Source organism: Salvelinus fontinalis, chromosome 23, assembly GCF_029448725.1.
Source record: "Salvelinus fontinalis isolate EN_2023a chromosome 23, ASM2944872v1, whole genome shotgun sequence".
Taxonomy (NCBI): domain Eukaryota; kingdom Metazoa; phylum Chordata; class Actinopteri; order Salmoniformes; family Salmonidae; genus Salvelinus; species Salvelinus fontinalis.
In genome coordinates this window covers 28,352,731-28,641,088 of record NC_074687.1, presented here as the reverse complement: position 1 = coordinate 28,641,088, position 288,358 = coordinate 28,352,731, and the positions used below count along the sequence as shown (strand labels likewise).

Below are 288,358 nucleotides of genomic sequence, written 5' to 3'. Positions count from 1 at the left end.
AGGCTCCAGTGAAGTGTACTGTTTGTTAGAGGCGCGTGACCAGAAAGCATGCTACACATTGTTTTCCTCCAGTATTGAACACAGATCATCCCGTCTTCAATTTCATCGATTATTTACGTTAAAAAATACCTAATGTTTAATGACAAAGTAGTTTGAAAAGTTTGGACAAAGCTTACAGGTAACTTTTGAGATATTTTGTAGTCACGTTGTGCAAGTTGGAACCAGTGTTTTTCTGGATCAAATGCGCCAAATAAATGGACATTTTGAATATATATCGACGGAATTAATCGAACAAAAGGACCATTTGTGATGTTTATGGGATATATTGGAGTGCCAACAGAAGAAGCTCGTCAACGGTAAGACATGAATTACACTGCTCAAAAAAATAAAGGGAACACTTAAACAACAAAATGTAACTCCAAGTCAATCACACTTCTATGAAATCAAACTGTCCACTTAGGAAGCAACACTGATTGACAATAAATTTCACATGCTGTTGTGCAAATGGAATAGACAAAAGGTGGAAATTATAGGCAATTAGCAAGACACCCCCAAAAAAGGAGTGATTCTGCAGGTGGTGACCACAGACCACTTCTCAGTTCCTATGCATCCTGGCTGATGTTTTGGTCACTTTTGAATGCTGGCGGTGCTCTCACTCTAGTGGTAGCATGAGACGCAGTCTACAACCCGCACAAGTGGCTCAGGTAGTGCAGTTCATCCAGGATGGCACATCAATGCGAGCTGTGGCAAAAAGGTTTGCTGTGTCTGTCAGCGTCGTGTCCAGAGCATGGAGGCTCTACCAGGAGACAGGCCAGTACATCAGGAGACATGGAGGAGGCCGTAGGAGGGCAACAACCCAGCAGCAGGACCGCTACCTCCGCCTTTGTGCCAGGAGGTGCACTGCCAGAGCCCTGCAAAATGACCTCCAGCAGGCCACAAATGTGCATGTGTCTGAGTTTTCCTGAGTTCCTGAGTTTTCCCCGCACTCCCAGCATAAGGCGCTCATAGATTCAGGCGCAGCTGGGAATTTTATTGACAGATCATTTGCCCATAGTTTAGGGATCCCCATTGTTCCTGTAGATATGCCCTTCCCTGTGCACGCCCTAGATAGTCGACCATTAGGGTCAGGGCTAATTAGGGAGGCCACCACTCCACTGGGCATGGTTACGCAGGAGGGTCACAAGTAGAGAATCAGTCTATTCCTTATTGATTCTCCTGCGTTTCCCGTGGTGCTCAGGATACCCTGGTTGGCCTGTCATTACCCCACTATTTCGTGGCAATGGAGGGCTCTCACAAGGTGGTCACGAAAGTGCTCGGCGAGGTGTTTAGGGGTTTCTGTCGGTGCTACTACGGTGGAAAGTCCAGACCAGGTCTCCACCGTGCGCATCCCCTCTGAATATGCCGATTTGGCTCTCGCCTTCTGTAAAAATAAGGCGACTCAATTACCACCCCATCAACAGGGGGATTGTGCGATAAATCTCCTGGTAGACGCAGCACATCCCAGCAGTCACGTGTATCCCCTGTCGCAAGAGGAGACAGCGGATATGGAAACATATGTCTCCGAATCTCTGGGGCAGGGGTACATTCGGCCCTTCACTTCACCTGCCTCCTCGAGTTTCTTTTTTGTGAAGAAGAAGGATGGAGGTCTGCTCCCATGTATTGACTATCGAGGCATCAACCAAATCACTGTGAGGTACAGTTACCCGCTGCCTCTCATTGCCAGTGCGATTGAGTCAATGCACGGGGCACGCTTCTTCACAAAATTGGATCTCAGGAGCGCTTACAACCTGGTGCGTATCCAGGAGGGGGACGAGTGGAAGACGGCATTTAGTACCACCTCAGGGCACTATGAGTACCTCGTCATGCCGTACGGGTTGATGAATGCTCCATCCGTCTTCCAGGCCTTTGTAGATGAGATTTTCAGGGACCTGCACCGGCAGGGTGTAGTGGTGTATATCGACGACATTCTGATATACTCCGCCACATGCGCCGAGCATGTGTCCCTGGTGCGCAGGGTGCTTGGTCGACTGTTGGAGCATGACCTGTACGTCAAGGCTAAGAAATGCCTGTTCTTTAACAGGTTGAAGTGCAGTGCTTTCTAGGGTTTGCCAACTACTACCGGAGGTTTATCCGGGGCTTTGGTCATGTAGTGGCTCCCATTACCTCACTGCTGAAGGGGGGACCGGTGCATTTGCAGTGGTCAGCTGAGGCGAACAGGGCTTTTGGCCAGCTGAGGGCTCTGTTTACCTCGGCTCCCATGCTGGCTCATCCGGATCCCTCTTTTGCATTCATAGTGGAGGTAGACACGTCCGAGGCTGGGATAGAAGCCGTGCTCTCTCAGCGCTCAGGTACGCCACTAAAGTTCCGCCCCTGTGCCTTCTTTTTTAAGAAGCTCAGCCCGGCGGAGTGAAACTATGATGTGGGGGACCGAGAGTTGTTGGCTGTCGTCAAGGCTTTGAAGGCGTGGAGACATTGGCTTGAGGGGGCTAAACACCCATTTCTCATCTGGACGGACCAACGCAATCTGGAGAACATCCGGGCGGCGAGGAGACTGAACCCTCGCCAGGCAAGGTGGGTCATGGTCTTTACCCGTTTTGTTTTCACCCTGTCCTATAGACCAGGTTCCCAGAACGCGAAGGCAGACGCACTGTCCCGGATGTATGACACAGAGGTGCGTGTTCCATGGATCCCACTCCCATACCCCCGGCCTCTTGCCTGGTGGCACCGGTAGTGTGGGAGCTGGACACGGACATCGAGCAGGCGTTACGTACAGAGCCCACTCCCCCCCAGTGTCCAGCTGGGCGTCTGTACGTTCCGTTTGCTGTCCGCGACCGTTTGATCTATTGGGCCCACACGTCACCCTCCTCTGGTCATCCGGGCATCGGTCGGACAGTGCGCTGTCTTAGTGGGAAGTACTGGTGGTCCACCTTGGCTAAGGACGTGAGGGTTTATGTTTCCTCCTGCTCGGTGTGCGCCCAGTGCAAGGCCCCTAGGCACTTGCCCAGAGGGAAGTTACAACCCTTACTCGTTCCACAACGGCCGTGGTCGCACCTGTCTGTGGACTTCCTGACGGATCTGCCTTCCTCACAGGGTAACACCACGATCCTGGTCGTTGTGGATCCGTTTTCTAAGTCCTGCCGTCTCCTCCCTTTGCATCGAGGATTTTATTCATGTGCATGTATGGCTTATTAAAGTTTTATGTGCCCTTGTTTTTTTAAATGGTTGAATTAATTAATTCAATTAATAAACTAAACTAAAACTCCCATGCAGATTGGGTGCACCATAAGCCACTTTGGGTTAATCTCCTGGTTATCTGCTTATGATGTTGTTTTAACCCCACTTCGGGTTAGTTTCCCAGATGCCAGGATGATTAGAACAATAAGAGATTGTTTCAAACTCTTCCAGGCTATCTCTATCTTGGGTCACACACACACACAACCTCACCACATCTTGTCTATGGAATGCCGGCTGTAAATCAATTGTCAGCTCAAGCTACCCCTAGTGATCCATACGCCCAGAATAGATGCAGGGAGTGGAGACCATAAAGACACAGCATTAGTAGAACAGAAATGTCTTACTGTTAGTTAAAAATAAATTGTTAACCATTAATATCAAATAAATCAGGTAAATACATAATTTTTCTATCACATCTAGAATTTCGGGCGACATTTTTGACCAAGTGGTCTATTTTTAGCCAAGTGGGCCTGTCTAACTTGTTATTTCTTTGTGCAAAATGTGCATAATCTGTGCATCATTTTGTGTAGAATCTGGCTAATAGTGAGGGCCTCAAGGACAAAAATGGGCCAGTGTGTTAGAAATGACAGAAACAATTTATGGTTCCAGTCTGCCCCTGGGTAGAGGTAGTGAAGTTGTGCAGTATGTAGGAGTAGTACTAGTAGTAGTACTGTGTCCACCTACTCTGCCCAAAATGTACTTTGCTGATGAAATTTCACCTCCTTATGTTAGAAAATAGATTTTACCAAGACAAATATCATTAACATTATATCCAAAAAGTCCGATTTTGTAACCTAGTACCTCCGATAGTAACCACCGGGCTCTGTTGACATAGTGGTGCAGGTTTCTCGTAACAACTTTTGAGGATCATGGTGGTCATCATCTTCAAAGTTTTTTAAATATTTTTTTAATCATTGTGTTTGTAAATGAAAATCAATAAATAAAAAATGGTACATTTCGGGAACACAATTGCCATTAATTAACCAGTGTTAGAATCTGCCTAACATTGGGAAAACTTAGGCCTACTCATATCCACTATGGTTCCTACTGATGGTAAGTATACTTAAGTCTTAATGATAGTCTATCCAATTTGAAAGATTATTACTTATTCAGTCAACACAAAGGGGACGACGAAGACGTTGTTCTTTCTTGTGAGATGGTTTAGTATGTATTAAAAGATTAACAGGAACACATTTGTGTGGAAACGTTCTATTGCAGAGTATTGATTATACAGTGGAATTAAGTTGGATTTATGAGCAGGATTTAAACCCTCTATTCCTCCACATTACAGACACGCTCACAGTCTCCAGGGATTTGATATGGCATTTACATTTGGCAAGTGAACAAAAGCGTTTTTGAGTCTCAACTGTAATAACTACCACACAATGACATTTCTGCATGGGGGAGTGATGGATGGATGGAGTTCCTTAGAGCTTTCCATTCAAAGCACAGTCGTTTGGAAATCACAGTGTGACTATTGGTCGTCAAGGGATGGAAGTACTTCTTGCTGCTTGAGCTTTGCTTAAATTAGATTTAACATGCAAAACATACATTTATAGAAAATATTAAATTGTCAAGGATACTGTATTGACATTGTAAGTAGTGTAACTTTGGTAGTTATAAATCATTGAAATGCATTTTTCAACATGTTATTACTAATGTGTACAGAGTCCTTTGCATCTAATCTGTAAGGATTTAAATTCATGTCATCTTTACGTGTCATGAAATCATTTTAATCTTACATCTACATTTAATGCGTAGAGAGGGTATAGCTATGAATTTCACTCCTTATTAACATAGTTCAAGCTTGGGAAACCACCTGAGAAAATTTCACATTTGTAATTAAAATGGAGAAACCACAGACTGTGGGGACATTTTAAATGCATAACCCTAAACATCAATTTCCGGACTTAACACAATATTCTTCTGTGATGACTAACTGGGGCTAGTGGATAGGGTCTTGAAACTGTGAGAAAACTCATTACTCACATATACAGTAATTATGTCGCTAGTTAAACTGTAAGTATCAGTTACCATATATTATTTATAGGTACACTCACCTTAGAATTTCTTCCCATGGGGGTGAGGGTCAAGGTAAGGGTACAGGTCAGTATCACCTGATATCTGAAAATGTGTGAAGAACTGAATAAAGGAAGACGTTGGAAAGAAATTGGTTAGACCAAAACATAAATCTTCATCCATGGCCATTTTCCATGGCTCCCTTTTCAATCATATGATTGCTTCTCCAGATACTGACCTGTTATTATGTAAAGCAAGGATAGGAATCTGTATGTCATTTAGCCCAGTAAGTTCTCTATTTCAGGAGGTCATGGATATTAATGCAATCAGGAAACTGACACACACTGGTATTTCTATGCTATACTATTAAATGCTAATATACTGTATATGGGAGATTTTTTTTTTTACTAAGTACTATGTTCTTATTATGATACTGAAAATATGTTCCAAATGTATGTTGATTCTAACACCTTTTCATCCTTCATGCTTGGATCCTTTATTCACATAACATTGGAATGTTGAACAATACAATGAAACTGAAACGCTGAAACTAATTCTAATACTGTACATCAATACACATTAGCTCTTATCACTTTGCTAGACGTTTTGTTTGAATTTTATCCAAAAAGAGTATAAAAGCCATATTAAATCCATCCTCTTTGTTTAAAGTCATGTCTTCTCCCTGCAGAAATAAATAAATATATCCCCTCATGTAGTAACAAGAAAAAGAGGCGTGTCCTAAATGGCACCCTATTCTAAATATAGTTCCCTATTGGGCTCTGGTCAAAAGTAGTGCACTAAGTAGGGAGTATGGCGTAAATGTGGGATGCTGACACATTCAGCAAGCAGATTCTGTAACTTTCTCAGGATTGGTCCATATTACCAATCTAGGCAATTCTGACTCCCCATTATCACAGCAATTAATTCAGAGAAAAAGAGCAGATAACATGTTCATGGATTTCAAAGTCACCTTACATTTTTGTCATTAAGCAGACGCTCTTAGCCAGAGCGACTTACAGGAAGAATTAGGGTTAAGTGCCTTGCTCAAGGACACACCAACAGATTTTTCATCTAGTCAGCTCAGGGATTCGAAACCAGCAACTTTTCCGTTATTGGCCCAACGCTATTTACCAGTTGGCTACCGGCTGCCATTTATTGATCGCCCACAATGTTTTGAGGCTGCAAGACATGCTAAGTTGATGATCAGAAATGTGCTGCTGTCTAAGCCATTACCACATTGAAGCCCCATTATCACGTAGCTATTTATACTGGCTAAATAAAACTGTTTTTGAATGCAGCTAAACTGGTTTACACAGGGAATAGACACAGCTAAACTGTCCTTACAGGGAATAGAAAGCATGTGATGCATGTTCTATCTTCAGATGCTTTGAATATGCAAACTGAATGTGTACGAAAATATTAACTACCATCTGTTTCAAAAATCAATCATTCAATGAGGCTTTCAATGAGAAACAACGACAAAGAAACAAAACACTTAAAATAACCCATTCTTTGGCGCCAAATAAGAGAAATCCAACTCTAGCTGCTAACTCTTGTTTTCTACTTCTGCTCCCCTGGCGTCCACGTCTCTCCTGGCACAGTGAAAATACATTTCTTAGTTGCGTATCCCAATGAAGTTTACCCCTAGGAAGACAAAAATATTTATTCTGACTCATTTGTTATTGACCTGTCACGCCCTGGCCTTAGTATTCTTTGTTTTCCTTATTATTTTAGTTAGGTTAGGGTGTGACATGGGGAATGTATGTGTTTTTGGATTGTCTAGGGGTTTGTATGTTAAATGGGTCAGTGTCTTGTCTAGGTGTTTGTATGTCTATGGCTGCCTAGATTGGTTCTCAATTAGAGGCAGCTGTGGTTCATTGTCTCTGATTGAGAGCCATATTTAAGGCAGCCATAGGCATTGGGTTTTGTGGGTAATTGTCTATGTAGAACGTTTGTAGCTTTTGTATTTCACTTACGTTTGTAGCTTCACGGTCGTTTGTTGTTTTGTTTAGTTTTGTTATAAGTGTTCGTTTTGTGTTTCACTCGTCTCAAATAAAAGAGATGTATTTTTCACACGCTACGCCTTGGTGCACTCATTATCCTCAAGACGATCATGACATGACCAGTTATGTTCAACAGGGACTTAGGCTGTTTCCCACATAAATGATTCCCACATAAATTATGAAATGTACTGACATTCTGAGGAGAAATGTATTGCCATCCACAAAAATACAGTTATAAAATTAACCATTATACTGTTGATTGTCTCTCCAAGCACTCAGAGCTGGATTGTATAGCCATTCATCACCTTTGGAGACATTGGTATGGATGTTGACTGTAGTAGTGCTCCCACTATAGCAGGGTCACTCCTGTGTCCTTAAACATTGCATGTTTTAAAGGAAGTCATAATCACACAAACCACATAAATTCTTTTTAGAAAAACAAGATCCTGACATTCTTTTATTTTGATGGAATATTTAAGGATGTGTTTATACTCTAGCCTTGGGTGAACCTTGGCTTGTGTGGAATTAATTTTTCTTTTGAATTTTATGCGGGGGAAGGTGACCACATACCTTTTGGACTGTGTATTTTCTTTTGAATGTCGTTATACAATAAATAGTTATTGTGTGTGTGTATGTGTCAGGGCCGTGCACAGGCCTTTTGGGGGGACAGGTGAGCAAACAAAAGATAGGGCACCCCCCCACAAAAATAATTATCCGCAACCACGGTCACAGACTCGTTGAGCAATTATGACTGAATATTTATTTACATAAAAGCAATAGATCATCTTAATGGCTAATTAAATTACATATTTAACATGAATTTAATGACAACTTGCAGGCAGTGGGTTCAGAACAACGACAAAAACTGTAAAAAATGTTTTGTTTTTTACCCAAAACAAAAGGGCAAAGGGTCATGGTAGAGCTATGCTGTATTTGTGTATGTGCCTGGTGTGTGTTGTGTTTGTGTGTGTGTGCACGTTTCGTGATTACGAGTGTGAGTGCGTGCATGCTTGTGTGTGTGTCTCTATGTTAAAGCTGTCAGGAGAAGGGTCACTGTTAAATTCCAAGGTAACAGAACATACTTGAAATTAGATTATCTGGTATGACCACTACACTCTTGTACCCTGACCCCCACCAGGTATAAATGGAAGTGTACCACCATTCCAGTCCTGGAGGACTGTCAGTCAATCCCTCCCTGGGAAGGCAACCTTGGAGAGGAGAGAAATATTTCTGTATGGAAATGAATATGAGCCTGACTTCCAATGAATCAGAAAACCTTCTCCCTATTGTTCCCATTTGTCCCAGCTGTCAAAGGGAATTGATGGAGTGCCGGGTGTGCAGTTTGAAAACGGCGGGAGGAAATACAGCTGATAAGAAAACTATGCTGTTCCAGCGAAGCAGAGAGCATTCAGCCTCAGGAGAGAATGCATGGAGAGGATGTCTTGCCCAAAATAAATTGAATTCTATCTTTCCCACTTTAGAATTCCAATTTGGAAAGAATGTTTTCCCTATATGGTTTACTGATGATCACTTTAGGAGACGAGTCAATGGTTATATAAAAAAATAAAAAATAATGTGACAAACATCTTGACTTTGTGTTTTCTTTCTCACATGTGATGCTTCTCTTCTCCTCATGCTTTTGTTAGACTGGTAAGGTATTCCTACAGACATAACTTGGCTGCAGGTAACGTATTCCTAGAGAGAACTTCAAAAAAATAGAATTTGATTGGTCACATACACATATTTAGCAGTTGTTATTGCGGGTGTAGCGAAATGCTTGTGTTCCTAGCTCCTAGCTATCTAACAATCCACAACTATACACTCAAATTTCAAAGTAAAAAAATGAAATTAAGAAATATATAAATATTAGGACTAGCAATGTTGGAGTGGCATTGACTACAATACTGTAGAATACACTATATACATTACATATGAAATGAGTAAAACAGTATGTAAACATTATTAAAGTGACCAGTGTTCCATTATTAAAGTGATCAGTGATTCAATGTTTATGTACAGTACGTAGGGCAGCAGTCTCTAAGGTGCAGGGTTGAGTAACCGCACCACCCTCTGTAGAGCCCTGTGTTTGCGGGAGGTGCAGTTCTCGTACCAGGCGGTGATACAGCCCGACAGGAGACTCTGAATGGTGAATCTTTAAACGTTTGTGAGGGTCTTACGGGCCAAGCCAAATTTCTTCAGCCCTCTAAGGTTGAAGTGCCTTCTTCACCACACTGTCTGTGTGGGTGGACCATTTCAGCTTGTCAGTGATGTGTACGCAGAGGAAAATTTACGCTTTTCACCTTCTCCACAGTGGTCTCATCGATGTGGATGTGGGCGTGCTCCCTCTACTGTCTCCTGAAGTCCACGATCAGCTCCTTCGTTTTGTTGACGTTGAGGGGGAGGTTATTTTCCTGGCACCACTCCGCCAGGGCCCTCACTTCCTCCCTATAGGCTGTCTCGTCATTGTTAGTAATCAGGCCTCCTGTTGTTGTGTCGTCTACAAACTTGATGATTGAGTTGGAGGCGTGTGTGGCCACTCAGTCATGGTTGAACAGAGAGTACAGGATGGGGCTGTGTTGAGGATCAGTATAGTGGAGGTGTTGTTTCCTACCTTCACCACCTGGGGCGGCCCGTCAGGAAGTCCAGGACTCAGTGGCATAGGGCGGGTTTCAGACCCAGGCCCCCGAGCTTAATGATGAGCTTGCAGGGTACTATGGTGTTGAAGGTTGAGCTCTAGTCAAGTATTCCTCTTGTCCAGATGGGATAGGGCAGTGTGCAGTGTGATGGCAATTGCATCGTCTGTGGATCTATTGGGGCGATATGCAAATTAAAGTGGGTCTAGGGTGTCAGGTAAGGTGGAGGTGATATGATCCTTAAGACCGAAAAGAGCTTCTGGACATCAGAACAGCGATTACTCACCACGAACAGGATGAAGATTTTTCCTTTATTGCGTCCGATGCAAAGGATATACTGCTTTGTCAAGACAAGGCCCAAATCCCCGTCATCAGCATGAAGATAAGACGGAGAAAAAGGGGGAGGAGGGCAGGGTGCCTTGTAAGAATTTGCCGACAAGTAGGTAAACCACCACTTCCCTCCGTATTATTGGCCAACGTTCAATCATTGGAAAACAAACTGGACGATCTACGATTAAGACTATCCTACCAACAGGACATTCAAAACTGTAATATCTTAGGTTTTACAGAGACATGGCTGAACGACAACACATATAATATAGAGCTGGCTGGCTTCTCCGTTTTTCAGCAGGACAGAGCAGCTACGTCTTGGTAAGACGAGTGGCGGGGGTGTATGTGTCTATTTGTCAATAACTGCTGGTGCGCAATGTCTAATATTAAAGAAGTCTCAAGGTATTGCTTGCCTTAGGTAAAATACCTCATGATAAGCTGTAGACCACACTATCTACCAAGAGAGTTCTCATCTATATTATTCATAGCACTCTATTTACCATCTCAAACTGATGCTGGAACTAAGACCGCACTCAACAAGCTGTATAAGGCCATAAACAAACAAGAAAATGCTTATCCAGAAGCGACGCTCCTAGTGGCCGGGGACTTGCAGGCAAACTTACATTTGTTTTACCTCATTTCTACCAACATTATTTTACTGACTTTATTGTCCCCATGGGGAAATTTTGTTGCAGTGTCATGTACACGTTTAAAGTGGTGTTTAAAGGCAAAACAAATTTACATTACAACTTTCATAACAGTTACATACCAATAAAAAGAGACTAGCATGTTGGCCTACCTGGGTTGATAGGAACATTAGACCAAGATATTTAGGAGGGATATCACACCTGGCACAAATTATTGTCTATTTCTGTTTTTCCTGCTGAGGGGTGGCCTATACCTGCGCCCAGAGGGGAGTAGTTCAAAGTCCGGGTACAGGGGGTATCTTGGGTCTAAAATTATTTTGTGAGCCTTGCGGAGGGCCCTGACCTTAAAGATCTCATCCAGGCCTCTCTGTTTGACTCCAATTACCTTGCTTGCTGTGGTGATAATCCCTCTCAGCATATTTATCTGGTTGACAGTGGTATTTCCAAACCAACAAACAATACAAAAAGTTAAAATACTCTCAATGTAAGAGATTATTTTAACTTTCTTGTACGCAAATATTTGTACTAGTTCCCATTCTGACAGACACCCCGTTAAGTTTGTGGATGACACTACCTTGATCATCCTGATGCATGATGACGAGGAACACCATGACCCAGTCCTAAATGACTTTGTAGAGTGGTGTGACAAATTACACTTGTTCCTCAGTACCAACAAGACCAAAGAGACGTGCATAGACTCAGGAAGCATACAACACCTACCTCTGCAACATCTATCAGAGGTCAAAACATAGATATTGTAGAGGAATATGAATATCTGGGTTTCCTTTTGGACAATAAGCTTCAGTGGAGTAAATGTACAGACATGATCTACAAAAAGAGTCAACAGAGACTGTACTTTCTCAAAAAGCTGGGATCTTTTAATGTTGACTATACTATACTGACTCTGTTCTACAAAGAGACACCGGCTTCAACAATAAGTGCATCAACGACGACGTCCCCACAGTGACCGTACGTACATTTCCCAAACAGAAGCCATGGATTACAGGCAACATCCGCACCGAGCTAAAGGCTAGAGCTGCCACTTTCAAGGAACGGGACACTAATCTGGACGCTTATAAGAAATCCCGCTATGCCCTCTGACGAACCATCAAACAGGCAAAGAGTAAATACTACTACACCCGCTGTGATGCTCGTCGGATGCGGCAGGGCTTGAAAACTATTACAGACCACAAAGGGAAACCCCGCCGTGAGCTGCTCAGTGACGTGAGCCTACTAGATGAGCTAAATGCCTCACTTTGAGGCAAACAACACTGAAGCATGCATGAGAGGACCAGCTGTTCCGGACGACTGTGAGATCACGCTCTCCATAGCCGATGTGAGTAAGACCTTTAAACAGGTCAACATTCACAAAGCCGCGGGGCCAGATGGATTACCAGGACGTGTACTCAAAGAATGTGCGGACTTACTGGCAAGTGTCTTCACTGACATTTTCAACCTCTCCCTGGCCGAGTCTAGGTGTATCTAGGTGTAAGGTGTATGTAAACTTCCAACTTCAACTGCAGGTATTAACCTGCAGTTGAAGTTGGAAGTTTACATACACCTTAGCCATAGACATTTAAACTCAGTTTTTCACAATTCCTGACATTTAATCCTAGTAAAGATTCCCTGTCTTAAGTCAGTTAGGATCACCACTTTATTTTGAGAAGGTGAAATGTCAGAATAATATTGGAGAGAATGATTTATTTCAGCTTTTATTTCTTTCATCACATTCCCAGTGGGTCAGAAGTTTACATACACTCAATTAGTATTTGGTAGCATTGCCTTTATATTGTTTAACTTGGGTCAAACGTTTCAGATAGCCTTCCACAAGCTTCCCACAATAAGTTGGGTGAATTTTGGACCATTCCTCCTGACAGAGCTGGTGCAACTGAGTCAGGTTTGTAGGCCAACATTTTTTTACAGACAGAGTATTTCATTTCTAATTCACTGTATCACAATTCCAGTGGGTCAGAAGTTTACATATACTAAGCATTCCTACAGAGAGAACTCGGCTGCAGGTAAGGTATTCCTACAGAGAGAACTTGGCTGCAGGTAAGGCATTCCTACAGAGAGAACTTGGCTGCAGGTAAGGCATTCCTAAAGAGAGAACTCGGCTGCAGGTAAGGCATTCCTACAGAGAGAACTTGGCTGCAGGCAAGGCATTCCTACAGAGAGAACTTGGCTGCAGGTAAGGCATTCCTACAGAGAGAACTCGGCTGCAGGTAAGGTATTCCTACAGAGAGAACTTGGTTGCAGGTAAGGCATTCCTACAGAGAGAACTCGGCTGCAGGTAAGGTATTCCTACAGAGAGAACTCGGCTGCAGGTAAGGTAATCCTACAGAGAGAACTTGGCTGCAGGTAAGGCATTCCTACAGAGAGAACTCGGCTGCAGGTAAGGTATTCCTACAGAGAGAACTTGGTTGCAGGTAAGGCATTCCTACAGAGAGAACTCGGCTGCAGGTAAGGTATTCCTACAGAGAGAACTCGGCTGCAGGTAAGGTATTCCTACAGAGAGAACTTGGCTGCAGGTAAGGCATTCCTACAGAGAGAACTTGGCTGCAGGTAAGGCATTCCTACAGAGAGAACTTGGTTGCAGGTAAGGCATTCCTACAGAGAGAACTTGGCTGCAGGTAAGGTATTCCTACAGAGAGAACTTGGTTGCAGGTAAGGCATTCCTACAGAGAGAACTTGGCTGCAGGCAAGGCATTCCTACAGAGAGAACTCGGCTGCAGGTAAGGCATTCCTACAGAGAGAACTTGGCTGCAGGTAAGGTATTCCTACAGAGAGAACTTGGCTGCAGGTAAGGCATTCCTACAGAGAGAACTTGGCTGCAGGTAAGGCATTCCTACAGAGAGAACTTGGCTGCAGGTAAGGCATTCCTACAGAGAGAACTCGGCGGCAGGTAATGTATTCCTACAGAGAGAACTTTGCTGCAGGTAAGGTATCCCTACACTACATGAAAAACTTGGCTCACTTTCATTCATTTCTCATGCAAATATGATATTCCCTCCTCACATAATAAGTCTGTTTTCACACCCTGATTGTGCTGACTATTGTGCTTCCCAAATTGCACGCTATTCCCTATAAAGTGCACTACTTTCAACTAGAGCCCTATGGGCCGAGGTCAAAAGTAGCGCACTTTATAGGAAACAGGGTGCCATTTGGGACAGAGCATAGATGGAGCCAGTGTCAACATGTTGATTACTTTGAGAGAGTAATTATTCTGCCCTAATTACATGAAGCGTATGAAGAACCCTGCTTCTATATTTAGGGCTTTGTGGAGGTAAATATGAACAATGGGCCATTCAAATGGGCACCTCCATATAACACCACAATTCATTTTTCTAGTTGGAAATAGACACAAAGTAACATCATAAAAATGCATGTAGTTAATTTGAAATCCTTTTTTGCAGTGAGAGGATATTTTAGCATCCAATTCCAGGTGCTTGGAATGTGTCATGGAGTGATAAGCATTCAGCTTATTCCTGTGAGCACACACAGATGTTCTAAACTTTTGTTCTTACAGTTCGATTCTGTTCTGACAACACTATTCTGAGGTGATTCTAACGGAACACTTCCAAATTCAGGATATGTCTGCAAACAAGGGTTATGCAGGCAGAGAGAATGATCCCACGCTTGCCTAATTTTTCTCTCAATCCCTCAAACGCCCAGCGATTTCAGCCATAAAGAAAAAGAGAGAGAAAGAAAGAGAGAGAACCTCTCAGAGGACAAGAAAGGGGGAATTGACAGAATGAGAGAGAGAAAGCGAAAGAATGAGAGCGAGAGAGAGAAGCGGTCGGTAAAGAGAGAGAGAAAGAGAGAGGAAGAGAGAGAGTACCTCTCTCAGTAATGAATCTGCACATTCCCGTTCAGGTCACATAAACATTGACAGCAGTAATGAGGTGCTGATGAAGGGACCTGACCAAACACTGAAGTGATTGCTGCGACAGTCAGGCTAATACCTGGGATGAGACTTCAAGATGGTGGCCAGGGCACCACTCATGTAAACACTGACAGAATTCTGATGGAAGAAAGAGAAAGCTAAGCGCTGACTATCTCTCTCTCTCTCTCTCTCTCTCTCTCTCTCTCTCTCTCTCTCTCTCTCTCTCTCTCTCTCTCTCTCTACCCCTCTCTCTCTCTCTCTCTCTCTCTCTACCTCTCTCTCTCTCTACCTCTCTCTCTCTCTACCTCTCTCTCTCTCTACCTCTCTCTCTCTCTCTACCTCTCTCTCTCTCTCTCTCTAGCTCTCTCTCTCTCTCTTTCTCTCTCTCTCTACCTCTCTCTCTTGTAAATACTGAGACAGACATTAAAAGACAAAGCAGGGAGGCAATGCATTCTGAGGTAAGCCTTTCAGGTTTCAGTTCCAGAGAGAATGAAACCCTATTTAATAAAAATTGGTTACTTGAGTTCTGGCATATGCCTAGGCATTGTTTTTGCGCAGTTGAATTGTGAATTGCTATGTAGTTGAGTTTCTTATATTCCCTCTGTAAACATATATTTTTTGAGTCCATGAATCCAACCCACTATTCTTGCATTGTAAGAATGATCTTATTTGTTGGCTTATCTCTTGAAACTAGCCATGATCAATTGACTACACTCTTAGGAAAAAAGGTGCTAGAACCGAAAAGGATTCTTTAGCTGTTTAGCTGAACCCTTTGAAGAACCCTTTTTGGTTCCAGGTAGAACCCGTTTAGTTCCAGGTAGAACCATTTTGGGCTCCACGTAAAACCCTGTCCACAGAGTGTTCTACATGGAACCCAAAATAGTTCTACCTGGAACCAGAAAGGGTTCTCCTATGGGGCCCATTTTTCTAAGAGTGAACAGCCTTAAATATAAACTTGAGTCTGTGTGATGTCCATTCCCCAAAACACATTTGGATTTAATTCAAAATATCCCAACTAAATATTTGAGGCTAGCATGAGTCAAAATGACTAGTGTTTGAAGATGAGGCTTACAGACAGTGCAGTAATAGAGCTGTCTCTGAATCCCAGTCCATGGTTCTGAAATCCCAAATTCCCTCTCCGTCTACCACATGGGGACCTCTATCCTCCAGATTGGTTGAGCAGAGCTCCACAGGTGCAGAGCCCCAGCCTGAGCTTCATTAACTGATGGCAGCAGGATAGCTACAGACAAACAGACAGATAGATAGAGATATCAGCAAGGGAAAGAGAGAGAATGGGATGGAGGGATAGAATGATGGAGTGATGGAAACACAGTCAGACAAAGATCGAGACCGGCAGGGAAAAGAAAAAGGCTTGGATGGAGGGATGAAGGGATGGAGGATAGAAACAGACAGTCAGACAGAGAGGATTGTCAGACATTGTTGGGATACCATGGTTCAGTTGGGATCTATAATTTATGTATGAAAGGTCTCTTTTCAACTCCTTATTCGATGAAAGTCATTGGAAGTTGGATAGGTAACTTGCAGAAAGACCCATACTTTAAAATTCTCAGGGAAAGGCAAGCTGGCTGCATACTGTAATCATAATAGGTGCTTTACAGTGTAAATGTATTTTTCCCTTACAGCAGGCTGCAGCCAATTATTCTGAAGGATTTGGAACCATCCGCTCTCAAGACCACTTTTCAAATCAAACTAAATAGTAATAATTATCCCAGAAATAATGTGACAGCCTGGGAGAGACAAAGAGATAGAAAGAGAAAGAATGAGAGAGAGAGAGAAAGAATGAGAGAGAGAGAGAGAGAGAAAGAATGAGAGAGAGAGAGAGAGAGAGAGAGAGAGAGAGAGAGAGAGAGAGAGAGAGAGAGAGAGAGAGAGAGAGAGAGAGAGAGAGAGAGAGAGAGAGAGAGAGAGAGGGAATGAGAGAGAGAGAGGGAATGAGAGAGGGGGGGGATGATGATAAGGCAATACAGAATACACAGTCAACCTCATAGAATGCAAAACAGAGGTAGTCCTCCTTATTATCAGCGCTATTGAATCCAACAGATAATGACAACAATTTACTGTGATGTAGGGAAAACCTAAAAAATAAACAACCCACCGTACATACGGTTGTGTTGCACATACAAGGGAATGAGCTTATAAACAAACATGTAAAAATGCAGCTCTGCACAATGTTTACTCTGCCAGATTTTGACTAATGGACATTATTCCATGAACTGGACAGGGCTGTTGATGTAATTGAATCAGTACTATGCATGATGCTGGCTTCCTAAGGCCATTATACCATATTAAGGATCACCTTCACCAGCCATAAGCAGCGGTGTAATTTATTATTCAATGCATTTAAATCAAGTCATTCTACCTAGTCCAGCATACTCACTATAATGCTGTAATATAATAAGAGTGTTTGTAATGGCGCTGATCTTCTTTATTCAGGATTTTGTTGTTGTTTATTGATTGTTGTTGCTTTCATGAATGAAATAACCCAGCGGCATGTTTGATCGAAAGAGCTTGATATCCAACATGAACTCACAGCGAACGATCACATTGGTGGTATTACACAGCCAGATAAATCAATGGTATATTCTTAGAACTGCAAAATGTGTGATATTTACATTAAGCAAGTTAGTGAGTGGTTAAGGCAAAGGTATGGTTGGAGGTATCTAAGTAGAAGCTGATCTTAACTTCAACGGGATGCTCTCTATTGTTCTGAGGAAAAGAGGATATAATTATCAGAGCTTAATGGTGTCTTTTCTCTGGCCTGGAGGGGATCCTCCCTTCCTACTGCTGCATATTCATGATCCTGTCTTATTTTGTTGGGATGACTAAGAAAGGAACATCCTGAGGGGTAAACTACAAAGCAACATCAATGAGTTAGCCCACTAACTTGCCAGAATATTCTGAAATATAAGCTTGAAATGGGCATGGTCTACTCAACAACCAAAAACACTTTTTTTATGAACCAGAAAATACATAGTTATTTCTGGTTGTTTATCAAAGTTAGCTGGCTAATTAATTGATCCTGCTTTGTAGTATACCCCTCTGATTGCAGCTCTTGGAGCTCAGCCTTGTTCATCTATCCCTGTCCCTGTGTAGAGGTGGAACACTGGTAATTATTCAACCATTTATAGAGGCACACTGGTAGTACACTGGTAATTATTCAACCTTCTATAGAGGGACACTGGTGGTACACTGGTAATTATTAAACCATCTATAGAGGTACACTGGTGGCACACTGAAGATACACTGGCAATTATACAGAACAATCAATCAAACAGGAATTCTCTAATATAAGACATCCTAGTAAAAATCTTAAAGCAGCAATATGTAACTTTTGGGCGACCTGACCAAATTCACATAGAAATGTTAGTTATAGATCTGTCATTCTCATTGAAAGTAAGTCTAATAAGGTGAAAATATGTTCTATGTGCACTCTTTATATGCTTGCCGTTCTTATGTTTCATTTTTACATATTTTAATTCCAGTTTTATACACCAGCTGCAAAAAGCTGAAAATACAATGGTTTTGGTTATTGAAAATATATGCGGTTTAGATGGTACACTACACCATTGCTTGTTTTGCCACATAAACTGAAGGCGAATTATTAGAATTTTAGCGAACAGGAAATGGCAGAGTGATTTCTGCATATCATACCTTTAATAATATATATCTGCTGATTCAATGTTACCATAAATGATGTTAAAGGGGAACTGCATCCGCTGATTTGGCCTTGTTTTTTGGCTTGCTCCTCAAGAAATTCTGGCGGCCATGACAGAAGTTAAACGTGAGTTGGCTTCGTGGTGTGGTTTGATGTTGGTGTTGCCACCACCAAGACACACCCATCTGTCAGAACCTTGACCGCAGCTGTTTCCCCCACTCAATCACAACCAACAAACCCCCTGCAAGTTGAGTTCAATAACTACAGGCAGGTGTATGGGGAGATGCCAGAGGAAGCTTTGAATAGGTCAGTAGCCTACAGAGTAATATGAGAAGAATGCAATTTCTGAATTTATGTAGATATTCTAAACTAAGTGTTTTAATAACTTTCAAATGTAGTAACAGGTCTATGTAGAATAAGCAGCCCTATAGATCATATTATAGTGTAACGGTTTTCTTCCGTTGGTGAAGGAGAGGACCAAAATGCAGCGCGGCTAGTGTTCAACATGTTTAATAAACAAAAAGACAATAACGTGAACACTATACAAAATACAAAATAACAAACGTGAAAACCGAGACAGTCCTATCTGGTGCAGAACAAAAAGACAGAAGACAACCACCCACAAACCCCAACACAAAACAAGCCACCTAAATATGATTGCCAATCAGAGACAACACAAAACACCTGCCTCTGATTGAGAACCATATTAGGCCAAACATAGAAACAGACAAACTAGACACACAACATAGAATGCCCACCCAGCTCACGTCCTGACCAACACTAAAACAAGTAAAACACACAAGAACTATGGTCAGAACGTGACATATAGAAGCAGTGTTCTGCTAATAGAACAATGTGCACCTTTCCCCTTTGATTGTCATTCCCAGCCGATACAGATATTGTGCCTATCGGCATTTTGTCTGGTGGTAATGGGGCTACCTTGGCAAACATGTCAGAGTGGTCATTCAGTACCTTCCTGTCTGGTGTCCCTTATACAATAGGAGTTCCCTGATCCTGATGCAGAATACACAGGGTTGGTTTCTCCCTACCAATATTGACTGATACCATTCAATTGAATAATAAAAACGAAAATACAAGTTGTGTCTAGTAAAAATGTTATGCCGAGTGCCAGGTATCTCTCCATTTAAAAACATCAGTATCAAGCTGATCTGTCAGTCTGAACTTCATCACATCACCTTGCAAGTCTCCAAGTGCTGGCTTCATAGATGTGAACACATACACAGTCACTGTACTATTACCAATGGCAGTTAAGATAGGTGATATCTGACAAACAAACATAACATAAGTCAGACTAAACCTACCTAATTCTGGTCTCCCCATAGACAACTGTTGGTGAGCAGGCAAGATGTGAGGCTGGAGGTAAGGTCTTTGCCAGCGCTCCATTGATGGGCATAACAGCATAGATCAGCTCCTGGCCCCTCATCAAAGATACTGATCGGTTACACACAAACAGATCACTGATTATATTATCAATGGTGATTAGGATTAGCCTGGTGGAACCAACCTGATTGCTGCATTCACCTTTCCATTTCACTTCAGATATCATATGTGAAATAGAATGGTAAACGGTGATCAGGCTGGTTCCACCAGGCTAGGTTATGAAAGTGAATTGGGACAAAACTCCAAACTGTTTTGACCTTTGACCAGGTCAAATGTCACCAACCTGATTCAAGTGTCCTCCCTGTTCTATTTATAGGAATGCTCCGCTTGCTGGTCTTCTCTATGTTGCATGTTTGGCAGCAAACTGGACATATTTGAACAACTGCAGCAGGCAATCCTTATAAACAATGTACTTCCTCATCTTATGAGGTGGTGTTGACTGGGAGGGCCTGTGACACGGTGATACAATACACAACCAAGTGGTGAATTACATTTTGTTCTAAAGAAAGAACATAGCTTTTCAGTAAAGTACTTCACAACTAAAATGACTCTACTACGTGTATCTGCTTGGCTGAGTAATTAAGCTACTAGTTTATCCAACCGAGAATTTTTCACATAACATGGGTCGAACTAATTCTAGGTCGTCACTAGTTACCACAGCCACAAAGTCATTCTGTCCGCCTATTTCTACAATTTATCTTCTTAAAATGTAATTTGAACCCTAACATTAACCCTAACATTAGCCACCCTGCTAACCTTATGCCTAACCCTAACCTTAAAATGGGACCAAACATGTTTTGTTTTCATGAATTTTTACTGTAACCAATTTTTACTTTGTGGCTTTACAAATGTAGACTGACTGTACTTCCAGATTGGATTAGATTCAGGCCGGTGACGCCATTACGGTTTGTTGCTCATGGTACACTGTATTAGTCAGACTCAGACGTGAGTTAGCTACCACTTGTATGAGCTACAAACTAACTTGCAAATCCAACTTGTAGGCTAACGATAGCTACCTAGCCTGCCTCACTAGCATTATCAAATGATAACGGTACATAACCAGAAGTATCTAGACAATACACAATAAACGAACAGCAGGGCTATCCAGAGGGTGGTGCGGTCAGCCTAACGCATCACCGGGGGCACACTCCCTGCCCTCCAGGACATCTACAGCACCTGGTGTCCCAGGAAGGCCATCATCAAGGACGTCACCAGAGCCATGGCCTGTTCAACCCACTACCATCTAGAAGGCAGAGACAGTAAAGGTGCATCAAAGCTGGGACCGAGAGACTGAAAAACGTCTATATCCAGACCATCTGTTAAATAGTCACCACTAACCGGCCTACGCCCAATATCCTACCCTGAACTTTAGTCACTGTTACAAGCAGGCAACCACCCGGTACTCAACCCTGTACCTTAGAGACTGCTGCACTATGTCCATAGTAATTGAACACTGGTCACTTTAATAATGTTTCCATACTGTTTTATGCACTTCATATGTATATACTGTATTCTAATCAAGGCTCATCCTATATAACTACTGCTGTAAACACCTTTTCTATTCATATACTGCCCATAATGTCTATCCACACCATCAAATGCATATATATCTATATTCCAGACTCTAATATCGCTTGTTCTAATATTTATATATTTATTTTATTCCTTTATTTTATGTTTTGGATTTGTGTGTATTGTTTTGTATTGTTAGGTGTTACTGCCCTATTGTAGCAACATAAGCATTCTGCTACACCCACAATAACATCTTCAAACTATGTGTATGCAACCATTAAAATTTGATTTGACCTAACTTGTAATGAGGTACCTAGCTTGCTGGTTATCTAGCTACGCTAAAGTTAACTAGACTGCCTCGCTAGCTAATGTTAGCTGGCCTGCCGATAATGTTATCTAACTCCAACTTTAGCTACACTATACCAGAGAGGTCATTATGTTCCATTATAAACTGGGTGGTTTGAGCCCTGAATGCTGATTGGCTGACAGCCATTATATATCAGACCGTATACCATGGGTATGACAAAACATTTATTTATACTGCTCTAATTACATTGGTAACCAGTAACCTCGATGCGTTGTGCCTAAGAACAGCCCTTAGCCGTGGTATATTGCCCATATACCAAACCCCCTCGTGCCTTATTGCTTAAGTTTCTCTGGTTATACTCACCACCACCAGTCGTTGCACACCAATCTAGCGTTACTGGTGCAGACTTGGGGACCAATTAACTCCAAGCACCTATTCCGACCGCAAACTATAGTCATTTGGCAGGGCATGCAAACCATATAACTTTGGCTGTGGAGTCATGGTCGATCGGTATAGGGCCTGTGATCCTATGAACGCTTTTGGGTGTGATGAAACAACAGAGCCCCATTCAATGAAGGGAAGCGAAGTGGGCGGAGGGGTGATTTGCACGTGGAGTTTAGCAAAAGGGGGCATGAGTTGTTGACATAATTGTAATCCAAGCCCAACCTTAAATAACTCGTTGAGACGCACTGAGGTTCAAAACTCCATTTTAGATGAGACTGACTTTATGACCAAAATTATCCTATTCACACTTGATATTTATAATTTTGACACTAGAATAAATATTTCTGACTCATATCGATGCCACATAGGCCGTTTTAAAAGGGATTAGTTGCTTTTTAGGGGCAGTCACTCTTTAATAATAGAGGTGCATGTCGAACACTAAAGGAATATACCATTGACATAACTTATTTTGTGTAAGATATAAGGCCTCGAGATCTATCTCTAAATAGTATGTCAGATAATAGCAACATTTCAGAACATCTGGAATTATACAACCAACATTATGATGATCTTTACGATGATTTACAGTTGCATAAAAGTTTACCTCTAAATATGTGTTCAATTTATTTGAAAAATGACATTATGAAAGAGTAAGAGATCACCATAACGACTACCATACAACCAAACACTAAATGATAGGTGAATATGAGGACATCAGTATCATTGTTCATTTTGTCATAGAAGTGCAGACAAAATAACACAATAGATTGAAACAGTGGTGTGCTAATATTGAAGGCTAGAAAATGGGTTCTGATCATTTTTCTATGACAGATCGTATTAAGTATCACCGCTGTTGAGTTGTATCTACTGCAACGCACATTGATTAATACTGTATATCTCTGGGAAAGAGGCCATTGTCAAGGTTAAAAGGTAGTAGAAAAAAGCTATGTTAATTTAGCCACTGTCATCTTTAATTTTGTAACTAAACTAACAAGTAATTTATATCATGATAGACTGACAGTGTATCCAGATGAAGTCCTTTTTTTGTAACAACCTTATCCCAACAAGATGACTGTTCATTACCATAATGGAAACTACCCAATCTGGAGGGATGTAAGATGGGGTACCCACATGGCAGACAGATGACAGGACAGACATGATTCTAATGGATTCCAATGACTGTTAGATTTATTTTTAATCAACAGGGAAGTAGACGGAGAGGAGAGAAGGGAGGATGCAGTTCTGAGTCATCAGTGTTGAATATAATATAACGGCTCTGTGTGACAGATAATTAATGGAGGATACAGTGGCTCTCAGGTCTGGATGGGATGGCTTTAGAAAAGGACTAATTTCAGGCCTGAATTATAAGACTGTCTAGACTAGACACTGACACTCATTATAAACAACAGGACATTAGAATCTGATCATTGAGAGAGCAGCTTCCTTCCTAGGTTGTCAATGTTCCCAGCTCGCTTAGACACAATATTTTTCAGACCTGTCTAATCCTATACAACTGTGAGTTATTCAATATTGAAATTTAAGGATAGTATTGAGTTGAATTTAAAATTGAATTGGAGTTTCACGTGACAGTTTTACAATTTCTTCCAGGTGTGTTTGAACAAATATACATTGCAAATAACACAGTTAGTGTAAACTCCTATGCAGGGTGACATTTATTATTGCGATAAAATCTTGTCCTGAGGCAGAGCTGAGAGGTTTCCGCTAGATAGGCCAGCTGCAAAGTCAAAATTGGATATATCATAAAAAATCATGAAAACTAAAATGAGCTTTTTGGTCTTAACTTAAGGTTAGGCATAAGGTTAGCAGTGTGGTTAATGTTAGGATTAGGTTTAAAACTAGATGTTATGACTTTGTGGCTGTCCCAGCTAGTGACCATCCTACAAAGCTGCCTACAGGACAAGATTCATCCCAATAAATGCCAACCTGCAACTTCCATCTGGATATATCCACTTCGCCAAACAAGTATAGCACTAACTGCTAGATTGGTTCCTGCTATCCAGACTGGCTTCTGCTACCCATCCAGTGTAGAAGGTCTGTGTAATAATGTCTCCTGATTTGGATGTGGAGGTCTCTGCTCTGCTGTTCTATTTTTAACAAGGGGCTCTTCAGTCAGCATACTGCATACTGAATCCTTTAGTGGTGACCTCCTCCTCCAGCAAACAGTCCGGCAGCATTAAAGACAGACAGACTGAGACTGTCAGACAGACCCTCAAATCCCTGAGGGTGTCATTACGATGACGATGAGTAGCTCTGAAGACACATCTCCTATTGACCGAGATAGACAGAGAGAGACAGACAGACAAAGAGAGAGACACAGGCAGACAGACAGACAGAGAAAGAGAGTGAGAGTGAGAGTGAGAGTGAGAGAGAGAGAGGGAGAGAACAAAAAAGGAGAGGGAAAAAGCTAACAATTGGAAAAGTGTGAAGCGAGTATGAAAAAACCAACATTGGATGATAGAGCAATCAAATGCAGTTCTGGAAAAGCAATAGTCCTCTATTAGATCATCCCTGACCATTATCCGACCGGACCTCTAGTTATTGTTGCAGTCTATGTTGTGAAGACTTGTCTGCTAGCGAAGGAGTAACCCCTGGGGATGGACTGTTTCTACTAGACCGGTTTAGACTATGAGTATTTGTAGTTCGTAATGATCCCATAAGGTCATGTTTGCTCGCTGAGAGCTTCGCTTGAGGGCTTCAAGGTAATTCTTCCTTGTGTTTTCCTTGCTTGGTGCCATGGAGGAAAGAGACTAGGGCTGTTGGGATATGGGTCAGATGGATCAGGCTGCTAGTTATAAAACCCAGACCCATGTTGTGTTATTACCTTGAATTATTGATCAGAGTGCTGGGTGGTAAGCGGCTCACTAACTAGGAAACGAACTAGAAACTGTTTGCATATGTGCAAAGATCGCTTAACAGATACGGAGTTTGTTTACAATAACGTAATACTTCTAAGCTTATTGTTGGTACTTTCATTGGCTCTATTGGTTGTTACTATTTGATATGAAAGACCTATGATGTGTATTTTGAGCTATCCACCAGATCCCATGCCTTTTAAGGGCTTTGAACGGCTCTTGTATCTGCCACTGTCTAAAATGACTATCTTCCTCTTGCCATATATACTGTAATAATTTGCATTAGGTAATTGGTTTGCTGCAGCGAATAAGTAATTGCCCTCAACTCAAGCAGTAAGGAACCCTCACAAACCCAGAATAAATTAACACCATGACAATTGAAGCGAAGTCATCTAACATGACACAAGGTGTGCGTTGCACTTCACAGTTTGAGCATTAACGGGGAAATATCTGGAAGGTGTACCTCGAAATCCTATCTGAGTGTGTCAAACGATGATTCCCTGTCGAGCTCTTAATTACATCTCCCAGTAATCCTATTGCTTGTCAGGGATGTCGGCGAGGTGACGATGGCCCCTCTCCCTCTGAAAAAGCGAATCAGCAGCCTGACTGACTGACTGATGCAGCGAAACAACAGTGTGCACCTGTCTCCCCTCATTTGCAATAGGATGGTAAAGAACCAATTATGGTGTTTGATGTGTGAGGACTTTGATGCCACTTTGAATTCTGACAACAGCTCACTGCTGGTGCTTTAGGGAAACTAGGGGAACCATGATGTTGTGTATTTCCTTGTTTGGTCTTGCTTATCTGTTTGAAGTAAGGTGCAGTCTACTGTAGGGTAGACCCTGTCATGACGTTGCCCTCTTTGGGTATAGCGAGTACCATCCCCCTGTCTCTGCACCATCCCCCCCTCTCTCTCACCCCCTAACAACAGGCTGTTAGGCAGGTCATAAATTCCTTGAGGAGTTCTCTTCTCATTGCCAGAGTATAAGAGATAGTGAGTTTTCACAGGAGAACAAAGGAACCTCTTCTCCAGCATAGAACTTGAGAACTGAACAACGTACATGTTTTGGAGAAGGTGTACACGGTCGGGGAAGAATCCAGCTATGGCCGGTCCATTTCGTTTAATGTTTGTAAAATTCATGAGAGACAATACAGCAACATTACCATAAGTCTGTTCATACAAGAGTCTCAGTTATGAGGCTTGCATCTAATTGTTGTATAAAATGAATGAGTAAAGATGAAACTATTTGTGAAATTATGTAATGTGATTTTAAACTGTTTAATGTAAGGGAAACCAATTCCCTTTAAAGTTAACTACGTCATTGGCCCACCCCATGAGCACAGACATTGATCTGGCGTCATGGGACAGCCTTTTTCTGCTCTTCCGAATATAACCCCCACCTTGGGAATTTATCTTCAGACCAGCTTACCTCGATAACCGAGAGGGCTAAGGTTTGAGTAGATTGCTGAAATCTTAACCATACCACGTTGTTAACCTCTAACGCCTCACAAACCTGGATCCGGGAGCACCCCATCACAAAAGCTGACTAGCATAGCCTAGCCTAAAGCCACAGGGATATCATATAATAAAATGTTCATGAAATCACAAGTCCAAGACACCAAATGAAAGATACACATCTTGTGAATCCAGCCATCATTTCTGATTTTTAAAATGTTTTACAGGGAAGACACAAAATGTAAATCTATTAGCTAACCACGTTAGCAAAAGACACCACTTCTTTACTCCACCATTTTTTTACTCCATCAGTAGCTATCACAAATTCGACCAAATAAAGATATAAATAGCCACTAACCAAGAAACAACTTCATCAGATGACAGTCTGATAACATATTTATTGTATAGCATATGTTTTGTTAGAAAAATGTGCATATTTCAGGTATAAATCAGAGTTTACCATTGCAGCCACCATCACAACTCTCACCAAAGCGACTAGAATAACTACAGAGACCGTCGTGTATTAGCTAATTACTCATCATAAAACATTTCTTAAAAATACACAGCGTACAGCAGATGAAAGACACAGATCTTGTGAATCCAGACAACATTTCAGATTTTTACAGCGAAAACACAATATAGCGTTATATTAGCTTACCACAATAGCAAACATCACAACAGCATTGATTCAAGGCAAAAATAGCGATAACGTATAAACCACCAAAATATATTAATTTTTTCACTAACCTTCTCAGAATTCTTCAGATGACAGTCCTATAACATCATATTACACAATGCATATAGAGTTTGTTCGAAAATGTGCATATTTAGCGGCACAATTCGTGGTTATACAATGTGATTAGTGGCCAAAACTTCAAGCAATCTGTCCGGCGCCATCTTGGAGAGGCACCTATTCTAATCGAAAACTATTCATAAACTTGACAAAAAAATACAGGTTGGACAGCAATTGAAAGACAAATTAGTTCTTAATGCAATCGCTGGGTTACATTTTTTAAATTAACGTTACTTCAAGCATACAGCGTGCGCTAAAGTGAAACCGCACCGAAATTCATGGCGGAATTATTATTTGACATTTGTCAACATAAATACGAATTAACAACATAAAGATTGCTTACTATTTGCCGAGCTTCCATCAGAATCTTGGGCAAGGTGTCCTTTCTCCAGAACAATCATCTTTTGGTTGAAAGATGTCCTCTTCTCATGTGGAAAAAGCAGCTAAAGATAGCCACCCACTGGAGAGGTGCCCAACTAGTGAAAGCGCGTCACAATCCAGGAAAATCGCAATAAACTGATATAAACTGCTATAAGTCAGTTTAAATTAACTACCTTATGGTGTCTTTAACACCTATAATGAATAAAAACATGACCGGAGATATAGAACTACTAAAACGAAAGCGTTTGCAGGACGCCATTGTGATGTCTTCTTGCGCCAGATGCCCAGTTGAAAAGAATGGTACTTCCGTTCCATGATCATTTATAGTGGCCTAGATTGCGCAATCCACTCCATTCAAATTCTCCCCGCTTACTGACATCTAGAGGAAGGCGTATGCAGTGCATGTAGCCCGATGGCTTACATGGGGACTTATAAACTGGCCTCAGAACAGGGACCTCGATTTCTGAAATCTCACTCCCTGACAGGAAATGGGCGGCAGAATAAGTTCTGTTTCACTCAGAGAAATAATTCAAACGGTTTTAGAAACTAGAGAGTGTTTTCTATCCAATAGTAATAATAATATGCATATTGTACGAGCAAGAATTGAGTACGAGGCAGTTTAATTTGGGAACAAATTTTTACAAAGTCGAAATGGCGCCCCCCTAGTGTCAAGAAGTTAAACTCTGAGACTATCGATACCGACAGAATAAGTTCAAATCTTTGATACTAATTACTAGTCTGCAGCTAGGAATTATGTACCCATGAACGCGAAGGCCGACAACCGTCAAAACATCTATTCTATAACAACATTGCTGAATGTTACTCTGAACTATCCATTCTAACCTCAGCAGAGAGAGAGAGGGCAGACAAACTCTCCAACAGAAACAAACTTTCCAACAACGATCACGATGACACACTGAGCGTAAATATATATATTGATTGCAATTATTCCCGAATGAGTGAGCGTTCATGTGCAAAGGATTAGCATTTCTATTGTTATAATTATCAACTTTGTAGTGTCTTTTAGCTTTCGCGTCCTTCTCAGTCCCTTTGTCTACCAAGCCGCCATGCCGGCTTAGCCCACTAGGGCACATCCCCTATCATTTCCTTGTAACCATATCTACTGTTTGTTTGTTTATGCATTTCTGTGATTATTTAGTTAGTAAATAAATGATTTAAGACAATTGATGTATGGATGATTCATAGTAAAGACTGGGTTTGTGCAGATAACCAACAATTAACGATGTTTGGAATGAGACTAACGTGAGGTAAAGAATAATTCATTAATTAGAAGACTAATTGATCAGATATTAAAATATATGAAAGTTATATTAGGAAAATGATAACTTTGTAATCTGAATATTTTCCTTGGTGCCCCGACTTCCTGGTTAATTACAGTAACATGATTAAGTTAGTTTAATCACGTAATAATAATTACAGAGAATTTATTTGATAAAAATAAGTCTTCAGTTTAATGATGCCAAAGACACGACAAGCCCTACACGGGCCTGAATTTTAAGGCGGAGCCCTACCCATGCTGTCACGAGTGCTGTCTACAAATTCCCTGTCATAAATTAGCCAAGGCGCAGCGTGCATTTAATTTAACAGCTTTAATTGAAGTGAAACCTTCACAAAAAAACAGGTAAACAGAAACTGAACGTGACGTAACCGTGGCGCACACAAACACTCACAGAAAATAAATAATTACTCGCAAACACAGGTGGGAAAAAGGCTGCCTAAGTATGATTCCCAATCAGAGACAACAATAGACAGCTGCCTCTGATTGGGAACCATACCCGGCCAACAAAGAAACAGACAAACTAGAATGCCCACCCAAATCACACCCTGACCTAACCAAATAGAGAAATAAAAAGGCTCTATAAGGTCAGGGCGTGACACATGCCTACGACGTTCAGGCCCTACCCAGGCCTGATTGCTTCTGCCAAATTTAAGGCCTAGCCTCCCTTGAAACCCGAAATCAGAAATAACTTCCTCCGTTAGTAAATCCGTTAGCTGCTCCTCTTTGTCTGTCACTGTCATCACTAGTTACCACAGCCACAAAGTCAGAAGGCCCGCCTACCCGACCAATCAGATGAGGGAGTGTGATAATGCGTATTGGGACTGGCTGGCTAGTACTGAGCTTTGGAGTCTCATATTACAGGAGTTTCCCATTGAAATCAGACATGTCCTTGATAAGGACAACTTGGTTGCTAGCTGCTCTAGATTTCCGTTGTCCATTTGCTTTGTATGCCAATGCCAGTGATGTAGGCTGTGCTCCTACAGAAAGACGATAATGTTGAGCACCCTGTGGGGTACTTTTCAAAGAAATTGTCCTCATATCAAAAACACTACTTGATTATCGAGAAGGAGACATGTCCATGACAGTCAATAAGTTTTGTGTTTAGCCAGTGTGTAGCCCTTGCTCACAATTTATTTTGACTGCACGTTTTGTCGTTTTGGAGATGAGTTTTGTTTTGTTTGCGCTTATTCTAAAGGGATGAGAGTATTAGAAACGTACATTATTTTACTTGTTTCTCAAAACTTGAGTTTTAGGCAACTATGTATGAAAAATATATTTTAAAAATAGTGAGGGGGAAAAGTGTGTTCTGTCTTGTATTTAAATTGTTGATAGCCAGTAGACGCCATGTATATATTGGAGAAGGCTATGCATTTAAGAAGAGACGCATTTAAGTTGATTATGTTGTGAAATTAAAGTTGCTTTCTGTTGGTGGTGAGCAAACTTGTCCAACAAAAATATAGGATACATTTTTCTTAAGGTGGAAGGTGTTACAGGTTTAGTTTTTGGAAGTTATATTTCGAGGTAGCATGTTAGCACGCACCGATTGGTATCACCTCGTTAGTATGTTACACCTGTGTTGGCTAGTCCATCTTGTTAGGTAGAAGATATTTCACCTGTGCTATCCCAGGTGAAACTTAAGAGTGGCTTGGGATTGCTTTTGTGTAGGGATAACTACTGGGTGCTTTGTTTGTGAAGTTAGTTATATGTGTCAACACAAACGCATCGGCAAAGACTGCAGCTTTCTCAAGAGTGAGATCCTTGTGCTCATAAATGTAGGTAGCAAGCCTTTCATGAAGGCAATTCTTTAACTGCTCGAAAAGTATGAGTGTCTTTAAATCCTCAAGGTCCTTGACCTCTTGAGAACCACACCACCGAAAAGAAATGCTTGTTCCCTTGCGAACTCAACAGGGCTTTGTGATTCTGTCTTTTGTAAGAACTGGAAAATGGTATTTTGTTTTTAAATGATATTGTAGATTGGAATGGTAAAGTTATGTATTTCATGGAGCTATCGGAATTGTATGGGAAGGTCTGCTCAATGTAAGATTACAACCAATTGATTACCGCATTACCTTCAATAAATGGAGGACGCATGTGGCAGTGGGAGGAAGTAGGCAACTGGTCTGTCTACCCAATATGAAAGATCAAAACTGGTGGAGGAACAAATTGCATAAATAGGAAAGTATACGAGTTTCATTTTAGAACCAGGATGTTGACAGCCGTGCCATACAGATTGTACAATTTAGATTTTTGATGTACCGATTCGATGGCACAGGGTGTAAGTGTTGATATATATTTTCAGCTAAAATGATTGTACAGAATTCTCGAGGATAAAGAATCAATATACAATTTGTTCTGTTATTGCCCTCAAGTAGCCTGTTTCTGGTCTCAGGTTCAGGAATGACAAAAAAGGTGCAAGATTAATCTAAAATTGACCCTAGAAATAGCATTGTTGGGAGATTTGGAGAGACCTGGTCAGTCAATTAATAATATAATAATACTCTTAGTAAAATAAGTTCTCTTAGTAAAATAAATCTTCAACTCGCTATCTGCGGATTCTATTCAATTAGAAAGATTCACATTTTATGTTAAACATCACAGCATAGTTGAAAGATATATATATATATATACAAAAGTATGTTCAAAATATATACAAAAGTATGTGGACACCCATTCAAATTAGAGGATTTGGCTATTTCAGCCACAACCGTTGCTGACAGGTTTATAAAATCGAGCACACAGCCATAAAATCTCCATAGACAAACATTGGCAGTAGAATGGCCTTACTGAAGAGCTCAGTGACTTTCAAAGTGGCACTGTCATAGGATGCCAACTTTCCAACAAGTCAGTTAGTCAAATTTATGCCCTGCTAGAGCTGAAGTGGAAACATCTAGGAGCAACAATGACTCAGCCACGAAGTGGTAGGCCACACAAGCTCACAGAATGGGACAGCCGAGTGCTTAAGCGCATAAAAATCGTCTTTCCTCAGTTACAGCACTCACTACCGAGTTTCAAACTGCCTCTGGAAACAACGTCAGCACAAGAACTGTTCGTCGGGAGCTTCATGAAATTGTTTTCCATGGCCAAGCAGCCACGCACACAAGTGTAATATCACCATGCGCAATGCCTGGCATCAGCTGGAGTTGTGTAAAGTTCACCGCCATTCAATTCTGGAGGATTTTATTTAGTTTTTTATGTCACCTTTATTTAACCAGGTAGGCCAGTTGAGAACAAGTTCTCATTTACAACTGCGGCCTGGCCAAGAGAAAGCAAAGCAGTGTAACAAAACAACAACACAGAGTTACACATAAACAAACATAGTCAATAACAATAAAGAAAAGAAAAATCGAAAAATCTATGTACAGCGTGTGCAAATGTAGAAGAGTCGGGAGGTAGGCAATAATTAGGCCCTAGAGGCGAAAATAATTACAATTTAGCATTAATACTGGAGTGATAGATATGCAGAGGATGATGTGCAAGTAGAGCTACTGGGGTGAAAAGAGCAAGAGGGTAAGTAATAATATGGGGATGAGGTAGTCGGGTATGCTATTTACAGATTGGTTGTGTACAGGTACAGTAATTGATAAGCTGCTCAGACAGCTGATGCTTAAAGTTAGAGAGGGAGATATAAGACTCCAGCTTCAGAGTTTTTGCAATTCGTTCCAGTCATTGGCAGCAGAGAACTGGAAGGAAAGGCGGCCAAAGCAAGTGTTGGCTTTGGGGATGACCAGTGCAATGTACCTGCTGGAGCGCCTGCTACAGGTGGGTGTTGCTATGGTGAAGAGTGAGCTGAGATAAGGCAGGTCTTTACCTAGCAAAGTACCTACCTAGCTGAGTAGAGTGTTGGGGGCTATTTTGTAAATGACATCGCTGAAGTCAAGGATCGGTAGGATAGTCAGTTTTGGCGGCATGAGTGAAGGCTTTGTTGCAAAATAGGAAGCCGATTCTAGATTTAATTTTGGATTGGAGATGCTTAATGCGAGTCTGGAAGGAGAGTTTGCAGTCTAACCAGACACCTAGGTATTTGTAGTTGTCCACATATTCCAGGTCAGAACCGTCCAGAGCAGTGATGCTAGTCGGTAGGAGGGTGCAGGCAGCAATAGGTTGAAGAGCATGCACTTAGTTTTACTAGGATTTAAAAGCAGTTGGAGGCCATGGAAGGAGTGTTGTATGGCATTGAAGCTCGTTTGGAGGTTTATTAACACAGTGTCCAAAGAAGGGCCAGATGTATACAGAATGGTGTTGTCTGCGTAGAGGTGGATCAGATAATCACCAGCAGCTAGAGCGACATCATTGATATATACAGAGAAAAGAGTCAGCCCTAGAATTGAACCCTGTTGCACCCATATAGAGACTGCCAGAGGTCTGGACAACAGGCCCTCCGATTTGACACCCTACTCTATCTGAGAAGTAGTTGGTAAACCAGGCGAGTTAGTCATTTGAGAAGCCACAGCTATTTAGTCTGCCAATAAGAATGTGGTGATTGTCAGAGTCGAAAGCCTTGGCCAGGTCGATGAAGACGGCTGCACAGTACTGTCCTTTATCGATGGCGGTTATGATATCGTTTAGGACCTTGAGCGTGGCTGAGGTGCACCCATGACCAGCTCGGAAACCAGATTTCATAGTGGAGAAGGTACAGTGGGATTCGAAATGTTCGGTGATCTGTTTATTAACTTGGCTTTCGAAGATTTTAGAAAGAGTGGAAGGAGTGGATTTTAGAGTTGTGGAAACACGTTCTCTGGAGTGATGATTCACGCTTCACCACATGGAAGTCCAACGGACTAATCTGGGTTTGACAGATGCCAGGAGAACCTTACCTGCCCCAATGCATAGTGCCAACTGTATAGTTTGGTGGAGGAAGCTGTGTTTCATGGTTCGGGCTAGGCCCCTTAGTTCCAGTAAAGGGAAATCTTAAGAGGCATTAGAAGACAAAAACGATCCATCAAACACATTTGGTGTGTCATCATAGAGTGAGTTTGTGTTTGTTCAACAAGAATCCAATTATACTGCATCAGGCTGCCATAAACAATGACAATACACACAGACACCAACAAACTACACTATATATACAAAAGTATCTGGAAACCAATTCAAATTAGTGGATTTGGCTATTTCAGCCCCACCCGTTACTGACAGGTGTATAAAATTGAGCACACATGGCCTCCCGAGTTGCATAGCGGTCTAAGGCACTGCATCGCAGTGCTTGAGGCGTCACTACAGACCCGGGTTTGATCCCAGGCTGTGTTACAGTCGGCCGTGACCGGGAGACCCATGTCGCAGCGTACAATTGGCCCAGTGTCGTCCAGGTTAGGGGAGGGTTTGGCTGGCTGGGATTTCCTTGTCCCATATTGCATTAGCTACTCCTTGTGGAGGGCCGGTCGCCAGCTGGACGGTGTTTCCTCCAACACATTGGTGTAGTTGGCTTCCAGGTTAAGCGAGCAGTGTGTCAAGAAGAAATGCGGCTTGTCAGGGTCATGTTTTGACCTTCATCACTCCTGAGTCCGTAGGGGAGTTGCAGCGATGGGACAAGTCTGTAACTACCAATTGGATATGAAATTGGGGAGAAAAAGAGTAAAAGTACACAAAAACAGTCTGCAGTCTCCATAGACAAACATTGGCAGTAGAATGGCCCGTCCTGAAGAGCTCAGTGACTTTCAACGTGGCACCGTCATCGGATGCCACCTTTCCAACAAGTAATTTAGTCAAATTTCTGCCATGCTAGAGCTGCCCCGGTCAACTGTAAGTGCTGGTTTTGTGAAGTGAAAACGTCTAGGAGCATCAGTGGCTCAGCCACAAAATGGTGGTCCGCACAAGCTCAAAGAACATGACCGCCGAGTGCCTAAGTGCTTAGCGCATAAAAATCACTACCGAGTTCCGAACTGCCTCTGGAAGCAACATCAGCTCAAGAACTGTTCGTTGGGAGCTTCATGAAATGGGTTTCCATGGCCGAGCAGCTGTACATAAGCCTAAGATCAACATGCACAATGCCAAGCGTCGGCTGGAGTGGTGTAAAGGTCGGTGCCTTTGGACTCTGGAGCAGTGGAAATGCATTCTCTGGAGTGATGAATCACGCTTCACCATCAGGCAGTCCGACAGACAAATCTGGGTTTGGCGGAGGTCGGGAGAACGTTACCTGCCCAAGTGCATAGTGCTAACTGTACATTTTTGTGGAGGAGGAATAATAGTCTGGGGCTGTTTTTCATGGTTCGGGCTAGGCCCCTTTTTTGCACCTTTATTTAACCAGGTAGGCAAGTTGAGAACAAGTTCTCATTTACAATTGCGACCTGGCCAAGATAAAGCAAAGCAGTTCGACATATACAACAACACAGAGTTACACATGGAGTAAAACAAACATACAGTCAATAATACAGTAGAAAAATAAGTCTATATACAATGTGAGCAAATGAGGTGAGATAAGGGAGGTAAAGGCAAAAAAAATGCCATGGTGGCGAAGTAAATACAATATAGCAAGTAAAACACTGGAATGGTAGATTTGCAGTGGAAGAATGTGCAAAGTAGAGATATAAATAATGGGGGGCAAAGGAGCAAAATAAATAAATAAATACAGTAGGGGGAGAGGTAGTTGTTTGGGCTAAATTATAGATGGTCTATGTACAGGTGCAGTAATCTGTGAGCTGCTCTGACAGCTGGTGCTTAAAGCTAGTGAGGGAGATAATGTAAGTGTTTCCAGTTTCAGAGATTTTTGTAGTTCGTTCCAGTCATTGGCAGCAGAGAACTGGAAGGAGAGGCGGCCAAAGAAAGAATTGGTTAGTTACAGTGAAGGGAAATCTCAACCCTACAGCATACAATGACATTCTAGACGATTCTCTGCTCCAAATTTGTGGCAACAGTTTTGGGAAGGCCCTTTCTTGTTTCAGCATGACAATGCCCCCTCGCACAAAGCGAGATCCATACAGAAATGGTTTGTCGAGATCAATGTGGAAGAACTTGACAAGCCTGCACAGAGCCCTGACCTCAACCCCATCAAACACCTTTGGGATAAATTAGAACGCTGAATGCAAGCCAGGCCTAATCACCCAACATCAGTGCTCGACCTCACTAATACTCTTGTGGCTGAATGGAAGCAAGTACCCGCAGCAATGTTCCAACATCTAGTGGAAAGCCTTCCCAGAAGAGTGGAGGCTGTTATAGCAGCAAAGGGGGGACCAACTCCATATTAATGCCCATTTTGGAATGAGATGTTCGATGAGCAGGTGTCCACATAGTTTTGGTCATGTAGTGTATGTTTGGGTGGGTTTTTACCAATATCTGTAATGTAACATGGGAACTCCCTGTGGGTTATTTAATATTACATGTATTCTTTCTACTCAACAATTCTTTGCAAAAACAAACAGTTTTGTAAAGGCTTTCTGTGTGCCTCCACAGCCTGCCTATGTCCCCAGAGCCATTTGTGCATAAGTGAGTAAATTAAAGCAGAGTGCGCCTTGTAGAACTAACCAGCCGTATATTTCTCTCCCCCCCTTCTCGCTCTTCCCATTCCAGAGTTACACAGTTCATCAAGCCACACTCCAGGGAGACTCGTTAAAAACATTCTGGAGAGATCCAAAACTTTCATTATATTTGTAAGTTATCAGTGTGGTTTATCACTGCCAATGCGCTGCCATGTAGTCCTGTTGTTCTCCAGGGGATTCCACCACATCTTTTCTTCCCTTGAAGTTGAGTTACAATTGAATGTTCTTAGTTCTGTAATTCCAGCCCCCATTCTGTTAAACCAGTGTGCTGCTGCTGTTGATATAAAGGGTCGGGTTAGAGGCATGAATAACCCCTTTGCCCTTCCGATCCAGATCAGCTAAGCAGACAGCCTCCCTCCAAGAGAAAGAGAGGAGTGCTAATGAGTGCTAATTTTTTTCGGTCCTTGGGACGAAGCTTAACATATCACAGGTTAATTCTATCAGGGAGTGGAGCATGGAATAACCAGTCAGATATCATACAAAATATAGGCTTTATTCACAATTCTGAAGCAACTCCATAAGAGATTGTTCTGAGACAAACTTCCATGTCTTTGCGTTCAATACTGTTTATGTCAACAGACATAACAGCTCGTTATCATAGATTAACGTCATCACAGACAAGTATTCAATCACAATTCAACACAACATACACTGTATATACAAAAGTATGTGGACACCCCTTCAAATTAGTGGATTCGGCTATTTCAGCCACACCCATTGCTGACAGGTGTATAAAATCTAGCACACCGCCATGCAACCTCCATAAACAAACATTGGCCTTAGAATGGCCTTACTGAAGAGCTCAGTGATTTTCAACATGGCACCGTTATAGGATGCCAACTTTCCAACAAGTCAGTTCATCAAAGCTGCCCCAGTCAACTGTAAGTGGAGTTATTGTGAAGTGGAAAGGTCTAGGAGCAACAAAGACTCAGCCACAAAGTGGTAGGCCACACAAGCTCACAGAACGGGACCGGCCAAGTGCTGAAGCGTATAGCGCATAAAAATTGCTTGTCCTCGGTTGCAACAAGAACGGTTTGTCGGGAGCTTTATGAAATGAGTTTCCATGGCTGAGCAGCCGCACACAAACCTAAGATCATCACACGCAATGCCAAGCATCGTCTGGAGTGGTGTAAAGGTTTGCCGACATTGGACTCTGGAACAGTGGAAACGCGTTTTCTGGAGTGACGCTTCACCATCTGGCAGTCCGACAGACAAATCTGGGTTTGTCGGATGCCAGGATAACGCTACCTGCCCGAATGCATAGTGCCAACTGTAAATTTTGGTGGAGGAAAAATGGTTCGGGCTAGGCCCCTTAGCTCCAGTGAAGGGAAATCTTAAAACTACAGCATACAATGACATTCTAGACAATTCTGTGCTTCCAACTTTGTGGCAACAGTTTGCAGTTTGGGGAAGGCCCTTTCCTGTTTCAGCATGACAAAGCGAAGTCCATACAAAAATGGTTTGTTGAGATTGGTGTGGAAGAACTTGACAAGCCTGCACAGAGCCCTGACCTCAACCCCAAAATCAAATCAAATTTTATTGGTCACATACACATGTTTAGCGGATGTTATTGCGGGTGTAGCGAAATGCTTGTGCTTCTAGTTCCTACATTGCAACAATATCTAACAAGTAATATCTTACAATTTCACAACAAATATCTAATACCCACAAATCTTAGTAAAGGAATAGAATGAAGAATATATAAATATATGGACGAGCAATGTCAGAGCGACATAAACTAAGATACAGTAGATAGTATAGAATACAGTGTAGACATATGAGATGAGTAATGCAAGATATGTAAACATTATTAAAGTGACATTATTAAAGTGGGCAATGATTTCAAGTCTGTATGTAGGCAGCAGCCTCTCTGTGCTAGTGATGGCTATTTAACAGTCTGATGGCCTTGAGATAGAAGCTGTTTTTCAGTCTCTCGGTTCCGGTTTTGATGCACCTGTACTGACCTTGCCTTCTGGATGGTAGCTGGGTGAACAGGCAGTGGCTCAGGTGGTTGTTGTCCTTGTGACATTGGGTGCTGTAGGTGTCCTAGAGGGCATGTAGTTTGCCCCCTGTGATGCGTTCTGCAGACCGCACCACCATCTGGAGAGCCCTGCGGTTGTGGGCGGTGCAGTTGCCGTACCATCGAACACCTTTGGGGTGAATTGGAACGCCGACTGCGAGCCAGGCCTAATCGCCCAACATTGAGTTCCCAACCTCCCTAATGTTCTTGTGGCTGAATGGATGCAAGTCCTCGCAGCAATGTTCCAACATCTAGTGGAAAGCCTTCCCAGAAGAGTGGAGGATTTTATAGCAGCAAAGGGGGGGACTAACTCCATATGAATGCCCATGATTTTGGAATGAGATGTTCGATGAGAAAGTGTCCACCTACGTCTGGTAATGTAGTGTACATTCTCAGTGGTAGAATAACAATAATTGAGATCACCAAAAAATAGAATTCCAGAATGAAATTACTACAAAAACAGGACAATTGTGGTAATTTGAGATTGTTTGGCGGTTGTTTGAAGTATTTGATAGACTTTAGAGGCATCTAGAGCTTAATATGAATGTTTGAGTTATTTCAGTAATATCTTGACAGTTACTAGCTAATTCTTCAATCATTATTTCTTTGTCTAGAACATGGCAGAAATGTGTTCCCTGTGGAGTTCCTTACACAGTTTCCACCCACAAGTACAATTGCACACATGTTAGTTAGACTAAGGTACCTGTATAATGTGATGTTAGTTTATCTGACAGTTTTAACCCTGATTGACAAATTCTGAGGAGCTTTGGGGCTGCCATTCGGCAACTCTGAAGGACAGGAGATATCTGTTCTGTTTAAATGAGCAATATCAAATACCCTGTATCAAACAAAAGACAAAAAACAATTAATGTGCAGAGGAGAGATACCAGTATTGTTAATTACCAGCACTGCTTGTGTGATGTTTAAAATAGCATTAAGTCAGTAAATCAATCATGTTTTTCAGCTTTTAACCGAACAACTATGCATATAATACATATCTTGAACTGTCTAAGTGAAGAGTGACTTTGATTCTGTCGCAAGAGTAGCCTTTTGGAGATAAATGAAGAAATATGTTTTACAATTAGAGAAAGTGTTATATGGAGAGTTTATCATCCATTTAAAAATAATTTTGGCCGCTGATAAATCTGTTCAAGTAAATATTCGGAAAGGTCGTTGTGTTGGGTTGTCTTTCCATAAACCATTTCAATAATTTGAAAACAGAAAAATGCTTAGATGAGATTTCAAAATGTACAGCCAGTTTGCCTCAGTATAAACTAGATGTCAAGTTACATAACTGAATAACAGAAATAACTTTGTTAACAGGCATGTATTGGCAAAGTGAATGTGAGTGCATGTTTAAGTTGTGGCTTTCAGCAGCAAATACATATAGTACTGTAACACACCTTGTGTAGCTCAGCTATATGCATGCCTGCACACGGCTAAGTAAACAGGTCAAACATGATTCCAATTAAAACAGGTTCACTATGACCTCTGACCTTAACAGGATGGTATAAGACAGGGGTAGGTAAAACTGTTCCTGGAGAGCTGCAGGTACTGTAGGATTTTGATCCAACTAGGCACCACACCTGACCAACTGAGCTAATTGATAAGTTCAGTGATTGACTAAATTCAACACACCTGGTCTTCCAGGTCAGTTAAATCAAAAACATGAAGTGCCTGCGGCACTCCAGGACCAGGGTTGCCTACCCTTGCTATAGAACGTGATGTAGGAAATTATGCAATAAGAAAGATACAGAAAATCTGCTTTTGCATGTTGAATAGAACATGTCCTTGGTACAGGGTTACAAGATTGAAATAAAGTCTTTGTATGTACAACAACAATATACCAATAAAGAGATGTACATGATACGGTGCAGGTGAACTGTTATCTTACCAGTCATGGAAATTTGATAATTTTTATGATATCATCGGGACAATATTAGTGCAATTTGGCATGTTTATTAACACTTTTCTGGCCTGTGAGGGGAACTACAACCTATTCCTTGTTGACGCTCCAGTCGGGTACTCTGCCTTCAGGAAGAATTCACACCACATTACTTTTTCCACGTTTTGCTGTGTTACAGCCTGCATTTTAATTGATTTAATTGAGATGTTTTGTCACTGGCCTACACACAATACCCCATGATGTCAAAGTAGAATGATGTTTTTGGAAAAGTTTACAAATTAATTAAAAATGAAAAGCTGACATGTCTTGAGTCAAAAGGTATTCAACCCATTTGTTATGGCATGCCTAAATAAGACTAAACATTTAATTTGCTTAACAAGTTACATAAGTTGCATGCACTCACTCTGTGTGCAATAACAGTGTTTAACATGATTTTGAATGACTACCTCATCCCTGTACCACACACATACAATTATCTGTCCCTCAGTCGAGCAGTGAATTTCAAACACAGATTTCAAACACAACCACAAAGACCAGTGAGGTTTTCCAATGCCTCGCAGAGAAGGGCAACTATTGGGAGATGGATAAAAAATAAAAAAGCAGACATTGAATATCCCTTTGAGCATGGTGAAGTTATTAATTACACTTTGGATGGCGTATCAATACACCCAGTCACTATAAAGATACAGGCGTCCTTCCTAACTCATTGCTAGAAAGGAAGGAAACTGCTCAGGGATTTCACCATGAGACCAATTGTGACTTTAAAACAGTTACATAGTTTAACGGCTGTTATAGGAGAAAACTGAGGATGGATCAACAACATTGTAGTTACTCCACAATACTAATCTAATTGACAGAGTGAAAAGAAGGAAGCCTGAACATAATACAAATATTCCAAGACATGCGACCTTTTTGCAATAAGGCATTAAAGTAAAACTGCAACAAAATACAAAATGTTATGTGTGGGGCAAATCCAACACAACACATCACCGAGTATCACTCTTCATATGTTCAAGCATGGTGCTGGCTCCATCATGTTATGAGTGTGCTTGTCATCGACAAGGACTAGGGACCTTTTTTGGGGGAAAACCCCAGATTAGAGCTATGCACAGGCAAAATCCTAGAGGAAAACCTGGTTCAGTCTGCTTTCCAACAAACACTGGGAAACAGATTAACCTTTCAGCAAGACAATAACCTAAAACACAAGGCCAAATATACACTGGAGTTACTTACCAAGACAACATTGAATGTTCCTGAGTGGCGTAATTATAGTTTTGACTTAAATTGGCTTGAAAATGTATGGCAAAACCTGAAAATGGCTATCAACAGCAAGCATGACAGATCTTGAAGAATTTCAAAAATAATAATGTGCAAATATTGTACAATCCAGGTGTGCAAAGCTCTTAGAGACTCACAGCTGTAATCGCTGCCAAAAGTTATTCTAACATGTATTGATTCAGGGGTATGAATATTTATGTAAATTACATATTTCTGTATTTCATTTTCATTTTCAATAAATTAGCAAACATTTCCAAAAACATGTTTTCACTTTGTCATTATGAGGTAGTGTGTGTAGATGAGTGAGAGAAAAAAGATATTGGATCAATTTTGAATTCAGGCTGTAACACAACATAATGTCAAATAAGTCAAGGGGTATGAATACTTTCTGAAGCCACTGTATATGCCCTTCTATAGGCCTACTACAGTATGTGCCTCTATACATATGGAACATGCTTGAGTCAGTTCTGTTGCTCTGCTGATGGCTACAGAACATATTCTGAATGAAGAACTGTCTGTGAACATTGTCATGAGGGATTGGCAATGCATCACTAGATTCAAGTATGTTGATGTGTCAAATGGGCCTACTGGCACCAATACATAAACTAAGAACTAATCTAGGGAACATAAGTAATTACAGGCACACTTTAGATAAATACTCTGTACTGCTATAGTTGATTAACTTACCCCAGAAAAGAAAGTGATAAAATGTTACTAAAACCTCCAATTGTTCAATGTTTTGCTGGGCTCCTGAGTGGCGCAGCGGTCTAAGGCACTGCATCTGTGCTAGAGGTGTCACTACAGACCCTGGTTTGATTCTAGGCTGTATCACAACCGGCCGTGATTGGGAGTCCCATAGGGCGGCGCACAATTGGCCCTGCGTCATCCAGGTTTGACCGGGGTAGGCCGTCATTGTAAATAAGAATTTGTTCTTAACTGACTTGTCTAGCTATATAAAGGTAAAATAAAAACATATTCCTGAAACAGGGAGGGCACCATGCCTTATCAGCAGCACAAAAGAAGGCAAAGGCTTGACTCAGCCAAATAAAGATGTCTAAAGCCTTGTAGCGTTTCCTCAACCATGAGATGAGGGATTTGAATTAGAATAACTGTAGAGGGTTGTAAGCTGGGTGAATGTGTTTGGAATCAAACAGTTCTGTCTCTGGCAGTGAGGGTGCCTCAGCAAGCACACACATGCACGCACACGGACACTGTCAGTGCCCCAGCAAGCACCCTACAAGCTCTGATTTATCTGCTGTAGTTGATGGTTGGTTGGACTACACCATGCAGAGGATGTGCATTAAAACAAGCACACCGTGACTTCATAAAACACATGCATATAAAATCCTTTGTAGTTTGGGCTGTCATGTCAATATATACACATGTATATGTGTAAATACACACAAGTGGGGGGTTGGGTTGATCTGCCAGCTAGGACTCTAATCATTCTGTCATGAAATCATGGAAATGTGTTGGCAGTTTTACACTCTTTCGACAATGCCTGACGATGTCTAAAATGATGTCATTCCAAGAGACCAACATACATAAGTGAGTTATTACGTTAATGTTTGTATTCCATTAGAGTTGTGTGTGTGTGCGTGTGCGTGTGTGCTACCCATACATTGTTACAGTAATGGGGCGGCACTAGGGTAGAGTGTTGGACTAGTAACCGAAAGGTTGCAAGTTCAAATCCCCGAGCTGACAAGGTACAAATCTGTCGATCTGCCCCTGAACAGGCAGTTAACCCACTGTTCCTAGGCCGTCATTGAGAATTTGTTCTTAACTGACTTGCCTAGTTAAATAAAGGTAAAATAAATACAAAATAATGGGTTATTAGGAAAGCTGTCATGTGTAGCCCCTTGTATAATCCCTTCAATCAACATAATAGATTTCATCCATGGCAGAGACTTCCAATACATAAGGATGTAATGAACACTTCACCAATGAGACTGACAATGAAAGTATCCAACCGTGAACTTGGTCACTCAAAGATTCCCACACAGAAGGCCTATACAGTGCATTTGGAAAGCAATCAGACCCCTTGACTTTTTTAAACAAAAAAATTACGTTACAGCCTTATACTAAAACTGATTAAATTAAATTTTTTCGTAATCAAACTACACACAATGCCCCATGATGACAAAGTGAGAACAGGTTTTAAAAAACAGAAATACCTTATTTACATAAGTATTCAGACCCTTTGCTATGACACTCGAAGGTGAGCTCAGGTGCATCCTGTTTCCATTGATCATCCTTGAGATATTTCTACATCTTGATTGGAGTCCACCTGTGGTAAATTCAATTGATTGGACATGATTTAGATTGGGCACACACCTGTCTATATAAAAAAAACAAGCCATGAGGTTGATGGAATTGTCCGTAGAGCTCAGAAACAGGATTGTGTCGAGGCACAGATTTGGGGAAGGGTACCAAAACATTTCTGCGGCATTAAATGTCTCTAAGAATACAGTGGCCTCCATCATTCTTAAATGGAAGAAGTTGGAACCACCAAGACTCTACCTAGAGCTGGCCGTCCGAACAATCGGGGAAGAAGGGCCTTGGTCCAATAACCCAATGGTCACTCTGACAGAGCTCCAGAGTTCCTCTGTGGAGATGGGATAACCTTCCAGAAGAACAACCATCTCTGCAGCACTCCGCCAATCAGACCTTTATGGTAGAATGGCCAGACGGAAGCCACTCCTCAGTAAAAGGCACATGACAGCCCGCTTGGAGTTTGCCAAAGGGCACCTAAAGGACTCTCAGACCATGATAAACATGATTCTTTGGTCTGATGAAATCAATATTGAACTCTTTGGCTTGAATGCCAACCGTCACGTCTGGAGGAAACCAGGCACCGCTTATCACCTGACCAACACCATCCCTACAGTGAAGCATGGTGGTGGCAGCATCATGTTGTGGGGATGTTTTTCAGCGGCAGGGACTGGGAAACTAGTCAGGATCGAGGGAAAGATGAACGCAGCAAAGTACAGAGAGATCCTTGATGAAAACCTGCTCCAGAGCGCTCAGGACCTCAGACTGGGGAGAAGGTTCTCTTTCCAACAGGACAACAACCTGTTATGGGCTCCCGAGTGGCGCAGTGGTCTAAGAAACGGCATCTCAATGCAAGAGGCGTCACTGCAGTACCTGGGTCGAATCCAGGCTGCATCACATCTGGCTGTGATTAGGAGTCCTATAGGGTGGTGCACAATTGGCCCAGCTTGGTCGCGGTATGCAGTCATTGTAAACAAGAATTTGTTCTTAACTGACTTGCCTAGTAAATATATATATTTTTAAAGCACACAGCCAAGACAACGCAGGACTGGCTTCAGGACAAGTCTCTTAATGTCCTTGAGTGGCCCAGCCAAAGCCCGGACTTGAACCCAATTGAACATCGCCGGAGAGACCTGAAAATAGCTGTGCAGCGACACTCCCCATCCAACCTGACCGAGCTTGAGAATCTGAGAGAAGAATGGGAGAAACTCTCCAAATACAGGTGTGCCAAGCTTGTAGCATCATACCCAAGAAGACTTGAGGCTGTAATCGCTGCCAAAGGGGATTCAACAAAGTACTGAGTAAAGGGTCAGAATACTTATGTAAATTCTTTATAAATGTGCAAAAATTTCTTAAAAACTGTTTTTGATTTGTCATTATGGGGTATTGTGTGTAGGTTGAACAATTTAATCAATCTTAGAATAAGGCTGTAATGAAGCAAAATACAGAAAAAGTGAAGGGGTCTGAATACTTTTCGAATGCACTGTATGTACACTGAACAAAAATATAAACACAACATGTAAAGTGTTGGTCCCATGTTTCATGAGCTGAAATAAAACATCTCAGAAATGTTCCATACGCACAAAAAGCTTATTTCTCTAATATTTTTGTAAAAATTTGTTTGCATTCGTGTTAGTGAGCATTTCTCCTTCGCCAAGAAAATCCATCCACCTGACAGATGGGGGAAAACGGATTCTGATTGGCTGGGCCTGCCTCCCAGTGGGTGGCCCTCCAAGGCCCACCCATGGTTTCACCCCTTCCCAGTCATGTGAAATCCATAGATTTAGGCCTAATGCATTTATTTCAATTGACTGATTTCTTTATATGAACTGTAACTCAGTAAAATCTTTAAAATTGTTGCGTTTATATTTTTGTTCAGTATATTATGTCACAGCAGGTGCTAGGGAGAAAGTGTCGTTTTTTTGTCCTCAGAGAAACTGGCGCCGGTACAAAAGGAATAGATGCCACATCTTAAGAAAGACGGAGAGTGATATTAAAGATGTAACAGACTCTACCAGCTTTACTTCCACTCATCAGTTTGGCCCCCTGTAATGGCGTTGTGACTAGAGAAGCAAAACTTCCCTCTCTTCTTTGAATAAAACATCTTATTTTTCTAAAGTAAGCTCCTGGAGTGACATCAATGAATATATGGGGCCTGGCCAATGGTTTAAAAATGTATACATGCTCCACTTCAATGCTCTGCCTTTTTCCTGTGTGGTTTCCCATCTCATTTGATGTAGTGGGGACAGTGCTGCACAACTTTCCTCCTCACAAAGGACTTATTCATTTTCTTTCTTTTTAAAGTCGAAGATGAAACGGTTAATGTATGTGTCTATACAGGATGGACTTGCTGTGTCCATATGCTAACGAAGCATATGTCTCTTAGAGCTTGGTGAGAGCATGGTTGTCCTATGGTTATTTTGCATACAATCTTCCCACAACTTTCTGGAAATTGTGCAGGGTAGTTGCTTGGCTTTGGAACATTCTCAACACATTTGTCAAGTTTAAGGGACTTGACAAAAAATCATTACTTTCTTGGTATTTCATTAATTTAACAGAACGTTTCCTAAAAGTTTGAACATGCTTACATTTAATTTTGGTCGTCATGTTCTAGGAACATTCTCCAACTGGTTTGACCTTGGGAATGTGCTCAAATAGTTCAGAGAATTTTAAGAAACAACGTTCTTCTGTGGGAATTTCAGTACTTTAGCATAACGTTTCCTACAATAAAACCTCATGGTTTTATTTAGTCAGTTTCTCAAATTTAGCACAAAAAATTAAGAAAATGTATTTAAAACCACAAGAAAACTTTAGTAACTTGGGAATGATCTAAGAGCGTTCTTTAATGTTCTCAGCATCAACAAAACTCTCTCTATCCTCCATCTTGTTAAGTGTGTTCAGGTGTGTTGGCCAGCCCACTAATTGGCCACACCCGATCTTAATGAGAGTTTGATTCCTTTGAAATGGGGTCCGTTTGAATAGACAGGTTTGGTTGACAATGTCACGACAATGATGAGCGCGCATCAATGTGGCCGAAAACCGTACTTTGTTATGATTCTGAGCAGTCAAATAGCTTTGCAACCATGTGGGGAATAATAGGTGGCTTGTTTCAGCTAGTATTATCTTGTTCTTAATACCATGTCTTGTCTATATTTCATGTCAATGCTATTATGGCTCAAATTCGCTAACTAGCTAACCAACAACTGTAACAATGTATTTGAGAGACAAGAAGTGCTCATTGTGGAAATGTATTTGTTTTCAACAAACATTTGGAGACTAAATATAGTTTACATGTTGTCAACAATCTAAGCCAACCCTGTCTGTTTTGTTCCATAGTTTCCAACACGTCAGTTTTGTTGCTAAACAACCAACCTGTCTATTGTATAAAATACATTTGAATGCATAACAAAACATGCCATGCTAGCTCCATCCTGGCGCAGTGGACTAATTCCGCTGCTAGAGAACAGAAGACTATTGGTTCGAATCTCACTGATGCCCTGTCACAATAAAAAAAATTATGCCTAAGGGAATTCATTTTCATGTGCTTGGAGTTAAAAAACGTTAACCCAAAATAAACTAGCAGTGTTATTAAAAGTCCAATTGAAACATTCAGTGAAAGTTTTAAGGAAGTTATTAAAAAACCTCAAAATAACCTTTCCCTTCTCGGAGTGTTAATAAAACTTCACAGGAAAACTTTCAAGGAACCAAAAAGCTCTCAGAACCTCCCTGCAACCTAAAAATAAATGTTCCCAGAACAGGTTGTAAACCTGTTCCTTTTCACTTCTGTTCTCAGAAAAAATATTATATTTTACAGGCCAGGAAACGTATGGCTTTGTTCCCACAACCAATGTGAAACCAGAAACATACATTCCCACAATTTCCAAGGAATCAAATGTGCTAGCTGGGTAATCATGTCATGCTACACCAGTTCCAGAACTCTTTTATGGTAGTAGTTCTCAGAGTTCTGCACATGTAAGCATTCCATTAATATGGATTCAGTTCAACAAGGATGAAGGAAGCATGGCTAGAATGCATGGGGCCTATACCAACCAAAGAGTGCACAGATCAAACTATGGCTTAGTTCAGCATATACAATGAGTGTACAAAACATTAAGAACACCTGCTCTTTCCATGACATAGACCAGGGGTGTCAAACTCATTCCACGGAGGCCCTAGTGTCTGCAGGTTTTTGTTTTTTTTCCTTTCAATAAAGCCCTAGACAACCAGGTGTGGGGAGTTCCTAACTAATTAGTGATGTTAATTCATCAATCAAGTATAAGGGAGGAGCGAAAACCCGCAGACACTCGGCCCCCCGTGGAATGAGTTTGACACCTGTGACATAGACTGACCAGGTGAATCCAGGTGAAAGCTATGAAGGGGAGGATTTTAAAGCCTTGAGACAATTGAGACATGGATTGTGTATGTGTGCCATTCAGAGGTTGAATGGGCAAGACAAAATATTTAAGTGCCTTTGAAAGGGGTACGGTAGTAGGTTCCAGGCGCACCGGTTTGTGTCAAGAACTGCAATAGTGCTGGGTTTTTCACGCTCAACAGTTTCCCTGGTGTATCAAGAATGGTCCACCACTCAAAGGACAGACAGTCAACTTGACACAACTGTGGGAAACATTGTAGTCAACATTGGCCAGCATCCCTGTGGAACACTTTCAACACTTTGTAGAGTTAATGCACCAAAGGATTGAGGCTGTTCTGATATTTTATTTTGTCTTCAATGCATTATTTTTATGCAGGCAATGTGGCTGCCTTTTTTATAATTCAGATAGAAAATGGTTCTCCCCTGCAGGAGAAAAGTACCTATTCTGAAGGAATGCCTTTATTTGCAGAGGTTTATGGAGTTAATGTCTGCCTTTTTGTTTTGTAACCTTTAGAGCAATGCCATATTTGTGACTATTCTGCGCATAAATGCAGCTGCTCCGTCCATAACCTTTATAAAATTGCAAACTATATGCTGGAATCCTTCAAATTGGCACCACACCACCGTACCTCTCCTGGGAGCTGGTGGATATACTGTAATATATACAAGGTATATTTTAAGTTTAGGTGATGGAGAGATGTGTAATATAGGTAAAGAGTAATTGACTCAGTGTGGAAAACTACAATATTAATTACAATATGAGTTATTGTTGAAATTATCGAATATACAGTTATTGCTAAAAAGGCTACTTCAATGTGTGATAAAAGGAAAATGACTTATGCCTCGTGACAGAATCCCTCACGCTGAGGTAGGCGATAACCTACGGCTAGTTTAATTGTTAGAATAAAAATAAATCATGATGAAGAGGGACATGCATAGGCTTAAGAAAAGTTGCTACAAGGAGGTAGTTCAGTCATCAATGCACTACCGTTTCTTGATAAAGCTGTCATTCTTTAAGAGTAATACTGTATTCATACTGCATAATAGAGATGTACTGTATTCATACAAGATGTCAACGGTTCTTTAGCCATTGAAGAAAACCCCTCAGATGACTAACTGTGGTCTTGACACATTGGTACCCTTACATTGATACTGTACCTTAGATACATTTATAATGCTAGCTTCTTACAGGTGCAGTAGAATAGACACACTTCATCTACTTATGAAAGACACAATCCTCCCTCTATTAAAAAGACAGGCATGACTCTTTTACAACAGAGCAGCAACAAAGATACTGATATTCAGGTGTCAAAAGTTGTGCTGCCTGTTAACACAGGCTTAATTTTCTAAACACTGTTTGGAACTCCACTCACATGAGAAATATGTCTAGTGTTACTGTAAGAAGCAGGACTAATATCAATTGTTTTAGAATTTCTTCTATTCACTTTTGGCTTTATTTTCAATAACTTCCAATCTGAAAGAGGTACAGAATTGCTTTGATGTGATATTTGGCCACCTGCCCATCTTTCTTCTTCCTCCTAAATTCTATCACACTGTTTCCATCTCTAAAAGAGTGTTTGCGTTATTGTTACAGAGCGACAGAAAGCTATTGACGTAGAAATTTATTTTTGTATTATTCTGCACAGTTGGATTCTGCACAGCCGGTGGATGGAATATTGGTTGAATAAGAGGAGCCAAATACTATTCACTTGACATCTTAAATTACAACACAAACACATCAGAACAACCAAAACAAAATGAAATCCACCTGATTCACCTCTGTTCTATATTCTCCAACAGTGCGTACATAACACAGGTGCATTTTGATTTCCCAAAATAGGAAGCAGGCAGGCCATTCAGGCAGGAGGTAGGGGCTTAACATAGATGGGGAAATGAACGTTGTCGAAGTCCAAAGTGATAATTCTTCCACAGTCAGTCAACACCACACAGGAGCCTGGAGAGACCAAGGCATTCATTATGCATCTCATTGCAGTGCTCCTAATATATTGCAGGGACAAAAGACAAACGTGATGGAATATAGTCCCTAAACCTGAGTAAGGAATGCATCCCAAATTGCACCCTATTCTATTTAGTGGATTATGAAGGGAATATGGAGCCATTTGGTAAGCAGCCTAAAGCATGTGCTCACCCCTGTGTTCTGTGTGAAGTAGTCTATCACGATGATGACAGACAGCACAGGTTATTGATTTATAGGAGAGGCTTGCTGGGAGAAGGATAGAAGACTATTGTGCATCCCACATGGGATTGTATTCCCTATATAGTGCATTACTTTTGAGCCCTATCAAAAGCAGGGCACTATATAGGGAATAGGGTGCCATTTGGGATGCAGATTATGGGTACCATTGATGATTCCGATCCAGAACTCCCACTGTTTAACATTTATATTCTTGCTTACATCATGAAGCGAAGTGGATGACTCCCTGTGGTTTTAGTCATATTAGAGCAGGGCATCGCACCAACCAGAGAGAGACTTTGGGGAAAGATTAGGTTGGGTAAAGAAGTTTCGAATCTGAATTGTGATTAAATACAGAGATAAACACTACTTTCCAATCCTCATTTTTCGTTTCTAAAATGAGATGGTGCTGTTCACGTAACACAAAAAACACAAGCACTGACTAGAGCAGATTCCTTCTACTTAAACAGCGTTGAAAGAATAAAATATCAAATATTATTAAGGTGTCATTAATAAATGAGTGAAAGCTGTACTGTAGTCTACAACGGTATTGCTTTGCCTAACAACCCAAAGTCTGTCTTGAAAAAGGAATCTCAGAATTGCATCCCATGTTGTTAATGACTGTTGACATAGTTACTGTACACATGTAACACACAAACACACGCACGCACAATGACACACGCATGTACACTGAAGCAAGATCGCACTCGCACTCACATCTCTCCTTTCAGGCCTGACATATGAGATGGACCTCCCCTAGGGATGATTAGCCAGAGGTAGACCTAGGTTTGTCATCTACTGAAGTATACTACAATAGTAAAGCCATGCTGTGGTGGGTATCTCAGCTCAACTACCAGCAGGCACTGAGATGAGAGGCTTATGCTAAGCCTTACTCTCCATACAGTAAGGTTAGATGTTCTGCCTGGCCCTGGCACCATCTCTATCACTGTTTACAGCAAGCTGAATAGTAATGTTGTCTTTGCAAAGCAAGGGGTCAGATTTAAATTGTTGGGGGGCATTTATGAGACAATCCACAATTATTTTTGTTTGTAAAGTTAGAGGTGGGGGTAAATGTGAAGTTGAGTTTCCAAAGGTCTTATTTAGGAGCTAGATGCAAGAGCTAGGAGGAGGGTAGGCCTATATATCATGCATTATTTTGGCTTGGATGAGATTTGGTTCCCATGAAAGAAAAGGACTGTCAGAATCATTGATGCGTTTGACCCTGGGTGTCAGAGGGTTTTGTGATGGAGGGGCTCAGCATGGGAGCTGACAGAGGAAGGCTGCCTCATTACTTCTGCGTGATTGCAGGGGAGTGAGAATGAGAACAATGCAGTAGGCAAAGGAAAACTATCCTATTCCTACTGCATTGATCTGCAATAAGGTGCAGGCGTTTGTGTGTGTGTCATGTCACGTGTGTGTGGCCACCGGTGTAGAAACACACAAATGGTGTGAGAGGAAAAGAAGGGGAAAAAACATTATAAAAAATTAACCTGATCAAGTACAGCACATTTTTGCCCTGAGACGAACAATCTATTTCCCAGGGTTCGATTTTGTCAATATTTATTACTGTTAGGACCAGCACATCCTCGTTAATATGGACATAGTGACTCAAGCTGACCTTCACAATTAAATTCCTTTCCTGGTTTGCTTCCTGTGTCTACACTCAGAAAAAAGGTGCTACCAAGAGCCATAAAGGGTTCTTCGGCTGTCCCTGTTTGATAACCTATCTTGGTTTCAGGTAGAGCCATGTAGCATGGACTCCTGAGTCCTGAATCTAGCTGCATTGAATTTAAGGGCTGGTTTCCCGGACACAGATTAAGCCTAGTCCTAAAAATCCCTTTTAATTGAGATTTTCTTTGGTCCAGGACTAGGTTTACTTGAGTCTGGGAAACCAGGCAAAAGAGATAGTTCCAAAAATGGTGTCCCAGTCCCCTTCATGCTTTTGAGCAATCCATTTTGTTTTGAAATATCTGTCACTGCAGGACAAACTATTGAGAGAGGGAAAAAAGCAATTTGTCAGTTCAGCTATGCTTGATGTGTTGTTGTGCCCTCTGTGATTGGGGAGAAAATCAAGGATAAAAGTCGACAGCAAAATGTTAACTACTGGGTGGCTTTACTGAGAGGCCTGCAATAAAACCCCTCTTGAATGTTTCTCCACCACTCTTCATGCTTGCCCAGGCAGCGTTTCCTTTAATCAGTGCAACCATTAGTTCAATCAGGGGACTTAGTGGATCAGTGGAAAACCCAGGCTCTCGAGAACTAACAGGGTTGAGTAGCCTTACTGTAGGTTGAGTAGCTTAGCTGTAGGTTGAGTAGCTTAGCTGTAGGTTGAGTGGCTATAAACTGTATTGTATAACATACCACTTACCAACTATGGTGGTGTAACATCAATTCATAGGTAAATGTCCGAAAACGTCTGAAGCCCTACCTTTTCAAAGGGTATCTTAAATAAGGCCTCTTAGTGCTCCCCCCCCCCCAATACTAGCACTGACTTTGCTGAAACTTCTTTATTGTGGAAAAATTGACTTACTACGACTGTAATATGTGGTTGTCTTACAAAGCTCTCTTAAGATGAATGCACTAACTGTAAGTCGCTCTGGATAAGTGTGTCTGCTAAATGACTAAAATGTCAAATGTAGGTCGCTGCAACAGACTTCTGGTTTGTAGCATTGGATTTGTATATTTTTTCTGCATCGGTAGATACCAACTATTATTAGTCTGTGTGATTAACGAGGGCTGACCTAGAGTGGTGTTTGTGAGACAAGGGCGGATCCAGAAGGGGCTCGGGGCTGGGTCTTTCTACAAAAACGTCTGTAGTCCGAACTGTTTGAGCAAACTATTAAAATCTATATATGAAAAGCTGAGACTCTCACAAACACGCACATGTAACACGCCTTGCTCTATAACACTCACAAGCTACACAAGAGTTAGAAGGAAGAAGATCATAGGAAATCCCAGGACATAGTGTCTAGAATACTGTAATAAGCTCACATAGGTGCTGTAACAAATTTCCATGTGAGCAAACAATTTAATTCATTTTCATCAGGTTTTTGATTGGGTGGACCTTTTTTATTTTCATTTGTCAATAAAATTCATGAATGCAACTGTTCATGTCAAAATGTTTTGTGTCTACTTGTATCCCTGGTTGTCCTAAAAAGAATGGTAAAACACTTATAAATTTAAGTCAGATGAATGAAAAACAATATTTGCTTGGTCTTGGGACTGATAGGGTTAAAGACTAATCTTTTTGGAAATGGGGGGGAGCAGGCCGTCCCAGGCAAGATCACGGGGGTTGCCTGGCAACACATGCCTCGGAGGGAGACAAAATGTCTGCACAGCTCGACAAATTCCCATGATTTGTGAATCTGTTTGAACCAAACAGCTACTGCGACAGCTAAAATGGCTTTGACAAAAATAAGACTTTAGCTAATAGGGAGAAGTATTTAACAAAGTAACTAAATGATGGCATTCCCAAATCATAAATGACTTACATATAATAGAAATGTGGCTACATTTGTAGACAAAATTCTTACTTACTCAACCTTTAAATGGGTTAATAATCTTCCTAGAAGTCACAGAGGATGCACAGAGGGACATGACAAAATGGTGAATTTGAGCACTTTAACCCTATTCTCAACCGGCTGGTAGAACATGTTTTGGCAATGGATTTACAAGTGGATTTGAAAAACATCTTCACTAGAACTTGATTGGTCAACTCCCCCAGCGCTCCTGCATCAATTAAAATAATGTGCAGCCTTTTGGGTTTCTGCAGTTCAGTGTTGTGGCACTCTAATTTTGCCCTATCTCAGGGCTGTAAGAAAACTCAAAATCATTCTCCAAAGACATGGGATAAAATGCAACATAAACCACATTTCATGACCCATGGGGTCAATACTTCAGTATTCAGACTTAAGGTCGTCTATGAAATAATGCCTATATAGTAGTTGAAAAATTGCACTTTGCCATATATTATCTGAAAATGTAGTCTGACATGGTGGAAGAACCTGGATCATTTGAAATGTAAGAGGAACATTGCGCTATACACCACCTGAAAAAGCATATATTTCTATGTAATTTAATATTCATGTTTGGACATAATTTGCAAAAATGTGACATCGGTCCTCATTCAACAATGCTTTTATGCATATAAAATCTATTGAAGCAGACCTAAAGTGATTTTTGTAATATTGTTGAGATGTGTTAGGTGCCTCCTAATAAGAGGTAGGTGCAGGAGTCAGGAGCAGGAGAGCAAGGAAGTCCCAGTGGCACAGTCGTTTATTATAAAGTCCCAACCCAACAACAACAGGAGGGGAAACACACCCCAATGAAGTCGCCACACACAGGGCAAATCACGAAACACACGGAGGAGAAACCTCTACTCCTAATACAGTACCAGCGGTGCAACGACTGTGAGGAAACAAAAAACCTGTGGTGCAAACACGCACCCCTAACAGAGCTAACACAGCAAAATAATCCCACACAAAGACTAGCAGGCAGCGGAGGTTAATAAACCCAGCGAAATTAACTAATAGGACACAGGTGATAACAAAAACAGAGACACAAACGAAAAGGAAAAATGGATCGGTGGCAGCTAGTAGACCGCCGAGCGCCGCCCGAACAGGGAGAGGAGCCACCTTCGTTGGAAGTCGTGACAAGATGAGTAAAAACGCTATGCATCAAGTTGCAAAAACACTAATTAAAATTCTTATTTGAGTTGTTAGTAATATGAATTTAAGGTAAAACATTTTCTTCTAGATGTTTTTCAAGAAGACACCGTTAAAGGATTAAACATATTATTAATTTATTGAATTTTCCATGTGGTCTATATTGAAGGGCACTTCATTTAATATAACAGGCTTTGAAAATGCAATATTTGCACTTAAAATAGCAAAGGGACAAAAAAGGCACTCATTTTGTGGAACAAAGCAGCAGCCATCACAGTTAAAATGGTGACCTTCAAGCCACCGTTTACAGGTACATCAGTTCATAGATTCAGTTCAACTGCATCAGCCATCACAGTTAATGTGACATTCTATACGGGCTATATGGGCAGATGATAGGTTGTCATGGAAGACCGTTTTTCCGTCAAGTTTCCTTACTGATGAGCCAAAGCAGGCTAATCAACACTGTCCTCCATGAGGCTGCTGTATTTCAGAGAGAGAGAGAGCTTCTGTCGAGAGAGAAAGTGTGCATCCCAAATGGCACCCTATCTCCTATGTAGCGCACTACCTTTGACCTGAGCCCAGTGGAGCTGGTCAAAAGTAGTGCACTATATAGTGGTGACATTTGGGATGCAGAAAAAGTTGCCATTGCATCGGCCTGCCTATCTAAATGGAAATGACCTGCAGAGGGAGGAAGGCTGCTACTGAGGCTATGGCTACGCTAGCAAATATGCAGGTGAGGAATTGGATGCACATGAGCCAAATTTCCATGGGGATCACCTTGTAGCCACTACACAATACAGAGGAACAGATTTTTTTCTTAAGTTTGATCCCTCTCCTTCAGTGTTGCCTTCATACCCCTGTATCCCCTGATTGTACCACATTAAATAGTATATACAGGCAATAGAGGGTGCCATTGTGGACGCAACCAGTCACAGTGATTTTCAGGAAAGGACCTTAAGCGTTGAAGTGTGTGTGTGTATGAGTGTGTTTTTTATTTTAAGTTTGATGAATGGGACTAGAATCCCAGAGTCAATCACTGTCTCAACACAGATGGCTGCCTGGTTTGAGATGTTAATTAGTGATGGTTTCCTTTCCTGCCTCCTCCCTCTCACTGGGGCCAGGTGAGACAGAGAGGGAGTGGTAATAGAGGGTGGGAGGACGGTGGGAGAAAGGGAAACAGCTACTAAGGTTGAAAGAGAAAGGGAGGAGATAGATACAAATACAAATTCCCTCTCTAGACACTGTTGCCCTAAAGCACACTGAAAACTATACATACCTCGGCCTAAACATCAGCGCCACTGGTAACTTCCACAAAGCTGTGAACGATCTGAGAGACAAGGCAAGAAGGGCCTTCTACACCATCAAAAGAACATAACATTCACCATACCAATTATGATCTGGCTAAAAAAAACTTGGACATCAACAAAATTAGACACAACCAAATCATGAGATAACTACTTGACACATTGGAAAATAATTGGAAAGAATTAACAAAAAACAGAGCAAACTAGAATGCTATTTGACTCTAGACAAAGAGTACAAGGTTGCAGAATACCTGACCACTGTGACTGACCAAAAAATTAAGGAAAGCTTTGACTATGTACAGACTCAGTGAACATAGCCTTGCTATTGAGACAGGCCACTGTAGGCAGACCTGGCTTTCAAGAGAAGACATGCTATGTGCACACTGCCCACAAAATGAGGTGGAAACTGAGCTGCACTTCCTAACCTCCTGCCAAATGTATGACCATATTAGAGACACATATTATAGAGACACAGAGATAGAACGAGAGAGTAAGAGACAGGGAATGTAGGTGATGGAGGGAGGGAAGGAGATAAGAGAGGGGAGAGAGAGACACTTTTGGTGATAGAGTAGAGGGAGGTAAGAGAAGGAGGGAAGGAAGGAGAGAGGAGGTAGGGAGGGATGAGCCTCTCTTATGGACCGCCTCTCTTAGATCTGCTCCCATCACACTCATCGACAGCTCTGTCCTGTTTAGTGAAAGAACACAGTGATTAGAGAGGGCCCTGCTGCAACATCTTGGCTACTACATTGATAACATCTCAACAAGACAATGAGCTGTGTCCCAAATGGCACCCTATTCCAAGCTTATATAGTGCACTATGGGCCCTGGTAAAGTAGTGCACTATGTAAGGAATAGGATGCAGTTTGTGGTGCAGACAATTATCTGCTATGACACATCACAGACACTCGCCCACTTGACAGTGACTCACTCCCCACGCAGACACCACACTAGACAGAAATCCCACTGGGCACACACTGGTTGAATCAATGTTGTTTCCAATGTCATTTCAATGAAATAACGTTGAACCTGCATGGAATAGACTAGAGGTCTTCAGTGGTGCAAAAAGTAGAACCCCTGACCCGAATGGACACGAGAACAATCAGACCCGAACCCAAACGGACCCGTGGACAACTCGACCTAGACCTGACAAATACCCTAACGGGTCTGGGTCTAGACCAGAAAAAAACAGGTTTATCAGCCAAGTTGCTCTTCTGGTTAAATAATAGGTATTTCTATGTTGGCTAGGCCCTCTCGGAGTCAATAAATTCACCTTATTGCCATAAAATAATCAAATGGCTACCCAGACTATTTGCATTGCACCCACCCCCTCCTCTTCTGCGCTGCTGCTAGTCGCTGTTATTATCTATGCATAGTCACTTTAATAACTCTACCTTTACGTACATATTACCTTAATAACCTCGACACCGGTGCCCCCACACATTGATTCTGTAGCGGTACCCCCTGTTTATAGCCCCGCTATGGTTATTTTACTGCCGCTCTTTAATTATTTGTAATCTCTTACTTTTTTTTAGGTATTTTCTTAAAACTGCATTGTTGGTTAAGGGCTTGTAAGTAAGCATTTCACTGTAAGGTCTACCTACACCTGTTGTATTCGGTGCATGTGACAAATAAAATTGGATTTGAAATAAATATGCTATAGGCTATGCAGAGCCGTGGTCGGGTCCACTCGGGCTGTAGTGCCTTCAGAAAGTATTCACACCCCGAGACTTTTTCAACATTTTGTTATGTTACAGCCTGGATTTAAAATGGATTAAATTGAGATTTTGTGTCACTGGCCTACGTACAATACCCCATAATGTCAAATTGGAATTATTTTTTGGAAAATATTACAAATGAAATGTCTTGAGTAAATAAGTATTTAACACCTTTTTTATGGGAAGCCTAAATAAGTTGCATGGACACTCTGTGTGCAATTATATATTTTTTAAATGTTTTAACAACTACCTCATCTCTGCTCTGTTACCCACATATACAAGTATCTGTAAGGTGGGTCCCTCAGTTGAGCAGTTAATTTCAAACACAGATTCAACCACAAAGACCAGGGAGGTTTTCCAATGCCTCGCAAAGAAGGGCGCCTATTGGTAGAAGGGTAAAAAAAAAAAGAATATACTTTTGAGCATGGTTATTAAGTTATTAATTACACTTTGGATGGTGTATCACACCCAGTCAAATCAAATCAAATTTGTCACGTGCGCCAAATACAACAGGTGTAGGTAGACCTTACAGTGAAATGCCTACTTACAGGCCCTAACAAACAGTGCAATTTTTAAGTAAAAAATAGGTATTAGGTGAACAATAGATGAGTAAAGAAATAAAAAACAACAGTAAAAAGACAGTGGAAAATAACAGTAGCGAGGGTATATATAGTAGCGAGGCTATAACAGTAGTGAGGCTATATACAGGCACCGGTTAGTCAGGCTAATTGAGTAGTATGTACATGTAGGTATGGTTAAAGTGCCTATGCATATATGATAAACAGAGAGTAGCAGTAGCGTAAAAGAGGGGTTGGCGGGTGGTGGGTGGCGGGACACAATGCAGATAGTCCGGGTAGCCAATGTTAGTCGGGCACCAGTTAGTCGGGCTAGTTGAGGTAGTATGTACATGAATGTATAGTTAAAGTGACTATGCATATCTGATTAACAGATAGTATCAGCAGTGTAAAAAAGGGGTTGGGGGGACAATGCTAATAGTCAGAGTAGCCATTTGATTACCTGTTCAGGAGTCTTATGGCTTGGGGTTAAAGCTGTTGAGAAGCCTTTTGGTCCTAGACTTGGCACTCCGGTACCGTTTGCCATGCGGTAGTAGAGAGAACATTCTATGACTGGGGTGGCTGGGGTCTTTGACAATTTTTAGGGCCTTCCTCTGACACCGCCTGGTGTGGGGGTCCAGAATGGCAGGCAGCTTAGCCCCAGTGATGTACTGGGCCGTGCGCACTACCCTCTGCAGTGCCTTGCGGTCGGAGGCCGAGCAGTTGCCATACCAGGCAGTGATGCAACCAGTCAGGATGCTCTCGATGTTGTAGCTGCAGAACCTTTTAAGGATCTGAGGACCCATGCCAAATATTTTTAGTTTCCTGAGGGGGAATAGGCTTTCTCGTGCCCTCTTAACGACTGTCTTGGCATGTTTGGACCATTCTAGTTTGTTGGTGATGTGGACACCAAGGAACTTGAAGCTCTCAACCTGCTCCACTACAGTCCCGTCGATGAGAATGGGGGCGTGCTCGGTCCTCCTTTTCCTATAGTCCACAATCATCTCCTTTGTCTTGGTTACGTTGAGGGATAGGATGTTATTCTGGCACCACTAGGCCAGGTCTCTTACCTCCTCCCTATAGGCTGTCTCGTCGTTGTCGGTGATCAGGCCTACCACTGTTGTGTCGTCTGCAAACTTAATGATGGTGTTGGAGTTGTGCCTGGCCACACAGTCGTAGGTGAACAGGGAGTACAGGACGGGACTGAGCACGCACCCCTGAGGGGCTCTAGTGTTTAGGATCAGCGTGACAGATGTATTGCTACCTACCCTCAACACCTGGGGGTGGCCCGTCAGGAAGTCCAGGATCCAGTTGCAGAGGGAGGTGTTTAGTCCCAGGATCCTTAGCTTAGTGATGAGCGTTGAGGGTACTACGGTGTTGAACACTAAACTGTAGTCAATGAACAGCATTCTCATGTAGGTGTTCCTTTTGTCCAGGTGGGAAAGGGCAGTGTGGAGTGCAATAGAGATTGCATCATCTGTGGATCTGTTTGGGCGGTATGCAAATTGGAGTGGGTCTAGGGTATTCTGGGATAATGGGATAATGCTGTTGATGTCAGCCATTACCAGCCTTTCAAAGCACTTCATGCTCGTGCTACGGGTCTGCAGTCATTTAGGCAAGCACAGGGACTATGGTGGTCTGCTTGAAACATGTTGGTATTACAGACTTCATCAGGGACATGTTGAAAATGTCAGTGAAGACACCTGCCAGTTGGTCAGCACATGCCCGGAGCACACGTCCTGGTAATCCGTCTGGCCCCACAGCCTTGTGAATGTTGACCTGTTCAAAGGTCTTACTCACATCGGCTACGGAGAGTGTGATCACACAATCGTGCGGAACAGCTGTTGCTCTCATGCATGCCTCAGTGTTGCTTGCCTCGAAGCGAGCATAGAAGTGATTTAGCTCGTCTGGTAGGCTCGTGTCACTGGGCAGCTCACGGCTGTGCTTCCCTTTGTAGTCTGTAATCGTTTGCAAGCCCTGCCACATAAGACGAGCATCGGAGCCGGTATTGTACAATTCAATCTTATCCCTGTATTGGCGCTTTGCCTGTTTGATGGTTCGTCGGAGAGCATAGCAGGATTTCATATAAGCTTCCGGGTTAGAGACCCGCACCTTGAAAGCGGCAGCACTACCCTTTAGCTCAGTCCGAATGTTGCCTGTAATACATGGCTTCTGGTTGGGGTATGTACGTACAGTCACTGTGGGGACAACGTCCTCGATGCACTTATTGATAAAGCCAGTGACTGATGTGGTGTACTCCTCAATGCCATTGGAAGCATCCCGGAACATGTTCCAGTCTGTGATAGCAAAACAGTCCTGTAGTTTAGCATCTGCTTCATCTGACCACTTTTTTATAGACCGAGTCACTGGTGCTTCCTGCTTTAATTTTTGCTTGTAAGCAGGAATCAGGAGGATAGAATTGTGGTTAGATTTACCAAATGGAGGGCGATGGAGAGCTTTGTACGCGTCTTTGTGTGTGGAGTACAGGTGATCTAGAATTATTTTCCCTCTTGTTGCGCATTTAACACGTTGATAGAGATTAGGAAAAACTGATTTAAGTTTCTCTGCATTAAAGTCTCCGGCCACTAGGATCGCCGCCTCTGGGTGAGCAGTTTCCTGTTTGCTTATTTCCTTATACAGCTGACTTGAGTGCGGTCTTAGCGCCAGCATCCATCTGTGGTGGTAAATAAACAGCCACGAAAAGTATAGAGGAAAACTCTCTTGGCAAAAAGTGTGGTCTACAGTTTATCATAAGATACTCTACTTCAGGCGAGCAAAATCTCAAGACTTCCTTAGATTTCGTGCACTAGCTGTTGTTTACAAATACGCACAGATGTGTCCTGTTCTATCTAGCCGGTGCAGCGTATATCCTGCTAACTGAATATCCATGTCATCATTCCGCCACGATTCCGTGAAACATAAGATGTTACAGTTTTTGATGTCCCGTTGGTAGGATACTCGTGATTGTATCTCTTCTAATTTATCGTCCAAGTACGTTGGAGAGTAATATTGACGGTAACAGCAGCTTTCCCACTTTCCTTCTGCGGATCCTTACGAGGCACCCCACTCTGTGTCCTCTGTACCTGCGTCTCTTTCTCTTGCCAATAACGGGGATGTTGGCCTTGTTGGGTGTTAGCAGTATATCCCGTGCGTCCTGCTTGTTGAAGAAAAAATCTTTGTCTAATCTGAGGTGAGTGATCGCTGTCCTGATAACCAGAAGCTCTTTTTTGCCATAAGATACGGTAGCAGAAACATTATGTACAAAATAAGTTACAAAAAAACAAACATAATAGCACAATTGGTTTGGTGCGTGTAAAACTGCTGCCATTTCTTCCAGCGCCATTTTACCATTCAAAGCCTGCAGATTAAGCAGGTCACTACAAAGATTCCTGCTTCCTTCCTAACTCAGTTGCGAGAGAGGAAGGAAACCGCTCAGGGATTGCACCATGAGGCCAATGGTGACTTTAAAACAGTTACAGTTTAATGTCTGTGATAGACAAAAACTGAGGATGGATCAACAACATTGTAGTTACTCCACAATACTAACATAATTGATAAAGTTGCATCCTGTTTGCAACAAGGCATTAAAGTAAAACTGCAAAAAATGTGGCAAAGCCATTAACATTTGGTACTGAACACAAGGTGTTGTGTTTGATGCAAATCCAATACAACACATTACTGTCACACCCTGATCTGTTTCACCTGTCCTTATGATTGTCTCCACCCCCCTCCAGGTGTCACCCATCTTCCCCATTATCCTCTGTGTATTTATACCGGTGTTCTCGCTGTTTGTCTGTTGCCAGTTCGTCTTGTTTGTCACGTCAACCAGCGTTTTTTTCACCTCCTGCTTTTCCCCAGTCTCACTTGTTCTCGCCCTCCTGGTTTTGACCCTTGCCTGTCTGGAGTCTGAGCCCGCCTGCCTGACCACTCTGCCTCCCCCTGAGCCTGCCTGTCATCCTGTAACGTTGCCCCTACTCTGGATTACTGACCCCTGCCTTTCTTGACCTGTCGTTTGCCTGCCCCTGTTGCTATAACAAACATTGGTTCTTCAACACAGTCTGCACTTCGGTCTTACCTGAAACGTTATAATTACAGAGTACCTCTCTCCATATTTTCAAGCATAATGGTGGTTGCATCATGTTATGTGCATGCTTGTAATTGTTAAGGACTGGGGAGTTTTTCCGGGTATTAAATAAACGGAATGGAGCTAAGCACAGGCAAAATTCTAGAGGAAAACCTGGTTAAGTCTGCTTTCCACCAGACAATGGGAGATTAATTCCCCTTTCAGCAGGACAATACCCTAAAACACAAGGCCAAATACAGTATTGGTAAGCAACACTGGAGTTGCTTACCAATACGACATTGAATGTTCATGAGTGGCCTAGTTTTGACTTAAATCAGCTTGAAAATCTATGGCAAGACTTGAACATGGCTGTTTAGCAATGATAAACAACCAACTTCACAGTGGTTGAAGAATGATTTTAAGAATGTGCAAATATTGTACAATCCAGGTGTGCGAAGCTCAGAGACTTGCCCAGAAAGACTCACAGCTGTAAAGTTGACTCTAACATGTATTGACTCCGGGGTGTGTATACTTATTTAAATTCACGTAGAAATGTAAGTTATAGATATGTCATGCTCATTGAGAGCAAGTCTAAGAAGCGGTAGATATGTTCTATGTGTGCTATTTCTATGCTTCTTGTTTTAAAGTTTTGTTTTTGGGTCTTTTACTTTCGGCTTTGTACACCAGCTGAAAATACTATAAGTTGTGGATATCTAAAATATATTTCACAGCAGTTTAGATGGTACAATGATTCTCTACACTATACTTGCTTGTTTTGTCACATAAACTGAAATTAGGCGAACTATTCAAAATTTTAGCAACCAGGAAATAGCGGAGCGCTTTTTACGTAGTGCATCTTTAAATGAGATATTTCTGCATTTCATTTTCAATAAATTTGCGCAAATTTCTAAAACATGTTTTCACTTTGTCATTATCGGGTATTGTGTTTAGATGGGTGAGAAAAAAAATCTTAAACCATTTTAACTTCAGGCCGTAACACCAAAAAATGTGGAATACGTCAAGCGGTATGAATACTTTCTGAAGGCATTGTACATAGACCCGATACCCGACCCGACTGACAAGTTAGAATTTCAGACCTGAAATCAATCTGGCCCGTTGAATTGATGTCTGTACTCAGAGGATGCCAGTGACTGTACAGTAAATTAGTAAAACTGCGTCCTATATGGCACAATATTCCCTATAGAGTGCACATCTTTTGACCATGGCCCTTAGGTATCTGGTCTAAAGTAGTGCACTATATAGGGAATAGGGTGCCATTTGGGATGCCGACTAAATTTCACATAGTTGACAGGGCAGGCGCTCCATCTTGGTTAGTGGGGTTCAGGCATGTCGATGAGGTCTGGACCGCAGGCTCCCACAATGCACCCTGTGTAGTCCAGGGATGCCATAGGGATGATTCAGAGTCTGTAAAAACAGTCAGGACTGTAAGAGTGAGAAACAGGATGTATCCCAAATGGCACGCTATTCCCTACATAGTGCACTACTTTTAACCAGGGCCCATAGGGGATAGGGTGCACCATATCGAGAATATAATGCCATTTGGGACACAACACACTGACATTTCATTACTCAGACAGGGCCCTTTGTTAGCATATTTTCTTTAGGGGGCTGATGAAAAGTCCCTGAAACTAACAACAACCAGTTATTCATTAGAGAACAGCACATCACATTGAGCCGGTGCCATGGTGATGAGGTGATTAGGCTAGTCACCCTTACAGTTGCCTTTTTGCAAGGGGATAAAGTTCTATCATCCTCTCACCTTAGATTGCATTTCCTCACAAGCATGTGACATCCATACTGTACTGTATGCAGTGGCAGAATTATCATTAGGCAGACGAGGCAATTGCCTCAGGCCTCACATCAAGGGGCCTTGTGAGCTGGGAATAATTAAAACAAAATATTACTAGTAATATTTACAAAGGAAATCGGGAGGGAGGGGGTCAACTTTGCCTGGCCACTGTGCCCAGGTTAATGAGGCCACTACGGACAGAACCAGGACCTTGCAGCTTCCATGAAGGACAGAGAGCTATCTGTTATGGCATGCCATCATTCAGCGCATTGTCCATAAGCAAGCACACAATTTCTGCTCACACAATACAAATCCAATAGGGAAGGCAGGTTATGGTTAACCAAGAGAGAGATAGCGTTGAGAGATGTGACAGGCAACAGTGCTCGCCTCCCCATATCCTCTCCAAGCACCCCAACTCTATAGGTTTTAAGAGCATACCAAACTGTTCTCATTATAGAGATGCTGAGTTATTAGTAGTTCAGCCACAGGGGAGCCGTAGGACGATTCGAAGGGCCTGTGACTGACATTGTAGAATAATAGTGAAGACATCAAAACTATGAAATAACACATATGGAATCATGCAGTAACCAAAAGAAGTGTTAAGCAAATCAAAATATATTTTATATATGAGATTCTTCAAAGTAGTCACCCTTTGCCTTGATGACAGCTTTGCACACTCTTGGGAGGGAAGGGAAGGAGGAATGGAGGGATGGCAATCTGGGCCTCAGTAATGATTTCATTTCTGATGACTTTCAGTGTTGACTCAGGGTTGTGTGTTTAATCCCTTAACTCTCTCAGCCAAGCGATTATACACCACCACTAGGGTATTCTGGGTTTCATAAGCCGGCAGAAGGCGCTTGAGCCATGAGTGGAGACGCTCTGTTAAAGGAGCTATTCCTATCCAGACTACTACGCTTTCCTCTCCACAATCTGACCTTATTCTGTCCGTAGAATACTGTTTAGAAATTCGAATTATACCCTCTCTCCTTGGCATACTGTCCTAGTGATACTGTTATTTGTTGTCTAAGAGCTGTTGGGGGGGAGCAAAAAAGACGAAGACAATCAAAAAATAATGAATAAGAAACAAGGTTTCAAAGTGTTTGTCCTATATCTAGGAGATATAAGAAAGCTCAGGAAATATATACACTACCAATCAAAAGTTTGGGGTCGCTTAGAAATGTTCTTGCTTTTGAAAGAAAATCTATTTTTTTTGTCTATTAAAATAACATCAAATTAATCAGAAATACAGTGCAGACATTGTTAATGTTGTAAATGACTATTGTAGCTGGAAACGGGCCATTTCTTAATGGAATATCAACAGAGGCCCGTTATCAGCAACCATCACTCCTGTGTTCCAATGGCATGTTGTGTTAGCTAATCCAAGTTTATCATTTTAAAAGGCTAATTGATCATTAGAAAACCCTTTTGCATTTATGTTAGCACAGCTGAAAACTGTTGTGCTAATTAAAGAAGCAATACAACTGGCCTTCTTTAGTTGAGTGTTGAATGTCTGGAGCATCAGCATTTGTGGGTTCGATTACAGGCTCAAAATGGCCAGAAACAAAGACATTTCTTCTGAAACTGGTCAGTTTATTCTTGTTCTGAGAAATGAAGGTTATTACATGCAAGAAATTGCCAAGAAACTGAAGATTTTGTACAACGCTATGTACTACTCCCTTCACAGAACAGCGCAAACTGGCACTAACCAGAATAGAAAGAGGAGTGGGAGGCCCCCGTGCTCAACTGAGCAAGAGGACAAGTACATTAGATTGTCTAGTTTGAGAAACAGACGCCTCACAAGTCCTCAACTGGCAGCTTCATTAATTAGTACCCGCAAAACACCAGTCTCAACGTCAACAGTGAAGAGGCGACTCTGGGATGCTGGCCTTCTAGGATATTATAGTCCTCTTCACTCTGATCTCTAATCTCCGGGTTAGCCTATCGATGGGGTATTCAACACACCCTATGAGGTCCACTTCATGCTGGTTTTCTGTTCTACCTGATAATTAATTGCACCCACCTGGTGTCCCAGGTCTAAATCAGTCCCTGGTTAGATCACAACAATAAAGAAATGCAGTGGAACTGGATTCAAGGTCCAGAGTTGAGTTAGAAGGGCCTATTGAGTTGGAATCTGAGTAGATTGAATACTGCCTGTTGTACCACTACCAGCTGTTTTCACTAGACTGCCTCTAAATATATCTTATCTCATCATGCAAGCCATTGCAATTCCAGGGCAGGCACAGAAGCCTGGTACGATACGAAGCAGACACTACACTGCCAAGATGATTACAGCCATTCTCCCCAGATTCCCATACACAGAGACACACAGAGCTGCTGTCTGACCTGATTGACTCTTACATGAGCTAGATTAGAACATCGGTAGTAGAGGACGGTTTTCATGTAGCCTGGAATCCAAACTGAATATCATGTGAAACAGCAATATTCATTTTGGATTTCAGGCTTGCATCCTGGAGCCTTCGTGGAAGTTGCAAAAACATGTTCAACTGCATTTGAATGGTTCACATCAATTAGAACTGAGGGTTCTTTTCACATTATTGACTGTCTGTTCACATCTGCCGAGACACTGGTCTCACAACGGAGGACCTTGCAGCTTCCATGAAGGACAGATCAGTTATCAGTTATGGCAAGCCATCATTCAGCGCATTGTGTCTCCATAAGCAAGCACACAATTTCTGCTCACACAATACAAATCCAATAGGGAAGGCAGAGTATGGTTAACCAAGAGAGAGAGATAGAGTTGAGAGATTTGACAGGCAACAGAGCTCGCCTCCCCATATCTTCTCCAAGCACCCCAAATCTTTTTGGTTTTAAGAGCATACCAAACTGTTCTCATTACAGAGATGCTGTGTTATTAGTAGTTGAGCCACAGGGACGCCGTATGGGGGGGTAGGACGATTCTAAGGGCCTGTGACTGACAGGGGCCCTAAAAATTATTAGAGCATTAGGTAAACATTTTTCAATATTAAATGATTAACCTGTCATCATTAATCAAATATTATATTTACAATGTACTAATAAAGCTAACGGTTTATTTTTCTTTTCTTGTTTTTGGCAAAAGTACACATCCAGTGAGGCTCTGTATTTTACCATTAAAATTACATTTAGTCTGTAAAAGATGGCCTTTAGCACATTTCTTATAGAGGGTATCAGTCTTATAGTCAAATAGTAAATTCCACTGTATGCAGAATCTTGCATGCATGTCTGCACAGTGTTATATTTTCACAGCTCAACGTCAGTAAATATCATACAGTAAATATTGGACAACAAGAGAGTTGCAAGCCTGCAAAGGTAGAGTTATTTAAAGCTTTGAATGGGTCGATTGGGTTCTGGAGGTGTGTGGTTACAGCAATTGCGCAGGGTTGGTGGGGCCTGTGGTTGTGGGGCCAAATGTGATATATTTTCATGGAGCCCAAAATCCCTGGCGGCACCCCTGTTCAGCCATGTTCACGATTGTGGTTACATTGCTTTAGGAAACTCAGCTGGTAAATGAATGTCCTTGGCTGCTGTGGGCAGAATTGGCCTTAATTGGACTGTTTATCAATGTCCGCTCTATTATTTCATAAAGCTAATCAGTGTAATAAAACGGCAGATGAGTACCCTCTTGCCACAGCGGAAGAGGAGGAGATGGTGCAACTTATGCTTGCCTATCATATTCTGTTGTAAACTGCTTGAAATTCAAAGCATAGATGTCACTGATAATTTGTGGTAAACAAAAACAGTGTGCCTTTTGTTCTCAAAGCTTCTTCAGTAGACAGGTACAGGCCTTTCTGGGGACAATCCAGCAAATATATCAAACCCTCTTTTCTCCATTCAGAGAATTCAGTGTCCTGTCCTAGCTGTCTCTCTCTCCCTGTTTTCTGACGGTATTATTTAGATGAGTTCTGCATTGCAGTCTGAGTCCTGTTTATTGACCAAAGCAGCAGTGTGAAATCCAGAATAATTGTTGCCACAAGTCCCTTGGCACAATAAGTTCTATTCAGTTCACGCTGCAAGTCCAACAGAGGGAAACAATTACTGTATCGTGACGTTTTCAATATTTCCTATCATAAAACCAAAATACCCAATATATAGCAGTTGTTTATGTTTATAGTCAGAAACTATAGTTATCTATTAGTGATTTATAGTCAATATTGATAAGTAATGCATATTGTTGCATTCACACTACACCCGCCTAACTAGTAGAATCTTAGAAGCCTGGCAGAGAGATCAAATATCAAGCAATGCCATGGGAGACAGATCAGTGTCCAAAGAACAAGATTCACCAACATACCAACAGAATGCCCTCATCTCAGGCTCAACTATTATCAGAAGAAAGAGTCAAGGTTGGCAACAGGTGAGAATGTACATAGTACGTAGCCTCTATCTCGGCTCGTAATGGCAAATGTATACTCAGTTACTAGGGTAGAGAAGGAAAAAAAGCTCCTTAATTAGACAAACTGAGGAACGCAGGGAATGTACAGTAGCAGCAGCATGAGCCCTTCACGGCAGCACATGCCTTAGAATTACACTACTACCTGAGCATCTACTGACATTCAGGGAGAAGAGAGGAGTGCACTGTGACATCTTACCAAGACTACGGCAGGCAGCAGCAGCGTAACAGGCACAGCAAAATACCACGGCCATAGTGCCTCTGGTGTTGTTTACGGTATAGGGAGATGGGAGGACATCACAGCCACCCACATGGCTCTCTGCTCTGCTCCTGTCACACACAAACAAAAGCGTACACACACACACAGCAGGTAGCCTAGTGTGTAGTGTTGGGCCAGTAACAGAAAGGTTGCTAGTTTGAATCCCCAAGCCCACTTAACCCTAATTGCTCGAAGATCCATTATTGATAATAGCTGATCCTGACCATGATCTCTCTCCCCAAGGGTGTCTCAGATGGAATTGGGATACACCCAAAAAATACATTTTCAATTAACACATGCGTATTAATACACGTGTGAAATATGACAAATATAAGCACCCACCAAATTATTACACACGGCCCTCTAAGAACAGTGCCTTCCCTGTACAAGCATGCCACAGGAAAAGTAGCAGAGTAATACTTCCTACTTTTGATAACGCTTTCAAGCTATAGCCAATTTATTGGGTTTCTTTTGTCCAATAGGTTTCACTGGAGGAACACGGCTTTAAACATTCTCATACTGCCATCTATTGGTGAGGAGTAAAAATGTATTGCACTAATCTTAGTAACTATGGACTCAAAAGCAGTAGAACGAATCTGTTTGCTGCCATCTTTACTTTATTGTTGCAGCCTTTTTGTGATGAGGTATATGCATGCATGGGGCTTCAAACATATAATACATAATGTTCTGTAGGCTAAAAGACATGTTGAGGATGGCCAGTTCCAGGTCCACAGGGTGAGGTTCCCTGCTTGTTCAATGCACCAGAGTAGACCATTTGTTTAATTAATTCAATCAATCAAAACTGTAAGTCACCTTACTCAGTGACCTGAAATAAAGTCTCTTGCTAATTGAGATATCTGACAACCCCGCAGTCTAACTGCCCTGCACTGAATTACCTGTTATTCCCTACCTCAGTGATATTCAGGTGTTTTGCACCTTGAATTACAGTCTCACCCCTGCTCTTCCTCATGCATGACAGAGCCATAATTACCATTTAAAGTGAGGAGCATTGACGACCTCCGAGTTGGATTGTCGTTTTGTACCTTCCAAACCGGGAGTAATGTTACTCTTGTCAGGTATTTTGGATTATGTGAAGGTTAGGTTAACTCGACATGTGTACACTATGTCTATATGTAACAAGCCATATATATATATATTTTTATCCCTCATATTTTGCAGTTCCATCGACAAGAATTCTATTCCCCAACTGCTGCAGAGGATCATTTAAGAAGCCAAATGAGAAAACACTATTCAGAATGACAAGCTCAGAGAGTAATTACACAAACACTGAAAACTAGTACTGAACTTTATTTTAAAAAGTCAAATTGATATCAGGGTAAAGAAATTACAACAATAACCAAAATTAAATCTAGAATCTGGCACAGTGTTACAGAAGATGTCAGAGAGCGATTACAGTTTACACCACCAGCACCTTTTCAGTAGACTGGTAGCTAGAACTTCATATAGTGTGGACAAGAGATTTCTAGCCCGGCCATTCAATTTAAAATCTGATTATCTGGACATGTCACACTGACTAAATAAAAATACAAAAAGGAGTTAAATAGTGAGCATTTATGTATCAACCACTGGCAAATAAGAGTCCAACTGCAGTAAAAGAACGCTATGAATCATGCCAGCGGAATGAAGTCAATTTTAAAGGGAACATTCTTTCATAAAACACAGATGCATACCAACAGAAGGGGCTGGGTGAGTTAAGGGGGGCGGTTTTAAAATGTGGCAACATGTCTTTCCCTTCAATTGAGGAATTATTAAGTGTGTCAAGGGAAAATCTATTCATGATTCTTACTATCCAGAAGTGTAAACTTTATAAGTTAAAAAAAATGAACATGATGTAAAAGCCCTTAAATTACATCTAGACATTATGGTTGTTGAGGAGGTAGAATAGAAAAAAAGACGTTATTACGTTATTCTAAAAAAGAAAACGAGCCTTGGATTTGGCTTGAGGTCTTTTAGTCAGCCTCTTCCTCCTCAGACTCAGATTCTGAAAAAACAAATAAGATTCAAGTCAACTGCATGCACAGACAAGTGTGCTATGGTGAATACAGACAAAACTACATGCTCAGTCACATCAGACAATGGGACTATCGCCTATTTTGAAGGCGAGGTGGTTATTGTACCTACTATAGTTGAACTGATTTTCAGTCGCTCTGGATAGGCGTCTGCTAAATTACTCAACTCTAATGTAAAACGTAAGCCACTCATACCTTCCTCCGCGTTCTTGAGCCACTCCACAAACTTTTTCATCTGTTCCAGGAAAACACTTCTTCCTTTGGCAACGTGGGCCTCGGTGTACCACTTCAGAATGGCCTCCTCACTCAAAACATCCGCTGGGAAAAATAAATCAACATGATCATTACAAACCAGCAGTCATCCCAGGATAAAGATGCCATTATGGCCACTTGACAAAGACAATTATGCCCAACTAAAAAGTGCTGATGTGAATCTGCTAGGCAACCTTGCTTCAAAACACTAACGCAAAAATTTGCTTTGATTGGTCGAAATGTTAGAAGTTGTATTTTCCCATAGACACCCTGTGTTTTATTCAAATCAACTATATGCACCGAGCATGTCTTATACCATAAGCACACGGTCTAATGAAATAATTAAGTCCGACTGCTGATTGTGCTGGGCCGGGCTCAGACTTGCTGCGCAGTGTAAAAAATAAAAGGACAGCGAGGGACTGTGGCTAGCATCCGTTGGTTCGCTCTCCTCCCTGCTGCAGTGACCACCACAGAACATCAACAATGTTTATCGCACTGTCCGTGTTGCTGAAGCTTCAACATAATTACAGCCATCTGACATATGATCGGTTAACAAAATCCCCCATTTGTTTAGGAAAAAACATTCCCTATTCCCTCAACCCTTGCTCTCTTTAAGTGACAAGTATGCGTCACACGTACGTGACCAATAGGGCCTGAAGTATAGCATATCAAAAAATCACAACAAATTAGTCATGAACTCAGAAGACAGTAACAAGTGACATCAAAATGGATGCTGAGGAAATGACAAACTAGAAACAGGGGAATGTTTACAGGTTGCTCAGGAGGTAAAGGTGAAGTCAGACGTGGAATAAATTTGCCTAGTTGTGGAAAATAGTGGAGATCAAGAAAAAGTATGTAAGAAGCAAGCAATGCGTGCATATTATGAGTGCCAAACAGGTATGGTTAGATTACAATATAACTCTGACCGCCTGGAACAATGTAAACACTAAATAAATAAGCGTACCAGAGAGTTGGTTGTAACATTGTTTGTAAAGCCTTCATTACAGTAAAGATTAAAAACAGTTGCATGCATTCGTGAACGCAATTGCCGAAATGGAATGGTTTATTTATTGTGTACGCTAATTATTCAAGGGTGGCTTTATTTTATTTTAAAACTAAAATGCTTGATTGCATTTCAAAGCATGAATGACTCGTTTGCTTTGTGATGACAAACGAATGACTGATAGAGTAGTCTATAGAAAGTATTGAAATATAGGCCTAAGTAAGATAGAGTATTAAGACTAAACAGGATGCACTCTAAGGCCTAAATCTCCATGGTGGTTATACAAGCTGCTATACTAAGTCTACTAAATGATAATAATCATCATAATGCGATCAAGAAAAAGGAGGGTTGTTAAAAATAATTTGACAATTTGGAACAGCGTAAATACTAAATAAATTGTAAGTAATATCAGGAAGGTGGTTCTAACACACACAAAAGGATAAAGCCTTCATAACAACAAAGCGAAGATGATAAAACAGCCGAATTTGTGAAATTGTTTATCCGACATGTGGTTGCGTGAGGCTTGGTGCTCACATAATCTGTAGGCTATTAAACAAACACTCAAACAGTCAACAGAAGCAGGATCTGTCTTATTTCTGTAGATATATACACACACACTACATTACCAAAAGTATGTGGACACCTGCTCTCTGAACATCTCATTACAAAATTATGGGCAGTAATATGGAGCTGGTCACCCCTCTGCTGCTGTAAAACTCTTCTGGGAAGGCTTTCCACTAGATATTGCTGCAGGGACTTGCTTACATTTAGCCACAAGAGCATTACGGAGGTCTGGCTCACAGTTGGTCTAGGCCTGGCTCGCAGTTGGTGTCCAAATCATCCCAAAGGTGTTTGATGGAGTTGAGGTCAGGGCTCTGAGCAGGCCAGTCATGCTCTTCTACACCGATCTCAACAAACTTTCTGTATGGACCACGCATTGTGCACAGGGGCATTGTCATGCTGAAAGAAGAAGTGCCTTCCCCAAACTGTTGCCACAAAGTTGGAAGCACAGAAATCTCTAATGTCCTTCTATGCTGTAGCGTAGGCCGAACCATGAAAAACAGCCCCAGACCATTATTCCTCCTCTACCAAACATTACAGTGGGCACTATGTATTCAGGCAGGTAGTGTTCTACTCGCATCCACCAAACCCAGATTCGTCCGTCGGACTGCCAACTGGTGACGTGTGATTCATCACTACAGATAATGCGTTTCCACTGCTCCAGAGTACAATGGCGGCGAGCTTCACCCCTACAGCCGATGCTCCAGCCGATGCTTCCAGAGGCAGTTTGGAACTCGGTAGTGGGTATTGCAACCGAGGACAGACAATTGTTTATGCATTACACGCTTCAGTGGTCACGTTCCGTGAGCTTGTGTGGCCTACCACTTTGCGACAGCCGTTGTTGCTCCTAGACGTTTCCACTTCACAATAACAGCACTTACAGTTGACGGGCAGCTCTAGCAGGGCAGAAATTTGACTAAATAATGTTGGAAAGGTGGCATCCTATGACGGTGCAACGTTGAAAGTCACTGAGCTCTTCAGTAAGGCCATCCTACTGCCAATATTTGTCTATGGCGATTGCATGACTGTGTTCAAGTCTATACACCTCTCAGCAACGAGAGTGGCTGAAATAGCTGAATCCACTAATTTGAAGGGGTGTCCAAATGCTTCTGTATATGTAGTTTACATGGATGTTATAAAGCCAGGCACATTTAACAGTTAGGTCTATAATCTATAGCCGAGTTCAGTTGGTGTTTCCTCTCTCCTCACTTTCCTTAGGCAATTAAGGCAAGGGCTATTTTATTGTCTCCTAACTCCGCTGCTGACTCTGCCACATTGTCCTCAACACCAATATGCTTCTTAACTTTGCTATTATACACATAGCAACATGGTCTAGAAAAACTCGCCAATTCAACAGTGCACTTATGTTTCAGAACCGCAGACAGCGACTGCTATTAAACGCGGGAGGAAGAGCATTTGTTATAAGATAATATGAATTGTATTAGTGTTGCACCATTGCCCTTAACCATATACAATTTAAGTAGCACATGTCTTAGAGTGATGGACTGAGCCATCCCCACGGCCTCAATGGATCAGTCCACTCAAACAGGCGCAAATCAAACAGATGTCTTATACACCATGAAACATGATTTTTTTTGCTACTGATTGACTTAACAATTATCGGTCAACCAACTGCCTATCAACTAAACAATCGACTTAAATGGGGTCAGCCCTGGTGCATATAATGTCCCATCTCTCATATTTGGAAGAATATAAAATCATTCTAAAACAGACCACTGACCCTCGAACATTTTCAGGTGGGCTCAGGTTGGCTGAACAAAGCGGAACAGAAAGTGAAGAAAATAGAGCAGTATTCCCACCTCTTTGGCCATTGATTCTGCTCCACTTGGCAAAGCGGAATAGGAACGCCCATTTTTCATGGTAGTCAACGCAGATCTCGCTTTGATTAGCACAGCGGGAAGGTTTTGGCGGCTACGGTCAATGCGAGGTCAGAAGATGGAATCAAAGCTCACTGGATAGAAAGCTCCAAGGTCCCTCCCTCAGACATTTCCATCCAATGAGCTTTGAGAGGAATTGGGAAAACAAGGACGGTGGACGCAGACAACACTGTTCTCCTTCCCTTTGTAAGTAAGCAAAGCCTTGTCTGAGCCAGAACAACCCATAGGTGCAGGAGCCTATGTCCGGTTTCTGTAGTGTAAGGCAGCTTGATACACAAGTACACTCCCTGGACAGGAACCTAGTCTGTCGCAGGGCCTTACACCCAATCCATCTCCTTAACACTGAGTGCCAAGCATCACCTTACCTTTGTAGAGCAGGACCACAATCTTCTGGAAGGAGTTCATGAAATGGATGTTGTCATAGCAGTACTCCTGCATCTTCACCAGCAGCAGGATCTCAGAGGCTCCCTGGGATGTGAACGCTTTCAGCAGTGGGCTGTATTGCTGTGGAAAAACAGGGATGTTTCCATGAGTCACAAAAAACAAACCACAAAATGACCCTCGTTTCAGTCACATTTTGGAGCACCATGTGCCTATGCTGTCTGATTCCATGGCTGATTGTGAGAATCTTGCAGAGAAGGTGAACTCAAGTTTCTCTCCACACAACTTATATTGGGTAAGATGGGGAAGTGATGGCTCTGAAATCAGTGCAAGCCAATCAGCCAAGTGGCTCACCTTCAAGTGTTTGATGGCTTGTTCTGTAACCAGCTCCTCTTTCTTGTTCCACTCCACATAGCTCATAACGCTGGTCCACACGATGCCGATCATGGTCTGCTCTGAGATGTTGTTCTTCTTCATCTCCTCCCTGGCTGAGACAATGATCTGGAGGGAAAGGAGGGTATGAAAGTAAGTTCGTAAGTAAGAAGTGATTCTGGTTATTGGGCATTTCATGTCCATCCCATGCTAACAAAATGAGGATTCATAATCGAGAACTATCCTTCAACACAGAGGCTGCGATCTGATTCTCTACTCCACGTGTGCACAAATTCACTTCCCATGCTAAAACCAATCCAATGAGTCTAAATCAATTAGGGACAATGAGAACAAGTGCACCCTTAAAAGGGTTAAGGGTAGGGAATGGAACCCAACCAGAGGAGTGCTTCTCCAGCAATCTGCATACAGCCAGGCTTTGGACTCACGTCTTTGAAAGCATCCCCGCGCTCCATCTGTTCCTGGAGCTCCTTCTGAAGCTCCTTACGGGACCCGATGGCCTGCTGGTTCCTGGCAAAGTCTGACAGCTCCTTGAGTCCAGCATCTGTGAAGTACTTAGAGAAGTGCTCACAGCTCCGCTTGTTGGCAGGAAACAGCTCCTGCAAGACACAAGGTGAAGAAACAGGCTTAACGACACAGAATTAAGTAGAATGCATGCAACTATATTGCATCTTTATGCTTAAGCCCTGTCCAACTAAGAAGGCTTCTCCTTGGCTCTCTCAATTCACCTTTCCTAAGTTCCTTGCATCTACTTACCGCCTCATTATGAAAACCCCTAGGAAAGAGGGGAGGTCAGAGGGTAGGGACCATCGACCAACTCCGATATAATTGAGAAGGTGAGGAGATAGGATTGCGAGGATGCGAGGAATCAAGGAAAGACAGAACCTTTGTATTCCGAGAACTCCCTTTTCTTAAACTTCCCTTCTACCCAATGACTGTTTTACACTGAGCCAAGGAAAGCTAGCATGGTTTCGGATTGGACATCACCCACATGATTGGTGGTCTCACTCACCAGAAGCCTGTTATCCATGCCGACCTTCCGGAGACTTCCGGCCACAGAGTTGATGTCCTTCTCATGGATCCAGGATTTGAAAAGTTTCACAGCAAAGGCTGCAGAGACACCTGTGTAACAAATAAAGACAGGGGAAACCATTTATTTTAAGCCTACCAGGTGAAAAGCCAGATTCCACAAGACACGATTCCAAAGGTTTTACAAGTCTGCCCAGTAAAAACAGAAATTTAGCAATTTCACACACACGGATTGTTGTATGAGACAAAACCATAATTACGCCCTACGTAAATTCACATCTTACAGTGAATGTTTGCAACTTTCATTTAACTTAAGTCCCTACAAGTACCTGGACATGAGCTTGTAAGTATATAGTCTGGTTTCTCCAGACACAGATTATGCCTAGTCCTAGATTTAAAATAATACTCAATGGAAAATCTCTATTGAAAGTGATTTTTAGTCCAGGACTAGGCTTAATCTTTGTCCAGGAAACCTGCCCTATTGAGCTGGCACTGCTGCACACCTTCTTTGACGAGGTTCTCGTTGTAGAGGCTATTGAGGATAGAGGCTGAGATGTTGCCGTTGGCTAGCAGGATGCCAGTCAACATGGCCAGCTTGTTGCGCTCAGACTCAGTGAACCCCTTTAGGAACAGCAGCAACTGCACAGGAGATAAGAGGGAAATGCAAATTCTGAAACTTAGAATACAATAGAATGCTAACACAAGGATGGAATGGAATACAATAGAATGCTGGTATAACACTATGGAACATAAGGCCTAAAGTTGAGAGAATTGCATATTCTAGAACAAAATGTCTAATGCCAGGCTCAATAATGTAATCCTTCCCGACGGCTATCAAGTCTGTATCCCAAATGGCACCCTATTCCCTTTATAGTGCACTATTTTTGACCAAAGCCTTATGGGCGTCATTTGGGAAGCAGCAATGAGTTGAATAACTCTATGGTGACAACAGAAAGATCCAACAGATAAAAAAGCATGCGTCATATTGAACAATGTTGCACAACAAGACAACATATTTACCTTCTTGATCTCCTCTTCGAACCCTTTCTCCAGGTACTTGTAGCGCCTGATAAGCTTGTTGAAAACCTAAGTAACGACGGGGAAAACAGAGTCAGGGCCTGTTTCCAAAAGCATCTTATGGCGAAGTTAATTTTTGGAACCTTCGTAGGAGGTTTTCCCGAGTGGCGCAGCAGTCTAAGGCACTGCATCTCAGTGCTTGAGGCGTCACTACAGATACCCTGGTTCAATTACAGGCTGTATCACAACCGGAAGTCATTGGGAGTCCCATAGAGCTCCACACAATTGGCCCAGCGTTGGCCGGGTTTGGCCGGTGTAGGCCGCCATTGTAAATGAGAATTTGTTCTTAACTGACTTGCCTAGTTACATTTAAAAAAATGTCTTATTTAAACTGAGCTGTTTCCCAAAACCATTGTCACACTTAACTACACCACCCGTAGAACAGCTGTGTTACGTTAGATGTTTTTAGCCCTCCCGCGTCACTTTACACATGGTTTATCCGTCTGTGACCACTGATAACTTCACAACGAAGTTGACTACAAATACAAAGTTGCCAATATCTTTGAAATTGTTACAAACAAGCGAAGGATAAAAAGATGCTTCAAATGAAAACCGAGATGACTGCATTAAAAGATAAATAGCCCACCTACAGCATAGGCCTATATACTGTATTTCAATGATATTGAAAACAATAATCCTGTTAATTAAATGTAGTTTTATTTTGCTATTTGGCTACCGTCTCATTTTCACCTCAATATATTTCATGTTTAGCCTACCATGTGTGCAATGATGAGCAAAATCTTTATTTAGTGCATTATTATAGGGTAAGCACTAGGATAAGCCGCCTCAATATTTGCAGCCATAGGTGATAATCTCTCTTTAGGACCTGATCCAGCGTTAGCCTTGTGGAATAATTACAATGTTGAGGTACGATTTGAATGGAGAAAGCTGAACCGAGAGCAGCACTACCTTTCGATCCTATCAGTATCGACACATGCCTCAACAACGCACTACGCAAAAAGTTCTCTCAGAGTTGTGTTTTGGGAAACAAATGTTACATCTTCAGAAGTTGTAGGAAAGATGCATCGTTAAAACACTTGTAAGCCAAAGTTACATTGCTATCGGGAGACCTGTCCCAGATCTCTAAATAACAGACCAATGTTAATCCAAAAACTGAAATCACTTGTATCATAATCAACCTTTTCCTTCAGTAGAAAAGGGGTTTGAACCACAGCTACTATTGTGGTAAAAAAAAAAAAAAAACAGAAAGCATCATCATATTCAGCTCTATTGCTAAACCAATAAACTCCATTTGCACAAGTGTACCTGAGCATAAGCTTGCATGGTCTCCAGGTCTTCTTGGGCTGTAAAGAGACAGAACTCTGTACGGGTCAAGTCATCTGATAAGGTACCCCCTGGGGCTGAAAAAGAAGAAAACAAAAGTGAAGGTTAGGGACCACTTGAAATTAACACAATTGTTACCCTGAGGAAAGTGCTTTTTCAATTTCAGTCAGGGTGAGGGTTATTTATTTATATAAAAACACACACACCTTTTTAGTCCAGGGGAGGGTAATTTGTAATCGATTAAATGTCAGTATTGGTCAGCATTTGGGAATACTGGTATTGAATTTGACACGTGTAACTTTGGTGTACAGCGCTGTTCTCGCTCATTCTCCTCGCTGAGCCCAGCTGGGTGAGCATTTCGGTTTTACCTTTCCATTGGCTGTTCGATCAGTCTCTCTGTGCTTGGCATATCTAGAACGCGGGTGTGTAGAGTATCTGGTAAATAGCGCATGTAATGCGCAACAAGAACAGTGGTAGAAATGCTGCAACCAAAACGGGGAACTCGGAAATCTCCGACTAATGACTTCAGTGTGTTCAAGAAAAACGAGCTCCGACTAGGAAAATCTTTAGGGCTCCCGTGGTGCAGCGGTCTAAGGCACTGCATTTCAGTGCAAGAGGTCTCACCACAGACACCCTGGTTTGATTCCAGGCTGTATCACAACCAGCTGTGATTGGGAGTCCTATAAGGCTGCGCACAATTGGCCCAGTGTCGTCCAGGTTTGGCCGGTGTAGTCTATCATTGTAAAATCATTTGTTCTTAACTTCTTGAGAATACAGGGGGTGCTGTTTTCGCATTAGCATAATGTCCTCTACAGATTAAACTGCCTCTTATTCAATTATTGCTCTTACTATATGCATATAATTAATACCATTGGATAGAAAACAATCTATAGTTTCTAAAACCGTTTCAATTTTGTCTCTGAGTGAAACAGAAGTCATTTGACAGCACTTTCCCTGACCAAGAAGAAGAATGCAAGATGTGTATGCTCGCTTCAACGCTCTGCCTATATATGGTCACGCCACCTATGACCCGAAACACACTTCATTCGTCTTCCTCTGGGTGTCAAGAGGACGTCAGAGGAGACATTTTTTGTTTATCTTGTACTGACGTGAAATAAGACCTATTTCTTTGGCGTGACCGACAACTTCCGGTTCTCTGAATCGCGCGATTTGTAGGTGCGATTGTCTTCTGTTTTGCTGTTGTTACGGATGAAAACTATCTCCGTCTCGAAGTTTGTTTGATACATGTGACCATATCATCTTAATGTATGTTTTTTCAATATAGTTTAATCAGATTATTTGAATTTTTTCGGGAGTTTTGCCGTGTTCCGTTCTGTGACTTTTTTTTACTTTGGACAGTCGACCAGTACATATGCTAAATGAAGAGGGAAAGTTGCCATTATGAATGGATTGAACGACTCATCAGGACTAAGGACACCTTGATCAACATTCTGATGAAAGATCAGCAATAGTAAGACCCAATTTACGATGTTATTTCATATATCTGTCGTGCATGTGAACTGGTCGGGGGCGCCCAGCTGGTTCTGGCTGGCGTGGCTATGCTAATTTAGCGCTACATTTTGTTTTCGCTATAAAACATTTAATAAATCAGAAATATTGTTTGGATTCACCAGATGTTGGGCTTTCAATATCTGTACGCTGTGTATTTTTTCTGAAATGTTTTAAGACAAGTAATTAGTTATATGACGTTGGTCTCTGTAATTGTTCAGGCTGCGTCGGCACTATTTCAGATTGCAGCTGCAATGAAGAACTGTGATTTATACCTGAAAAATGCAAAAAAAAAAAAAAAAAAAAACTATGCTATACCATAAATATGTTATCAGACTGTCATCTTATGAAGTTGTTTCTTGGTTAGTGGCTATATATATTTTTATTTAGTCGAATTAGTGATAGCTACTGAAGCAGGAAAAAACTGTTGGAGTAAAAAAATTGTGTCTTTTGCTAACGTGTTTAGCTAATAGATTTACATATTGTGTCTTCCCTGTACAACATTATAAAAATCTGAAATGGTGGCTTTATTCACAGGATCTGTATCTTTCATTAGGTGTCTTGGACTTGTGATTTAATGATATTCAGATGCTACTATTTAATTGTGATGCTATGCTAGCGATGCTAATCAGTGTGGGGGGGGGGGGGGGGGTGCTCCCGAATCCGGGGTAGGTGCTCGGTAGAGGTTAACTGACTTGCCAAGTTAAATAAAGGCTACATCTTTTTGAACAGTTTATAAACTCGGAATTCAAAACCGGAAACTAAAGTCAGGCCTCTTTTCTAGAGCTCTGACTTTCTGGCCTGAAGATTGCTGACGTTGTGATTTGAAGTTGTTTTCTAAACATTTACTAAAAAAAATAAAAAAAAAATGAAATAAAAGGACAATAACGAGGCTAAATACAGGGAGTACCAGTACCGAGTCAATGTGCAGGGTTACAGGTTGGTTGAGGTAATTTGTACATGTACATGTAGGTAGGGGTAAAGCGACTATGCATAGATAATAAACAGTTAGTAGCAGCATAAAAACATGGGGGGTGGGGTCAATGTAAATAGTCCGGGTGGCCATTTGATTAACTGTTCAGCAGTCTTACGCCTTGGGGGGTTAGAAGCTGTTAAGGAGCCTTTTGGACCTAGACTTGGCGTTCCGGTACCGCTTGCCATGCGGTAGCAGAGCACAGCCTATGACTTTGGTGACTTGAGTAAAAAAAAAAAAATTGGGCCCTCCTCTGACACCGCCTAGTATATAGGGTCTGGATGGCAGGAAGCTTTGACCCAGTGATGTACTGTGATAATCGAGCAGTTGCCATACCAGGCGGAAATGCAACCGGTCAGGATGCTCTCGATGGTGCAGCTGTTTAACTGAGGATCTGGGGACCCATGCCAAATCTTTTCAGTCTCCTGAGGGGGAAAAGGCGTTGTTGTGCCCTCTTCACGATTCTTGGTGTGTTTGGACCATGATAGTTTGTTGGTGATGTGGACACAAAGGAACTTGAAACTCTCGACCCGCTCCACTACAGCCCCGTTGATGTGAATGGGGGAGTGGTCGACCCTCCTTTTCCTGTAGTCTACGATCATCTCCTTTGTCTTGCTCACGTTGAGGTAGAGGTTGTTGTCCTAGCACCACAGCTGGTGAGCAAAATCTAAGTCTAGATTTTGCTCGCCTGAAGTAGAGTATATTGTGATAAATTGCAGGCCACACTACCTGCCTAGAGTTTTCAGCTATACTTTTCGTGGCTGTTTATTTACCACCTCAGACAGATGCGGGCACTAAGACCGCACTCAAGTCAGCTGTATAAGGAAATAAGCAAACCGCTCACCTAGAGACGGCGCTCCTAGTGGCCGGAGACTTTAATGCAGGGAAACTTAAAGCAGTTCTACCAAATTCCCATCAACATGTTAAATGTGCAACCAGAGGGAAAAAAATTCTAGATCACGTGTACTCCACACACAAAGATGAGTACAAAGCTCTCCATTTGGTAAATCTGACCACAATTCTATCCTCCTGATTCCGGCTTACAAGCAAAAATTAAAGCAGGAAGCACCAGTGACTGTCAATAAAAAAGTGATCAGATGAAGCAGATGCTAAACTACAGGACTGTTTTGCTATCACAGACTGGAACATGTTCCGGGATGCTTCCAATGGCATTGAGGAGTACACCACATCAGTCACTGGCTTTATCAATTAGTACATCGAGGATGTTGTCCCCACAGTGACTGTACGTACATACCCCAACCAGAAGCCATGGATTACAGGCAACATTTGCACTGAGCTAGAGGGTAGAGCTGCCGCTTTCAAGGTGCGGGACTCTAATCCGAAAGCTTACAAGAAATCCTGCTATGCCCTGCGGCGAACTATCAAACAGGCAATGCGTCAATACAGGGCTAAGGTTGAATCATACTACACCGGCTCCGACGCCTGTCTTATGTGGCAGGGCTTGCAAACTATTACAGACTACAAAGGGAAGCACAGCCGCGAGCTGCCCGGTGACACAAGCCTATCAGACGAGCTAAATCACTTCTACACTAGCTTCTAGGAAAGCAACACTGAGGCATGCATGAGAACATCAGCTGTTCTGTACGACTGTGTGATCACACTCTCCGTAGCCGACGTGAGTAAGACCTTTAAACAGGTCAACATACACAAGGCTGCAGGCCAGACGGATTACCAGGACGTGTGCTCCGGGCATGTGCTGACCAACTGGCAGGTGTCTTCACTGACATTTTCAACATGTCCCTAATTGAGTCTGAAATACCAACATGTTTCAAGCAGACCACCATAGACCTTGTGCCCAAAAACAAAAAGCCAACCTGCCTAAATGACTACAGACCCGTAGCACTCACGTCCGTAGCCATGAAGTACTTTGAAAGGTTGGTAATGGCTCACATCAACACCATTAGACCTACTCCAATTTGCATACCGCCCAAACAGATCCACAGATGATGCAATCTCTATTGTACTCCACACTGCCCTTTCCCACCTGGACAAAAGGAACACTTACGTGAGAATGCTGTTCATTGACTACAGCTCAGCGGTCAAGCTAAGGTAAGGATCCTGGGACTAAACACCTCCCTCTGCAACTGGATCCTGGACTTCCTGACGGGCCACCCCCAGGTAGTGAGGGAAGGTAGCAATACATCTGCCATGCTGATCCTCAACACTGGAGCTCCCCAGGGGTGCGTGCTCAGTCCCCTCCTGTACTCACTGTTTACCCACTACTGCATGGCCAGGCACGACTCCAACACCATCATTAAGTTTGCAGACGACAACAGTGGTAGGCCTGATCACCGACAATGACGAGACAGCCTATAGGGAGGTCAGAGACCTGGCCAGGTGGTGCCAGAATAACAACCTATCCCTCAACGTAACCAAGACTAAAGAGATGATTGTGGACTACAAGAAAAGGAGGACCGAGCATGCCCCAATTCTCACCGACAGGGGCTGTAGTGGAGCAGGTTGAGAGCTTCAAGTTCCTTGGTGTCCACATCAACAACAAACTAGAATGGTCGCACACCAAGACAGTCGTGAAGAGGGCACGACAAAGCCTATTCCCCCTCAGGAAACTAAAAATATTTGGCATGTGTCCTCAGATCCTTAAAAGGTTCTGCAGCTCCAACATCGAGAGCATCCTGACTGGTTGCATCACTGCCTGGTACGGCAATTGCTCGGCCTCTGACCGCAAGGCACTACAGAAGGTAGTGTGTACAGCCCAGTACATCACTGGGGCTAAGCTGCCTGCCATCCAGGACCTCTATACCAGGCGGTGTCAGAGGAAGGCCCTAAAAATTGTCAAAGACCCCAGCCACAGACTGTTCTCTCTACTACCGCATGTCAAGCAGTACCGGAGCGCCAAGTCTCTGACAAAAAGGCGGCAACAGTTTTTACCCCAAAGCCATAAGATTCCTGAACAGGTAACAAAATGGCTACCCAGGCTATTTGCACTGTGCCCCCCCCCCCCCCCCCCCCCCAACCTCTCTTTTCATGCTGCTGCTACTCTCTGTTTATCATATATGCATAGTCACTTCAACTATACATTCATGTACATACTACCTCAATTGGGCTGACCATCCAGTGCTCCCGCACATTGGCAAACCGGGCTATCTGCATTGTGTCCCACCCACCAAGCCCTCTTATGCTACTGCTACTCTCTGTTCATCATAAATGCATTGTCACTTTAGCCATATCTACATGTACATACTACCTCAATCAGCCTGACTAACCGGTGTCTGTATGTAGTCTCGCTACTTTGACAAATATAATTTTGATTTGACAATGCCTGGTCTCTGAGCTCATTTTTGTCACTGTTCAGGCCTACCACTGTTGTGTCGTCAACAAGCGTGGTGTTGGAGTCGTGGTTGGCCATGCAGTTGTGGGTGAAATGGGAGTACAGGACGGGACTAAGCATGCACCTCTGACGAGCAGCCGTGTTGATAATCAGCATGGCGATGTGTTGTTGCCTACTCTTACCACCTTGGGATAGCCCGTCATTAAGTCCAGGATCCAGTTGCAGAGGGAGGTGTTTTAATCCCAGGGTCCTTCGCTTAGTGATGAGCTTCGTGGGCAATATGGTGTTGAACGCTGAGTTGTAGTCAATGAACAGCATTCTCACATCCTTTTGTCCAGGAGGGAAAGGGCAGTGTGGAGTGGAGCAATCTTTTTAAACTAGGCCTAATAGACATTTTGTGGAGAGTATCATGCCTGCTCTTGCTAATTGCTGAATGTAAAATAGACCTAGGCCAATTTAGCTGTCCGGGAAAGTTGCAAAGAGAGTGGCCAGTGATTATAACATTGTTGCACAGGACAGATCAAATAAAATTGTATTGGTCACATACATGTGTTTAGGAGATGTTATTGTGGTTGTAGCGAAATGCTTGTCTTTCTTATACTCTGGAGACAGTGATGAGCAGCGAAAAAGAGCCCAACGAATTGACATCCATTGAGCAACGAGGCAAGCAATGACATGTAATAGACAAGCAGGGTAAACAGCATTTGTTGTTGAATTTCTACATTTAATTTAAATACAAGTTTCTATTTAAAAAAATGTACGCTGGTATCATTTGCAGTCGTCACTATGACAACGAACATAAGCTGACGCACCGAATGGTCGGTTTCCCCACCATATTAAAAGGCCTACAGCGTGCAGTAGGATGCTTTGATCACTTGATTGACAGGTGAAGCCGACTGTAGAACGATAAATCTTCCTCTAGTTGGATGCTCGCAAACGCTTTATAGTCATGTATAATTTATCGCTATCGTTGTGTGGACGCCCTTAACGCTTAAACTGGTAAATGCCGCCCTTTAGCGGATAACATGCTGTAGTTCTCAACAATTTGATTTGATAGAAATCACAGCCTACTATGGGATTTAAAATTCCCTGCTATTTTGTTTTAATCATCATTTTGGAGGGGGAGGGTTACACGTTTTATTTTTTCACAAACGCTCGGAGAGGGTTAGGTAATATATTTTCTAGGGTTGCACGATATATCGGTGAACATATTGGAAATCGTCTGATATTAGCTAAAAATGACATCGGTATAGGCCCGATGTCTAGTTTAACGCCAATGTTAAAAACCGATGTCAAAGCTACCGTGCATACCTATATAACGCAATATTGTTCACCGACATGACGTAATGACGCCCACAAAGTCTACTGTGTGGATCGAGCAGTCAACAAGCCGAGCAGTCATTTGAAAGAGTAAGAAAATTTCAGCGAGACAACTCAAAGGCGAAATCCATTAAAGCCAAGATAATGGAATTCATTGCCCTTGACAATCAACTGTTCTCTGTCATGTGTGATGTTGGCTTTCGCCGACTGGCCGAGCACCGATACGCACTACCAAGGGCGCTATTTTTCAGATGTGGTCCTACCGGAGTTACACAGTAATAGCGTCACTGCTATTAGCTTGATACTATGAAATGCCGTTTGGGTCTTTGCGTGTCAAAAATGATACAGTAGAACTGTCAAAGCTATACAGAACAAGTCTGCAAACAAGCTAACACCGGCCATGAACAATACCGCATTGGTAATAATGCATAATTTGTTCGACCGCAACTTCTGGGGTAGCTAGCTTTAGCTTGGTACCTAGCTAGCACCAATAGAACCTGCCTGAAAACAATGACCAGTAGAAACTGCAGTCATTTTCACTATTCTAAGAAAAGATTTAGGAATCCATGTGTGTAAGTATTAGCTAGGTAGCCACATGTTTGCCTATTGAAATTGATCTTCGGTTCATGAAAATAAATATCTAGCCAGCTAATTAACCTTGTTGCCCAAAGCTAACGTTATAAGCAGCCAGCTAGCTTCATCTGGCTAGTGAGGCGTGACCAGACCGAGTTCTGTGTTGTGAAGCTAGCCACAATAAGGCTTAGACACAATAGTGGAATTTGCGGGTTGCTATCAACATAAAAGTAAGTCATTGACAGTGATGCAAATGAATACAAATAGTATAATTATGCCATACTTTTATTTGAAAGGCTAACCGCAAAGTACACTATTGTGGCTAATCCTTATTGTGGCTAGCTTCACATAGATGGGTCCGACCACCATTAATCAAATAGCAACTGTCTAATTAGGGATATTTTATTTTAGATGATGACACCTAATTATATAAAGGTTACACACACCACACTAACCAAAATGTTATTTTGTTGGCATTTACGTATGTCCCCATTACCAGTAAAACATAATCAAAACCTATTTCTTTCGCTCTTCGTTTGTTCAGTCGTTTCATTCTCAACCAGGATTTCTATGGAACGCTGTTTGGGTCTTGCATGTCAAAAAAGATGCATGTCAAATAAGCTTGTTGACCAATCAGGACCTGAATATGACTGCACTTCACATAATAATTTAACTTCTTATGGCTGCAAGGGGCAGTATTGAGTAGCCAGTTAAATCGTGCCCATTTCAAACGGCCTCGTACTCAATTCTTGCTCGTACATTATGCATATTATTATTACTATTGGATAGAAAACACCCTCTAGTTTCTAAAACCGTTTGAATTATTTCTCTGAGTGAAACAGAACTCATTCTGCAGCACATTTCCTGACCAGGAAGTGGAATGTCAGAAATCGATGCTCTGTTCAACTTCATGCCTATACATGGGCAATGAACGTAAGAGTCTACGTACACTTCATACACCTTCCCCTGGTTGTCAAGAGGCGGTGAGAGAAGAAATTTCGTGTCTATCTTGGTCTGAGGTGGAATTAAAGCTCTTTGTATGACGTGGCCGTCCATTTCCTGTTTCTGGAGCGCGCGAAAGAGGACATGGATTTGCCTTCTGTTTAGCTGTCGTTATGGACGACTAACATCTCCGGTTTAGATTTTATTTGATACGTGTGACCATATCATCGTAAAGTATGTTCTTTCAATATAGTTTAATCAGATTATGGATTTTTTCCACGGGAGTTTTGCTGTGTTCCGTTCTCTGACTTTGTTGACGTTGGAGAGATCCGTGCCACTTGACAAGTGCCCATGCTAAATCAAGAGGGAAATTTGCCGTTCCAGATCCAAACAACACTGTTCTGGACAAAGGACACCTCGTCCAACATTCTGACGGAAGATCACCAAAAGTAAGAAACATTTTATGATGCTATTTCTAATATCTGTCGTGCATGTGAACTGGTCGTCGGCGCCCAAGTGTTTCTGGCTATTGTGGCTACGCTAATATAACGCTATATTGTATTTTCGCTGTAAAACACTTGATAAATCGGAAATATTGTCTGGAATCACAAGATGCCTGTCTTTCAATTGCTGTACACTATGTATTTTTCAGAAATGTTTTATGATGAGTATTTAGTTATTTGGCGTTGGTGTCTGTAATTTTTCTGTCTGCTTTCGGTGCAATTTCTGACTGTAGCTGCAATGTAAACTATGATTTATACCTGAAATATGCACATTTTTCTAACAAAACATATGCTATACAATAAATATGTTATCAGACTGTCATCTGATGAAGTTGTTTCTTGGTTAGTGGCTATTTATATCTTTATTTGGTCGAATTTGTGATAGCTACTGATGGAGTAAAAAACTGATGGAGTAAGAAAAGTGGTGTCTTTTGCTAACGTGGTTAGCTAATAGATTTACATATTGTGTCTTCCCTGTAAAACATTTTAAAAATCGGACATGTTGGCTTGATTCACAAGATGTGTACCTTTCATATGCTTTGTTGGACTTGTTAATGTGTGAAAGTTAAACATTTAAAAAAAATATCTTTTGAATTTCACGCCCTGCACTTGAGCTGGATGTTGTCATAAGTGTACCGACAGGTTAACGCGTTCATACATTTATTACATAGTTATTACACATTGATTACACTATCGCTTGTATTTCAGATGTCACAACTATTCATCGATACGTATGCTATGATGCTGGTAAAGTTGTCTCGCGCACCTACAGTGCTGGTCATTAAAAAAAAGCTAGCTAGCTCATGGATGCAAACAACGTTCTTCCCCAAAAACATACAGCTAACTATATATAACTAGGCAAGTCAGTTAAGAACAAATTCTTATTTACAATGGCGGCATACCCCAGGCAAAAGCCGGACGACGCTGTGCCAATTGTGCGCCGCCCTATGGGACTCCCAATCACGGCCGGATGTGATACAGCCTGGATTCGAACCAGTAACTGTAGTGACGCCTCTTGCACGGAGATGCAGTGCCTTAGACCGCTGCATCCACATGTGCGTGTATTAACTATCTAACTGAACTAGAATGCATAAAAGGCCGCAAAAATGTTAAATATCAATATCGTTTTTTTGGCAAGGAAAATATCGGAATCGGGCAAAAATGTAATATCGGTGCATCACTAATATTTTCCTCAGGGCGAGGGCCATCCACTTTCATTTCAGAGGTCCGATTATCTCCAGGTATCCCTCAATATAAATAACGTTCACTCCCTTATTATAGACTTTCACACAAACACACATTTTTTCCCATTCTATTCAATTTTCTCTTTACCTAGCATTCCATTTTATTCTTATTTTGCCAGCACCTTACACTAACATTCTCTTCCATTCTATCCTTACCCAGCATTCCGCCAGCCACCAGGATGTCAAAGAGTGTCTCAGCATATCGGCGGTAGTCAAGCTTGGCACCAGAGGCATCAAGAAATTTCGCAACAGCGTCGAGATCACTGCCAGTTTGGTTCAGACCTTGTACAATGGTTTCCTGAAACTGAGTAGGGTCAAACACCTTCTTTTCATCTGTTGAAAGATCGATGCATTCATTAGGGCCACAAATCATAACAGAATTTTGCCAGTCATGATAGTAATACATTCAGGTTACACCCACCTCTCTTCCTAGTTTTAAAACGCTGGCCTGTAAGCGTTGGCTTCTGAATCTTTTGATTACTCATAAAAGACACCCTGAATGAGAATGAGAAGAGGACATTATTATTATAGCTGAAAGATAAGCTAGTTGTCTGTAAATCAACTAACACCACAATATATGTACAAGTAGGATTGACAGGTGTTGGTTTGGGATATAAGTGTAATAATTGACAAGTCAGAACCCCCATGGAAATGTGATCCATAGCACACAATGTTGGCAACTGCTGTTAACCAGTTTAGAGCCATATGGCTCCGCAGTCAACTAACTTTAGCTAGCTAAATTTACATAATCAGCTAGTTAGCTAGCTAACGTTGGCTACATTATGGCTTGTTACAAGTAACTACCTAGCTAGATAGTCAAATAGATATATATATATCATAGGCTGATCATGCCTATTTCAACAACTGTTGAAAAAGTAGCTAACGCGTTACTTAGCTAGCTAGTTATCAAGCGTAAGGCCTGCCGGCTGGCTATGTACCCAGGTCTCGGAAATACAATCCATTTATGGCCAGTTCGCTAGCTAGCAAGTAACTGACAAAGTTAACTGCTAATCGGCCTGAAAAATCAACAAATACAGACCATCTGTAACATATTGTAAGGTTAACTAGTTACCACTACTATAAAGACCTAACGTTACATGCCATGCATGCTTGACAATTAGCTAGTCAGAGAAGCTAACGACGTGGCTAGCCAGAGTAAGCAGGCTAACGTTAGCGAGCATGGCTGCTAACACGTTAGCAAACGTGCGCAGGCGTCTAATAAACCTGATTGATTTAGCTAGGTACTATCTAAAGCATGCCAGTTAATTAACATTACTGTTATAAACTACTTACCGAAATCAAATTTACTCTCAAAAACAGTCGAATAAAAACAACGAACGTTACTGCGACAGAACTGAACTGAATTCTCTGGCTGTGAAGCGGCTGCGCAATCTTCTTCTTCTTTTTTGGAATTTAAGGGCGGTTGGCATCCATTCATTAAAGGTGCATTAACGCCACCTACTGTGCTGGAGTGTGGGCCAGCGACAGGAAGGAACTAAATCCTACTTGACAGCCATTATTATATATATTTTTTAAAATGTAACCTTTATTTAACTAGGCAAGTCAGTTAAGCACAAATTCTTATTTACAATGACGGTCTACCAGGGAACAATGGGTTAACTGCCTCGTTCACGGGTAAAACAACATATTTTTACATTGTCAGCTCAGGGATTCAATCAAGCAACCTTTCGGTTACTGGCTCAACACTCTAACCACTAGGCTACCTGCCTAGTGTCTAGATGTGATACAGCTTTTGTCAAATTGACTTCAAAAGTAGATTTTTTTGTGTGTGCATTTTAGCTAACCCTGACCTTAACCTAATTGTTGAGAATAAGAAGAGGGTGCCGATGGAGAAGGGCAACATCTGAAACCGGCTCTGACACATGTTGTATGTGGCAGGGCTTGCAGACAATAACGGATTGCAAAGGGAAACCCAGCCGTAAGATGCCCAGTGATGAAGAACACCCAAACGAGCTAAATGCCTTTTATGCTCACTTCGAGGAATACAACACTGAAACTTGCATGAAAGCCCCTGTTGTTCCAGATGACTGTGTCTGTGCCAATGTGAGTAAAACTTTTAAACAGGTTATCACTCGCAAGGCCGCTGGGCCAGACCAACACACGTTATCAAAGCATGCGCAGACCAGCTGGCAAGTGTCTTCACAGACATTTTCAATCTCTCCTTGTTCCAGTCTGTAATCCTAACATGTTTAAAACTGACCACCATTGTCCCTGTTCCTAAGAAATCCAAGGTAACCTGGCTAAATTACTATCACCCTATAGCACTCACATCTTTAATTATGAAGTGATTTGAAAGGCTGGTCATGCTACACATCAACACCATCATCCCAGACACCCTTGGCCCACTCCAATTCGCATACCACCCCAACAGATCCACAGATTACATAATCTCAGTTGCACTTCACACTGCCCTCTCCCACCTGGACAAGAGGGGAAATAACTATGTGTGAATGCTGTTCATAGACTACGGCTCAGCATTCAACACCATAGTCCCCTCCAAGCTCATCATCAAGCTAGGGACCCTGGGTCTGAACACCTCCCTCTGTAACTGGATCCTGGACTTCATGACGGTACGGAACCAGGTGTTGAGAGTAAGCAACAACACCTTCGCCATGCTGACCCTCGACACGTAGGACCCCTCAAGGGTGTGTGCTTAGTCCCCTCCTGTACTCCCTGTTCACTCCAACACCAACAGCCTACAGGGAGGCCAAAGAGTTGACAGTGTGGTGCTATGACAACAACCTCTCCCTCAACATCAGTAAGACCAAGGAGCTGATCATGGACTACCGGAGAAAGAGGGGAGAGCACGCCCCCATCCACATAGACAGGGCTGTAGTGGAGTGGGTCGAGAGCTTCAAGTTACCTGGTGTTCACATCATGAAGGACTTAACATGGTCCACACACACCCGCCGCTTCCCCCTCAGGAGGCTGAAAAAATTTGTCATGGGTCCTCGGATCCTCAAAAAGTTATACAGCTGCACCATTGAGAGCATCTTGACTGGATGCACCAATGCTTGGAATGGCAAATGCACCACCCTCGATTGCAAAGCAAAGCACTGCCAGCCCAGTTTCTCTTAAAAAAAAATAAAAAAAATTGGAAACTATCTATTGATTTTCTACTCAAATCCTGTATCCTCCTTTCTCTCATACAGCTTCTCCATCTCTCACTCTCCCTCTCATATTGCCCACACTGTACCAACACATGTCCAACTGTTTCAATTTCCTGTTAGTAATCACATCTTCCTGATGGATGCCTTCCTATTAGATGTAATGACTTGTTCAGCTGGCTGTGTCCTACCCTACTAAGCCTAGTGAAGATGGCCTCTTCTTTTCGGTCTCATCCTACAATTGTACCCTCCCCTTCTCTGTATTTGGAAGAGATGCCTTCCCTTATTGTCTCTATTCCACTGCCCCTGCCATTCTGCACCACCAATGTTCATATCAGGCCTTTTGCCTCTGCCTTGCTCATTAAAACTTCAATGTTCACCTCCCCACCGCTAACAGCCTATTTAGCCAGTACATCAGCTTCTTTATTTCCCTCCAACCCCATATGGGCTGGGACCCAAGTAAATCTCTGTATGTCCATCTGTCTCACCCGGCCATGGGTTTGTAGTACCTCATACAGCAGGTCTTGTCTGCTACGTGAGCTAAAAGACTGCAGACTCATCAATAGCGCACATGAGTCAGAGCCAGTAGTGGTGCGTGGGTAAAATCACTGGGTAGCCAGAAAAAAAAGCCATATTACAACCTGTGTTGGTTGCTCTATAACCTGTTAGTTCATATGCCTTGCGACCATGATATATAGGCCTAAAGGGCTGAGACAATAACAAGACACAGTGTCAGAATAAATTAAACCACATCTTCGTTTCATCACAAAACCTGAGAGCAACCTCTGTTCAGAGAAGTCCACAAAGCATATTGCATGTAACTAACAGTTACATGACCTACTGCAAGGTCAAGCAAGTTAATGTTTTCAGACATTTCAGACACATACTGAATAACTATTGATTTAGAACCACGGAGAGTTACCGCAAGTCACAAAGAAAACAGGAGCTATCTCCACTATTCCAGCACTATTTCAACTTCAACATCATAAAATCACCTACGCTTATTCTAATACAGTGACAACTAAAAGATACCAAAAACAATTTAGTCCAATCAACATAAGCTAAATATGATGTCAGTCCATGGTTCTGATTTCTGTGTGTGTGTGCGCATTTGTGCAAGTAGAAAAAACATGTTAAGTCACCCTACTTGTAGAGAAATGCCAATGCCATCCTCCAGTCTTTCATGTTGACGAAACGGTCTATCACACTCTCATACAGTACACGCTTGTATTTGTTTGTTATCCTAGGCTACTTGGCTAAAATGCTTGCTTGCTAGCTTAACTTCCTTTCATGGGCAACGTTAGCTAGTTAACATTAGCCTTCTACATCTAGCTACATTTTGAACTTCCATCCTCTCAGGCCAATGTATGAATTGATGGCTGGATCAGAATCGCCGTTATAATCATTGGCCAGTATGGAGAATTAAGTAAAATCCCAAGTCCAAATCCCAATCTCCACCCATGGCTAATTTACGAAAGGGACATTTTAGCTAGCTAGCCACTGGAGGACAACAACACAATGAGATGCAACAATTCAAGTTGTTTCTGTCAATGACATATGCTCTCAATGCGATAGGAATGACACCAAATCCAAACGGGCTTCGCTTGACACTTTTTTTTTGGTGCACCAGGACCATTCACAGTTGAGCTCACTCAGTTTGGCTATTATTTTATACTTTTTTATCAAGGGAGGCCAAATGTTCGCTGGCTTCCCTTGCATTCGATGCAACGTGAGACAATAATGTCATACTCTTTTGGACCAGACAGCATCAGATAGATGGCCTACACATACAGGGACAAGGGGCCACTGTTTCGCTCACTAGGATGCTTTCTCCGGTGAGATACATTCAGCCTCTTGTGAATTGAAGGAAAATTATGAAACAGACGAAAGATACATTATTTTATGTTTTTTTCTTTTTTGGGGGGAGAAGCCTGGCTTACCTTGGCATCCATGAATACACGCCACTGGTCAGACCAAATAACTACTCTGTCTGGTTTGACTTCCTCCACCAACTTCAAGGCCAACAGTACAGCCATCAGCTCTGTCATGCCAGGTTGTCTATAATACATTTCCTGACTGCAACCCCACATTCCTGCACTACAAATGCTGACCCAGTAGGACATTTCTAAGGTGCAGTATTTTGAACCATCTGCATCAGTATCCAGACGTCTATTAAAAGGTCCAGTGCAGTCAAAACATTTAATTTCCTGTGTTTCATATATATTTCCACACTACGAGGTTGCCAATAACAGCTAGTTTTCAGGTTACACATCCCTCCCATTAGGCTTTTCAAATGAGGCCCTTCTCTCATTCCACTCCCAAACAGTCCCAGCTAAATTCTTGCTCGAGAAATTGCATTTAGCTAAGAAGCTATTTTAGTTTCTTTTTGACCATTTTAATTGAAAACATTCACAGTAAGGCACTTAATTGTTACCTAGAAATTATTTGATTTTGAGACAAAAACAGCTGCATTGGACCTTTAAACAAATCAGCAAGGCGCTACTGCGTACAGTCCAGTACATCACCGAGGCCGAACTCCCAGATGCACTTCAAAGAAATTACTCCACTCATGCCTCATCATGCAAATTACATTTACAGGGGTGGAATCCCAAAATAAATGTGCAAAGTGATCAAAACAAAATTAGTTAGGACCTCTATACCAGGCGGTGTCAGCCACCCAAGTCATAGACTGTTCTCTCTGCCACCGCATGGCAAGTGGTACCGGAGCGCCAAGTCTGGGACCAAAAGGCACCTGAACAGCTTCTACCCCAAAGCCATAAGACTGCTGAACAGTTAATCAAATGGCTACCCGGACAATTTACATTTATCCCCTTTATTATTTACAGTTTGGCCCTGACTCCCTTGCACTGCTTAGACTCTACCCAAACACTCACACATACTACACTGACACTCCAACACACACACAATGCTACTACTCTGTTTATTATACTGCATATCCTGATGGTCTAGTCACTTTTACCCCTACCCACATGTACATACTGCATTACCTCAATTACCTCAACTACCTCGTACGCCTGCACATTGACTCGGTACTGGTACTCCTTGTATATAGTCTTACTGTTTTTATTGTGTTACTATTTCCTTTTTTATTCAGCAAATATTTGCCTTACTTTTTTAACTCTGCATTGTTGGGAATGGGCTCGGAAGTAAGCATTTCACTGTGACCAATAACATTTTATTTGAATCAAACCCGTCCCTATCTTTGAGTAGTCTCTCCAACACTTCTACTACTAGAGGCAGGAGTAGCTATGTTGTGTTTACAACAATAGCTACACTGGGGCTTACCTCCCTTCCATACAGTCCCAACTCCCTCAACTGGGTATACCCAACCACCCAAAGCTCATGTTCCATCCTTGCTTATGTTCCCAACATGCTTGTAGCAACCCTTTTGCAGGATGAAACACCCCATGTCCAAGTAGGTTGCTATGGTTGATATGATGTGGATCCCTTTCACACTTCACCGGGAGGGAACAGGGTTGGAGAAAAACATGAATTAATACCATAAAATTGTCTAATGTTGAAATATTACAGAGCAAAGGATAAAATAATCCCAATTAAAATAATTTTATATCCAGTAAGTTCAGCTAAATCTTACACATGGTAGCCTCTTTCTCCCCATTTCGGACAGTTTCCATGCTCCACTAGAATCTGTCGTGTGCAGAGATTCTGCAAAGTCAAGAGTAGAGATCCTATTAAATAGTTCTAATTCCTAATTCTTTGGCACTAATAAGTTCAATGTATTGATATGTCTCGGGCTCTGCTCCTGGCAGGCATGTACCTTGCTCCTAATTCTATGGCACTTGTACACGCCCCACTCATGGATTTTGCTTACAGGGGAGCAAGTGCACAATTATTGGGAGAATCTCAATTGGTTTTGCTCGATGCTCCTCAGTCCTGTCCTGCTTTTGAAAAAGGTCAAAGGTAATTGAGAAGCAGAGGTGAGGAAACGTGGAGACAAATGCACTTCAATGAAATTACACCACTCGTGCCTCATCAGGCAAATCACATTTACAGGGGTGGAATCCCAAAATAAATGTGCAAAGTAATCAAACCAAAATTAGCTAGTTGTGCAAGACATTTTATAGATAAACGGATAAGTAACGTATAGTTTTTAAATGTGTGCATGCTTTTCTCCTTAGAGAAAACAACAGCTGATTCAAAGGGAACTGAATTAAATCACAAATTGAGCTCATTCAAAACATAACTTAGGCTTTAAATATGCCTGTGTATCCACACATTAATAAGTGGTTTAAACCATTCTTTAAGCATAAATAACACAGTGATACAACCATGTCTTCCCCGGGAATTAGCTAACTTTTGTCACGACTCCTACCGAAGGTGGCTCCCCTTCCTGTTCGGGTGGCGCTCGGCGGTCGTCGTCACCGGCCTACTAGCTGCCACTGATCCCTTTTTCCCCTTTCTGTTTATTGGTTTCACCTGTTTGTGTTTTAGGCTGATTAGTCATGCTTTATTTACCAGCAGGCCCGCCTACTGGTTGTGCGGGATTGTTACGGGTTTCCCATTTTTATGGGTTTTGCTGGACTGTTTAAGTTCCCTGTGTTTGGGGCATTTGTTTTGGTGTGCACCCTTTGGTTCGTGGGGTTGGCTTATGTATAGCACTAACCTAAACTCTCTGCTTCCTGCGCCTGACTTCTCACCCACTACACCCCGGTCGTTACAACTTTGCCGTACTCACGTCACAGGATTAACCTTTCGCACATTTGACACCTTTGTGGGAAATGCACCAGGAACTAACAGCTCTTTCAATAACGTTAATTGTAAAACATTTATTTATCCATATAAATGGTGATCTCATTTCATTACATTAGTAGTCGCTAGTTCTAGCTTTAAAACAACATCCTTATATTAACATCCACGCTCCAAAACCAATTACCAACGTTCCGAACAAAATGTATTTTAAAAATCGAATTTATTTATATAACCCTTCTTACATCAGCTGATATATCAAAGTGCTGTACAGAAACCCAGCCTAAAACCCCAGACAGCAAGCAATGCAGGTGTAGAAGCACTAAACATGCATATCTCTCTTTTACAGGTGAACAAATGAGGATATCTTTACAAGTATTTAATGAGTGTCCTCATCAATGCAATCAATACACAACTTCAATAAATGTCTGGTTTTATGTCTGAATTTCTATGGCACAGAGACTCGGTTTGTGACACAACCTCCCAGACTGCTAAGAACCTCTGTGTGACCTTGGATGACCTTGACCATGTTGTGGCCATAGTTAGTCACTTTCCAAAATTATAGAAAAATAAGCCTATGTTACATTAGCAGAATCACACTCAACTCCAATCTGGAGATCAATGTTCTTTCTTACTAGCAAGGTAACACGTAGTCTGTTCTGTTGTAACCTATTACCTACTAAGTGACTGGCCAATCGCTTGAGGTCAAACAAGCAAAACAGCAAACTCAGTAGGATGGATGCTGACAAGCTGAACATAACTGGCACATATCCATAAAAAAAATTCACCATGAATGGGTTGGTACTCATGAAATAAACATCATAGGTCGATTAGCCTCATAAGTTATTAAAACCTCCTGAGACCATGTCTGCATCTCAAATGGCACCCTGTTCACTACTTTGACCAGGACTCATGCACTGGTGTGCACCATAAAGGGAATATGGTGTCATTTGGGACGCAGACTATTATTACCAGGCAGATCAGAGGGAGCTGCCCCAAGCACACCCCTTTAGTTTAACCATCATAACACCATCATAACATAACCTATTGCATTCATTGGACCGAAGTCACCTGCTGACTAGCATCGGTAGAGAGTGCATCCATGACTGAGAAAGGGGGACTTGGGTTGCATGATTTCTCATTGGATGCTGTCTTGATTATATGTCACTCCCACTTGTCTTCTGGCTTCATCCATGACCTCGGCAAGAAGGTGTGAGTGTGACCAAGGCATTCCAGAGCTCTCCTTCAGCTCTGATGGAGACAATCAGCGTGTTTGAGCAAGGCAAAGTGCATCATCGCTAATCTTGATCACATAATGACCAGTTATTTGGGATGCAAGGTGATTTGTAAATTAGTAATTCTGACTGCAATGTAGTCGGTCTCAAACCTGCAGATTCCCATACCATTTCCCCTATCGGCTTGGGCTGTTTTTGGTGCAAACTCTATTTTCATTTTAGTAAGGTGTGTTGTAATATTCAATGGTTCACGTTGCTTTGTGTAAAGCATACCTTTAAGCAGACACTGCCTGACCTCCTCTGCTTCGTAGCGCAGCCCAGTACTGTGGATGAAGTTGAGGGGAAGGCTGGGCTCAGGGAGAGGGTATTGCGTCACCTCTCCATTCACCTCCAGGCTCGTAGGACACCACATGTGGTTGGGGACCTCAGATAGAAACAACACCTAATATGATATTTTCTCTGAAGCCATTGATATGCCATTAATGTCACACTTTGTTGATCTCAATAGGGAATTGAAGAGAGAGGCTTGTTTGATGATACTAATAAACGGTGGTGTGCTTAATCAAAAACAAGTTTTGATAAACACTATGGTACTCTGAATAATAATCTCTCAAACTTATCAACTGAACCACACTGAGCAAAAAAATATAAACGCAGCATGCAACAATTTCAAAGATTTTTTCTGAGTTACTGTTCATATAAGGAAATCAGTCAATTGAAATGAATTAATTAGGCCCTAGTCTATGGATTTCACATGACTGGGAATACATATACGTATGCATTTGATTGTCACAGATACCTAAAAAAAAAGAAAGGGAGTGGATCAGAAAACCAATCAGTATCTAGTGTGACCACCATTTCCTTCACATAGAGTTGATTAGGCTGTTGATTGTGGCCTGTGAAATGTTGTCCCACTCCTCTTCAATGGCTGTGCGATGTTGCTGGATATTGGCGGGAACTGGAACACGCTGTCGTAAACATAGAGCCAAAGCATCCCAAACATGCTCAATGGGTGACAAACGTATGCAGGTCATGGAAGAACTGGGACATTTTCAGCTTCCAAGAATTGTGTACAGATCCTTGCGACATTGGGCCATGCATTATCATGCTGAAACATGAGGTGATGGTGGTGGATGAATGGGACGACAATGGGCCTCAGGATCTCGTCACGGTACCTCTGTGCATTAAAATGGCCATCGATAACATGCAATTGTGTTTGTTGTCTGTAGCTTATGCCTGCCCATACCATAACCCCACTGCCACCATGAGGCACTCTGTTCACAACGTTCACATCAGCAAACCTCTCGCCCACACAACGCTGTACACGCTGTCTGTCATCTGCCCAGTACAGTTGACACCCGGATTCATCCGTGAAGAGCACACTTGTCCAGCGTGCCAGTGGCCATTGAAGGTGATCAGTTGCCCACTGAAGTCGGTTATGACGCCGAACTGCAGTCAGGTCAAGACCCTGCTGAGGACGACGAGCATGCAGATGAGCTTCCCTGAGACGGTGTCTGACTGTTGGTGCAGAAAATCTTCAGTTGTGCAAACCCACAGTTTCATCAGCTGTCCGCGTTCAGTATACGTAGGTTATTGAAGTTGTTCAGGAGGCTATGGAAATGTTCATTAAAACTCATCTCTTCAATGAATCATAAACTTGTTAGTTTATTCAGAATCTTCATCATTAGATCAATAACTATAGTGTGCACTTCTTCCCCTACCCTCCTCTGGCTGTGACTTGTTAGAATAATGTATTTCCTCTGTGTGTATCTGCTAATTCCTACCTTGATGGTCCCCTTGGTCCCAGTGATAACAGCATCATTTGTCAGCATCATCGTGATGGAGCACGTGCACACAGCCATTCTGTTCCCAGAGAACTTTAAGACCAAAACTACTGTTCCATCCACTCCTGGAGGTGCAAATACAAAGCATTAGAAATAGCAAAACAATTTCTTTATTTCAGTTGGAGACTTGAAAAGGGAGACTCTGGTATGTAAGTTAAGCAAGTGGATCTCAAGTCAGAATACCACCAATTACCTGTGTCAATACAGTATCCCATGGCTTGGATGGACTCCGGTCTCTCCCCATTGAACACCATGAAGACAAACTGCAGGCAGTAGATCCCCAGGTCCAGTAGTGCCCCTCCACCCAGCTCTCTATGAGTCAGGCGAGGGATGTGTGTGAGGGGGGCTCCCAGGTCGGCCCTTACCATCTGGACCTCTCCCACCTCACCCTGGCCCAGCAGCCTGCTCACCTCTACAGACACAGGGAAGAAACGAGTCCAGATGGCCTGGGAGATATAACGGAGATACAGTGGAAAGAAAAAGTATGTGAAGCCTTTGAAATGACCTTGATTTCAGAATAAAATGGATCTGATCTCCATCTAAGTCACAACAATAGACAAACACAGTCTGCTTAAACTAATAACACACAAACAAGTATACGTTTTCATGTCTTTAGTGAACACACCATGTAAACATTCACAGTGCAGGGTAGCGGTCGACCGATTATGATTTTTCAACGCCGATACCGATTATTGGAGGACCAAAAAAGCCAATACCGATTAATCGGATGATTTTTATGTATATATTTGTAATAATGACAATTACAACAATACTGATTGAAAAATGAACACTTTTATTTTAACTTAATATAATACATAAATAAAATCAATTTGGTTTAAATAATGCCAAAACACAGTGTTGGAGAAGAAAGTAAAAGTGCAATATGTGCCATGTAAAAAAGCTAACTTTTAAGTTCCTTGCTCAGAACATGAGAACATATGAAAGCTGGTGGTTCCTTTTAACATGAGTCTTCAATATTCCCAGGTAAGAAGTTTTAGGTTGTAGTTATTATAGGAATTATGATGCGTTGACTATTTCTCTCTATACCATTTGTATTTCATATACCTTTGACTATTGGATGTTCTTATTGGCACTTTAGTACTGCCAGCCTAATCTCAGGAGTTGATAGGCTTGAAGTCATTAACAGCGCTGTGATTCAAGCATTGCTAAAAGCTGCTGGCAAATGCATTAAAGTGCTTTTTGAATGAATGCTTATGACCCTGCTGCTGCCTACCACCGCTCAGTCAGACTGCTCTATCAAATATCAAATCATAGACTTAATTATTATATAATAAAAACATAGAAATACGAGCCTTTGGTCATTAATGTGGTCAAATCTGGATAATATAATTTTGAAAACAAAACATTTATTCTTTCAGTGAAATACGGAACCGTTTCGTATTTTATCGAACGGGTGGCAACCCTAAGTCTAAATATTGCTGTTACATTGCACAACCTTCAATGTTATGTCATTATTATGTAAAATTCAGGCAAATTAATTACGGTCTTTTGTTAGGAAGAAATAGTCTTCACACAGTTTGCAACGAACCAGGCGGCGCAACTGCTGCATATACCCTGACTCTGCTTGCACTGAACTCTGCTTGCACTGAGTCTGTAATTCAATGATAAATTAACAGGCACCACATTGATTTTTATGCAACGCAGGACAAGCTAGTTAACCTAGTAATATCATCAACCATTTGTAGTGATTATGTGAAGATTGATAGTTTTTTATAAGATAAGTTTAATGCTAGCTAGCAACTTACCTTGACTCCTTGCAGCAACAAGGTCCTTTTGATGCTGCACTCGCGTAACAGGTGGTCAGCCTGCTTCGCAGTCTCCTCGTGGATTGCAATGTAATAATCGGCGTCCAAAAAGGCAGACTACCGATTGTTATTGAAATCGGCCCTAATTAATTGGCCATGCCATGCCGATTAATCAGTCGACCTCTAGTGCAGGGTGGAAAAAGTATGTGAACCCTTGAATTGAATAACTGGTTGACTGTCCTTTGGCAGGAATAACCTCAACCAAACATTTTCTGTAGTTGTGGACCAGACCTGCACAACGGTCAGGAGGAATTTTGGACCATTCCTCTTTACAAAACTGTTTCAGTTTAGCAATATTCTTGTGATGTCTGGTGTGAACCGCTCACGACGTCATGCCACAGCATCTCAATCGGGTTGAGGTCAGGACTCTGACTGGGTCACTCCAGAAGGCGTATTTGTTTTCTGTTGAAGCCATTCTGTTGTTGCTTTACTTCTGCGTTTTGGGTCATTGTCCTGTTGCATCACCAAACTCCTGTTGAGCTTCAATTGGCGGAGGGATAGCCTTACATTCTCCTGCAAAATATCTTGATAAACTTGGGACTTCATTTTTCCATCAATAATAGCAAGCTGTCCAGGCCCTGAGGCAGCCCGAAACCATGATGCTCCCTCCACCATACCTTACAGTTGGGATGAGGTTTTGATGTTGGTGTGCTGTGCCTTTTTTTATTCCACACATAGTGTTGTGTGTTCCTTCCAAACAACTCAACTTTAGTTTAATCTGTCCACAGAATATTTTGCCAGTAGCGCTGTGGAACATCCAGGTGCTTTTTTGCGATCTTCAGACGTGCTGCATTGAAGAAGCAATTGCTTCGATGGTGTCCTCCCATGAACATCATTCTTGCTTAGTGTTTTACGTATCGTAGACTGGTCAACAGAGATGTAAGCATGTTCCAGAGATTTCTGTAAGTCTTTAGGTGACACTCTAGGATTCTTGTTAACCTCATTGAGCATTCCGCGCTGTGCTCTTGAAGTGATCTTTAGGACGGCCATTCCTAGGGAGAGTAGCAACAGTGCTGAACTTTCTCCATTTATAGACAATTTGTCTTACCGTGGACTGATGAAGGCTTTTAGAGACACTTTTGTAACCCTTTCCAGCTTTATGCAAGTCAACAATTCTTAATCTTAGGTCTTCTGAGATCTTTTTTGTTCGAGGCATGGTTCACATCAGGCAATGGTTCTTGTGAATAGCAAACAACATTTTTGTGAGTGTTTTGTATAGGGCAGGGCATCTCTAACCAATATCTCCAATCTTGCCTCATTGATTGGACTCCAGGTTAGCTGACTCCTGACTCCAATTATCTTTTGGAGAAGTCATTAGCCTAGGGGTTCACATACTTTTTCCAACCTACACTGTGAATGCTTAAATGGTGTATTCAATATAGACAAGAAAAATACAATATTGAGTTTTATTCATTTAAGCAGACTGTGTTTGTCTATTGTTGTGACTTAGATGAAGATCAGATAAAATGTTATGACCAATTTATGCAGTAATCCATGTAATTCCAAAGGGTTCACATACTTTTTCTTGCCACTGTAAATATAAGAGGGATGTCTTACTACTGCAATACCGCTCTACGATACAGGCTATCTGGTGTGTATGAAGGGGGATATAGGAGGAATGCTTCACTACTGCCATACTGCTCTACGATAGAGGCTATCTGGTGTGTATGAAAGGGGATATAGGAGGAATGCTTCACTACTGCCATACTGCTCTACGATACAGGCTATCTGGTGTGTATGAAAGGGGATATAGGAGGAATGCTTCACTACTGCCATACTGCTCTACGATACAGGCTATCTGGTGTGTATGAAAGGGGATATAGGAGGAATGCTTCACTACTGCCATAGTGCTCTACGATAGAGGCTATCTGGTGTGTATGAAGGGGGATATAGGAGGAATGCTTCACTGCATTGTAGAATAATCGTGAAGACATCAAACTATGAAATAACACATACGGAATCATGTAGTAACCAAAAAAGTGTTAAACAAATCAAAATATATTTATATTTGAGATTCTTCAAAGTAGCCACCTTTCGCCCTGATGACAGCTTTGCACACTCTTAGCATTCTCTCAATCAGCTTCAGAAGGAATGCTTTTCCAACAGTCTTGCAACAGTCACAAATGCTGAGCACTTGTTGGCTGCTTTTCCTTCACTCTGAGGTCTAACTCATCCCAAACCATCTCAATTGGGTTGATGTCGGGTGATTGTAGATGCCAGGTCATCTGATGTGCACTCCATGACTCTCCTCCTTGGTCAAATAGCACTTACACAGCCTGGAGGTGTGTTGGGTCATTGTCCTGTTGAAAAACAAATGATAGTCCCACTAAGCTCAAACCAGATGGGATGGCATATCACTGCAGAAAGCTGTGGTAGCCATGCTGGTTAAGTGTGCCTTGAATTCTAAATAAATCACTGACAGTGTCACCAGCAAAGCACCATCACACCACCTCCTCCATGCTTCACGATGGGAACCACACATATGTGTAGATCATCCGTTCAAGTACTCTGTGTTTCACAAAGACACAGCGGTTGGAACCAAAAATCGCAAATTTTGGACTCATCAGACCAAAGGACAGATTTCCACCGGTCTAATGTCCATTGCTTGTGTTTCTTGCCCAAGAAAGTCTCATCTTCTAATTGGTGTCCTTTAGTAGTGATTGCTTTGCAGCAATTCGACCATGAAGGCCTGATTCACGCAGTCTCCTCTGAACAGTTGATGTTGGGATGTGTCTGTTAATTGAACTCTGTGAAGCATTTATTTGGGCTGCAATCTGAGGTGCAGTTAATTGCCGATGTCTGAGGCTGGTAACTCTAATGAACTTATCCTCTGCAGCAGAGTTAACTCTGGGTCTTCCTCTCCTGTGGCGGTCCTCATGAGAGCCAGTTTCATCATAGCGCTTGATGATTTTTGCGACTGCACTTGAAGAAACTTTCAAAGTTCTTGAAATTTTCCATATTGACTGACCTTCATGTCTTAAAGTAATGATGGACTGTTGTTTCTCTTTGCTTATTTAAACTGTTCTTGCCATAATATGGACTTGGGTCTTTTACCAAATAGGGCTATATTCTGTATACCAAAGAAATTCCACAAATGTACTTTTAACAAGGCACACCTGTTCATTGAAATCCATTCCAGGTGACTATCTCGTGAAACTGGTTGAGAGAATGCCAAGACTATGCAAAGCTGTCATCACGGCAAAGGGTGGCTACTTTGAAGAATCTCAAATATATTTTCATTTGTTTAACACTTTTTTGGTTACCACATGAGTCCATATGTGTTATTTCATAGTGTTGATGTCTTCACTATTATTCTACAACGTAGAAAATAGTACAAATAAAGAAAAACCCTTGAATGAGTAGGTGTGTCCAAACTTTTGACTGGTACTGAACGTCAGCCTAACATATATTATTCAGGACAAACCATACCGCAGTATAAATATGTCAGTGTTGATGTACTGTATGTGGAAGTATATCATCAGAAGGAGCTTTAGAGTAAACTTGTATGAACATGTTTAAAGTGTCAGGTGTCCCCCTGTACAGTACCTCCATCAGAAAGACATCATTCTCCTTGGCTGTGTTGGTGAGCTCCAGTACCTCTCTTAGATTCATGGCCAGGGGTTTCTCTATGAGCACGTTCTTATGGGAGGTCAAGAAGAGCTTACCTGTGCTCAGGTGGTGAGGGTGGATGGTTCCCACATACACCACATCTGCAAAGAAAGATAGGGGTACGAGCATGGGTTTACAGCTCCAGTCAATTTAAAGCAACAAGCCTATACCACATAGGTTATCAGGTTTCATCCCAAGGTTACAGATGATTTGTGGCCTGAAATGGTCAAACACCTTGGCTATACAGTATCTCTTGTCAAAAGCATGAGTCAAGGTAACATTTTTTAACCAGATCTGTACCAGGGTAAGGGAGTTCATGATAGAACCCACCTATGTCTGAGTCTTTTGCTAGCTCCTCATAGCTCCCATAGACTCTTGGGATGTTGTGCTTTTTGGCAAACTCTTGTGCATGCTGGAGATTCCGAGCAGCAACAGCCACAATCTGAAAAAGATAACCATTTTCATTGTTTCAATTACAGGTCAATTGAATATAATTTATTTTGTAAAAAATATATACAAAAAGATGTATTCCTAGGGGATACCACTTAAAACGCTTATTTCTAAAGTGGTCATAGATGGTAATAGTATTTAGAGTGATAATAGCGTTTTAAATAACCTTTAATTTCTTACTTGAATCCTATCAACATTTATGTTAGCTTTTTCTCAACCACATTCCTCAATTTGGCAGGGTCAGGCAGTTGAAATTACACATTGTGCCTTACTTAACATAAATTCATATTTGATTGGCCCAGTATTAGGAGAATTACGGTAAAGATTTACACAACATGAAATCAATGGACAATTACGCAACCACAGAACATGGAAACTTGGAAGTTATTTACAAAAAACATGTTTTCTTCTTACTGATGTCACTAACGAGTAAAACATTCATTAAATTATTCTGCAATAATACCAAATGTCTTCTCAAAAATACACTTCACCCTTGCTTATAAGCGAGTAGCCTAATCGCGCAAAGTTTTAGGATTCCTCCTCATTCCCAATCACAAATAACGTTTACCTGGTGGTCGTCGTGAGGTAGGGTCCTCAGAGCAACTGTAAAGTCGTGGCTGATTTTCCCTGCACTGCAGATTCCCCACCGTGTTGCCATGATTACTTCTGAACTAGCACGTCTCTCTATCTACCCCAGATAGATTTAGCAGACTTTTTTGATAAGGATATATTTCCCACCAGTAGGGAGAGACAGAATACCAGTAGCCGATCTCAGCTGGTTGCTTGACTGGAATTCCACTAAGTGGCGCCAGAGGCTTAACTCTGAAACCCAGAAACCCCCCGAGGGCCCCATAAGTCTATTTATTAGCGTCACTGATGTGATACTATTATGCAGGTATTTAGTTCCAAATGTATTTTAGAGACCACCAAACTCAAACTCTATACACAAGAGGATGAATCAAATTATTGCAATGGTGTTCATAGATTATATTTCTATATTGAGAGCTCTGATTTCTTATCCACTGTCGATCACATGTAACCTACATGTGTCGACACAATGTGATGCTTTGTCAGTTCGGTCTGCCCTTAGCCCTGCTCACAGAGGGCTGGTTGTCTTCTCAACAGAAGGATAGGCCACACCATTTCCTAGCCTGTAGAAGACTACAAGACGATGGGAACTCGGTCCAGGACAGCCCATAATTGTGGGCTATTTATATCTGTGCATTATCTGTCAAGGGCTGCTCCCAGGGTACTGCTGATGGCAGTCTCCCCAAGCCGCAGAATTTAACCAGGGACAACTCTCCAGATGTGATGGAAAACATTTGGGTAGATGCCTGGTCTAGTCCACCCACCCCTTGCTATCAGTGTACCAGGTGAGCTGCTCACCTTTTACACTAGTGATACATGTAATCTCAGTTTGATCTAATGGATGAAGTGGTGGAGTTTACAGTGAGTGTCCTGTTCACTTTAAGTACTATAGCCTATTGTGGATGGACATATGTGAAAATACACACATAACAGGAGTTTAGAATGAGCTCGAAAGTTCTGAAAGAGTGTATTACTTGAGTTTGATGGATATAAGATAGTTAACATGTTGTTTGTTTGTGTATCCCCCCTCCAACGGTCCAATGACTGGCAATGCTGACTGGGAAACATCTGTCTTGAGAGATCATAAACTGAACTGATGCGCATATGCATTCAAAACCAAGAAAATCACAAAGTAGTCAATTTATTGCTTTTTTAATTTGAAAAGCATTACTTGTAAATTTGTTCCATTGAGGACTGAAACACTTCCACGTTCTCCATCTCGAAGCGCAGGTTACATTAGGCACACAGCAAGAATGCATACATCATTGACTTTATTTTCCTATTTTACTTCAAATACAAACACAGAGAGGTGTTATAGCAAACTGCATTGAAATCTCAAACTGTACAGAACTGAGAAGCACAAACATGCATTGACTCAGCTCAACATCTTCCCCCGTGGAAGGAAAAAACAACAATCATTCCTCAAGTCCACCTGTGGAATTACAAAAACATGTAAAAAAGTTATTTATTTTAAGGTACACCAGTAATCTATAGGTATGTGATCTAGAGCAGTTTGGCTGAGCTTCCACCTCCACATTGCCACCACCAGAGAACCCATTGATTTAACCTTGAAGTCAACAGTACAAACCCCCCCACTAAAACATCCCGATAAAGAATATCATTAAATATACCTCCAAATAGAGCAATCACTTAAGTGACATTGGCGTGTGTGTGTGTAAAGTATATCACATTCATACACAGGCAGAGCAGACAGTGAAGCTGTGATTGCTAGATTTCTGAAAAAACTTCCCAAGAATATACTACATGGCCATACGCACAATCCCAAGAAAAACACTGCATTTATTATTAGCCAGAGTGGGGCTACAAAATGTATATATAACAGCCCACATTGCAATGGCAAATACATATAGATATTTCTGCAGCACAGGAATAAGAGAACTAGCATGAGGATACTATAATTTATCCGTACATACTCCATCCATGCTGGGTCTGTTTGAGCATTTACAGTTGATGTGTATGATACAGTCAGTGAGTGAGTGTTTATCTCTACAGCATACGTTTGAGAAATGTCAGTCAGAGAATGTAGGACTCAATCTTGTGTCCTATCTGTTGCCATGCTGCATCCTCTTACTATTTTATTACTCTCATGCCAAAGGTTGGAAGGATGCTTGAGATGGTGTAGCCTAGCCTAGGCAGCGTTGTAGGCAAAGAGTTCCATTTCCCTTCAATTTCAAACAAGAGGACCATTGAAAACAAGCAGCCTTCTGGCTCTAAAAAGACTGATCAGCATTGAATCTGGGATAGTTGTCAAGGTAGACTTGGGAACCCCGGGGTCCATCTCAATTCCCGTGGTAAAGTTTAGAGATGTAAAGTACTTTGAGGACAACTGGAGAGTGAGAAAAGTGTGCAGTGTTTTCAAATAAAGTCTTGGTCCTGGTTGATTGAGGCCCCCTTTCAACTTTTTTGGGGCATTTACATATAAACTGAGTAGGGACCATTCAAATTTTTGTTTTTTTGTTAGCGTCCAATACCTGACTAGATGACTACACATGGATACATGCAGCACGCCATGTCACCTCACAGAGTAGGGGCCGGCTGAATGGCACACGGGAGTTATTATGGATACTAAGTGGTTGACAATCGATCACTTGGCCATTTACATTTGACAAGTGTGATTCTTGTACTTGACCACCCACTGTAGTCAGTTGTGTAGGTGTCAGCAAAGGAAAACAAAAACAACACAGACAATATTTTGACTATTAATCACTATCTTTTCAAATTTTAACTCACCCAGGTGAACATTACAAGTGCAGTCATAGTTTAACTTTCAGAGAAAACTTTAGAGCAATCCTGAAAGCTCTCTGGTCATCGTTGGTCTATTGAGTTGCCATTTCAGAGCTCAAACAGATAAACCGATGAGGACCCAAATCTAGTGCAGGGCTGTGTCTTGTCAGCACTTTCTTTCTTTGCCCTTTACAGATCTCTGAATATGGGTACGGCTTGATACCACACCACACAGCCTGCATATTAGCTTTCCCAAGCTCAACAATCAGTATCATCTGACTGGAGATATCTTGTGCTCCATTGACAAGAGGAAAGCACTTCTTTCTTTCACCCACATCTTTTAAAACTAGTAAAACAAAGTCTTTTCCCCCATCTTTCTCTCTTATAACCCTATCACCATGCAATCCTATGGGTCTTTCACTCTCTACCAAAAGTGTCAGCGCAGTTAAATATTACAGTGATGCAAGGATTCTGAATATAGGAAATAACAACAAATACTAAAAAGCAGAGTAATTGCACAGTCATTGGGGGCGGGGGCTGGAGTTTAGGCCTGATTGTGAACTGTCATGACAACTAAGTATTATAGGAGGCTATGTCATCTCTATGGTGATGGCACAGACACCTCCAGTAGGCGGTTGTTCTTGCGTTTGCAGGCAGCACTGTTTCCGTTCTTAGGCCCCCCCTGGATGAACTTCACACACACCTTGTCCTGCTTGAACTGCACCAGGAACCTGCCAGAGAGACAAAGAGGAAGTAGGATAAGAAACCATCTGACATCACATCATGGGATTTAATTACCCTGATCTCAGATCTGTTTTTGTAAACGTAACAATGAGTAGAGGCAGTTGGAAATACATTACAAACACATCTGGGACCAGGCCAGGATTTGACTAAGAGAAACAACAGCAGCATTGCAACATAAAGTCAATATGGCGACGTGTCTCCGGTTCTTACTCGTCTGAGATGTCAATGTTGATCTGGTCCCTGTCTGCAGCAGTGGTCCCTATGTGGTGGAGCTTGGTGATGATCTCTATAAGATGCTCACTGCTCAGCAGGAAGTCACCTTTGGAAGCTGAAGCAGAGCCCTATGGGTAAAAAACACAGAGGGGTGTTAGTCATTTCAATCTCAATATGCCTACCGAATCTTTCTATGGTTAGCCCTTAACGCTACACTAAAAGTTATGAATCAGGACATTACTAATATAATTAGATACACAGCGGGGCTAAACTGGTTGAAATTCCATCATTAGAACCAGTTTGCAACCAGTGGATTTATGCAGCAAGCAAAGCAGGTTCATTTCGACCAGCTTTGGCCACTGCGTTTTCGATAGCTGGATGATGTCCATATGTAAGTGCATCACAGTGGAGCTGGAGTGAGGCTCCCTCCCTCCATCACCTCTTTGAGCTTGAGGGCGAAGAAGCCGTCACTCTGGGTGCTGACCGACACGCTGGCGAGGTCTGGCAGCGGCACGCTGGCCTTCACCTGGCCCGTCTTCTGGTCAGCCAGGACAAAGTTGCTTTTGGTCAGCAGGAAGAGCCTCGGCGACACCTGCAACAAGGACAGACTAGGTTTAATACGCCAAGAATTTGGTAACACTATTTTCGGTAGAGAAATAGAAAGTACATGGCAAAATTTTAATTATAAAAGCAATAACCTATACATGTAGAAACTCATTAATAGCAAAAACACAGCATTTATATGGTGATAGTGGTATAAAAACATAGGTAGGCTGAATCTGTCAAATATAAAACATTCGTTTTCCTTTGACTACTGTACAGCATAGTTACAGATATCCTCTAATAATAAAGCTATGACTCTGAAGAGTTTGGTCCATATGAACTGTGTTCAGGCCTGTTAGTTTGTTGACTCCCTCAGGCTTCAGTACATTTACATGAACAGATTTTGCTGAGGTAAGGTACTTTGAGAAAGGTACTTGCCTTGCCGTTGGCCCTGTTGATCTTGTTCACCAAGTCAGCCAGTAGCACCTCCTCCACAGCACTGTTCAGCTTCTGGTACTTGGGGTTCTTCTGGATCTCCAGATAGTCTCCTTTGAAAGGCTGGCTGACACTAAACAATAATAATGCATTTTATATAGCGCTTTTAACAGATACAAGGATGCAACAGAGAGGAACTCACAGCAATGCATTGATTATACTCAGGAAAAAGGAGCTAAAATGGCCGCTAGTAAAATTTGCTTGCAACATTAGCTTCACGTCAAACATTATGTAATGTGTGAATCACGGAGGGAAATATGTTATACCTGCTGGGGTACAGAGCCTTCTTGTCCTTGAAGATCTCACTGGCCTCAAGTTTCTCCTCATACACAGCCTTCTTCTCCTCTGTGAACTGGCCCCGGTATTTCTTGCACTGATAATTCAAAAGATACATCAATCCCTGGGAAGTTTGTTGTATTGATGTCCCTCAAACTATAAACTATAAAGCCAGTGGGCAAAGCTGGTTCTGGTTTACAACAAGGTTGTAATCTGTTAAGAATGACATCCTAGCAACCAGATGTGCCTGCTAGGTAGTGGCATATACAACTACTTGACCCTTTAACCTGTAAGATCAGTGATGACCCCTTGAAAGAACAGCCAAAGATAATAACAAACTAACCCTCCAGAGGTGGAAGATCCTCCTGAGCTGAGTGTGAGCTCCCTCCAGGAAGCCATAAGGCTTTGCCGGCCAGGTGTTGTCCATAGGGGACATTGTAGTGGTCTTCAGACCAAGGAAGTACTTCTGCATCTGGAGGGAGAGGGAGACAGGCATATATTCAATACCTCCCTTTCAGACTTGGATTACTGTTGACATTCAGGAACATACAACTCTGGTTTCCTGGACAAAGTTTAAGCCTAATCCGAGAACCATGTTCAATGGAGATTCTCCATTTAATGTGATTTTTACTCCAGGACTAAGCTTAATCTGTGTACGGGAAACCATCCCATAGTGATTCAAATGGACACTACCCATCAGTGCTTAAAGGGATACACGACTAATTCATTCTAGCCTTGTCCCAGATCTGATTGTGTGGACTTGCCAACTCGGCAAGACCGCATAAATAGATCTGGCACCAGGCTACATTCACGCTTCTACTTACGATTCTCTGGATGGTGAAGTCGTAGATCTTCTTGCCAGCGTTGGCCCTAAAGAACTTCCTGTACTCCCGGCGGACCTGTAACCAAGGAGACAACTGGCCGTCAATCATCCATCCCCATAGTGATCTGATTTGAGGCATGGGGCCAATAGAGAAAAGATTACAGTGGTGATGACTATAGCAACAGGCAGACATGGTTAGTTAATATGAATCCAGGCAACATCATACAAACAAAGGGAGGGAAAATCTGTTGAGCACTCAACTCAAATCAGAACGGGATTTTCTCCTAAATGTTTTTTTCTGAAAATGAGATGTTACATAGTTAATTGATAATGAGGTGGTCAATTTAAATCACACTGATTGGAGTCGACAGGTTAACAGGTTCTGAGAGCTGCTCTGATGTGCAAAGGTGACGTGCACATTGTGCAGTCGATTAATGTGATGAGAGAATTGGGGCCACTCAGACTACAGTAATACATGAGAAAAGGACTGGAGAATGGAGTAGATATAGCATCAGACAACAAGACCTATAGAGGGTTAGACATGTTGAGGGTTACACAGCTTATCATGCACATGATGCAGACAGGACATACAATAATTGCTAGAGAGAGACAGACAGACATCCATCCATGTCAGTCAGGGTCAGGAGTGCCTTTGACCTCTCTGTTAAGAGGCTGCAGTCTTCAAGAACGAGCAAAGAACAAAAAAAAGAAACAAAAAAAAGAGCATCTGTGAAAGAATTATAACCAGCCACAGCCAGCTTATCTAAAGCCCTGCTGGACTCATGGAGAGAGCGGGATAGACGTACATTACACCTCATTGTACATCTTAATAACGTAATGTGTGTCACTGCAGGGATACAGGACGGGAGGGAAGGCATATCCTTTGGTACTGGACTGTCCAGATAGCAAAACAGTCACTCTGGAGTTCACATGCATGAACTGTGTCATCACTGTGTGGTTGGTCCCGAGGTATGATAGGCTGAGGCTGACTGCATGCTGGTTCTGTGAAGTGTGCCTACCCCTCCAACACCAAAGACCGGGGAGTGGCTGAGAGGGTAAGGGGTGGTTGGTTAGGGTAGAAGGGTGGCTGGAGGGTAGAGAAGGCTGGGCAGTGGGCAGGTATACCTGGAGTCCCAGCCAGTAGGCCCAAATGATGGCGACGGCGTGCTTACGCCTGGCCTCCTCCTTCAGGCGCCTCAGCTCCCTGCGTGCCTTTTGGGAAGAAGGGAGGAAAGAGAGGGAAGAAGGGAGGAAAGAAAGAGAGGGAAGAAGGGAGGAAAGAGGGAAGAACGGAGGAAAGAAAGGGAAGGAACGGACGATTGAAAGGAGGGAATAATAGACTGATATGGAGGAAGACACTGCCCTGTGTGAGGACACACGTCACACAAGAGCCCTGTCTAGTTACCAAGATCCTGAAGACAATTTAACCCACCATGGGAAGAATGCAATTATAATTAAATAGACATTATAATAATGCTGTAGTTTGATTATGTACTGTACATCAACTAGAGTCTTTTTGATTGAAACAGACATGGCTCTGTTGGCCAAGAACAAAGTACAAAGCTCAAGGTAACAAGTCCGTCAGGTCTCTCCAACGTTCCATACACTGCACTGCACACTGAAAAAAGAAATCACTGCAAGCCTCAAGGAATCAGCAAGCAAGGAGGCGTAGCATGCAATTTATGATGAGAACAGCATGCAGAAAGAAAGAAAGAAAGAGAGCAGACATCCTGCAGATAGAGGTTGCAAAAGGTGAGGCATGGGCCTCAGGGAGGAACCGAAACACACCCAAACATCCTGACCTTTGGTAACAAGGGAGAAGAACTCAAAGCCAGGATAGTGGAGTATGAGTGTGTGGGTGGTTTGGGGTAGGGCAGGCAAAGAGTTTATCCAAGGTTCCAGACCATGTGTGTGATGCCAGTCTAGTGCGTGTCAACATCCCCCCGCCTTCCTCACCCCACTCCCGGTGTCAGTCTGGATCAGCTATAATCCATCAGACTGCGCAGCAAAGAGGCTTAAGTGACTGTATCTTTACCCTTACCCCAACCCTCCCCTCCCCCACCCGTATCCCTTGCGCCCAGGCCTGTCCATTATCTACCAGAGCCAAGTGCCACCAGAACTCCAGTCATCTATCTCTAGATCTCTTCCATTAACCCATTAAAGACTAAACAGCAGCTAGCTGAGAGAGCCGGCATGGGTGTTTAGGGGTCTTGCTCCAGTCCAGTAGGCTAAGTGACCCCACTCGCAATTCTGTTTTAACATGCAATGGGACATTGGATGAGGGGTTCGTATGGCACCTTGTCATGCAATATAAATGGGATGGGTGGTGGTAATGGGGAGGATAGCTAGAGAGACATTCGCAGTCTCTCCAGACTATTGTTTAGCTAATGCAGGGGTCTGGCATCTGTCTGGTTGGATCTGATGGAGAAATGGCAGGCGGACGGCGGGATATGGATGGATATTGTTAACAGGCTGCTTCCCAAATACCTTGGTCCCCTGCCAGCCGGCCCAAATGACAGACACGGCGTGCTTTTCTCGCGCCGCCTCCTTTAGATGCCGCAGTTCTCTCCGAGCCTGGGGAAGTGGTGGGGTTGGATTTATTGTGTTTTGGGAGGAATATACCCATTGGGATAGGTGTTGGTATAAATAAGAAGCAGACGGACAGAAATATGTAGCTTACCCGGCAATGAAGTAGCATAAAGATTAAAAGATTAAGACAATGGAGGAAACATTAGCTACCATTTGGAGCTTAAGACTGAGTGATCACTAATAATCAGAATAACTTGAGAGTGCTCTTCGACCATTGATGGCCTGATAGGTTTGCAGGGGTAGGATTTATCTAAATCAGATGAATTTGAAGCATATTTCAGAGATAAGATAAACATTAGGCTGGGTATCAGTCAAGACCTGATGAGAAGTTTGATGATATGTTTCCTAGCCTACCACACAAAGGCACTACGGATTTATTTTCCCTGCTTGACAGACAGACATGCTCATAAAAATGATATCACAACTTAAGGCCTAATACCTGCCTTCTGGATCCTATCCCACCACCTTCTTCAAATCCACATTTAATTGCATATCTGAAGAAGTACAAGCTATTGTTAATCATTCCCTGTCCATTGGCACTTTCCCCACTGCACTAAAAACTGCTACGGTAAAACCCCTTCTGAAGAAAAATAGTCCAGATTATTCAGCTCTCAGCAATTTTCAGCCAATCTCCAACCTTCCATTCTTAAGCAAAATTATGGAGAAATTGGTTTTCAAACAGATCTTTTTTTTCTTTCTTCAAATGCCAAATACATTATTGAAAAATTGCAATCTGTTTTTTGTGCCCACCACAGCACAGAGACTGCCTTAGTTAGTGGTAAATGAGCCACCACAGATGTCAAACAGCTCTCCTTGTGCTCTTGGATTTAAGTGCTGCATTCAACCCTGTTGAAAATGATGTCCTTCTGGACAGGTGGGTTGGCTTCTCCAGTCAAGTTCTAAATTGGTTTAGGACCTATTTAACCGGTCAAGAGTTTGTCACCCTTGGTGAACATAATTCAGAGAAAATACATATCACATGGCATTTTACAAGGTTCAATTTTGGGTCTGGTACTGTTCAGTTTATATACGTCAACCCTTGGCAGCGTTATCAGAAAGCACAGCATTGACATTCCCTGCTACACAGACAATACACAACTTTACATTTCTGTGTCACCAGAGGATTTTAGCACCACAGATACATTATTAGACTGTATTAGTGATTTAAATACTTGGATGGCTCACAACTTCCTCCAGCTAAATCAAGACAAGACTGAGGTACTTATTGTTGGCGCTAAAGCACAGAGAGAATTTTGGAATTCTCTCTCAGGCTGATACAGAGAGACTCATGCATGCTTTTATAACAAGCAGGCTTGACTACTGTAATGCTCTCCAAGAAAGGCAGTGGTCAACTGCAAAACATACAGAATGCAGCAGCACGGGTACTGACCAAGACCAAACGGAGAGCACACATTACACCGGTTTTAAGGTCTCTGCACAGGCTGCCTGTGCGTTTTGAATTAATTTTAAGATTCTTCTATTGTTTAAAAAAAATCAATACACCATTGTGCACCCCAATACATGTCAGACATGCTTTTAAGTTATGTAACCCTCAGGACGTCTGGCACTGGCCTTTTAACTAACCCAAAGCCTAGGACCAAGAGGCATGGCGGCAGCCTTTAGTTATTATGCCCCTAGCCTCTGGAACAGCCTGCCAGAGATCCTGAGGGGGGACAAAACTAGAAAATGTAAAAGAGATCTTAAAACACACTTTTTAGCTTAGCTTTTCCTTATGGTGCTTTTTAGTTGTTCAATTTTTGATATTATTTAGTTTTTTATCCTCTTATGTTTGTTGTGTAGTAAATATTTGATTTTATTTTCATTGTTTTTATTAGTTTTTCCTGTGACGCGTTGCATTCCATGTCTGAAATGTGCTGTATAAATAAAGCTTGATTTGATGAACTAGCAACATTAGTACAAAAGTTCAGGTTTTCCTGAAGTACACCGAAATTAATTGTATCCGATATACACTGCTCAAAAAAATAAAGGGAACACTTAAACAACACAATGTAACTCCAAGTCAATCACACTTCTGTGAAATCAAACTGTCCACTTAGGAAGCAACACTGATTGACAATACATTTCACATGCTGTTGTGCAAATGGAATAGACAACAGGTGGAAATTATAGGCAATTAGCAAGACACCCTCAATAAAGGAGTGGTTCTGCAGGTGGTGACCACAGACCACTTCTCAGTTCCTATGCTTCCTGGCTGATGTTTTGGTCACTTTTGAATGCTGGCGGTGCTTTCACTCTAGTGGTAACATGAGACGGAGTCTACAACCCACACAAGTGGCTCAGGTAGTGCAGCTCATCCAGAATGGCACATCAATGCGAGCTGTGGCAAGAAGGTTTGCTGTGTCTGTCAGCGTAGTGTCCAGAGCATGGAGGCGCTACCAGGAGACAGGCCAGTACATCAGGAGATGTGGAGGAGGCCGTAGGAGGGCACCAACCCAGCAGCAGGACCGCTACCTCCGCCTTTGTGCAAGGAGGACCAGGAGGAGCACTGCCAGAGCCCTGCAAAATGACCTCCAGCAGGCCACAAATGTGCATGTGTCTGCTCAAACGGCCATAAACAGACTCCATGAGGGTGGTATGAGGGCCCGACGTCCACAGGTGGGGGTTGTGCTTACAGCCCAACACCGTGCAGGACGTTTGGCATTTGCCAGAGAACACCAAGATTGGCAAATTCGCCACTGGCGCCCTGTGCTCTTCACAGATGAAAGCAGGTTCACACTGAGCACGTGACAAACGTGACAGTCTGGAGACGCTGTGGAGAACGTTCTGCTGCCTGCAACATCCTCCAGCATGACCGGTTTGGCGGTGGGTCAGTCATGGTGTGGGGTGGCAGTTCTTTGGGGGGCCGCACAGCCCTCCATGGGCTCGCCAGAGGTAGCCTGACTGCCATTAGGTACCGAGATGAGATCCTCAGACCCCTTGTGAGACCATATGCTGGTGCGGTTGGCCCTGGGTTCCTCCTAATGCAAGACAATGCTAGACCTCATGTGGCTGGAGTGTGTCAGCAGTTCCTGCAAGAGGAAGGCATTGATGCTATGGACTGGCCCGCCCGTTCCCCAGACCTGAATCCAATTGAGCACATCTGGGACATCATGTCTCACTCCATCCACCAACGCCACGTTGCACCACAGACTGTCCAGGAGTTGGCGGATGCTTTAGTCCAGGTCTGGGAGGAGATCCCTCAGGAGACCATCAACCACCTCATCAGGAGCATGCCCAGGCGTTGTAGGGAGGTCATACAGGCACGTGGAGGCCACACACACTACTGAGCCTCATTTTGACTTGTTTTAAGAACATTACATCAAAGTTGGATCAGCCTGTAGTGTGGTTTTCCACTTTAATTTTGAGTGTGACTCCAAATCCAGACCTCCATGGGTTGATACATTTGATTTCCATTGATCATTTTTGTGTGATTTTGTTGTCAGCACATTCAACTATGTAAAGAAAAAAGTATTTAAGAATAGTTCATTCATTCAGATCTAGGATGTGTTATTTTAGTGTTCCATTTATTTTTTTGAGCAGTGTAGTATCTGATCGATTATACTCATTAAACTTTGTGACTACTTGGCATGGTCTGTTTTAGTACAACAGCTCACATAACTCACTGACACCACTCCAATTCAGTGCCAGTACAGTGGGCTTTGCCCAGACTAAGAAACTAGACTAGATCCACCAATCAGATGGGACGATTAGTCGATAAATGAAGCCACACGCGACTGCTTTGGTCATGCAACATGTGGCAATACATGGTCTTTGACGATTATCTGGTGAGTATGGCTGTAAAGCCTTTAGATAAGATCATGCAGAGTTACAAAATAGTGGTAAAGGTTGTTTTTCAATGGATAGCAGGACTGAGTTGATCTGCATCCCTTGTTGTTAAATGTCCATAAAACATGACATGTTGTGCATGGACTGTTTTAAAGGATTATATGTTGCCTCTAAAACATATAGCACTTTAAAAGTCCATAAAGTGGTAATGGTGGTATGTGCTATGACCATTAGGCTATATGATCTGAGGATCCCTAGCAGGATTGGGGCCAATTCCATTTAAATTCAAATCAATTCAGTAAATAAACCAAATTCCAAATGTTCCTCATTGAAAAGCATTGAAGAGAATTGGAATTTCAGTGTACTTCCTGAATTGACTGGAATTTAAGTGGAAATGACCCTAACCCTGCTCTTTGTGTTTCTGTAGTGGCACATGGAATACAGTCTATTCTCAGCACAGTCCTCAGAATTATTACATCAAAGTGAACACATGATATTCCTTCTGATTGGATACTGTACGTCCATTATCATGTACTATCCGTCATGTCTCTCATAAAAACAGATTACAGAGGAATGCAATGACAAACATCAAGAAAACAACAGACATAGACATGGGAATGGAAAGGAGTATTGTGTTGTGGGACTTGCAGTTGTTCCTAAAGGGAGAATGTAAGGGAGGCTCCATAACAGTAACAGAGGACTAGCAAACAGACGTTTAAATAGATGTTAGTGGTATAAGGTTAGCCGCTCAATATCCCTCAAATGACACCTATTAAAGGGACAATAAAACAGATGAGTCAAACACCAGACACTGGTAAGGGACGCTAGTGGACCAATGGGACGATGACGAGCTATTCAATTGGTCAGTTTCAAGAGGAGGGGTGGGACATGGGGTATGACGGACAGCTGGGATGGCAAAACACGACAACGGCAACCGGCTTAAATACCTTGGTCCCCTGCCAGTATGCCCATATGACAGACACGGCACGCTTATTCCGCGCCTCCGTCTTTAGGCGCCGCAGCTCCATCCGAGCCTGGGGGTGGCCGGGATGGTGGGAGGATGGAGGGAGGAGAGTGGAGGTTAGGAGGGAAGAATAAGAGAGAGGGGAGGAAGAGAGTGAAAAAGAGTGTGAGAAAAGCAGCGGTGGTAAGATCAGCGACAGTAGAAGACCAGAAGGAAAAAGCTGTGAAATTGCTCTAGTTTAGCTCTCAGTATAGCTGGGAGACCTGAGCAGAGCCACGTCATATAATACTGTATTTCCTTACCTGGCTTTATGGCAGATAAACCTTGTAAAAGCAAAAGGCAATGGATGTCCATAATCAGCAGCTCATCCATTTCCTCCCAATATCATTCTATACTTGTCTTTACATTGTCTAATCATTATGTTGAAATCAGGTATCAGGTGTTTGAGCCAGTACCTGAGTCCCGTGCCAGTACGCTGCAATGGTAGTCACAGCCTCCTTGCATCTCTTCTCGTATTTCAGTTGCCGCAAGATGTTGCGGGCCTGGAGAAAAAACATAGTTTTTAAACATGCCTTTACTACAGCATTATCACAGGAAAACATGCTTTCCTATAGTGTTTGACTGGTATGTGGACATGGACATACCTTCCACCCTCTGCTGAAGGACTGCATCACTAGTGTAGCACTCTTGATCTTCTGATATTTATTTTGTTGCTGCAACAGGGGAAGGAAAAAAACACTGAGCTCAACTGACAAGTAAGTTCGAACTACAGGCATCTAAGCTCTATAGCCACCATATTAGGGATGCACATCTTTTTCGTTTCAAGATGATTCGATACGCATCTAGATACATGGGCTCCGATACGATACAGGAAAGAAACGTTTTAGTATCAAACAATTCAGTGTGATTTGGTTGAATTAATTTCCATTTTTAATTAAAATTGTGGTCCCGTGTGGCTCAGTTGGTAGAGCATGGCGCTTGCAACGCCAGGGTTGTGGGTTCAATTCCCACGGGGGGACCAGGGTTCAATTTCCACGGGGGGACCAGGATGAATATGTATGAACTTTCCAATTTGTAAGTCGCTCTGGATAAGAGCGTCTGCTAAATGACTTAAATGTAAATGTAAAATCTGCTGCTGATGGAGCTCATGAGCTAGGCCTGTCTGTGCTGGATCTATCTGTACTGACTTGTGTGTGTGCGCGTGTGTGTAAAATATGTACACTACCGTTCAAACGTTTGGGGTCACTTAGAAATGTCCTTGTTTTTGAAAGAAAAGCAAATTTTTCTTGTCCATTAAAATAACATCAAGTTGATCAGAAAGAGGGTGTAGACATTGTTAATGTTGTAAATTACTATTGTAGCTGGAACACCAGTAAAAACATTAACAGTGAAGAGCCGCTCCGGGATGCTGGCCTTCTAGGCAGAGTTGCAGAGAAAAAGCCATATCTCAGACTGGCCAATAAAAAGAAAAGATTAAGATGGGCAAAAGAACACAGGCACTGGACAGAGGAACTCTGCCTAGAAAACCAGCATCCCGGAGTCGCCTCTTCACTGTTGACGTTGAGACTGGTGTTTTGCGGGTACTATTTAATGAAGCTGCCAGTTGAGGACTTGTGAGGAATCTGCTTCTCAAACTAGACACCATAATGTACTTGTCCTCTTGCTCAGTTGTGCACCGGGGTCTCCCACTCCTCTTTCTATTCTTGTTAGAGACAGTTTGCAGTACACAGCGTTGTGTGAGACCTTCAGTTTCTTGGCAATTTCTAGCATGGAATAACCTTAATTTCTCAGAACAAGAATATACTGACAAGTTTCTGGCCATTTTGAGCCTGTAATCAAATCCACAAATGCTGATGCTCCAGACGCTCAACCAGTGTAAAGAAGGCAAGTTTTAATGCTTCTTTATATCAGAACAACAGTTTTCAGCTGTGCTAACATAACTGCAAAAGGGTTTTCTAATGATCAATTAGCCTTTTAAAATTATAAACTTGGATTAGCTAACACAACGTGTCATTGGAACACAGGAGTGATGGTTGCTTATAAATGGGCCCCTGTACGCCTATGTAGATATTCCATTAACAATCAGCCGTTTCCAGCTACAATAGTCATTTACAACATTAACAATGTCTACACTGTATTTCTCATCAATTTTATGTTATTTTAAATGGACAAAAAATGTGCTTATTTTTCAAAAACAAGGACATTCCTAAGTGACCCCAAACTTTTGAACGGTAGTGAGCGGAGCCATAAGGGAAACTGGGCCTCTACCACCCCACTACCAGTTATAGCCATTGACATAGCCAATGAATATATACCAGAACTTTGGATTTCACCCAGTCTCATAATCGAATGGTTTTGACAACTCAGTTGGAGTGAGCTTCTCTTCTTCGATCATGCAGTGCGGGCAGCAAAAGCAATTTCTGTCCTTATGAAATTGTCATCTGTACGCTGTATATCTAAAAATGACCATATACACTGATTTGTTTCAAGCAAAACGACTGCTGATGGTGAACCTGAACAATCCAAATAAAATTGAGTGTAGCCTAAACCCCGATCAGCATGTAGCCTACCTATAGCCAGATGAGAGTTGTGTCCATGGCGATAGCTTAGGCTACCTTTATTCCGATAAAACACCATTTTCAATAGTGCATTTGATCAAAATAACCAAGCAAATAACATTGGTTGCCACTCAACTAATAAAGCCTAATATTGCACAAGCCATTTTACAAACATTTGAACGCTGATCAAGAATAGGCCTACCTCTTGTTGGTCAGTGCGCGAAGCTGTTCACAGCGAGCAGTTTGACTAGGCTACTGATATTACCAAGGGTTGTTCGGCATGCAAAATGACTTGTAGATCAATGACTGTCAACATGGTTACATGAGAGAGGACGCAGTTGTCACAAAAGATGCTATTTTCTGAAGTAATTTGAGCAAAACATTTTAGTGAACCGCCGATCTGTAACATTCAAATCTATTTTCTGACCGAAGCATGCTATATTTGCATCAGATTGTGCTCCCACAGACGGATGCACTCATATCTTACACATTTGAACCGGCATGACTTTCTGTATGTGTTTGTGTGTGCATAGTAGAGACAAGCTAACTCACCGCATATCTGCGGTACCAGGCTGCCACCACCACCTGGCTCTTCTTCAGCAGCAGAAAGTGAGTACGAGACTTCCACCCCCGGTAGATCTTCTGGATCAGGGTGGCCAGGTCCTCCAGACACGCCCTCCTCCTCTCCTCCAGAGTGAACAGCTGGGGACACAGGAAGAAGGCATCAAGAAGATGATAGGAACATGAACATCTACTAGAATACTAAGAACACCAGCATAGTCTGTACAATTTAGGAATGAGAAAACCTTTTTCATTGAGACAGGATGTCATTTTAGGACATTATTGTGTGGTTTTGCAGGCAGCACAAGATCTTTAGAATGATAAGGGGCTTCTATAGCTGCCCAAACACATTCTCCACCTCAAATACCTTTGCAGACAGAGACCTATCGGGTGAGAGTTTAGTGACCTTGACTAGGCCCCATCCTACCACCACCATGACTGAACTGTAGCTTCACTCTATAACAGAGTCGGAGATACTTAGCTAACCTGGTAAGAAGGTACAGTAGATCAAGGATAAGGACACAACCCTATGAGATCAGGCTTTACTAGCTTTGTTTAGACTGGCTCCTGGACTGACATGGTTTCGTTGTTGCACCCACCACTGCATGTTCTTAAAAGCCCATGCTACCATGGAAAATAGGCCTAAATGTTCCTTTTTTCCCATGCTACTGGCCGAGTCACCATAGAATGGATAAAATTGATTAGGGCTGTCCACGACAAAAAAATTGGTCAATAGAGTTGTCTGGTCTTTCGACCAATCGTTTGGTCTAAATTTTTATATAGACTCACCATATGTTTGAATAAAATCAACTATATGTAGTAGAGGTCGACGAATTAATTGGCATGGCCGATTAATTAGGGGCAATTTCAAATTTTCATAACAATCGGTAATTGCCATTTTTGGACACTGATCATGGCCGATTACATTGCATTTTACGAGGAGACTGCATGGCAGGCTGACTACCTGTTACGCGAGTGCAGCAAGGAGCCAAGGTAAGTTGCTAGCTTGCATTAAACTTATCTTATAAAAAAACAATCAATCTTCACATAATCACTAGTTATACACATAGTTGATGATATTACTAGGTTAATTGGCTTATCCTGCGTTGCATATAATCAATGCGGTGCCTGTTAATTTATCATCGAATCACAGCCTAATTCGCCAAACGGGTGATGATGTAACAAAGGCACATTCGCGTAAAAAGCACAATCGTTGCACGAATGTACCTGCCAAACATCAATGCCTTTCTTAAAATAAATACACAGAAGTATATATTTTTTAAACCTGCATATTTAGTTAAAAGAAATTTATGTTAGCAGGCAATATTAACTAGGGAAACTGTGTCACTTCTCTTGCAACATTGTATCTTGCGTTCATTGCACGCAGAGTCAGGGTATATGCAACAGTTTGGGCCGCCTGGCTCGTTGCGAACTAATTTGCCAACATTTTACGTAATTATGACATAACATTGAAGGTTGTGTAATGTAACAGCAATATTTAGACTTAGGGTTGAAAGCCGTTCGATAAAATACGTAACGGTTCCGTATTTCACTGAAAGAACAAACGTTTTGTTTTCGAAATGATAGTTTCCGGATTTAACCATATTAATGACCTAAGTCTCGTATTTCTATGTTTTTATTATATTATAATTAAGTCTATGATTTGATAGAGCAGTCTGACTGAGCGGTGGTAAGCAGCAGCAGTCTTGTAAACATTCATTCAAACCTTACTGCGTATGCCAGCAGCTCTTAGCAATGCTTGATCACAGCGCTGTTTATGACTTCAAGCCTATCAACTCCTGAGAATTGGCTGGCAGTACTAAAGTGCCTATAAGAACATCCAATAGTCAAAGGTATATGGAATACAAATGAGAGAGAGAAATAGTCGACGCCTCATAATTCCTATGATAACTGCAACCAAATTTTTCTTTACTGGGAATATTGAAGACCTGGGAATATTGAACCACCAGCTTTCATATGTTCTGAGCAAGGCACTTAAACGTTAGCTTTTTTTACATGGCACATTTGCACTTTTACTTTCTTCTCCAACACTGGGTTTTGGCATTATTTAAACGAAATTGAGCATGTTTCATTATTTATTTGAGACTAAATATATGTTATTTAGGTATTATATTAAGTTAAAATAAAAGTGTTCAATGTTCATTCAGTAACTGTCATTATTTCAAATAAGGCCGATTAATCGGTATAGGCTTTTTTGGTCCTCCAATAATCGGTATCGGCGTTGAAAAATCAATCTCGACCTCTAATATGTAGGCTACTGAGCTTGTCTGATGCTTTAAGCACAGTAAATAAAAATAAATTCAGACAAATTACTAAAGAGGGTAAGCCAGAAATCAATATAGCCTAACCAGAACAAAAAAAACCTGTTCCCGACCCAACCCTCCTCCTCTCGCTGCTGCTGGCTTCTCAGATTCTGCCTTCACGCTCCTGAAGTTGCGGGTAATAGGCTACACCAGCGTTCGGCAACCTTTTCCATTTGGAGTGCCATGTTACCGTACAGTTTTTACTGATCTGCGTCCCAATTATGATTTTCAAATGCACATTTTTGTGGAACAGTTTAATTTCATTTCCCAGTCAAAAGTTTGGGCACACCTACTTTATTTTTACCATGTTACACATTGTTGAATAATAGTGAAGACATCAAAACTATGAAATAACATATATGGAATCATGTAGTAAGCAAAAAACATTTGTTAAACAAATCAAAACATATCTTATATTTGACAATCTACAAAGTAGGCACCCTTTGCACACTCTTAACATTCTCTCAACCAGCTTCACCTGGAATGCTTTTCCAACAGTCTTGAAGGAGTTCTCACATATGCTGAGCACTTGTTGGCTGCTTTTCCTTCACTCTGAGGTCCAACTTATCCCAAACCATCTCAGTTGGGTTGAGGTGGGGAGGATTGTGAAGGCCAGGTCATCTGATGCAGCACACCATCACTCTCCTTCTTGGTCAAATAGCCTTTACACAGCCTGGAGGTGTGTTGGGTCATTATCTGGTTGAAAAACAAATGATAGTCCCACTAAGCGCAAACCAGATGGGATGGCACATTCCTGCAGAATGCTGTGGTAGCCATGCTGGTTAAGTGTGCCTTGAAATCTAAATAAATCACAGACAGTGTCACCAGCAAAGCACCCCAACACCCTCACACCTCCTCCTCAATTATTCATGGTGGGAACCACACATGCGATCATCTGTTCACCTACTCTGCGTCTCAAAAAGACAACGGTTTGAACCAAAAATCTCTCATTTGGATTCATCAGGCCAAAGGACAGATTTCCACCAGTCTAATGTCCATTGCTCGTGTTTCTTGCCCCAAGCAAGTCTGTTATTCTTATTGGTGTCCTTTAGTAGTGGTTTCTTTGCAGCAATTCGACCATGAAGCCCTAATTCATGCAGTCTCCTCTGAACAGTTGATGTTGAGATGTGTCTGTTACTTGAACTCTGTGAAGCATTTATTTGGGATGCAATTTCTAAGGCTGGTAACTCTAATGAACTTATCCTCTGCAGCAGAGGTAACTCTGGGCCTTCCTTTCCTGTGGTGGTCCTCACGAGAGCCAGTTTCATCATAGCGCTTGATGGTGTTTGTGACTGCACTTGAAGAAACGTTCCAAGTTCTTGAAATGTTCCATATTGATTGACATTCATGTCTTAAAGTAATGGACTGTCGTTTCTCTTTGCTTATTTGAGCTGTTCTTGCCATAATATGGATTTGGTATTTTACCAAATAGGGGTATCTTCGGTATACCACCCCTACCGTGTCACAACGCAACTGATTGGCACACCAGTTAATTGAAATGCATTCCAGGCGACTGGAAGCTGGTTGAGAGAATGCCAAGAATGTGTAACGCTGTCATTAAGGCAAAGGGTGGCTACTTTGAAGAACCAAAAATATAAAATATATTTTGATTTGTTTAACACTTTTTAGGTTACTACATGATTCCATGTGTGTTATTTCATAGTTTTGACGTCTTCATTATTATTCTACAATGTAGAAATAGTCAAAATAAAGAAAAACCCTGGAATGAGTAGGTGTCCAAACTTTCAACTGGTACTGTATAATAAAGTATTCATGTTTCAAAATCAATGTCATGTGGTTAATCAAAATTTTATATAAATGAAAATGATAAATCTAAAAGTAACTTCCTTTGCCATTGCCAATATGTAAAGATAAAAACATTGCAGCACGCAGGTAGAAAATATCTATAAAAAAAAAAAAATATCCTATGAATCACATTGGCTACGCATGGCCTGTCTGCCAGGAACTTAAAACATTGTATCAACTTGTTCCGCCCAAAGCTCTTGCTCGAGCTTTGGACAGACAGACATTGGGGTAGGCTATTTGTGTAAGGGATAAGAAGTAATCAGGTAGGCCTATTTTATGACATTTCCACCGGATCCGAGCATGACATTTTTTTCCCTTTCATGCCGAGTGGTTATCGAAAGGTAGAGCATTGGAAAGATATTTCAAATAGGCTACGTTGAGGAACTACTGTCATTATCAACGGATGTAAAAACAGACTTATTTTACTTGCTGTTTGATGCGAAGAAAGAAATTACTTTGAAAAGCTCCACAGTGATTGTGAGTAAATGGGCACATTTATAGGCCTACATTTGCGTGTAGGGCAGGTAGACTAGGTCTACTTCTATGCGTAATCAGACACGTGTTCTTACTCAAGACTGACAGGAGTACTCCAAACAAAAGACAATGAATAAATTGACAACTCGTAAATGGAAGGAAATAAACCAAAACTTTTTAGCCTAGATTGTGCACTCTGCAAACAACATGTCCACTCGTACAATGACAACAGTAAGACTGTAATAAAATATTGAACGCATTAACAAAAATTATCATATCCAAACAAACATTGTATATTAGAAATGATGGTAATTAACGGTAAATGTACTACTGGTGATGCTGGTGTGCCATCACCGCAGCCTCCGGAATGGATTAGCCCACTCAGACAGGCATGAATCAGACAGGTATCTCGTGTGCCAGATTTTTTTTTATTTGTATATATTTGCCACTGTTCCACCAACAGCCTATCGACCAAACAATCGACCAGTCAACTAAACGAGGTAAGCCCTAGAATTGATAAATGAAACCATGTGTGCTCAGAATGTGGGTTAAGTGTTGTAATTAGTATAGAGGGCCTCAGCAGAGCATGACTTCCTGCTCTCAGATGCCTTTTAATGCAGTCAAACATGAGAGCATGAGCCCACTGGATTAGCCATACTGTATATGACTACATACTGTATATGACTGATGGGGGGCAATCAATGTGTATCTTCTGAGCTCATGCTGCTAGGTGACCTAAACTGGGACATGCTTAACACCCCGGCCATCCTACAATCTAAGCTTGATGCCCTCAATCTCACACAAATTATCATTGAACCTACCAGGTACAACCCCAAATCCATTAACACGGGCACCCTCATAGATATCATCCTAACTAACTCGCCCTCCAAATACACCTCTGCTGTTTTCAACCAAGATCTCAGCGATCACTGCCTCATTGCCTGCATCCGTAATGGGTCTGCGGTCAAACGACCACCCCTCATCACTGTCAAACGCTCCCCAAAACAATTCTGTGAACAGGCCTTTCTAATTGACCTGGCCGGGGTATCCTGGAATGACATTGACCTCATCCCATCAGTAGAGGATGCCTGGTTATTCTTTAAAAGTGCCTTCCTCACCATCTTAAATAAGCATGCTCCGTTCAAAAAATGTAGAACTAGGAATAGATATAGCCCCTGGTTCACTCCAGACCGGTCTACCCTTGACCAGCACAAAAACATCCTGTGGCGTTCTGCATTAGCATCGAATAGCCCCCGTGATATGCAACTTTTTAGGGAAGTTAGGAACCAATATACAAAGGCAGTTAGGAAAGCTAAGGCTAGCTTTTTCAAACAGAAATTTGCATCCTGTAGTACAAACTCAAAAAGGTTCTGGGACACTGTAAAGTCCATGGAGAATAAGAGCACCTCCTCCCAGCTGCCCACTGCACTGAGGCTAGAAATTCAATAAGCATTTTTCTACAGCTGGCCATGCTTTCCACCTGGCGACCCCTACCTCGGTCAACAGCCATACGCTCCCCACAGCAACTCACTCAAACCTCCCCCACTTCTCCTTCACCCAAATCCAGATAGCTGATGTTCTGAAAGAGCAGCAAAATCTGGACCCCTACAAATCAGCCGGGCTAGACAATCTGGACCCTCTCTTTCTAAAATCATGTGCCGAAATTATTGCAACCCCTATTACTAGCCTGTTCAACCTCTCTTTCGTATCGTCTGAAATTCCCACAGATTGGAAAGCAGCCGCGGTCATCCCCCTCTTCAAAGGGGGAAACACTCTAGACCCAAACTGCTACAGACCTATATCTATTCTACCCTGCCTTTCTAAGGTCTTTGAAAGCCAAGTTAACAAACAGATTACCAACCATTTCGAATCTCACCGTACCTTCTCCGTTATGCAATCTGGTTTCAGAGCTGGTCATGGGTGCAGCTCAGTCACGCTCAAGGTCCTAAACGATATCATAACCGCCATCGATAAGAGACATTACTGTGCAGCCGTCTTCATCGACCTGGCTAAGGCTTTCGACTCCATCAATCACAACATTCTTATTGGCAGACTCAACAGCCTTGGTTTCTAATAAGTTTGCCTAGCTTGGTTCACCAACTACTTCTCTGATAGAGTTCAGTATGTCAAATCGGAGGGCCTGTTATCCGGACCTCTGGCAGTCTCTATGGGGGTGCCACAGGGTTCAATTCTCGGGCCGACTCTCTTCTCTGTATACATCAATGATGTCGCTCTCGCTGCTGGTGATTCTTTGATCCACCTCTACGCAGACGACACCATTCTGTATACCTCTGGCCCTTCTTTGGACACTGTGTTAAATAACCTCCAGACGAGCTTCAATGCCATACAACTCTTCTTCCGTGGCCTCCAACTGCTCTTAAATGCAAGTATAACTAAATGTATGCTCTTCAACCAATCGCTGCACGCACCTGCCCACCCATCCAGCATCACTACTCTGGACGGTTCCGACTTAGAATATGTGGACAACTACAAATACCTAGGTGTCTGGTTAGACTGTAAACTCTCCTTCCAGACTCACATCAAACATCTCCAATCCAAAATGAAATCTAGAATTGGCTTCCTATTTCGCAACAAAGCATCCTTCACTCATGCTGCCAAACATACCCTCGTAAAACTGACCATCCTACCGATCCTCGACGATGTCATTTACAAAAAAGCCTCTCGTTGACTGGCCCTCGCTTCATACTCGTTGCCAAACCCACTGGCTCCAGGTCATCTACAAGTCTCTGCTAGGTAAAGCCCCGCCTTATCTCAGCTCACTAGTCACCATAGCAGCACTCACCCATAGCACGCGCTCCAGCAGGTATATCTCACTGGTTACCCCCAAAGCCAAATCTTCCTTTGGCCGCCTCTCCTTCCAGTTCTCTGCTGCCAATGACTGGAACGAACTGCAAAAATCTCTGAAGCTGGAGACTCTTACCTCCCTCACTAGCTTTAAGCACCAGCTGTCAGAGCAGCTCACAGATTACTGCACCTGTACATAGTTTATCTGTAAATAGCCCATCCAATCTACCTCATCCCCATACTGTATTTATTTATCTTGCTCCTTTGCACCCCAGTATCACAACTGGCACATTCATCTTCTGCACATCCTACCATTCCAGTGTTTAATTGCTATATTGTAATTACTTTGCCACCATGGCCTATTTATTGCCTTACCTCTCTTATCCTACCTCATTTGCACATGCTGTATATAGATTTTTCTACTGTATTATTGATTGTATGTTTGTTTATTCCATGTGTAACTCTGTTGTTGTATGTGTCGAACTGCTTTGCTTTATCTTGGCCAGGTCGCAGTTGCAAATGAGAACTTGTTCTCAACTAGCCTACCTGGTTAAATAAAGGTGAAATAAAATAAATAAACATCCAAAAATCCTCACATCTATGATCTATGGCTAAATCTACAACTTCCATAACAAAGCATGCTGCTCTTTTCAAAGTTGTGTCACATCCTTGGCAGTAACCCTCCTCCCTCCTAAACCTAATGTAAAAAAAACATCAAGTAGTACCATTTATAATATCAGAGACAGTGACAGGTTCCAGGTCAACTGTGCATGCTTATGCAATGTTATGTTATTCTACCGTTCTGGGGTTCCTGATGAAGATCTTGGAGCGTCCGTAGGCAAACTCCTCAGTTGGAACAGAACAATCTGTCAGCAGCACCACCACTCCGTCCCTACAGGAGACAGAGGTACAATTCTTCACTATTTTGTTACGACCCTTCTCTTAACTAATTAGACATGGTGGGACTTCGACATGTACATGATGAAAGGGACAAGATGGGAATAGTTCAGATGAAGGGGAAAGGACAAACGATAGGGGAATAAGAAAAATGGACAGACGGAGAGAGAGAGAGACACAGAGAGGACGAAGTAGATGAATTAAGGCAGGGAGAGACTGGCAGACTCTCAGAAAGAATGCCATTCTAAGATGATAAAAGTCCATATCTGGAATAACATGTGGGATGAACATGTAACCTCATGAACCACTTACACACCTTATAAGGAGGATAGTAGGCACACACACATGCTGTTGTTTATATAATCCACATCAGATATGAATCGATGTTATACCTTTAAATACATTTAAGTAATTTAGCAGACACTTATCCAGAGCGACTTACAGCACATGCTTTGTAAACAGGCGTAGACTAAACAGTGAAATGCTTACTTACTGGCCCTTCCCAACAACGCAGAGAGAAAAATTATAGAAAAATAAGAATCCTGGAGTCGCCGCTTCAGTTTCTTGGTAATTTCTCGCATGGAATAGCCTTCATTTCTCAGAACAAGAATAGACTGACGAGTTTCAGAAGAAAGTTACGAGTTTTATTGCCTTTTTAATCAGAACAACAGTGTCCAGCTGTGCTAACATAACTGCAAAAGACTTGGTACTGGTACCAGACTTGAATACATCGTTATCGCCAGCTGTTGCTGGGCAACACGGACTTTCAACTCCCTCCAAAGATTTTCTATGGGGTTGAGATCTGGAGACTGGCTAGGCCACTCCAGGACCTTGAAATGCTTCTTACGAAGCCACTCCTTCTTTGCCTGGGCGGTGTGTTTGGGATCATTGTCATGCTGAAAGACCCAGCCACGTTTCATCTTCAATGCCCTTGCTGATGGAAGGAGGTTTTCACTCAAAATCTCACGATACATGGCCCCATTCATTCTTTCCTTTACACGGATCAATCGTCCGGGTCCCTTTGCAGAAAAACAGCCCCAAAGCATGATGTTTCCACCCCCATGCTTCACAGTAGGTATGGTGTTCTTTGGATGCAACTCAGCATTCTTTGTCCTCCAAACACGACGAGTTGAGTTTTTAGCAAAAAGTTATATTTTGGTTTCATCTGACCATATGACATTCTCCCAATCTTCTTCTGGATCATCCAAATGCTCTCTAGCAAACTTCAGACGGGCCTGGACATGTACTGGCTTAAACAGGGGGACACGTCTGGCACTGCAGGATTTGAGTCCCTGGCGGCGTAGTGTGTACTGATGGTAGGCTTTGTTACTTTGGTCCCAGCTCTCTGCAGGTCATTCAGTAGGTCCCCCCGTGTGGTTCTGGGATTTTTGCTCACCGTTCTTGTGATCATTTTGACCCCACAGGGTGAGATCTTGCGTGGAGCCCCAGATCGAGGGAGATTATCAGTGGTCTTGTATGTCTTCCATTTCCTAATAATTGTTCCCACAGTTGATTTCTTCAAACCAAGCTGCTTACCTATTGCAGATTCAGTCTTCCCAGCCTGGTGCAGGTCTACAATTTTATTTCTGGTGTCCTTTGACAGCTCTTTGGTCTTGGCCATAGTGGAGTTTGGAGTGTGACTGTGAGGTTGTGGACAGGTGTCTTTTATACTGATAACAAGTTCAAACAGGTGCCATTAATACAGGTAACGAGTGGAGGACAGAGGAGCCTCTTAAAGAAGTTACAGGTCTGTGAGAGCCAGAAATCTTGCTTGTTTGTAGGTGACCAAATACTTATTTTCCACCATAATTTGCAAATAAATTCATTAAAAATCCCAATGTGATTTTCTGGATTTTTTCTCTCTCATTTTGTCTGTTGCACAATTGGTGGCTGACTAAATACTTTTTTTGCCCCACTGTATATTGGTCATTGCTCCCAAGTGGCGCACAATGGGATTGCCTTGCAGTTCTCCAGCTGAATCCACTGAAAGTGCGCAATGTTCAAGGCACGAGGACAGGGGGCATGGGATGGGCCGCAGAGCCACGCACAGAAGACCGCCCTAGTCCATGGGGAAGGAAGGAGGAGGGTGGACAACACTTTAAGGGGCATTGCACTAATAATGGAGCTGACTAGAGAAACGTTCCCGCTGTTCTGGTCTTAGTGCCAATCTGCATGTTCAAACTAAAACAATGGAACTAATAATGGCATGTTTATGCTTTCGTTAATAAAATAATAATAAAAATACTCTTTCAAAATGCTGATGTTTATTTAGTTATTGATCCATAATGAATTACTATGGAATAAACATCACTGAATTACAGAAATATCCTCCAATCCTCTATATATAATTGGCAGAGAGTCATGCCATATTTTTCGATATACTGTAGGCCTACCGTAGGCGACATGAGTCTCACTAGTGTTGAGTAGTGTGCTGTTTAAAGTGGTGTAGGTCTTATTTATTTAAAGAGCATATTGAAGTTAGAAGCAATAGGATTTGAAGCAATAGACTACAACTATTTTAGCACAGTTTCACGCTGCACTGAAACAAGCACGGGGACTGGTCTTGATAATTCAATGAGATTTTTATTTTCACTGAATCTCCATTTGGGTATTAGTTAGACCAGAATTAGAAAATTAGGGTGTAGAAATGTTATGCTCATAGTGTAACCATATTTTCCGTTCCATTCTAACGGAAACCCAGAGGGCTTATCATTTTTCTTGGAATAGAAACACCATAATATTAATCAACTTAATTAAACAACATTTCTTAAAATCAGTCTCATATACTATGTTCTTACAAAAAAAGGTATTCAATTCTCTAGTACAGCCGCTATTGAAGGCTATCAAATGCTTCTTAAAGATGCCCTCTGGTGGTCAAACTACCACTAACTAGCATTAAATGGTACCAGTGGTAAACTTAAATAACGTGCCATTGAATTCTGCGGCACCATGCAAGCTGCGCCGCAGTACGCTGCAACTTTTAAAGGACAAACCACTAAGTCTCATACCATTATTTTATATGATTTCATAGTAAGAATACTATAATTGAAAAAAAATAAAGGATTTTTCCCATTCCAGAGCGAGTGCACATATGAAGTGGCTATATTGAGCGTAAAAGTGATCATTTGAAACCGGTCCTATACACTAGATTTAGAGTTATTTGACTAATTCAGTTGTGAATGATAAACCTTACAATGTCTTAGAAATCAAAATGTATATGGGCTGCATGATGCGACTATAGGCTATTTACTATTTGAAAAAGAAGGGATTGGGCTCATACATGTGCCTATGCATAAGCTGTAATATGCATATGGGTGTTCTACGTGCAACGTCTTAAATGCTTTGAATTAATCATCACCTTAGAAAGTGCTGTCCATTTCATTGTTTGGCTTTGAAACAAAATGCACAATGACCATGTTTTCCACTCAGTTTCAACCTGTTGATAAACTTTTCTTCAAATTGATCGTCACAGTGAGGTCAAAAAATGTACCTTAAATGGTTAGTTTTAAAAGCATGACACTCTTTTCATGATAAGTGTTTGAAATGATTTTCGATTGCATTTGCATTGATATCAGAGTGATTAGAGGGACAATAGAGCTCTGAGTACCAGGCCACTAGGCGCTCGTTTGTGAGTTGGGTACTACCAACCCGTGTCCAGAGTGCACAAAAGGAGATTAGTGTGACTCAGCGGTCACATGGAATTTGACTGCGGTCATGACTCATGACTACTGGTGTGGCAGTAATAAGATCACCGCAACAGCCTTACTCGCATCACTGGGCAGCTCGTGGCTGGGTTTCCCTTTGCAATCCGTGATAGTTTGTAAACCGTGCCAAATCCGACGAGCATCAGAGCCGGGCGTAGTTGGATTTGATCTTAGTCCTGTATTGACGCTTTGCCTGTTGGATGGCTTGGAGGTCGTAGTGGGATTTCTTATAAGCGTACGAATTAGTGTCCCTCTCCTTGAAAGCGGCAGCTCTAGCCTTTAGCTTAGTGCATTTGTTGCCTGTAATCCATGGCTTATGGTTGGGATATGTATGTACGATGTTGTCAATTCACTTATTAATGAAGCCGGTTACTGATGTGGTAAACTGCTCAATGTTATCAGATGAATCCCAAAACATATTCTAGTCTGCGCTAGCGAAACAGTTCTGTAGCTTAGCATCTGTTTCATCAGACCACTTCCGTATTGAGCGCGTCACCGGTACTTCCTGTTTGAGTTTTTGCTTTAAGCAGAAATTAGGAGGATAGAGTCATGGTCAGATTTGCCAAAGGGAGGGCGAGGGAGAGCCTTGTATGCATTTCTGTGTGTGAAGTAAAAGTGATAGAGTTTTGTCACCTCTAGTTACACAGGTGACATGCTGGTAAAAATTAGATAATGCAGTTTCCTTGCACTAAAATCACCGTCCACGAGAAGCGACGCACTCATTGAGTGCAGTCTTCGTGCAAGCATTAGTTTGTTGTGGTAAATAGACACCTACGAAAAATATAGATGAAAACTCTTGGTTAACATTATGGTCTGCAGCTTATCATGTGGTATTCTAACAGAGATAGCACACAAGCTGTTGTTTACAAAGACACACCCCTCCCTCCTTTGTCTTACCCGATGCTACAGTCCAGTCTTGACGATACATGGTGAAAAAAAACCGAGATGTATATTATCCATGTCCTTGCTCATCCACGACTTCGAGAAACATAGAATGACAGATCTTCATGTCCCGTTGATAGGATAGTCTCGAATGGAGTCTCGAATAGTCTCGAACACCATCTCACTTGTCAGTGAATGTAACATGACAGCATCAGAGATAAGAACCAACAGCCTCAAAATGCCCCGGGCAGCGTAAAGGAACCCTGGTTTGACTGTTTGTCTCACAGAGCAAGCAGATCACTACAAGATCTAGCCACCCCAACACAGCTTGTTGACGTAGCCGTATCATGGTGGGATACGTGTGGGCAAATCATCTATGGATGACTACTACATTATCCTGTCGTTAGTACTGTACGCTGTAATTTCAAAGCATTCTGCTGAACATGGGAGAGGATATTGTAATATCACTTTGTGACAACTGCTGATTAAAAAAGGGTGTTATTTCCTTGATTTGAATGAGGAAGAGTGAGGTAAATATATTTGCTCTAGGTTTATCATATGGTAAATACCATATTCTGAACAGGCAGATAATAAATACAGCATTTCTGTTCAGGCAGAGCAGAGCAGAGGTCCTACCTGGCGGGTCCTCTCCACTGGGGCCAGGTCTTCTTGCAAAGCATCTTGTATCGCTCCAGACAGGACTCGTAGGGCTGGCGGAAGGCGTAGCCAGCCCTCCTCACACGCACATTCTCCACCAGGCCCAGGTAACGCACCTGATGACACACCAGCGAGTCGGTGAAGATGTGGGCTACCTTCTTATCGTTGGGCTTGATGCACCTGAGGAAAACAGACAGACACTAAGGCATGGACATGCATGGTCACACAAAGGTAATCAGTGGATCAGAGTTGAGACAACTCAGGACATCCCGAGTGGCACAGCGGTCTAAGGCACTGCATTGCAGTGTGAGCTACAGTTGAAGTCGGAAGTTTACATACACTTAGGTTGGAGTCATTAAAACTCGTTTTTCAACCACTCCACAAACTTCTGGTTAACAAACTATAGTTTTGGCAAGTCAGTTAGGACATCTACTTTGTGCATGACAAGTAATTTTTCCAACAATTGTTAACAGACAGATTATTTCACTTATAACTCACTGTATTACAATTCCAGTGGGTCAGAAGTCTACATACACTCATTTGACTGTGCCTTTAACTTCTTGAGAATACAGGGGGTGATGTTTTCGCATTAGCATAATTTGCTCTACAGATTAAACTGCCTCTTATTCAATTATTGCTCTTACTATATGCATATAATTAATACCATTGGATAGAAAACAATCTATAGTTTCTAAAACCGTTTCAATTCTGTCTCTGAGTGAAACAGAAGTCATTTGACAGCACTTTCCCTGACCAAGAAGAAGAATGCAAGATGTGTATGCTCGCTTCAACGCTCTGCCTATATATGGTCACGCCACCTATGACCCGAAACACACTTCATTCGTCTTCCTCTGGGTGTCAAGAGGACGTCAGAGGAGACATTTTTTGTTTATCTTGTACTGACGTGAAATAACACCTATTTCTTTGGCGTGACCGACAACTTCCGGTTCTCTGAATCGCGCAATTTGGAGGTGCGATTGTCTACTGTTTTGCTGCCGTTACGGATGAAAACTATCTCCGTCTCGAAGTTTGTTTGATACATGTGACCATATCATCGTAATGTATGTTTTTTCAATATAGTTTAATCAGATTATTTGAATTTTTTTCGGGAGTTTTGCCGTGTTCCGTTCTGTGAGTTTTTTTACTTTGGACAGATCCGTGCCAGTCGACCAGTACCTATGCTAAATGAAGAGGGAAAGTTGCCATTATGAATGGATTGAACGACTCATCAGGACTAAGGACACCTTGATCAACATTCTGATGAAAGATCAGCAATAGTAAGACCCAATTTACGATGTTATTTCATATCTGTCGTGCATGTGAACTGGTCGGGGGCGCCCAGCTGGTTCTGGCTGGCGTGGCTATGCTAATTTAGCGCTACATTTTGTTTTCGCTATAAAATATTTAATAAATCAGAAATATTGTTTGGATTCACCAGATGTTGGGCTTTCAATATCTGTACGCTGTGTATTTTTTCTGAAATGTTTTAAGATAAGTAATTAGTTATATGACGTTGGTCTCTGTAATTGTTCTGGCTGCGTCGGCACTATTTCAGATTGCAGCTGCAATGTAGAACTGTGATTTATACCTGAAAAATGCAAATTTTTAAAAAAAAAACTATGCTATACCATAAATATGTTATCAGACTGTCATCTTATGAAGTTGTTTCTTGGTTAGTGGCTATATATATTTTTATTTAGTCGAATTAGTGATAGCTACTGACGCAGGAAAAAACTGTTGGAGTAAAAAAATTGTGTCTTTTGCTAACGTGTTTAGCTAATAGATTTGCATATTGTGTCTTCCCTTTAAAACATTATACAAATCTGAAATGGTGGCTTTATTCACAGGACCTGTATCTTTCATTAGGTGTCTTGGACTTGTGATTTAATGATATTTAGATGCTACTATTTAATTGTGACGCTATGCTAGCGATGCTAATCAGTGTGGGGGGGGGGGGGGGGGGGGGTGCTCCCGGACCCGGGGTAGGTGCTCGGTAGAGGTTAAAGAGCTTGGAAAATTCCCGAAAATGAAGTCATGGCTTTAGAAGCTTCTGGTAAATGATGTCAATTAGCCTGAGTCAATTGGAGGTGTACCTGTGGATGTATTTCAAGGTCTACCTTCAAACACAGTGCCTCTATGTTTGACATCATGGTGAAATCAAAAGAAATCAGCCCAGACCTCAGAAAAAAAAGTAGTAGACCTCCACAAGTCTGGTTCATCCTTGCGAGCAATTTGCAAACGCCTGAAGGTACCAAGTTCATCTGTACAATCAATAGTACGCAAATATAAACACCATGAGACCATGCAGCCGTCATACCGCTCAGGAAGGAGATGCGTTCTGTCTCCTAGAGATGAGCGTACTTCGGTGCGAAAAGTGCAAATCAATCCCAGAACAACAGCAAAGGATCTTGTGAAGATGGAGGAAACAGGTACAAAAGTATCTATATCCACAGTAACACGAGTCCTATCTACATAACCTGAGAGGCCGCTCAGCAAGGAAGAAGCCACTGCTCCAAAACCACCATAAAAAAGCCAGACTACGGTTTGCAACTGCACATGGGGACAAAGATCGTACGTTTTGGAGAAATGTCCTCTGGTCTGATGAAACAAAAATAGAACTGTTTGGCCATAATGACCATCGTTATGTTTGGAGGAAAAAGGGGGAGGCTTGCAAGCTGAAGATCACCATCCCAACCGTGAAGCACGAGTGTGGCAGCATCATGTTGTGGGTGTGCTTTGCTGCAGGAGGAACTGGTGCACTTCACAAAATAGATGGCATCATGAGGGGAGGAAAATTGTGTGGATATATTGAAGCAACATCTCAAGACTTCAGTCAGGGAGTTAAAGCTTGGTCGCAAATGGGTCTTCCAAGTGGACAATGACCCCAAGCATACTTCCAAAGTTGTGGCAAAATGGCTTAAGGACAACAAAGTCAAGGTATTGGAGTGGCCATCACAAAGCCCTGACCTAAATCCTATAGAAAAAGCGTGTGCGAGCAAGGAGGCCTACAAACCTGACTCAGTTACACCAGCTCTGTTAGGAGGAATGGGCCAAAATTCACCCAACTTATTGTGGGAAACTTGTGGAAGGCTACCCGAAACGTTTGACCCAAGTTAAGCAATTTAAAGGCAATGCTACTAAATACTAATTGAGTGTATGTAAACTTCTGACCCACTAGGAATGTGATGAAAGAAATAAAAGCTGAAATAAACCACTACTATTATTCTGACATTTCACATTCTTAAAATAAAGTGGTGATCCTAACTGACCTAAGACAGGGAATTTTTACTAGGATTAAATGTCAGGTATTGTGAAAAACTGAGTTTAAATATATTTGGCTAAGGTGTATGTAAACTTCCGATTTCAACTGTATGTCACTACAGATCCTGGTTCGATCCCGGGCTGCATTGCAGGCGGTGCACAAGCGTTGTCCAGGTTAGGAGAGGGTTTGGCCGGCCGGGATGTCCTTGTCCCAATGTGCTCTAGCGACTCCCGTGGCGGGCCGGGGGCATGCACGCTGACACGACCGCCAGGTGTACGGCGTTTCCTCCAACACATTGGCTTCTGGGTTAAGCGGGCATTTTGTCAAAGAAGCAGTGTGTCTTGGCGGGGTTGTGTTTGGGAGGACGCACAGCTCTTGACCGTCGCCTCTCCCGAGTTCGTAAGGGTGTTACAGCGATGGGACAAGATTATAACTACCAATTGGATACAATGAAAAATGGGGAGAAAAAGTGGTGAGATAATGATCCTTTAGAATACATGATCCTCAGAGTGAATGGTAGCTTACCTGATGTAGTTGGGGTTTTTGGTCTGCAGGTTCTTCATGAGTACCCCTACAGAGGCCTTGAACTGGAAGCCTGCAGTGGGGGGTCTCTTCAGGTTGACCTTAGCAGGGTTTCCCTCAGGAAACAGCTGTCTCATCAGGCTGTGGGTGGCCTTGTACATGGCCTGGGACAGGTCTCTGTACAGCAGGTCATTGTTCTTGTCTACAAAGCCCTCCACACGGTACAGCACCTACACAAAAGATGACACATGAACAGATTAACACAGTCAGATACAACACACAAAACATAGCTGTTGTCGTCCCTAAACTATAAAAATGTACTTCTGTTAAGACAACTTCTTTCTTGTCATTTTTCTGAATCCAGTAAAAGTGTGTGCCCATGTACATCATGTTTTTGTAGTAGTAGTTGTCGTACTAGTGTATTATTGTCAACCCTAAACTCATCCTGAGGAAATGTTTGCTGTGGATTGATTCATAAAAATGCATCACTGTCCGTGGTGTATGTTGACCAAACGGGGATTATAAATCTATTAACCCAGAGAATCTTTAAAGCTGAAGATATTCTTGGCTATTCTGATCCCATCATGTGTCAAGGAAATCCCATGCAATAGCGATATTTTTTTCACTGCATGTGACGCCCTCCAGGTAATGCACTTAACCCAAATCTGCATGCTCTGCTCTGCTATGGTGACTATAATCAGTATTTATCCTGTCTCAACACCTGGCCAGTGATGACATGTATACCATGTTGTCCCATTCCCATCATTTTTGAAGATGTTGCAGACCTGGGTTTAAATAGTATTGGTTTTCTTTCAAATACTTTGAGTGACAGTTGTGGGATCTTTGCACTTTCTATTCAATTGGTTGCATTGCGCCAGGCAAGCTCAATCAAGTATTTGATGATATGCAAGGTGTGTGTGTTCCTCCTCTGTACCTTCCCAGCATAGTGTTGGATGCGGAAGCAGCTGTGTGGCAGGCTGTGGTCTGTCAGGAACTTGGAGTTCTTGTTGAGGCGGCTCTCGAAGTGCTGGTGCTCAGCACAGATGGTGTTCAGCTTGTCTAGGAAGGTGTCGTCAGTCACTGTGCCTGGCCGCAGGCACTCCTCATCCAACATGGCCAAGATTCCATTCTGGTTCTAGAATAAAGAGAGGGGACATTCTTAGAAATACTTTCTTAATACATTAAACAGGTAATTCTCAACTAAGGATTTTACAATTATTTTTAACAACATTCTATTCAGCATGGTTAAGATACCATTCTGTTTCTAGACAGAGGAGAGGTTTCTTAGAGAGGTTCTTCATAAGAAATTCTAAATTCAAGATACAGTAATGTAAATATTCTAAACAACAGAGTTAACTGTGAAAAAAGCACCAAGTTATCTTTAGGGTGGTCATGTCCTGTCAATAGCAATAAGACATGGGAAATCTTTTTGTTTTGTTTTACAAGAAATCAGATGACATTAAGGGAGACCTACTTACATTCTCGATGAGGTCACAGATAACGGCGTTGTTGAAATACTCTATGTTGGTCCATTCAATGTCCTGTCACAAACAAGAACAGATGTCAAGAGGTTTTAAAGAGGGGTAACTATTCACTTTTTCCCACAAACTTTCACTTACTTCTGCCAAGAAAGCATTGTCCTGTAGCGTAATCCTGACCTCATCTAGACTTACTTATACAGACCTGAGTGGTTTAAGAGAAAGTCACTGACCTTCTATAATCTCAGACAGACAACTAACCAATGGGCCATGAAGTCAAGAGATTAAGGAATGAGAACTGTTTAAGCAGTTCGCTATCTGTCTGATAGACCAGGCAGACGTTTTAGAGGCTGACTGACCAAAGCTATTCAGTCAGAGTTAGACAATTTACCTTTTCTATAGATCTTCTGTTTTCATGGGCTGACACAGCTGCAGCTTGGTTGGGCCTTATACAGCAACAGTCCTTGTAATAGATTTTCTATTCAATGTATATACAATTCAATAAGAGCACAAGACTCAAGACTACAAATGGTGTCGAACCATAGGCCTTGGATTAGGCTTTGGAGCTTTACGTCATGTTGGGGCTGGAAACTGGTGGTTCTGGCCGACTTGGTCTGTGTGACAGAAACAGGGAGTCCAGGTTTGGGGGAGAGGAAAGGAGCTGGCTGGGTTAGCCATTTGGGGATGTGGACTCCGCATACTGATTGGTCAGTGGTCCCCACTGTCCTGCCCCCTGTCCCCTCCTGTCTTCCACAGTGTAGTATTTTCCCATGCACTGGTCTGGAGGGAGGCCAGGCAGTGGAATATAATGGAAGGGAGGTCAAGGGAGCAGCACTCACATACTCAGAGCTCTGAAAGCAAACAGAGGCCTGAGCCCCAGGGAGAGAAGTGTGTTTACCCCTGCTGGAGTGAAGGATCAATTCCGTCCATAAAGCCCACAAAGGAGGGGGGGAAGAAAGAGAGAAAGAGAGAGAAAGAGTGAAAGAAAGAGTGAAATAAAGAGAGAAAGAAAGAAAGAGAGAGAGAAAGAGCGAGAGAAGAAGGAAAGGGCAAGATGGTGAAAAGAGCAGGAGAGAAGGGTGAGGGCAAGGAATGGGGATGGAAAGAGGGGACTAGAAAGATAGAGATGGACAATAGGACATTTAGGACAAAATAGACAGAATAGGAAGGAGTGAAAGAGCAAGACAGAGACAAAGAGAAAACAGGGAAAGCAAAAGGTGAAAGACTGATATTGGCAAGGACAATATCACGACCCAGACCTACCCAAACACTGCATGACAAGCCAGGTTCACACTACAAATTGGCCTGTCAATGTGTGGAATGTAGACTAGGTGTCAGGGGGGCACAAAGAGTCTGACAGGCTGGGGGTGAACAGTGATAGATGGATGGCTTTATGGGGCAACGCTCTCCTCTGAGTGCATGCCATTAGAGTGCAACGACTGGGTTGAGTTCATTAAGCACCAAAGGGAAGAAAACACACTGAAACAGGGAGGGACTACCACGATTTGTCCCAATAAGAAACACTCATTTTTGTTGTCCTTTATGAAAGATTTCACACTAAAAATCTACAATATGACCTAGTGAACACACCCTAGTTGTCCCCAGTAAGGTGAACGAGGGCACAGTTTACCTCTCTGATATACTCCTCCTGCTCTTCGCGTAGCGTCAGTTCGATGAATATCTGCTGCAGTTTCTCATTGCAGTAGTTGATGATGAACTGTTCAAAGCTGTTGTCCTGTAGAGAACCCCCAAAGACAACATTTAGACTCATGTTCTAAATAGGCAACATTTTTATAATTCCATATGCACACAGCAGGGTACCACATCGCACCACATTCAGTACATATTTGGGGGAAAACTCTAATACACTGACTGCTGTCCTCTCTTGCCTGTCTGACACTGTGAAATGCCACCATCTGTCACCACCTGTTGCTATGTTGACATGCAGCCTTCCAATAAGCTTTCGGGTCACTCCCAGGTCCTGTTCTCCCCCTGCGGCTCCCTTGTTGGATACGACTAGGGTAATGCCAAAAAAGACAAATTCCTTGATCCCCATTCCTTCACTGTTATGTCACGCTAACAAAGAATATGTCTCTTTTCAAACAAACAGACTACTGTGGGAACAGACTATACATGTGTGGCAATGCTAGTTACAGTACCATACAGCCAGGACAATGAGGGCATAAAACGTTCCTTGACTGGCATTCCTCCTTATTGCTTTACAACCCCTGTTGAACAAACCCAACAGATAGAGTCTTTGGACAGCTGCCTGATAGTAAAGTCATATCTGTGTTTCTTATCATGGATGCATGTTAACTAATCTTGGCAAAGCTTCACTGTTTATCAGTAGCTCATTTCAAAGGTGTCGAACAAAGACAGCGAACAGGCATAAAATGTAAAAGATTATTAACAATTTAAAATATCTACATTTTCTAAATTATCCCCCTTTCTTATCAGTTAAGAAGACCAGTTTAGTTTCCAGTCATGACTCTTGGCTAACAGCAGCAGCTTTGGGTTAGGTAACAATATCACTCCATTTGCTTAGGTTACTGAGGGTTAGAACAGCATAACTACTGGGCATGAAGAACGTGCTGGTGACCTCTGGTCAGGAAGAGAAGGAGCCACATGGCAACAGAAGGAGGATGTTCATACATAACCTGGTCCCATATCTGTTTGCATTGCCATTGCCATACCGTACCCTTACGGTACCAAACATTTGGCTTGATGAGGACCATAGGATTTGGCAAGGCAGCACTAACAGATCTGGAAATAGGCTAATTCATACACTCGTCAGAATAGCTCTGCTATTGTATGTTCTCTCCTTCCCTTAAGAGAGACACCAGTACTCCTTCATATCCCCCCCAAAACACAAGGGAGGTCCTGTTACAGATAGGATCTGAATTAAGACTAGGATTAAGGGCTGAGCTAGATCACAGCATGCACACTGCACTCAGCACGCCCTCGGCAGGTGTACTTACGCCATCCTGTCGGCCCAGACAACAACATTCAGGAGAAAGGAATGAAACGACTTCACAATGAGTGGGGAACAGTCAGGAATATTAGGAACATGCACCTTAGAGATCAATTTAAAGAGGCACTGTGGAAGTTAAGTTGCTCATGTCAAATGTATTATGACACAAAACCACACAAATTCTTTGTTTTAGGCAAACAAGACGCTTCCGCTCATGGGGGATGGGAGGTGTGAGGTCATTTCTGGACATATTTCTGTTCATTTAGGCGACCTCTTTCACTACCGTGTGCAATTACTCTTACCTCGAAGATTTCAAAACCATAGATGTCCAGGACGCCCATCACCTTGTGGCGCGTTTTTGCTTGAGCCTGAGAGAAGAAATAAAGGGAAAGAGAAAGTATAAGATACACATAAAATTATAGTCCTGTTTTAATGACAATCATTTCATCTAGTTTGGAAGGGCTTATATCTTTATAGTCAAGGGCTTGTAGAATAATAGTGGACAAACCTTACTGATACTGTCATGAGCGAGACCAGAGAGAGGCCCTACCTTGATGCTTTCATTGATCCTGGTGACCAGCCAGCTGAACAGACGGCTGTAGAGGTTTTTGGCCAGGGCATCACGGGCATAGTAAGCCTAGCAAATCACAAATGAAGGCTTAGTATATAGATTTCAGTGCTCTCATACACAGAGAAAGATAGCTGTAGTAAATATCTCTGACAAATGCTTGTAGTAGTGTAGCATTCACCAGTCAACTGGGACAGGGCCCATGGAGCTCCGATAAATCTTTACAGACGTAAAAGTGGCATCAGTCAGTCAAGCTATAATTCCAGCTGTAGAATGTTTCTCATTCCAACCATCCACAACAGAACAGGCAGGCGTGTCCTAGAGTGGGCCAAATAATATCCCTATAGTTACTAAAGGCTCATTCTCTGGCACACAGCCACACTGGAGTAGAGCGAGGCACTCATTCCTCATGCAAACCACACACACACGTACAGTGCAATCAGAAAGTATACAGACCCCTTGACTTTCTCCACATTTTGTTACGTTACAGTCTTAATCTAAAATTCAATACATTTGTTTTTCTCCTCATCAATCTACATACAATACCCCATAATGACAAAGCGAAAACACGTTTAGACATTTTTGCAAATGTATTAAAAATATAAAACAGAAATACCTTATTTACATAATTATTCAGACACTTTGCTATGAGACTCGAAATTAAGCTCAGGTGCTTCCTGTTTCCATTGATCATCCTTGAGATGTTTCTCCAACTTGATTGGAGTCCAGCTGTGGTAAATTCAACTGTTTGGACATGATTTGGAAAGGCACACACCCGTCTATATAAGGTCCCACAGTTTACAGTGCATGTCAGAGCAAAAACCAAGCCACGAGGTCAAAGGAATTGTCCGTATAACTCCGAGACAGGATTGTTTCGAGGCACAGATCTGGGGAAGGGTACAAAAAAACATTTCTGCAGCATTGAAGGTCCCCAAGAACACAGTGGCCTCCATCATTCTTAAAATGGAAGAAGTTTGGAACCACCAAGACTCTTCCTAGAGCTGGCCAAACTGAGCAATCGGGGTAGAAGGGCCTTGGTCAGGGCTGATTCTCTGGCCTGATGAAATAAAGATTGAACTCTTTGGCCTGAATGCCAAGCATCACATCTGGAGAAAACCTGGCACCATCCCTATATTGAAGCATTTTGGTGGCAGCATCATGCTGTGGGGAGGTTTATCAGCGGCAGGGACTGGGAGACTAGTCAGGATCAAGGCAAAGATGAAAAGAGCAAAGTAGAGAGAGATCCTTGATGAAAACCTGCTCCAGAGTGCTCAGACTGGGGCGAAGGTTCACCTTCCAACAGGACGACGACCCTAAGCACACACCCAAGACAATGCAGGAGTGGCTTCGGCACAAGTCTCAGAATGTCTTTGAGTGGCTCAGCCAGAGCCCAACTTGAACCCGATTGAACATCTCTGGAGAGACCTGAAAATAGTGACAATCCCCATCTAACTTGACAGAGCTTGTGAGGATCTGCAGATAAGGGGAGAAACTCCCCAAATACAGGTTTGCCAAGCTTGTATAATCATACCCATGAAGACTTGAGGCTGTAATTTCTGCCAAAGATGCTTCAACAAAGTACTGAGTAAAGGGTCTGAACACCTATGTAAAGTGATTTCAGTTTAGAATTTTTTATAATTTAACAAAAAAAATAGTTTTTTTGCTTTGTCATTATGGGGTATTGTGTGTAGATTCATGAGGGGGAAAAACAATGTAATCCATTTTAAAATAAGGCTGTAACATAACAAAATATGGAAAAAGTCAAGGGATATGAATGCGCATGAATGCACTCGTGTACGCGCACACACACAGGAAGAGTTGAACTGTGACAGGACCAGGCATAACCTCCCTGACAAACAAACACTTCTAGGAGCTGATGTGCTATGGATAATCTGGTGATCCTTAGTTTGATAGTTCTTCTAAGACCTACAACCAATGTGCTCTGATTTATTGTCTCCGTCTGGCCTTTTTACACCCTTCTGTTTATGCTACCTGGCCAGATATTTGTTAAGATAAGTTCTGATGGACTCTAGAGCTGCACCAGGCGGTAGTGCTCTGTCTCAAGGAAGCAGGTCTGTTTGTGCAGCCTTGTCAACTCCTATGGTCATTGTCAATGCAAAGAGTATAGAAGTTGGCAACACAGCACAAACAGATCTGGAACCAGGCTACCAGATATCTGCCAAGGATGTTTAAATAATTTTCAGGAGACATGAAGCTCATCCCTTCGTTCTACCTTCCGTCGTAAGCTGTGTTTGTAGAGCAGAGAGAGAGGACTAGGGCGAGGACTAGCCTCTATGACTTTCTTCTTTTCATCTCCAACTGGATGTTGCCTGAACTCAGACCTCCAGGATTGAGAGAGGAGACTAGCTTATATTCCTCTCATCTAAAACATGAATGTGCCTGCTGCTTGAACTCACTAACCTCCACAATGTGACCTACTTCTGCATTTCCAGGGGATAAGTCACCAACCCCTCTTCTATTATGGCTTCTATTATGGATATGTACAATAGGTGGGGATGGGATGGGGGGGTTAGCTAGCTGCTAGAGAACTAAGTCAGAGGGAATTCATCTTGTCCTTCCTCATCCATCCACAACTGGAGTGTGAAACAGCCCCTAAGACTTAGACTGTCAGTGCTATTATAAAGGAAGTGTGTTGCAATACAATGATGACAGGATCTTTTGGTCGTCCTGTGCGGCTCAGTTGGTAAGGGCATGGTGCTAGCAACGTCAAGGTCGTGGGTTCAAGTCCCATAGGGATCACATACACATACTAAAATGCATGCACTGCCACTCACTGTAAGTTGATAAAAGTGGCATATATTATTACATTATATGAACACTCATGTTTAAATAGATTATGTAAATAAAGTAATGTGTTGCTATATAGGCTTGCGCGGTATCCAGATTGTCATACCGACCTTGTGTCATCTAAAATGCTAACGAGCGGATTGGGAACATTGTATACAGTCTCTGACCTAAACTATATGCAGGACAGACATCCCAGCTCATATAGTTTCACAAGCAACTCAAAGATGCTACTCAACATTTGCTGCAGGCACAAAACAAATAATAGACAGAAAGGCTCTTAATCCAGGATGGGATTCTCAGCTGTTACCAAGTGAAGCTAGATAGCTACTAAATTAGCAAACCAAACGCACAACTGCAGAGCATTTAGCACATTTTAGACAGTTAACTTAATAGTTATATAAGACCTAGCTGGCAAACATTTAGCTGTGAATCACATACTGTAACTAGATCACCTGGCGCGTGATGCACAACAGTGAGATCCGGTCTCTTGCTGCTGTGTGCTTGTAAAGAAACATCAAGTGACTGGGGACTGCCGGTAAGATTCATAATGATATGTGACAGATGAAATGAAGAAGGCGATCTTCTTTATCTCCTAACATATTGCACAAGTTGACTGCAGGTATTTATATAAAAAATAGCTACAAATATTTAAATGTATAAAAAAACATAAGAAATATTTTCAATGGTATTGAAAAACCATCCCATGGCTATTTCCAAATACCCCGGTATACATCATACCGCCCAAGCCTATTGCTATACAGTGACGACAGACTATTGTTCTTCTCACCTGGGCCACGTTGAGTGTGGTAGACATCTTCTCCATCTTGGCTTCCACCGTGCGGTAGCTGAAAGCCCGCTCCAGCACAGACTGCTCAATCCCCAACAGCTCACACATCTCCTTCAGGTCTGGAAGATAGAGCAGAGGAAACACACATTCACTAAGAGAACAGACACAAACACTCAATCATAGAGCTTTGTATACAGGCCTAGGGCAAAGAAACAAATAGGCAATGATTAGATGAAATCTATCAATAAAATACATTTATCCCCTGCAGGGATGATGGAATCCATATAAACGTTAAGCTCTACCAACAATGCCACATGACGTCAGTATCAGGGTTCCAGTGGGTAGCCATAAGGGCATTAGCTAAACCCTTTCCATAAAGAGATGAGGTAATCTACTCTCTCTATTCTCAGAGGACCTCCTTTAGGATCAGTGTTGTGTCTCCTGGCCAGGAATTCCCAAAGCAGCCGGACAGAGTAGTGTTTAAGAGGAGTTACTGAAGCGCATTAGCCTTAATGTCTTTAGGTATTTGCATGTCAATTGTCTCAGTAAATGGTCTTCTGTAAGAGTGGTGTTGTTGACTAATTTATTTGTGTACCGTGACACTCCATACAGCCATCAAATGGTCATAAGGGGAAATGTCATTAATAAGCTGGTGTAATTTTAGAAAGAAGATGTGTGGATTCTATGATTCACACCACAGACCATGTGGAGTTCCACTTTAGTGTGACATGTAGAAAAGTTGTGTTTGCAAAGAAAGCAAAGTTGTGCCATGGCTGGGTTACTAAGACATGCTAAATATTATGTTTGCTTAATAGGGGATAGCTGTAAGCAATTGGGTTATCAATAGGCCTATTGTACTTACAATCATAGTAACTACAGTATGCTATATTTTAAGTCATGAAATGAATTAATCATTAACCAGTAGGGGGCAGTACAAGAACAAACATATAGGCTGCTGTTGATAGAACTTAAAGCCATGGCTTGTGGTGGAGGGACTGACTTTTGGTCAGTGGTGATAATCTAACCGATAAATTACAATGTGCTTCTCTTATCTATCCTTCAATTGACAAGAAAATGAATAACCAAAACAATATTTTCTATAGCCACAACACAGGATTTTTACATTTTCAAGATGCAAGGGAAATGCAGGCATCCACACATGGGCACAAAAGTTACTTAAAAAAGTGAGATGTGTGTCCATGTGTACTGTAACAGGAAATTCTGTCCCACAGTAAAGCTGTTGGTTGTCCAGTCCGACTATGGTCTCACCATTCTTGTCCTTGACCCTGCTCTCGTCAAAGCCGTTGACCCTGGACTCTGGTTTGAACTCAATGTTCCCCAGTTTGAGGATGGCAGCCACCAGCTCCAGAACCGACTGCACCTCAGCCTCCATGAAGCCCACAATCTGCATGGCATTCTGGGATGGCACAGGGGGCGAGAGAGCCAATTAGACATTCAGCATGTTTGAGAGGATCAGTTGGAGCAACAAAAGTTACAGAATAACTAATCTTGATCTGTTAATGAGTAGTTATTTGCAGGGTTCTACACTAACTTTTTCCACCGGTGGCACTGGTGCTACCAACTTTTTCAGTTGGTTGCACCAGCACAATTTGGTCACACCAATATTTTTTATATATATTTTAAAATAATTGATAATGGCCTGGCCTTTGTTCCATAATGTGCCTGCATTCCATACAGCACGAGGCTAATAATGACTAGCCATCTTTTAAATTACATCATCAATTACATCATGCCCTTGTGTTCTTACATTGATTTAGATAGATTTACTGTAACAGCAAAGAAAACAGACTTAATTGTATCCATGAGTTCATCTGACTCTGGGGAAGTAGATAAAGGGCCTAATTGCCAAAATCCCTAAGTATCCCTTTAAAGTATAGTGAGTTTGTTGCCGTATTGGACCGCTGTATGTTTAACACCCCTGCTCTAGAGGATTTCACAGAAAATAACACATGGCACTTGATATCTGCAATAAAAAAACATTGCACTTTATTTTATGTCTCTGTGTGCAGTTTGAAGGGAGTTGCTACTAGTAACTAGTGCTAGCGCAGTTGCTACTGTAACTAGCGTTAGCGTAATTACTGGAAATCGATGGGTATCTGCTAGGGAAGTAGATAAAGTGCCTATTTCCAAAATCCCGAAGAATCCTTTTCAAATTACTAAAACCAAATCGACACTGTGTACAAATGATAACGGACATATATTCATACAGTATCTTGACTGTCCAGCTCGCTAATAATCACTAGACAGTATGGGAACATAGAAAATTCCAAAATCGATGGATAGAGCAAATTGTGACAGCAAGGAAATAACATTTCAGTGTGGCCCAATTGAAGACTGAATGTGCCCCCTCTCAGGAAAAATGTTTTCAAAACCACTCAATTTTTTCACAAAAAATTACAAGATTTATACAGACATTGGCTTCACAAATTTAGTAACTCTTTCAAACACTTAATTGTAATTTAAGGACCTAAAGTACCAGTCAAAAGTTGACACACCTACTCATACAAGGTTTTTAATAATAAATAATGTATTACTATTTTCTACATTGTAGAATAATAGTGGAGACATCAAAACTATGAAACAACACACATGGAATCATGTAGTAACCAAAAAAGTGTTAAACAAATCAAAATATATTTTATATTTGAGATTCTTCAAAGTAGCCAACCTTTGCCTTGATGACAGCTTTGCACACTCTTTGGATTCTATCAACCAGCTTCATTAGGTAGCCACCTGGAATACATTTCAATTAACAGGTGTGCCTTGTTAAAAGTTACTTTGTGGAATTTCTTTCCTTCTTAATGCGTTTGAGCCAATCAGTTGTGTTGTGACAAGGTAAGGATGGTATACAGAAGATAACCCTATTTGGTAAAATACCAAGTCCATATTATGGCAAGAAAAGCTCAAATAAGCAAAGAGAAACGACAGCCCATCATTACTTTGAGATATGAAGGTCAGTCAATATGGAAAACTTTGAACGTTTCTTCAAGGGCAGTCGCAAAAACAATCAAGCGCTGTGATGAAACTGTCTCTCATGAGGACCGCCACAGGAAAGAAAGACCCAGAGTTACCTCTGCTGCAGAGGATAAGTTCATTAGAGTTAACTGCACGTCAGATTGCAGCCCAAATAAATGCTTCAGAGTTCAAGTAACAGACACATCTCAACATCAACTGTTCAGAGGAGACTGCGTGAATCAGGCCTTCATGGTCGAATTGCTGCAAAGCAATCACTACTAAAGGACACCAATAAGAAGATGAGACTTTCTTGGGCCAAGAAACACAAGCAATGGACATTAAACCGGTGGAAATCTGTCTTTTGGTCTGATGAGTCCAAAATTTGCCATTTTTGGTTCCAACCGCCATGTCTTTGTGAGACAGAGTACTTGAACGGATGATCTACACGTGTGGTTCCCACCGTGAAGCATGGAGGAGGTAGTGTGATGGTGGTTTGCTGGTGACATTGTCAGTGATTTATTTAGAATTCAAGGCACATTTAACCAGCATGGCTACCACAATGTTCTGCAGTGATACGCCATCCCATCTGGTTTGCGCTTAGTGGGACTATCATTTGTTTTTCAACAGGACAATAACCCAACACACCTCCAGGCTGTGTAAGGGCTATTTGACCAAGGAGGAGAGTGATGGAGTGTTGCATCAGATGACCTGGCCTCCACAATCACCCAACCTCAACCCAACTGAGATGGTTTGGGATAAGTTGGACCTCAGAGTGAAGGAAAAGCAGCCAACAAGTGCTCAGCATATGTGGGAACTCCTTCAAGACTGTTGGAAAAGCATTCCAGGTGAAGCTGATAGAGAGAATGCCAAGAGTGTGCAAAGCTGTCATCAAGACAAAGGGTGGCTACTTTGAAGATTCTCAAATATAAAATATATTTTGATTTGTTTAACACTTTTTTGGTTACTACATGATTCCATACATGTTATTTCATTGTTGTGATGTCTTCACTATTATTCTACAATGTAGAAACTAGTCAAATAAATAAAAACCCTTGAATGAGTAGGTGTACAAACTTTTGACTGGTACTGTACATTTTATATTTCATTTTTGTAATAGCCCATAGAACAAATTCCCCCAAAATGTTTGCAAAAAAAGTATATATTACTATTAAGAAAAACACCTTTTTATAGGCCTACCCAATGGCATTATGCATTGACATTCACATTTTTACATTCTATGTCAGAATAATGTGGGCATTACGTGACTAAAGACAGCATTCTCCCGACACAAACACACTAATGAAGTCTGTCCATGTGGTAGGTCTCGCCATTTGTGATGTTGAAGAGTTATTGAGGGGTTACCGTATCATGTTTTAAAAGCAACCAAAAACTGGGTTCCCTTTGTATTGCAACGCTTTGTATGGAAAACTAAGTTGAAGCCAACATTCGATGTTGTGTTTCTCTTTATAACCGCACATGGTTGTACCACAACAAGCGCAACAGACTAGCACAACACCCTTCCATTGAAACGACAGGAAACAAACTGATCAGAAAAACTGGTCAGAAACTAAAATCTGATTATATTGGAGCAGTAGAACTTCTAAATCGCCTACGATAATTTCAATGACTTTAAGGCCCAAAGAGCCTAGAGGAAATGCCATTTTTAAGGTAGACTATTCCATGATGACTGAATTGCGTATTGCAAATATTCAACCAAGACCTTGAACTTTTACCTTGTTAGCATACCCATTTTTGCCTTAGCATTTACTGGTAGATATCATCACTTGGAACATCTTTCCTTCCTCTATCGCTGTCTGTCTTCGCGCCAGGCAACAACCAGCTGTTTGAGAGCTGCTCGCTCTCTCTGCCCGACCAATTATCTACAGGCACGTCTGTCGAGCGCGCGTGATAGATAATCGACATAATGACTGAACAGTTTAGGGAATCCATCTTTTTCAAATAATTATATAGCCCAGATTTTTTTTTTAAATACACTTTAAAAAGCATTATTACAATATATTTTTAACTGATGGGGATGATCGACTGGCCCGGAGGGTTTCTAAAACCTCCCCTGTAGGTCGAGCCCTTACACACACACAGACAGGGGCATTCCCATGCCGTTGTTGCCTCTTCAGAAAGTTAGTTTATTTTTGGTCAATTGCGCATTACAGTTTGAATAAATCATGATGATAAAAAAAGCTAATTGTGAACCAACAACTAAAGTGACCAGGTAAAAATAATTTGCTGGCACGCTTGTAAAACGCCAAGTAAAACGGTCACAAATGTGACTGTTTTGGTCACAGTATCGAAGCCTGACTTGGGATGCAAGGGGATTTGTAGACGGGTGATTCTATGCAGTTGGACTTTAATGTACATGTAGTCAATCTCAAACACACAATGATAACATGGACAACAGAAAAGGGAGATGGGTTTCTGGACTGGAGAGGAAAGAGAGACAACTACTGACAGAGGACACAGTGATGGGGATTGTGTAGTAGGGGACCTACAGTATCTTGAATTATTAAACATGTGTTACTGTGATTTGACACCATTTTGAACAAAAAAAACTGTAGCAGGCTGCCTTTGGCTCCTACAACAACATCATATCCAGTGGAGAGGCCTATTGTTGTAAATCACTGAAATCTATTGTGGTGAGATGGACTGCAGCTGTGAGGTGGCTTACTAGATCCCTCACTGAGAGAAGTGCTAAGACAGGATGCTGCGTGTATGTCCTAAATGGCACTCTAATCACTGTAGGCCCAGGTCAAAAGTAGTGCACTATATAGGTGCCATTTGGGACACATTCACTGCTACTGAGAGTCCAAGGGCAGGGAGATGGTGGAGTACAGGACAGTCCTGTTAAGGGAGTTGGGAATGGATAAAGCTCAGGCAGCTCATAACATAACATCCTTTGTGTGTCACCAACGGTAACTGAGTCAGGAGGAAGATAGAGACTTACACATGATGACCACGCTCTGCAGCCCTGCATGTCAGAGAGCGACTGTGTGTGTGTACTTTAGAATGCAGCTGCTGTTCCTCCCTAACATTTCCCACAACAGTACAGCATCCAATCTGCCTGTGTACTCTGAAGCATTCTGCTATCGTTTACAGTACGGAAACGCCTTCACGGCAGGTGGAATGGGATTCCCTCTCTGAGCCAAACTTATCCTCGTCTCACTCTCCTGATGTGGATATAGTTCAAAATTCAAGTTAGGGTCTGTACACAACTACACACATGGATAAGCAAAAGACTATGGCAGAAAGGAAGACATTTCATTGGTTCTAGCTGGCAAAATTAAGGGGCGTGTCTGTGTAAGGTCGCTGTTCATTGGTGAATTGTTTTTCAGCAGCGTGTATGGACCCTCACATTACAGGTAGAGAGGCTGTAGAAGACACTAGCTTGCTAGGTGCATGGACCAGAGCTGTTTTAAACCTTAATCCAATCTACGTGCTCGTTTATTCGGTCAGTAGATACAGAGGATCAGACCACCTCTACTCTCACTCTACCCTTTGTCACAGTGCACCTCTAAGCTAAGCCAAAAACAAGTTGACACAATGACAGACAATAATTATGTGTGTGTCTCACCCTGACGGTCCTGAAGCTTGCTGCATCATCCAGCCCATTGACGTTGGCTGAATCCAGACTCAGGTAGTTGTATTTACTGAAATCTCTGTCCAACTTCAGCTTCACTGTGTGCCAGAAAGACAAACACACATGGCTTTAGCATGGTGCATATTGACTAAAGTTCTATACACTTTAGAGCAGCAGTTCTCACACCCACACACACACACACGAGCAGCAGTTTCAAATGGCCCTTTAAAGGCTTGTATCAGGTATCAAGGGAAGTCACAGTATGGTGTATTGGATTACAGGTTACATTAAGTGCAGATAAATCAAGTCTTTTGATGTTTGTCCAGCATTGAATCAAAGACCATTATATTGTTCTCCTTCATCAAGACTGCCAAACAGTGGCTGAGCTCCAGCTGAGAACAAATGAACCACACTGGTTTCATGTTCTTTGTTCTCTGTAGTTAAACACAGGCTCATGTTTAAGTATTAGTCACGTGTTTCTTTAGAATAACTAAGACATTTTGCGGTTAGATAACTTTGACATTTATTTGGCGCCAAGTGTAATAACTCTGTCATGACATACCTTATAAACATTTGTGACCGTTTCTGAGATGGTATGACTCGTAACATGTTAATAATATTGTCATGAAGGTATTACCGATAACTGTGTGGATAACTTACTCAGGGTGTCATCCGAGGCTCCAGAAAGAAGCTGGTAGAAGATGTGGAAGTTTCTCTCTCCTCTCGGCTGCTTGCAAACCCTGGACTTCTCCAGTAGATCTGAGGATAACAATACATAAAGCACACAAATTAAGACATGGATGTTAAAAACAGGCATTATACTGAATTACCTGCTAGAACAATTCAATAAAACGGTAAGGTAGGAAAACGAAATGTAAACCGAGATATTATTATTACTTTACCATGAGTTTACCACACATGGTAGAGGTAAGGCAGGACATATACTGTTAAAGAAGATGTCATTTAATGAGCTAAGAACACGACTGATCTTTTAAGTCTACACATGGTCAGTGTCCAGACCACATCTGTAGAGCTCTGATCTCCCTGTTATAGCCAAATATTAGTGTTTCCAAGGTGACAGAGCCACGGTTATGTAGGCGTCTCATTGTTCATTGTGTAGAAGTAGAGCCTCCGAGCCGTCAGGCACAGGAAGACTCAAAGGAGGAAACCATATGAAGGGCTCATAAGTCAAGTCAGCTCCTTCTCCTTAACTACTGATCAACTACAACACCTAGACTGAAAAGGATGTACTCTGTTACATATTACATTTCAACAGTTAATGTGGTTTACGTGGTTCACATCGCTCTATTTACTATAAGTTGATCAGGAAAGTAAGATAATTTAGCCAGGTAGAGAATAATTTATGTTATGTTGATATATATATAGAGCCCAGGGACCTGAGTTGGAGTTGCTAGCTACCGGTCAGCTAAGTTATCCTCTCAGTGGGGGCATTAACCGCTTGGAGAGTCAGGGACCACTTCATAATGCATTTACACTTTCTCTGGCACAGCACTTAATTCCACTGGCCCACTACAGAGAAACGGGTAGTCAATAGACTGCCAGCCATGCTTCACCACCACATGATAGTCACTGTGTGTGTGTGTGTGTGTGTGTGTGTGTGTGTGTGTGTGTGTGTGTATCACTAAGTGATTCTGAGTTTTTAAACACGTGTCTGTCAGCTCATCAATAACGTAGCATCTCTTTAGAGTGCGACAGACAAGCAGCTCAGAGTGATGCACTGCCTCTGAAATGTAATCAAAATGGAGCCTGACAGCATGGATTCTCACCCCTCTCTTTTCTAATACACACATAAAATACTAGTCTTGCAATGTGAGTATTCTCTGGCGTTCTCTCTGTCATAAACAATGTCACTGTCTCCCATTATGGCTCCCTTAGCCTGTACCCTACTCTGAGATTCACATGTAACTACATGCAAGCATCCTCTTGACCAGACAAAACTCACAATAGTGAGTTCCAACAGAAAATAAGATGCAGGAACAGGAAATGTGGCTCAAGAATGTTCTGAACATTCAGAGTCTACCCCCCAAGGGGCTCTTCTCTCTGTCATGACCTTTCACCTTTTGTACACTAGAAGAGTTCAGCCCTGTTATTGCTTTTTACTGCTAAGGCTCTTTCATGCCTGCTGTAAAGTATTTGTATAATGTTGAATGCTATTTAGCTATTTGCAGTGGGCAGGCTGCATCCAGGAAATGGTTCCTAGATTAGCAAACATACATTAAAGGAGAAATGTCAGACACGCTATATACTGAAAAGTAAGAATGGAAGTCCATATCCTGTCTTGTCGTTTAGACTAGGATTTAACCAGCACCAAAGAATTGTGCGCCTGGGTTTTGATATCTTCTTCCTAGCACGTTATCATTATCTAAGTCAACTCAACTTTAGTTTATTATACAAAATGGGTAATGAACAAGGCACAATCACATACAATAACAAATATAAACAAGATTATCAAAGCAGACAAAATTCTACACATACAGTTTGACACATTATTCCATACAAAACTAGCGAGCATGGGCTGTAGTGTCCTAAACCCTTCGACTGTGGCCTAACCCTAGCTGCTCCACCATGCCCTAGAGCAGTGGTTCTCGAACCTCACCTGGGGACACACAACCATCCCATGTATTTGATCTATTCCAGTGCTAGCAGATCCTGATTCTAACTAATTATCAAGCCCTTGACTAGGTGAATCAGGTGAGCTAGTTGAAAGCTACTACAAAATTGTGAAACGTCTGGGGGTGCCGAGGAGAGGTTTGTGAACCACTCCCCTAGAGGTGTTCCTCTTTAATCTCCAGTTAAAGAAGATCTCTGGGCATGGAGAGAGATGGAGAGAGGGCCAAAATGAGGTGTTGGCTGACTGTGTTGCAGCAGCGAAATAAAGGAACAGAGGAATTTATAGCTAGTGACTTCTGAGGGAAGCCCTCAGGCATGAGAGGCATATTCTTCCATTAGTGGTGCGCAGGTCAGCTGTTTGTTCACCCGCACCTGCTCGCAATTGATTATAACCCATCCGCAACCGCCCGACTATATGTGGTAAAGTGAACATTTGAGACCCGCACCCAACCCTAACCTGCAAATATAGAAAATGCGCTATAGTCTAGTCAAAGATATCGTACATCATTTAGATACAGTACATCACCAAAATGATGTGGACACCCCTTCAAATTAGTGGATTCTGCTATTTCAGCACCCCCCGTTGCTGACAAGTTTATAAAAATCGAGCACGGAACCATGCAATCTCCATAGACAAACATTGGCAGTAGAATGGCCCGTACTGAAGACCTGTGACTTTCAACGTGGCACAGTCATAAGAAGCCACCTTTCCAACAAGTCAGTTCATCAAATTTCTGCCCTGGTCAACTGTAAGTGCTGTTATTGTGAAGTGGAAACATCTAGGAGCAACAACAGCTCAGCCCTAAAGTGGTAGGCCACACAAGCTCACAGAACGGAACCGCAGAGTACTGAAGCGTGTAAAAATAGTCTGTCCTCAGTTGCAACACTCACTATCGAGTTCCAAACTGCCTCTGGAAGCAACGTCAGCACAATAACTGTTCGTTGTGAGCTTCATCAAATGGGTTTCCATGGCCAAGCAGCCACACACAAGTCTAAGATCACCATGTGCAATGCCAAGCGTAAACTGGAGTGGTGTAAAGCGTGCCGCCATTGGATTATGGAGCAGTGGAAATGCCTTCTCTGGAGTGATGAATCATGCTTCTCCATCAGGCAGTCCGACGGACGAATCTGGGTTTGGCGGATGCCTGGAGAACTCTACCTGCCCGAATCCAGTGCCAACTGTAAAGTTTGGTGAAGGAGGAATAATGGTCTCGGGCTGTTTTTCATAGTTCTGGCTAGGCCCCTTAGTTCCAGGGAAGGGAAATCTTAATGCTACAGCATACAATGACATTCTAGACGATTCTGTGCTTCCAACTTTGTGACAACAGTTTGGGGAAGGCCCTTTCCTGTTTCAGCATGACAATGCCCCAGTGCACAAAGCGAGGTCCATACAGAAATGTTTTGTCAAGATCGGTGTGGAAGAACTTGACTGACCTGCACAGAGCCCTGACCTCAACCCCATCGAACACCTTTGGGATGAATTGGAACGCCAGTCCAACATCAGTGCCAACCTCACTAATGTTCTTGTGGCTGAATGGAAGCAAGTACCCGCAATGTTCCAACATCTAGCGGAAAGCCTTCCCAGAAGAGTGGAGGTTGATATGCTGCAGGAGTTATTATTAAGGCTATAGTACTATTCACACAGGACAAGCATTACTAGAGAACGCTGGTTATTTATCTATTACCCCAGAATGTCCGTTATTCTAGAGAACCATGTGGACGGGATTCGTTTTTCCAAACTGCCCCCTGTAATTATTATATATATTTCTTCCTATAAATTGACAGTTATGATGTAAGCCTGGAGGTTTTTTTCCAGGCATGAAGATATTTCAACAAGTCCAGGCGATAACAGGCTACACTGATAACTCGAGCTTGGTTCCCAAGTTTCTAAACCATACCAAACCCTCTTTGGTATAGTGTCGCCATAATATTTTAATTGAGGAAGTGTGATCATAATCATTCGGATATTTTAGGGATCCGCAATAGAAGACGTCTTAGCCTGCCAGCCTTCAGATGTGAGCTAAACAGCTAACTTGCACTTGATATGCATTTTTAGGCTATGGATGTTCCAAACGTTTAGCTCAGTAGTATACTGCGATCTATTAACAGCAATGGTTGCATTAAATATGTGCAATAATTTTTATGATGCGTTTGGCGATATTCAATTAATTTGCGTATAAACAAAAGCAATCACTGTGAACGTTGATACATGTAGGCCCTTCATATGTAGGCTATGCGCAGCACTTCATTCAATTTATCAAATCAGTTATTGTTTTCTTGTTCAAACCTCGAGCCACCTGTCGAACTCAGACATTTCTCTCAAAACACAGGGATGTCGATTCGCACGGGACTAATATTATCAGAGGACTTTGGAGTAGGTTATTCTGGTTAGTCAATGTCCAGATTTCATTTTCCATTTAACCCATCTAAACAGTAGGCTACAGTTCCCTTGATATGCCATAGGCCTATTTGAAGTCACGTCTTGTGACTGTGGAATTTGTATAGAGCCTCAATCTTCACACACAACATAGCCAGCACTGCTATCATCCTCTTTCACCACTTCACCAAATCTTTTCAAACATTACTTCTCTGGCCCTCCCTCTTTATATTCAGCTCTCCTTACTCAGCTATTGTCTTATTGAATGAAACTTCGGCAATTACCTTTTTGCCGAAGTGGATTGACATTAACTTTTTCTGCACGTTCCCAAAAGCATTATCTGGTGATTGGCTGTGTAGGCTATTTGGCGTCCGCACAGTTAAGCTAAAATTTAGGCTTATGCAGTAATACCAGATAATCTAAAATAATTAAAGAAAAGCCTCCTTGTAGCCTATATAAATAATTACACATTGATGGATTGTGTAAGGTATTGTTTCTCTTTATTCAACCTGCCCTTCAGGCACACACTATTTAAATGACATTAAACACGGCATTAAACACTACCTTCCATCCATCGTCCTCTTCCTGTTATATACCATTGCACCATAGAGTCACATGGCCATCAGTCTCCCTCTCCATAATAAACCTATGAAGGCACTGGGCAGTCTCCATGAGCTCTCCTCTCCAACAAACAGAAAGGACAGAGGACTATCTGTGACAGATCTACCCACTCTTTATTTCCCCTGACCTCATAGCAGAATCTCTTCAGACTAGACAAAACAATATGAACAAGAGACCGGACAAAGCAATAACAAAGCAGTTGAGGGTCAGAGATACAAGACGAGGTACTGCAGACAGAAAGCAGTCAACATTTTTTAATGGGTCTGTTTGGCAACTGTTCAGGTTTTTTTGAGGTTGTTTTTTCCCCCATCTAGTTCCTGTGTGTCACTGACCCTCCATTGACTGAAAATAAACAGTGCAATATTGATCTCCCTCTCTCTTTGGTGAGCCGACCGACTGGGCGTGCAGGGACAGCATGTGGTGAACTGCTCGACTCCGTCCCTCTCACTGTCCCTGGCCCTCTCCCTCATCAAGATCCTGTCCCTCGCCCAGGGTGTGAGACAAACCGTTACCATGGTAGAATGACTGACTGACTGGGGGTTTATTGAGCTAACTGTGTCAGGGCTACACTATCACTACCATGCTCACAGCAGTGAGATGTGAGAGGGCTAGAGGGATGTAGGAGAGCTTAGCATGTGGTTATTTAAGAATGACGTGTGTATGTGTGTATGTGTCTTCCTTATAATACTCACAGTTGCTAATAACTCCACCCAAAGGGTCTCCCTTGAAGTCAAACTCAATGTCCATGTATTTCCCCTGTAGAGAAGAGAGAATACAGTGATTAGAATTTCCTGACACCACACTAACATATCAGCATGTTATTGGGTAAATAACAACAACTAGCTAGTCTCTGAGGCAAAATCTATGTTTTCTTTCAGCAATGAAGCAGTTTTCCAGGCAGCCAAAACAAGAGATAAACAGATAAAACAGGACAAATAGGATGATTCGGGCCCAGGGCTTATAATAAGGTGGCAAGGTTAGGTTGCTTTGTAGCAAACTCTGCACAGGCCCTGAATGCATTTAAGTTATGTTTAGGAATCAAAGAGTAAATATGAATAATTGAAATGGCCATTGAACACATTCCCAGATGCAGGAGGAAGCTTGCACAAGCACAGGCAGGGATCACCGCAAACCTCACTGAAATGAGAAAACAGTTTAACTTATTTTGAAGAAGTAATTTTGTCTCCAGGCACTGGACGTGTTCATAAATTCAGCTGCCAATCACATATAGGTATGCTGTGAAGTAATTGACTACTGTGAAGAAGGAAAGTACTTTATTCTTCTCCCATTTGAAAGGAGAGTAAAACAAACCACCCTGCTTCGCTCACCCTCTGTTCTGTTTAAAATGTGGGTTAGAAGAACACTGGGCCCAGTTTCTTTGCAGCCATTTGATTAGTCTTCCTTTTATTTATCTTCAGAGTAAAAAAAAAAAGCCGTAGCGGCTCCTGAGTGGCGCAGCGGTCTAAGGCACTGCATCTCAGTGCTAGAGGCGTCACTGCAGCCCCTGGTTTGATTCCAGGCTGTATCACAACCGGCCGTTGGGAGTCCCACAGGGCGGCGCACAATTGGCCCAGCGTAAATAATAGGCCGTCATTGTTAATAAGAAGTTGTTCTTAACTGACTTGCCTAGTTAAATAAAGGTCAAAAAAGAAAACATTTAACTGGCAATGGCCGCTGCCAGTTTCAACAACATCTCCAGTCTCTCTGCAGGGGGAAGAAACAGATCAAACAATCTGTCCTCGTCCTGAGGAGATGAGTTAGAACTAAATGGGATTCACTGGAACAAGCAGGAGGTGCTCATCAAGCAGTTTAAATCAAGGTTACCTAAATATAAACAGATCAGGCATAATCCGAAATAATTCCCCTATTATGATATCCTAAACCTGAGCACAGGCTAGGGACAGGTAGGTAGCTACACTCTGAGGTTGGTGAGTGAGTTGGACAACTTTATGAAAGCCAGAGGTTGAATAGTATGGTACACAGAGCACTTCAACACCAGATTAAACTGACTCGTGGGATATTAGTTCAAATAACAATGGTACATGACAAAGGCCTGTGAGTTTTGGTTTTGTCCTGACAATGTGACCTGACCAGTGCCCTAGACATTAGGTCATCATTGTGAATGTGTTCTTAACTGACCTGCCTGGTTAAATAAAGGTTAGATAAATAAACAGACATTAAGTGAAGACTGGTTAGCCCGAGACAGGGTGGGATATGGTTCAGTCAGTCAGTTTGTTTCCAGTCTGATTGGTGAAGCCTGAAGTAATGTGGTGACATCAGAAACAGTGGAATCTAAAACAGGCAGCTGCTGGCTGCCAATGGGCCCCACTGGAAAACGCAGCCAGCCAGCGAGGAAGCACGAGAAATAAAAAGACAATGCTTTCCTAGATTAGTTTACCAGACAAAAAACCTCAACAGAGTAAGATAGTGGTTGCATCACCACTCTGCTGATATCATCATTAGTCAAAGCGTCAGTCAGTTTCCTAAAGCTCCAGTGCTGCAGGAGCCATGTTTGCACCAGAATGCTCACTGTGCATAAGTCATATTGGAGGAGAGGTAGTGTAGGCCTCCAAGTATGTTAGTTCCTCAGCGGCAATTGGCCAAAGGTCAGAGGTCAAAGTAACAGTTACCGTAAACCTAACCATCCCATTGGCTGACAATCGTACCGTCAATACGGTCTCCACACCAGCCGACACCTGAGACACAAGCTGTTTTGCATGATGTGACGTAATGTAATCTTTAACTGTACAAAGCAGCACCGTACTGGCGCTTGTGCCATGTGGGAGTGGAATAAGTGGATATATTTAGTGCTTTAAGAGCCATCTCATTGTAGGAAAACATTACATGACACCAGAGGCAGTGGAGTTTCTGTAGAAAAGAGCAGTTTTCAAAAAACTAAAGGGATCTTGGCAGGAGCCATCGGCAGACATCTGGAGATGGTTGCCAAAAAAACACTACACTGACTTGGGTTTAATTTCTATCCTGGGCTGCCTCTATGCTGTAACTGTAATGGCTTGGTGTTAACGGCAGGGTCTGCAGAGAGAGCCAATTGCAAGCTATACAGAGGGAGAAAATGAGGGAGGAACTAGGGGAGAAAGAGTGATATGAGAGAAATTGGAGATAAAAAGAGATAAAAGAGAAAAGGGTGAGGGTTTGTTTGCCTGTGGTGACGTCTAGATCAAAGGTCCACCTGTGTTTAATCTAAAGTAAAAACAGCTTCAATGGAGGAGACCATCACACACAGATTCTTATTGGAGAAGCAGACCATCAAAGCACCCACAGACTTCAGTGTTAGTATCAGGACAACAAAGAAAATAGGATACTTACAAATCGGGATGAGTTGTCATTTCTCATAGTTTTAGCATTCCCAAAAGCTGAAAATAAACATTTCAACATGAGTATCAGTCAGGTAGACAGGGCAACCAATATCAGTACATTATACATTTTGATAGTCTGTATTAAGTCTCTTAATACCATTGCACCATAGAGTCACATGGCCCTCAGTCTCCCTCTCCATAACTTGATAAGTCTGCATTAAGTCTGTATTACTTCAAGTATGTGAAAAGTCATCAAGCATCACTTTCTCTGCTAAATCATAAGCACTAACTAACACATACATACTGAAGGCTTGGTTGGTGTTCTCTTCATGAAATCTACTTAACGCTGTCTGTCGAACCTGTAAAAGCTGATCCATTTATCTGTCAATCATGAAACAACTAGGCTATCACAAAGCCTTTTGGTCTGATTTTATTTTACTTTTATTTAACTAAGCAAGTCAGTTAAGAAGAAATTCTTATTTTCAATGACGGCCTAGGAACAGTGGGGTTAACTGCCTTGATCAGGGGCAGAATGACATTTGTACCTTATTAGCTCAGGGATTCGATCTAGCAACATTTTGGTTACTAGTCCAACGCTCTAACCACTAGGCTACCTACCACCCCTGACGCCTAATCAGTCCCATTATGTTATTGAGGGCCTGGGTTAAAACAAAGCTTGGAGGCTTTCAAAGCTGAAGGCTCAAAATAGCAGTCTCTCTACATTTAAGTCAGTGGTTCAGTGTGTGAACTGTGCACTACACATATTACACAATTATGAAAATGACCAGAGACCATCAATTATAAGTTTGCAGTATTTCATAGTTCAACACACATTTCAACACAATATCATCATTCAAGAAAAGACAGTGAAAAAAGTACAGAATTGCTCGTTCAGTACAGTCCTTTAAGCAGGCTGAGATTTGTGGGAGCACCAACTGCAGTAAAAGTACATTATTAATTTTCTCTTCCTCTCTCCAAAATCCCACATTTTACACGAAACAGCATTCATTTGTCTTTCAACAAAGCACCGTGGGGTTGTAAAGTATTTAAATCAGCCACCTAATTAAAGAGTGTTGATTAAGTCAATCATTGCTAACTACAGTAAGTCTATGTCCCCCCCGCTCCCTCTCTTTGTGTACCTAAGGGTCATTACAGCCTGTAGCTGCTATACTCCTACTGAGTGTATTCTGGGCCTGGCTCCAACCTACAGCAGCTAAGTACTGGGCACCGCTAGGCTACCTTCATCATTCACGAGCATTTCCTGTCTACAGACCCTCAATTAAAACACTGCTGTCTGTGCCAGCACAGAGGTATAGGGAGGGTTTTTTCTCCTCATGTAGTGGACTAAGGATTGGTGAAAAATGTAAATAGGGTTGGGAGATTTTATAAAGTGTTGCATGTTGTGTCTAGTAGTCATTGGATGAAGAGTGGTTTGATGATTCATGTCAGGAAAACAAATACGGTACTCTCCAAAACAGATTTTTTTTAAATGTACAGAGGCCGGTCACAAATGAACAGTTAATTGAATGTAAAGAAAATAATATGAAAACATGTATTGTCACATACAGGGTTTTACAGGGTAAGCCATAGTAGCATGGCATCCCTGGAGCAAATTAAGGGCACAGACAGATTTTTCACCATCTCGGCTCTGGTTTTCGAAACAGCAACCTTTCGGTTACCGGCCCAACGGGTCTCTTTCTCACACACTTCAAGTCTCTCTTAACAGAGATATCCATATAGCTTGAATGCTTTTTGACAACTTGAATGAAAGCATTCAACCTATTTGGATATCTCTGTTAAGAGAGGCTTGACGTGTGAGAGAAAGAGACTGGTTAGAGAAAAAAGCTAAACTGATTGTGTGTAAAAGTGGGTGTGTCCCTGATGCCTCGGCCATCTTAGCTGAGCCCCATCCCACTCTGAACCTGAAGCATGGGAGCCACTTCCACTCACATATATAAGCACCTCCTATTCCGAACTTGCATGGGAAAGAGCGAAAGGTGGGTCGGGTTAGAACACTCACCCTCCAGCACAGGATTGGACTGCAGCAGCTGCTCCTTCACCTTGTTCACCTCCTGGCCCTTCCCACACACCGCCGCCACATATGACATCACCAGCTTACTGGCCTCTGGAACAGGAACAGACAGAAAGACAGGGTTAAAGGTCATTCTCATCTAGATCTAGACAGGGCTGAGGCAAGAGCCCTGACACACCCAAACCTCCAAGTCGCCAATTACGCCAACCCTAGCCGGCCCCTCCACAACCCAAAATCCCCCTTACACCACTCTCCAGCGGCCCCTACAGAGACAGGGTGTGTACCCTCTCTGGGAAAAATGTCAAGAACTTTGAAAGGTTCTTCAAGTGCAGTCGCAAAAACAATCAAGCGCTATGATGAAACTGGCGAAATGAGGACAGCCACAGGAAGGAAGACCCAGAGTTACCGCTGCCGCATAAATAATGGCGCCAGACAGGATGGCCGCCGTTTTACGGGCTCCAAAGCAACTGTGCTGTTTTTTCGCATTGTTTGTAACTTATGTACATCAAGTTGCTGCTAACGTCTCTATGACGGAAAAGAGCTTCAGAACAGTGATTATTCACCTCAAACTGGACTAAATTGTTTTATTTAATGAGTCCGAAGCGAAGGATATACTTCTTTCCGAAGAACAGGTCCAATCCCTGTCATTCGCAACCTTCTCCCGCGGAGATACCGAGGGAGAAGGTTTGGATGCCTTGTTAGGATTCGTAGGTGAGTCAGTAAATCTCCATTACCATCGGTTCTATTGGCCAACGTGCAATCACAGGAAAACAACCTCGATGGTCTACGGTCGAGACTATCCTACAAACGGGACATTAAAAACTGTAATATCCTATGTTTCATTGAGTGATGGCTGAACGACGACACGGATAATATAGAGCTGGCTGGTTTTTCTTTGTAACACCAGGACAGAGTAGCTACGTCTGGTAAGACGAGGGGCGGGTGTGTGTGTCTATTTGTCAGTAACTGCTGGCGCGCGATGTCTAATGTTAAAGAAGTCTCAAGGTATTGCTCGCCTGAGGTACCTCATGATAAGCTATAGACCACACAATCTACCAAGAAAGTTCTCATCTATATTTTCGTAGCCGTCTATTTACCATAACAAACTGATGCTGGCACTAAGACCGCACTCAACAAGCTGTATAAGGCCATTAGCAAACAAGAAAATGCTCATCCAGAAACAGCGCTCCTAGTGGCCAGGGACTTTAATGCAGGCAAACTTAAATCAGTTTTACCTAATTTATACCAGCATGACACAAGCGCAAACAGAGGAAAATAAATTCTAGACCACCTTTACTCCACACACAGAGACAGATACAAATCTCTCCCTCGCCCTCCATTTGGCAAATCTGACCATAACTCTATTCTCCTGATTCCTGCTTACAAGCAAAAACTAAAGCAGGAAGTACTAGTGACTCGCTCTTAATGGAAGTGGTCCGATGACGCTGATTCTACGCTACAGGACTGTTCTGCTAGCACAGACTGGAATATGTTCTGTGATTCATCCAATGGCTTTGAGGAGTATATAACGTCAGTCACCTGGCTTCATCAATAAGTGCATTGAGGACGTCGTCCCCATAGAGACGTATCCCAACCAGAAGCCATGGATTACAGCCAAAATCCGCACCGAGCTAAAGGCTAGAGTTGCCACTTTCAAGGAGCGGGACACTAATCCCGACAATTATAAGACATCCCACTACGCCCTCAGACAAACCATCAAACAGGCAAAGCGTCAATACAGGACTAAGATTGAATCCTACTACACCGGCTCTGATGTTTGTCAGATGTGTCTGGGCTTAACTATTACGAACTACAAAGGGAAGCACAGTCGCGAGCTGCCCAGTGACGCGAGACTACCAGATGAGCTAAATAACTTTTAGGCAAGTAACACTGAAGCATGCATGAGAGAACCAGCTGTTCTGGACGACTATGTGATCACGCTCTACGCAGCCGATGTGAACAAGACCTTTAAACAGGTCAACATTCACAAGGTCCCTTACGTCTGTAGCCATGAAGCGTTTTTAAAGGCTGGTCATGGCTCACAACAGAGGTAGGCCTGATCACTGACAACGATGAGCCAGCTCATAGGGAGGGGGTCAAAGACCTGTCAGTGAGGTTCTAGGACAACAACCTCTCCCTCAATGTGAGCAAGAATAGGCCCCCAATTACATCGACGAGGCTGAAGTGGAGTGGGTCGAGAGTTTCAAGTTCCTTTGTGTCCACATCACCAACAAACGATCATAGTCCAAACACACCAAGACAGTCGTGAAGAGGGAGCAACAACACCAGGAGACTGAAACGGTTTGGCATGGGTCCCCAGATCCTCAAAAAGTTATACAGCTGCATAATCGAGACCATCCAGACCGGTTGCATCACCACCTGGTATGGCAACTTCTCAGTAATAGACCGTAAGGCGCTACAGAGGGTAGTGTGTACGGCTCAAAACATAACTGGGGCCTCGTTATTATGTAATTCTACTCTGTTTACTTTCTATTTGTACTTGTTTTATTTAGTAAATATTTTCTTAATTCTATTTCTTGAACTGCACTGCTGGTTAAGGGCTTGTAAGCAAGCATTTCACGGTAAGGTCTACACCTTTTGTATACAATGCATGTGACAAAAACAATTTGATTTGATTTGTTTCAGAGTTCAAGTAACAGACACATTACAATATCAACTGTTCTGAAGAGACTGCGTGAATCAGGCCTTCAAGGTCGAATTGCTGCAAAGAACCACTACTAAAGAACATCAATAAGAAGCAGAGACTTGCTTGGACCAAGAAACACAAGCAATGGACATTAACATTTTTGGTTATAACCGCCATGTCTTTGTGAGACGCAGATTACTTGAACGTATCATTTCAGTATGTGTGGTTCCCACCATGAAGCATGGAGGACGAGGTGTGATGGTGCTATACTGGTGACACGGATTTATTTAGAATTCAAGGCACACTTAACCAGCATGGCTACCACAGCATTCTTAAAGGTCCTCAATGATGTCACCATTGCCCTTGATTCTAAGCAATGCTGTGCTGCTATTTTTATTGACTTGGCCAATGCTTTTGATATGGTAGACCATTCAATTCTTGTGGGCCAGCTGAAGATTATTAGTGTCTCTGAGGGATCTTTGGCCTGGTTTACTAACTACCTCTCTCAAAGAGTGCAGTGTATAAAGTCAGAACATCTGCTGTCTCAGCCACTGCCTTTCACCAAGGGTGTACCCGAAGCCTCGATCCTAGACCCCACGCTCTTCTCAATTTACAACAAAGCTCAGGCAGTAGGAAGCTCTCTCACCATTTATATGCAGATAGTCTTATACTCAGCTGGCCCCTCCCCGGATGTTGTGTTAAACGCTCTACAACAAAGCTTTCTTAGTGTCCAACAAGCTTTCTCTGCCCTTAACCTTGCTCTGAACACCTCCAAAACAAAGGTTGTGTGTTTTGGTAAGAAGAATACCGTTCTCCCCACAGGTGTAATTACTACCTCTGAGGGTTTAGAGCTTGAGGTAGTGACCTCATACAAGTACTTGTGAGTATGGCTAGACGGTACACTGTCCTTCTCTGGGTACATATCAAAGCTGCAGGCTTAAATCTAGACTTGGTTTCCTCTATCGTAATCACTCCCCTTTCACCCCAGCTGCCAAACTAACCCTGACTCAGATGACCATCCTACCTATGCTAGATTACGGAGACGTAAATTTATAGATCGGCATATAAGGGTGCTCTCGAGCGGCTAGATGGTCTTTACCATTCGGCCATCAGATTTCCCACCAATGCTCCTTGAAGGACACATCACTGCACTCTATACTCCTCTGTAAACTGGTCATCTCTGTATAGCCGTCAGAAGACCAACTGGTTGATGCTTATTTATAAAACCCTCTTAGGCCTCACTCCCCACTATCTGAGATATCTAATGCAGCTTCACATACATATCTACTGCATCCTCCACATACAACACCTGTTCTGCCAGTCACATTCTGTTGAAGGTCCCCAAAGCACACACATCCCTGGGTCGCTCCTCTTTTCAGTTCGCTGCAGCTAGCGACTGGAACGCGCTGCAACAAACACTCAAACTGGAGAGTTCAATCTCTTCATTCAAAGACTCAATCATGGACACGCTAACTGACAGTTGTGGCTACTTTCAGTGATGTATTGTTGTCTCTACCTTCTTACCCCTTGTGCTGTTGTCTGTGCCCAATAATGTTTGTACCCTGTTTTGTGCTGCTACCATGCGTTGCTGCCATGCAGGGTTGTCGTCTTAGACAACACACCACTACGTAGAGACCCATCTTGTCGTTATGTGGGTTTTGTCCTATATTTTTTACATTTATTTTAATCCCAGCCCCCTTCCCCGCAGGAGGCCTTTTTCCTTTTGGTAGGCCGTCATTGTAAATAAGAATTTGTTCTTAACTGACTTGCCTAGTTAAATAAAAAATAAAATTCTGCATCGACACGACATCTCATCTGGTTTGCGCTTAGTGGTACAATCATTTGTTTTTCAAATGGACAATGATCCAAAACATCCCTCCAGGCTGTGTAAGGGCTATTTGACCAAGAAGGAGTGTGCTGGTGATGCATCAGACTACCTGGCCTCCACAATCACCCGACCTCAACCCAATTGAGATGGTTTGGGATGAGTTGGACCACAGAGTGAAGAAAAAGCAGCCAACAGGTGCTCAGCATATGTGGGAACTTCTTCAAGACTGTTGAAAAAGAATTCCTCATGAAGCTAGTTGAGAGAATGCCAAGAGTGGGCAAAGCTGTCATCAAGGCAAAGGGTGTCTACTTTGAAGAATCTGAATATATTTGTTTAAAACTTTTTAGGTTACTAAACTCAGCAAAAAAGGAAACATCTGTCAACGGCGTTTATTTTCAGCAAACTTAACATGTGTAAATATTTGTATGAACATAAGATTCAACAACTGACAAACTGAACAAGTTCCACAGACATGTGACTAACAGAAATTGAATAATAAAGGGGGGGGGGGGGGGGGGTCAAATCAAAAGTAACAGTCAGTATCTGGTGTGGCCACCAGCTGCATTAAGTACTGCAGTGCATCCCCTCATGGACCGCACCAGATTTGCCAGTTATTGCTGTGAGATGTTACCCCACTCTTCCACCAAGGCACGTGCAAGTTCCTGGACATTTCTGGGGGGAATGGCCCTAGCCCTCACCCTCTGATCCAACAGGTCCCAACAGAGCCCGGTTGAGATCCGGGCTCTTCGCTGGCCATAGCAGAACACTGACATTCCTGTCTTGCAGGAAATCATGCACAGAACGAGCAATATGGCTGGTGGCATTGTCATGCAGGATAAAGAAAAACCCTTGAATGAGTAAGTGTGTCCAAACTTTTGACTGGTACTGTATTAGAACATGTACCCAGACCCAGCGTTTTAAAAGATGGGGTTAGAATATGTGCAACTTTATGAGTTTATGTGCATTGATATGAATATGAAATGCTCCCGAATCAGCCTCTTCTCAGGACAGAAAGCATTATGCTAAACGTTACATGGTTTGTAGTATTAGTGTAATGTTCAGTCCAGACTCCAGAACATCCCTAGCCGATGAGATGACTGACGGTCTGCAGCGGACTGTGACCCAGAAAGCAAAAAGCGAGAGTCAAAGGCAGAGAGGAAATCTTAAGAGGGCCTTTGACAACCCTTAGATATAGATAGTTAGGAAAGAGCGGGTAAGGGGAAAGCAGGAAATCAGCACAAGAGTTGAAGGATCCTAGAAATGACGTACAATAATTAAACATAGAGCCCTCGAACTCAACTCTGGACCTGGAAGCCAGTTCCGCTGCTTTATTCATTGTTACCCTCTAATCAGGGACCCATTGTGCAATTAATTGTCAGGTAGAACAGAAAACCAGCAGGCTCCGGACCTTGTAGGTTATTAAGAGTTGAATACCCCTGACAGAGGATAGTATCGTTAACAAACCTTACAGTGAGTAAGCCAACAGTCCGCTATAATCATGTTTTTCAATCTCAAAAGGAACAAAGTAAGATGGGATGCTCAGAAACAAATGCACTGAAACACTCCTGTCAGGCACTGCACTCAAGGCAGTACGATAAATAAATTAGACCTCCTCTGAAAAATGCATTAACAAATAAAAGACTACGTCTTCACAAGATGACTCCGTAATGAATTGGACTGAATAGCATTAGGGTCACCCCAAACCCAGACCCATTTTCATCACCCTCATCTACCCCCTGTAAACCTACTGAGATTACCCCAAATCCTAACTCATCTCATTGCCCTGGCTTTTGCCCCCCCCCCCGACAAAGGAGAAAGAAAGACCCCAAAACAAATGGTGTGGTTGTAATGTCCTGTACACTGATGTCAGAAAATTGTAGAAAGTTATGTGGCAGCACTTGACTTCATTAGACAAAAATGGTTTGTTTTGCATTTGAAGGAGAAAAGGAGTTAAATAAAAACACGAGTGAACTCCGACCTCTGCCAGCACTGCATCATTGCTAAGGTGACTAATTAATGATGTTTAACAATGTGACACCAGACTAACATTAATGTTCTCTATCAAAGTAATTAGGATGTTAACATTGGCCTTGCAGTGACAGATAATCCAAGGCCTTGTAATCACAGCACCAGTTAACCACAGAACGGTTTCAGGGCTGTGGGATATATGCTGGTATAAACATAACATTTAAGTAGTTGTGTCTTTTCTTTAGTGGGATGAAGGCCACTTGTAGAGAGTTTAATGGGAACCAAATGGAGAGTCAACTGGATTGACAACATGTTTGTAATTCACCCAGTAGCCCACTTCACCTGGCAGGCACGTGTACTGCAGTTTGACTCCAGCCTCCAGGACTCCAGATGAGAAGTGCCATGCCAGCAAAATAATTTGAATAATAGAATGGTTAGAACCTCTGAGAATTCTATTATTGTATTAATTCCAACACAAAAGGATGGCACAAATGGGGCTTCCAACAGCTAAAAGATAATTGGTATGTTACTTGGTTTTATCATGTCAGATTCTCAAAGCCACATCACCCAGAGCACTGTACTATTGAATGAAAGTGTGTTAATACACCAGCAATTAGAAACAGTTTGGTTAGAGGCAGAGAAGAATTAAACTTATAAAAGAGGAACAGTAGACCACAATGTTATGTGAAGTTGGCTTCTGATAGCTTTGGTAAGTGCTGTAACACAAAACCAACAAAGAAAATGAAGAGAAGCTTTCAATTTAACTGATGTCAGAGGAAGGGACAGGGTGTGATGGTGATATCATCATCATCATATATTAGGGAGCATGGAGATTTCCCTGCCAATTCAATATGGCCAGCAACTGGGAATCACATCTACCAAATTAACTATAACTAGCCACCAAATACCATTCTTCCATGCTTCTGTGTAGCATATGTGATTTTTTACAGTTAATCTTTACCTATAGAACACTTTCCATGATTAAAACATAGGTTAATACAAGTTGACAGCACAACATGGCAAAACATAAAATGAAGGAATATTTAAAGAGTTGCCACCGTTTATATTGTTTTGTCTAACTTCCATTTTATCGTCAGAGTTTGTTTCCATTAGTCAGTCGCTTTGTCTTTACACTATTGTTTTGCCATGCCTGCATGTACATTTGTGACTCGTTTCAGGAAACTAGGCATATGTCACACGTCACTACTTCACAGGAGAGGCATTGGAACGTAAACATTTTTGGGGGCAGAAATATCTTCTGGAACATGTGAACTTTCATGTGCATTAATAACAAACTTGTATTCCGTAAATACAAATAAAATTGTTAAATTACGAGCCTAGTTGGCTTATCCACGAAAAAAGTCAGGAACCTTGCAGCAAGCCATGATTGGCTGAGATAATTGGTGGTCTGGACATGCCAGGTGATGAGTTTGCATTGGTCTTTCATTTCGCACGCTTCTGTTTATAACATGAGCTGCTCAGTATGTGTTGATAGTACTTTCTACCGCGCCGTTTTTGAAATGTATAACGTTAGCCATCGAGAACTACAAAAGTTGATACTTTTCAACAACATTGGTACCCTGAATTTAGCAGGCACTATCGACAGATCACTTGGAAAAAGCTATTTGCTACTTTCTACACACGCCACGGTCTGTGTTTAAACGGCCAAACAAAATGTAGCTACAAACAAAACAATGGTTCCAGTCTGCCGTGAAGCGTTCATCCATGTATAAGGTAAAGAGCCGAGCTCCATTTTCAGATATAATAAGTTAAAGAATTTTGTCAGAAAGTCGTTTTCATTGCAAGTTAAAGCGTACTGTTATCTAGCTAGAAAACATTAGCTCGCTGGCTCATTACCTAGCATTACGTGTATGATCTGTGTAGTAATATTATTTGAATCAGAAATCAATTTGCATTCTTAGTTATAGCCTAATTCTAGCGGAGTAAAAACGAACAAAATATAACTATTGTAAAACAGACTGTCCATGGAAATACAGGCCTAATCGGTGTTGTTCACTAGTTTGCTCCTATTGGGGGACGGGTGGTAGGGTAATAAAGGAAATATATTTAAAATGTATACATATGTATTTACAGTTGAAGTCGGAAGTTTACATACACCTTAGCCAAATACATTTAAACTCAGTTTCACAATTCCTGACATTTAATCCTAGTAAAAATACCCTGTCTTAGGTCAGTTAGGATCACCACTTTATTTTAAGAATATGAAATGTCAGAAAATTAGTAGAGAGAATGATTTCTTTCAGCTTTTATTTCTTTCATCACATTCCCAGTGGGTCAGAGGTTTACATACACCAAATAAGTATTTGTTAGCATTGCCTTTATATTGTTTAACTTGGGTCAAAAGTTCCACAAGCTTCCCACAATAAGTTGGGTGAATTTTGGCCCATTCCTCCTAACAGAGCTGGAGTAACTGAGTCAGGTTTGTAGGCATTCTTACTTGCACACACTTTTTCAGTTCTGCCCACACATTTTCTATAGGCTTGAGGTCAGGGCTTTTGATGACCACGCCAATACCTTAACTTGGTTGTTCTTAAGCCATTTTGCCACAACTTTGGAAGTATGCTTGGGGTCATTGTCCATTTGGAAGACCCATTTGCGACCAAGCTTTAACTTCCTGACTGATGTCTTGAGATGTTGCTTCAATACATCCACATCATTTTCCCTCCTCATGAGGCCATCTATTTTGTGAAGTGCACCAGTCCCTCCTGCAGCAAAGCACACCCACAGCATGATGCTGTGCTTCACGGTTGGGATTGTGTTCTTCGGCTTTCAAGCCTCCCCCTTTTTCCTCCAAACATAACGGTGGTCATTATGGCCAAACAATTCTATTTTTGTTTCATCAGACCAGAGGACATTTCTCCAAAAAGTACGATCTTTGTCCATGTGCAGTTGCAAACTGTAGTCTGGCTTTTTTATGGCTGTTTTGGAGCAGTGGCTTCTTCTTTGCTGAGCAGCCTTTCAGGTTATGTCAATATAAGACTCGTTTTACTGTGGAAAAAGATACTTCTGTACCTGTTTCCTCCAGCATCTTCACAAGGTCCTTTGCTGTTGTTCTGGGATTGATTTCCACTTTTCGCACCAAAGTACGTTCATCTCTAGGAGACAGAACGCGTCTCCTTCCTGAGCGGTATGACGGCTGCGTGGCCCCATGGTGTTTATACTTGCGTACTATTGTTTGTACAGATGAACGTGGTACATTCAGGCGTTTGGAAATTGCTCCCAAGGATGAACCAGACTTGTGGAGGTCTACAATTTTTTTCTGAGGTCTTGGCTGATTAATTTTTATTTTCCCATGATGTCAAGCAAAGAGGCACTGAGTTTGAAGGTAGGCCTTGAAATACATCCACAGGTACACCTCCAATTGACTCAAAATTATGTCAATGAGCCTATCAGAAGCTTCTAAAGCCATGACATTGTTTTGTGGAATTTTCCAAGCTGTTTTAAGGAACAGTCAACTTAGTGTATATAAACTTCTGACCCACTGGAATTGTGATACAGTGAATTATAAGTGAAATAATATGTCTGTAAACAATTGTTGGAAAAATGACTTGCCATGCACAAAGTAGATGTCCTAACCGACTTAACAAACTATAGATTTGGCAACAAGAAATTTGGAGTGGTTGAAAAATGAGTTAATGACTCCAACCTAAGTGTTTGTAAACTTCAGACTTCAAATGTATATTTGTATGTATTTATATGTGTGCATGTATGTATGTGTGTGTATAGATATATATATATATATATATATTTGCAAAAAAATAATGGGGGGGTTGGAAGTGATGAAGACATTTACATTGATGGAAGCTACAATCCATCTACAACATTCACGTGCAATTTTATCAAAAGTGGGGTTACAAGTTTATCAACTTGTAAAGCGGAGTTTACTTTCCCATTGTTCTTCAACTGCAGTGTATGATACCATTTTCTAACTCTGAGTGTCTACTATTATCCAATGTAAAAAAAAAACACAATTTCAAATTTTGCTACATTGGACCGAATCGAGACGGTCGGTGACATTTAACTTGCATCTGCTGTTTCAGGTACAAACCTGACTTAGGCTTTCCCAAAACAAATCCCAGTCCCAGGTCTGGGATCCTACTGTTCTTTAAAATTTGATTTGATATCCTACTGTTCTTGTGGCTACTGCTGCCTGCCTGCATGCCCCCATCATTGGGTTTCCCTCAGCTACAAGTCTTAGTATGTTCTACAGAAAGAACAGCATGTAATAGAACAGGTATTCCCAAACTGGGGTACACAACATTTTCAAACTGTCCATTTAGTAGGGCCCGCATCCATAGAGACACATACCAGATCTACTGCTAGTACTACAACTACACCTGTCGACAACACAAGTTGTTCTGCTTCCACGAGCACACTCAATGCTAGCATCAGGAATTCTACATTTGTTGTTTGTTGTTACTGCCCCCTACCCGGGAAAACACAGAACAGACAGGGACATTGGACCATCGAAGTGGCGCAAATATGATAAGAACTACATTGATTTGGGGTTCACCTATATTGGGAGCAGTGCTGTTCCTCAGCCACAGTGTGTGTATGCAAAAGTACTATCTCACAACTCGATGAAACCTTCACTCTTGTGCAGACATTTAGAAACAAAACATGACAATTAGAAAAAATGTAGCAAGAATTAAAACGACTTGAGTAGTAAGACATGTATAAAAGCAACATATACCATTAATAAGAAGGGGCTAGAAGCATCTTATATGGTGAGCTACCGAGTGGCTAGGACAGGCAAGCCCCATACTATTGTGGAGGACCTAATTCTTCCTGCTGCCGCGGATATGGCTGGGACAATGCTGGGTGAAAAGGCCCCCAAAACTATTCAGACAATGCCTCCATCAACAACACTGTTTCACAATGCATCAGTGACATGGCAGGAGATGTTTTGAAACAATTACTGCGTCGTATAAAATCCAGTGAATTCAATGCGTTACAGCTGGATGAGTCAACATCTCCTAGCACAGCTCCTGGTACATGTCCGTTACATTTATGGGGTGGGGTGGGGTGGGGGGGGGGGGGGGGGGGGGGGGGGGGGGTCGGGAAGACATCCTCTTCTGCTAATCACTGGAAACCAGGACAACAGTAGAGGATATTTTTAAAGTACTGGACAGCTTTGTGACATCAAATGGTCTTTGGTGGTCAAGATGTGTTGGTATCTGTACTGACGGAGCCAAAGCCATGACAGGGAGACATAGTAGAGTGGTAATCCCAAAGCTAACCTCAAATCAGCTGATCACACAAGGCGGTGTCAACAGAAGAGTAACTGCCAAAAGAGCGCGGCCCAAATAGGGTTTGCCTATAGCATATTATATTTTAAACATTTGCATGTAGTCTAACTAGGTCTTTAATGTCCTCGTTTTAAAATAACAATCCTGTATATATTTCTTATTGCAACTGCAAGCAGTTGCTCCCGACACCACATGGGTAACACTGCAGCATCCACCGAGAGGCTCTTGCTGCCAAGGGAATATCTGACAGCTTGAAATAGGTTTTGGACACTACAGTGAAAACGGTTAACTTTGTTAAAGCAAGGCCCCAGAACTCTCGTGTATTTTATTCATTATGCACTGATATGGGCAGAGACCATATAACGCTTTTACAACATACAGAAGTGCGCTGGTTACCAAGGAGCAAAATATTGACAAAATTTTTTCAATTGCGAGACGAGCTTAAAGTTTTCTTCACTGACCATGATTTTCACTTGTCTGACCGCCTGCATGATGACGAGTTTCTCACACGATTGGCCTATCTAGGTGATGTTTTTTTTCGCCTGAATGATCTGAGTCTAGGATTACAGGGACTCTCCGAAACTATATTCAATGTGCGGGACAAAATTGAGGCTATGATTAAGAAGTTGGAGCTCTTCTCTTTCTGCATTAAGGACGCCACACAGGTCTTTCCATTTGTATGATTTCTTGTGTGCAAATGAACTCAAGCTTACGGTCAATGTCAAATGTGATATAGCGAAGCACCTGAGTGAGTTGGGTGCGCAATTACGCAGGTACTTTCCCGTAACGGATGACACAAACAACTGGATTCGTTACCCCTTTCATGCCCTGCCTCCAGTCCACTTACTGATATCTGAACAAGAGAGCCTCATTGAAATTGCAACTAGCGGATCTGTGAAAATGTTATTTAATCAGAAGCCACTGCCAGATTTCTGGATTGGGCTGCTCTCAGAGTATCCTGCCTTGGCAAATCGCGCTGTTAAGACACTGATGCCCTTTGCAACCACGTACCTATGTGAGAGTGGATTCTTGGCCCTCACTAGCATGAAAACTAAATACAGGCACAGACTGTGTGTGGAAAATGAGTTATGACAGACTCTCTCCAATACAACCCAACATTGCAGAGTTATGAGCATCCTTTCAGGCACACCCTTCTCATTAACCTGTGGTGAGTTATTCAAATTTTTTAATTAACAAATAAGGTTTTATATGCAAGATGGTTAAATAAAGAGCAAAAATATAGATTATTATTATTTTTGCCCTGGTCTTATAAGAGCTCTTTGTCACCTCCCAAAAACTAGTGTGTGTTTGTGGCAGGCTTACAATGATGGCAAAAAAAACAACATTTGAGAGTGTGCTGACCCTGGTGCTAGAGGGGCATGTGGCATTGTATGAAGAGACGGAGAAACCCAACAATGCACTTGATTTACGCAGATGGAGGTTGACAGTTTGAAGGGGTACGAGACGATAAAAAGTTTGGGAACCACTGTTCTCAAACGCTGCAAACAGAACACAGCCCTTATCTAGAAGTCTCAAGATCACTTAACTTTTTATGGCTGCAGGGGCAGTATAAAAGCTCTGATAAAAGGTGCCCATTTCAAACGGCCTCGTACTTAATTCTTGCTCGTACAATATGCATATTATTATTACTATTGGATAGAAAACTCTAGTTTCTAAAACCGTTTGAATTATATCTGTGAGTCAAACAGAACTCATTTGGCACAAACTTCCTGACCAGGAAGTGGAAAGTCTGAAATCGAGACTCTGTTCTACTTCCTGCCTATACATGGGCATGATACGTATTAGTATACGTGCACTTCATACACCTTCCCCTGGATGTCAAGAGGCGGTGAGAGAAGAAATTGTGTGTTTATCTTGGTCTGAAGTGGAATACAAGCTCTTTGTATGACGTGTCCGCCCATTTCCTGTTTTCTGGAGAGCGCGAAGGGGTACTTGGATTTGCCTTCTGTTTAGCTGCCATTATAGGCGACTAATATCTCCGGCTTTGATTTTATTTGATACATGTGACCATATCATCGTAAAGTATGTTTTTTCAATATAGTTTCATCAGATTATCAAAACATTTTCGGGAGTTTTGCCGTGTTCCGTTCTCTTCCGTTTGTTGACATGGAGAGCTTTGAGCCACTTGGCTAGTGCGCTTGCTAAATCGAGAGGGAAAATGAACGTTCTAAATCCAAACAACGATTGTTCTTGACAAAGGACACCTTGTCCAACATTCTGATGGAAGATCACCAAAAGTAAGAAACATTTTATGATGCTATTTCATATATCTGTCGTGCATGTGAACTAGTCGCCGGCGCCCAACTTTGGGGTACTCAGCTATACCGAAGCTGGATGTCGTAATGAAGTTATTTTTTAGAATTCTAACGCTGCGATTTCATTAAGAACTAATGGATCTATCATTTCCTATACAACATGTATTTTTTAGTTATGTTTATGAATAGCTATTTGGTCAGAATATGTGTGTCAGAAAAAGTGTCAGAAAAATATCGTTGCTGTTTAGACGTTGTGGAAAAAGTAGCTAAGATAGCAACATGTATAACCACTGATTTCAGCTCTAAATATGCACATTTTTGAACAAAACATAAGTGTATGTATAACCTGATGTTATAGGACTGTCATCTGATAAAGAATATCAAGGTTAGTCAAAAATTATATATCTTTTACTGGTTTGTTACGATCGCTAACTTTTACTGCTGGGAAATGGCTTGTCTTTCTGGCTATTGTGGTAAGCTAATATAACGCTATATTGTGTTTTCGCTGTAAAACACTTAATAAATCGGAAATATTGGCTGGAATCACAAGATGCCTGTCTTTCATTTGCTGTACACTATGAATTTTTCAGAAATGTTTTATGATGAGTAATTAGGTATTTGACATTGGTGTCTGTAATTATTCTGTCTGCTTTCGGTGCAATTTCTGATTGTAGCTGCAATGTAAACTATGATTTATACCTGAAATATGCAAATTTTTCAAACAAAACATAGATTTATTGTATAACATGTTATAAGACTGTCATCTGATGAAGTTGTTTGTTGGTTAGTTTGGTTGGTTCTTGGTTAGTTAGGTTGGCTTTGTGCATGCTACCTGTGCTGTGAAAAATGTCTGTCCTTTTTTTGTATTTGGTGGTGAGCTAACATAAATATACGTGCTGTTTTCGCTGTAAAACATTTTAAAAATCGGACATGTTGGCTGGATTCACAAGATGTGTACCTTTCATTTGCTGTATTGGACTTGTTAATGTGTGAAAGTTAAATATAAAAAAATAAATTAAAAAAAATTGAATTTCGCGCCCTGCACTTGAGCTGGCTGTTGTCATAAGTGTACCGACGTCGGGCTTGCTGCCATAAGAAGTTAACCCTTGTGTTGTACATTTGAAAGAAGTGTTGATGTTATTTTGTAACAGTGTTACAATACAACAGTAGAATTGACGTACTGCAATCTTTTACTAACACAGTTGATTCCTCGCAAATGTGAGCTCATAAAATGATGGGCCTATTGTTTGTAGGCTATCTTGTGTGCACAGGAAGCTGCTGAGTCAAAATGGATTGAAAACCAGAAACCATGCGTTTCATGTATTTGATACCATTCCAGCGATTCCGTTCCAGTCATTAAAACAAGCCCGTTCTACCCAATTAAGGTGCCACCAGCCTCCTGTGCTTGTGTTGTACATTTAAGAACCCTCAATAGTGTTGCTTGTAAGTGTTGTAAATGTTGATTACCCTCACAATGTTAACCCATTATAGTGCATGTTTGATGACATTAATGGAAGTGTTAACTCCCAATTAAATGGTGGGCCTATTGCATTTGTTTGGTGGAGGACTTGTCTCACCAGTCTTTCCAGCTCCACTCTCTCCTGTGATGAGGATACACTGGTCTTTATCCTGGTCCCTCAGAGAACGGTAGGCCTCATCTGCCAGGGCATAGCTGGAACACACAACAAGCACATCCACATTGACATACGTTCATAGTCCAAACACATTGGATATTCAATTGCGCCACAGATGTAAGTCCATCATTTCAAGGAAGCTTCCATAACATACACAACTCATCCATTCCCATATCATCTATCATTCAAGCTGTTCTATCTTATGTGACACAGGCCAACTACATTGAAACTAATTCTATCTACAGAATATTCATGTTTCTCCATTGCTCACTGGGTTGATATTAGGGCTGTCCCAGAATAAAAACCAATCGATTGGTCTTAAATGTAAAACATGTATTGTTCCATATATAGACATAACCTATGTGTTTTAATAATCAACTATTTATGCATTGAGCTTTTCTGATGCTTCAAGCTCACTGTTTGATGAAATGAGACACAAATGTCGGCTTAAGTGGGAGCCAAAGATCAAGATAACAACAAGAAAAAAAACATAACCTGTCCCGACCATCCTCCTGCTCCTACTGGCTTTCGCAGATTCTGCCATTACTCTCCTGAAGTAGCCGTTAATAGGCTATACGACGAGTCGGCAAACTTTCTCATGTGGAATGCCAATTTACTTTACCATTTCTGCATGCCAGTTATGGTTTTCATATGCACATTCTTGTGGAACAGTTTCATTTCATTTATAATATCGCCTTCATATCTCAAAATCATTGTCATATGGTTAATAAAGATTATATCCAGATGAAAAAAACTAAAAAGTAACTTCTATTGTCATTGGCAACTATGTAAAAATAGCCTATAAAGCCAAAACATTTTAACATTATAGTGTGCCAAAATGGCGCCAGAGGAGATGGCAGCCGTTTTACGGTCTCCTAACCAATTGTGCTATTATGTGATTTTTTCCGCGATATTTGTAAATCATTTTGTACATAATGTTTCTGCAACCGTATCTTACGGAAGAAAAGAGCTTCTGGATATCAGGACAGCGATCACTCACCTCGGATTAGACAAAGATTTCTTCAACAACAACAAGCAGGACTCGATATTCTCCTAACACCCCACAGGGCAGACATCCCAATTAATCGCAAAAGGAAGCGATGCAGAGGACGAATAGCCGGATGCCTAGTCTGGACCCGCAGAAGGTAACTAGGAAAGCTGCCGTTACCGTCAATATTACTCGTCAACGTGCAATCATTGGACAATAAACTAGACGAGGTAAGATCAGGAATATCCTACCAACGGGACATCAAAAACTGTAATTTCCTATGCTTCACGGAATCGTGGCTGAATGACGACATGGATATTCAGCTAGCGGGATACACGCTGCACCAGCAGGATAGAACGGCACACGCCGGTAAAACGGGGGGGGGGGGGGGGGTCTGTGCATATTTATAAACAACAGCTGGTGCATGATATCTGAGGAAGTCTCTAGATTTTGCTCGCCTAAAGTAGAGTATATTGGGATAAATTGCAGGCCACACTACTTACCTAGAGAGTTCTCAGCTATACTTTTCGTGGCTCTTTATTTACCACCACAGACAGATGCTGGCACTAAGACCACACTCAGTCAGCTGTATAATGAAATAAGCAAACAGGAAACCACTCACCCAGAGGCGGCTCTCCTAGTGGCCGGAGACTTTAATGCAGGGAAACTTAAAGCAGTTCTACCAAATTTCTATCAACATGTTAAATGTGCAACCAGAGGGGAAAAAATTCTAGATCACCTGTACTCCACACACAGAGACACGCACAAAGCTCTCCCTCGCCCTCTATTTGGTAAATCCGACCACAACTCTATCCTCCTGATTCCTGCTTACAAGCAAAATTAAAGCAGGAAGCACCAGTGACTCGGTCTATAAACAAAATGGTCAGATGAAGCAGATGCTAAACTACAGGACTGTTTTGCTATCACAGACTGGAACATGTTCCGGGATTCTTCCGATGACATTGAGGAGTACACTACATCAGTCACTGGCTTTATCAATAAGTGCATTGAGGACGTCGTCCCCACAGTGACTGTACGTGCATACCCCAACCAGAAGCCATGGATTACAGGCAACATTCGCACTGAGCTAAAGGGTAGAGCTGCCGCTTTCAAGGTGCGGGACTCTAACCCGGAAGCTTACAAGAAATCCTGCTATGCCATGCGACGAAACATCAAACAGGCAAAGCGTCAATACAGGGCTAAGATTGAATCATACTACACCGGCTTCGACGTTCGTCGGATGTGGCAGGGCTTGCAAACTATTACAGACTACAAAGGGATGCACAGCCGCGAGCTGCCCAGCGACACAAGCCTACCAGACGAGCTAAATCACTTCTATGCTCGCTTCGAGGCAAGCAACACTGAGGCATGCATGAGAGCATCAGCAGATCTGGACGAATGTGTGATCATGCTCGCCGTACCCGCCGTGAGTAAGACCTTTAAACAGGTCAACATACACAAGCCTGCGGGGACAGACGGATTACCAGGACGTGTGCTCCGGGCATGTGCTGACCAACTGGCAGGTGTCTTCACTGACATTTTCAACATGTCCCTGATTGAGTCTGTAATACCAACATGCTTGGAGCAGACCACCATAGTCCCTGTGCCCAAGAACACAAAGGCAACCTGCCTAAATGACTACAGACCCGTTGCACTCACGTCCGTAGCCATGAAGTGCTTTGAAAGGCTGGTAATGGCTCAAATCAACACCATTATCGCAGAAACCCTAGACCCACTCTAATTTGCATACCTCCCAAACAGATCCACAGATGATGCAATCTCTATTACACTCCACACTGCCCTTTCCCACCTGGACAAAAGGAACACCTATGTGAGAATGCTATTCATTGACTACAGCTCAGCGTTCAACACCATAGTACCCTCAAAGCTCATCACTAAGCTAAGGAACCTGAGACTAAACACCTCCCTCTGCAACTGGATCCTGGACTTCCTGACGGGTCTCCCCCAGGTGGTGAGGGAAGGTAGCAACACATCTGCAACACTGACCCTCAACACTGGAGCTCCCCAGGGTGGCGTGCTCAGTCCCCTCCTGTAATCCCTGTTCACCCATGACTGCATGGCCAGGCACGAGTCCAACACAACCATTAAGTTTAAAGACGACACAACAGTGGTAGGCCTGATCACCGACAACGACGAGACAGCCTATAGGGAGGAGGTCAGAGACGTGGCCGGGTGGTGCCAGAATAACAACCTCTCTCAACGTAACCAACACCAAGGAGATGATTGTGGACTACAGGAAAAGGAGCACCGAGCACGTCCCCATTCTCATCGACGGGGCTGTAGTGGAGCAGGTTGAAAGCTTCAAATTCCTTGGTGTCCACATCAACAACAAACTAGATTGGTCGAAACACACCAAGACAGTCGTGAAGAGGGCACGACAAAGCCTATTCCCCTCAGGAAACTAAAAAGATTTGGCATGGGTCCTGAGATCCTCAAAAGCTTCTACAGCTGCAACATCGAGAGCATTCTGACCGGTTGCATCACTGCCTGGTACGGCAATTGCTCGGCCTCAGAGGGTTGTGCGTACGGCCCAGTACATCACTGGGGCAAAGCTGCCTGCCATCCAGGACCTCTACACCAGGCGGTGTCAGAGGAAGGCCCTAAAAATTGTCAAAGACCCCAGCCAACCCAGTCATAGACTGTTCTCTCTACTACCGCATGGCAATACCGGAGTGCCAAGTCTAGGACAAAAAGGCTTCTCAACAGTTTTTACCCCCAAGCCATAAGACTCCTGAACAGGTAACCAAATGGTTACCCGGACTATTTGCATTGTGTGTCCCCCCCAACCCCTCTTTTACGCTGCTGCATTCTCTGTTTATCTTATATGTATAGTCACTTTAACTATACATTCATGTACATACTACCTCAATTGGCCCGACCAACCAGTGCTCCCGCACATTGGCTAACCGGGGTATCTGCATTGTGTCCCATCCATCACCCGCCAACCCCTCTTTTTATGTTACTGCTACTCTCTGTTCATCATATATGCATAGTCACTTTAACGATACCTACATGTACATACTACCTCAATAAGCCTGACTAACCGGTGTCTGTATATAGCCTTGCTACTCTTATTTCAAATGTATTTTTACTGTTCTTTTATTTATTTCTTTACTTACCTACCTTTTTTCCCCCGCACCATTGGTTAGAGCCTGTAAGTAAGCATTTCACTGTAAGGTCTACACCTGTTGTATTCGGTGCACATGACAAATAAACTGATTTGAAGGTAGAAAAATCCTGATAAAAATAAATATCCTATAAGTCACACTGGCTATGCACGGCCTGTCTGTAACAAACTTGAAACATTATATCAACTACTAACTTGGTTCAGGCCTGAAGCACCTTGCAACATTGTATAAAATATATGCCAGTGTCAGGACAGACACAGCTTTAGACTATTTGCGCAAGGGATAATTAATAATCAGGTAGGCGTATTGTAATGTTTCCACTGGATCAGAGCATTACATGTCTCCCTTTTTTGGTAATCGAAAGGGAGAGAGCTGAAAAGATTTTTCAAACACGTTGAGGAATTATTGTCAGTCTCAGTGGATATAAAAAAAGACTGCTTGCCATTTGAGGTGAAGAAAACATGACTTTGAGAAGCTCCACAGAGCTTTAGTTAAGGCACATTAATAAGACAATCAGAAATACTCAGATCCCCAAATGGGAACATTCATATGCCTACATTTGCACACAGGCCAGGTAGGCCTACTTCTACGCATAATCAGGTGCACGACCTTAATCAACATTGACAGGAGCACTCCAAAACAAAAGACAATGACTAAATTTACAAAACTCGTAAATGGAATGAAATGGATCAAAACTTCCTCTCACAAGTGTAGCATAGTTGTGCGCTCTGCAAAATGTCCCCTCCGACAATGAGAACAGTAAAAGACTCTAATAATAATATATTAAAGGAATTAAGAGACATTACCGTAACCAAAACAAACATTGTAGTTGAGAAATTATCGGAATTAACGCTAAAAACACTACTGGTGATAGAGTATATGTAATGGGGAATTGATAGACACTGACAATCAAAACAAACAATTCACATAATTAACTTAAGAAGCAATGAATGTGCAAAAATTGGCATCAGAGCGCATTCTGGAGAGATGTGCATTGTGCAGCCACAATCCCCTTAGTCTTGGACTGTGCCATCCCCGTGGCTTCTGCAATGGATTAGTCTCGGCCTCCGCAATGAATCAGTTCACGGAGATGGGTGCGAATAAGACAGGTGTCATGTGTGCCAAAATTTTGTTAAAATAATTCTCTCCACACACACAGCAATCGGAAAGTATTCAGACCCCTAGACTTTTACCTACGTTATAGCATCATTCTATAATAGATTAAAAAAAATGTCCTCAATCTACACACAATACACCATAATGACAGAGCAAAAGCATGTTTTTAGAAATGTAAATATCACATTTACATAAGTATTCAGACCATTTATTCAGTACTTTGTTGAAGCACTTTTGGCAGTGATTACAGCCTCGAGTCTTCTTGGGTATGACAGTAAAAGCTTGGCACACCTGTATTTGGGCAGTTTCTCCTGTTCTTCTCTGCAGATCCTCTCAAGCTCTCAGGTTGGATGGGGAGCATTGCTGCACAGATATTTTCAGGTCTCTCCAGGGATGTTCGATCGGATTCAAGTCCAGGCTCTGGCTGGGCCACTCAAGGATATTGAGAGACTTGTCTCGAAGCCACTACTGCGTTGTCTTGGCTGTGTGCTTAGGGTCATTGTCCTGTTGGAAGGTGAACCGTCACCCCCAGTCTGAGGTCCCGAGCATTCTGGTGCAGGTTTTCATCAAGGATCTCTGTACTTTTTGCTCCATTCATCTTTCCCTCAATTCTGAGTAGTCTCCCAGTCCATGACCCTGAAAAACATCCCCACAGCATGATGCTGCCTCCACCATGTGTCACCAAAGGGATGGTGCCATGTTTCCTCCAGACGTGGCTCTTGGCATTCAGCTTTAGGAATAGCTTCTTCCATTTATGAATGATGGAAGCCACGTTTTTCTTGGGGACCTTCATTGCTGCAGAAATGTTGTTTTGGTACACTTCTCCAGATCTGTGACACGACACAATCCTGTCTCGGAGCTCTACAGACATTTCCTTTGACTTAAATGGCTTGGTTTTTGCTCTGGCATGCACTGTCAACTGTGGGATCGTATATTGACAGGTGTGTGCCTTTCCAAATCATGTCCAATCAATTACAATTACCAAATTTATCACAGGTGGATTCCAAACATCAGCTGAGCGTGAATGTATGTTGTTTGTTTCTGAACACTGAAGGATAGCTGAACGAGAGACCTCGGCTTATTATTTTGGTGAAGATGACAGTGTTTCCTTGTAAATCTTGTTTTTATATACTTGCTGTCTGTCCCGGGATCCTGCCAGATTCCGCATGGGGGGGAGACACGGAAGCCCAGCTGGCTCTGTGGCCTCAAATGGGGGTCGCTATTAAACATTTCCAGCTCTGCAGGAGCTGTGTTTACTTTAATTTGTTCCGGGACAATGTGGACCGTGCTGACTTTCAATGTTGCAACTGCTTGCTTGCAGAGGACTACAGGGGTGAAGTGGCTACTCTTAGCAAGCAGGTAGCAAACCTACACAAGCTACTGGAGAATCCATGCCCGCCTACTTTTTCTTCCACCCCAGTAGCCGGACGTCGCTCTAGCCTGGTGGAATTGTCGCCGCCGTGTCGGCTCTCCGCAGCATGCTCAGCAGGGACCCATCCCCGAAGGGGTCTCCCCCTTCCCTGGAGAACAGAGCTGTTCTCAACCCAATCAACCAGCCACTGAGATACGTCACTTGCCGTGGAAGACGAAAAAAAGTGTCCCCTGGCAACGGGGTCTCCTTGAAGATGTTAAGCCCGGACCTGACACAGACCAGAATCGCCCTGGATCCGGAGGTTCCTGCGTCTTCGTCCTCTGTTCTGTCTCCCTCGCCGGTGGCTTGTACCTCGGGTTCTAATCCTCAGAGCTCCCACTCTCATCAGACCGTGAGGCTGCTTGAGACTCCGGCTCATTCAACATCACCAGCTGTCATCATAGGCAGCTCTATGGTGAGAAACATCTCTGTTCCCAAGGCAAAACCCTGTGCTACCCAGGTGCAAGAGTACAGGACATCACAAGGCTGCTTCCGACTGTTCTACCACAGATGCCGGGAGCTGACGCTGTTGTAGTCCATGTGGGGTCAAACGACAGCAGGAGGGCTTGCTCGGAACATCTAAAAATTGATTTTGAAGAACTGATTTTAGCATTAAGACTCCAAAAAAAAAGCCAATAATTTCAGGTCCAGTACCATCGTTGGGCTGTGGGTGTGAAAGATTCCGCAGGCTACTGACATTACACATCTGGATAAAATATTAATGTAGCTCTGCTGCAATCACTTTTATAGAAAACTTTGACACCTTCTGGAAACAGAAGATAGTCTACAGGAATGACGGAGTCATTCCAAATCATCTTGGCTCCTGGACTCTGTCCACACATTTCAAGGCTGCGTTGAAACAATGACTTATCAATGACCCAAGACCAGCCCAGTTAATCCCTACCGTTGTGACAATGAGTCGTTACAATGCTGCATCAAATGTACATTATCCTAGGGGCGTTGGCTTTGGCAGTAAGTAACTTAATTTGTCCCCCTAATTACCTCTGTTGATCCTACAGCTATTGTATGGAGTAATCATGAGCCTATGAACCAGAGTTACACTGTTAGCACTGAGGCGGTGTGCTCTAGTAGGAAGACCATTGTGTGCAGCTCACCCTGACTGTCAGCTCCAATATATGAGCAAGTCTACTGATAAGCTTCCCAGTAAAGCAATAAAAACAATCAAGCAACCCAGAAAAGTGCTAAAAATATCCCGTATTAACATATGCAGCCTGAGAAACAAGGTCCATGAAGTCAATAACTTGCTTGTAACAGATGACATTCATATGCCGACTATCTCTGAAACTCACTTAGATAATACCTTTGATGATACAGTGGTAGTAATACATGGTTATAACATCTACCGAAAAGACAAATGACAACAGGGGCGGTGTTGCGGTCTATATTCAGAACCACATTCTTGTAAAGCTTAGAGACGATCTCATGTTAAATACTGTTGAAGTAATATGGCTACAGGTTCAGTTGCCTCACCTTAAGCCCATTCTTGTGGGAAGCTGATATAGACCACCGAGTGCTAACAGTCAGTATCTGGATAATGTGTGAAATGCTTGATAATGTATTTGGTATCAACAGAGAAGTATTTTTTTTGCGTGATTTAAGTATCAACTGGCTCTCATCAAGTTGCCCACGCGAGAAAAAACGTCAGGTTCAGGTTGTCAGTCAACCTACAAGAGTATTTACAAACAGCACAGGAATGCAATCATCAACATGTATTGATCACATCTTTACTAATGCTGCAGAAATGGTATAAAGCAGTATCCAAATCCATAGGATGTAGTGGTCACAATATAAAACCAAAGTTCCAAAGGCTGGGCCTAGTATAGTGCATAAGAGGTCATACAATAAGTTTTGTAGTGATTCATATGTTGATGATGCCAAGAATATTTGCTGGTTTGTGGTGTGTAATGAGGAGAAACCAGACGCTGCAATTGACACATTTATGAAATTGCTTATTCCAGTTACTAATAAGCACGCACCCATTAAGAAAATGACTAAAACTATTCAATCCCGTTGGATTGATGAGGAAGTGAAAAATTGTATGGTTGAGAAGGATGAGGCAAAAGGTAATGCAAATAAGTCTGGCAGCCCAACTGATTGGCAAATGTATTGCAAGATAAGAAATCATGTGACTAAACTAAATAAAAAGAAACTATACAAGGGGGAAAAAATGCAATAAAGAATGATTGTAAAATGCTTTGGAGCACCTTAAATGACATTTGGGGGAAAAAGCAAACTCGGCTCCATAATTTTTTGAATCGGATGGCTCATTCATCACAAAACATACTGATATTGCCAACTACTTGAATTCCTTTTTCATTGGTAAGATAAGCAAACTTGGGTATGACATGCCAGCAACAAACGTTGACACGACACATGGTTTTCTATTTTATTAATTTTTTAATTTTAGTAAATACTTTTAAACACATTTTTGGTTAAGGGCGTGTAAGTAAGTGTTCCACTGTGTCATGACGTTGCCCTCTTTGGGTACAGCGAGCACCATCCCCCTCTCTCTGTCTCCTACACTCAGGCTGCTGCGACCTCAGGTCGTAAATTCCTGGAGGAGATTATCTCCTCATGGCCACAGTATAGAGAGAGAGTGAGTTTTCATAGAGAGAACAAAGGAATTTCTTCCACCTCACAGAACTTGAGGTCCGAACAACATTTATGTTCTGGAGAAGGTGTAAAAGATCAGTGAAGAATCCAGCTACGAACTGGTCCGTTTGGTACAATTTTGTGAAACTCATGGGAGACAATACGGCACATTACCATAACGCTGTTTATACAATAGCCTCAGATATGAGGCTTACATCTAATTGTTGTATAAGATGAATGAGTGAGGATGATACTGTTTGTGAAATTGTGTAATGTGATTTTGTACTGTTTAATGAAGGAAACTCCAATTCCCTTTGGAGTTTAACTAAATCAGAGGACCGCCCATGAGCACAGTTATGGTCTTGCGTCCTGGGACAGGCCCTTTTCTGCTCTTCCAAATAAAACTCCCATCCGGGTTTTCTATCACCAGACCAGCTTACCTCGATAACGAGCGGGCCAAGGTTTGAGAGGAGACCATAAACCTGAGTATAAGCTAAAGTTTGAGTAGATGGCTGAATCTTTTAACCATACTACGTGGTTAAACTCTTACACTATCGATACCGACAGAATAAGAACAAGTATTTTATATTAATTACTAGTCTGCAGCTAGGAATTCGGTATCATTGAACGGGAAGACCGACAACCGCCGGAACATCTATTCTATAACGACATGAATGAATGTCACTCTGAACTATCCATTCTAACCACGACAGAAAGAGAGAGAGGGCGGACATACTCTCCAACAGAAACTAACTTTTCAACAGAGATCCCGACGACACACTGAGTGTAAATATATATATTGATTGCAATTGTTCCCGAATGAGTGAGCGTTCATGTGCAAAGGATTAGCATTTAAATTTTTATAATTATAAACTTTGTAGTGTCTCATCTCAGTAGACCCCCACTTCCCTTTTGGTCTACCAAGCCGCGATACCGGTTTATCCCACTAGGGAAACTCCGTTATCATTTCCTTGTAACTATCTACTGTTTGTTTATGCATCTGTGAATTACTTAGTTAGTAATTAAATGATTTAAGACAATTGATGTATGGATGACTCATTGTGAAGACTGGGTTTGTGCAGATAACCAACAATTTACGACGTTTGGAATGAGACTAACATGAGGTAAATAATAATTAATTTGAAGACTAAGTGATCAGATATTCAAAAATCTGAAAGTTATATTAGGAAAATTATAACTTTAATCTGAATATTTTCCTTGGTGCCCTGACTTCCTAGTTAATTACAGTTACATGATTAATCAGTTTAATCGCGTAATAATAATTAGAGTTATTTGATAAAAAACGTTTTCAGTTTTAATGATGACAAAGACACGACAACTGTAAGGTCTACTACACTTGTTGTATTCAGTGCATGTGACAATTAAATTTGATTATTGGAAAAGCTGACCACGACTCCATTTTGTTGCTCCCTGTCTATAGGCAGAGACTAACACAGGAAGCTCCCGCGCTCAGGTCTGTTCAACGCTGGTCCGACCAATCTGATTCCACACTTCAAGATTGCGTCGATCACGTGGATTGGGATATGTTCCACATTGCGTCAAACTACAACATTGATGAATACGCTGATTCGGTGAGCGAGTTTATTAGCAAGTGCATCGGCGATGTCGTACCCACAGCAACTATTAAATCATTCCCAAACCAGAAACCGTGGATTAATGGCAGCATTCGCGCGAAACTGAAAGCGCAAACCACTGCTTTTAACCAGGGCAAGGTGACCGGAAACATGACCGAATACAAATAGTGTAGCTATTCCCTCCGCAAGGCAATCAAACAAGCTAAGCGTCAGTATAGAGACAAAGTAGAGTCGCAATTCAACGGCTCAGACACAAGAGGTACGTGGCAGGGTCTACAGTCAATCAAGGATTAGCAAAAGAAAACCTAGCCCCGTCGTGGACCAGAATGTCTTGCTCCCAGACAGACTAAACAATTTCTTTTCTCGCTTTGAGGACAATACAGTGCCACTGACACAGCCCGCTACCAAAACCTGCGGACTCTCCTTCACTGCAGCCGACGTGAGTAAAACATTTAAACGTTTTAATACTCGCAAGGCTGCAGGCCGAGACGGCATCCCCAGCCGCGTCCTCGGTGCATGTGCAGACCAGCTGGCTGGTGTGTTTACGGACATATTCAATCAATCCTTATCCCAGTCTGCTGTTCCCACATGCTTCAAGAGGGCCACCATTGTTCCTGTTCACAAGAAAGCTAAGGTAACTGAGCTGAACGACTACCGCTCCGTAGCACTCACTTCCGTCACCATGAAGTGCTTTGAGAGACTAGTCAAGGACCATATCACCTCCACCCTACCTGACACCCTAGACCCACTCCAATTTGCTTACCGCCCCAAAAGGTCCACAGACGACGCAATCGCAACCACACTGCACACTACCCTAACCCATCTGGACAAGAGGAATACCTATGTGAGAATGCTGTTCAGTGACTACAGCTCAGTATTTAACACCATAGTACCCTCCAAACTCGTCATTAAGAGACCCTGGGTCTCGAGCCCGCCCTGTGCAACTGGGTACTGGACTTCCTGAAGGGCCGCCCCAGGTGGTGAGGGTAGGTAACAACATCTCCACACCGCTGATCCTCAACACTGGGGCCCCACAAGGGTGCGTTCTAATCCCTCTCCTGTACTCCCTGTTCACCCACGACTGCATGGCCATGCATGCCTCCAACTCAATCATCAAGTTTGCAGACGACACTACAGTGGCAGGCTTGATTACCAACAACGACGAGACGGCCTACAGGGAGGAGGTGAGGGCCCTCGGAGTGTGGTGTCAGGAAAATAACCTCACACTCAACAAAACAAAGGAGATGATCGTGGACTTCAGGAAACAGCAGAGGGAGCACCCCCCTATCCACATCAACGGGACAGTAGTGGAGAGGGTAGTACGTTTTAAGTTCCTTCGCGTATACATCACGGACAAACTGAATTGGTCCACCCACACAGACAGCGTGGTGAAGAAGGCGCAGCAGCATCACCGGGGGCAAACTACCTGCCCTCCAGGACACCTACACCACCCGATGTCACAGGAAGGCCATAAAGATCATCAAGGACAACAACCACCTGAGCCACTGCCTGTTCACCCCGCTATCATCCAGAAGGTGAGGTCAGTACAGGTGCATCAAAGGGACAGAGAGACTGAAAAACAGCTTCTATCTCAAAGCCATTAGACTGTTAAAGAGCCACCACTAACATTGAGTGGCTGCTGCCAACATACTGACTCAACTCCAGCCACTTTAATATTGGAAAAATTGATGTAAAAAATGTATCACTAGCCACTTTAAACAATGCCACTTCATATAATGTTTACATACCCTAAATTACTCATCTCATATGCATATACTGTACTCGATACCATCTACTGCATCTTGCCATCTTTATGTAATACATGTATCACTAGCCACTTTAAACAATGCCACTTTTTATATGTTTACATACCCTACATTACTCATCTCATATGTATATACTGTACTCGATACCATCTACTGCATCTTGCCTATGCCGTTCTGTACCATCACTCATTCATATATCTCTATGTACATATTCTTCGACTCTTTACACTTGTGTGTATAAGGTAGTTGTTGTGAAATTGTTAAGTTAGATTACTCGTTGGTTATTAGTGCATTGTCGGAACTAGAAGCACAAGCAATTCGCTACACTCGCATTAACATCTGCTAACCATGTGTATGTGACAAATAAAATGTTATTTGAGGTGCCACAAAGAGGGACTTAGGAAAATTGCCGTTGTCTCAGAACAGGACAGCATGGCTGGCCCTTAAAAGTACACAGAGAGCTAACATTAATGACATGCATGTCAATCTCTCATGGCTCAAAGTGGAAGAGGGATTGACTTCATCACTACTTGTTTTGTAAGAGGTGTTGACAAGCTGAATGTACCAAGCTGTCTGTTAAATTCTTGCACACAGCTCGGACACCCATGCATACCCCACAAGACATGCAAGCAGAGGTCCCCAAGTCCAGTTGCACAGCACTACATAGAGCCATGACAACATGGAACTCTATTTCACATCAGGTAACTGATGCAAGCTGTAGAATCAGATAAAAAAAAAATGGTAAAAATAACCCTTATGGAATAAGGACTGTGAAGAGACACCCACAAAGGTACAGACGCATGCATTGTGATATTGTTGTATGCTAGTATTAAACATTCTGTATTGGAGAAAGGAGTGGAGTAATATTATATGATGTACTGTTTTCTCTTTTGTTTATTATGTAATGTAAGTGCTTTAATATGTTTGGACCCCAGGAAGAGTAGCTGCCGCCTTGGCAGCAGCTAATGGGGATCCCTAATAAATACAAATACAATCAATTTGTAGAAACATCAAGGATGATCAATGGAAACAGGATGCACTGGAGCTCAATTTTGAGTCTCACAGCAAAGGGTCTACGTATATTTTTTTGTTTTTACCTTTATTTAAATAGGCTAGCCAGTTAAAAACAAATTATTTTTACAATGATGGCTTAGGAACAATGGGTTAACTGCCTTGTTCAGGGGCAGAATGACAGATTGTTACCTTGTCAGCTCGGGGATTCGATCTAGCAACCTTTCGGTTACTGGCCCAATGCTCTAAGCGCTAGGCTACCTGCCGCCCCTATACTTATGTAAATAAGTTAATGTTCTTTATTTTTTTATATATTATCAAAAATGTATGGGGTATTGTGTGTAGATTGATTAGGATTTTTTTCTTTAATTAATTGTAGAATAAGTCTGTAACGTAACAAAATGTGGAAAAGGGGAAGGGGTCTGAATAGTTTGAATGCACTGTATATATTTGCTACTGCTCGACCCCAAAAAGAATCTTGGTCGACTAACAGCCTATCGACCAAACAATCGACAAGTCAAAAAATTGAGGTCAACAGTAGAGATATATTGAGTTGATATAGGGATAATAGGGCAGACAGTAAATATTTAGATGACTGACAAACTGTTGGGCCAGGCCGTATACTTACTAACCAATAGTGCTGAGTGATTAGTGCTTTTTGAGGCCGGTTCGGTTACGGTTAGATTATAATCACCGTTTTAGATTGATAATTTACTTAAACATTAAATGCACTATGCATTATGTGGGTTGAATGCTGTAACTACACAGAATAAAACAATTAAAAGTCCCATGATAATAGTGACTGGGAGTCCCATAGGGCAGCACACAATTGGCCCAGCATTGTCCGGGGTAGGCCGTCATTGTAAAGAAGAATTTGTTCTTAACTGATTTGCCTAGTTAAATAAAGGTTAAAAAAATATATATAATTAGAATAATCATCATCATCATCATCATCATCATCATCATGTGGATGCATTTGTTCACTTTGCTGTTGTAGTGACCTGGTTGCATTTAGTCAATTTGCTGTGCAGTGTCCAACTGATTACAATGCATTTCCAGCAGGATCACCTAGACTAAACTGATTGAAAAACAAAGAACTTCTGTGAGTGAAATGCTGGATGCTTTGATCTGAAGCCAGTGGCAAGTGTGTGGAAAATGGATAAGGCGCCAAGCATGACATTTTGATTATCTTTGTTTAATGAGTTTAATCTTATTGAGCAGACAAAGCTGAGTGGAAATCAGTTTCAGCTGCAAGCTTCCATTGAGAGGCAATGAAACTTGAATGATGCATTTTGCATTAGCATAACTGATATTACCCTAACTATCAAAAACAAGTGAATGGTGGTCAAAATAAATAAATTAGGTAAAATGAACCCCAGCCATACATTCCAGGACGTTTACACAATGGGAAAGTCAGACAGTATAGCAAACTAGATTCCCCTTAACAATGCTGGGATTGTCATTGTCCTGCTCTGATGGTTAAATATCAAGAGTGTGTATGTGTGTGTGTGTGTGTGTGTGTGTTGGGGGGAATGTAGGCATTTAGAGGTGGCAAAGCCTGCATAACTGTACAGCTTTGATGATGGCTGACTGGGTGTTGCGGGGAAAACTAAAGGGGACGTGGCTACATTTTTTTTATTGGTTAAAATTAGGTTTAGGGTTAGGGGTTTGGTTAAGTTAAGATAAGGGTCAGTTATAGATTAAGTCAATGGGCTGCTTGTTCAGAAATGTCCCCTTAGTCTCTCCCAGGTGTTGCGGTGGTCTATACTTTGGAAGGGACACAACCACATGGTGTAGAAGCAGCCACCCCATTGGGTGACGCGATGTTAGTAGCCACCCTATTGAGTGAGGCCATAGTTCTTTATGGATCACACTTGGCACCCAAACAGTCATCTATTCTATAGTTCAGTTATAGTAGTGTTCCAAACTCTCCCTAACTTGCCCACCAGACTCCAAATTAGCCCTGGAAAGTCTACCAGCTCCCATTTTCCTCTCTGTGTGTACTTTCTACATTCATTACTCTGGAATTTTCCAGAGCCACCACTAATAATAGCTCTGATTGTGGAGGAAATGTTGCATGTAGTTTCCTTTTTGTGAAAATCCCTAAACACCCCCATACATTAAGAAAATATGGCAAATGGATTCTTGTTAAAAAAGGCAAGGTAAGTGAACTCTGGCTGACATGCCTCTGTAGATGCACCTAGGTAGGTCTGCTCTCCAAAAGGACAAACTGAGCCTGAGGAGATTCATGGTTCAAACTACCAGGCCACATAGTTGATGCCAGATGTTTTATAGTCTGCATTCATTCCTGGTCCCAATAAACTGCCTATGATATAGAATACTAATTATATGGTCTACTGTCCCCTTGAAATGTCACTAATAAAATGGTTACATTAACAGCCATATGAACCCAGGCCACTGCTGAAGGTAATTTTACAGGAATGTAGGCATCAAAAATAGCCGTTTCCCAAGTGTCTAATATTAGTGGCACGTCCTGACCTCATTCCTCACCCACCCGAGGAGGACTGTGGGTATTCACTAGTTTTAACAATGTGAGTAATGTTATTAAGTAATCACATGCCACTTCAGACCGTCTAAGCTTCAGATGCACGCAAACTCTTTCACACACCACAAATCAGAGCCTCAGACCCACAGCAGTTCTGCATACTTTACATTCAGAAAATAATGTCGGCTTACATTCTGTGTATTATATTACATAATGTAGGCTTACATTCTGTGTATTATATTACATAATGTAGGCTTACAATCTGTGTATTATATTACATAATGTAGGCTTACATTCTGTGTATTATATTACAAAATGTAGGCTTACAATGATTTAGGAGATTGTGGATTATTGATTTTGTATTTACGATCAAATATACAGTATAACATGCATATGTAACAGGGATCATTGTGGAAAGCAACATTACTTATATGATCACAAAAATCTGAACCATTGCGGAGACCTTGATATGCTTTGTGCACTGATTGACTTGACTGCTAGCCCAGCAGACAGCCGTGAGGAGGAGAGAGGCAGAGAAATGTACACCAGGCAACAGTTAAAAGTTGACGACACTGCATCCTGCCTGGATAGCTATTAGAGATCTGGGTTCCACACCATCACATACAATGCCTTCAGAAAGTATTCACACCCCTTGATTTTTTCCACATTTTGTGTTACAACCTGAATATAAAATGGATTCAACTGAGATTTGTCACTGGCCTACACATAATACCCCATAATGTCAAAGCGGAACTATGTTTTTAATTTTTTTAAACAAATTAATAATGTAAAGCTGAAACAAGTCAATAAGTATTTAACCTTTTAGTTATGGCAAGACAAAATAAGTTCAGGAGTAAAAATTTGCTTAACAAGACACATAGGTTGCATGGACTCGCTCTGTGTGCAATAATAGTGCTTAACATGACTTCCTCATCTCTGTACCCAACACATACAATTTTCTGTAAGGTCCCTCAGTCAAGCAGTGAATTTCAAATACAGATTCAACCACAAAGACCAGGGAGGTTTTCCAAGGCCTTGCAAATTGCACCTATTTTTAGACATTGAATATCCCTTTGACCATGGTGAAGTTAGTGAAGTTATTAATTACAAGTTGGATGGTGTATCAATATTGTGAAGTAAGAGAATAGTAGGGGAGGGGATAGAGAGGAGCAGGGTGGGTGAGAGGGCCCATGCCAGGAGACGTGCCAAATAATCAGCCATCACACAACGTGACTGCAAGCGTTCACCCATTATGAAGTTGAGCAGGTCATATGAATATGAATGGGCCAATCACAATATGAATGGGCCTGCCTGCAAGCTGGTGCATGGAAACCAGGGGTCAACAGAGACAAAGTAAGCCAAAACTAAAAGTCTGTCAAACTCCCCTCTGTGTGTCTGTAGGGATGGGTGGGGAATGGGGCAACACAAACACACGGTAGCATCTTGTTAGTTACAGTTCTCCTCCCTAAAGTCAAAGCAGCTCAACACTTGAGGCTTAAAGGCCAAGAAAAGGAGAGAAAATATGTCCGGTCCTCACCAGGCACTGTGGCCAGGCCACACCCTGAGGAAAAGGGAGAACTAAAATAAAAGAGGAAATCGGAATTAAATCAGACCACCTGCGTGGCCACTGCGTCGCGCAAATATCAAGACCATGAGAGTTGCCATTTATAGGCTACACAGGGTTACTTATTTAAGCAATTAGGCCCAAGGAGGTGTGGTATATGGCCAATATACCACGGCTAAGGGCTGTTCTAACGCACGACGCAACGCGGAGTTCCTGGACACAGCCCTTAGCTGTGGTATATTGGCCGTATATCACAAACCCACGGTTCCATATTGCTAGTATAAACTAGTTACCAACATAATTAGAGCAGTAAAAATACATGTTGTCATACCCATGATATACCATGGCTGTCAGCCAATCAGCATTCAGGGCTCGAACCACCCAGTTTATAAATCAGTTTATAGAACGGGTGGGTCTAATCCTGGATGCTGATTGGTTAAGACCGCATTCCAGCTGCCGTCTATTCCACAAGTTACCACAGGCTAAATCTATGACGCTGAAATGCCTTTACTTTGTTCCATCTGACTGCGCAATCCACGGTCTCATCAGCTTAGCCAGGCGATATATATACTTGATCTCCACTGTAAAAAGCATCTAGACATTATCTCCCATTTATTTTAGATGAGCATTGGGTTATCAACAGCGTAGATTTGTAAAAACGTTGCTGTCCATCTCTCCTACATTTGCTGTCTCATGGTAATGAACGTGTCAGGATTCGGGACAAGAGAGGTTGCCAGCTTTTCTCAGCCAGTTGAAATTATGAATCAGCATAATGTTTATGGATATATATAAAGAAATGTATGAAGAAAAATGCAAAACGCAGCTAGTTTACTGTCATTGCAGCTTCAGTTTGAAGTGATTGTGTTAGCTGTGTAGTTGGCCATCTCTTCTGCACAGCGGCCTGGCGAGAGAGCAAATGTTCTATGCCAGGCAAAATCGTGAACCATTACCTCATTGTTATGGATGTATCCCCCACAAAAAATCCCTAGAAAACAACAAACGCAGATGCAGCTACTTTGCTGTTATTCTGGCTGCACTATTTGATGTGACTGAGTTAGCCAAAGTTGACTAGCTAACAAGCAAGGGATAAGAATGTTGCCAAACATCATGGCAGAAGAACATTTTGAACATATGACTAAATCCATAGACCAAAAATACTTAACTGGGTCGCGTCTCTGGCAACCGAACCGATAGAACGAACAATCAGACGGCTTGGGTAGCAACCCTAGATTTGTGTTGGGAGTCTGACTACTGTATATCTCGTGGAAGGACAAAATAGTATGAATAAATTCATCATGAAAATATGTCAATCATTATTTGAATTACTTGGTAACCCGTTGTATAAAACGAGTAATGCCCGAGAAGCCAGTGTTTGGAGGATATATTGGTAAGGTTTGCCTGCCCGAGACAAAAACAGCAGTGCCAATATATCCTCCAAATACCAGCTTCTCTGGCATTATCACTTTTGTGGACAGTATGTCAAGGTAAACAATGCACCAAAGGCACATGAAAGTGAAGGCACAACCCAAAAGCCAGTACGCCACTGGCCCAAAAGCACCCTGGTCTGACCAGGGTATCAGAGAGAAGGAGAGAGAGAGTGAAAGAAATAAAGAGAGCCAACAGATATGGCAGCTCTGCTTCTAGCTCCTAAGCAACTTTGCAGTATTATGTTTTTTTGTGTGTTATTTCTATTTTATTTACAAGCATTTAACTACACCCGCAATAACATCTGCTAAACATGTGTATGTGACCAACACGATTTGATTTGGCAGCGGTGAGATGCAAAGCCACACTGGCATGAGGCAAGCGGCAGAAAATAGCCACTCAGCCTTTCTTCTCCTAACCCTGAGTATGAGGGAGGGAGGTAGAGGGATCTGAGATCTGGAACCTTCTGCATCCGAAAGGGAAGGACGTCACTCCTCTCTCAACGCCAAGTTCAATTCCCCTGCAGACATGATTCATGGTTAGCCTGATGAAACCATAGCCCACCCAACCTAATGGGTAACGACAGATCCTCCCTCAACCAACTTTAGGGTTTATTTTTGATATTGAAACGCCTATATCTACATAGCGGTTTACATTGCGTTTACTGTTACACTGCTGAGTGTTTCTCTTATATCAGAGTAATTACACAATATTTAATGTACATGCAGTCACTTTTTCAAATCGGCATGATATTATTCAAATAACAGCTAGCCAAGGTTGTAGGAAGCTCTGTCATAATGTAGATGGCGCCATCTTAACGGCTCTTAATATGGCTGGGGGCGCTATTTTCACGTTTGGATGAAAAGAGTGCCCAGAGTAAACTGCCTGCTACTCAGGCCCAGAAGCTTAGATATGTATATTATTAGTAGATTTGGATAGAAAACACTGACGTTTCTAAAGCTGTTTGAATGATGTCTGTGAGTATAACAGAACTCATATGGCAGGCAAAAACCCGAGAAAAAATCCAAACAGGAAGTGGGAAAACTGAGGTTTGTAGGTTTTCAAGTCTTTGCCTATCCAATATACAGTGTCTATGGGGTCATATTGCACTTCCTAAGGCTTCCAATAGATGTCAACAGTCTTTAGAACCTTGTTTCAGGCTTCTACTGTGAAGGGGGAGCGAAGAAGAGCCGTTTGACTAAGACTTCTGGCAGAATGCCATTAGCTAAGTCAGGCGCGAGGCCGTGAGAGCGAGCTCTGTTCCTTTTCATTTCTAAAGACAAAGGAATTGTCCGGTTGAAACATTATTGAAGATTTATGATAAAAACATCCTAAAGATTGATTCTATACATCGTTTGACATGTTTCTACAAACTGTAATGGAACTGTTTTGACTTTGTCTGGACTTGCCCGCGCCTTGTGAATTTCGATTGGTGAACTAAACATGTTAACAAAAAGGAGGTATTTGGACATAAAGATGAACTTTATCGAACAAAACAAACATTTATTGTGGAACTGGGATTCCTGGGAGTGCATTCCGATGAAGATCATCAAAGGTAAGTGAATATTTATAATACTATTTCTGACTTTTGTTTACTCCACAACATGGCGGGAATCTGTATGGCTTGTTTTGGTGGCTGAGCGCCAGATTATTGCATGGTGTGCTTTTGCCATAAAACTTTTTTGAAATCTGACACAGCGGTTGCATTAAGGAGAAGTATATCTTTAATTCCATGCATAACACTTGTATTTTCATCAACATTTATGATGAGTATTCCTGTAAATTGATGTGGCTCTGCAAAATCACCGGATGTTTTGGAGGCAAAACATTACTGAACATAACACGCCAATGTAAACTGAGATTTTTGGATATGAAATTTATCGAACAAAACATACATGTATTGTGTAACATGAAGTCCTATGAGTGCCATCTGATGAAGATCAAAGGTTAGTGATTCATTTTATATCTATTTCTGCTTTTTGTGACTCCTCTTTTTTTCTGTGACTAGGCGCTAACATAATCAGATGGTGTGCTTTCGTCGTAAAGCCTTTTTGAAATCGGACACTGTGGTGGGATTAACAACACGTTTATCTTTAAAATGGTGTGTAACACTTGTATGTTTGAGGAATTTTAATTATGAGATTTCTGTTTGAATTTGGCGCCCTGCACTTTCACTGGCTGTGGTCAAATCGATCCCATTAACGAGATTTCAGCCGTAAGAAGTTAACCATGTTATTTTGTTTGTTTTTTCGTATTGTTCATAACTTGTTTTGCACATAATGTTGCTGCTACCATCTCTTATGAACGAAAAGAGCTTCTGGTCATCAGAACAGAGTTTACTCACCTCAAATTGGACAAGGGGTTCTTCAATGAGTCGGATGCGAGGGATATACTACAGACACCCAACCAGGCCCAGATCCCTGTGATTCGTTGGAAAACGAAAAGTAGGTTTTGCGGAAAGAGATCAGGATGCCTTGGCTAATCTGCCCTTGCCTTCCGTTATGCTAGCTAACGTTCAATTGATGGAAAATAAATGGGACGAACTGAAAGCACGAATATAATACCAACGGGACATTCAAAACTGTAATATCTTATGTTTCACTGAGTCGTGGCTGAACGACGACATTAAGAACATACAGCTGAGGGGTTATACACTATCAGCAGGACAGAACAGCAGCCTCTGGTAAGACACGGGGCGGGGGCCTATGCATATTTGTAAACAATAGCACGATATCTTAGGAAGTCTCAAGGTGTTGCTCGCCTGAGTATCTCATGATAAGCTGTAGACCACACTATCTACCAAGAGAGTTTATCTTTATTTTTCGTGGCTGTCTACATACCACCACAGACCGAGGCTGGCACCAAAACCGCACTCAATGAGCTGTATTCCGCCATAAACAAACAGAAAAACGCTCATCCAGCGGCGGCGCGCCTAGTGGCTGGGGACTTTAACACAGGGAAACTTAAATCAGTTTTACATCATTTCTATCAGCATGTTAAATGTGCAACCAGAAGGAAAACAAATTATAGACCACCTTTACTCCACACACAGAGACGTGCAAAAAGCTCTCCTTCACCCTCCATTTGGAAAATCTGCCCACAACTCTATCCTCCTGATTCCTACCTACAAGCAAGCAAGCAGGAAGCACCAGTGACTCGGTCAATAAAAAGTGGTCAGATGAAGCAGATGCCAAACTAGAGGACGGTTTTGCTAGCACAGACTGGAATATGTTCCGGGATTCTTCCAATGGCATTGAAGAGGACACCGGCTTTATCAATAAGTGCATCGATGACGTCGTCCCCACAGTGACTGTACGTACATACCCTAAACAGAAGCCACGGATTACAGGTAACATTCGCAATGAGCTAAAGAGTAGAGCTGCCGCTTTCAAGGTGTGGGACTCTAACCAGGAAACTTAGAAGAAATCCCGCTATGCTCTCCGGAGAACCATCAAACAGGCAAAGCTTCAATACAGGACTAAGATCGAATTGTACTACACCGGCTCCGACGCTCGTCGGATGTGGCAGGGCTTGCAAACTATTACAGACTACACAGGGAAGCACAGCTGAGAGCTTCCCAGTGACACGAGCCTACCAGACGAGCTAAATCACTTCTACGCCTACTTCGAGGCAAGTAACACTGAAACATGCATGAGAGAATTAGCTGTTCTGGCACAACTGTGTGATCACGCTCTCCGCAGCTGATGTGAATAAGACCTTTAAAAGAGGTCAACATTCACAAGGCCGCTGGGGCAGATGGATTATCAGGTTGTGTACTCCGAGCATGCGCTGACCAACTGGCAAGTGTCTTCAGACATTTTCAACCTTTCCCTGAGTCTGTAATACCAACATGTTGTTTCAAGCAGATCACCATAGACCCTGTGCCCAAGAACGTGAAGGTAACCTGCCTAAATGACTACCGACCCGTAACACTCACGTCTGTAGCCATGAAATGCTTTGAAAGGCTCGTCATGGCTCACAACACCTTCCTCCCAGAAACCCTAGACCCACTCCAATTTGCATACCGCACCAACAGATCCATAGATTATAAAATCTCTATTGCACTCCACACTGCACTTTCCCACCTGAACAAAAGGAACACCTATGTGAGAATGCTATTCATTGACTACAGCTCAACATTCAACACCATAGTGCCCTCAAAGCTCATCATTAAGCTAACCCTAGGACATAACACCTCCCTCTGCAACTGGATCCTGGACTTCCTGACGGGCCACCCCCAGGTGGTAAGGGTAGGTAACAACACTGATGCCATGCTGATTCTCGATATGGGGGCCCCTCAGGGGTGTGTGCTCAGTCCCCTCCTGTACTCCCTGTTCACTAATGACTGCATGGCCAGGTACAACTCCAACACCATCATTAAGTTTGCTGATGACAACAGTGGTAAGCTTGATCACAGACAATGATGAGACAGCCTATAGGGAGGTCAGAGAACTGACCGTGTGATGCAAGGACAACAACCTCTCCCTTAACATGATCAAGACAAAGGAGATGATTGTGGACGACATGAAAAGGAGGACCGAGCACGCCCCTATTCTCATCAACGGGTTTGTATTGGAGCATGTTGAGATCTTCAAGTTCTTTGGCGTCTACATCAACAAACTTACATGGTCCAAGCACACCAAGACAGTCGTGAAAAGGGCATGACAAAACCTATTCCCCCTCAAGAGACTGAAAAGATTTGGCATGGGTCCTCAGATCCTCAAAAGGTTTTACAGCTGCACCGTCGAGAGCATCCTGACGGGTAGCATCACTGCCTGGTATGGAAACTACTCGTCCTCCGACCGCAAGGCACTACAGAGGGTAGTGTGAACAGCCCAGTACATCACTGGGGCCAAGCTTCCTGCCATCCAGGACCTCTATACCAGGTGGTGTCAGAGGAAGGCCCTAAAAATTGTCAGACTCCAGCCACCCTAGTCACAGACTGTTCTCTCTGCTACCGCATGGCAAGCGGTAGCGGAGCGCCGAGTCTAGGTCCAAGAGGGTTCCAAAAGCTTCTACCCCCAAGCCATTAGACTCCTGAACAGCTAATCAAATGGCAACCAGGCTATTTGCATTGCCCCCCCCCCCCCCCCACCCTACATGCTGCTACTCAGTTATTATCTATGCATAGCCACTTTAATAACTCTACCCATATGTACATAATTACCTCAACACCGCTGCCCCAGCACATTGACTCTGTGCCGGTACCCCCTGTATATAGCCCCACTATTGTTATTTACTGCTGCTCTTTATTATTTTTATCTCTTACTTTTTTTAATAGGTATTTTCTTAACTGCATTGTTGGTTAAGGGCTTATAAGTAAGCATTTCACTGTAAGGTCTGTTGTATTCGGCACACGTGACAAATACAATTTGATACAGTAGCAGGCTCTGATCTCATCCAGCTCAGACCAGAGAGTGGCTCTCCAGGGGCAGGTTCCAGGATATCCATGTCTTGCACTGATTGAGCCACAGAGGAAGCTACCCTTTCCTGCTCCAGCCATGGGTCCAGGTGGCATGAATAATGTGACCACTGTGTCAGCCTTAGCCGTGACACACACAAACACAATGGGTCCAGAGTCACGACAGGCTACTGGAGCTCGGACCAACCTACCCAAAACAAAATATAGGTCCTGGCAGCCAGGCGGATGAACAGAAAAAGGACATGGAACAAACAGGGCCACTATCAGGAAGAGGTGTGCTACTACCAGGGCCAGGGCCTTTGTTCAGTTCAGGTGTGCTACTACCAGGGCCAGGGTCTTTGTTCAGTTCAGGTGTGCTACTACCAGGGCCAGGGCCTTTGTTCAGTTCAAGTGTGCTACTACCAGGGCCAGGGCCTTTGTTCAGTTCAGGTGTGCTACTACCAGGGCCAGGGCCTTTGTTCAGTTCAGGTGTGCTACTACCAGGGCCAGGGTCTTTGTTCAGTTCAGGTGTGCTACTACCAGGGCCAGGGTCTTTGTTCAGTTCAGGTGTGCTACTACCAGGGCCAGGGTCTTTGTTCAGTTCAGGTGTGCTACTACCAGGGCCAGGGCCTTTGTTCAGTTCAGACACATTTGAGTATCTTTATTTTATTTAACTAGGCAAGTCAGTTAAGAACATATTCTTATTTACAATGACGGCCTTCCCAGTTCAAAACCTAACCGGACGACGCTGGGCCACTTGTGCGCCGCCCTATGGGACTCCTAATCATGGCCTGTTGTGATACAGCCTGGAATCAAATCAGGGTCTGTAGTGACGCCTCTAGCACTGAGATGCAGTGCCTTAGACCGCTGCGGCACTCAGGAGCCCCTCATACTCACATGGCCCTGTCAGATTCTGACAACGTGGCTGATACATACATTTACATTAGTCATTTATCCAGAGCAGCAGGAGGATAATATTACTTATGCAGCAGGGGGATGTTGTCACAGGACACCAATAAATAGTTGATCAATAATTAATCATTTTATATAACATTTTTCCCCAAGGCTCTCATCCATCATCATCTGGATAGAAGGACATTTATGAGGGTAACTTGCTGCAGTATCAAACTTGAATAGTAGATAACACATAAAAAGTCTGCAACAGGGTGATTGTACTTTGATTGTAGTTTGGAGGATCCTCAAAAGGAGACTGCCTACATATACCAATGTGTTTGTCTCATCATAATCTCAGGAGGTCCTGGCTTTGATTTGATCAACTGCACTGCAATTTAGTGAGTGAACATTCCCAATATAAAGCGGTTGGTTTGATCCTTTAGAAAGTACCTTGCTGACTAACAGACGTTTTTCCCCACAGTAGATCAAAACAAGTCAAAGCACTAGGCTACGAGGAACCACGATATATGCTTGCGAGGGCTAGCATCTAAGGGGTAAAGCACAAACCTTGCTGAGTTAGAGTTGCATTTGGTCATAGAACAAACCAGATGATTAAGTTCATTCTGCCCCAGATCCCCAAAAGGATAAAGACAATTCTTTAGTGGATGATTGAGAGCTTTCTAAGAGGTGAGATTTGACGGTCAATCACCTGGCTAACAGCCATAACCTACAGACAATCGGGAGTGTGTGTAGCCTCTGGGGTAGGATGTGTGCGTGACTGGCTTGTGTTCTGAGGGGAACCCCCCCCCCCCCATCACCTCCTTTGGCCAGAAACACACACATACTCTCTCACGACAGGATGTTGGAAACAGAGGATAAGTCAGGGCTGTTTTTAGCTCCAACAGTGCTAAAGTGGCTTTAAAGCTTTTCCATGTCTCTCCTTGCCCTGCATGATGAATCAGTTTTACTCCTTCTGTCCTGTTGTCTCCATCCTACATCAGTCAATGGCTGCCACCTCAATCCCAAGCACATGCATGGAGATACTACATGAAGATTAGAAAAGTTTATTCAAGTGCCAGTCCTCAATATAACATTTGACAAGGTAAAGAAACTGAGGCTGACTCAATCCCTCTACCATTAAGAACATTCAAGTAAGCAGGGAGAAACATTAAGCAAAGTGTGGGCATTAGGCAAAGTCAAGAGCCAAACAAGATGGCGTAGCAGTGAAAACGTGTTTTTGTTCGTCCTCTCGTGTACTTTTGTATTTTTCTTATTTTTTGTATATATTTCAATTTTATTTTTCACTTTTTTCCATTTTAATTCGATTATACCTTCCGGTAACCTGCCTCACCCAATGTGATACGGAATCGCTATTATTTTTTATTTTAGAACACTTTCAAGAACCACCAGAAATTAATTAGCCATTGTTAGCCACTGCTAGCGGCTTTTACCTTCTGCACAGATACCAGCACTGTTTGTTAGCCTGGATAATACTCGCCAATCTACCAGTATTGGACTATCTCTCCACAACAACGCCGGATTCTTGCCGTAATCCCTGGACCACCACTTCTGATATTCACAGCTAGCTAGTGGCTAACGCCCCTGCCACGAAGCTAGCACCAGTTAGCCGTGAGCCAGGCGCATCTCCCGGCTAGCAAACTAAATTCTGAAATACCTCTTTCGCCATCTGGCTTGGATCCTCTGTCGACGCGGCGCCCCGCCGCACCACCACGACTGGTCTGCCGACGAATACTCCATCCGCTGTGCCTTCAACCGGCCTCCGTCGGAGCAGACGCTCCTACTAGCCCCGGGCAACTAACTTTAAACGCTGTGTCGCCCGCGTGCTAGCGTAGTGGCGACTACTCCGCGGCTTCCCTGTTCCATCTACTGCTGCCCCCTGGACACTATGATCACTTGGCTACATCGCTGATGCCTGCTGGACTGTCCATTAATTCACGGTACACCATTCTGTTTTTTTTTTTTATCTGTCGGCCCCAGCCGCGAACTCAGGCTCTGGGTGTAGTAATTCCGACCCTCTCTGCCTAGTCATCGCCATTTTACCTGCTGTTGTTGTGTTAGCTGATTAGCTGTTGCTGTCTCACCTGTTGTCTTAGCTAGCTCTCCCAATCAATACCTGCGATTACTTTATGCCTCGCTGTATGTCTCTCTCAAATGTCAATATGCCTTGTATACTGTTGTTCAGGTTAGTTATCATTGTTTTAGTTTATAATGGAGCCCCTAGTTCCACTCTTCATACCTCTGACAGCTCCTTTGTCCCACCTCCCACACATGCGGTGACCTCACCCATTATAACCAGCATGTCCAGAGATACAATATATCTTATCATCACCCGGTGCCTGGGCTTACCTCCGCTGTACCTGCACCCCACCATACCCCTGTCTGCACATTATGCCCTGCATCTATTCTACCACGCCCTGAAATCTGCTCCTTTTATTCTTTGTCCCCAACGCTCTAGGCGACCAGTTTTGATAGCCTCTAGCCGCACCCTCATCCTACTCCTCCTCTGTTCCCCGGGTGATGTGGAGGTAAACCCAGGCCCTGCATGTCCCCAGGCACCCTCATTTGTTGACTTGTTGTGATCGAAAAAGCCTTGGTTTCATGCATGTCACCATCAGAAGCCTCCTCCCTAAGTTTGATTTACTCACTGCTTTAGCACACTCTGCCAACCCTGATGTCCTTGCCGTGTCTGAATCTTGGCTTAGGAAGGCCACGAAAAATTCTGAGATTTCCATAACCAACTATAACATTTTCCGTCGAGATAGAACTGCCAAAGGGGGAGGAGTTGCAATCTACTGCAGAGATAGCCTGCAAAGTAATGTCATACTTTCCAGATCCATACCCAAACAGTTCGAACTTCTAATTTTAAAAATATATCTCTCCAGAAATAAGTCTCTCACTGTTGCCGCCTGCTACCGCCCCCCCCTCAGCTCCCAGCTGTGCCCTGGACACCATTTTTGAATTGATCGCCCCCCATCTAGCTTCAGAGTGTGTTCTGTTAGGTGACATAAACTGGGATATGCTTAACACTCCGGCAGTCCTACAATCTAAGCTAGATGCCCTCAATCTCACACAAATCATCAAGGAACCCACCAGGTACAACCCTAAATCCGTAAACATGGGCACCCTCATAGACATTATCCTGACCAACTTGCCCTCCAAATACACCTCTGCTGTCTTCAATCAGGATCTCAGCGATCACTGCCTCATTGCCTGTATCCGCTACGGGTCCGCGGTCAAACGACCACCCCTCATCACTGTCAAACGCTCCCTAAAACACTTCTGCGAGCAGGCCTTTCTAATTGACCTGGCCCGGGTATCCTGGAAGGATATTGACCTCATCCCGTCAATTGAGGATGCCTGGTCATTCTTTAAAAGTAACTTCCTCAACATCTTAGATAAGCATGCCCTGTTCAAAAAATGCAGAACTAAGACCAGACACAGCCCTTGGTTCACTCCAGACCTGACTGCCCTCGACCAGCACAAAAACATCCTGTGGCGGACTGCAATAGCATCGAATAGTCCCCGCGATATGCAACTGTTCAGGGAAGTCAGGAACCAATACACGCAGTCAGTCAGGAAAGCAAAGGCTAGCTTTTTCAAGCAGAAATTTGCATCCTGTAGCTCTAAATCCAAAAAGTTCTGGGACACTGTAAAGTCCATGGAGAACAAGAGGCACCTCCTCCCAGCTGCCCACTGCACTGAGGCTAGGTAACACGGTCACCACCGATAAATCCATGATAAATCGGAAACTTCAACAAGCATTTCTCAACGGCTGGCCATGCCTTCCACCTGGCTACTCCAACCTCGGCCAACAGCTCCGCCCCCCCCCCGCAGCTACTCGCCCAAAATTCCCCAGCTTCTCCTTTACCCAAATCCAGATAGCAGATGTTCTGAAAGAGCTGCAAAACCTGGACCCATACAAATCAGCTGGGCTTGACAATCGAGAACCCCTATTTCTGAAACTATCCGCCGCCATTGTCACAACCCCTATTACTAGCCTGTTCAACCTCTCTTTCATATCGTCAGATCCCCAAGGATTGGAAAGCTGCCGCGGTCATCCCCCTCTTCAAAGGGGGAGACACCCTGGACCCAAACTGTTACAGACCTATATCCATCCTGCCCTGCCTATCTAAGGTCTTCGAAAGCCAAGTTAATAAACAGATCACTGACCATCTCGAATCCCACCGTACCTTCTCCGCTGTGCAATCCGGTTTCCGAGCCGGTCACGGGTGCACCTCAGCCACGCTCAAGGTACTAAACGATACCATAACCACCATCAATAAAAGACAGTACTGTGCAGCCGTCTTCATCGACCTGGCCAAGGCTTTCGACTCTGTCAATCACCATATTCTTATCGTCAGACTCAGTAGCCTCGGTTTTTCTGATGACTGCCTTGCCTGGTTCACCAACTACTTGCAGACAGAGTTCAGTGTGTCAAATCGGAGGGCATGTTGTCCGGTCCTCTGGCAGTCTCTATGGGGGTACCACAGGGTTCAATTCTCGGGCCGACTCTTTTCTCTGTATATATCAATGATGTAGTTCTTGCTGTGGGCGATTCCCTGATCCACCTCTACGCAGACGACACCATTCTGTATACTTCTGGCCCTTCCTTGGACACTGTGCTATCTAACCTCCAAACGAGCTTCAATGCCATACAACACTCCTTCCGTGGCCTCCAACTGCTCTTAAATGCTAGTAAAACCAAATGCATGCTTTTCAACCTATCGCTGCCTGCACCCGCCCGCCCGACTAGCATCACCACCCTGGACGGTTCCGACCTATAATATGTGGACATCTATAAATACCTAGGTGTCTGGCTAGACTGTAAACTCTCCTTCCAGACTCATATTAAACATCTCCAATCCAAAATTAAATCAAGAAATCGGCTTTCTATTTCGCAACAAAGCCTCCTTCGCTGACGCCGCAAAACTTATCCTAGTAAAACTGACTATCCTACCGATCCTCGACTTTGGCGATGTCATCTACAAAATAGCTTCCAATACTCTACTCAGCAAACTAGATGCAGTTTAACATAGTGCCATCCGTTTTGTTACGAAAACACCTTTTACCACCCACCACTGCGACCTGTATGCTCTAGTCGGCTGGCCCTCGCTACATATTCGTCGCCAGACCCACTGGCTCCAGGTCATCTATAAGTCCATGCTAGGTAAAGCTCCGCCTTATCTCAGTTCACTGGTCACGATAACAACACCCACCCGTAGCACGCGCTCCAGCAGGTATCTCTCACTGATCATCCCAAAAGCCAACACCTCATTTGGCCGCCTTTCCTTCCAGTTCTCTGCTGCCTGTGACTGGAACGAATTTAAAAAATAAAATAAAAATAGTTGAAGTTGGAGACTTTCATTTCCCTCACCAACTTTAAACATCTGCTATCTGAGCAACGAACCGATCGCTGCAGCTGTACATAGTCCATCTGTAAACAGCCCACCCAATTTACCTACCTCATCCCCTTACTGTTTTTTATTTATTTACTTTTCTGCAAACCAGTATCTCTACTTGCACATGATCATCTGATGATTTATCACTCCAGTGTTAATCTGCTAAATTGTAATTATTCGCTCCTATGGCCTATTTATTGCCTACCTCCTCATGCCTTTTGCACACAATGTATATAGACTAATTTTTTCCCCCTACTGTGTATTTGTTCACATTGTATATACTTATTTTTTCTACCATGTTATTGACTTGTTTATTGTTTACTCCATGTGTAACTCTGTGTTGTTGTCTGTTCACACTGCTATGCTTTATCTTGGCCAGGTCACAGTTGTAAATGAGAACTTGTTCTCAACTAGCCTACCTGGTTAAATAAAGGTGAAATAAAAATAAAAATTAAGAAAACCCTCTCATTCATTCAGAATTTTTCCTGAATAGACAACTGTTGTGCTCTTCAAATTCAATTATGTCGATAACACACTACACTAAATGAACAATCTGTCATCTTCTTAAATACACTTGACACATTAGGCTAGTAAACAATAAGGGCACAGCCCAAGACACCATCCATTGTCCTCTATATACACACACATACATAACCCAGCACTCTAGAGGGGACAAAGATGGCATAGTACAACAATGTCCTGCTGAAATAGCACAACTACCACTTGACATGTCTAAGGAAGCAGTGGCCTGTGCATGACCCAGAATCCCTACTGAGGGCCAGCCACTGGGCTCAAATCACACTACAGACACTGCCACCGTGGCTCTGACTAGCAGTCTAATGGTCCACCCTTCCTCACCACCACACTTAGGAGGGAGTAACTGTTTACTCAGCCCCACGCCAGGAAGCGAGGAGGGGTAAGCCGGCTTGAGAGGAACATTGTTGGGAGTAAGGGGACTGGGTACTTTAAGTAAAGCTACTGGTAAATATTGGGACGAAATCTTGTTTGGAAAAGACAACGAAGACGATGATGAACTTGCGAGCTGTGCATTTTCTTCAGTAGTCGGCACCATGGGTGTGTAAGACTCACTACGATGAATGAATACGAGTAGCATTTGCCAATATACCAGCAACAAGCAAAAACGCATTTTGTTGGTTTAAACAGGCCTTATAATAAAATGTACACTGTGAGATGTGCCAAACAAAGATGCGCTACACCTGCAACATAGCATTCTTAACCTAGCCCACAATGTCTGCTGTGTGGCTCGAGCAGTCAAGTCGATCGGTCATTTGAAAGAGTAAGAACATTTCAGCGAGACAATTCAAAGGTGAAATCCATTAACACCAAGATAATGTAAACATTGCCCTTGACAATCAACAGTTCTCTGTCGTCGGTGATGTTGGCTTTCGCGACTGGTCGAGCACCGGCACACTAACGTTACCAAGTGCGCTATTGTTCAGATGTTGCCCTACCGGAGTTACACAGTAATGGCGTCACTGCTATTAGCTTCACGACATACTATGGAAGGCAGTTTGGGTCTTTGCGTGTCAAAAAAGATACATCAAATAACACTATTTGACGCGTTAAATAAGCTTTTAATTTGACACGTCAAATAACAGTTCTATTAAAGGATGTTGTGTGTTCTGAATTTGCACGTGCAAGGCAAACGCCACCACTACTATCAGTAGCACTGTCAAAGCTGTGCAAAAAAGTCTGCAAACAAGCAAACACCGGCCACGAACGATGTGTTTACAATACCATGTTGGTACTTCTGGGCTAGCTAGCTTGGTACCAAGCTAGCACCAATACAACCAGCCTGAAAACAATGACCAATAGTTCAGGAAAATAAATAGCTAACCAGCTACTTAACCGTTGCCCAAAACTAATCTCATAAGCAGCCAGCTAGCTTCATCTGGCTAGTGATGCTCGACCAGACCGGGTTATGTGTTGTGAAGCTAGCCACAATAAGGATTAGGCACAATAGTGGAATTTGCAGTTTGCCTTCAAAATAAAAGTACCTCTTTGAAAGTGATGCAGAAGGTTACAATTGGTGGAATCATGCAATATTTAGACTACATAATGTTAAACAAGGTTGGAATGTGAAGCAATGAAATGGGGTATCAGTCTACTCGGTGACACCCACAAAACACAACTGAAGAGCTTACGCAAATATTAGCGGTGTACTTTAGCTCTTATCGCGGGACTGTGACTGTGTAAAATCACATCCCCAAATCAGCCTATTGTGTGTATTGACTTTCATACTGCACAGTACAGCTTCACCTAAGGATTGGGGATCAATGAAATGGGGTAGCAGTCGACTCAATACATTTTTCCCAACATCCTCCTCAGAGTTATCAGACTCCAAAACATCCACACAGTATTGTTTTTCCTCAGGAATAGTGTTCAATACACACAGGTTGACAATAAATGTGGCTCAATGCACAGTCGTTTCAGAGTCCCGCAAAGAGCTACCGTGCTAATGTTCTCTGGGTGTCACTGAGTAGACTGATACCCCAATGTCATTGATCCACAATCCACAGATAAGGCTGTACAGTGAAATAAGTATGCCCCCAATGCAATTCTAAAGTATAACACATCCTGTTTGATAACAGATTTGTCAAATTATCAAACTATTGTATTTTGTTGATTTTATATAACATTCCAACCTTGTTTAGCATGATCTGTTCAATTATGGCATAATTCTACTATTTCTATGTATTTGCCTCACTGTCAATGACATACTTTATTTTGAAGGCTAACCGCAAAGTCCACTATTGTGGCTAATCCTTATCGCTGCTAGCTTCACATAGATGGGTCGGACCACCATTAATCATAAGAACGGTCTTATAAATTAGGGTTATTTTAGGTGACACCTTGCTATATAGTTAGCTAGCTAACTATAGCTACTGAAACAGATTGTTTCAGATTGCATCCATGTGCTAGCTACATTTTTTTATGACCAGCACTGTAGGTGCGCGAGACAACTTAACCAGCATCATAGCATACGTATCGATGAATCGTTGTGACATATGAAATATGAGTGACAGTGTAAACAATGTGTAATAACTGTGTAAAAAAAATCTGAACACGTTAAATTATTATGTGACGTGCGGTCATATTCGGGTCCTTATTGGTCAAACTTATTTGACATGCAAAGACTCAAACAGCGTTCCATAGAAATCCTGGTTGAGAATGAAACGACTTAACAAATGTACAACGAAACAGCACAGCAAGTAAGTGAAATAAATAGGTTTTGATTCTGTTTTACTGGTAATGGAGACATATGCCAACAAAATAACTTTTTGGTCAGTGTGTGTGTAACCTTTATTTAACGAGGGAAGTCAGAACAAATTCTTATTTACAATGACGGCCTACCCCGGACGACCTTGTGCCAATTGTGAGCCGGCCTATGGGACTCCCAATCATGGCCGGATGTGATACAGCCTGGATTCGAACCAGGGACTGTAGTGATGCCTCATGCACTGAGATGCAGTGCCTTAGACCGCTTCATCAATGTGTGTGTGTGTGTGTGTGTATGTGTGTTAACTATTTAACTGTACTAGAATGCTTAAAAGGCTGCAAACATTTTAAAATATTGGTTATTGGTATCTTTTTTGGGGGCAAGGACAATATTAGATATCGGTTCAGCCAAAAATGTAATATCAGTTTTTATTTCATCACACTGTATACCACAGTATGGTACAGGAACTGTATGAAGGTATGGAAATCTGGATACCGCCCAATCCTATACTCTACACAGTAACATAGGTCAGAGTTCAAAGTAAAGGAATAACATGCACATTACCGTGAACATGGATGTTTAAGGTACTGAAATGTAAGCCGTCTTCATGGTTTGTTAAAGGGGACATGAAAGGAACAAGCTTGGCTAAATTGAAATCAATCTTGTCCATGTGTCTCCATTCCATTGTGCTTGGTTTTGGTACACACAGATAAAGGTGGACATTATTGGTTTTGGTAATGAATAGGGAGGGTTCACAAAGGCACTGGTTAATCAAGCCACAACAGAAATCTATAAAATGTGCAAATGAGTACCTGCTCCTACTCATTTAGTAGACACCCTAGGACACACATTGGTCCTATTAATTTCAAGAACCTGAACTGGCTTCCAGTTGAACTCCGGGTGGTGCAGATCAAACTGTTTCTTCAAGTTACACATGTCCTGGCCCCCAGTTACCGGTCTGGTTATTTATATTTCTTTAGAGATAAACCATTTAAGGGTTATGGGCAAAATGCTTTAAAACTGCACCGGCTTAAAGAAAGTATCATTGTTTCAATGAATGTTACTTGGTAATCCATTTAATTCCTTTACAATTTCCTCCCTATTGATGAAATTATTTGAGATGTATTTTGTTTTCTTGTTATAATCCTGTGTATATTTTGTTTTCATGTATTTCCACGAGGACCACAATGTTTTTTTTGTGTCATCCTCAATGATTTTAGTGGCATTGTACTGTATCCACACGTGAGGTTGTTTTTTGTTTAAAAATAGTCAAATAATTCAAAACAACTAAAAATCGTATCCTGAGTGGGGGCACCATGAAAGTATACATTAACAATTCATCAAAGTAAAAGCCAAAGTAAAAATCATGGACGGCAACAGAGATGATTTGGGGCCTCAATGTGGTACTCTGACTGGCATACGGTGTTTAAAATGTTCACTGTGATAATATTTGTGCTTGTAACGCAACATATTCATAAACACCGAGGAGGACATTTAGCACCACAAATTGCATCTGTTTCATCAGAATATTTGCGATGCTCACCATGCCAACGCAAACAGTCTATCAGAGGCAGAACCAACCCCTTTTAAAGTACTATGTGGCAAGACTACAATAAACCATGGAATAATTGTCCTGGAATCATTTTCCAGTCAGTGTGAGTCTCTTTCCTCATACTTCTCTTTGGAGCCACAAGCTAGAGAGACTAGGGCTGTTCCTTTCCGTGTCTGGAGCCTAGGCTTTGTCAGTATCCACGAACAGATGATTGTGAAACATTTACCATAGGTACAAAGGTATCACATTTGCATTTTATTGTCTGGGCATGATGTGGTGTGGCGTGGGGGTGGGAGGAGGCTGGAGGCAGGCATACTCAGCTAGGAAAACTGCTGCCTCCTCATCCCTCTCTACCGTCACCTATACAGCATTACGCCAACACACACGTCAAAGAATTCTACCCATCTGAGTCAACATGGCATTTTCAAGTGCCAACAATTACATACACGAGAAGTGCTCTCAAGCAAATACATACATGGACGTGGACTTTCTGGTCAAACAAACATCTTGGATTCAATGCTGTCATACCTGTTTGTTTATGTTTGTCAAATCCAAAACATGGAGGAAAGTTCATGACGTGGGCAAGTGTGTAAAAGGCCTACAACCAGGTGTGATGGATAAAATGGAATGGATGGCTGCAAATTCCCCATAAATTAAATGTTATTGAAACATAACCATAAACCCCTCAGGTATTTAGAAGACATTGCAAGATAAACCTGCCACACAAATAGCGCCAAACAATTCTACTGTTCTAAGAGTGTCTGGAAGCACAAACAAATTATGTAGCCTGTACTGTTAACATATTAAAGCGGAACAGAGGGCTGTATCTTCATGGCCACACCTGTGACCCTGTCGATAAATTACATTTTATTTGTCACATGCGCCGAATACAACAAGTGTAGACCTTACAGTGAAACGCTTACTTACAAGCCCTTAATCAACAATGCTTTAAGTTAAGAAAAAAATAAAGAAAAAAAAGACTGCAGCAGCGTAAAAGAGGGGTCTGGGTTGCCCTTTGATTAGCTGTTCAGGAGTCTTATGGCTTGGGGTTAGAAGCTGTTAATTAAGAAGCCTTTTAGACCGAGACTTGGCACTCCGGTACCGCTTGCCGTGCGGTAGCAGAGAGAACAGTCCATGACTAGGGTGGACATAGCGGACTTAAAACAGGAAACACTTCCCTCTTGGAACACTCATCTGACAGATCTAATTGTTGATTGGACAAGATAAAACCTGACATTACTATGACCTTTTTGAGTGTCATCACTGTATTGTAACTGGAAACTGTGAATATTATCAGCATCCTTTTTCCTCATTGGCCTTTGAACACTGCACTCATTTACCTGCAACAGCAATAAAGCAAACAAAGCTAAGAGTCTAAAGTACAATGATTTCCCATCACCATATCACTATCTAGTCAAATTGTAGATAACTGTATACTGGGGTGAAACGGTTCACAAAACTCACGGTTCGGTTTTGATACATCGACAGAATAAATGCCTGCGAAATATGTAATATGTATTTAGATTTTCCATTTATTATAATAGTAAACATGGGTAGCTTGAATTCCCAGGAGCATAAGGAAACAAAGGGACAACAAAAAACAGCAGTGCCTGCCTTATAACATGAAATAAAATAGTAATTTAAAACAGAACTTCAACAAAAGTGCATAATCCAGCAGCATATATTAAAATTAAGTCACATAGCAGTGCCTTAAACAAAATTGGACCACTTGAGACTGGTTACTTGAAAAAATTCAAACATTTATCAGATTTTCAAGTTGTTCTTTCAGAAGATTGGTCTATCCACATTATCTGCAGTGAGCACAGATCGGCTTGCTGTGACAATGTCAGCCGCTGTGGAGAATACACTCTCGCTAGGGACAGAGGTCCCAGGCACAGCCAGGTAGCGCCTTGCTAACATGGCAACATGACGATATATTAACTCTTTGGTCTTCCACCATGTAAGAGGATCAGCGTCCACGGGAATACAGTCCACTTCCCTGTATGGGGTCAACTCCTCCTCTATGACCTTGACCTTTGACTTGGTTCCCGGTCACAATCTCTCCTGTGAGTTCATTGTAGAGTCTCAGACGAGCAGCAGCATACCGGTGCAGCAGGGACTTGAACCGAGGGTCACAATATATAAGTCACCTTCCTGCTCTTTGCTAGGAGGCGAGAGATTGGACTCACTGATACTAGATAAATAACGTGAGCAAAGCATCCTGTCTGTGGTCCCAGTCCAGCTAGTGCAACTGCATTTACAATATGTCTAGTGTTGTCAGTGGTCACAGGAATCGTTACATCATCCCTCCCCAACTTCCCTTAGCTCTTCCCAAGTTTACACTGGTGTGACAACTCTCAAGGGGACGTGTTTAAAGGACATGGCTTTTTATCTCCCACTCTGCCGTAATGAAATGAGCCGTTACAGTAAGGTAGCTCTCTGTAGCTTTAGACGTCCAACTGTCTGTTATTTGAGCAACAGAACGCATTTCTGACAACTCGCTCTCAAGTTGTTATTTTCTTTTTGTTGTATAAGGTATCGCTGCATTGATTTCTTTAGCCCTACCGGAGTCAGCTGCATGTTGTTGCCTTAAGGCTGTGGGGAGAAGTGGTTGCCGTTTCATTTTTTCGCCTAGTCCCACCGATTGGCACTTTGGGGTTATGTCGGCGCAAATGAGTAGTCATGTTACTCGTATTGCCACTCGAACAGGCTATCAGCAATGAGCAGAGCCTACATGTTGCAGAAATTGTATCCACCACTCGAACAGGCTATCAGCAATGAGCAGAGCCTACATGTCGTAGAAGTTTTATCCACCACTCGAACAGGCTATCAGCAATGAGCAGAGCCTACATGTCGTAGAAGTTTTATCCACCACTCGTTGGCAATCCCCGTTATAGTTTACAGGGAAACCGAAATGTTCCCAGACCTGAATGATACTGGGGCGTCTTCTAGTTGTGGCTCGCCAATGCTTGCCATGTTGCTCCTTTGCATTTAGCTAACTGCTAATTCCTTCATCAGCTAATTGCTGCTACGACAGTCTCTCAGCTGTTCTCGCTGGAGGGAAATAACTAATGAGCTGCAGACAACTATAAACAACTTTATTACTATGTGGATATTTTTCCCACGCAAATGTATATGCCATTGGTTTATGCAAAAAAAGAATAATTTAAAATATCTATGAATGAATGAAATAAATATATGTATTTTCCGAGGTATAATATATGATTAATGTATTGCTCGGTTCACAGTGTGTAACGAACCGTGCACTGTGGGACCCTGTACCAAACGGTTCAATCCGAACACACGTACCGTTTCACCCCTAGTGGATGCATTTTGTTTTAAGCAGAGGTTAGATTAATCACGGGCACAAGTGCCTGTGTCTGTGTCTGTCTGCCAGGGTCTATGTGTTTGACTTGGTCTCTCAGACAAGGCAGCTGTTCTTATTATCCAGGGTTTGTGCCAGATGTCTGGCTCTCTCAGTCATCACTACTGTGAACCCCTGGTCTCAGTGCAGTACAACAGTCCTGCTAGAAACATACAGCTCTGAACCCCTGGTCTCAGTGCAGTACAACAGTCCTGTTAGAAACATACAGCTCTGACCCCCTGGTCTCAGTGCAGTACAACAGTCCTGTTAGAAACATACAGCTCTGACCCCCTGGTCTCAGTGCAGTACAACAGTCCTGTTAGAAACATACAGCTCTGAACCCCTGGTCTCAGTGCAGTACAACAGTCCTGTTAGAAACATACAGCTCTGAACCCCTGGTCTCAGTGCAGTACAACAGTCCTGTTAGAAACATACAGCTCTGAACCCCTGGTCTCAGTGCAGTACAACAGTCCTGTTAGAAACATACAGCTCTGAACCCCTGGTCTCAGTGCAGTACAACAGTCCTGTTAGAAACATACAGCTCTGAACCCCTGGTCTCAGTGCAGTACAACAGTCCTGTTAGAAACATACAGCTCTGACCCCCTGGTCTCAGTGCAGTACAACAGTCCTGTTAGAAACATACAGCTCTGAACCCCTGGTCTCAGTGCAGTACAACAGTCCTGCTAGAAACGTGTAACTTCACTTCATGCATCATTCAGACTAGGATATACACCAAGATGATAACACAGGGCTTGTGATTCTCATAAGAAGTCTTTCTCTGCTATGAATGATTTTCATCTACTGTAGGTGGGATACCAGTTTAATGAACCTGCTGATATAACATCCCACTCTCTCCCTGTGTTTCTCTCTGTACTCTGTGTGGGAGGGAGCTGAACAGAGTGGTACTCTGTAATACTGGTTAGTCTAAACACCCTCTGCTTTCTACCTCCTACCACCTACCTCCACACACAAACACTGCTTTGCCAACCTCTGCTCTGGAGCATGTTGTTTCGGGCCTCCCTGAGAGGGCTTTCAGTACCTGAGTCACCATTTCTGGCGGAGGTGTATGTCATCATTGTTCGAATGCAGAACAGTCAATCAAAAGCTTCCTTTCAATAGCTAGTCACTAGCAGGGTTTGCTATTTGATGTGGTTGAAGCCACTCTGTATGCAAGTGCTCCTCTACAGATATTGCAGCTCGATAACACCGGCCTAAGACACTTCTTACTCTATGAAACACGGAGGAATCAGGAATAGACCTTGATACATGCAAGGCTCAACTAGTTTAATGTCATTCCACCATATCTGGCCCAGGGGCTGCAATAATATTATGGGCTGAAGCAGCATGCAGTGACCATGTCATTTTCATATCAAAACATGAATACCAGTTTAAATCCCGGGATAAATCCTAACCCTCTCAGCCTTGGGTTGTGGCCCCTGGCAAGATGCTGGACCTGCTCACTGGGTCTGAGGTGAGGTGGGACAAGACTCAATGGTAATGCTCATTACGGAACACGGTAGAAAAACGTTTTGCAACAGAAAATGAAAATGTTCTTATTTGCACAAGTTCAGATAGTACATCCCTCTTGTAAACAGCTTTTATCCATTTTGTGCCTACTGAACACAAGCCAGCAGTCAGAAAGTTGTGTTGTGTTCCCAGAACATGGTCAGGACATCCTATCTACTCCAGGCCGTCTGCAGACTAAACCATGTGAGGAGAGACATTATCTGAACCATGACCTCCAGCACAACTTTGCAAGTGGAAGTATAGTATGCCATATTTGGTGTAACGTGATTACAACACAGGTTTGACATTGGTCTTCATCTTTCCTTGTTGAAAATGAATGATGGGCTCAGGTCCCAACAATGTAGTATCATTCATAATGAACATAGAAATACATGAATACTAATTGATCCTTGACAAACACTGAAGAATAGGCTAGCTAATGCATTGTGCTCTCTGGGGCTCTGTCATCCTTTCCCGGATCAGATTTCTAACATGAATAATGCCATTGAAACGCTGTCTACATTCCAGGGAGCAGACTACCATCCCAGAGACCCCCATGCTGTCCCACGCTGCTATTCAGAGGGACCTCGTCCGTCTGTCGGGATAGGGGAGAGCGGGGTACTGTGGGCCGTGGGGGGAGAGCGGGGTTGTGTGGACTAGGGGTGTTCCGATATGGCCATACTCGTATCCGTAAATTGAGAGTTGATAGTCAGATCTGATGATACTCGTGATCTGAAAAAACGTAAGTGTTTTAAAATGCCTAAGTACAGTAGATGTTGGCAAAATACCTCAGCACAAAAGCTGCAGATTAGGAGCAGCATGCGGAAGGGGTGTGTGTGTGTCCTCAACTTGCAGCGGGCAGCCAAGTTTGCTGTCATTCAGTTAGAATCTGCATCTGCAGTTCATATTTTTTCCCTTCCCTTGCCCCACTTGTTAGATATTATGCACATTGATAGCTTGATCGCAAATGACTTCGCCATGTGATTTATCATAGTAGTAGGCAGCATCAATCTAAATTATCTGATGGAAAACATGCAAAGAAAATTGATCGGGTGAAATTGAGGCGAGTGGACGGAGAAATTCAGCTTCACTCTATCCAATCAGAGCAGCAGGATCAATTTACAGCCCGCCCTTTTCTTTATAGACAGCAAGTTGTTCTATGTGGTCTAAATAACTCATCGCACGACTGACTGGCATTAGAAAGATGCATGCTGGCACCCAAAAATGTGTTTTTCCAATCACGGATACTAATCTGAAAATTGCCCATATCGGTTACGATACTCGTTTTGTCCGACTACTAGGAACACTGCTAGTGTTGGCCAATGAGGGGAGGGTGGGGTTGTGTTGGCCAATGAGGGGAGAGTGGGGTTGTGTTGGCCAATGAGGGGAGAGTGGGGTTGTGTGGGCCAATGAGGGGAGAGTGGGGTTGTGTGGGCCAATGAGGGGAGAGTGGGGTTGTGTGGGCCAATGAGGGGAGAGTGCGGTTGTGTGGGCCAATGAGGGGAGAGTGGGGTTGTGTGGGCCAATGAGGGGAGAGTGGGGTTGTGTGGGCCAATGAGGGGAGAGTGGGGTTGTGTGGGCCAATGAGGGGAGAGTGGGGTTGTGTGGGCCAATGAGGGGAGAGTGGGGTTGTGTGGGCCAATGAGGGGAGAGTGGGGTTGTGTGGGCCAATGAGGGGAGAGTGGGGTTGTGTGGGCCAATGAGGGGAGAGTGGGGTTGTGTGGGCCAATGAGGGGAGAGTGGGGTTGTGTGGGCCAATGAGGGGAGAGTGGGGTTGTGTGGGCCATGAGGGGAGAGTGGGGTTGTGTGGGCCAATGAGGGGAGAGTGGGGTTGTGTGGGCCATGAGGGGAGAGTGGGGTTGTGTGGGCCATGAGGGGAGAGTGGGGTTGTGTGGGCAATGAGGGGAGAGTGGGGTTGTGTGGGCCAATGAGGGGAGAGTGGGGTTGTGTGGGCCAATGAGGGGAGAGTGGGGTTGTGTGGGCCAATGAGGGGAGAGTGGGGTTGTGTTGGCCAATGAGGGGAGAGTGGGGTTGTGTTGGCCAATGAGGGGAGAGTGGGGTTGTGTGGGCCATGAGAGGGCACCAGGGTCTCATTACCTACAGCTGTTACATGATCCCTCGGGGGACACTAAGCTGCCCTGCCTGCTGTACAACCCACCCCCCACACTCCCCAGGCCCAATCCCCACCCCCCACTGTACCAGCCCAGCACAATCTGTGCCTGGCTGGCAGGCTGCCTGGACACCACTGGGAAAATACAAAAACACAGGACACACCATCTGCAAGGCCACTGCAGGATAGATTACCAATTAATCCATTACTTTATAAAGACCATGATGAGTGTTGAAGGGGCAACACCTGCTTTTTAATATACGAGCAGGGCTCATTAAAACAGACACACAACATTTGTCATTTGGTAGCCGAGGGAGGAGGAGGGCTACGTAAATAGATCCCTTCTGGTCTGTGGTGTGGTCTGGTCAGGGCGATACAGACTGAGATCACTGCTCCACTCTGTAATGGTCTCTGATGACAGTTGAACCCAATAAGAGACAACTTAACCCTTTAGAGTAGGACCAGGCCGGGAGCACAGCTGCAGCCTTTTATAGTACCCTCCTATGGCCCCTTCTATCCCAGGGGCCAGGCCCTGGTGTGTACAGAGGCAAGTGTGAACACGAGGAAGTACACTATAGGGGAGGTTTGAGCGTATAATGATGTAATAGTACTAGAGGGTAGCGTTACCTGTAGTAAGTTCCATATTACACGGACCAAATATAAACACAACATATAAAGCGTTGGTCCCATGTTTCATGAGCTGAAATACCTTTTTTTAAACTCTGGACTTAGGCGAACCAAAAAAACACTTAGACAGACCGCAGTTTTCAATGGCAGAAAGGTCCTTGTATCCACACACTGGGCCCAGCCTAACACATTCCTCAGAGAACACACTGGGCCCAGCCTAACACATTCCTCAGAGAACACACTGGGCCCAGCCTAACACATTCCTCAGAGAACACACTGGGCCCAGCCTAACACATTCCTCAGAGAACACACTGGGCCCAGCCTAACACATTCCTCAGAGAACACACTGGGCCCAGCCTAACACATTCCTCAGAGAACACACTGGGCCCAGCCTAACACATTCCTCAGAGAACACACTGGGCCCAGCCTAACACATTCCTCAGAGAACACACTGGGCCCAGCCTAACACATTCCTCAGAGAACACACTGGGCCCAGCCTAACACATTCCTCAGAGAACACACTGGGCCCAGCCTAACACATTCCTCAGAGAACACACTGGATGGTCTTATCTGTCACCGCTCAAACTTAGAAGTAGACGAGAGAGTTTTACTCATTGTGAGTTATGTTATGCTAGGTCTATTCATAAAACAATACATTTTATTAGATTGGGTTGAAACTCCTCTCGATCCAGGCAGTTTTCAGGGAGTGGAAAATCTGGAGAGAGAATACTACCTCATTAGGGACAATAAACTGAAATTAAATGTTTTAACACATTTAACAGCGCAAAATATTTCCATCCAACTTCTCATTGACAGGGTATTTCCTTAAGCAGAGCAGGCATCTAGCCCGGCCATAATAAAATGACAGTGATGGGCTTGGCTCTTTTTTAGAAACCACAGCAGGAAACAATGCCTGGATCACTGCATAACAAAGGACAGAAACCTCAATATATCACCAGTCATTATGGAACGTCATGAAGTTCAACAGTCAAGCCTTATTGCCTAATCTCGTGTGTAATATTAAAACTCAAATAGAACAATAACCCAGGCAGAAAATGTTTAGTTATAAGCAGAACAGAGCAAACCAAGCCAAACAGAGCTAGAACAGATGATTGTATGTATTTTCACAAAACCATCCCATTCAAAACAGGCATGGGCATAGACAAAAACATAATCTAAAATCCATAACCGTGTGCTTTACATGTTGGCATCATTGAACCACATCTGAATCCCTAGAGACTGAAGTGGAGGGAGCCTAAACTGCCTGTAACTTCGCCCCTCCTCCCCAGGACTGGTCAGAAAACTGAAGGTGACTACACCAGGGGTGGCCTACCACCTCCCTCTAGGATGGCCAACCCTGGTCATTAGAACCACACCACAGCTCACTGCCTGTTAAACCCCAGGCCACACAGCTGCAGACACCTCGTCTGTGGAGCTTGAGGGGGCCTATAGTCTTTTAACAGTCTCAGGCTAGAGCTTTGGCTTGCTCCTCCTCACTAGCTAGAGTGAGAGTTAGCAGACTATACAGTTTTAAGATGTTCATTTAACTAGGCAAGCCAGTTGAGAACAAATTATTATTTACAATGTCGGCCTACACCGGCCAAACCCGGACGATGCTAGGCCAATTGTGCGCTGCCCTATGGGACTCCCAATGACAGCCGGCTGTGATGCGTATAAATAAAACTTTATATGTAACAGCTTCTGTTTATTTAGTTAATGACTATACCTGCTCCTTCCATTCCTTAAGATTAATCTTTAAGACATGAGTGGAACTGAAACACTGGCACTGAAATGCGTGCCAGTTTTCCCTACAGTCGCAACACCAATGGCCAGGGGGTAGCAAGGCAACCTGAGTCATGCTCATTAGGCACGAAATGGAAGAAAAGTGGTACTAGGAACATGCACGTGTCCAATAAGAAACACTTGCTGTCGTTTGTGTGTGCCCTAATGAACAGGACCCTCAACCCTGCATGACACAGCTGTGGTCTGCCCATTAGTTTTGTTCCTACTGATGATTTTAGGGTGTTTAAGTCTAATGAGCATCAACTAGAGGAGATGAGGTGTTAGGAGGATTCTGAGGGAGAGGGGAGCAGAAGATGGAATCAGAGAGGAGAGGAAGGTTAGGGTTTGGAGGGGAGCAGAGAAGAGAGGCTCACACACACATCGCACCGAATGTGGATCTATCGTTCATCTGCCGATCGTTCAGTGCACTGGGACCACCCGATGTAGGTTTCTGACTGCCAACAGTTTGCACATGATTCTACATGTAAAATCAGTGCGCACTCAGTTTGCAAATTACATTCAGGAGGTGCTAAGTACTCTCGGCCAGCAAACACTATTGGCGAGTCTGAGCCCTTAGGGTTTGGAGGGGAGGAGAAGAGGGGATAAAAGCACAGAAGAGGGGTTACGCTTAGGAAGAAAAGGACCAGAAGACCTCCCTATGTTACTTAATTAAAGACTAGCACTGATCTCCTTTAGGCTAGCCTAACCAATCAGAAAGCCACAATGGCCCCAGCCCTGCCTGGAAAATCAGCTTCCAAACCCACAAACACTAATGAAAAATGGGAAACAGGACCCATTTCTGGCATGGGAAAGGAGCATTGGTTTGGAAAGAGCAAGGTCTGTGAATGAACACCTTGTTATTGTTTATTTTTTATATATATATATAAACAAGTGTCATGTTGCTTAAATCAAGTGATTGGAACAAACGAACCATGGCACATTATGGTGAACGGATGTGGGTAGGTTCTTCCCTAAATAATTGAAAAGTTTTGGGAATTACATTATGTCAGCTCTAGTAATTTTATAACTCTTTAAGTGAGAATCAATCCATTGAAGAGTGAGTCAGGATAATCATTTAGACAGTAGGATCAAACCATGCATGGATTAATTAACTAAAGGCTTCTTATCATCCATATAGTCACGATTATTAAATCACGCTTATACGTCAGGATGTGTGCGCGTAGCGAAAAAACGTTAAATATTGGACTCCTTTTTGTTAACATTTTGGAGCCTTTAGTTTTGTATGAAAACACTATATACAGTATTCACACCCCTTGAATTTTTCCACATTTTGTTACAGCCTTATTCTAAAAACGATTAAATAGTTTTCCCCTCAATCTACACACAACACCTCAAAATGACAAAGCAAAAACAGTTTATTAACATTTTTGTTAATTAAAAATGCAAAACTGAAATATCACATTTACATAAGTATTCAGACCCTGTACTCAGTACTTTGTTGAAGCACATTTGGCAGTGATTACAGCATCAAGTCTTCTTGGGTATGATGCTGCAAGCTTGTCACACCTGTATTTTGGGGAGTTTCTCCCATTCCTCTCTGCAGATCCTCTCAAGCTCTGTCAGGTTGGATGGGGAGAGTTGCTGCACAGACATTTTCAGGTCACTCCAGAGATGTTCGATCGGGTTCAAGTCCGGGCTCTGGCTGGGCCACTAAAGGACATTCAGAGACTTGTCCCAAAGCCACTCCTGCGTTGTCTTGGCTGTGTGCTTAGGGTCGTTGTCCTTTTGGAAGGTGAACCGTCACCCCAGTCTGAAGTCCTGAGCACTTAGAGATCCTTGATGAAAACCTGCTCCATGTACTTTCCTCCGTTCATCTTTGCCTTGATCCTGACTAGTCTCCCAGTCCCTGCCGCTGAAAAAGATCCCCACAACATGATGCTGCCACCACCATGCTTCACCGTAGGGATGGTGCCATGTTTCCTCCAGACGTGACGCTTGGCATTCAGGACAAAGAGTTCAATCTTGGTTTCATCAGACCAGAGAATCTTGTTTCTGTGTCTTTAGGTGCCTTTTGGCAAACTACAAGTGGGCTGTCATGTGCCTTTAACTGAGGAGTGGCTTCCGTCTGTCCACTCTACCATAAAGGCCTGATAGGTGGAGTGCTGCAGAGATGGTTGTCCTTCCGGAAGGTTCTCCCATCTCCACAGAGAAACTCTGGAGCACTGGCAGAGTGACCATTGGGTTATTGGTCACCTCTGTGACCAAGGCCCTTCTCCCCTGATTGCTCAGCCTGGGGGGGGGGGGGGGGGGCACCCCAAGGAAGAGTCTTGGTGGTTCCAAACTTCTTCCATTTAAGAATGGAGGCCACTATGTTCTTGGGGACCTTCAATGCTAGAGAAATGTTTTGGTACCCTTCCCCAGATCTATGCCATTACACAATCCTGTCTCGGAACTCTACCAATAATTCCCTCGACCTCATGGCGTGTTTTTTGCTCAGACATGCACTGTCAACTGTGGGACCTCATATAGACAGCTTTGTGCCTTTCCAAATTATGTCCAATCAATTGAATTTACCACAGGTGGACTCCAATCCAGTTGTAGAAACGTCTCAAGGATGAGATGATCAATGGAAACAGGATGCACTTGAGGTCAATTGAGTTTCATAAAAAAGGTTCTGAATTCTTATGTAAATAAGGTGTGTTATTTATTTGTAATACATTTGCAAAACAGTTAAAAAAATAAAAAATCGTTTTGTCATTATGGTTGTCACGACTCCTGCCGAAGGTGGCTCCCCTTCCTGTTCGGGTGGCGCTCGGCGGTCGTCGTCACCGGCCTACTAGCTGCCACTGATCCCTTTTTCCCCTTTTATGTTTGGTCGGTTTCACCTGTGTGTAGTTTAGGTTGATTTGTTGGGCTTTATTTACCAGCCGGCCCGCCTGCTGGTTGTGCGGGATTATTTTCGATGTACATGTTGTACACGGCTGTATGTCACGGTTGTCTGTGTGTTTGGGTTTTGCTGGACTGTTTAAGTCCCCCGTGTTTGGGGCATTTGTTTTGGTCAGCGTCTGTTCACTGTTGTGGTGGAATAAAAAGTACGCTACCCTGAACTCTGCCTCCTGCACCTGACTTCTTCCCCACTACACCCCGGGCGTTACAATGGTGTATTGTGTGTAGATTGCTAAGGATTTGTTTTAAATGTAATCCATTTTAGAATTAGGCTGTAACGTAACAAAATGTGGAAAAAGTCAAGGGGTCTGAATACTTACTTCCCTGTATGTGTGTGTGTCTGCGTGTGTGTTCTTTTTTTCTATGTAAATACCCAACGCGGCCTTGGGTCGCAGGCCTGAAGGACCACTTAGCTGAGCAGACCTGAATGTTTGGAGATCTTGCTAAGATTTACTTATTTCATTTAAATCAAGTTGTTTTACGGCTCGGGTGACCTTTGAAAGCACAGTTTGGCGTGGTAAAATAAACAGGGTTTTCTTTTTTTTCATCTGTAAACTAACTAGTCAAAACTACATCCCAAAAGGGACCCTAATCTCTATAAAGTGTACTAATTTTGAAAGGGGCAAAGTAGTGTGCTATTTAGGGAATAGGGTGCAATTTGCGTCTTCGCCCCCATGATGCTTTCCTCTACATTACGATGTCGACAAGCTGCATTAATACCCACTGCCTATCCTGTTGGGCTGATCCAACTCTCCACTTAGTCAGATAGCAGGCCCACACTGTTGTCTTTTGTCTCGTAGATCTGATAATGGTAATCAAGGGAAATGGCTGTAGATTAAAATAAACACCATTCCAAATAGAGGCCTAGGTACTACTGGACGTTATTCATAAAGCATCTTCACGTAGGAATGGTATGTGCTTTTCCTCATGCAGTATCAGCATCAATATTCTAGAGCATATTTCTATCACATAGCTTACATAACTTAGATAGATCATTAACTCAAGCGCAAACCTCCCGGTCTGCAAACTCAGTGAAATTCCATGGCCAAATACATATTTGCCTGCTCCGTGTTGAATTTCAGCTAAGCTAAGGAAAATACATAACTGTTCTATTTAAATTGGTTTCCCCACCACAGATTACCATCTCCAGCTGCCTTGCGGGATGTTTTTTACTTCATAAAACACAAGTATGTTGATCATCAATATCATCCTTCTGTGACTGCATTTTCTCTGCCTCTGAAAATGGTGAATAGAACTTAAGATCGTATCTAAGGAAGCAAAATGGCGGAGCATCCGATGAATATTGTTTGTGAATCATGATCCTCAATTACTTTCAAAATTGTCATACAGAATCTCAAGTAACACTGAGCTGTAGCAGTGACTGACTTTTCCAGTCATGTTCAGCCCTGAATATGGCATTTCCTCAGTTTTCAGTGGTGGTGAGACCGTGACAGACAGGTTTAACATGTGGCAGTGGTCTGGACTCAGTAGTCTCATGTTACACAGAGCTGGTGGTAAGTCAGCAAAACAAAGACAAGTCCAGATGGCCTGATAGGGACAAGATTAAGATCGATGTTATGGAGCGTTTTGGTTTGGGCCACGACAGACAGCCACTTCAGGAGAGGGACTAATCCTTTAGACTGACACCAAACTAGGGGTTGTGTCTCTAATAGCATCTTACTCCCTACATAGTGTACTACTTTTGACCAGGGTCCATTGGGCACTACATTGAGAATAGAGTGCCATTTGGGACGCATCCTAGGAGAGCAGTGAACTGTTGCGCTGTTCAGCTGTGTTTACCGTATATACTCCTCTTGGTTAACAGTTTAGCATCAGGTGACATTTTCCTGCCATGTTATAACTCTTGACTATGAACAAGAAACTATGTCTGAATAGCAAATGATATATAACATACAGTACATTCAGACACATTGGGACAAGTTGGGTCAGCGTTTTACAAGCATGTTGTGTCATCTGGATCTGCCCCCAGCCGATACGGATAACCAGTTAAGCCTAGATTGGCATCTTTCAACATAACCTGTCTTTCTGAGAGGATTTAAGAGAGCTGAAAATCTACTGAGTAGCAACCTTGAATGCAGAACGTTCTGTAGGAAAGGATCAGACATGGCACTGGGAGATGCTGATTGAGTAAGGTGGACTTAATGTACGTATAATGACAGACAACACTTTAAACCGAAGATCAGTGTAAACTATAACAGGTTGGGGGTGCGTGTGTGTGAGTCTGCATCTGGCAACTGTTACTTAAGCTGTAATCTTTACTGAGAGGAATGAAGCGTTGACTGTCCAACTCCTCTTTACTGTTCTATGGGCCCTATGATGGCCTGCAATGGTGCATTGTCTCAAGTTGAGCCCGGAGCCCCATGGGCCTATAAATCCAGGGCCTCGGTTATCACTCTCTCCCCATCTAAGAGCTCTGTTTCTGTGCCATGATGGGCAAAACATATGCCCTAGATCAGCCCAGGCATGGCTCCAGATCCAAGAGCAATGTGGGCCCTGGCCTCTGAAGGCTGATATCAGCATTAGAGAGGAAGTAGAGCACTTCTTTTAAACAAGAGTGATGAAGCTAGTGGAAGAGAAACTGCAGGCGAGAGAAAGACTGAACAGAGCAGCAGTGGGTCTGGAGACTGAGAGAGAATGGAAAACATCCTTTAAGAAAGGAGATTGCCAAAAGAAACAGCTGGACACATCTGTCCTGTTTGATTGTCCTGCTGTCTGCTGAGTCACAGCATGTGAAGAGAAAGAGGGGGTTCTGGAACAGGAGCAGGCCTTTTGAAGCGTAAGCTCTAGTATAAATAAAATACCCTTTCATTTGTCTGGCTGTCTTTTTGTGATGAGCCTGTCAGTGCTGGAAAAGCTAAGGGATCTCCCCAACTCCCGCCCTCCCTCCCTCTCTTTCGCCCTCCACCCATGGAGTGTCTGCTCCAGCCTACAGCAGGCAGGGAAGCTAATTGACGAGTGTTGGCCTTTGTTTTACCGTGTCAGAGCAGCAGGACCAGCAGGGCGTCTACTTTGTTTTACCGTGGCAAAGCAGCAGGACCAGCAGGGAACCTACTTTGTTTTACTGTGTCAGAGCAGCAGGACCAGCAGGACACCTACTTTGTTTTACTGTGTCAGAGCAGCAGGACTAGCAGGGAACCTACTTTGTTTTACTGTGTCAGAGCAGCAGGACGAGCAGGGCACCTACTTTGTTTTACTGTGTCAGAGCAGCAGGACCAGCAGGACACCTACTTTGTTTTACCGTGTCAGAGCAGCAGGACCAGCAGGACGCCTACTTTGTTTTACTGTGTCAGAGCAGCAGGACGAGCAGGGAACCTACTTTGTTTTACCGTGTCAGAGCAGCAGGACCAGCAGGACGCCTACTTTGTTTTACTGTGGCAGAGCAGCAGGACCAGCAGGACGCCTACTTTGTTTTACTGTGTCAGAGCAGCAGGACCAGCAGGACGCCTACTTTGTTTTACTGTGTCAGAGCAGCAGGACCAGCAGGACGCCTACTTTGTTTTACTGTGTCAGAGCAGCAGGACCAGCAGGACACCTACTTTGTTTTACTGTGTCAGAGCAGCAGGACCAGCAGGACGCCTACTTTGTTTTACTGTGTCAGAGCAGCAGGACTAGCAGGACGCCTACTTTGTTTTACTGTGTCAGAGCAGCAGGACTAGCAGGACGCCTACTTTGTTTTACTATGTCAGAGCAGCAGGACCAGCAGGACGCCTACTTTGTTTTACTGTGTCAGAGCAGCAGGACCAGCAGGGCGTCTACTTGTTTTACCGTGTCAGAGCAGCAGGACCAGCAGGACACCTACTTTGTTTTACTGTGTCAGAGCAGCAGGACTAGCAGGGAACCTACTTTGTTTTACTGTGTCAGAGCAGCAGGACTAGCAGGGAACCTACTTTGTTTTACTGTGTCAGAGCAGCAGGACGAGCAGGGAACCTACTTTGTTTTACTGTGTCAGAGCAGCAGGACCAGCAGGACACCTACTTTGTTTTACTGTGTCAGAGCAGCAGGACCAGCAGGGCGTCTACTTGTTTTACTGTGTCAGAGCAGCAGGACCAGCAGGGCGTCTACTTGTTTTACCGTGTCAGAGCAGCAGGACCAGCAGGACGCCTACTTTGTTTTACTGTGTCAGAGCAGCAGGACTAGCAGGGAACCTACTTTGTTTTACTGTGTCAGAGCAGCAGGACTAGCAGGGAACCTACTTTGTTTTACTGTGTCAGAGCAGCAGGACCAGCAGGACGCCTACTTTGTTTTACTGTGGCAGAGCAGCAGGACGAGCAGGGAACCTACTTTGTTTTACTGTGGCAGAGCAGCAGGACCAGCAGGGCGTCTACTTTGTTTTACTGTGGCAGAGCTGTGCAGTAGGGCCTCTGGGCGCCTACTTTGTTTTACTGTGTCAGAGCAGCAGGACCAGCAGGGCGTCTACTTGTTTTACTGTGTCAGAGCAGCAGGACCAGCAGGACGCCTACTTTGTTTTACTATGTCAGAGCTGTGCAGTAGGGCCTCTGGGCGCCTACTTTGTTTTACTGTGTCAGAGCAGCAGGACCAGCAGGGCGTCTACTTGTTTTACTGTGGCAGAGCAGCAGGACAAGCAGGGTGTCTACTTTGTTTTACTGTGTCAGAGCAGCAGGACCAGCAGGACACCTACTTTGTTTTACTGTGGCAGAGCAGTAGGACCAGCAGGGCATCTACTTGTTTTACCGTGTCAGAGCAGCAGGACCAGCAGGGCGTCTACTTTGTTTTACTGTGGCAGAGCTGTGCAGCAGGGCCTCTAGGCGCCTACTTTGTTTTACTGTGGCAGAGCTGTGCAGCAGGGCCTCTGGGCTGGCTCCGGCACCGCTGTGGAGGGACAGGCAGATGGCCACCTGCTGGAGGGGTTCTGAGAGGAGGCCCCTCACTACCCAACTGTCTGTACCCCAAAACAAGGTCTAGTGTGTGGGACAGAGCACAGCACGTCCTCCATCTCATTACTGGTTCATTTGGTTGAACTGTAGTTAAACCATACTGGTCCTTGGAAATCACAATGGGAACAGTAAACTGAACTCAAAAGGAGGGGAAACAAAAACCTCTCCGCCAACCTACTGGTCGAGATGTGCATTGTCTGTTGGGCTCAAATGTGTCTGATTGTGTGCACCAATCAATGCCGTTCAGTTGTGTGTTTGACATTTTGCCTGAAACATCAGGCATTTATAAACAGGGGCTTTGTTGCCTGTGGCCTCAACTTGGACAAAAATACACATCCTACACAACAACATGCCAGCAGTGGGGTGGAGGTAGACGGCTCTACACAAAGATAGGGTGGAGGAAGGACCAAGGCCAGGCACTCACATGTGTGGGCTAAGCTCGTAGAAGTTCCTGTTGCGATACTCCTCCACCTTCTGTGGTGTGTAGATGGGGAGAGACTTGTAGGGGTTCATGGAGATCACCACACTGCCGATGTACGTCTGCAGAGAGAGGGAACAAGACACCAGGGGATGATTATTAGATATCACTACGCTGTCTATGTAGGTCTGCAGAGAGAGGGAACAAGACACCAGGGGATGATTATTAGATATCACTACGCTGTCTATGTAGGTCTGCAGAGAGAGAGCGATAAAGAGTAGAGTGAGAGACATCAGGGTGTAATGGATTGACTAGTGTTCAGAGAATTTCTCTCAGGTAAGGCATACTGCTATGGTGTCTGAAAGTGATGTCTTGCTCTGCTCTCAGGGAAGCACTGAGATGAGTTTCATTTTTGTATCCTCAGCTCTTCCCAGCTGGGAATACTATCCTGCTGCATTGTTCAGGCATGCGGGAGCTAGAAAGGAGTGGAAAGAGCATCAGCACGGGAGACGTAAAATCAAAAGGGAAAATGTCTGGAATCCTGGGATGCGGCTTCTACCATGACACCCATATCAGAAGGGGGTCTGGTAGATAGAGGAATGTAGGGGTGGTGGGCACGAGAAGAGGGGGGTCTGGTAGATAGAGGAATGTAGGGGTGGTGGGCACGAGAAGAGGGGGGGTCTGGTAGATAGAGGAATGTAGGGGTGGTGGGCACGAGAAGAGGGGGGTCTGGTAGATAGAGGAATGTAGGGGTGGTGGGCACGAGAAGAGGGGGGGTCTGGTAGATAGAGGAATGTAGGGGTGGTGGGCACGAGAAGAGGGGGGTCTGGTAGATAGAGGAATGTAGGGGTGGTGGGCACGAGAAGAGGGGGGTCAGGTAGATAGAGGAATGTAGGGGTGGTGGGCAAGAGAATAGGGGTGTCTGGTAGATAGAGGAATGTAGGGGTGGTGGGCACGAGAAGAGGGGGGTCTGGTAGATAGAGGAATGTAGGGGTGGTGGGCACGAGAAGAGAGGGGGTCTGGTAGATAGAGGAATGTAGGGGTGGTGGGCACGAGAAGAGGGGGGTCTGGTAGATAGAGGAATGTAGGGGTGGTGGGCACGAGAAGAGGGGGGTCTGGTAGATAGAGGAATGTAGGGGTGGTGGGCACGAGAAGAGGGGGGTCTGGTAGATAGAGGAATGTAGGGGTGGTGGGCACGAGAAGAGGGGGGTCTGGTAGATAGAGGAATGTAGGGGTGGTGGGCAAGAGAATAGGGGTGTCTGGTAGATAGAGGAATGTAGGGGTGGTGGGCACGAGAAGAGAGGGGTTTGGGTGAGGCTACATCTCCAAATGGTGATGGCTGATATTAAAGGCACTGGACTCAAGTCATTGAAACAGATTTTGTCGGAAAGAAATGGGTCAGCTTGATGCAGCCGGGTCATTCTTCTAGTGCATTCTCTATGTGCAGTACATCTTATTTCTATAAATTATGATCGAGAAAAACATGAACTTAGTCATTGTTGCTTAGAGTATGTTAAGAAAATTATACATAATAACTTCACATTTGGCATCTTTCCCTGGCTCCATTTATTACTGCAGAGTGTGAGACTGACGACAGTACGCCATTTCTGAAAGAATCAGTCAAACTGTAAACCTTACATTGACAGAAGAGGACCACACTGCATTTTCAGGTGGTTCTAAACAACTCCTGATCCACTCCCTCTGTTACAATGGAAGTTATATAACCCACTCAGAACAGGAGAGCCAGACCTTTCCAAGGCAACACCACATCCCACTGCCTATTGTCAAAAAGTACATGGGAGGCATAATCGACTCTTTGGAGAACCCGAGGCGAGAATGGACAAGACAAATGGAGTGCTCAGAATAAAAGCAAACACGGGGTTGGTAGGTTCACTGCTAGACGACCAAGTGTGTACAGGGCCATTAAGGCAAAGTTAAGGCTGACGCGACAATGGCCCTTTTTAACAGGAAAAGCACGCAAGTACACACACTCCCATGCTCTCTCTCAGCCTCCCATAATGAGTGCATGTACACTCCCTTCTCCCCCTGAATACCTCAGATAATTGTGGTACAATGGGACTGGAGGGATATACAGTAGAGAACATTATCAGGACTTAAGAGAAGGGAATTCTTAGTGTCAAAAAATTCTCCCTCAGCAAGTGTTAAACTGGGTTTAGTCATAACTGAGTCATAGCTGTTATATCATTTAATATATTCGACACTCACATTATGCTTTAATGTTTTATGGCAAAGAAAACAGGGGCTTTCCAACCACAGGGACCATTGACCCTAACTGAACACCAGAGTCAATAATAATAGTAACCATATCACTGTTAGTCCCATTATATAAGTGTGTTGTCGTGATCTCCCATATAAAAAAAGGGCAACTTCAAAAACTAGTTCTTTCAAGGATGAAAGTTAAGCAGTGCTGAGTAAATTACAGAGAAAGGGGAAATGTCTCCTTGCAGGACTTTGTAATTACAAGTTCCAAACAGAAAAAGAAAATACTTTGCTTCCTCATTCCAAGCTAAGCATTATAATCCACACATCACAGTCTAACAACATTCCCATTAGATCTAAGCTAAAACAGCAAGAGCTTTTCAAGGGAATATGTATAGTCAACACAGACGAAATGTCATGCCTAAACTGACATTTAAATGTGTGTTTGACTTGGCTCATCAAAATAAATGGATGACATCAGAAGGGGAGCGGTCGTAGGATCAATAAAAAGGGTTGGCACTCATAGAAATCAGATATTTATCGCAGGAATCAAATATTTTCTTCTAAATCTCTGAAAAATAAAACCATTGAGGTTGATGTTGTGGGCAGGGTGTCATGTACAACCGGTAAGGAACGAAAAGACCCAGTAAGATTCACCTCATGAATGAAAACATCTGACACCATAACAAGTACTAGGGACACTCACCTAACGGGCCTGTAGGGATTAGTAGCTAAATGTTTGCTGCAGCCAGCCAGCTTTTAAAATCCCCCCTGGTCAGTGGAGGTAGAAGACCCCACCCAAATGTTACTATTACTGTACTACTTGTTACTATTACTGTACTATCACTATGAGGTAGAGCAGAGGTGATAAAGACTATTATAAACTGGTTGGTTAAAACCCTGACTGGCTGACAGCATACCACGGGTATGACAAAAATTATTTGTACAGCTCTAATTACTTTGGAAACCACTTTATAGTAGCAATAAGGCACCTCAGGGGTTTGTGGTATATGGCCAATATACCACGGCTAAGGGCTGTATCCAGGCACTCTGTGTTGCGTCGTGCATTAGAACAGCCCTTAACCCTGGTATATTGGCCATATTCCACACCCCCTCGTGCCTTATTGCTTAAACCTCTTCCCTAGACCATCGTTCCTTATGTCAACTATAGCACTTCAGTTTCCTTAGTACTGGTTTAAAGAGAGCCGTAGCTTACTTTCTGGCTTGTTGTGGAAAGATTAAAAACCAAGAATGAACCATAAACTGTCCATGTCAAGAAGCAAGGGTGGATTAGGTGTTCCTGAGTATTTGTATTACTTGTCTTATAATGCAAGATACCTATTGTCATGGGTTTAGAAACATGGAGGAATAGTAGGCCGCTGGGAGTGGCTAGAGAAAACATTCTAACAGAACATAGCAATTTGATCTCCATATAATCATTATGGTATTAGCTCAAGTTCCACTGGAAAATAGATAATCCACTACTTGAGTTTTCATGTGAAGTGGCAAAGATACGTCATAAAAGGTTATCAATGGAGCATCTCTCCCTTCATGTCCAATATGGAACAACCCCTTGTTTACTGCAGAGGAAAAGACATTGGTTAATATTACCTGCCAATGCCAAAACATCAGTCAGGTGGAGCAGGTAGTAAGGGATGGTGAAATCAAACCAATGAAAGAGTTGATAGCAGAGTTTGGCCTGAATTATATACAATTTCTAACCTATTTACAGATCAAAATCAATAATACAATTATTTCTCAAACGGTATTGATGTGGAATCTAAAAGTGTGATGGACAACAAACAGTGTTGAGGGCTGCTATAATGGGAAGGGAACGGTTTCCGCCTTATACAAGCTTGTTGGCCTCTCCCCAAACAACTCAGTTATGTTGGGAACAGGACTTGGGTGCATCTCTGACCGCAGTACAGTGGGATGCAATATGGAAAAACACAACATCGATATCCCAAATGTGTAAGGTACCAAATTAATGTTTTGCATATTACACCTCACAGGTTGAAAAAAATGTATCAACTCCTTTCAGATTTGGGTTGTTATGGCTGCGGTGGGGTTGGTACACTAATGCATCTGTTATGGAAATGTCCAGCTGCTAAAACATTTTGGACCGAGGTAGATATGTTGTCTGGAATTTTGAATGCATGTATCCCACATTGTCCTGTGTGCATGTTAGGAAGTAGGGTGGACAATATCCAACCTAGAACCACGCAACGCATCTTTGCATTGGACTTCCTGCCAGTCAAACGAACAATACTCAGGAATTGGAAAAAGTGTAAACCACAGTGCTTCAGCATGAACATTTGGTTAAGGAAATTCATGGATTTATTGACTACGGAACAAGCAGCGTCGGCCCTCCAGGACTATGACAATGGTCTCGGGGACATTATAGGAACATATGTAAATCAAAAAACATAGCCTAGTATATTATTTGTATGTGAATGGCGTTGAGCTTTACACCAGTCCAGCCGACGCTTGGCATTGCGCATGGTGATCTTAGGCTTGTCGTACAGGGCCACAGTGTCTCCCGACCCCTCCTGTCTCAGCCTCCAGTATTTATTCTGCAAAGTTTGTGTTGGGGGGCTAGGGTCAGTCTGTTATATCTGGAGTATTTCTCCTGTCTTGTTCTGTGTGAATTCTCTCCCTCTCCTTGTACCATGCCTCAGGACTACCTGGCATGATGACTCCTTGCTGTCCCCAGTCCACCTGGTCGTGCTGCTGCTCCAGTTTCAACTGTTCTGCCTGCGGCTATGGAACCCTGACCTGTTCACCGGATGTGCTACCTTGTCCCAGACCTGCTGTTTTCAACTCTCTAGAGACAGCAGGAGCGGTAAAGATACTCTGAATGATCGGCTATGAAAAGCCAACTGACCTTTACTCCTGAGGTGCTGACCTGTTGCACCCTCTATTAATTACTTAAAAATCATACAATGTGATTTTCTGGATTTTTGTTTTAGATTCCGTCTCTCACAGTTGAAGTGTAGCTATGATAAAAATTACAGACCTCTACATGCTCTGTAAGTAGGAAAACCTGCAAAATCGGCAGTGTATCAAATACTTGTTCTCCCCACTGTATATTACTGTTGAGGGAAAACTAATGTTACAATTTTATACAAGATATTGCCAGGAAGTTCCCTCTCAGGATAAAGCCAGAGTAACACATTTACAAGTTGCAGTCTTTAAATACTTCATCTACACAACGAGCTGTTTACCCCTCAAAGGGAGGTAAGCTTTCAAAAGAGATACGTGGTAATTGGCTTTACTTCATTAACAGAATTGTACAAACAAGAACAGGTTCTGACCAATTCTCACAGCCTATGTGTCTAAGATAGGGGAGTGATAAGATCTTTAAAGAATAAACAGAGGAAACTAGATTTCTGCCTGGCTTTTAGTGCCCTAAAGTTAATGAGCCAGTAACAAATCACTCCTCTGTGCGGTATGTAAAGAGGTTACTAGACAGAGTGGAAAATTACCAGTTGAATAGTGTGATTCCACTCAAGCATTTTCACAGCGCTAGACAACAAAAAACATTTTGCTCCAACATTACAGACTGACTTAGACCAACCATATGCTTTAGCCCCCCCCTCCCCTCTATGTTACTGACTGTTTCCATTCAGTGCTCAGATGTTGCACTGCTGGAAATCACATCTTTGTTGAGAGTCAATCAATCAAATTGTAGCAGATCTAGTCTGAATCTTGTCACATTAATCCAGATGAGTAGCTGCAATACATTTTCTCTTGGTATGCCGATATCTTGGACCTACTTTCTACAACGCATGGGGCACCACATGCACTGAGCAGTTTTGAGTTTACCGTTCTTGACAGAGAAATTTGAGGGCAGCTTAGATGTCACAAACAACTCATATAAACACAGGAAGCGATATGAACTTAACTAAAATATCACGAAGTTGAGGGAGCCAGCCAATCATAGTTGAGCGTGGTGACATCAATCTCTGGGCTCTGACTTGGCTCTGTCCTAGTCAGCAGCGAGAAGAGAACCAGAGCCATAATCCTAGAAGCTGATGTCTGGAGACGACCAAATCACAGATAGGCAGGGGTTCCTGGGAGAAGCCAGGGAGCAGAGCCCTGAGACAGAGCCCTGAGACAGAGCCCTGAGACAGAGCCCTGAGACAGAGCCCTGAGACAGAGCCCTGAGACAGAGCCCTGAGACAGAGCCCTGAGACAGAGCCCTGAGACAGAGCCCTGAGACAGAGCCCTCATCCAACCTCTCTATTCCAGACCTGGGTTCAAATACTATTTGGAATCATTTCAAATATGTTATATATGCTTTATTGAGCTTGGCTGTCTTACGGACCAATAGAGTAGTGCCAAAACTGCACACCCTGCCAATCTGGCACTCCAGGCAGGCATGCGCAATCGCTCAAAGTATTTGAAATATTTCAAATAGTACTGGAACACAGGTCTGCCCCATTCATCCACCCCCCCCAAGGGAAGCGGCAGCAGCCAGTTGAATCTCCTCATCCCTTGAGCTCTGATTTGAGACATCTACATTCTTCAGTGATGTGACTTATTGATTGGTCAACTCAGGGCTTTGTGGTGAGGTTGCTGTATCTGTGCTGCTGTTTGAGGCCAGGGCTAAAATGAATAGGCTAAGCACAGGCTCTAGCAGTGAGTTAAGAAACAATGAATGATGCATCTGCAGATTGCTTAAGTGTACACTTTGTGTTTGTCTAAGCTAAGTGTAAACATGCACTTTTCGGGAGAGGGAAGCTGAGGGAACAATAACACAGCTGAACCACGACATTGAGACTGAGGCAGCTGGGGCAAAATTTAGTTACACAGTCAAACGCATCTGAATATTAGCATACATTCAAGTATAATGTGAGTTTCAAATACATTGAGAATATATTAAATGATATAACTCAGCTATGGCTAAACCCAGTTTAACACTTGCTGAGGGAGAACTTACATAGATCTCATTGTGGTCGAAGCGGTTCCTCAGGTTCACGATGAAGGAGTCTTCGTTGAGGGGTTCTAGCAGGACCATGTCCCCCACCCCTATCATGTTGTCCAGAAGTGACGTCTTCACCTCCATCTTGGAATCAGCAGTCCCCCCTGTGAAGAAGAATAACAAATGGAATACATTAGACACAAGGAGTGATTTGAAAACAAGAGAACGGGGGATGAACACGGATATTTCTGGTAAAAGGAAGTTGTTGCTATAGATTACATTATCTGCGGTCTGTTAGTCAATGCATCAACTCTAGAACTTCAGTCATGAACGGTTTTGGGGAACTCCTATGAAGATCAGGCACTCATCCTTGTGCAGTGATAATCTAATCTGGGAGAGTGATGCATTTGAGGGCTTGATTGGCAGTCCACCATACTATAGTAGTCCATAATCCAATTGTAATCCAGCTGTGGTCTGTCTGGAGAGTTTGTGTCAAAGACAGTCAGTGCCCCCCCCCCCCCCCCCCCCACCTCCAAATATCCCTGTCCAGACCGGATAGCATGCTCCCTGCTGATCCAATCGCTGTAATCACCTCACATTAACTTGCCTCATCCAGGTCCATCATGGTATTTGCTTCTAACAGTACCAAAAATTAGAACAGGTCATGGTAGAAATAGTTTTAGTTACTTAGCACCGTGGTCCTGGAATTCTCTCCTGAACATTTTAAAATGTGATGATCTAGTTCGTTGGTGGAGTTTAAACACTTGATCGATGTATATATCATAGAAGAGTATAATTGTTTTTAGGCAAGCTGTTTTTAGTCAAGATGTTTGTGTTTTTAATATAACATGTAATTGTTGTACTGTTTGTGTGTTTATAGTTTTGTTTAATGTTGTGTTAGTGTATGCATGTAAGTTGTTTTGTCTGAAACGTTGTTCCCCCTGCTGCTATTGGACCAGCTCTCTCTTGGAAAAGAGATATTATCTCAATGAGAAAAAACCTGTATAAATAAAAGGTAAGATTAAAAATGAAAAACATTTGACTTATACAAATGGCTGTCTTAGACTGCACTATATACTGAAATGAATGCCTACAGACTACTAGACTATTTCCCCAGCTTGATGGCACCAACTCTGTGCTGTACAGTATGATGCAGGTAAAAACAAAACTTTCCCAAAAACACTGACAGTCACAGCATGTTGCACTGAGTTATCACACTATGCCAATAATACAAGACACCTTAGAAGAAAATACCCAAACCAAGCCAAAAGCCCATGTTTGTGCGTAGTGCTTGTTTCTGCTGATCTAAAGAGCTGGGTTAGAAGGGGAGAACTGAACAATAGACGATGAGCACATTGCTTCACCCAAGCCCATCTGTTACAACAGAGCACAGAGTGTTTGGGGTACAGCAAAGCCCTGTATCAAGGCCTTGAATGTCCCTGGCCTCTCTTTATCTCCATCCCTATAGCACTAGGATTAGTGTCCACAGGAGATGGGAAAAATAGGCGAAAAACTGCCACCCCCAGCAGTGTCTTTGTCTCCAGTTTTCTGGTTCGGTTCTCTCCCCTTCTTTCCAAATATTACCCCCGGTTCGCTGTTAAGCAGCTGGGACAGAAAGGTACTGGTTGCAGATCGCTCCCCAGGTTGTGTCTGATGTCATTTGAACTGTATGACTCTGGGTCGGGTCTTTATGTTCAGATGTTGAACAGGGAGGGCTCAGTGCATCCCCCAAAATGGCACCATATTCCCTATAGTGCACTATTTTTGACAGAGCCCTCTGGTCAAAACTAGTGCACTATTATAGAGCAGCGATTCTCAACTGGTGGTTCACTACTCAAAAGTTTTGAATGGCGGGTGTCCAAGTAAAAAAAAAAAACTTTTTGGGTGGGTATTTTTATTTATGACAAAATACTCAATTCTGAACTTTGACAAGTTAAACCAGGTATAAAGTGTGCAGAAATTAACATGTTTATAAATTTAACCTCTGAACAAGTTTTCAATCACAATATTTTCAATATAGAGCTAATAGCAGCACTATTTTGGTTGATTTTGTGGGTTTCAGTGAGTTCATAAAAATATTTCATTAAGAATATGGGTAAAACGTAATTGACAATGAAAGAAGTGGGCATGTTGTTACCTTGTCATACAATTGCTACATTTCCTATCAATATAGCACTATAAATAGTTTAAGATTTATTTTTGATGATTCTTTTTTGCAATGCGAATATTGAGTAGCAACTGAGACATGGTTGAATTTGGGTCCTGGGGCAAAACCAAGGAGAACGAAACACTGCTATAGAGAATAGGGTACCATTTGGGACGTAGCCTCTCTGAGGAGCAAACCCAACACCAACTCTGCCTCAAGCCATGCGAACGTTCGTGGTCCACCGGGAGGTCAAGAGCGAGGTCCGTTCTTCCATTACATAATTCCCTCAGGAATCTCTCAAGTCCACTGTGTGTCGAGTCGCGAGGTTTGAACAGGCATCGCGCAAGCAGCCAATCAAACGGCCTCAAACCAAACAGTCGCTGAACAAACACGTCCCGCAGAGTTTGAGATGGCTATGTTTAGAACTGCTTGTTATTGGCTGATCAAGAGCTCCTCTGGAGACCTTATGCTATAAGGGTTTAATGGACTTCTGGTTCCACAGACAGCAGTTTTCATTTGATTTAGGATCAGCATCCCACCGTCTAATTCACTTAAAAGGCAAAAAACAGCCCAGAACTATATAAGTGAGCATCGTATGTGTAGTAGACTTCTCCAGGTGCATGTAATGCAAGGAAACCAACAAGGATCAGGTGGGTGGCAGAAAATACAAAAATCTGGATGAGCTACTGCCCTGCCAGCCTGGCAGCCTAGTACCCCAGATTCAGACATCCCTGCCAGGCAGCACCATTAGCAGCCAGTGACGCAACACTGAGCAGCCTCCCTCCATACCGGCATATCGAATCCTATCGAGAGAGAGAGGGAGAACGAGAGAGGCATAGAGAAACAAAGGATAGAGAGAGGGAGAACAAGAGAGAGAGGCATAGAGAAACAAAGGATAGAGAGAGTGAGAACGAGAGAGAGAGGCATAGAGAAAGAAAGGATAGAGAGAGGGAGAACGAGAGAGAGAGGCATAGAGAAAGAAAGGATAGAGAGAGGGAGAACGAGAGAGAGAGGCATAGAGAAAGAAAGGATAGAGAGAGGGAGAACGAGAGAGAGAGGCATAGAGAAAGAAAGGATAGAGAGAGGGAGAACGAGAGAGAGAGGCATAGAGAAAGAAAGGATAGAGAGGGAGAACGAGAGAGAGAGGCATAGAGAAAGAAAGGATAGAGAGAGGCATAGAGAAAGAAAGGATAGAGAGAGGAAGAATGAGAGAGAGGCATAGAGAAAGAAAGGATAGAGAGAGGAAGAATGAGAGAGAGGCATAGAGAAAGAAAGGATAGAGAGAGGAAGAATGAGAGAGAGGCATAGAGAAAGAAAGGATAGAGAGAGGAAGAATGAGAGAGAGGCATAGAGAAAGATGGAGGCAGAGAGAGAGCTAGCCAGATAGCCACCTACCTTCCATAGCATTAGTTTTAGGTCATTTTTGCCTGTTAAACTATCTGGTTAGCTACATTATTACGATTCACATATAGTTAGCTACCTGATAGTTAGGAAGTAAAACATTTGCTTTGTGTTCATCTTATTTCATCTCTATTGCCATGGTGCTGGATGGAAGAAGGTTCAGTGGATGTGTAAGTCCATATTAAGTCAATAGGGCTAACTGGCCAGCTAGCTAGCCACAAAGAATTGGTAGCTAGCCAGTTACCCACGAAAAATGGCACCTACCCACCCATGAGCCCCCTTTCCATTTACTGTAACCATACTTGTCACACACTGAGCACCGACTGACAGACACCGGACGATGAAAAGTATTTGAAATTTGCTCAGTCCAAATCTGAATCTGAATAGCAGTCTGTTTCACTAGACAACACAGTACAGTAGAGCACAGTGCAAAGAAAAGTAAAGTATGTCAGTATAATACAGTACTTACTGTAGAGTAGAGTTTAGTACAGTCCACTAGACTCCGATAACCGAAAGAGACTTTCAAACTCAAGGGGTCATAACATAGCCAACACCACATTCTTTCTGCAGACATCTTTGAATCTTAATTTTGGAAAACGTTGTCACAAACTGAGGGAGATTTTACAGTCATTCGGTAACCAAACTTTACATCTACACTGTTGGAATAAATGTGTTTTTCATAGCCGCGGGAAGTAGGGGTACTGAAGTACCCCCTGATAAATCAAAATTAATCATGTTTTTTGTAACATTTTCTGTGGAACATGTTAAAATTAGTCCTTGTGCATAGAGTTGTATCGTTTAACTTTGCAATCAATGGGTTTTGTCTGGCATACTTTTAAAGTGAAACAAATTGGAGCCTCTGCATCATTCAGTTACCATGGAATTGCCCCATATGCAAAATCTACTTAAATGTCAATGTTACATGGAGGTCTTGGTCCTGGGATTACGAAGCAAGTCACCTAGAACATATTGGTGCTGGCTCACCTCCAGCGTTTGACATTGCCCCATATTTCCAGACTAAAGTAGAGAATATATAATTTAAGGTTCCTGGACTGGGGCCATGAGTAATTTTCCATTTGCATACAGTGGTATGAAATGTAAAATAACCCCCCCCCAACTGACAGCTTCAAACACAAAGATCTGCACTATTAGTATTATTACAATAAATACAGAATAATAAAAGCTTAATTACATAAATAAATATTAGTGAGAACATAGCCATAATACAAACAAAAGAAAGGAGAATGGAATATATTTGAAAAGCCTAAAATTGAAAAATACATTGAGAGCAGAGCCTCAAACATACACACAACCACCTGTTTTGGGCCAGAGCTAACACACAGTACACACACACCTCAGTAGTACTCACCACAGGCAGAACAGAGCAAACACCACTCATCACCATGGCTGAGGGACTTTGCTCCTAAACAACGTGGCAACTTGGCCAGCCTAGAGGGCAAACACATTGTTCTGGATACAGATGAGGGTTGAAATCAACAGCATAAACTATACAAATTTCCTTATCAAAATCATTTCACCTAGCTGTGTTTCCAAATCAATAATTGTTATCCCAATGGGTAAATGAATAGCTATTAAGACAGGAACTCCCCAATCGCCGAGGCAGGACCACAACATCCACTATAAGCATATTGTAAATTCCAAGGTAACACAGTGTTTTTTGATTGTATGTCAAACAAAAAACAATGATTGCAAAGTTAAGCAAACGATACATCTACAGAAAACAGACAATTTTACAAAAACACATTTACTTGAACAGTACAGATGCAGAAGTTTGGTAACAGAAAGATGGCACAAATGGTCATCCAAACTTTGCATCTGAACTGTTCAAGTAAATGTGTTCTTGTAAAAGGTTTGTTTGACATCTGACATCTTGTTGACTCATTGTTTGAGTCTCAGCATCACTCTTGCCATGAAATTGCCCATATGTCTGTTTGTTTGATCTGTCCTACCTATAAAGTTGATCTGGTGCCTTGGCTCACAAAGGCTGTGGCATATATGATGAAACCACAGAATCCACAGTAATACAGAAAGGGGGAACTGCTTTCTGGGTGGATGGAAGGACTTATGGGACCTATGGGCTGAGGGGACCATTCCCCACTCTCTACCACACACATATATAGACTAACATAATGTAATGGTGTCCAGGGTAAATTGTTAAAATGTTAGATGATCATAAATCTAAAATTAAGGAGCTGTAGTGAGAGCAGATGTTATTAGAGGTCGACCGTTTATGATTTTTCAACACCGATACCGATTATTGGAGAACCAGAAAAAAACAATACTGATTAAATTGGACGATTTTTATATATATTTATTATAATGACAATTACAACACTGAATGAACCCTTTTATTTTAACTTAATATAACACATACAGTTGAAGTCGGAAGTTTACATACACCTTAGCCAAATACATTTAAAGTCAGTTTTTCACAATGCCTGACATTTAATCCTAGTAAAAATCCCTGTCTTAGGTCAGTTAGGATCACCACTTTATTTTAAGAATGTGAAATGTCAGAATAATAGTAGAGAATGATTTATTTCAGCTTTAATTTCTATCATCACAATACCAGTCATTAAAACTCATTTTTCAACCACTCCACAAATTTCTTGTTAACAAACTATAGTTTTGGTAAGTCTGTTATGACATACTTTGTGCGTGTCACAAGTCATTTTTCCAACAATTGTTTACAGACAGATTCTTTCACTTATAATTCACTGTATCACAATTCCAGTGGGTCAGAAGTTTACATACACTAAGTTCACTGTGCCTTTAAGCAGCTTGGGAAATTACAGAAATTATGTAATGGCTTTAGAAGCTTCTGATTGGCTAATTGACATCATTTGAGTCAATTGGAGGTGTACCTGTGGATGTATTTCAAGGCCTACTTTCAAACTCAGTGCCTCTTTGCTTGACATCATGGGAAAATCAAAATAAAATCAGCCAATATCTCAGAAAATTAATTGTAGACCTCCACATGTCTGGTTCATCATTGAGAGCAATTTCCAAATGCCTGAAGGTACCAAGTTCATCTGTACAAACAATAGTATGCAAGTATAAACACCATGGGACCACGCAGCCGTCATACCGCTCAGGAAGGAGACGCATTCTGTCTGAGATGAACGTACTTTGGTGTGAAAAGTGCAAATCAATCCCAGAACAGCAGCAAAAGGACCTTGTGAAGATGCTGGAGGAAACAGGTACAAAAGTATCTACAGCCACAGTAAAACGAGTCCTATATCGACAAGCTGAAAGACCGCTCAACAAGGAAAAAGCCACTGCTCCAAAACCACAATAAAAAAGCCAGACTACGGTTTGCAACTGCACATGGGGACAAAGATCATACTTTTTGGAGGAATGTTATCTGGTCTAATGAAACAAAAATAGAACTGTTTGGCCATAATGACCATCATTATGTTTGGAGGGGAAAAAAGGGGGAGGCTTGCAAGCCGAAGAACACCATCCCAACCGTGAAGCACGAGTGTGGCAGCATCATGTTGTGGGGGTGCTTTGCTGCAGGAGGGACTGGTGCACTTCATAAAATAGATGGCATCATGAGGGGAGGAAAATTGTGTGGATATATTGAAGCAACATCAAGACTTCAGTCAGGAAGGTAAAGCTTGGACGCAAATGGGTCTTCCATTTGTGGGCACATTTGTGGGCAGAACTGAAAAAGCGTGTGTGAGCATGGAGGCCTATAAAGCTGGCTCAGTTACACCAGCTCTGTCAGGAGGAATGGGCCAAAATTCACCCAACTTATTATTGGCTACGTGAAATGTTTGACCCAAGTTAAACAATTGAAAGGCAATGCTACCAGATACTAATTCAGTGTATGTAAACGTATGATCCACTGGGATTGTGATGATAGAAATTAAAGCTGAAATAAATCATTCTCTACTATTATTCTGACATTTCACATTCTTAAAATAAAAAGTGGTGATCCTAACTGACCTAAGACAGGGATTTTTACTAGGATTAAATGTCAGGCATTGTGAAAAACTGACTTTAAATGTATTTGGCTAAGGTGTATGTAAACTTCCAAATTCACTGTAAATAAAATCTACTTAGTCTCAAATAAATAATGTAACATGTTCAATCTGGTTTAAATAATGCAAAACCACAGTGTTGGAGAAGAAAGTAAAAGTGCAATATGTGCCATGTAAAAAAGCTAACGTTTAAGTTCCTTGCTCAGAAAATGAGAACATATGAAAGCTGGTGGTTCAAATATTCCCAGATCTTCAATATTCCCAGTTAAGAAGTTTTAGGTTGTAGTTATAGGAATTATGACGCATCGACTATTTCTCTCAATACCATTTGTATTTCATATACAGTGGGGCAAAAAAGTATTTAGTCAGCCAGCAATTGTGCAAGTTCTCCCACTTAAAAATATGAGAGAGGCCTGTAATTTGTCATAGGTACACTTCAACTATGACAGACAAAATGAGAAAAAAATCCAGAAAATCACATTGTAGGATTTTTTATGAATTTATTTGCAAATTATGGTGGAAAATAAACTATTGTTATTGACCAAATACTTCGTTATATACCCTTTGTTGTCAATGACAGAGGTCAAACGTTTTCTTTAAGTCTTCACAAGGTTTTCACACACTGTTGCTGGTATTTTGGCCCATTCCTCCATGCAGATCTCCTCTAGAGCAGTGATGTTTTGGGGCTGTTGCTGGGCAACACGGACTTTCAACTCCCTCCAAAGATTTTCTATGGGGTTGAGATCTGGAGACTGGCTAGGCCACTCCAGGACCTTGAAATGCTTCTTACGAAGCCACTACTTCGTTGCCCGGGCGGTGTGTTTGGGATCATTGTCATGCTGAAAGACCCAGCCACGTTTCATCTTCAATGCCCTTGCTGATGGAAGGAGGTTTTCACTCAAAATCTCACGATACATGGCCCCATTCATTCTTTCCTTTACACAGATCAGTCGTCCTGGTCCCTTTGCAGAAAAACAGCCCCAAAGCATGATGTTTCCACCCCCATGCTTCACAGTAGGTATGGTGTTCTTTGGATGCAACTCAGCATTCTTTGTCCTCCAAACACGACGAGTTGAGTTTTTACCAAAAAGTTATATTTTGGTTTCATCTGACCATATGACATTCTCCCAATCTTCTTCTGGATCATCCAAATGCTCTCTAGCAAACTTCAGACGGGCCTGGACATGTACTGGCTTAAGCAGGGGGACACGTCTGGCACTGCAGGATTTGAGTCCCTGGCGGCGTAGTGTGTTACTGATGGTAGGCTTTGTTACTTTGGTCCCAGCTCTCTGCAGGTCATCCACTAGGTCCCCCCGTGTGGTTCTGGGATTTTTGCTCACCGTTCTTGTGATCATTTTGACCCCACAGGGTGAGATCTTGCGTGGAGCCCCAGATCGAGGGAGATTATCAGTGGTCTTGGATGTCTTCCATTTCCTAATAATTGCTCCCCCAGTTGATTTCTTCAAACCAAGCTGCTTACCTATTGCAGATTCAGTCTTCCCAGCCTGGTGCAGGTCTACAATTTTGTTTCTGGTGTCCTTTGACAGCTCTTTGGTCTTGGCCATAGTGGAGTTTGGAGTGTGACTGTGAGGTTGAGGACAGGTGTCTTTTATACTGATAACAAGTTCAAACAGGTGCCATTAATACAGGTAACAAGTGGAGGACAAAAGGAGCCTCTTAAAGAAGAAGTTACAGGTCTGTGAGAGCCAGAAATCTTGCTTGTTTGTAGGTGACCAAATACTTATTTTCCACCATAATTTGCAAATAAATTCATTAAAAATCCTATAATGTGATTTTCTGGATTGTTTTTTCTCATTTTGTCTGTCATAGTTAAAGTGTACCTATGATGAAAATTACAGGCCTCATCTTTTTAAGTGGGAGAACTTGCCCAATTGGTGGCTGACTAAATACTTTTTTGCCCCACTGTATGTATATACTGTATATATATATATTTTTTTTTATATATAAATCGGCCGATTGATCGGTATTTTTTGTTCCTCCAATAATCGGTATTGGTATCGGCGTTGAAAAATCATAAATCGGTCAACCTCTAGTATGTACATGTAGGTATGGTTAAAGTGACTATGCATATATGATGAACAGAGAGTAGCAGTAGCGTAAAAGAGGGGTTGGTGGGTGGTGGGACACAATGCAGATAGCCCAGTTAGCCAATGTGCGGGAGCACTGGTTGGTCGGGCCAATTGAGGTAGTATGTACATGGATGTATGGTTAAAGTGACTATGCATAAGATAAACAGAGAGTAGCAGCAGCGTAAGAGAGGGGTTGGGGGGCACACAATGTAAATAGTCCGGGTAACCATTGGTTACCTGTTCAGAAGTCTTATGGCTTTGGGGGTAAAAACTGTTGAGAAGCATTTTTGTCCTAGACTTGGCACTCCGGTACCGCTTGCCATGCGGTAGCAGAGAGAACAGTCTGTGACTGGGATGGCTGGGGTCTTTGACAATTTTTAGGGCCTTCCTCTGACACCGCCTGGTGTAGAGATCCTGGATGGCAGGCAGCTTTGCCCCAGTGATGTACTGGGCCGTACGCACTACCCTCTGAAGTGCCTTGCGGTCAGAGGCCGAGCAATTGCCGTACCAGGCAGCGATGCAACCGGTCAGGATGCTCTCGATGTTGCAGCTGTAGAACCTTTTGAGGATTTCAGGACCCATGCCAAATCTTTTTAGTTTCCTGAGGGGAATAGGCTTTGTTGTGCCCTCTTCACGACTGTCTTGGTGTGTTTGGACCATTCTAGTTTGTTGTTGATGTGGACAGCAAGGAATTTGAAGCTCTCAACCTGCTCCACTACAGCCCCGTCGATGAGAATGGGGGCGTGCTCGGTCCTCCTTTTCTTGTAGTCCACAATCATCTCTTTAGTCTTGGTTACGTTGAGGGATAGGTTGTTATTCTGGCACCACCCGGCCACGTCTCTGACCTCCTCCCTATAGGCTGTCTCGTCGTTGTCGGTGATCAGGCCTACCACTGTTGTGTCGTTTGCAAACTTAATGGTTGTGTTGGACTCGTGCCTGGCCATGCAGTTGTGGGTGAACAGGGAGTACAGGAGGGGACTGAGCACGCACCCCTGGGGACCAGTGTTGAGGATCAGTGTTGCAGATGTGTTGCTACCTACCCTCACCACCTGGGGGCGACCCATCAGGAAGTCCAGGATCCAGTTGCAGAGGGAGGTGTTTAGTCCCAGGTTCCTTAGCTTAGTGATGAGCTTTGAGGGTACTATGGTGTTGAACGCTGAGCTGTAGTCAATGAATAGCATTCTCACATAGGTGTTCCTTTTGTCCAGGTGGGAAAAGGCTGTGTGGAGTGCAATAGACATGGCATCATCTGTGGATCTGTTTGGGCGGCATAAAAATTGGAGTGGGTCTAGGGTTTCTGGGATAATGGTGTTGATGTGAGCCATTACCAGCCTTTCAAAGCACTTCATGGCTACGGACGTGAGTGCAACGGGTCTGTAGTCATTTAGGCAGGTTGCCTTTGTATTCTTGGGCACAGGGACTATGGTGGTCTCCTTGAAGCATGTTGGTATTACAGACTCAATCAGGGACATGTTGAAAATGTCAGTGAAGACACCTGCCAGTTGGTCAGCACATGCCCGGAGCACACGTCCTGGTAATCCGTCTGGCCCTGCAGCCTTGTGTATGTGACCTGTTTAAACGTCTTACTGACGTCGGCTACGGAGAGCATGATCACACAATCATCCGGAACAGCTGATGCTCTCATGCATGCCTCAGTGTTGCTTGCCTCGAAGTGAGCATAGAAGTGATTTAGCTCGTCTGGTAGGCTCGGGTCACTGGGCAGCTCACGGCTGTGCTTCCCTTTGTAGTCTGTAATAGTTTGCAAGCCCTGCCACATCCGTTGAGCGTCGGAGCCCGTGTAGTATGATTCAATCTTAGCCCTGTATTGACGCTTTGCCCGTTTGATGGTTCGTCGCAGGGCATAGCGGGATTTCTTGTAAGCTTCCGGGTTAGAGTCAGGGTATATGCAGCAGTTTGGACCGCCTGGCTCGTTGCGAACTGCATGAAGACTATTTCTTCCTAACAAAGACAGCCAACTTCGCCAAACGGGGGATGATGTAACAAAAACACATTTGCGGGGGGAAAAAAGCACAATCGTTGCACGAATGTACCTAACCATAAACATCAATGCCTTTCTTAAAATCAATACACGGAAGTATATTTTTTTAAACCTGCATATTTAGTTAAAAGAAATTCATGTTAGCAGGCAATATTAAACTAGGGAAATTGTGTCACTTCTCTTGCATTTATTGCACGCAGAGTCAGGGTATATCCAACAGTTTGGGCCGCCTGGCTCGTTGCAAACTAATTTGCCAGAATTTTACGTAATTATGAAATAACATTGAAGGTTGTGCCATGTAACAGCAATATTTAGACTTATGGATGCCATCTGTTAGATAAAATATGGAACGGTCCCGTATTTCACTGAAAGAATAAATGTTTTGTTTTCAAAATGATAGGTCATTAATATGGTCAAATCCAGAAACTAAGGCTCGTATTTGTGTGTTATTATATTATAATTAAGTCTATGATTTGATAGAGCAGTCTGAGCGGTGGTAGGCAGTAAGCATTCATTCAAACAGCACTTTAATGCGTTTGCCAGCAGCTTTTAGCAATGCTTGAATCACAGCGCTGTTAATGACTTCAAGCCTATCAACTCCCGAGATTAGGCTGGCAATACTAAAGTACCTATTAGAACGTCCAATAATCAAAGGTATATGAAATACAAATAGTAGAGAGAGAAATAGTCAACGCGTCATAATTCCTATAATAACTACAACCTAAAACTTGGGAATATTGAAGACTCGTGTTAAAAGGAACCACCAGCTGTCATATGTTCTCATGTTCTGAGCAAGGAACTTAAAAGTTAGCTTTTTTACATGGCACATATTGCACGTTTACTTTCTTCTCCAGCACTTTGTTTTTGCATTATTCAAACCAAATTGAACGTTTCATTATTTATTTGAGATTAAATTGATTTTATTGCTGTATTATATTAAGTTAAAATAAAAGTTTTCATTGTTCATTCAGTATTCTTGTAATTGTCATTACTACAAATATATATATATTTTTATTTATATTTTTATTTATATATATATAAATTGGCTGATTAATCGTCATCGGCTTTTTTTGTTCCTCAAATAAATCGGTATCGCCGTTGAAAAATCATAATTGGTCGACCGCTAATTACAGCTAGCATATTGTTTACACTAAATACATAAAATATTTTTTTTTATCAAAAGTTCTACCACAAATGAAAGAAATTATAGCCTGTTTGGAAATGACTGACAATTAAATTATGCTCTACACAAGTAAAATTTACCTAGATTTTTCTTCAACTTCTGGACATAACATCTGGAACAACTGTCCACTGCAGCCATGTGCTTCAGTGTCACAATATGTTTCCATGGTAACTAAATTAACATTCTCTTGAAAAAAAAATATTAATGAGGAATTTGTCCTCAGTGGTGGAAATGACACCACTCCCAAAGGACAGGTATATTTTGTGTAAAAAAAATAATATATAAAAGGGCATACTCGTAATAAATATTGATAGATTTTATTTAATTGACTCTTTCTGTAGTACATAACATTATATAATGTGTAATTATTGTTTTCTCATAGAAAAACATAGAAGCTTAAAAGTCTATGTCAAGGACAAGGGCAAAAAAGTGAAAATGAGGTATAAAATGCATCTGAAAAGTAGCTAAAATATTTGATAGAGAGGTGTTTAAAAAAGTATGGGGTGATTCCAGTGTGAACTTAACATACAAATATTTCTATTTGTTTTATTTTTTATAAAATACTCAAAATTGACCCGAGGACATGGAAGTGCCCATAGTTGCAGAATCACCCAGCTAGCAATTTACCATGGCTCATTGCAACCACAAGGTCCTTTTGACGTTGCACTCGCGTAACAGGGGTTCAGCCTGCCACACAGTTTCCTCATGGATTGCAATGTAATCGGCCATAATCGACATCCAAAAAGGCTGATAACCGATTGTTATGGAAACTTGAAATCAGCCCTAATTATAAAATCTGTCGACCTCTAGTTGTTATGACAGTGTGCATTTGGATGTCAATTTACTTTTGGTCTTTTGGCAGTAAAAAGCTGAGTCGGTGATAGTAAATATCCTTCATCTTATCATGTCTATAATATATACAGGACCTTTATAACAGTCACCTGGGATCAACTACTTCATCAGAACCAGTATCTTTCATAGCAGAACTTCAAACATACAGTAGCTACTGATATTCAAGGATAGAAACTAGAACCATTGTGTGGACTTTCCCTTACTGTTGTTAGGCAACTTGTGACACAGAAGACCCTATGCCATAAACATAAAAAGTTGAGTCCTGAAACAAAGCAGCGCACAATTCTCCTTTATATGAAGGAAGCACAGCGACAACATATTGGGTTAGTCAGGTCCCAGACAAAAACACAGACAGCATGAGACCCAGACCATGGTTGCAACTGAAGCTTCATTAAAAATGCAGACCTAACCCAATTCTGGTTTATGTTTTTTGGGCCCTTGCTTTCTGCAAAGCATTAGTTTTCCATGCTCCAAAATGTCAAGTTCCTATAGAGTGCAAGCCTGGCCCTGGATCCAAAGGGAATTCCAGCAGGAGGAAAAGCAGAGAGACTTCCCAGAGATTCTCCTGTCTTGTTTCTCAGAGAACAACAGGGGCTTTTTAGGTTTTAAAGTAGATGGTGTGTAGGCTAGTAAGACATTTCAATCTCCATTACAAATCTGTGTGTGAGTGCATTTCATTCCGGGATATTTCAAAGGAGATGCAATGTAAGTACATTATTCTGGCGTGAAATCCCATTCTTATGCATAGTGGACTGAAGTGTGGAGCAGTGCAAGGGCAGAAACATTGATAGCCTAGTCTAGTGAGTGCATGAAATCTCCGAAAATACATCTGCTTTGTTTTTAGAGTTGCTGTTATTTTTTTCCACCCTTGTCCTAACAATTTTCAATTTATGTACCGCTATCTTAGTGTTGTGTTCTGTTCGAGCGTACTGACCACAGATGTTCGAAATCACTAGAGTGCATTCTTAATTAACAATACAAAATCGACCCAGATTTGGACAAGGTGAGAAGAGTAACAAAAGTAGACCCATCCGCTCCCGGTAGTAGCCTTCTCTTTTCCCCTCACACGAAAAAGTACAAGAGCTCTAGAATGGTCGAAACGATTCTGAGTGAAAAGTACAAAACCATCACACATACAAGCTACACGTAGCATATTCAAAGACAAACAAAGGCAAGGATGCTTGAAACATTTAAGGGGATAGTTTAACGCTAAATAAAGACTTCGTGGCATTGAAATTTCACAAGTAATACAAATCAGCAAAAAAATATATATATATATATGCTAGTGCTATTTGAAGATCTTGAACATAAAAGCTCATGAGACTGGTGGCATTGGTGTAGGCTAAAGAACGAACGGGTTGAATGGCCATGTAACGTTATATGAATGGGCAAATAGCCTAATGATTAGACACATTTTGGAAAGGAGAATTCTAACTATACAAAAAATGTCAGATTATGCAACCAACGCTGAATTGTCAATTACAAAGTAACACCAACAAGTGATAGGCGTGCAAAAAGTTGCAAACAGTGTCTAGGCTAGAACTTCTTGTGTTAGGCTACTCAAGACAGTGTGGAAAATGTTGAGAATAAAACTATTCTACTTACCTCCAAATTGGAAATGTTGTCCCCTAAATACACTCTGGAGGACAATGTAGAATCCCGGAGATATCGCTTCAGATGAAAAAAGTTTCCTCTATCCCTGAATTCTGCATGCGTCTCTCATCCGGCTATGAGGACTTCCACTGGAGCACTAACCGATAGGGACTACGGGCATAGGGAGTGGCTAACTGCACACGTGCTGCAACGCGCCATTCAATCACCTTAGGTGAGATTTTAAGAGAGAAAAAAAATTGCCTAAACTCTTCAAAACGGGGTCTGCATCATCATAACTATCATAACTCATTGCCAGGATGAGATGAAGGCATTTGACAGTGCAATACCGCCCTCTTGTGACAAAACAAACAAACAAAAACTGTGGGGAGCCGAAATTGGGTAGCGCGTCATCAGTTCCTCTTATGTTAGTCATTGCAAAATTTAGAGAGCCATTTATAATTTATCAGTGTCCAGATCAACTAGCCCATTACAGCTAACGTTTTTTTATTTCGATTGTTTAGCCCATAGATATATATATTTTTTTTAAATGTCAGATCTATACACATTAGACATGGCAAAATGTATAGAATTGCAAGATGTGCTTTAAAACGGCAAAATGTTCTTTGCACCCCATTACAAAATCTGTAGGAATGCAGAAAATAAGCTTAAACCTGCAAAAATCTCTCCAGCAACAGGAGGGGTGAGAACAGTTTGTGTCATGAACAGTGCTTGTGCCGATAGAAATAGAGGTGGGAGGTGCAGGATGTTCCCCAATGCTGAAAGAGGGGCACCTAGTTTAAAAGTTTGGGAACCCCTGCTCTAATCTCACATTGGTGGAATTGCAATAAGCAAACTCCAATTATGTAATGATGCACCTATTCTATTCCATTCTATACTATGCTCCAAAATATTGATAGGGACAGTTAGCCTACTCTAGTTCAAATCAAATCAAAGTTTATTTGTCACGTGTGCCGAATAATAGAGTTGACGTACAGCTATTTGGTCTCTCATCCAGGGTTTTAACCAAAACCAGCCGTGCTTAGCTTTCATATTTGTCACTGACGATAAGCAATGTGCTATGTTGAGAATGATTATTAAGAAACCTCTTCATAACTAAATATATTCACTGTTGCTATTGAAGTCATTCCAAAGAGTAGGTTTAACAGAGCAAATCAAATCAAAGTGTATTTGTCACATGCGCCGAATACAACAGTGACATGCTTACTTACAAGTCCTAACCAACAGTGCAATTTTTAAGCGAGGCTTAACAGTAGCGAGGCTATATACAGGTGGTACCGGTACAGAGCCAATGTGTGGGGGCACAGGTTAGTCGGGCTAATTGACATAATATGTACATGTAGGTATAGTTAAAGTGACTATGCATAGATGATAAATGGCAGGACACAATGCAAATAGTCCGGGTAGCCATTTGATTACCTGTTCAGGAGTCTTATGGCTTGGGGGTAAAATCTGTTGAGAAGCCTTTTGGTCATAGATTTGGCGCTCCGGTACCGCTTGTCATGTGGTAGCAGAGAGAACAGTCTATGACTAGTGTGGCTGGGGTCTTTGACAACTTTTAGGTCCCTCCTCTGACCGCCTGGTGTAGAGGTCCTGGAATGCAGGCAGCTTGGCCCCAGTGATGTACTGGGCCGTACGCACTACCCTCTGTAATGCCTTGCGGCCAGAGGCCGAGCAGTTGCCGTACCAGGCAGTGATGCAACCAGTCAGGATGCTCTCGATGTTGCAGCTGTAGAACCTTTTGAGGATCTGAAGACCCATGCCAAATCTTTTCAGTCTTCTGAGAGGGAATAGGTTTTGTTGTGTCCTCTTCACAACTGTCTTGGTGTGTTTGGACCATGTTAGTTTGTTGATGATGTGAACACCAAGGAATTTGAAGCTCTCAACCTGCTCCACTACAGCCCTGTTGATGAGAATGGAGGTGTGCTCGGTCCTCCTTTTCCTATAGTCCACAATCATCTCCTTTGTCTTGATTACGTTGAGGGATAGGTTGTTATTCTGGCACCGGTCAGGTCAGGTCTTCGACCAACTCCATATAGGCTGTCTCGTCGTTGTCGGTGATCAGGCCTAACACTGTAGTGTCGTCTGCAAACTTAATGATGGTGTTGGAGTTGTGTCTGGCCATGCAGTCGTGGGGGAACAAGGAGTAAAGGAGGGGACTGAGCACGCACCCCTGAGGGGCTCCGGTGTTCAGGATCAGCGTGGCAGATGAGTTGCTACCTACCCTCACCACCTAGGGGCGTCCCGTCAGGAAGTCCAGGATCCAGTTGCAGAGGGATGTGTTTAGTCCCAGGATCTTTAGCTTAGTGATGAGTTTTGAGGGCACTATGGTGTTGAACGCTGAGCTGTAATCAATGAGTACCATTCTCACGTAGGTGTTCCTATTGTCCAGGTGGGAAAGGGCAGTGTGGAGTGCAATAGAGATTGCATCATCTGTGGAGCTGTTTAAGCGGTTTGCAAATTGGAGTGCATCTAGGGTCACTGGGATAATGGTGTTAATGTGAGCCATTTTTTTTTATTTATTTATTTATTTAACCTTTATTTAACCAGGTAGGCAAATTGAGAACACGTTCTCATTTACAATTGCGACCTGGCCAAGATAAAGCAAAGCAGTTCGACACATACAACAACACATAGTTACACATGGAGTAAAAACAAACATATAGTCAATAATACAGTGAAAAAGATAAAAAAATAAGTCTATATACAATGTGAGCAAGTGAGGTGAGATAAGGGAGGTGAAGGCAAACAGATATATGTATAAATAAATAAAAATATAAAAAGGCCATGGAGGCGAAGTGAGTACAACACAGCAAGTAAAATAAAAACTAAAAAAAAAAAAAAAACACTGGAATGGTTGGTTTGCATTGGAAGAAAGTGCAAAGTAGAGACAGAAATAATGGGGTGCAAAGGAGCAAAATAAATTAATAAATAAATACAGTAGGTAAAGAGGTAGTTGTTTGGGCTAAATTGTAGATGGGTTATGTACAGGTGCAGTAATCTATGAGCTGCTCTGACAGCTGGTGCTTAAAGCTAGTGAGGGAGATAGGTGTTTCCAGTTTCAGAGATTTTTTTACCAGACTTTCAGAGCAATTCATGGCTATGGACGTGAGTGCTACTGTAGTCATTTAGGCAGGTTACCTTAGTGCTCTTGGGCACAGGCAACATGCTTGAAGCATGTTGGTATTACAGACTCAATCAGGGACATGTTGAAAATGTCAGTGAAGACACCTGCCAGTTAGTCAGCACATGCCCGGAGCACACGTCCTGGTAATCCGTCTAGCCCAGCGACCTTGTGAATGTTGACCTGTTTAAAGGTCTTCCTCACATCGGCTACGTAGAGCATGATCACACAGTCATCCGGAACAGCTGATGCTCTCATGCATGCCTCAGTGTTGCTTGCCTCGAAGCGAGCATAGAAGTGATTTAGCTCGACTGGTAGGCTCGTGTCACTGGGCAGCTCGCGGCTGTGCTTCCCTTTGTAGTCTGTAATAGTTGGCAGGCCCTGCCACATCCGACGAGCGTTGGAGCTGGGGTAGTACAATTTGATCTTAGTCCTGTATTGGCGCTTTGCCTGTTTGATGGTTTGTCGGAGGGCATAGCAGGATTTCTTATAAGCCTCCGGGTTAGAGTCCCACACCTTGAAAGTGGCAGTGGTACCCTTTAGCTCAGTGCGAATGTTGCCTGCAATCCATGGCTTCTGGTTGGGGTATGTACGTACAGTCACTGTGGGGAAAATGTCCTCGATGCACTTATTGATAAAGCCAGTGACTGATGTGTAGGATCTATTATATTCTATCAAAATATCAAGTGTGACAGTTACTCTAGCTGAAAGTAACATTTATAGGATCTAATGCTTTTATATTCTACTATCTTTCTATTATATTCATTATAAGCCATATTATACCAAAATATCAATTGAGTGATATGGAATGTTTCTGGAATGGGACTTTTTAAATTGTATTCCAATCTTACTGTCGGTGCACATAATGTAAACTTATAGAAGGAAAATTAGGAAGAATATAATTGAGCAGCCTTAAAAATCTACCCCCTTCTCACACGCATACGTTGGCATGTGATACCAAAGATTTGTATAACTAACCCAAGATAGACCACTGCCTGTCGTTTCCAACATTATCAAATGAATCACAGTGGGCAGGACAAGCAAGGAGGCGGACAGAGCCAAGCAAGAGCGAGCGAGATCCTATTGGCCTGTTCTAGCAAATTTTTGCATATTCCCGTTAGGGAATGCCTACTCTGTGAAGTGCGCGTGTGCAATAACTCAATCGGGGCTTGCACTCCTTTTGAACAACGCAATTTTTAAAAACTTTGGCAAAAGTTAAAGTCTACAAAACGTTGATCACTCTGTTCGTAAAAGACTGCAGTTTCTGGAATATAAAACTGTATTGAGATCAAATGTTTCGTTGATGAAAAAATGTGCAGAATGTCGGCCAAAATCCATCTCGCTCCGTCTTTTCCCACTGCCGGTCACTGGGCTTCCTCTCATCACCATATTTGGTGGAGAGTGGAAACGCCTACCGGATGCTTCAGATGTATACATCAGGATCATTCTTCGATCTGTAGTGATACTTATGGGTGCGTTCGTAAATTCACTCTGACGAACTGACGAATTAATGTACTAACACTCAACACCCATTGAATATGGCCCGTGTCAGTAAAGCGTAAATCCATTGTTGAGAGCAGCAGTTATAGTCACCAACGCCCTGGATAACATGAAAACAGCTCTGCTAGGGTGAGTAAACTAGTCAGTGAGGTGTTCTATTATTTGTGTCTGGAAGTAGCTAGCAAGCTTCGGGGCTTGACAGCTGTTGTGAGGTCAGAACGCTCGGATCAACCATACTCCACCGCCAGAGCGTCCAGTGTGCGCTCTGAACGCTCCGATAACGAAAGGCTCTGAATTTACGAACGGACAATCTGACAACGCTCTGAATTTTCGACAATTTGACAACGCTTTGAGCGTCATCCAGAGTGAATTTACGAACAGATCCTGTAACGCATTCAGATACTGGGTGCGTTCGTAAATTCGCTCTGGCTATTTACTACTATTTCAGAGCACTCTTGTCTGAGTGTGTCAATGCGCAGAATAACTGATACGAACAACCAGAGCGCAGATTTACTTACACACCCACTGTTAACAAATTGTTATACAAATCAAAGCAGTTGCTATGTAACCACAGACGCTTCACCCTCCCGGAAGTGCGTTGCTTAAATAAAAAATGGCGGACCACAGATTTAGCGGAGGTTTCAATTCGCCGGTGTTGTGGCTTTTTTCTGTGCACTCTTTAATCAAATTGTGTTTGTCTTTTCTCGCGTTGAGCGCTGTAGTCGTCGAAGGTCAAACTGAAGATACATTCCGAGCAGGAAATACCGTTTTTTCACCGTCCGTTGCAGCAGCACGGGATCTGCGGTAGGGGGTGCAGGCTAAACACAATGGCCTACCTTTGCTGTAGTTTGTATTTCAATATTGTATTAGGGGCGCATATAATATGTTATTTGCTTCTAGAGCAGTCATTTTAGTTTTTAAAAATGTGCTCAAGACGTGGGATACATAATGTAATCAGAAATCATTCTATAAACTGAGAATAAATCAAATCTGCCTGGTTATATTTCTTTGCTGTTTGTTCCATGTTTTGTGCTGCTGCCATACTGTTGTCTCAGGTCTCTCTTTATGTAGTGTTGTGGTGTCTCTCTTGCCGTGATGTGTGTTTTGTCGAATATTTTTATTTTTAATCCCAGCCTCCGTCCCCGCAGGAGGCCTTTTGGTAGGCTGTCATTGTAAATAATAATTTGTTTTAAACTGTCTTGCCTAGTTAAAAGTTAAATACAAATAAAACATATCAAACCTGTATGGCAGGCACAACACTAACACAAAATGTTCAAATGTAGACTACAGTTGACCGCCGATGAGTGAACATCACCTGGGTATCTGGGAGGTATAGCTCACTGCGGTCAAGTGAGCAGACACTCGCAAAGCCATCCGCTCTTCCGTTTTCGTGTGAAATTGTGCGCAAATATACAACACTTTACGGTGTCGCGTGTTTTCTGGTGGGGAAACTGAGTCTGGTGCACTGTCATGTACATATAGATGATAGCTACAAATCATTCTAAGCAAATAGTTTGAAGCACACTTATTCAATCTTCCATAATCAAAATTATACCACATCGTTTATTTCATTTTTGCGCATTATCAAAAATGACTTTGATATCACGGGTAGAGTGAGGCTGCAGTAGCGTAATTGTCAATTGTTAAACCAAGTGTTTACAGTCATGACATACAAACACACACACACACATCTTCACAGCAAGTGAGCTTGTTTTTTTAGTAGGTCATTAATCCAGTGTGATGACCATTGCTATTATGCCAGCTTAAAATATGTGTTAAAATATTTGGTTATTCTATATTTTCAGTGAACTTTGAGGTAACATAATTACATTTTTACACAGTAAAACTTTTTCTCACGTTTGACACTAGTACATTACTAATCCATTGTCATTAACATTGCAAAGCATAACATGCCCATATTATGACAGCTACAATGCCATCTAAGATGGTTGAAATCGTGAAACATGCATCAGAAGACAAAACCATGGTGTGCCGTCTTTTCAAGAAATCGTGTCAGCCATACCTGCCCACAATATACATATACGTGCTTCTACACCTGCATTGCTTGCTGTTTGGGGTTTTAGGCTGGGTATCTGTACAGCACTTTAACATATCAGTTGATGTAAGAAGGGCTATATAAATACATTTGATTTGATTTGACATAAAGACGGACATAAAAGAAGAAATCATAGGCCTACCAGATCGCACACTACAGAACAGTATAGCGTCAGTAAACAACATTTGTTGAAATCGCAGAAAGATATTGCAGACTAGCCCTCAGACTGAAAAAACTACAAATACTAACACATGGGTGTTTTAGAGTGATATATTTATGGAGAGGTTAACTGACATTGGGGCGCCTGATTAACTTAATGTTTTGGATGGACAACCTGGGTTGGTAGCAAGGTGAGCTATCTTATTTATTGCAGTTGAACACTTGTTTAAAATATATATATATTTTTTTTACTATCTATCTCCTTTGAAACATCTTGTTTATTACTTGTTACTTTACTACTTGTTGTACTTTATATAACTTTAAAGGAAAAAATATCCTTCAAATGTGGATGTAAATACTGGTGTTAGGGTAGATTGGGGGAACATCCCCTTAAGGAAAATGTCTATTCTCAGAGAAAAACAAGTTTGTTAAGATTTACAGATGTGAAAAATGGCAACATTTTTTAAAAGGGAAATAAGTGTACAGATGTGACAAAATGTTTACCATCCAATTTTACTGTCTTAAAATTATAATTAATCAAAGTTCACTCCAATATAAAGTAAACTAGACTTTTTCCAGTGTTGAAGCTGGCATAATGTGGGCATGTTATGCGTTGCAATATTACTGACAATGGATTACTAATGTATTAGTGGCAGACATGTTACAAAATGTTTACCATCCATTTTAACTGTATTAAAATGTAATTATAATCCATCAAATGTCACTGTAATTTAAAGTAAACTAGTGTTTTTCTTATCTTGTAGCTGTCATCATATGGGCATGTTATGCTTTGAATGTTAAAGACAATGGATTAGTGATGTACTAGTGGCAGACATGAGAAAATGTTTACCATCCAATTTTATGGTGAACTAATGTTACCTCAAAATTCACTGTAATAAAGAATAACCAGTTATATTAACCTATATTTTAAGCTGGCATAATATGGGCATTGTATCAAAATAATTGTTGATAAGGCGCTTGTCTCTATCTGTGCATGACAGTGCATCCTATTCAGTTTCCCTACCAGAAAACACATGACACCGTAAAGTGTTATGTATTCAGGCACACAAATTGGCTCACTTGACCGCAGTGTCTAGCTCCAACAGAACTCATGTTTATGAGGCTGCCAGCCAGGCGCATAGCTTAACAGAACACAATGAAACGTATAATACTATTTCTATATTTTTATGCTGCCAGGTACCTGCTTTACGACATCAACCCCCCAGAGGGTTTCAACCTGCGTCGGGACGTGTACATTCGCATGGCATCCCTGGTGAAGACCCTGAGGAGACACAGTGACTGGGTGCTGGTGCTGCCCCCCTGGGGACGTCTTTACCACTGGCAGAGCCCAGACATCCACCAGATCAGGATCCCCTGGGGAGAGTTCTTCAGCCTCACCAGCCTGCAGGGCAACGTGCCTGTCATAGAGTACGAGGAGTTTATAGCTGGTGAGTTCAGCAGTCTCATACCCTTTCCACACTACTGAACTGACCTGATTCGAACTGAGCTGGGCCTCGTTTCCCAGAGCCTTCGTAGCATTGAGATTATCGTTAGAACCATCTTACCATGTGTCTTTAGTGGCCGATGTGTTTCCCGAGCCTTCGTTAGTAACGTGACTACAAAGTTGACTACAAATACAATGTTGCCAAAGTATTTGCAATTGTTACAAACAAGTGAAGGATAAAATGTTTCAAATTAAATTTGAGATGACTGCCTTAAAAAATACATAGGCTGCAGTGCCTTCAGAAAGTATTCACACCCCTTGAATTTTTTCAGATTTTGTTATGTTACAAAGTGGGTTTAACCCTTGACATAATCAAAAAAAAAAGGTCCTATGTAGCCCTTCCGCATCTGCGGTGAAAGGTGACAGAGCTAGAGTGATGTTTGTTAGACCATGAGACATCCCAAAAATTGGTCTTCTCACGAAACCGTCTGAACGGTTTGGCCTACAAGCCACTCTATGGCAGGGTGAGACTCTCACGAACACAATTGTTTTGTGAGAAGACCAATTTTTGGGATGACTCAGGGTCACAGGACTCAGCCAGGCCCAGCCAATCAAAGTTAGTTTTCTCCCACAAAATGGCTTTATTACAGACATAAATACTCCTCAACACCCCCCCCCCCCCCCCCCTCTTTCAGACGATCCCTCAGGTGAATTAGCTGTATGTAGAGGTACTGTGCTGGCGTGGTTACACATGGTCTGCGGTTGTGAGGCCATTTGGATGTACTGCCAAATGCTCTAAAATTACGTTGGAGGCGGATTATGGTAGAGAAACATGAAATTATCTGGCAACAGCTCTGTTGGACATTCCTGCAGTCAGCATGCCAATTGCCTGCTCCCTCAAAACTTGAGACATCAGTGGCATTGTGTTGTGTGATCCAACTGCACATTTTAGAGTGGCCTTTTATTGTCCCCAGCACAAGGTGCACCTGTGTAATGATCATGCTGTTTAATTATCGTATTGATATGCCACACCTGTCTGGTGGATGGATTATCTTGGTAAAGGAGAAATGATCACTAACAGGGTTGTAAACAAATTTGTGCATATCATTTGAGAGAAATATGCTTTTTGTGAGTATGGAACATTTCTGGGATTTCAGCTCATGAAAAATGGTACCAACATGTTGGGTTTATATTTTTGTTCAGTACACATGTCGGTTGTTTTGCTCTAGGACGCCCACAAGTCTCAAAGACTTGTATGAATGTCCCCTGTACCAGTATTCGGAAAGTATTCAGATCCCTTCCCTTTTTCCACATTTTGTTACGTTACAGCCTTATTCTAAAATAGTTTTTTTTTTTAAGAAGTTCTCATCAGTCTATCCACAATACTCCATAATTACAAAGTGAAACAGGTTTTTAACAATGACAGTGCATATCAGAGCAAAAACCAACCCATGAGGTCGAAGGAATTGTCTGTAGAGCACAGAGACAGGATTGTGTTGAGGCACAGATCTGGGGAAGAGTACCAAAACGTTTCAGCAGCATTGAAGGTCCCCAAAAACACAGTGGCCCCCATCATTCCTAAATGGAAGAAGTTTGGAACCACCAAGACTCTTCCCAGAGGTGGTCGGCCGGCCAAACTGAGCAATCACGGGAGAAGGGTCTTGGTCAGGTACGTGACCAAGAGCCTGATGGTCACTCAGACAGAGCTCCAGAGTTCCTCTCTCAGGCCTTTTATGGTAGAGTGGCCAGACGGAAGCCCCTCCTCAGTAAAAGGCACATGACAGCCCGCTTGGAGTTTGCCAAAAGGCACCAAAAGGACTTTCAGACCATGAGAAACAAGATTCTCTGGTCTGATGAAACCAAGATTGAACTCTTTGGCCTGAATGCCAAGTGTCACATTTGGAGGAAACCTGGCACCATCCCTACGGTGACGCATGGTGGTGGCAGCATCATGCTCTGGGGATGTGTTTCAGCTGCAGAGACTGGGAGACTAGTCAGGATCAAGGGATCGAGATGCTTGATGAAAACCTGCTCCAGAGTGCTCGGAATTCAGATTGGGGCAAAGGTTTACCTTCCAACAGGACAACAACCCTAAGCACACCGCCAGGACAACATAGGAGTGGCTTCGGGACAAGTCTCTGAATATCCTTGAGTGGCCCAGCCAGAATCCGGACTTGAACCCGATCGAACATCTCTGGAGAAACCTGATAATAGCTGTGCAGCGACACTCCCCATCCAGAACTTGAGAGCATCTGCAGTGAACAATGGGAGAAACCCCCCAAATACAGGTTTGCCAAGCTTTTTAGTGTCATAACCAAGAAGACACCAGGCTGTAATCGTTGCCAAAGGTGCTTCATTAATGTACTGAATAAAGGATCTGAATACTTATGTTAATGTAATATTTCAGTTTTTGTTTTTAATACATTTGCTAAAGTTTCTAAAAAACGTTTTTTGCTTTGTCATTATGGGGTAATGTGTGTAGATTGAGTTTTTTTTCTATCCATTTATAATAAGGCTGTAACGTAACAAAATGTGGGGGAAATGAAGGGGTCTGAAAACTTTCAGAATGCACTGTATATGGAGATAGTTTAGTGCCTAAAATAAATGGGAAAATATATGTAAAGAAAAATACAAATAGTTTCCTGATCCTTCTTATATCTCTCGTTAAATGTATTCCATTTTCCTCTTTTTCTGACACCTTGAAATATCTTTAATTGTCATTTTTTTGTCAAGGATATTTACAAAATACTCTAATGTCAAAGTGGAAGAAAAATTCTAACATTAAAACACAATTATATGTCGATTAGATAAGTATTCAACCCCCTGAGTCAATACATGTTAGTACATGTCACTTTTGGCAACGATTACAGCTATGAGTCTTTCTGGGTAAGTCTCTAAGAACTTAGCACACCTGGATTGTACAATATTTGTCCATTATTCTTTAAAAAATGCATTCATGTTCTGTCAAGTTGGTTGTTGGTCATTGCTCGACACCCATTTTCAAATCTTGCCATAGATTTTCAAGCCGATTTAAGTTAAAACTGTAACTAGGCCACTCAGCAACATTCAATTTCGTCTTGGTAAGCAACTTTGGCCTTGTGTTTTTGGTAATTGTCCTGCGGAAAGGTTAATTTGTCTCCCAGTGTCTGGAAGCAGACTGATGTTTTCCTCTAGGATTTTGCCGGTGCTTAGCTCTATTCCTAAAAAAAACAGATGACAAGCATACCCAGCCACCACAATGCTTGAAAATATGAAGAGTGGTACTCAGTGATGTGTTGGATTTTCCCCAAACAAAATGCTTTTTATTCAGGACAAAAAGGCTATTTCTTTGTCAGATTTTTTTCAGTTCTACTTTAGTGCCTTATTACAAACAGAATGCATGTTTAGGAATATTTTATTCTGTACAGGCTTCCTTCTTTTCACTCTGTCATTTAGGTTAGTATTGTGGAGTAACTGCAGTGTTGTTGATCCATCCTCAGTTATCTCTTATCACAGCCATTAAAATCTAACTGTTTTAATATCCCCATTGGCTTCATGGTAAAATCTCTGAGCGGTTTCCTTCCTCTGTGGCAACTGAGTTAGGAAGGATGCCTGTATCTTTGTAGTGACTGGGTGTATTGATACACCATCCAAAGTGTAATTAATAACTGCACCATGCTCAAAGGGATATTCAGTGTATGCTTTTTATACCCATTTACTAATAGGTGCTCTTCTTTGCGACCCGTTAGAAAATCTCCCTGGTCTTCGTGGTTGAATCTGTGCTTGAAACTCACTGCTCGACTGAGGGACCTTAAAGATAATTGTGTGTGTGTGTGGGGTACATACATTGGTAGAGTAATTAAAATATCATGTTAAACACTATTGCACACAGAGTCCGTTCAACTTATCATGTGACATGTAAGGAAAATGTTTACTCCTGAGCTTATTCACGCTGTAACACAACAAAATGTGGAAAATGTCAAGGCGTGTTAACTTTCTGAAGGCACTGTACATGGGCTTATGTATGTTATTTCAATCATGTTAAATCAATTGAATTACAGTGCCTTGCAAAAGTATTCACCCCCTTGGCGTTTTTCCTATTTTGTTGCATTACAACCTGTCATTTAAATTCTTTTTATTTGGATTTCATGTAATGGGCATACACAAAATAGTCCAAATTGGTGAAGTGAAATCATTTTAAACGGAAAATTGGTGCGTGCATATGTATTCACCCCCTTTGCTGTGAAGCCACTAAATAAGATCTGGTGCAACTAATTACCTTAAGAAGTCACATAATTAATCAAATAAAGTTCACCTGTGTGCAATCTAAGTGTCACATGATCTGTCACATGATCTCAGTATATATACACCTGTTCTGAAAGGCCCCAGAGTCTGCAACACCACTTAACAAGGGGCACCACCAAGCAAGCGGCACCATGAAGACCAAGGAGCTCTCCAAACAGGTCAGGAACAAAGTTGTGGAGAAGTACAGATCAGGTTTGGGTTATAAAAAATATATCAGAAACTTTCAACATCCCACGGAGCACCATTAAATCCATTATTTAAAAATGGAAAGATTATGGCACCACAACAAACCTGCCAAGAGGGGGCCGCCCACCAAAACTCACGGACCAGGCAAGGAGGGTATAACGTTCGTCGTTATGAGAAACAGAGGAGGACCAAAATGCAGCGTGATGATTATCCATTTTATTGAACACGAATAATTTCACAAATACAACAAAACACGAGAACGAAACGAAACAGTCCTGAACAGTGAAAAATACAAAAACACAGGAGCAATCACTGACAACCCACAATGACAAACAGGCTACCTAAATATGGCTCCCAATCAGAGACAACGGCTGACACCTGCCTCTGATTGAGAATCATATCAGGCCAAACACATAGAAACAGACAAACTAGACATACAACATAGAATGCCCACTCACATCACACCCTGACCAAACATAACATAGAAACATACAAAGCAAACTATGGTCAGGGCGTGACAGAGGGCCTTAATCAGAGAGGCATCAAAGAGACCAAAGATAACCCTGAAGGAGCTGCAAAGCTCCACATCGGAGATTGGAGTATCTGTCTATAGGACCACTTTAAGCCGTACACTCCACAGAGCTGGGCTTTACGGAAGAATGGCCAGGGGAAAAAGCCATTGCTTAAAGAAACAAATAAGCAAACACGTTTGGTGTTCACCAAAAGGAATGTGGGAGACTCCCCAAACATATGGAAGAAGGTTCTCTGGTCAGCTGAGACTAAAATGTAGCTTTTTGGCCATCAAGGAAAATGCTATGTCTGGCACAAACCCAATATCTCTCATCACCCTGAGAACATCATCCCCACAGTGAAGCATGGTGGTGGCAGCATCATGCTGTGGGATGTTTTTCATCAGCAAGGACTGGGAAACCGGTCAGAATTGAAAGAATGATGGATGGCGCTAAATACAGAGAAATTCTTGAGGGAAACCTGTTTCAGTCTTCCAGAGATTTGAGACTGGGACGGATGTTCACCTTCCAGCAGGACAATGACCCTAAGCATACTGCTAAAGCAACACTCAAGTGGTTTGAGGGGAAGCATTTATTTGTCTTGGAATGGCCTAGTCAAAGCCCAGACCTCAATCCAATTGAGAATCTGTGGTATGACTGAAAGATTGCTGGACATCAGCAGGAACCCATCCAACTTGAAGGAGATGGAGCAGTTTTGCCTTGAAGAATGGGCAAAAATTCCAGTGGCGAGATGTGCCAAGCTTATAGAGACATATCCCAAGAGACTTGCAGCTGTATTTGCTGCATAAGTTGGCTCTACAAAGTATTGACTTGGGGGGATAATAGTTATGCATGTTCAAGTTTTCAGGTTTTTTGTCATATTTCTTGTTTGTTTCACAAAAATAAATATTTAGCATCTTCAAAGTGGTAGGCACGTTGTATAAATCAAATGATACAAACCCCCCAAAAAATATATTTTAATTCCAGGTTGTAAGGCATCAAAATAGGAAAAATGCCAAGGGGATGAATACTTTCGCAAGGCACTGTATATTTTGCGACTAGGCTGCTGTCTGTAATTTTTGTTTCATGATATGTGACAACATGTGCGCAATGATGTGCCCAATCTGTGATTTAGTGCACTATTTAGTGCTCGTAAATAACGATGCATCTGGTATGATCATCGTAATGCTTAAGTTACATCGCAGCTGGAAACGAGTCCCTGTACTGGGCTAGCCTGGTTTTGTATCGACGATAGTTGCTGGGATCGTGCTGGAAAGACCAATGTAAAAGAAAAATATCAGAGTACCGTTCTGGTCACCCCTCAGACATTTGAGTAAATGTCCATGTTTTTGTGGTTGGTTGACTTTCCCTGACATCTGGCTAATTTCAATTTTTTTTCCTCTGTTAAGGATTGTTCCATAGGTATAATTAATGCATAATGATACATGGTTATAAAGGCTTATACATGCTTATAAGAAGATATAAAACATTATACCTTCAGGCTTAAAGTAACATGTTATATTTCCATGTTTTTGGCTCCAGAGTCTGGAGGCCCATTTATTGACCAGGTCCTGGTGCTACAGAACTACGCTGAAGGGTGGACTGATGGGAAATGGGAGGAGAAAGTGGACCAGCGACCCTGCGTTGAACGGTTATTGTACTCCAAAGACAAACAGGGTTATTACAGGTACAGTAATCACCAGGTTCAGAGATGGATAGGAACATAATAGACTCAACACAATACATTCCAAAGATGCATAGGACTACTGCATGTGGACACTAACAATGAGTTTGGCATCTGTGCTTACCTACCTTTATGTCTCGCAAAGTTGAATTATCAAAGGTAAATACTTGTTTCAGCTATTAAAATGTGTTTTATGGCAGTGGAACGAGCTGTAGTAGTAGTAGTAGTAGTATAGTGGGTGTAGTGAGTATGACTTATATTCATATAAATAATATTGTCATGTTCGTTGTGAGCAGTTTTCCCTAATTTGAAAGCATGTCTCACCTCTTTCTTCTCTTCCCTCTCCCGCTGTTAGAGGATGGTTTTGGGGCTATGAGGAAACCAGGGGTGTGAACGTCACTTGTCTGTCAGCTCAGGGCCACGCCTCCATCCTGGCACCACTCCTGCAGAACAACATCACATCAACGTGAGTCAATAAATGTGTGTTTGGATAAGATAGATACAATTATTGAATCCTAATCTTCTTGTCCAAGGATGTGATATAATTATACCACTATTACAGGTTTAATGTGGACTTCCTATTTAAACAAAAAGTAATATTCTAGAGTTGGCAGCATAGTCTTTATTGGACTTGTTGTATGTACTGTATGAGATGTGGACATGTGTTCACTGATGGAGCTCTTTCCTTTCATATCCCCGCAGTTCTGTGATGTTGGACAAAGCAGAGACTGTCCTCCATGATCACTACGCAGGAAAGGACTACTGGGATGTAAGTCTGATGTCATGTTGTAAAGAATGTATCTATGTCTGGTAATGGTTGACAGCCTACAATCATACAGTTGAAATCGGAAGTTTACATACAATTAGGTTGGAGTCATTAAAACTCGTTTTTCATCCACTCCACACATTTCTTGTTAACAAACTATAGTTTTGGCAAGTCGGTTAGGACATCTACTTTGTGCATGACATAAGTCATTTTCCAACAATTGTTTACAGACAGATTCTTTCACTTATAATTCACTCTACCACAATTCCAGTGGGTCAGACGTAAACATACACTAAGTTGACTGTGTCTTTAAACAGCTTGGAAAATTCCAGAAGATTATGTCATGGCTTTAGAAGCTTCTGATAGGCTAATTGACATCATTTGAGTCAATTGGAGGCGTACCTGTGGATGTATTTCAAGGCCTACCTTTAAACTCAGTGCCTCTTTGCTTGACATCATGGGAAAATCAAAAGAAATCAGCCAAGACCTCAGAAAAAAATTGTAGACCTCCACGAGTCTGGTTCATCCTTGGGAGCAATTTCTAAACACCTGAAGGTACCACGTTCATCTGTACAAACAATAGTACGTAAGTATAAACAGCATAGGACCACGCAGCCGTCATACCGCTCAGGAAGGAGACGCGTTCTGTCTCCTAGAGATGAACGTACTTTGGTGCGAAAAGTGGAAATCAATCCCAGAACAACAGCAAAGGACCTTGTGAAGATGCTGGAGGAAACGGGTACAAAAGTATCTATTTCCACAGTAAAACGAGTCCTATATCGACATAACCTGAAAGGCTGCTCAGCAATGAAGAAGCCACTGCTCCAAAACCGCCATAAAAAAAGCCATACAGTTTGCAACTGCACATGGGGACAAAGATCATACTTTTTGGAGAAATGTCCTCTGGTCAATGAAACAAAAATGGAACTGTTTGGCCATAATGACCATCGTTTTGTTAGGAGGAAAAAGGGGGAGGCTTGTAAGCCAATGAACACCATCCCAACTGTGAAGCACGGGGGTGGCAGCATGTTGTGGGGGTGCTTTGCTGCAAGAGGGACTGGTGCACTTCATAAAATAGATGGCATCATGAGGTAGAAAAATTATGTGGATATACTGAAGCAGCATCTCAAGACTTCTGCCAGGAAGTTAAAGCTTGGTCGCAAATGGGTCTTCCAAATGGACAATGACCCCAAGCATACTTCCAAAATTGTAGCAAAATGGCTTAAGGACAACAAAGTCAAGGTATTGGAGTGTCCTTTACAAAGCCCTGACCTCAATCCCATGGAAAATGTGTGGGCAGAACTGAAAAAGCGTGGGCGAGCATGGAGGCCTACAAACCTGACTCAGTTACACCAGCTCTGTCAGGATGGATGGGCCAAAATGCACCCAACTTATTGTGGGAAGCTTGTGGAAGGCTGCCTGAAACGTTTGACCCAAGTTAAACAATTGAAAGGCAATGCTACCAAATACTAATTGAGTGTATGTAAACTTCTGACCCACTGGGATTGTGATGATAGAAATTAAAGCTGAAATAAGTAATTCTCTCTACTATTATTCTGACATTTCTCTGTCTTAAAATAAAGTGATCCTAACTGACCTAAGACAGGGAATTTTTACTAGGATTAAATGTCAGGAATTGTGAAACTGAGTTTAAATGTATTTGGCTAAGGTGTATGTAAACTACCGGCTTCAACTGTATATTGTAATTAATTATAGGTCATATTTCATAGAACTCTGGTAACACTGGATAGTTACTTTAATGCAGAGTAGTGAATAGTTCCATCCTGATTTGTTTAACACTCCTCCATTTTGCCTAAGTCTTTTTGTGTCTTCTCCTCTGTAGACTCGCCGCAGTATGGTCTTTGCCAAACACCTGCGTCTCCTAGGGGACGAATTCCGTGCAAAGTACCTGAACTCCACAGACGAGCAGGACCAGACCGTATACAACGAGGACTGGACTCGCATTAAGGTTTTCAGACCTTTTCACATACATACACGCCTTGCACATTTAAATGATATGTATTTATTTATCCACATTGATTACTTGTTGCACTAGCAACATGTACTGTGAGGAAAATGGGGAGGAAATGTCTTAAGCTAAGAATAGTTCTGTTTTGCTATTGGTGGGTAATTTTAATTGGGCATGAGTGGTTTGACGTGTTATTAATTTCTGTGTGTAAACTCAGAATAAGCTGGGTTCTGCCAGAGGGGGGCCGTACCTGGGTGTCCACCTGAGAAGGAAGGATTTTATCTGGGGTCACAGAGAGGATGTGCCCAGCCTCAAAGGAGCTGTCAAGAAGATCAGGAACCTCATGAAGAAAAACAAACTAGACAGAGTCTTTGTTGCCACTGACGCAGATGAGGAAGGTACAGTTGTACTTTGGTGCCATTGATTTGATGTTGAATGTAAAATAAATAAATTGAAAATAAAGCCATTCATATTTGCAGCACTAAGAAAATAACAAAATAATTGTGTTAGGAATTAGAATTTCAGTTGACTTTTGAAATGGAACTGACCCCAACCGTATAACCCAGTAGAGGCTTGGCAGGTTTATGCTGTCTTTAGCCTACTCCACAGAGAGTCTGTTGGTTATACAATGACATTAAGGATGGTCTTTTTCGTCAGCTCTCCAGAAAAAAATTATAATTTTAACGGACTAGATGAAAATAATAAATTGTGTGAAATTTTGTCAGGTAACAATAATGTAAATGCATGTGCCAAAGCCTGCCACCTTATCCCCCAACGGGGACGTTTCTTTATAAATGCCTAATTGTTCTTTTTTCTACTGTACTTTGTTTTTTGATTATGCTTACATGCGTATGATATAATGCATTATACAGTAGATAACGCCTGTACCATGTTTGACTATGATTGTTTTTTAGTGTCTCAACTAATTTTGAGTTGTTGTTTTTGTATTATTGTGTCATCGTGGGGTGGCACTTCAATACACTTTTCTAATCTAATCTCTAGATCTAGACAATAGGGCCAGTCAGAGTATGGCTCTAAGGCCCAGTGTGTTCCTGATGAGGCGTCTGTCTGTCTTGTGCAGAGCTGGAGGAGTTGAAGAAGATATTACCAGAGATTACACGCTTTGAGCCCACCTGGGAGGACCTGGAACTACTCAAGGACGGGGGCGTGGCTATCATCGACCAATGGATCTGCGCACATGCCAGGTACAGCTCTCCTCACAATGAATGCTTTTATGTTCCACCATTCAGTTGAAAGAAAGGGTTGCACAATGTGTGCAGACTGAGGGTGGGGAGCTGTGACAAGTACACATGATGCAGACATTCTTGTACTTTTCTTTTGTTGAAGTGCACACGAGCATACTGTAGTTAAACAGCTTTTGTTACCCTCACATTCTGTAGGCTACAGTAGGATAGTGGGCCATGTGATACCACTTACAGTATTGTAATTATTTTATTAGCCTGTAAGTGTCCTTTAAGATCATATTTTTATAAAATGTCTGTAAAGGGAATTCGATTGTCAGAGCAGTGTAAAAATAGGCCGAAACAATTCCTTAAAACATTTTCGAGGTTTGCTTTACATCATCATTACTCGACATCAAAATGTTTAAATGTAATAAGCCACCCATGATAGTGGGATAAACAGTATCATTTAAATACTCTTGAAGGAGTAAAGTAAGATCATTGAAGTTTTTGTATCCCATTTTAAATGTGAGATGGCAGATCTAGGTATTCATGATAATACTCTGTACTTCAAACAAACTGTATATATATTGTACTCTATGTTGTCCAAGATTCTGCTGTTAAATTAAGTCAATATTTTCCACTGAACTAATGGATCATATGGTACAATAGTTGTCTTTGTCACCTGTGTACGTCAGACCCACATATGGACCTGAAAGCCATTGTCCCTTATAATCACATGTTCTGAGGGTGCATTCCAATCACGTTAGTTTCTGGATCACTCCACTAGAAATCTATTACAGTACTGGAGTGGTAAACCCATCATTGTACTTCTACTGCACCTTAGAATATTTGCCCTGAATTTAAATCTATATTATTAGCCTGTTGTATTTTGTATTGTATGAGGTGATGAGGAATGTGAAGTCTATTGTATACTGTATTTCGTGTGTTGAAGACTTTCTATTGATTTGATACTTGTAAAATTGACTTGTCTTTCTTAATTGCCCCTGGGGGATAGATAAAGTTGCATTGAATTGAATTCCCACTATCGCCCTCCCATTTCCCAGGTATTTTATCGGAACATCTGTGTCGACCTTCTCTTTCCGGATCCACGAGGAGAGAGAGATTCTGGGATTCGACCCCCAAACTACCTACAACCGCTTCTGTGGGGACAGTGAGAAGGAGTGTGAACAGCCCACACACTGGAAAATAGTTTACTGATGCAATGACGTGACACCCCTCTCAACAGCTCTCAAAGAACATGCCAATTGCAGTGTTAAAGTGGAGCTTTGTTATTTTTATATATACAGTTGAAGTCGGAAGTTTACATATACTTAGGTTGGAGTCATTAAAACTAATTTTTCAACCACTCCACAAATTTCTTGTTAACAAACTATAGTTTTGGCAAGTCGGTTAGGACATCTACTTTGTGCATGGCACAACACATTTTTCCAACAATTGTTTACAGACAGATTATTTCACTGTATCACAATTCCAATGGGTCAGAAGTTTACATACACTAAATTGACTGTGCCTTTATACAGCTTGGAAAATTACAGAAAGTGATGTCATGGCTTTAGAAGCTTCTGATAGGCTAATTGACATTATTTGAGTCAATTGGAGGTGTACCTTTGGATGTACTTCAGGGCCTACCTTCAAACTCAGTGCCTCTTTGCTTGACATTGTGGGAAAATCAAAAGAAATAAGCCAAGTCCTGAGAAAAACATTTTTGGACTTCCACAAGTCTGATTCATCCTTGGGAGCAATTTCCAAATGCCTGAAAGTACCACATTCATCTGTACAAGCAATAGTACGCAAGTATAAACACCATGGGACCACGCAGCTGTCATACCGCGTCAAGAAGGAGAAGCATTCTATCTCCTAGAGATGAACTTACTTTGGTGCGAAAAATGCAAATCAATCCCAAAACAACAGCAAAGGACCCTGTGAAGAAGCTGGAGGAAACAGGTACAAATGATCTATATCCACAGTAAAACAAGTCCTATATCGACATAACCTGAAAGGCCGCTCAGCAAGGAAGAAGCCACTGCTCCAAAACCGCCATAAAAAAGCCAGACTATGGTTTGCAACTGCACATGGGGACAAAGATCGTACTTTTTGGAGAAATGTCCTCTGGTCAATGAAAAAAAAAATAGAACTGTTTGGCCATAATGACCATCGTTATGTTTGGAGGAAAAAGTGGGTGGCTTGCAAGCCAATGTACACCATCCCAACCGTGAAGCACGGGGGTGTGGATATATTGTGGATATATTGAAGCAACATCTCAAGACATCAGTCAGGAAGTTAAATCTTGGTCGCAAATGGCTCTTCCAAATGGACAATGACCCCCAAGCATTCTTCCAAAGTTGTGGCAAAATGGCTTAAGGACAACAAAGTCAAGGTATTGGAGTGTCCATCACAAAGCCCTGACCTCAATCCTATTGAAAATGTGTGGGCAGAACTGAAAAAGCACGTGTGAGCAAGGATGCCTACAAACCTGACTCAGTTACACCAGCTCTGTCAGGAGGAGTGGGCCAAAATTCACCCAACTTATTGTGGGAAGCTTGTGGAAGGCTCCCTGACACGTTTGACCCAAGTTAAACAATTGAAAGGCAATGCTACCAAATACTAATTGAGTATGACCCACTGGGAATGTGATGAAAGAAATAAAAGCTGAAGTAAATCATTCTCTCTATTATTATTCTGACATTTCACTTTCTTAAAATAAAGTGGTGATCCTAACTGACCTAAGACAAGGAATGTTTACTAGGATTAAATATCAGGAATTGTGAAAAACTGAGTTTAAATGTATTTGGCTAAGGTGTATGTAAACTTCCGACTTCAACTGGGTATATATATACAATATATGTTCTAATGTTTTTTTTTGTGTCATGTTTTTATTGTTTTGAGAATTGTGCAAACTGTGAATAGACAAAAAGCTTCAAATACGTTTTAAAGATCAGATGTTTTATAGGTCAGATGATTTCAAGGTCACCACTTTATTTTCACTTGTTTGTACTCATGTCTGCTAACTTTACATATATAAACCATTGTTTTATCAATCATGATGGCATCACCTAGTATGTGTGAAAATGATGATCAGATTTGGCTGCAAAGAATGGTATACAGTTCCTTTCAGAAAGTATTCAGACCCCTTGACTTTTTCCACATTTTGTTACGTTAAAGCCTTATTCAAAAATGTATTAAATAAAAAAATCCTCAGCAATCTACACACAATAGCCCATAATAACAAATCGAAAACAGGTTTTTAGATTTTGGGGCAAATTTATAAAATAAAAAAACAGATACCTTATTTACATAAGTATTCAGACCCTTTGCTGTGAGACTCAAAATTGAGCTCGGGTGCATCCTGTTTCCATTGATCATCCTTGAGATGTTTCTACAACTTGATTGGAGTCCATATGTGGTCAATTCAATTTATTGGACACACCTGTCTATATAAGGTCCCACAGTTGAAAGTGCATGTCAAAGCAAAAACCAAGCCATGAGAGCTCAGAGACAGGATTGTGTCGAGGCACCGATCTGCTACAAAACATTTTTGTAGCACTGAAGGTCCCCAAGAACACAGTGGCCTCCATCAATCTTAAATAGAAGAAGTTTGGTCGCCTGGCCAAACTGAGCAATCGGGGGAGAAGGGCCTTGGTCAGGGAGGTGACCAAGAACCCACTGGTCACTCTGATAGAGCTTCAGAGTTCCTCTGTGGAGATGCGAGAACCTTCCAGAAGAACAACCATCTCTGCAGCATTCCACCAATCAGGCCTTTTATGGTAGAGTGGCTAGACGGAAGCCACTCCTCAGTAAAAGGCACTTGATAAAAACCTGCTCCAGAGTGCTCAGGACCTCAGACTGGGGCGAAGGTTCACCTTCCAACAAGACAGCGACCCTAAGCACACAGCCAAGACAACGCAGGATTGGCTTTGAGTCAAGTCTCTGAATGTCCTTGAGTGTCCCAGCCAGAGCCCGGACTTAAACCCGATCGAACATCTCTAGAGAGACCTGAAAATATCTGTGCAACAAAGCTCCCCATCCAACCTGACAGAGCTTGAGAGAAATTCTATAAACTGCTTTTGCTTTGTCATTATGGGGTATTGTGTGTAGATTGATGAGGTGAAAGAACTATTTAATCAATTTTAGAATCAGGCTGTAACGTACAAATATGTGGGAAAAGTCAAAGGGTCTGAATACTTTCAGGGGAATTATTTGTTGGGGTAACATGAATTGAAAGAGCAGTGTCTTCTTTCATTAACTTCTGCCAATTCAAAGTCTATTTGGTTGTGCATCTTCCTTATTATGCTGTACCACATTTTGGTGAGCTTGAGAAACCTTTTTTCTTTTCTTTTCTTTTCCTTTGTGTGTAGCCTATGATAGAAACTTTGCTGCTTGGTTGACAATGCAGTTTTCCAACAGAGAGAAGCAGATATGTGGCTAAATATAGTATGTTGATGTGCCATTTTTGTTCCACTTGACCTGTTAAAAGGTAAGTTCAAAGCGGCATAGTGAGCATGGATTAATGTTTGAAACCCCACATATTATCTATATTTTATATGATCAGATATCAACATAACTCTGACAAAGATTACAATTACAGACTACATATACTGTATAAAAATGTAATGACAATGTTGTGACATTTTTGTATTTTTCAGCTTGTATGACTGTCATTTGGGAAAGGATTTCATTTTAAACTATTTTCAAGACTCTAAATCAGAGCTCATACCGCATTTTCGCTGATTACATAATCCCTTTTCTTTCCTTTTTCTTACAACAAAAGGACTGAGACTGACACAAAGCTATCACCTGTCAAGATGTTCAAAGGTGACCGCCATTAAAGAGACTATTTTCAAAGAACTAGACCCAGCCCTGTTTTTATTCCTGAGAAAGCAAATATGTTCAATGACGATGATGACATGTATTGGTTAATTTCAAGAGGAAAAACCTCAGAATGTATCTTATCAGTTGATCAAATATAGTTTGCTTGTACAATTGAGAGTTAATTTTTTTAATAATGAGAGTTTACTACTATAGCACAACAGTAGGCAATAATCCTATTCAAGAGTTGGCTATTGCCACTAGTTCTTCAGCTATGAGAGAGGGGTTTTGCAAGTCATTGTATATGTTTTTCTGTTTTTTTTAAGTCTGAAATAGTTCAATATACACTACTGTTGAAAAGGTTGGAGGTCACTTAGAAATGTCCTTGTTTTTTAAACAAAACATCAAGTTGAACGGAAATACAGTGTCGACATTGTTAATGTTGTAAATGACTATTGTAGCTGGAAACGGCAGATTTTTTTAATGGAATCTGTACATAGGCCAGAGGCCCATTATCAGCAACAATCACTCCTGTGTTCCAATGGCACGTTGTGTTAGCTAATCCAAGTTTATCATTTTAAAAGGCTAATTGATCATTAGAAAACCCTTTTACAATTATGTTAGCACAGCTGAAATCTGTTGTTCTGATTGAAGAAGCAATAAAACTGGCCTTCTTTAGACTAGTTGTGTATCTGGAGCATCAAATCAAATTGTATTTGTCACATGCGCCGAATACAACAGTGAAATGCTTACTTACAGTCTCTAACCAATAGTGCAAAAAGGTATTAGGTGAACAATAGGTAAGTAAAGAAATAAAACAACAGTAAAAAGACAAGCAATATACAGTAGCGAGGCTATAAAAGTAGCGAGGCTACATACAGACACCGGTTAGTCAGGCTGATTGAGGTAGTATGTACATGTAGATATGCTTAAAGTGACTATGCATATATGATGAACAGAGAGTAGCAGTAGCGTAGAAGACAGTAGCGTCGATTACAGGCTCAAAATGGCCAGAAACAAATAACTTTCTTCTGAAATTCGTCAGTCTATTCTTGTTCTGAGAAATGAAGCTATTCCATGCGAGAAATTGCCAAGAAACTGAAGATCTCGTACAACACTGTGTACTACTCCCTTCACAAAACAGCGCAAACTGTCTCTAACCAGAATAGAAAGCACAGTGGGAGGCCCCGGTGCACAACTGAGCAAGAGGACAAGTACATTAGAATGTCTAGTTTGAGAAACAGACGCCTTACAAGTCCTCAACTGGCAGCTTCATTAAATAGTACCTGCAAAACACCAGTCTCAACGTCAACAGTGAAGAGGCAACTCCTTGATGCTGGCCTTCTAGGCAGAGTTGCAAAGAAAAGGCCACATCTCAGACTGGCCAATAAAAGTAAAAGATTAAGATGGGCAAAAGAACACAGACACTGGACAGAGGAAGATTGGAAAAAAAGTGTTATGGACCGACAAATCTTAGTTTTGAGTTGTTCGGATCACAAAGAAGAACATTCGTGAGACGCAGAGAAGTGAAAAGATGCTGGATTAGTGCTTGACGCCATCTGTCAAGGATGGTGGAGGCAACGTGATGGTCTAGGTGTGCTTTGGTGGTGGTAACGTGGGAGATTTGTACAGGGTGAAAGGGATATTTAAAAAGGAAGGATATCACTCCATTTTGCAACGCCATGCCATACCCTGTGGACGGCGTTTAATTGGAGTCAATTTCCTCCTACAACAGGACAATGACCCAAAGCACAGCTCCAAACTCTACAATAACTATTTAGGGAAGAAGCAGTCAGCTTGTATTCTGTCTATAACAGAGTGGCCAGCACAGTCACCGGATCTCAACCCTATTGAGCTGTTGTGGGAGCAGCTTGACCGTATGATACGTAAGAAGTGCCCATCAAGCCAATCCAACTTGTGGGAGGTGCTTTAAGGAAGCATGGGGTGAAATCTCAACAGATTCCATCAACAAATTGACAACTAGAATGCCAAAGGTCTGCAAGGCTGTAATTGCCGCAAATTCTTTTACGAAAGCAAAGTTTGAAGAACACAATTATTATTTCAATTAAAAATCATTATTTATAACCTAATCAACATCTTGACTATATTTCCTATTCATTTTGCAACTCATTTCATGTATGTTTTCATGGAAACAAGGACGTTTCTAAGTGACCCCAAACTTTTGAACGGTAGTATAGGTTTACACAAGCACTGTGTTTTGTCAACCAAATACCATTAGGTTAGTATAATATCTTTGTTATTAATGAATAACCAGTTTTAGTAGTAAGGAGACACAAAGAGAGAGGGAGAGCACAAGAGAGAAAGAAATAGACCAGTTTTAGTAGTAAGGAGATACTTGACTTTATACAGACACCATAGTGAACTGAGTTGAAGGGCCTCAAATCAGGGCACATGAGTAACTTGACTCCTTTGGCTCGAAAAAGGACAGACTGTGTCTAACTCTGATGAACCAGCCCTGATTTACGTCTCGGTTCCCCATGAAAATAAACTCCATGAATATAGATCCATTATCATTTCTACACAGTTTCAATTTGGTTTTAATTATTTAAAAGAATACTGAGGTTGTTTCGTTTTTTAACTTAAACCACCAGTGGGCCGGATTGGACCCCCTCGTGGGAATATGTTTGACACCTCTGATCTAAAAGTACAACCAAATTCCAATGGAAAAACAATGTTGGATTTTTGGTTTAGTTATCAACAAAATGTGTTATCACTGTGCTTTCAACCATTTAAAAGCACAAGAAAGTTAAAATACAATGTCAGATATTTTGTTTATTTATACAACAATTTAACTGTGCTTCATCTAATAGCGCAACCAAATGACCTGGATTGCAGTTGAGATTACATTAAAAGTTCATAGCGCAAGTTATCAATACTGTTCAAGATTCTGCACAGATTCTTAAAGCAATTGTGAAGACTTCCACAGGCCTGTGACCTTTGCAGCCTTTATATGATTACATAAGAAGACATTATAGTTACATTAGGCCAACCTCAAAATGTGGCCATGGATGTGTTACTCATTTTAAGGTTGAATAACTACTATTACATTAGTTTATAAGATTAGTCTATTTACTGTATTACAAAAATATGACTGCATTTGTGTTTGGTTGACAACGCAACCAAATATCAACATTTAAAGAATGTCCAATGCTTGGATAGTTACATTACAAATTAATTACATACAGTACCAGTCAATAGTTTGGACACACCAACTCATTCAAGGGTATTTCTTAATTTTTTACTATCTATACATTGTAGAATAATAGTGAAGACATCAAAACTATGAAATAGCACATATGGAATCATGTAGTAAACAAAAAAGTGTTAAACAAATCAAAATATATATTTGAGATTCTTCAAAGTAGCCACCCTTTGTCATGATGACAGCTTTGCACAATCTTGGCATTCTCTCAACCAGGTTCATGAGGTAGTCACCTGGAATGTATTTCAATTAACAGGTGTGCCTTGTTAAAAGTTAATTTGTGGAATTTCTTTCCTTCTTAATGTGCTTGACCCAATCAGTTGTGTTGTAGGGGTGGTATGCAGAAGATAGCCCTATCTGGTAAAAGACCAAGAACATTTTATGGCAAGAACAGCTTAAATAAGAAAAGAGAAATGACAGTCCATCATTACTTTAAGACATGAAGGTCAGTCAGTCTGGAAAATTTCAAGAACTTTGAAAGTTTCTTCAAATGCAGTTGCAAAAACCATCAAGCACTATGATGAAACTGGCTCTCATGATGACTGACAAAGGAAAGGAAGAACCAGAGTTACCTCTGCTGCAGAGGATAAGTTCATTAGAGTAAACTGCACCTCAGACTGTAGCCCAAATAAATGCTTCACAGAGTTCAAGTAACAGACACATCTCAACATTAACTGAATTGCTGTAAAGTCACCACTACTAAAGGACACCAATAAGAATAAGAGACTTGCCTGGGCAAAGAAACACAAGCAATGGACATTAGAAATCTGTCCTTTGGTCTGAGTACAAATTTGAGATTTTTGGTTCCAACCACTGTGTCTTTGTGAGACGCAGAGTAGGTAAACGGATGATCTCTGCATGTGTGGTTCCTGATGTGAAGCACGGAGGAGGAGGTGTGATGGTGTGGGAGTGCTTTGCTGGTGACACTGTCAGTGATTTATTTAGAATTCAAGGCACACTTAACCAGCATGGCTACCACAGCATTCTGCAGCATTCTGGTTTGCACTTAGTGGGACTATCATTTGTTTTTCAACAGGACAATGACCCAACACAACTCCAGGCTGTGTATGGACCATTTGACCAAGAAGGAGAGTAAAGGAGCACTGCATCAGATGACCTACCTCCACAATCACCTGACCTCAACCTGATTGAGATGGTTTGGAATGAGTTGGACTGCAGAGTGAAGGAAAAGCAGCCAACAAGTGCTCAGCTTATGTAGGAACTCCTTCAAGACTGTTGGAAAAGCATTCCAGGTGAAGCTGGTTGAGAGAATGCCAAGAGTGTGCATAGCTGTCATCAAGGCAAAGGGTGGCTACTTTGAAGAATCTCAAATGTAAAATATATTTAGATTTGTTTAACATTTTTTTGGTTACTACATGATTCCATGTGTTTGCTTTATAGTTTTGATGTCTTCACTATTATTGTACAATGTCGGAAATATTAAAGATAAAGAAAATGAGTAGGTGTGTCCAAACCTTTTACTGGTAGTATGTTGTGTTCACGTCTCCATCTCAACCAAATAAACATTACGTTTAAGTATAGGACTAAATCTAATCTAATCAAATGCAGTTTATATAAAATGTATTTGATTTAGTCCTATTCTTTAATTTGTATTGTTGTATTCGATGAGACGTGATTTAAATTGTAATCATCAATGATTCACTTGAAGATTATATTTGAAAGAATCCAAAGCTTGAAACCATAGGCCTTTATTAATTGTCTATTTTTAGTTTAACCCTATGTTGAATTGAAACAATAGCTGTTGATGACTTTGCAAATGCTATTTAGGCCTAAATAGTATTATTGATTATACATGCGTTCAACACCATAATGCCCTCGATGATCATCCCTAAGCTAAGGTTCCTGGGACTTAACACCTCCCTCTGCAACTGGATCCTGGCGGGCCACCTTCAGGTGGTGAGGGTAGGTAGCAACACATCTGCCACGCTGATCCTCAACACTGGAGCCCTTCAGCGGTGCGTGCACAGTCCCCTCCTGTACTCCCTGTTCACCCACGACTGCATAGCAAGGCACGACTCCAAACCCATCATTAAGTTTGCAGACGACACAACAGTGGTATGCCTGATCATCGACAACGACGAGACAGCCTAAAGGGAGGAGGTCAGAGACCTGGCCGGGTGGTGCCAGAATAACAACCTATCCCTCAACGTAATCAAGACAAAGGAGATGATTGTGGACTACAGGAAAAGGAAGACCGAGCACGCCCCCATTCTCATCGACAGGGCTGTAGTGGAGTAGGTTGAGAGCTTCAAGTTCCTTGGTGTCCACATCACCAACAAACTAACATGGTCCAAACACACCAAGACAGTCGTGAAGAAGACACGACAAAACCTATTCCCCCTCAGAAGACTGAAAAGATTTGGCATGGGTCCTCAGATCCTCAAAAGGTTCTACAGCTGCAACATCGAGAGCATCCTGACTGGTTGCATCACTGCCTGGTAAGGCAACTGCTTGTCCTCGGACCGCAAGGTACTACAGAGGATAGTGCGTATGGCCCAGTACCACACTGGTGCCAAGCTGGATGCCATCCAGGACCTCTACACTGGGCGGTGTCAGAGGAAGGCCCTAAAAGTTGTCAAAGGTACCGGAGTGCCAAGTCTAGGTGTCACGCCCTGACCTTAGAGACCCTTTTAATTCTCTATTTGGTTAGGTCGGGGTGTGACTAGGGTGGGCAATCTATGTTTTCTATTTCTTTGTTGGCCTGGTATGGTTCCCATTCAGAAGCAGCTATCTATCGTTGTCTCTGATTGGGGATCATATTTAGGCAGCCTTTGTTTGTGGGATCTTGTTTTTGTGTAGCTGCCTGTGAGCAGCCCAGAATGTCACGTTTCGTTTTCTTCTGTAATGTTTTTGGTGAGTTTCATATTAATTATACATGTGGAACTCTAAGTACGCTGCGCCTTGGTCCACTCATTCCAACAATGAGCGTGACACTAGGACCAAAAGGCTTCTCAACAGCATTTACCCCCAAGCCATAAAACTCCTGAACAGGTAATCAAATGGCTACCCGGACTATACCTAGATATTACCTCAATTAGCCCCAATGCCCCCGCACAATGACTCTGTTCCAGTACCTCCTGTATATAGCCTTATTACTGTTATTTTCACTGACATTTTACAGTTTCTTTTTTCTTTACTTATCTATTGTTTACCTAATGCCTATTTTTTTACTTAAAAATTGCACTGTTGGTTAGGGCTTGTAAGTAAGCATTTCATTGTAAGGTCTACCTACACCTGTTGTATTCGGCGCACGTGACAAATAAACGTTGATTTGATTTGCTCTGTTGAACATATTCTTTGGAAGGACTTCTAATAGCAACAGTGAATATATTTAGTTATGAAGAGGTTTCTTAATAATCATTCTCAACATAGCACATTGCTAATCGTCAAATTTAAATGCTAAATAGCGCTGTTTTTTTTTAAAACCCTGGATGAGAGACCAAATAGC

The 288,358-nt window shown here is 42.3% G+C and overlaps 4 protein-coding genes across 12 annotated transcripts; 1 reads left to right on the top strand and 3 right to left on the bottom strand.

Annotated features, from left to right (window-relative positions):
• Positions 1–70,453: 70,453 nt before the first annotated feature.
• Positions 70,454–90,849, bottom strand: LOC129821084 (eIF5-mimic protein 2-A-like). Its single transcript, XM_055878358.1, has 12 exons — positions 90,734–90,849; positions 89,862–89,935; positions 89,597–89,773; positions 79,049–79,143; positions 77,726–77,791; positions 77,209–77,344; positions 76,689–76,798; positions 76,105–76,275; positions 75,641–75,787; positions 75,271–75,409; positions 71,387–71,509; positions 70,454–71,163 (listed from the first exon to the last, which is right to left on the bottom strand). Exons 2-12 carry the CDS (start codon positions 89,923–89,925, stop codon positions 71,132–71,134), a joined length of 1,260 nt encoding a protein of 419 aa, XP_055734333.1. The 5' UTR covers positions 89,926–89,935; positions 90,734–90,849; the 3' UTR covers positions 70,454–71,131.
• Positions 90,850–97,502: 6,653 nt separating this feature from the next.
• Positions 97,503–107,008, bottom strand: LOC129821083 (trans-1,2-dihydrobenzene-1,2-diol dehydrogenase-like). The gene is made up of 7 exons (XM_055878357.1): positions 106,829–107,008; positions 106,141–106,252; positions 105,748–105,911; positions 100,569–100,821; positions 100,316–100,440; positions 98,805–98,955; positions 97,503–98,547 (listed from the first exon to the last, which is right to left on the bottom strand). The coding sequence occupies exons 1-7, from the start codon at positions 106,916–106,918 to the stop codon at positions 98,435–98,437; spliced, it is 1,008 nt and encodes a 335-aa protein (XP_055734332.1). The 5' UTR covers positions 106,919–107,008; the 3' UTR covers positions 97,503–98,434.
• A 976-nt stretch (positions 107,009–107,984) lies between these two features.
• On the bottom strand, positions 107,985–258,159 carry LOC129821081 (unconventional myosin-Ib-like). 7 transcript variants are annotated; one of them, XM_055878349.1, is made up of 32 exons: positions 257,969–258,159; positions 242,704–242,849; positions 235,548–235,663; positions 182,203–182,297; positions 166,625–166,729; positions 164,615–164,661; positions 161,980–162,043; positions 156,319–156,417; positions 155,653–155,756; positions 150,360–150,507; positions 149,091–149,209; positions 145,478–145,564; positions 145,230–145,295; positions 143,587–143,691; positions 141,957–142,019; positions 141,413–141,613; positions 140,482–140,708; positions 136,674–136,874; positions 131,353–131,446; positions 123,137–123,286; positions 120,671–120,739; positions 120,482–120,568; positions 120,010–120,096; positions 115,175–115,261; positions 113,813–113,899; positions 112,689–112,763; positions 112,208–112,336; positions 111,855–111,961; positions 111,532–111,661; positions 110,990–111,142; positions 110,548–110,678; positions 107,985–110,324 (listed from the first exon to the last, which is right to left on the bottom strand). In XM_055878349.1, exons 2-32 carry the CDS (start codon positions 242,827–242,829, stop codon positions 110,195–110,197), a joined length of 3,489 nt encoding a protein of 1,162 aa, XP_055734324.1. In that variant the 5' UTR covers positions 242,830–242,849; positions 257,969–258,159; the 3' UTR covers positions 107,985–110,194. The 7 variants fall into 7 exon arrangements, with proteins under 7 accessions (XP_055734324.1, XP_055734320.1, XP_055734323.1 ...); XM_055878345.1 differs by lacking the exon at positions 257,969–258,159 and adding an exon at positions 247,602–247,713; XM_055878348.1 differs by lacking the exons at positions 113,813–113,899; positions 257,969–258,159 and adding an exon at positions 247,602–247,713.
• Positions 256,973–281,705, top strand: LOC129821082 (GDP-fucose protein O-fucosyltransferase 2-like). Of its 3 annotated transcripts, none has more exons than XM_055878356.1 (9): positions 256,973–257,068; positions 266,011–266,261; positions 272,779–272,923; positions 273,276–273,386; positions 273,623–273,689; positions 275,530–275,655; positions 275,873–276,053; positions 276,737–276,860; positions 277,904–281,705. In XM_055878356.1, coding segments are annotated over exons 1-9 (1,161 nt in total). In that variant the 5' UTR covers positions 256,973–257,066; the 3' UTR covers positions 278,058–281,705. The 3 variants fall into 3 exon arrangements, with proteins under 3 accessions (XP_055734331.1, XP_055734330.1, XP_055734329.1); XM_055878355.1 differs by lacking the exon at positions 256,973–257,068 and adding an exon at positions 262,567–262,727; XM_055878354.1 differs by lacking the exon at positions 256,973–257,068 and adding an exon at positions 263,175–263,402.
• Positions 281,706–288,358: the final 6,653 nt, after the last annotated feature.

What these genes read in the sequence shown, in the direction of transcription:
- LOC129821084 (XM_055878358.1), bottom strand. Translation starts at nt 89,925, where the DNA reads ATGAGTAATCAAAAGATTCAGAAGCCAACGCTTACAGGCCAGCGTTTT. An exon ending in TTTTAAAACTAGGAAGAGAG is followed by an intron (nt 89,774 to 89,861) that starts GTGGGTGTAACC and finishes ATCTTTCAACAG; the next exon opens with ATGAAAAGAAGGTGTTTGAC. An exon ending in TGTGGTCCTGCTCTACAAAG is followed by an intron (nt 71,510 to 75,270) that starts GTAAGGTGATGC and finishes TATTTTTCCCAG; the next exon opens with CGGATGTTTTGAGTGAGGAG.
- LOC129821083 (XM_055878357.1), bottom strand. Translation starts at nt 106,918, where the DNA reads ATGGCAACACGGTGGGGAATCTGCAGTGCAGGGAAAATCAGCCACGAC. An exon ending in TACCTCACGACGACCACCAG is followed by an intron (nt 106,253 to 106,828) that starts GTAAACGTTATT and finishes TATCTTTTTCAG; the next exon opens with ATTGTGGCTGTTGCTGCTCG. An exon ending in CAGGCAGTGTCTGCTTAAAG is followed by an intron (nt 98,548 to 98,804) that starts GTATGCTTTACA and finishes TGTCTCCATCAG; the next exon opens with AGCTGAAGGAGAGCTCTGGA.
- LOC129821081 (XM_055878345.1), bottom strand. Translation starts at nt 247,698, where the DNA reads ATGTGTTTGCCCTCTAGGCTGGCCAAGTTGCCACGTTGTTTAGGAGCA. An exon ending in GTCCAATCCTGTGCTGGAGG is followed by an intron (nt 164,662 to 166,624) that starts GTGAGTGTTCTA and finishes GTTTATTTTCAG; the next exon opens with CTTTTGGGAATGCTAAAACT. An exon ending in GGATCTTCCACCTCTGGAGG is followed by an intron (nt 111,962 to 112,207) that starts GTTAGTTTGTTA and finishes TTGAATTATCAG; the next exon opens with TGCAAGAAATACCGGGGCCA.
- LOC129821082 (XM_055878354.1), top strand. Translation starts at nt 263,212, where the DNA reads ATGGCGGACCACAGATTTAGCGGAGGTTTCAATTCGCCGGTGTTGTGG. An exon ending in GCAGCAGCACGGGATCTGCG is followed by an intron (nt 263,403 to 266,010) that starts GTAGGGGGTGCA and finishes TTATGCTGCCAG; the next exon opens with GTACCTGCTTTACGACATCA. An exon ending in AGGACTGGACTCGCATTAAG is followed by an intron (nt 275,656 to 275,872) that starts GTTTTCAGACCT and finishes GTGTAAACTCAG; the next exon opens with AATAAGCTGGGTTCTGCCAG.